We start from the raw sequence: 243,793 nt of genomic DNA, 5'->3' as shown, positions 1-243,793 counted from the left end.
CATTTCTCATCTACGTTTATAGAAACATTGCTATCTCATTGCGATTTGGCAAGTTTATATTACTCTCGACGATACATTCTTAATGAACGTGCAACTCTGTTATTAGAAACATAAAACTGCCTAAATGCACAATATCAGCGCTACGATACTGCAACAATACCGCGCCCAGTAAATATTGATACTGTTGAAATTTTCCTGTAATGCGAATATCGTTGATGCAAGTACTCGAGAGTTGTCTGTAAATAAAGAGATAGAAGTAGCATTAATCGAGTCCTTAAACGGTATTTATTATTAGTCCTAATCGGATTTGCGATCGTTTTATATAATAACAACACTTACGTCGATCACGCATTTCATATTTGATTCGATTGTAAGCGGATTTCGGATTACTTGATCTCTATTTGCACGAGCGCGTTTCCAATTAAATCAATCTTCCTCGATACCAGCGGTGAATTTTGTTTCGCTCAGCCGATACCGATTGACAGTTGTCAGCCGCGTAAAAATGGTTGGAAATCGTGATCGAAAATTACACGAGTACACTTGGCAGGGCTTTTAACCGATCGTTCTTCGCTCGTCGAAAATAAATTATTCGCGGACGAGAAGAAGTTGGAAACGAGACTCTTTCGTACAGTAATGTTACCGCAACACGTGAGAAGGATCCAAGGATCGACGATACACCAGAGACTGGAAACGTTATAAGAGCGCGCTGTCTGCATCGAGAACGTGAAAAAAAGTGACTAGGAGAAAAAGCTTACATTGAAGAAACTAAGCAGAATTCAATAACAACTTACCTTCCAGCCAGCGGCGACCGCGATGTTCCTTTCGAGCGATTCTTCCGAGAAACTTTGGTCGCTGCGAGGGAATTCCTGTTACGTAACCTGGCGAAGAGTTGCACCGTACTTTCGAATAGGGAAAGGTGAACCGGAATTAATCGCGAAAAACGATGTTCATTGCCCTTTCTTCAAATTTTCCGTCGATAAAACGCGGAAAAACGTTTATTTGAAAAGGTTGGCATTCGGTTTGAGGAGCAAAAGCAACAACCAGGGAAAGGATAAAAGTCAAAGCGCTGAGTATTTATTGAAAACGAATCGCTATGTACAAACGTATTAAATACACGTGTGTGACATTTATACAGGGAAAAGTGGAAGGGATTTCGAGTGTTAAACCACGCACAATAGTCAATACGCCCACTGATAAACGATAGATAACTGGCCCTACAACGTACGGCCGTGAGCAGCCAACGCTTATTTGCAACCCATTCACCCGTTTATATTTGCACGTGGAGATTGGTAGACGTGCTCGTGTTCCGCGAATCCACGAATTTCGTGACGTTTATTTGTCTAAACGAGACGCGCTACCATTTCTCCGCCTTCGTTGCTGAATTTCGATCGATAGCGATAAACCGGGGAAATTTTACCATTTTTTCCTGAAATTTTTAACCAACGTTTCCAAATGGAAAAATTTACGATTAACTACATTGCCATACAGACATTTTATTACGTGCCATTTTATTTGTCTGACAGCTAACTATTCTGTTGCGGCAAATATTTTTCAATTACTTCCAATTGTTGCTATTTGTCAGTCAGTTATAATTGCTTTCGATTTGTATATATTAAGTTGGTCGGAAAGTTCTACTATGTTTAATTATTATCATTATTATTATTTTGATAGGATGGAAGTCGATTGTTCTAATTGAAATTTCTATTAATTATTCTTGGTTATTAATGATATTCATTATCATTTACGATAGTTATCTAAATGTTTGGCAATTTATTCCGTCGCTGTTGAATATTTCATCATCATTATTAAAATATTCTTTCAGTGTTTCTATAGGCTGATCGTGAATATTCTATATCTTTTCCATCACAAAGTTTTACGATGATCGATTGATCGATCCAAAAAACCTTGTGAGATCTCCACTACGAATTTTCGTACCTGACACTCGTACGATACACATCGACTGAGATGCTCTTTGTTATAAAGTAACTCGTAGATCAAATTTCCAATTGCAACTAATTTCTCCAATAATATTTAAAACGTATTTTGAAAAATAAATAAATATATATTATAATATATATATAGTAGCCACAAAAGATATTTGCGTGTACCCTTATTTTCCCGTATTAAGCGTTTTTTAATCAGGTTTTTACGTTTCATTTTCATAGTACTAAATTGTTATAATCATATAGAGGTACTACTATATGATGCAAAATTTGATATACTTGGACTTAATTAATCGCTAGGTAAATGATCCAATAAATATAATGGGGCAAATACTTTCGTATTTATTTAGCCATGACACATTCGTGACAAGCCACAAACAAGATATTAAATGCGGTAGTAAAATCTGATTGCAGAACTTTCCAAACAACCTAATACATAAAACGAAATACATGTATTTCGCCAACACGCATATCGTGTTAAGAAGATGAAACTCACCAAACTTTTTTACACACAAAGTCCACCTCTCTGAATCTTGAAGGAACAGAGAAGGAACAAAGAAAAAAAATATTTTTGTACAAGGTTTCTCGCTATTTATCAAAATTCGTTATGAGACACGTTGAGGAGATATCGATTCGATGTTGCGTCTCTATCAGAATTGGAAAAACGAAAATTCACGCGCGGCCGATAGAAAGGGAGAAAAAGCGCGATCGTGTTTCATAACGAAGGTAGCGGATATTAAATTCTATCGGCAAACGTGGAATTCCCGTGTACGCGGCACTTCCGTGTTCCGACTTTTGTTTGCGACTCGCGGACCAACAACGAAAACCGAGCGCTTCTATTGCGTAAATACGCGCGAAAAACAAAGCTCGTTTGCAAAGGAGAGACGGGGCCTGATTTCGAACAGTGAGAGTACCCGTTTCTATTGGGAAACGTACGAGGATCTTGCACGAAAAATAAAAATTTTCCATTTGTTTTTCATCATAAAATTGGACTCTACTTGTGTAAATTCCACTTCTCGGGAATTTCAGGTAGCGTCTAATTAATTGAACTCCTGCTCAGCAAGCTTTATTATCTAAACGAGACGTCGTAGGTAGTGAGGAAAATCATTGAATTTTCATTACAGGAATCGTTCAGACAAATGGACCTTCATCGTAAAACAAAAAGTTAGATGAAAATTCATTTCCCATTTTTTCAACTATATCCAACACGGAATATTTTGCTGAATTTATAATGTAAATTTTTCATCCAAATGATTATTTTCTTTATCTCCATAGATTTCATGAGGACAGAGCTCTCTAAAGTATAAATATAGTTATGAGTTTATTAATATAACTTATATTAAATTGTATGCATATTTAAAATTTTTGTGGATTTTATGGAACAGACATTAATTTCGAGTTCTTGGCCCAAGGTTTATTTCTTTCAGTGTCTATGAAAATTCCAAATTTTTCGCGATATTGTTACGGGTATTCGAATGAATCCTGGATCTTCCATGATGCAGCAGCAAACGAAATGAACTTCATAATAAAATAGTACAGCAAAATAGTACATTCCCAGAGCGTACTAATAATTTTACCGCGCACCGCGTTATGTCTCGGTTGAAATAAAAACGGAGGCGATAAACTATATGGCCGAGGCTGGCACGCGAATGGTCGAGTCCTACTTTTTATGCTCGAAGGAGCCGAACATAGCGACGATGAAACGTTAAAACCGGTCCGTGGTCCCGGCCCCGTCGCTTTTGAAATATAAGAACGCACCGCGAGAACAATTAATGGAACGATTTCGGTGTCTCCTTTTCTTCTGCTTTTTTTTTTTCTTTTTATCAATGGAATACTGGTCGTGCCATATTTGCGTATCCGAGATTTTGTTATTACAAACTGTACAAAGTATCTCCTTCTTATGTCGTACCATATATCATATCGCTACAATGGAAACGATTAGTTCAATGAATTCTCTTCGTCGCTTAATCTTCAACGATTTTTTCGATATATATATATATATATTTATATTTATTTATAGGTGTATCTCTCTCTGTGTTATACTCTCGATCATTCTCTCACACTTTCGCTCTTTCAGCCTTTTTTTTCATACGACAGAAATTCTTCCTACAAATAGAAACGATTAAACTAATAGTATCACAAAGAGATATGTAGGATTTCGAAATATTAATAAAGTAATGAAAATTCTTCTCGTTACCGTGTCACGTTACTTCCGTTCGATTCAGAATTCGAACATTTTCAAGCTGATATGCATTTCTTCCTGTTCCCCGGACAGAATAAACGTTATCTCGTCGAAACGGACGATATGTCAATGATACGTGATATTCAATCCTTAATTAATAATATTCACTCTATCGGATAATCGATAATTTCAATTTTGATAATTAATCGCGCGAAAGGAGCCCGGTTTTTCTCTGCTCTATTGATTGAACGCAAATCGAATAGGAAGCGTCATAAATTCAAATAAATTCGAATAAACGAGGAATTAACGATGAAAGAAGATCAGGCTGAAATGAAGAAGATAATGACCGCGTTGGTAATTGAAGAAAAAAAAGAGAAGAAACTGTTGAAATTCACTCGATCTCTAATTCTATCCTTTTTTTTCTTCGTTCTATTTTTCCAAACATACGTGTGACCGGGCGAAAAATTCTTATAATTTTTGTTCTTTCAATTTGTAGGAAGTTTTTACTGCGCGCACGTGTCGCCTATATCTTTCGTTCGATCGCACAGAAGACGATCCACAAAGTCGAATTAAAATTTCCCACTGATAATAATTCGTTAAGCTCATCAAAGTGGATATGTACATCGATTCCTTTTAGCCACGCGACTCCCTCGTGTTCTGTACGATCGATCGCAATTTCCTTCTTCTTTCCATTTCTTCACGCTTTTTCGTCCCTTTATTGTTACTCAATTATTTTTTCCTTCAGATCGTAACGCTATTCTCGATCAGACGTTTCAACGAATTCAACGCAAATTTCGATCGTTTCTCGTCGTGTCGAAGGGAAAGGATTCGTACGAGATTTCGCATACAGGTTCCCCTAATACAATGGCAGTATTTACTTAGTATCGTCGACCTTAATTTTAGATTATATTATAAAGTACCAACGTCGTGTCATAGACAGTATCATAGACTTTTTCATATTCAAAATGAAACCGCTCTCGCTTAATTTCAGGCAGCGACGATCGTGTAGCTCTATAGAAAGACCATTTATCGATATTTGTCGTAACTTTTCTGTTTGAATAAACGTTTGAAGAACCTGCACAGCGTAAAATATAACAATTATTGTGTATTATTCTTCGTATATATCGCGCTCCTTTTGCATATGGAAAGATAACAAATAATAGTGCTGGATCGACGGTCTCTTTATCGAACCACTTTCAGTCGCGTGCACATTTATCACTTACATTTCCTACGGCGATTTATATTTTACAGACCACCAGAGTGACTGTTTTTAGCTGAGTAACGTTATAAATTTTCAGAACAACGCGTCGATTTATCGTGCGATCTAGTGTCCCTCGTACGCCATCATTCTCCACCATTCATCCTCGTTTCTTTATTATTATCCTACTCTCTTTATTACCGTCTGCTATGTATTCTGTCCTACGAATTCGTTCTAACAATTATAAATTTCTCATTGTTCCGCATTGAACACGATTCACGTACCCGATAAACATTTGCTCGTTACAAATATCTATATTTTCATAATACGTCTTTCTTCGTAAAAATATTTGCTTGTTAAAAAAAAGTAAAGCAAAGAAAACTCATAACAACAATAATTCCCCTCCTTTGTATCTTTTCACGACTGGTTCCATTTCCATTTAAAGATAAATTAATCATCTACGTCTGCAACAACAGAAATCGATCTAACACACTACAAGGACCTTCGCAAATTAATTTTCTTAGACGCGACACAGAATATGCCGTGTATTCAACACGCGATAAAGAATGGAAGAAAAAAGAAGCGAGAAGTCACATGATCGGCAACGAAACGCAAAATCGATGAACGATTATTCGTGCGAACTATTTTGTACCCTCGATCACGGTGTAAAAATTCGCTGTAAAAGACGAGCAAAAGTATATCCACCGGGTAAATGGACCGTGTCTATTCCTTCCTATAAACGTAACTTCAGGTCACGCGAGCTTCTCTCTCTCTCTCTCTCTCTCTCATTCTCTCTCTCATACACACCTTTATTCACCCCATATACGTTCCCTGGTCTGTAGAACGACGACACATTCGACTCGTGGTATCGCTAGTTTCGGTCCTCGGGACATGGAGCAAGCGTCGCGAATCGATAGGTCGAACGATGGCGGGAAACGACGCCGCGCGACCGCCGAGGGGAATGCAAGCTGCTTGAAAACGACGCTCTCTAATAAATTTTACGCTATCGATTAAACCCTTTAACATCTCTTTACACGCTATATTTATTTTCATTTATATATTATATATATATATATGAACTTTTTTTTGTTTCTTTATACTTGCAACCTCTAGTGGTATTGTCAAACATTTATGCACTTCGGCTAAGCGCATCTTAAGCTTATTAGTAGTTTCAGGAAACTTAAATGTAAGCCAGCGGCTCAAGGAATTCCTTTTACCCCGTTCTTTACATCGTTCAGCCTCTCTCCTCTCAGACGAATCCAACCAGGGACTAATATATGTACTTAGATTATCTCTGCGTGTATTTAGTATCGTCTGTCATCGAACACGATCGATAATTTTATGCTTAGCCAAGGCCAGGAGCTGCCCACAAAGTTTGCTAGAAAAATTCACGCGTAACCCCCGGGTCCTCTTTCGTCGGTGATGTTAAATGAAATCTTATGAAAGAAGGATCGCGTGTGCTTCCAACCGTATTTTTTTTCTGTCGATTTATTTTTACCCTAGCTTCCACCAGGTTCGTGTTTAAATACGGTTAACGAACTAGGAACAGGTTTTCTAGTGTCGTCTATACTGTTGAGATTCGTCTTCGACTTATGTTATACGATACACGATATGGTAGAATATCGTTCGATTATTGTGACTTCGGTTATTTAATACGATAAGAATTGTTACGGCGAAGACAGTAAGAAGCTATTGCTGATTTATCAAAATCGACGACCCGCTGTTCAACGTTTCGGAGTTTGAGCGACCCTTTTATTCCTTTTTGTAACTTCTAGACACGAAATGGTTACGGGGAGCGTTCGAGAGGGTAGAAATCGTGTTTCTCGGCCAGATAGAAACACATACGGGCAAGAGGCACGTGGAAGAGTTTCCGGAAATGATTCGCCACGGTGGAAACGTTTGTTGTATCTTCGCGATTTTCCAAAGTCCGAGCCACGTGTATTCTGAACGTGACATGAGTGCCGTTGCGGCGGGTGTCATAAGCTTGTTTGCTGACAGTATCAATTTCAGAACGGCGTGTGTGCGATTTATTGAACGTGCTTTCCGCCCACTGGCCCGCGCTAGAAACGTTCCATTTCGTATCGGATGTCGCGGCTGGAGATCCATCCTCCAGATGATTTCACGCAGGTGAGTATATTCGTTTATTGTGCTTTACGTAGTTATATGCATAATTATAGTCTCATATTCCTTCACCAAATAAAATTGATAAAAATATACAAATATTTTTTCTTAAATTATAACGATTTTCTTATAATAAAAGTTAGACCATTCCGTAAATATCAATGACGGAACATGTTGATAACGAATCGATATTTTAAAGGTAATCAAGTAGTATGAATCAAGCATTCACTATGTGTAATCGTACAGTCTTTAAATTCGTTTGAATAATTAATAAAAAAAAAGTGAAGAATTGATCACGAATCACATGATCACGATCAGACATTTACCTTTGTTCCTGACGATTCGCTGTTTCGAACTAGATGGATTTTGACCTTGGTGTACTAACTTGGTCTGACTTGGTGTATCTTGGTCGTCGAAGGACAGTTCCACCAGTTTCCGTTCAGCTCACCGATCATAGAAAGCCGGATAAGATTCCAGCCTTCTAGTTCTCTGTATCAGGTGTCGTTCGAGTCGACGTGCTTGTAACCGAGATTTTTCCGTTGGAGGAACATGTGGATTTCCCGGAAGCTCGGTCTGTCCACGTCGTTCCTATGCCAGCACTCGCGCATCAGCTCGTAAATGTCCTTGGGACAATTCTTTGGTAATGGTAGAATAATCTGCGAAAAATATTGTTCGTCCAATCGAATCTATTATCAGGCAAAAGAATATTTCGAGATCTAGATTAATCTCATTTCAAATTTACTTAGATTACAACTAGATAATTAAATAGTTAAAAATTAGTAATTGCAAGTTAAATAATTAAATTATTTGTTTTGACTTAAGATTACTTTGATTACTTTTCGTTACTTCTCTAATTATTTTATTTTAATCTAGGTTATTTTAAATATAAATTTCAATCTTCTGATCATCTAATTTGGAACTATTTTAGATTTATCTCTAGTATCCTAACTACACCATAGTTAAAATGTTATTGTTTGGAAATTGAGGTTTGTGGTATACCGTACCCATAAATTTCAATTTTTTAAACAGAAATAATTGTTCAGAGGAGGAAAGTTAATCGAGAGGTTGAAAACGAATGACGATAAAATGTTTAGAGGGCATTTAAATTGAAGGTACTCACTAGATTCATTAATCTGCGTATGTTAACATAACGCGAGGAAAACATCGATAGGTACTTACCCTTCTATCGTCCTCTTGGTAAAAATAAGTCGCATTCTCGACGATGCGATGATCAGGCAACTCCTCGAACGGTTGTTCCCTCGCGAAAGTTAAGATTTCCCAAAGCGTCACTGCGAAAGACCAAACGTCGCTCTTCGACGTATGTCTTCCCTGAATTCATTCATAATTATATAATCATAATCACATATAGATAATCCAAAAAAAAAAAAAAAAAATAGAATCAATCTCCATAGTGATTAAAATAGGGGATTATAAATTTTAAATCATTCTAAATTCGCCCAAAGGATTATCGTTTATTTTTACACGATAATCGAATGTGTTTCCAAACTATGTATCGAAAATCGGGATATGTTTTATCCTATTACACGAACAGTTTCGCTCTAAACAATGACGTAACGACGGTGACCAAAAAAAAAAAAAAAAATAAAATCCGATTTTCGAAAAACAAAATTGAACAAAGATTGATTTCGTTTTTAACTGACTGTAATCCATTGGGGGAACTGAAAAAAAATATATTGTAACGTAACATGGGAGATTTTCTCGACAAGCTTGTCCTGTAAATGCCATTCGAAGTAGAAATCTATTTACGGGGCGGTAAGCACGGCAGGTGGTACCGTTGCTTGACGAGAAATTACTCCAACTTGAGTGCTTTAGTTACGTAATTTCATGGTACTACTCTGTCTTAGCTAGCGTTGTAGTGTGCCACGAGCAAGTTTACGGAACACGCATGTACAAGAAACCTGTGACTCTTAAGCCGACGTGCGTGCACGTTGCGAGTTATGATAAATTCAACGTGATCGTTAAAGCAATCGTTACGCCAATTAATTCGACGTCGTAATTAGCCATTATGGCAAAGTAATTAAGAGTTTAAATGAAAATCGAATTATCCGACAAATCAACAAGAGCTTAATTTTTCATCGAAGCTTCGTTATCTCGACAGCTTGTATACATTAAAATCTGTCGACGAATATTTTGTCCCAATTATATTATTATCCCGATTTTATTATTATTAACCCGATTATATCTATCAGCAAGTATACGAACAAGAGAGGAATACAGTTCTAAGACCTTTATACTTCAAGTTGCATAGGCGAAACATACTGTAATAATCTATTTATTGCAGAAACTGGAAACATATTTCTTTTTCATAAAACTGAAGTTAATTTTAGAACTTTCTTATAGCGTTATATCTTCCTTATGAAAGAATAATAGATAACCATATAATAAATTAAAGAATAATAAAATAACAATAATAAATTAATAGACCGCACGTGTTTATGCATATTTATATCTTTATGAACCCAAGAAATGGAACACACTGAAATAGTATCCGAATAAAGATGCGAAATAAAATTTTCTATAAACGTCGAAACATTCACAGTCCAACCATTAATAATTGATAACAAAAGATATTTTCCTACGATCCAAAAGAATATTCTTTTTATGCTGAAAGGTTAAAGAGAGTTCTTGTTTAACCGCGATGGTGTTTGCTCTAAAAGGTACTATCCTCTCTGGGTTAACCTATTCTTTTTACTCGAAACGCTAGACACTTAGCGAATGGAGGAGCGTTTCCCTTGCTCTGCCACGCATTAACTTTAATGTCGCCAGTTCGCGAGAGAGTCGAGGTTGAATGTCGTAAAGTTTACGGGAGCCAATCGCGGGACATTAGTTCGCGCTGGTGTTCAACTTAATAAAGTCGAACGTTAAATCATTAAATCGACGCTAATTCCGTATAATTCTTGGGGAGACATTTGGCACGCACGCGAGCGCGCATTGCCACGGAACCATGGCCATGGGCTCGTTTCATTAACACGGGTACAATGGCGCAGGATGGATAAACGATGGCAATAATGAAACATTAACGACGCAGTCAATTCGAAATGACTACGTGAACGAGCGGCAAAATACTATATCGCCCGCTCGTTTCCCATTTAGTCGAATTACCATTTAGCTATCAATTTGCTTCTGCACGGATTTCATTCATACGCGATTTCCGATGCTAATGGGTCCGCGATGATGGGTCGATGGAAGCTTCGATCTCAGCCACTTCCACGAATAGAATCTACAAGATGAATGTCCTTACTGTCAGAATTATTGGAATTTTGGCTTCCAGGTAGGTTTTCGTCCGTGAATTACATTTACTAATATTAAATTGACAGTTCCATCACCAGGTATTGTTCGTGTATTTGGAATTCTAATTATTATAGGTTTCCAAATTATTGAAATATATTCCATAAATTACTGGTAGTTGAAATATATATTTTAGTCGTCAGGGTAACGGGAGGAACCAGAGGAAGTCCTATCAAAATTAACTTGTGATTTGTAATTATCGTTCGAAATAGAAATTTAAATACGTCGTTTACAGTGCTTTAAAGTACAAGATATGCGAATTCATCTTCTATAAAATACAATCCGTTAGATTTACAAGTAAACGTTTATCTATTTATATCCCTGCCACTATATATTTAGATACGATTGTTTAATTAACAATGAATAAATACTATTTTTCAAAAATTTCGTAATATGGCATACGCAATTAAACCTTACAGTACTAATGAATCAATTTTTAAAATAGTTAAAGTGATATCTCATCATGCAAAAATAATAAAACACGCTAAAAACAAGAAAAAGATCAAGACATATTAAGTTTAACGTTACCCGCTATCATTTAATTAAAGCACGGAGGCTTGTCATTATAGAGAAACTAACATTAGCAGTTACAGCTGCAATGCATCCAATTAACACGAAACTCGCGTCTCACCAAATATTCCTGATCCCAATTACCTCTATAAGACAGAGAGCGAGCAACTCATCGTGTGTCTGATCACGAACGTGCTTATTCCACTTGTCGCTCCAACACGAGCCTTTGCCTTTGCGAAACGCTCAAAAACTCCCACCAGAAGAATCACGCAGCCCTAGTCACTCGAAAACGATACGAATTTTCAGAGATTCTCCAAGGGTAAACATCGACATCCTCCCCTTTTCGACCCCTCCATCAATCCAACAAACGATCATGAAATCGTTCAGAATTTTGACGGGGAACCGACGAATGAAACGAACGTGTTCCAATCGTTGGTTAAGCAGGAAATACATATTCGTTGGACATCGAAAACGAATTGGTGAAACACGTTTTCTGGCCAGGACTTTTACGACGGTTTCACGATGACACGAGGCCCGGGAAAACAGCGAATAAGCCCGATTCGTTAATGCCACGCGACCGCAGACAGCTCTATCGGGCTGATGCTTCGCGGTTTCGCGGATCGACAGTTCGATATCGACGGCTACAAACGAGAAATTAAAAACAGGATACACGAGAATAAAATACGTCGGGCTTGGGCGAAAGCGCGAACGCTACCGTTCGTTACACTGATATACTGGCATACCGTTCGCTGCCAATAAATTCACCGTAACCGCGCGTCGCTACGCGGAATAACGTATTTTCGCGACTTCATTCCCAGCGTGCCTGTCCATGAATGCTAACGGGCTTGTATTACTTTTGAACAACGGTCGTTCGATAGTATGACGAATAAATTAAGAGAAAAACGTATACGGCCTCGCGTTCGAACGAAATTATCACGTTTCTTTCATGAACTCAGAGGTTTGGATATCAAACATTGAGTTATTTTACAAAATGTAAAATTATAAAAATAAATTTATAAAACCTATTTTATAAAAACCGAAATTATAAAAACTCATTTATAAAACCGATAAAGGTCCTTGAGAAAAGCCTTTTATTGAAAGAAATCGAAAGACAGTTTCGAATTCCTTTGATTAGAATTGACGACGCATACGTATGGGACACTGGGTGCATAGATACGAAATATCTGTGATGTACACGTTTGTAATATCTTAAAATCATAAAACATTTAGAAATTATTTTCATTTTTCTATTGTTTTGTTCAGAAAGCTGTAGTCTATTATATTTTATATCTATTACAGTCTCAAGTAGAAGATTGTATTATAATGTGCCAGTAACTGATAATTTTCTTTAAGCAACAATACTTTATCTCTCGAAAATGTAACATACAAAAATGATTTCCAGATTATTTTCCTTTGTAAAGCTTATTCTTCGATTAAAGATTTCTTTTTTAATAGAACATTTTTATCATATCTTGAATGTGATATTTATCGTGCGACAGCCTAATAGTTGTTCATTCTCTGGTTAGAAACTCTGGTGGAGTAAAAAGAAACGTCGATATAGTAGTTGGAAAAAATGCGGAGGCCGTTATTACGCTGCACATCAAAAATTAAGTCAAAAAGCTGGACCACCGCAAACTAGACGTTGATGTTTACCCTGCTTCTTTTATCGAGCGTGCTAACCGCAAACTGTGCACCGCGGCAGTTTGGGTACGCTTCAAAAATATCACGCATACTTTCAACGTTAGGAAACTTTTCCCTTTATGTCAGGGTACAAATATTTGTTATTGCTTACGCTATAAGCACAGAAAATAAAAAGGAAAAAATGGGAAGCCAGACACAAAAAGATATAGTAATAAATATTACAAAGGTCTTCATTTTCGCGTATGATTTAATTCTTTAATTTTTTAATTTCCCTAAATATTTCCTAGTCGATACTTTGAATTTCTCATACCAACGAATACTCGATGAAATTATACAGTTAAACAATAAAACTATTAAAGTACCATTAAAATGCGAACGTTCTAGGTTATTAGCTCCGTAATGTGACCTAATCTAGCAGCTCCCGAACCCGCTTCGACTGCTTGAATCCACTTCGAGTTCCTCCGATCCGCATGGATCAGGCTGGATAGGTTTCTGAACAAGAAGGAGGGTTAAAACAGATCCCGCTGGATCGAGGCAGATTCGAAGTCGAAATGGGTCGAAGCACGTACAGAAGCCGCCATTAAACGGTAATCACTGTTGTTTCAACACGCCGCAACGGGGATCGTACGAATCTTTAAGGCAAATATTAGCGGAACAAAAATAACCACAAAAAAAAAAACAGAAAAAATAAAAGAATGGAGAAAAAAAAATTGGAACTTTCATCGGTCGAAGCATGGAATGTGCGAGGCTTTGATTTCGACGCAGGGAAGAGAGCGAAAACAACCGGGAGAGGGTATTCGCGAAAGCCAAACCGAGTTTCATCGCGCGGATGCGTAGCTATAGTCCATTTAAATATCACTGACCGAGGCGGCACGAAATAAAACCACTCGATCGCGTTCGCTTTATTTTTTCCTCCCATGCTTCGGCGACAAAAATCGTTTACAATTTGCTGTGTGGCGTCTGTCACGATCAAACTTGATTCGTTTTCCCTCTCGTAACCGTGAGCTATTGAAAGCATTTTCGGAATTACGGAATTATACAGAGAAAGATACATAGAGAAGCCACGATTTATTACGTCGATATTTGATTTGGGAAGCAACCGGAAAAAAATATCAAAGGATAAATCGACTTAATTAGAACGTACTGCAACTGTCCACCGTTGAGTCAATTGATCAAATACATTGACAAACATCGTGTATCAGCTGTCTGTCACACGTAGTGCGCTCAGATAGACTAACACAATTATTCTCGAATATAAATAAATCTCTAACTTTGAAAATGAAACAGAAAAAATCTGATCCGTCAATCTGACCAATCAAAGTACCAAATTATGGGTGAGTACTGTTGAGATATGTATAATTTTCCGTGCTGGACTGGGTTAAATGCGTATTAGAGTTACTTGTGTGTGAGTATCAGTGTGTGGATATATATGTGTAAGCGTCGGAGAGCGTCCAGGCTTTTGTTAGTACAAATGACGATCGGCGGAAGTTTGGAAGCATCTGGAGAGAGAGTCGGTTAACGGTCGTATGTGGAGAAAGTGCGGAGACGCGTGCAAGTGTGAATCGATGAATATATGAGAGATCGTCCATGAAATAAATACATTATTATTTTAATATTAGTCCCCAGTGTATATTCAATGTTCCTGTAACTTTATTTCGGCACCAAAGATCCACAATTCTTAACAAGTACCTGTGCTACAAATCCAATACTCGGACCAACCATTTCCCTATGATGCGGATTAACTGGTAATTAACAGCTTACCATTAACATAGATTCCCAGGCCATCCATCGAATCGGTAGAGGTGGTCGCCCTTCGACCCGGAAGTAGTCGGCTGCGTAGGCGTTTCTTCCGGAACCTAGGTCAGACACCTTCACCGTGTAACCACGACTCACCAAACAATTTCTGCAACATACCAATAAACCCATCCATCGTATATTCCACTTTCTTTCCAGTTTCTAGTTCGCCATTTTTTTCTATTACAACAGCTGGCACGCCAGTGGCTACAGCCGCTGATGGTTTTCAGCTGACCCACATTAGTGGTGCTAACTTTTTCAATATTCAGGATTTTAAATATTCGCTGGGCGAAAAAGTGGCCCGTTTTATTTCCCAGCTATTCGTTCTTTTGCTTTCTCAATCGACCATAACGTTCCTCTAGACTTCCTATTCGAGCCAACGCTCTTTATCTGCGACAGAACCACCCCGCTACAAAATACAGTAGACTCCGAGAGATAATCCGTCTTCGAGGCCGAGTGGATTATTCCAGTCTCTCCTATCCCGATACTCGAACACGTACACGAATGTATTGCTGTGAATCGCGCTTCGAAGATTGTTTACGATCTCGGGGCTGGATCAACGCGATCCAAAAGAAGAATATGGTTTTCGCACGATCCACATGTGTTTGATCAGTGAAATGATCCATCTCGACAGAGAAAGTGGAAGTTTATATTTTGGGTGTAATTTTCTTCTTGTGTGAGTTTACGTTTCGAGAACATATTTGAATAACAATTGTAAAACTTTTTGAAAAAAGAGTCTATAGATCCATAGTCAATATATCTACATACAGATATCATGTGTATTTTTCTAGTCAAATATTCCGGTCCATTTTTGTTAATATGAAATGAACGAAGTTCTTTAGAAGCCATTATAATTACGCTGAAATTAAAGCTTTCAGTGAAGTTTTTCTAGGAAGCATTTGATGTTCGTTCAATTATTTAAACATTGCTACTTTCATCTCCATACGTTGTGTCATTCCCGACAAAATAATTTATCCAAGTAAGCTAGACATAAAATTACTAAATATTTCCGATACTAGCCAGGTACACGAAATACAAACCGCTATGTAAATAAACCAAAAGCACGGGTAGCTTCCGGCAACCATTAAATTTAACAAGAAACCACTAATGAGAATGTTTTCCCTTGTGACACGCACTGAATCAACGATGTGAACGGAACTTTGTACCATGTGTCATTATCCGCTAATTACGGACCATAATTCATTGTTATCCGCTTAACAATTCCTTCCGATTCCACACACCGCCCTTCACCGATGACAGTCACTCATCGTTCTAACTCTATTCGTTTCTTTCTTACATGTCTTCTTTTTTTTGTATTTTACTAATTACTTAAGGGCTAATTAACGTTTCCGATAACAGAAAAGAGAGAATAGGGGATTAAAGCGAGTGAAAAGCTGGAATGATACCTTGAAGCTCGAGGTAAAAACCATTTTCATCGGAACGAAAATTCAAGGCAATCTTTCGAGCCAGTCTGTCGCGCGTTTTCGCGCGTTCTACAGCCTCGTCTAGGCGACGATGCACTCTGGAGGATCGTTTTCAAGAGGGGCGTCGCTTTTAAACAGCTCGCTTCCACCGGAAGCGTGATTCTGTCGAACGCGACGATCGTTCAAAGTTTCACGCCGATTTCTACACGGAACTGGCCGTTTACCGCGACGAATCGAGCACAGAAGAGGTTTAGTAGCAGCCACTGAGGCGGCATTCAGTTCGCTTGTAACACGGAATAGCCGCAATCCTCGAGCTTTCACCGCATTCCCAAGGATATCTTTTCACGCCATGGTTTAACACCGTAACGACTATTTCAAAGTTTCGCTGCGAGCTTTCTAATTAATCTTTTCATACTACAATGATTATTTGACGGAATATTCTTCATTTTTAATCGAGTCGCAACGTGGAGTCACATCAGGGAGGTTGATTTTCCATTAATCGCAAACGACCTGTGCTATCAATATTAATTTCTTCGCAAACGAATTTATTTGAGGTAATTAATTTTTGCTTTTATTGGGGAACATAATGAACGCATATGTTACTATCGAGCGTTAAGATTAATTATTGGTGAAAGGTTTTTGTATACCGTGGAATATTTATTTACGACGATTTTCTCTCTCGTATATCTTTTGGAATAATTGTTTAATTTGGAATCAAAGAGAAACTGAATGTACGTATACATATGCGTATGCCACAGAAGAGTAATAAGCGTAATTTTGTAAACAGAATTAAAAGAAAATTTTAAACACGTTGCAGCGTATTTATATAAAAGCAAACGTTGACCATTTAAGTGAATCGTTTAGTGAGCACGAGATCTTATTTTAGTAAAACATTCTAATGAGAGCGAAAAGAATTGACAAAATACAGAAAAATATATTTTTTCTGTCTATGATATTTTTCATTAGTTGGTCGCTTATCCAGCGTGCTCTCGCTGCTCAGAACTCGTTTCTATAAATCAACTGGCAATTAATTTCATCCGCCACAGGCCGCGCGCGCGTTTCGCGTTTATGCGACGGCCGCGCCGCGGGCCATTGTAATTAAAGTTTATGATTAGAGTTAATAATTCGAACACGTGACCCCAGCCATCCTCCGGTCCACTCGTTCCCTTTTAACGGTTCTGCCACGCAGAACGTCCCATAGATCTGCCAGCACAACTGGAACCAGGTAATTTTCACATCGACGAAGCTTGAGAACCTTGGTTAGGAATTGGTGACGTCGTAACTAGGGAATTTTGTCCTTATAATGTGACTCGGAAGTGGCGATGTAATGCTACCAAAGTTTCGGCAGCGTTGAAAGAAAATTGGATATGTTAATCAAAGTATATGGTAATTATCCAATTTGTTATAGTCTATAAGACTATTCGTTGTAACTTATACAATAAAGATTCTTCTTTTGGTAGAACATATCTTTATCTTGAATCTTCGTTCATGACAAAAATTGTTTTTTTTTTTAAATAAGGATGCAGTTGTTGTTCTATATTGGTTGTCAGAAGGCTATTTTTATCCGCGTAGAAGAGTTCTTTTATACTGCGCCAAAATTTCTAAAAAATCATCGCTAATCACTGTATTTCACAATATATCATCACAATATACGTTTGGCCTCTTCTATAGTATTGTGGTATCTAATCGTAAGATACGCGTCTCTTAAACAAAGATCTCATTAACAAGTCCATACTTTTATTTTTTCGTGATCTTGTAAGAAAAATGTAACAGTTCAATGGAATATACCGTAAAATAAGACGTTACTATTTCCACTTTCGACGCTTTTATCCTAAGAATTTTGTCATTTCTAGATATTTAGTTTTATCGATGATTCCTCTAATAGATTCTTAGATAAAACGTTTGCTCCTCTGTTCTTTCCTCTCTCTATATTTTCCTAACGTTACATTACTATACAGATGTTAATAGATGTAAAATTCATTTGCTCGAAAATAATTAAAATAGAAATCTACAAGAGTAATTACACTTAGTGGAAGCTCATTAACCAGCGCAACAATATAAATGTCCCGAACGTCCAGTGCATTAACAGTTACACGCTACAGTTCCCATCGATCGTTATACATTCCCCGAAACATGTGACAAAACTGCAGCGACAATTTTGCTAGAAATACCAAAGCAGAGAAGTTACAGTTCGAACAGCATGCGCGATCGACCGGATGCCCAAACAAAAGTAGCGTTCCGTGGTCGAACGAACCGTCGACGGAGAAAACGCGTTTGCGTTCATGTGGCGAAACAGCAACGTGGCTGTACCATCGAACGTGAGAATGACTGATCGACAAAGTTCGGCTTAAAGTAATCTATGAGAAACTGTCTGTCGTTACCTTGTGGCGAGATCCCGATGCACGAAGTCCATTTCCTCGAGGTGTTTCATGCCGGATGCTATTTGCGTGGCCATGTAAACCAACGTGCCGAAACTGCAACACGAAGAACGAGACGGTTACGTTCAGAAGTTTCGCGGAGTGAAATTCTGCCTTCGTGTACATGGTAGCCTACACGTTTAAACGTTCGTTCCGTACACAAAAGCGACTCGTTGGTATCGGCTCGCAATACCACAAATGACGACGCTTTCGAAGCACAGACGAACGCGCGTCCACCATTTGCATTAACGACAAAAGCTGGCCAGATCGACCGCATTCCCTTCTGCATTCGTAGATATAAATTTGGTGCTCTTTTTGTTGGTCTTTCCCTTTTCAGTGTTATTTCCTATTCAAAGTGTGTATACGAATGAAACGTTCTTAACGTTTGCCCCTTTTCTGTCCTTCTTTCTTTCTTTTCTATTTTTTTCTTTTTTCTCCCCTATTTAGTTAAAATGTTCTCCTGTCCCATTGTAAAGCTGACAAAAACCGAAGTTCTATCATTTTCTCTGTACCGCCTTTGTCCTTTTTCATCTAAATTAAAGTACACACTTGTCGTTATTTTGAAACAGCATGTATAATATAACTTTTCCTAAAAGGCGAAAATGCAAAAATACTGAAGAGGGCACTTTAATTAGAAGGATAGTAATATAGGAAGAGGATGAAATTAGAATTTATACGAAAGAATGTAAGCACACCCAAGAGTTTGGTGGAAGAAGTAAAAGAAATAGAAAAATAGAAGAGTAAGAGATGTGTATCTGAGTTAGTTGTTAAAAATGATACTTGTTCTTTAGTTTCAGTTGTCTTACATTCTACTTTATATCTACCATTTCAACCAAAGATAGTCGAATAAAAATTCTCACAAAACTATCGATCCTTAGTAGCATCATTCTTGTTGGTTATCATGGCGACGAGTTTCTAACCAGGAAGAACGTACAACGACAGAGACGAGTATCTGTTTGTCCGTGCAACGTTCGTGAATTCTGTTTTCGGTTCATTCTCTCGCGCGCGCGAATTACGCTGGTCGAGCAGAATTATTTTCGTTCATCGTACGGCTCGCGTAAATGAAAGTACGACTCGTCGAACGTATGGCGATTCGAGCCGACACAACGCGTGATTTTTATTCTTTCTTCCCGACTTTCCAGAGACGTTTATCTCGTTAGAAATCACGTGACGTACGAATGTATCAGGCTGTGGACGAGTTATTTCGTTTTATCGGTGGCGAAATATTTGTCAGGGAGTCGTTCGGTACGCAAATTTCCAGCTGGTTGTAGATCGATATGGTTCCCCGCACTGGACGAAGACAAAGAGTGAACGAGCTCTATCGGTCGTTTCTCTTGCAGTGGCCACCGGAAACGAACGCACGGGAAAAACACGGTGCGCCGACAGCTGTCACGAGCACCGATGATCTTCTCTGTCTTTCGCCTCTCATTTTCAGCCGATTTCTCGTATTTCGAGCACTTTCCAAACGATCCGCGAATACGTCGCATTTCCACGCGCAACTTCAACGCTATTCGAACTGACGTGCATACGCGTACGGAGCTAAAAAAATGAAAAAGGTTGTTCTCATTGCGCGTCTCAACTCTCTCGTTAAATGGAACACCATTTTGTCGCCAGCAACGTGTCGATAGTGCCAATAGCAATCGATACCTCATTTTAACAGCATGCTTTAGTTTATCGTAATTAAGGAAAAAACGTTATCCGAAGTTCGCTGGATGCGTTTTACCATTTTTCTGATTGTTACATGTTTATGTTAGTAGTTATATAACGTGTTGCCGTTAGTTAAAATGTTCTGTCCAGCAGTTTTTCATATTCTAAGATATGTTGAATATTTAAAGGTCACCGTGTCTCTTGCCTTTCAAGTCAAGTTAGTTTATATTATACAGGCTGTTGCGATTTGATGGCTAAATAATCAACGAGATAAAGCCACTGATAAAATAATTCTTTGACAGCTAATAAACTCATACGAGATCAAAGTAACCGTATATCCTAGATAAAAGTTTCTTCGGTTCTAATATCAAGCACATCGTAGAATCATACTAAAAACGAAGTACTTCACAGGCTCTTTATAATCTTTCGATATTCATCGTGTCGATACTTTATGATTCTTTGACATTCGCCGTACCAATACCTTACTGTCGTATAAAACTAAAGAAAGATACAAGCAAATAGCATTTTTAAGACTCTAATAGCGATCTTTACAGTGTATCCTGTCCCATTCTTAATAAGTACCATTTCTCCGGTGAGACGTCGTAATTAATTATACCTGAGGGTCTTAGCAGTGTGCACAGTAGACGTTTCAGCGATGTGGCTCTGCAGATATTGATTCAAATCCCCGTACTCGCCATTTTCCGATACGATGCACATGGGATCGTCTTCGAGGCTGGCGCCGAGTAGCCGCGCGACATTCCGATCGGCCAACCGTGCCAGTCTTTTTGCTTCCTGTTGAAATTCTATCCTGGAAAATACATGGGACACTCGGAAGTAATATCTTTATAGTCGGCTGCCCTACCAACCAGACGGCTATTGAATACTGGCGGATATACTGGAAATAATGTGAGCACTCTATCTGCGAGTATCGCGCGTTGTACTCGTAAGCTCTTCCTTTTCCTCTATCTTTGTCTTTTTCGTTTTATATGTTTGGAGCGACGAAAAGGGACGAGCGACGGGAAAACAACGGTAAGAATAGAAGAGGGATTGTAGCTACGTAACACGGGCCCAGGGATAACGGCTACTGTTGAGATTATCGTTTCGAGAACACTCGCGAGTTCCATGTTTAACAGAGCTTGCTGCTTGTGTTTCAGCTGTCTAATATTTAGGATTTCGATAAGGGCTACGTTTCTGAACGTAACAACGTCGGAGGCAGGCTCGGTCGTGGGACGAACAACAGCGCACGAAGATCGATTTCATGGATTCGTATGTTATTTGCGTAAGGAAGCGTTGTTATTCGTGAAGCGGCTGCATTTATACGATGTCAGGCGTAAAGTTGCAGCGTCGGTTTCAACGAATTCCGCCGGTTTCCTCAGGCAGTAATTGTGGCGGCCGTTAGCCGGTGGAAACTCGACGTCGGCCCGTCCCACTGGCTTTTAATTAATAAATTTCACTATTTTGGGTAATTTCAAGCGACAAAGAAGTTGCACGGTTAACGCCGTGGCAGGTCAACTCGCAAACCGGAAAATGCGTCTCTCTGGGGGTCAGAGAAGAACTTTTCAGTAGTAGGGAAGCGAATCGAAACTTTCTCTTCGAGTGACATATGCTGGATCGTAGTTTTTTCGAAAATTCACACCGAATTTTTCTAATTAAAGTTTGAAACGATGAAAGACGGTGAAGAATATTTTAGAACTGTTTAGAGAAACGGAAAGTTTCAATGAAAAAACGGCTTATCTTAAATGTTTCTTTTTGCTGGAAAATGAAATTGCCTGATCTTTTAAAGAAGATATAACAAATCCAATCGAAGATATCAGGCAATAGAAGACGTCACAGGTTTCTTTCTTGTCGCTTTTATCGGGAGGATTCTACCATTTCTTGTGCCGGCGTGGATATCGGGCGGTCTGTCGCGTGAAAAAGGAATAAACCAGTACGATTGTACTTCCGGTGCCCCGTTAAGAGGCCGTTCGACAACAATACACGTTCCGCGAACGTTCTGTTGCCGAGCTCTGTAATCCCCGATCCTGTCTACCCGGATCATCCTTTCGCTGCGCCAGCGATAACGCAGCGCGTGTTCCTCGCCGGGACACGCTTTATCGTGTACTTCCGATCCTACTTCTTTGCCTTCCAATCCCTAAATCGATCGACTGTTAGCTTGTTAGTTATATATATATATATATTTCTTCTTTCAAGTTTGTTTCAAGCTCTATATATATAAATAATTTTCTATATATATAGAAATTGCAAGACATTTAATTTAAATATACATAAACAATAATTCATTACTCCATTGTATTAATATACCTCAGAATTACGATATCCTTAACATGGCTGTATATTGATTTTGTATGAAATATATCTGTTTGCAGTAAGATTGTAATTTCTGTATATATTTCCAGATTCGATTCAAAATTTACTCATGCAATAATGGCAGTTGTGTTTCATTACAGTGCTAATAAAATCAGGAAATGTTCCGTATAACGCACACAATATACAGAAAAAGGTTTTCGATGGTAGGTATTCAAATATTTTTACGAGCTATTGTATTCATTGTTTAATTAAAAAATTAATTATACGACTAACAATCTCTGGATTTTATAAATCTCTAATAAAATAATGTTTATACGCATTGCTTGGTGTTTAAAAAATAATTAAAATAACCCTGTTATTAATTATTCTTTTATTAGGTGTTCATAAAATTCTAATAAAGGCAGATTTAATTTCTGTAGATATTTCAAAATTGAAATTCTGAAAATTAGTTGTTGGCATATATCGCTGCAGCTAATAAAAATTTGATCAATTACGAATGCGTTAAATGATAATGATTAAAAATTAATATCTACTTGGCAGAGTGTATACATCACATTTCATATGCAGTATATTATTAACAAAAACTTGAATGAAATCAAAACAATACGTGTTCTACTTTTCCCTCGTAAGTTTATATACTTCAGAATTGTTTAATGAGAAGCTTCACAACCAGAAACTTGAAGTCACAGTTACTTTGTGTACATTAAAAACGTTTAAACTCGATTATTAAAAGGACGGTCGAGACAGGATCGGATTTAAACAATTTTCTCGTGGTTCGAGCAGCGTCGTCAGAGAGGTTCAGGTCAAAGGGAAACTTCTGTACGGTAAATTACCAAGCTATTGTCAATCGTAGGCAACGATCCAGACAGTTTTAGGAAGGCCGGTAAAGGCCAAACCGTCGCGAAAAGTAGCAACGGCGCGGACAAGTTATTCGATTATGCGTCAGTCACTGACCGTTTAAACACTTTCTCTGCATTATCGCGTCGCAGCAACTTAATACACGGGCCACGTCATTATGTACGAAATCACTTTGCGCCACGTTTATCGAATTATCGTATTAACGCGGCCTCTCTAAATATAATCGATTGGGATAATTTTCTATCGATGCCCTATATTTCACAGCAAATCTCCTCTCCCGTTTGGTTGATACGAGAGAGAAGAGTGGGATGGATAGTAAATGAATCAGAATAACGGTCTATAATTGAGAGGAATAATTTTCTCCCGATTATGCTATACTTTCCATATTTTTGGATTGGCGTGAAATATCGGACGCTTAATAGTTCCGGCCACTGTATTTAGCGACGTAAACGAGTACTCCAATAACGTGTTGTTCGATTCATTTCTATCGGCTAATTTAATTATGGCCGTAGCTGCTATCGATTCCCGATTTTCCATGCGACGTCCTCTTCTGTTTCGCTTACAAGCGCGTGAAGAAATTACTATGGTAAATCGTAACAAAAAATACTTAGCGAACGTGGACTCAAAGGTTTGTTCATTCTGGAGACGCGAACCAATAATTTGCCTTCGTACAGATACTCTTAATAATTTCCTGTTCGTTTTATAGGATTCGCTACATGGGGTATCTATTTCATTTCATTCCTTTCTCATTTTTCTCTCCCTCTTTTTTTTTTTTGTATTCCAGAGAAAGGTAAATGCGTTCAGAGGATAGGATCGTTCGCTTGTTTGTCAATAACAGCCTCCGATACGTTGTTTTCATTCACGCGCTGTAACAACCGTTCTACGTGCGCCACACGCGACAAACTATTACTCAATTATTACTCTGCTATTGACACGACGGCAATTTATTGCGCTGCAGCTGGATACATTTCGAAGCCAATGCTTCTGCACCGGCTGTCATACCGAAATTCTCTGCCAATTTTCATACGTACAATCAATTTATACCAGAAACCCTCCTTCGATGAAAAATATCTCAACCAATTCCTACCAATTATTTTGATAATATCCGACCGAACATTCGACGCTGTCGTGAAATTTTGAATTTGAAATGAAACTTTCGAAAGTACTATACTATCAATTTTCTTCATTGTAACATACATATATACTATCATTATCAATTATTTTAATAACATCTAACCAACCATATTTCTACCACCTAACCACTTATCGTCGTATCGCAAAAGTTTAAATCTGAAGAAACTTTATGTTTTTCAAAATTATGAGCAAAACTTTCACAATGATTATACCACGAACATTCTTCGACGAAGAATATATATAATTCCTGCCAATTATTTCCACAATATCCGTGCAAGTATACGAGTTTGTACCACGCGTCATGATATTTCGAATATGAACAAACCGAAAATAATTCTTATCGAGACTTTCGAAATTATTTGCTTAATATCGTGAAATTTCCGGATGATGCGTGGTTCGACGACTTCGCGATGCTCGATAATACAAGAACCTTACCTAAGCGCATCCAAGGAACCAGGTCTCAGGGACTTAACGATCACCAGGTCGCTGCTAGTGTTCCGGAAAACTTCGTCGTATCCAGGAAACCTGTCGACCTCACAAATGTGAACGTCGCCGAAGTATCCGCAGCCGAGGTTTTCAACGATGTTGAGTTTCTCCCGGGGGAAGTCTAAGATGCACTCGGGCACCTCGTCTTCTTCCTCCGTAAGCATATCCTCGGGACTGTAGCTTGTCATGCTACTGGAGGCTTTCGCGCTCATTGGCGGCGGCGTGCTCGGTGTCGGAGACGGTGGTAACGGTGGCAGGGAATTCTGTAATAAAAACCAAGACGTGGTAATGCCATGGATAGCAGTATCGGGTTACCTAGGAAGAGATATTTTAGAAGAAAATTCAAAGTTTCTTCTTGGTTCGCATCTACGGTATTTTCATACATTTTAATCGCATTATGAGTCTATACTCGTTAACTTAATAATGATAAATGTTATCTCTTTTTATAATTTTATTTCTGCTGCACCTTTTGGACCATAGTGTTACGAAATTTCATAAATTCTAGGAAAATTGTTATGTAAATACTTGACTTTGATTCTTGTGCTAAAGATCTCAAAACGTTAATCGTTCTATTTTATTCTTGTTTTTATTTTATTTTTTTATTATGTTGATCGAAAGTAAAGCGAGATGGACGTATAGAAAGTTCCAGGACCGCAACAAGAATAGCCGTGCAATGCTATACTTAACATATAATGCCGTTAACGCTATATTGGGAAGCTGTATGCTCTATATAGGAAAACAAATAATATAGCAAATATTTCAAATATTGAACAAGTCTTTTCAATTCTAGAATCAGACTACAACGATGAATGTCTAATTATTCATAAATCAAACGATTAATTTTAATGAAGTTTAATCACATTGACTTCCACATAGCTGATATAACAAAAAGCTAGCATCTCACACAAATAACCGAAACAAAAATGAATGGCGAATTAGCAACACCTCGCTATAATATTCCGCTGTTAAAATCACGCAAAGGATTTGGGGCAAATGTAGTCAGTCCAAAAATAAGAGTACAAATTAAAATACTCGTTTACTACATGCACGTTATACAATCAATAATCACAGGCCTCACGCTATCGGCCGGTGATCAGTGTATGCTTTCGTAAGACGTTTCCTTTCCCAAGTCCCGCATTAGTCATGATTGATAGTTCTTTTTGGTTGCCTTGTTTTTCATCCATTAACCTTCATTATACTCTGCGCGAATCGTTTTAGCACGCGCCGTTGGGCGCTGTACGGCGAACTTTAAGCGCCCTAATTTACAAAAAAAAAAAAAAAGAAAAAAAGCGAAAAAGACGAAGAAAAGGGACGAAAAAATTTGGAGGAAAAAGAAAACAAGAATGAAATACAAGAAATTAATCACGATGCTAATTGCCTCTACCACGATAGATCGTGAAATACGCAACTGACCATAGGCGCGCGTGTGTATATATGTGTGCTTGATGAAAACAACGAGGCGTTAAGAGGATTCATTGGACAAGCTCGCGGCAAGGCCCGCGAAAGGGAAACAATTCAAGTAGCTGCCACGATGGCGACGAAAGATCCCAGAGTCACGAACCAGTGTTTGACACAGTTTCAGGCCAAGTGGCCCGCATTAATACCCTCCCACCGTCAGCCCACAAAACTACTCCGCGACCAGGACTAATCGTCACGGATCGCATGTCTGCCGTACATTTTTGATACTCACCTTACAGATCTCCGTGCTGGCGTAATACTTTTCCGGTGGTGGCGGTATGGGCGGTGGATTAGATGGATATTCTTGAACCGGCGGAATTGGCCTGGCAAGATTGATCGCCGTGCTCAGCAACAGCGGAATAACCGGCTGCACCTCCGTGATCCCTGTCCGCCGATACCGTAAGCGGAAAGGAAAAAAGAATTTTGACAAGGTTAGAGACACGATGGCCGCCGCGCACGAAAGAAATTACCCCGGGCGCGTTTCAAACCTCTCTCCCTCCCCCTCCCCATCCCGCGTCCTGCTCTTGCTCCCGCTTCATGTTCCTCGAAACTTTCAAACGAGCACTTCCTCTCGTTTTATATTTTTCCTCTTTCGTTTCTTTTTTAGGGGAGTTCTCTCTCGGCCATTTTCTTTTACCGAGCACTATCTTTCTTCTGTTACACGTTCGTTTTATTATGATATAAGAATGTTTTATCCTCTGTGTTCTCTTTGAGATGGTTTATGATAGTTTTTATGTAACCCCTTGTGCTTTGAATGATGGCTTCAAATGAGAGGGAAATACCTGATTTTGCAGTGAAATCGCGACTAGCAGACGAGTTTAACTCGATGCATTATATAAGGTTATTCGTTATATATTGCAGTTTGCGTGATTAATTGATAGCGAACTGAAAGTTAGGATTAACTGAGCGAAATTTATTTTTAATTCTACTGGTTCGAGTATACTCGGAGTAATTTTACACCGTTCTGAGAAACAGTACCGTCGGCAAGGCAGCAGAAAACGAAATAATTGGTCAACTATTTGAGCAATGCAGGCACGATGTGGCAAAAAACAGTGGTTTGAAACAGTATTCGTTGTTAAGTTGAATTCTTTTCCTTTAGCTTTATGAAGCTTTATACGAGAATTAATCATTGTGGAATTTCATTTGACTTTTAAACATTTGAAAATAAGCGAGGAAGGAATGCATGGATATATGAAAATTTTGTAGCTGCGAATAAAAATTAAAACGAATTAAAGAGTCCTGGTAAATGACGAGGCTCGTATATGATTTGCGCTCGTGCAAGCTTCGTCTTTAAGTACTATGAACTCTGTAATAATCCATCGATCATTAACCCGCAATTTAATTCGAACGTTGTGTGCTTGCATATCGTGGTAGGTGCTGCGTTTATCATCGCGACCAATGGCTATAGCCCACCGTCGATTTTATGTAATTTTAGTCAAACGCAAACTCGATAATGCACCGCAACGTGGAGCCACTCATTTCGAGTTTTCCCCGCTGTTAAATTGCACCGTGCACTAACAAATATCGAAGGGATGAAACGTTAGCAAGACCACCGCGGAACTACCATAAAATCGCCTACTTTTAGCAGACAAAAACTTTGAACTCGATGCATTAAATTACGAGGTACTCTGCTTCTATTAACCATTATTTCATGTGGCGACTATGGAACTCAAAACTTTCCTACGTAAATCAATAGCGACTGAATTGAAATCAATAAAAGAAGAATTCAACAAGTGTGTTAATTATTTGTCTAAAATATCCAAAAATTTGCAAAACTAAAAGTTAAATTCTTTCAATAGTTCTCATGTGCCATACGATTGATACGTTGAAATATTTTTGTATCCAGACATCGTACACGTTAATATATCAAAAAATAATACTCATAAATTTTTAGAACAACTAGGATATTAAAACCATGGAACAGAATCCACTACACTTCGTTAATGCTTTATATTAGCCTTCCACGTTGCAGTCTCACAGCTAAATTAATTTTAACCCAATCTCGCGCACCTGTACATTTGCTGGAACTACCAGCGAAACCATTGCCTTCCTCGCAAACATATTTCACCGAGCCGATCAAAGGGTTAAACGCGTGTTGGTTCCAACTCGCTACTTTGGGTTATTACGAAAATTTCGAGTTTTGCCGTATCAAATGGTTCCTGGGGGCGGGGCTCCGTGTTAGCGGTTAATAATTCTGGACAACGGGTTACGCGGGGCACGTTGATAATCGTGAAATTCAGAGTAGCGGGGTTCTCTATTCGAATTAATTTAAATCGGCCTAACCGTGCATGCACGCGTAGAATTCGAAAGGCTTAAGTGTCGCACTTAACGTCGTTACCAACCGCTGTAATCCGTGATAGTTTTGTGTAGTTGCGGTGTCGTCATGGTGCAGGCGGCCGGGTGGTACTGCGCCGGAAGCGGAGGGCAAATTGGTCCCTTGTCCTCACCCTCCTCCTGCACGGAGACCTGCGGCCGAATATTGAGCGTTCCTGTTAATGTACCTGACATTTATGCACACGTCGCGCGTGTATACCACGCGAGTAAAAGCGATACGCCACCGGAAACTTTCCGTCACTTCATGCCACCACTTCTGTCTCGCCCCAGCGCACCCACCCCCTCCACGAGCATTCCGAATATTCATGGCCCATCGAGGCATGCTTTTTGTTTTATGAATACCCGAGGAAAGATCAACCAATCACCCGTGTATTTCATGATAATTATACGCTGATAATTATTAACGTCCCCTTATTCTGAATTTTTATTTATATATTACAATTATTATCCTTATAGGAATTTCATTTGTTGGCGGTTGTCGGTTATTTAAATCGTTCAAAGGTATTCGCTTTTGTTAGTTACACAAAATATTTCCACATTTACATATACACTGATGGTAATGATCAGAAATTACCCACGATACTCTGTGTATATTTATGACTGATATATTAAGGTATGATATGAAAGAAACAATTGATATATAAATAGAGTATACTTCAACGATTACGCGAATCTATGCGTGCGCGAAATGTTAACTGTTATTCAAGTAGTCGAATAAAATAAGACCACCGAAAATCAAGTCGTCCGAGGCATGAGCAAAATTTGCATGAATTTTTTCTCCACCATTTTTACATTCTCATTGCATATTTACACACCAAACTGATACTTTCATGTTATAATATACCCGATGCATAATTCATTTGGAGCGCGGCACTGCTTCTTTACTCGTTTTTTCTCGCGCCTTTTATATTCTATCACCTGCATCACTTTTTCAACAACACCTGCCTGCTTCTTTAACGAATACTCAATTGCGGATTATGCAATCTTTTTAAAGCGGGATCAATAATCACTCGCTCGATTCCAGGTTTTCCAACTATCGTTCGTGTTGCGAATTTAAGACAAAAGATGGAAGAGAGGTTCGGCTGTCAAAATTCAATTCCGGGCGACGCGGTGCTGGTTTTATCATGAAAAGCATATCAGCCGTCGTCACGATCGAAAGAACCGCAGAACCGCGGCATAGCGTAGCGTGGCTAATAATTTCACACGACGTAATTATCGGCACAATGCATCGATACGCATTCAACGGCCCACGTAATTCTCCTGAATAAAATTTAACCGTATCATCGGGTAATTATCAGTCTCGGCACTCCCTGGCCGAGGAAATCGGATCAGAGAATCGTTCGGATCGCTTCGTTCGTTCATAATCAATCTCTCTTTCCAATCAATAATTTGTTAAAGTAAGAAACTTCCAAAAACAAACTACAAACTACAAATGAAAAACGAAAAGATAGACGAAAGATGGGAAAAGAGAATGACATTTCTAAAGTAATACACCTGAATTTGTTAGAAGCGAAAAGCTGAACTTTCTATTTTCAGCACTGCTTGTATTTTTCTATTAATTAACAAGCCTCGTTACGACGGCGTGTATTTTCGTCGCGAAGGAACACGGTCCGATATAGTTTCCTTATCGAGCGTCCCCGTTCCTCGGCAGCCTCCGCGTGTTATCGTTGGCTCGTACGACGAGGAAAGAACTCGTCAACGCGGGGCTGGATCGACGGTGCCACCCCAGGAAATTAACGCTTTCATTGTATAACAAACAATCCTTCGCCAGAAGCGTCGTGTCCCGAGCTCCTTCCTTCTACACCGGAGAACCGATAAGGGGGATCATGTCGAGCACCGTTCTCCGGAGAGTCGCGATATAATATCCATTGATTTTTGCTTTGCTTGCCCTCCGCCTGAACGTCACGGAGACGACCCGACGAGAAGGGCACCGCAACCTAAGGAGGGGTGTTAATTTCCGTTTAGGAAGCGTTAGGGTGCCAGACTTGGCGAGATGCTCCGCGCAACCACCGTTAAGATAAGATAACCACTTAGCCATCGAGATTCTGCTCGAATCTCTTTGCTGTGATTCCCTTCCACTTCTTCCTCTTCCTTTCTCGCTTCACCTTCTTTCCTTACTTCCTTGTCGTTTCTTTCTACTGATCACCCTCTACTTTTGATCGTCCCCTCTTCTTGCACGTTGCTCGTCTTCGCGTCATCCAGATCCTCTTAACGGCTCTCTTTAGCCCGTCAGGGCTATCTAAAGTCTTGTCCTTGTTTCCCTCAATCCTTATGACCTGACATTCGAAGGTATTTCAAGACATTCGAAGCAACGTCGATTGGTAGTCGTACCCAGTGCTGACTCGATCCAGTGAGATCACACTCATCATTCGATGCGTTCAGGTTTCTCTTGGAGTATCAGTGATTTCATGGAGCAGGGGAAATGGTATGAAAGTACACGTGCCACGATCCTTTATCGAACGAGCCGTTATAGAGACTACAGAAGGTTCGACGTTAATTTCGATCGTGGTCGCTTGTTTGCTCGACGATACTCGGGTATCCATCGTTGAAAACCGGGGGTACACGCAGGTAATTGGCAACGTGAAAATCTTCGGGGGCGTGCGAACGAGACCCTCGATGATCGGCAGCCGCGTATGATTTGATACAACGGAACGTCGGAAAAATTAATTACAGGAAAACCAATCAGCGCGTGGCATTTTCGACTGATCTTCGGTTAAGCGAAAAATAATCGATCCTGGCCGTCGTGCGTTAATTGAAAATAGTAATTACACAATAAACACCGTCGACAGGGAAAGAATCACTCGCAGAGAGTTCCATGTTTCTGTTTTGATTCACGATCAGTGACTTGTTTCAAAAGTCCGTCGAATCGTTCGATTTTTCCTTTAATTTAAATGGAGAAGTTTTCGTTGTTAGAATAATTCATCGGATTCATTTTCTCTGTTATAGAATTAATAACGGAACCGTTTATGGAATTATGGAATATAATGGAATTATTAAAATATTGTCGTTTCATAAAGATATTTATGAATTTTATTGAAATATCTAAAGAGCGGTTGAAAAAAAGAGATCTCCGGAAAAACGATTTCAGTTATTGAGAGGAATCGTTCACACAGAAACACGCGTGTAATTCCAAATATTTATGCACGTGGAACGGTTCAAATAACATTACTGAAAGCTCTTTTCGTCGTTTTAAATCCACTTATAACACTGAATAATGTAATTCCCCGATGCACAATGCTGAAAATTAACAACACACGCCGAACGTTAAAAACAATATATTGTCCTTATCCTTTATTATTCATACGAAACGTTATTATAACCCAGGCATATTTCATTAACAAGAACGTGCAAATTAATACGCAGGAAAATATAAATATACGCAAATGTATTGTAAATGGGAATAAAATTTAACAAATGTTACAAAGAAGACGCTTTTCATTGTGGTACTTACATTTTAAATTATACGATATATTTACATCCTACTTTTACTAATTCCGTTATTATTCTCGAATTTTAGTAAATTTCTTTTTGGGAACAAGCAAATAAGTTTTTAAAATTACATACACTAAGATAAAATCTAAACGTTTCAATTCTTTCGTGCCTTTTTCAAATTTAGAAGATGTCGCAATAAAGACAAGTAAATACTTAATGGAAAAAACACGATTAAATCCAAAATGATTTAAAGAAAGCAATAAAGCTAAACAATCCAAATGAAGGGAAAAAGGTGGACGTTTATCAATACATACGACGATCATCATCGTATTGTCGTCTTCCAAAATGTCGACTACTTCCCTTAAATCAGGCTGTACGTCGTGGACAGAACGATAATACATTCCCTTCCGGTCGTGCTGTGTTTGCCGTGGTTGCGAGTATATCAATTGACCGCACAAAAGGACCCTTTCGATTGATACATCCCTGAACCTTTTCGTGGACGTGGATACGTTCGATTGACCCAAAGACGCTTTTATTGGAAAATATCGTGCCCGATACGTTGCTGAAACGCCTTCCGTTATGGATACGCCCTCGGCGTTTCGCGATATAACTCGATGAAATAAACGACGACCGATACCCGTCATATAACTAGCTTCTGGTTATAACCAACGAAAACGCTCCAACGAACTTATTATCATGACGTATTTGTTCATAAACATAGAGAACGTTTTTCGCCATAACCAACATCGTATTGAGTTTATTACGAAAATAAAAAAAAACATTTAATTATCTACGATTCCTATCGTGAGATTGAAGTTACCTTTCTAATCCGAAATTGAAATTCATTGAAGAAATTCGGAAATTTTGTACGAATAGCATATATTTCGCGAATAGGTATGTAGATGTTATGAATAATAATTTTCCGATTAATAATATTAGCGAATTGACAACTTACAGATTATAATATATAAATTATATTATAGCGTTTCTCCTTTATAATTTTCCAATTCCACATCGAATGGAATACTTTGATCATAAAATTTGATTTATAAACCAAACTAATTACTAATATACAAGAAAATTTCTTAGCACCAGTAACTTGCGACCCGTGACTAGCAAACTTTCACGAATACTATTATTTTAATTGTGTAAGAGAATCTTGATTTCCGATAGAAATGTAGGCGGGGGCGTGTTATGTAAATTACAAAACCAATTTGAAAAGTAATTGCAGATGGTGCGATGTTCTTCAGCTCGAGAGGGAATACAAGAAACGAACTAAATTACACCAGCTCTGGTAAAGGTTTAAAAAATTCCTTGTAGATTTTCGTTGCTGGTTGCGCGCACTGTAAAAAGCAGCAAAGGTAAAAGGGAAACAGGAGCTCGAAATTGGGAGAGAAATATTCGAAATGAAGAGAACTTTACAATGGTCGAATTACCAAGACTCTACGGGATGTTTGTCTTTTTTATCGCGATCAAAGAGTAATATTGCACGGTGAAATAATTGCATCACATCAAGAGCAATTTCGTGTTGGCGAATGCGATAAATATGGCGCAATATAATTAGCTGCGGATAAACGTAATAAAAACGTGAATCGAAATACCGAGCCCGGTGCTACTTGATGAAATCCCAGACGCCCAAAGGTAGATTCCACGAACAAAACGATCTTCCATTAATTAGCGACGGAGTGCTTTTTGCCATTTTCATTACCATGGCTGCATTTTCGCCCCCGTACCGGCGAAAGCTGCACAACCTGTCGGATATCTGCACATTTTCCGCCTCCATTCGACATCCTCCTCCTGCGAGACTGTCATTTATCCTCTCACTAATTTCCAGTCCTTTTTCCACGAATTCAGTTGCATTCGAACCACAATTTAGTTATAGCAGTTGAATTCTATTATTTTTTGATTTGAGTTTCTGTGCACGCTTGAATCGAGGGAACCTTGATTATAAATTCAAATGATCGAACGTTCGATGTTATCGTTTAATTTCATGCTCGCGAGCGTACGGAGGATTGTATAATAAGCCACGTATTTAGTCATGTTTGTATAATAGTTTAATAATATTCATTGTTTGATAATGTGTTCTAGAAGATTCATTGAATCGTAATTTGAACGAGCAATTCGTAAGTTGCCTTCATTTTTTGCTTATTCGTATGGGTATATATTCAATTTCGAGAAGATTGTATTTGAGATCTACTGCAGAAAACAGGATACGTAACATTTTCCATCTTTTCCATGGAAACTATTTTTAAATTCAATACAATGTCTATCAATGTTATTTCCTCTCTTTATTTAGTTTCAGAATAAAAAGTATTTCAAATATTTTTACTGTCATAAGATTAATTATGTCTTGATCTTTTTGAAATCTTAAAAGGTATGAATTAATATATATTTTCTTAGATCTGATAGACTTCTCCTTTCTTCGCCTGTCATATTAAATTAATCAAGATAGTCGCTTGATATCAAAATCAGAAGATCAAGAAAAATGTTGACGTTGTATCAACGTTTTCCCTCTATTTTTCTCCGCTTTATTTTTATTCCTGTAACTGTGGGAGTGCGATGATCCGATTCTTTCTTCTTCGTAATTTATAGAAACGAAAAATTGTGAAAACGTGAAAATTTAAATTCGTATAATTTCACCTATTAACGCTTAGTTTTGTGTTTCTTTCCAACGATAATGAGAGAAAGATTGGCGTACAAAATGGGGCAAATAATAAACACACTAAAAAGACAGGCTAATATAATATTTATTTCGAATCAAATTTTCGTTGCAGATTGTTGTAAAATATGTTTCGCGTGTCTGTCTTCCACTGTAACACAAATATTAAATTTCTAATCACGTACACTAAAAAAAAAAAGCACCTCACGTCATTCGTCGTTGTAAATCAAATGAATTATCCGAGTTTTAACGAAGATTGATACACAGGTCTGCACGAACATGACATTTTTTCTACCTTTATGAGTACCACCTCCAAATTCTTCGATCCATCTTTCTGGCCATTCTACGCGGTAAATCAACATGTTGTCCAGAGAAAACTCGAAAAATAGGACGATGAATCTAGCACATTATTCATTTTTCATTTCTTCCATTTTACAACGTCACTTATCCACAGTTTTCTCAAAATAAAAATTCTGCCACTTGTTACCACTCTCCTATAAATTCGGTATTCCTTTCTTTTTTTTTACCTACGTCTGTGGCGAATGATGTAAGGAGATTGGATTTAAATTATAACTATGAATAAGATTGCTATTGCAATCGTCAAGTGTATTGAGAATAGATATTAATATAAAGGCTTATAAGTACCGTCGATGAACGTTCGTACAATCGTAGTCGCGAAGATAGATAATAAAATGCTCGCGGATAACTCGAAGACTCGTATACTCCGTTAATTCGCAAATAATGACTCCGTAATATCTCGGTAATAATTCGATGATAATAACTGCCCGCTCGCGATCGTGTCTGTTTATCTATACTGGTCGGGGGAGGGGGGGAGTTGGAAGATTCAAATTAGTCTTAGAACGACGGTTGCCCTCCATGGCGACATTGTTTTTGCCTAGAGATAGTCTAACGCTATTTTCGTGTATCGAGACGGTGTCCGTGTTGCGAGACACAATAACAATCGCTACACGTCCAACTTGCACAGTTAATTCCAAATCGATACCATATATATCAACATTAATCCACTTTATTCCTAGGACATTTTGCCAAATATTTCTAAGACGATAGGATCCCAAATTGAATTCGTTTCAAGTCTTTGAATTCTACGTAACATTTAATAATTCCAAACTTTAGTCAGATAGCTCATGTAAATCAGCTTCACTAAAAAGGTACCAAAATAATAAAACCAACAGAAACGATAAGCAGAAAAGAGGGAACGAAAATAATGGACGTTAAGAAAGTGGCAGAATCTGTTTAACTTTCATCAAGAAGATGGTCGAGCCTGTGGCCAGATTGTCTCCTAATGCTTAGCCAGGAAACTACTGGCCGTGACAATCGGGATACACGCGTACGTCAAATTTGCGGGGAGGATTACAGTATACGGGAATCAGGGAGTTTGTTGCTTTAAATTAAAATAATCTGTTTTCGCTCGGCCACCCCTCGTATCGCGACGAACCCCACAGCTAAAGTCGGTAATCGCATTACCTCACTTTTGAACGCCTCCCACCCAACCCTGCAACTCGCCCACCCTCTCGTTTTACGATCCCTGCTGCCACCAACGCTACCACGCCTCTGGCATAGTCTATACCGAATCGGAATAAAAGCGCGTTTACTAGCGTGCGTCACGGATCGGGCCGTTCCAGGATAATAAATTCCATGAAATTTAATGAAATCACGCGTGCCTTTCGCAGCTGGTTACTACGCCAGCCTTCGATCCAATGCCAACCTAACCCGAAACGAAAGTGACAAAATTTGTCTCATTATACCAACGAAGAAGATATTCCTGCTGTTCCTTTGAAGGGGATGAAATTTACTGGGTAATTAACGGGGATGTCGAGTGACGTTCGTTGATGATGCCAATTAAATCACATGATATTTGCGTAAATTCATTTTTTTTTTACCAATATGAAAAAGTGGAACCAGGTAGAGATTTATATTTTATTAAATTGTAGATATTTCGCACCGTTAAAGTTTATAATGTTACGAGGATTGCGGTTTTTTACGTTTATGAGAAATTTGGAAGTGCAGAAATGCTCAAAGTGCAGATAATGTATAAAAATATACGAAACGTTCAAAGTGTAGTACTGTTTACATTACATGATGCGGAAATAATTTACGTAACTTCAATTTTTTGAATCACATTCGTAAAAATACAAATTTACATAAATTTCTGCAGTCTAAGAACACGAGATAGTAAACGATGGTAGAATCCTCCGTCTGTTGCTCAAAAGATTAACGCGTTTGTATTTTTGAGTATCCAGGGATAGATCATATAGTCTTTTAACTATGACGTTCGAGTAACGTAAAAGCTTCTTATAATAATTTCATTTTCATAATCTTTACGTACTGTATGATATATCACGAACCATGATGTGCTTGTTATTATTCGGAAATTCTTTGAATACTACGTATATCTATGCACGTTACGTTGAATTTTATGAATATTTACATATTAAAATTTTCCATAAATGGTTCACGTCACGTGGCAATGACAATTATTTATATAAAAGTATTTAAGTTTAAATATGAATTCGAAACACAAAAGAAGGGTATGTAGCCACCCAAGTTTTTGGATGGACGCCCTCAAATCTTTTCTTGAAATGTTTACAAAGTTTACCCGAGTTTACCTGAATTAATAGAGAGAAAATGTATAAATGCAGGGATAAATGTCATGGTAGAAGAAATATGCGAGTTAGTCTTTAGCAAGTTCTGTACCAGTTGAAAGACCAGAAGTGAATACACTTGAGTTGCAAGAAACTGACTTGCATTGTGCCCTGTCTCATTAAAAATAAGTATTATAAACGTATACATAAAAATTACATCTGGAAACGAAGGAATGAAATTAATTTCGTAAGATAAGAAGGAGAATTTCAAGAAAAAAATAAAATTATACCAGAGAATAATTCGGTTCTATGTACCGTTACTCGGCAGGCCAGAAAATCGACTCCTGTTGAGCGTCACTGTTGACGTTCAGAAAACACGTATTTTTCACGATACGTTAAAAAGTAACGAACTGTGAAACAGCGCCACGAACCTGACATTGTGTTACAGAGCACGTTAATACGACTACGAACTACGAACACGTAAAAAATTCAAACAAGTTGGTATTGTTTTGACTATTTATACGAAACGCTTTAAGCTTACGCTCGCTATTACATGGAAGCCATGAGGGAAGATAGCATTAAAGGAGAAAGAGATTATTTCACTATGTAACGTCGATGAGCCGTGAAAAGACTGATTGAAGAGCGATCGATGAATCGTAAACGTTAAAATTTATTTCCGGTTGAAAGTTTCTGTTAGTATCGAGCAAGTTAGTATTTCTCTGGAAACATAAATCGCAGAAATTCATAGCAGAGGAACTCGACAATTCGGAATTAACCGTTCCACGTATTCGTCGTATTTCTCATCCACGACTCATTCACTCGTGACTAGTAATTTAATAATTTTGCGTACAAATATTTCGAAACAAATCTACTCTGAAGCAACCTAGAAGAGCATGAAGAATACTATCCGGCTTTCGTTCTAACAATACACGTTCATCATCGTGGCAGTGCCTCACTCATTATTTTAAAACCCACGCGACCATCGTATTGAAAGGTATAAATATCTCATCGTCCTTCCATCAAGCGAATTCCACTAACCTATGAAATATCGCCCACAAATTTTTCATGGATTAAAAGCAACAATGAAAAAATCAGATAAACCTTTCGTTTCATGACAATGGAATTTGTACAGCTGTATACACTGCTCATATAACGTTTTATCGGTGAAAATGGTGGGTTTGTAATCATATTTCTATAGAGAAAACGAATAACAACTTTTTGCAGATATCTCGCTAATTGAAACGGAACAGTACGATTTTACGTCGATTTAACGTTCATTTTCATTTATCGAAATTTCATTTCAACGACCTCAGTTAAAATTGTAGGTTCAAAGACAAGATTGAAGAAAATTACAAAAGCTTCATCAAAATTTCGTTGCGATACCTACGGTCCAAATTCTAGCTTCAGAGAATATATTTTAGGAAACTGCTACTGTGGAAATAAACGAAACTCGCAATTCAAAAGTCTATCAAAGTTTTATTAAAACAATTTCAGTCGTAATTTCGGGTTTAAAGGCCAAACTGTAGAAAATTATAACTGTAAAAATATAAATAACATTTTAGCTTGAAGCTTCATCAAAATTTCATCACATTAACTTTTCTAAAATTTTGAGTTTAAAAATTAGACGTTTGAAAATTGTAATTGTGAAAAAATTTGAAATACAGAAATTCGTCAACGTTTTACATATTATATATACCTACATTCCAATAATTATAGTCAAAATCCCGGATGTGGATACTGAATCATAAAAAATTATAATTGTGAAAAATGGACAATGCTCCTAACTCAAAGCCCCATCGAAAATCCATTCCAACGATTTCGGACGGAACTCCGAATTTAAAACTGAACTTTCAAACATCTCAAATGGACAATATTCCAATTTAAAGCCTCAAATCTCATCCACCCTATGAACATTACCCGACTCTTAATTTCACAAACAATAATATAAAAATAGAGACGACTAAACAATCTTAACAACCATGAATTTATCTACATCCACGCTAGAATCTTTAAAATAAACCAAGCCGGAGCAAACAAACCTAACAAAATCCAGTTTCTCTGCTTTCTCTCAAGACATCGACGTTCGCGTGAATTTTCTTTCGCGACGGAAGCTCATAGTCTGTCGGAAGCGAAACAAGGTCGGCCGACGTAAAAAAATAAAAAAAAGAAAGAAGGGGAAAAAAAAGGGAAATCGCGAAACTCGAGGGCTTTGCAACGTCGAGGCGAGACAAGTAGCAGGTGGCTAATGTCGGGAGTGGCATCGTGAAACGAGACGAAAGGAGAACAGGAACGTGTGTACACAGACTTGCTTATGGGCGGGCGAACGAGCTAGATAACGCACGTCTCGCGACGACAATACGGTCATACGACTAGCTCTTTTAATTAAGTGGAGTCAGCTCGACCGACTGCCACACCGGTATATATGTATATCCATGGCTGGGAAAAATTTTATTCAGCGGGAATTATATTGGTTCGTTGTACTTGAACGACGCAACGCGAGGAGAAACAGGGAGCCCTGCGGGACCTCTTCTAACGGGAGTGCTTCTTCGTAATAAACGTGAGCCAACCCCATCGGCAGCGCTCTTGTTTCTTTCTGTAATGATCCGATGAGAAGATTAGCTGCGTCTCCGCGAACCACGCTATTTGTGTATACCAGCGTTTCAGGGAGGAGGAAGTGTGCTTGAGAGCCGTCTAGATTTTTCTTTTTGTGCTTTGTTGAATGTATTACATACGTGAACGTAGGTGATGATGCATAAACGTAGCATTTCGTTTTATAAGTATGGTAGAATTTTTCATTTGACATGATTAAATTTGTAATTTTTGAAAACGAAGATATTGTGATATCTTACGAAAATAAAGAAATTCTACTGAAGAATTAGAATCTCTGCTGAATTTCATTTTTTGGTAAGATGGTAGAATAAAGGATAAATTTGGATAGAATGTTAATAGAATTAAATAGAAGAGTAAATTTGAATTTTTCTATATATCTATTGACATGGTCTGTCACTTTTCTTGGAACAAATAAAACAAGATTTCAGAACTAGACATTTTTTAAAATAAAGTTTTGTAACGTGGCATTGTACACCATTCAATTTATCACGAAAGTATTTCGCAGCTCCTTTGTCTAACATCCATTGTATTCTACTAAAGCAGACAGTAGGAGAACGATAATTCGAGCTTTCCCGAACAATAAGTCGCCCATTCGAAGCATCTACGCGAAACGCGGAAATATAATTAATGTTTATTACCGGTTTTAATATAGCCCTGGCGTCACATCTCTAATTGCAAATGTCAGAGCATTGTACCGCGTCTGTCTTAAGGTTGAATTCGCTTTTGGAGAATAGGTTTGGAAAGCGTCTAGGGAGAAACGAACGCCACCGTCTGGCTCCTATTATTTCCCATCGTTCAGCAATCTGTTAATTACTGTCTTCTGTACTCTTCAGAGGAAGGGTCCAAGACTCAGACTAGCTGTCCATTCATGCGAACGAAGTTCAACTTGTTATTAATCCTGCTGCGTCCACTAAGTGTCATTAAATATTTTCTTGTCTTTTATTATCAGGAGCTAGACGACCACTACTTGGTCCATTTCTCTAAATATATATCTTTGGAATAATTTTCGTCAAACAATTTTTGATACATATTTTTACATTTAATAATTTTTTTAAATTAATTGCGCTAAACATTATGGTAAATCTTCGACGTTCTTGCAAACTAACTCACGAGGATTTGATAGAATTTGAAACAGGGATAACAAATCTGTAATTAATTTCTCCCAGAACAATTCCTATTGATACAAGCATCGATTATCGTCGGAGGGTAATAAATAAAATACTTTAATAATCCCAAGGATTAAACGCGACATTATAAACTAAAATCCCTTTGGAACATACGCGCGATGTTCTGCTTTCAAACTAAGTGTCACGTAGTCTTCGTTTTCAGCAATCCATTCAAACTTTTTTGCACTTTTGATGCAACCATAAAACGAGTGAAAAAAGTTCTTAGTCATCGTTTAGACAGATTTATCAATGTATTCTTTGGAAAAGTGTGAGCATGTTCCGATAGTACACGTACCATGTCCAAGCTGATGTCCGCCAGTGACTCTGTTCTTTGGTAAATCGAGACAGAGTGAAGGGGACTACTTAAGCTCTGTAGCTTAACTTGAACAGCGCCGATATAGGGCATCGACCTAGTTAGGTCGCAAGCGATCTTTCTCTTATAATCGCTTCATGTGTTTTAAGTATCTCGAAATTTTTTTACGAACATGTATCCGCTGATATCATAAAGATGATGAAATACTTTGCAACGAAAAGATTCGACTTTTTTTCAACGAGAATTAAGTCTAATCTATTATTCCATACTTCTGATGTCTCCTTCCCTCTTCTTCTTTTTCTCCTATCACTTCTCTTTCGTCCTTCTTTCTACTTTTTCCACTCTGTCCTTCCACGAACGCTCCATAATCCCAAACTATCTATCCAAACACTCCTCTTATACTTTTAAGGCTGTAGACTATTTGCGAGGTAAGATCTAACACGCCGGTTCTCATCTATGTGCAGTAAAAATTCATAAAACGTGCTATACCTGACTCTTTAATTAAGGACATTGTCCTTTTTTCCCTTAGATTGACAATTTAAAAAAATTGTCCGGTGTGAATACTCTGTCTCGAATCAAATATAATATATTTTGTGGTGTGCGGCAAAATTTTAATAATTAGCTCACGTGCGGCACGAGATGAAAATGGCTAAAAATCCGTGACTTTAGTAAACGTGACTACTTTTACCAACAACCGCCTTACAATTAAAACACTCCGCTATAAAGAATATTCGGCTCGTTAGAAGCTAGCGGCTATTTATCGAGGAACCCTTTTGATCCCTCGTTTCGACCATCGATGCGCAATCCCATTCGCCCCTTTGGCTGCTTTAAGGAAAATATTTGGTCAGACCAGCCTGATTTTTCCTCTCTTTTTCACTTGTACGTCTCGTATCCAGCGTCAACGCGTCTAACATCGCCAAGACGTTTTCCATGATTGCTCAAAAGCCTTTTTCGTCGAACGCATCGTGAAAACGGAGAGCAAATAACCGCGCGCTACCGGCCGCTTTATTAGACTCCAAATGAATCTCGCCATAGTCGAGAAAAATCCCGTAACACTGGGAAATAAGTTCGCCTCGGTCATTTGGCAAATTGCTGACTTCGAATTAAAGCGTTAGCCGTTAACGAGGTTGCGTTCGATGCTTCATTTTCTCGCCGCAACGAAATCGAACAGGAAACGCGACGGTCTCGCGTTCCTAACGATTTATATTGTGCCATTGTATAACAACAGTGAAATCGATTCGAAACGGTAAAAGGCAAAATAAATGCGGCCAGTCTGCAGGATTTTAAATGAGACTTGGCTAATGTAAACTCTGAAACGAAGGTAATTCGAAAGTTTTAAACGATGGATTCACAAGCCTGATTGGATTCAGCCGGAATATTCTGCGATTCTGCTGTTTGTTCTGCTCTTTTATTTATGCTCCGTATGTTTATTCGTTGTTCTGTATCGAACCGCGCGAAATACAGCTGAATTACAGCGAAAATTAGTATTGAAACGCGGACCTGCTGATAGCTAATTTTCTATGGGATATACAAGAATATATAGCTATACATATATATGCATGTACATTCAGCAAATCGTATCGATATAAATCGTGGTTAATCAAGTTTGAAGAATTTTTCTTACCTTCAGGTCGCCGTGTTGATCGTAGAACGTCGAAGGTGCGAGGGCAGCTTTCAACCTTCGATTTCTATAAAAAATGAACATAATGGCCGCCAGGAGCATTATGATCACTGTGGTCAAAATACCGATAACGAGACCGACGAACTGCTTCGATTCTGGTTCCTTGCTTTTGTCTGGAACTGATGTAGGTATATATAATGACAAAGAAATCCACATATATCTTGATAATATATAATATTATCCCTTAAAATGTAAAACACTTGTGTCAAGACAGATATTATCTCTCGAATTACTTAACGACGTTTTACTTGTCCTCGCGAACGAAACGATCATCTGACCATTTGTAGCATTGGATTTTCCATTATCTTTCATGTTCTCAACCTTATACAGATAAGATCTGATTGTCCAATAACTGGTTGAATACCAAGCAATCGATGCAACTAAAGAAGAGCAAAACGTCGTTTGCGTTCGTTCGATTTCGACGCATTTACGAGTTATAGATGATCGTTTGTAGGCGATGCACGAAACACGTACGCGTACACGACTATCTGTATGCAGGCTGGCCACCTAATACGCCAAAGTACACGACCTATCACGCTGGATATTATCGTGAAGGCAGCTTCGCATAATGCACGATGGCTCGATAATGATGATTACGTTCATCATGCTCGTCGTAATTGGATCACGATCGATCAGTAGTTTATCGATTCGTTGCTTTTATTGCCAGATTGAACGTCTATCGTCTGTCATTTTACTGTCATTCAACGCACCTCGATGACGGGATAACCGGAGTGAAAAAAGAAAGAAATGCGAAAAAAGGCTACGCGCACACGTGATCTGCGTGATTCTGAAGCTTTATTCGTTCTCACTCGTCACTCGTGGACTTTTCCTTCTATGAGTGTTTCGGAGTTCAAATTGCAATAATAGGTATAACGCCAATTTTTAGATAAATTCCTATCATTATTGGTATGAAGTCTAAACAGAGATTATGAGAGATAACGAGTACTTTGATCCGGATATTTTATTTTTGCATATTATGTACATTCTGGACATTTCTGTACTTTTGAATTTTCAACCAACGTAAGGAATTTCACAAATCCATCTGCAGCCTCCTAACGATACATGTTTCTACATATATGTAGATAACTATAGAAATATTCTCGTAAATTAATTAATTTAAGTACGAAGTGATGCAAAAGTCACGTTCGTTACTGTAACGTATGGTACAAGTTTGTAAGAAAAAGTGAAATTCGATTTTCTTCTTAGTTTGGTCACTGAGATGATCGACGATTGAGACTTTAAATTTCGAAAAGCATTTTTGTAGAAATATAACCTTCGGTCTGTCTCGTAAAATTATTCAGAAAGGAAGTGCTTTTCTAGGAATCAGTAGGAAACGTTCGAACGAACGTTGTTTCGTTATTCTCCATTGTTTCCTGTTATTCGAAAGAAATTTTCAAGCAGCTTCGTGCTTCACTTGAGAACGCTACGAAACTCGTCTCGTTTTGTTGCTTCTCGTACGGATGCACGAAGAGAAAAGCGAACGTTATGCTTCGTAACGTTTCTTATCCGCTTCTTCCACTCCTCTTTGCAAGCTGAGAATCGTTACGCAGGAAACGGAATATTGGTTTCATCGCGTGAAAAGCTGAACGTACGCGAGCGCGATCTTGCATGCGTATCGATTGAATGTAAAGGCTTTTAATTTTCTTCCTGGCAACAGCGCAACATCGTGTTTCGTGTTACTATAACGCGGCAAAGGAGTTTCAGACCTTGTAATTACATCATGATTGTTATTTCTATCTTATCTTGTTACTGAAGAAATCGGTACACATTATAGCTATTTGTACATATACAATTTGCTTGAAAAATAACAGGATCTTGTTTGGATTTGTATCTTTAAATCGTTAGTGTTGGAGATTGTATTTAAATATAAAAATGCCAATATTTTACGAATATCATATTTCTAACAGATAGATACGATGCATCATTTATTATAGAAAGCGTGTATCACGCAAGTTGCAACGATCGAAGCGATAGTATCTTGGTACATCTGGTTTCTCCGACGTGATAATGCTACTCATCATGACACAGGTATACGTAAATTTTGTATCAAACAATAGATAGAAATGCTCGCGTATCCGTTATATTTGTTCGATACAATTCTCTGTGATTATTTTCTATGTACAAGACTCGAAGTACCAATAAGAAACTCACAATAAAAATATTCGAATTGTGCAAGCAACCGTAACAAAGATACCGATTTACTATGATGTTATTTTAATGTAGAAAGAATGTATTCCAAGTAAAATAATAATTGCACGAATACGGACAAAGTACGTCTAAATTATCATATTCATTTCGTGACTTCTCAAGCAGTCTGTTTACAAGAACCTTATGAATTAGGTTGGGTAAAAGTACACGTAAAGCAAACAAGTATATAATACGAATTATATAATTATATAATATACGAATAACCGGATCGTGAACAAGGAGAAACGTCCAATATAATCTGATTCGGTCACTTTATGAAAGGTCGATCAAACAGAAGAAACTATAACGATCAGTTAAACTTCATGTCCGTAGCATGGATAAAAGAAAAAGAAACTCCAAGACAACTGGACAGTTTGTCGAATAAAACGATTGGTAAAAGAATGGGGCGGTCAGTACTTTAAGAGTTACTTCCTTTAACACTTCGATTCAAAGCGAAGTGCTGCCTCGGTAGAGGTAGTAAACGGGGGAAAAGAAATTAATTAGATTTTGCTTTCTACTCGAGGATGGTGAAACAAAAGACGAAGCATTGCTACATTATCGGTTTATAGAGGCCGCAGAGAGTATTGTCGATCTCTTCCGCTCCGTTTCTTTGATCACCCACCGTGTATTTTTTAGAACACCTGGGAGACGTTACGGTGCATTTAAAAAGGAACGGGAAGAAAGGAACTAGAGAGCCGTGCAACCTGCGTGTAAACACTTTATCTTGCTTTTATAGCGTTGCACACAATTTCACCGCTTTTTGGTGTTTATCGCGATCGCTCGGTTTGTACACAGCTCATTTGAGAAGTAATAGGATTGTGGATACGTCAACTTGTGACTGATATAGTAATCATTTTATCGCCTACATTGTACGTTATGTTCCACGATACCGCATACAGATGTTCAGAAATGTACAGGCAATCGTGCGTTGTACTCATTGCATTATTTGAAAGCTAGTTGAATGCGAAAACAGAGTTTAGAATTTTAAGAGAGACTCACAAAGTAGGTGAAAAAAACTCAAATGCGCGCTAATTGGAAAGTCAGTGCCTTCAAAATTCGAAATAATTTTTCGTTTCGATTAGAGCAAATGGTTCACTCGCTTCGACAGTTGTTGCATCTATAATGGCATATACTACAATACTATAGCGTGTTCATAAGATATTAACATTTATACACATACATAATTTAACTTGATTCTATAGGGAATAGTATATATATGAAAAATAGAAAATTCATGTGAAAATCGTTAATAATATTTCTCGCGTCTCGATATTAGCTTTAATGCATCGATGAATTAATCGCAATATGATTAACAAAATACTTCAAGGAAATATGCATGATATTTTGTACATTCTATATCGCGTATTTTCATAGATCGATCGCTACGCTGTTCTTCGACATTTCGAAGCAACGTGTGTGTCACTGCCATTCAACGTGTCGTTACTGGACAAAGCTCTCGGCCAAAAATTATCCGTGACGAAACCGTTGAAAATAAAATTTCTCTTCTCTTCTTTTATTCCTACTTCTTTTTTTGCAACTTTATTGCGCGTCGACGAAATATCGCGAAAGGTTTCGCGACGAACATCGCGAACACGACCGGTAAAATGCGAATAAAGAGAAGAGAAAAACAGAGAGAAAAGCGAGCAAGGGAAAGAAAGGGCCGCTCGTGATCGGCATTCAATTTTCGAAGCTGCAGCTTCCAAACAGCAAAAAGGCGAGCGATCTGGAGAGCAGAAGGAAAAAAGGGAAGAGGAGAGAAAGGGAAGGGAATAAAGAAGAGTGGAAATCGTGCGGAAAATTACGAAGGGTGTCCTTCGATGCAACAATAGCAGAAACCGACGGGGAGACTTACGGGCATTATCGTTGTTTTCCTCCTTATTAAAAGTGGCCTTTACTTCGTCTCTTTGCAGTGGTCCCTCGTTATTCTGATAGGGACTGCCGGTGGCCAATACAATGGCACTCTTGTTCCTCGGCTCTTCATCGTCGGTGTTGTTCCATTCGGAGATTACTGCACATCAGGAATGGAGACTAATGAAATTTGCGGCCATCAAAGGAATTGAATGTTAACGGAAGGGGAGGCTCTTTTAAACACACAGTAAGGGGCTAACCACCCTCGAAATTAATACGGTTATCACGTAATTTTAGTAGGGTGATCTTCTTAATGCTTAGGGCGAGATGAGATTGTTGGTTTTAATAGAACTATAAAAAAGTGGCCACTTTGGAAATTTCCGCACATCGTTTTAATACAACTCGTTCATTTTCCGCCATTCTCGGATGAATAAAATTGTTTCAAAATTGAAGGATTTGCAACGATCAGGCAGAATTTGCGATATTTAAATCGTATTTTTATTAGGAAAGAAAAAAGATATAAGTTACATAGTCGAAAACTTGTATAAATTGATCATAAATTTATAGCTTGAAAATATAGTTTGAAAAAATGATTTAACTTTGATCGATTTTCTCTTGGCTTTTGTTTACTCAAATTGCTGGAAAGTGGCGCTATTCTCCTCTTCCTTTTTCTTTTATACGAACTTTTTCTTTCCTTTTATGTAGTACAAAAATCTTTGCACTCTGTTCAATTGAATCGATCGAATCGAAATTACGAAAGAGATAAAAGAGAGTGGAGGGTTGAAACGGGACGAGAAATTAAGTAGAAGTCTAGTAGGACGATTCGCGCCACGTTCGCGAAAAAACTAAGGCGAATTGCATGGGATGAGGATGCCGAGGAATTCAAGCCACTTTGAGGATAAGCAATCGAAGTTATCTTTCGCGGAAACGGAGGAATAGAACACCGAGAGAATGATTAACGACGGTTTCGCTGTTCGCCACGGGAACCAAAGTTTTCGAGGGCGTGCGCTTCGCGGTGCAACCGTCCAAGTTTCGCTTCTGTTTCGCGACCACGTGCTCTGATTCGCGTAACGTGCCGCGTATACTTTCGCCTTTTTTCTTGGACGTTGATGCTTCCGAGTCGACCGAGAAACACCACCGGAATAACTGAGGAGACCGCCTTTGAATGTTTTACAAGCAGCGGGAATATTTTCGAATTAACGAGCTGTTTTCCTCTTCACTCTCTTAACCTCGAATGTTTAGAGGGAGATGTCGTTAAAGTATAATGTACATTTTTTTCGACTTGTAATATTCATTACCGAGTTTGTTATTTAACACGATCGCTGTAAACGCAACTTTCATTTCGTAAATTATGCTACATTTTGGTAAACAGACGCGCGTTCTCGATTGCATATGAAGTATGAAATGTAGTGTTTCGTTATGTACTATCCTGCAGAAATCTATTTTTCGAATTTAGAACTTTGTTTCTAAAAGTTTGAATTTAGAAGGTGGAATTTAAAATTTCGAATGTTTGAATGAACCTTCTGAATTAACTTGATAGATATTAATCTGACTCGCAGATACATACTTTATATAGTTAAAATATATCTTCCACGTCACTCACTATTGAGACTTTCCCTCTGACATAAAAATCTTAAAATTTTGCTTTAAATAAGACAATTCGTAGTATAAGATATCCATTGAGAAGGAACGCGAATAAAAATTCTATCGGCGATTCGCCTGTCAGCCACGTTCAAGAATTCATCGTCCCATCAAGGATGAACGTTCTGACGTATCGTCGTTCACGCGCAGCTGCCTGATTATCCTTCATCTTTTTCAACGATTCTATCGTCACAGCGGCGAACGTGTCATCTAAAATTGGAAATCGAATCGACCGGGCGGGTGTCTGCGGAGAGAGGGACTTTAAAACTCATCCGTGTCTTGATCCAAAGTTCGCAAGCGACGGCCTCGAAACGTGCACCGGATGCGGTTTCTACTCTTGGCGAAGTTTCCGTGGCAGCCTTGAAATCCGTGTGAAGTTATTTCGTTTTCGATATCTCGCTATCCCGATTCCCGTGATCCCTTTCCCTCTTTCGCTCCTTTCGTCCCTTATGTTTCTTACCGACGTCTCTGTAGCTTTTTTTATACCTATTTTCCTGTGTCTCCGTTTTTCTCTCACCCTAAAGTACACACTCTCGTCTACGGAACGTGAATCGAAGAGGCGGGGAAGTAGGATGAAAAATAGATTTTTATCGAGAGATCCGTTGTGTTTCCCTTACCTGATTCGAAGATTACTTCGCTGAGCATGATCCAGCGCGCCGCGAAATACAGCTGTAGCTTCAGAAAACGGCCGGCGCGCGAGTGAAGCTTTATGGTAACATCACGTGCCTGCTCCAACACCAGGTCCGGTATATACGAGAAATGGACGGGTTCGCCGTTGAACTGGTTTCCACCGGTGCCAAGATAAACCTTCGCGTAGGAAAAGACCTGCGGAAGAATCACGTGTGTGTAGAGAATACAGTCGCGTTCATGGCTGAAGATGAAGCGATTGGTAGACGAATAAACAGAGGAGGGAATCGTTGAACGTGATGGAAATTCTTCTCTTCTTTTCTCTCTACCTTATTTCTCCTTCGTTATTTCTTTTTCTTTAGCTTCCACTCCCGTTGCTGTTTCGTCTACTATCGTCGCTACATGTACGTATCGCGTGAGTATATGGAGAAACGTAATAACCATCGTTCAACCGAGGCAAAATAGTTTCTCCACGCAAAAGCGTCGAACCATATGGGCCGATCGAATGAAAAATTTAATTCCCTGTCCATCGAATCGCGGAAAAGCTACCGGATTTGTTTTTTCACGTTGAATAAAATGCGTTTTTACAATGCGTTGAATTTGCCATGGAAACCGCGATGCAACGTTATCGCACGATTTCCGGGATAAACGTAGTCGAGATCGTTTACGCGAGTTTAACAACGATGGGGCGTCGTTCAAAGTTCTGGATCGTTTCCTTCTATCTTTCTCATTCCCTTTTAAGGTATTTGAGAAAATTTCGACGAGGCTATGGGTTCGTTAAGATAACGCGTGTTCGCTTTAAGGAACGTTCAAAGAGCGATTTTCACGTCTTTCTTACTCGTTAACGAGTCATCCACAAAGTTTAATGAATTATACCGAATTCATGGTTCTCGCAGCGAGTCCATACTGATTGAACAAACATCGATCTCCGCGTAGAAGGGGCTATAACCGGAATATTAAGCAGATTAATCTGGAGAAGCGTGTTTGGATATCGCTTTTGGAGAAAATAAAACTCTCTGGAAAATCTTTCTGCGATATTTTAAGTCTGGAACACAGTCGAAATGAAGAAAAGTTGAACGTACCTGCACGTCTTTGGTGAAATAATTGTTCATGTGCAGGTGTATGGCAGTGAAATTCCTCGAATAGTCGAATTCGAAGGTTATTTCAACGGGACGACCGAGCATACTTGGTGTGTCGTTTCTCCAGCCTACCCATTCGTATCCTTAAACAAGAAAGAAAAAGAAACTTGTTATTGCAAAAATACAATGCTACATCCTGCAGGTCATTTGAACAGATTTAAAACGTTCGAATACGGATGGACAAAAACATCGACCTGTCACGTTTTAATCCTGTCTCGTTACACTTCCGCCGCACAATGTACCCTGACAAAAACGTTACACGAAATGTCTTTTCATCGATCCTTCAACAATCACAGCGAATCGGTGTACCAAGAAGCGTCCGCCATTCGACAACCGACCAGTGGCGTCCGATAAAATTCGAATCCACGACTAATTCGAGTTTAACAACGTCGGCGATCGGCTGAAACACAATCGATCGATCGACTGTTTTTTCAGTCCCGTTCGTTCATATAAATGTACCATTTTTTCATGTTCTCCCTCTCTCTCTCTCTTCTTCTCCGCATCTTTTTTCTGTTTCTCTCGTTTATATTTTTTAACAATATGGACACGAACATCACGCGATGAATTCGCATACGATGAGAATATTTCCATTCGTGAATTTGAAAAATGACACGTTACGTCGTTGGATCCGATTACCCCATCGACACCGCGTACCGATAAACGAGACAATAAAATTTGTAACATAAATAATCCGTGAATCGGCCATGACGTGAAATCTGTTTGCTGCGCGGTGTGAACGGGCCGGTCCCTATCAAACGAACAAATTGTTTCAACGTGAACGCATTTGTTGCAAATTGTGCGATGTCCTTTCAGCCCCGGCCCGTTCCCAATGCCAACCTATTTTCAGCCGAACGACAGCTGGTCTTTGAATGTTGCCTTAATTAATCGTCAACTGAATGCGAAATAGTAGGCGGTTCGTGCAATCTGCGACTGCATTGAATTCGCGCTCTTCGCCGACGAATTTAAACGCGAAAGATCGTAGCTTCGTTCTTTCTTTCGTTTCTTCGCAACATGAAATCTTCTGCTTTGTCTCGTTACTTTCTTTCTTGTCTCTTTCAAATTTTTATTCAGATTTTGCGAATTATTTAAATAGCACACGCATCTCATATTTCATGATTAAATTCGTAAATATTATGTTAATGGAATGGAATAAAGTAAAATTGTAACTTTTTCTAACAGCAGCGAGTAAGTTGAATATCCGCAAAGACAAGTGGTAGATTCGTGATTCAAAATGTAAATTCGAAAAAATTTTTTTAGATTGGCAAGGGAAGATTCGTCGATAGAACAGATAGCACAATTGCTAGTGGAATCGGTCCACAAATGAAAAATCTCGATTCGAATCCTCGGCCCAGCAATCCGATCAACCAATTCTTTCCCTCCCTATATGTTACTGACAAGTCCATTAACGGATTCAGCACGAAACGAATCCTCCCTTCTGTTTTACCCTGCCTCAACCATTTCCGATTGCTAAACATCGTTCTGTGTCTCACCCTTCTAAGAATATTTTGCTACATTAATTTCATTGATATTGTCACCTGAATTTACATTCTAACAGATATCCTACCCTTTTTTCATTCCACTCATTTTTCATTATATTATCATATACGAGAGCATTTTAGAACAACAATTTTATTAATATTATCATAATAACAATAAATTATATAAATGAAACTATGAAATATTCTAAACCTTACACAAACTAAATACATAGATTTCTAAAATCTAGATTTACACGCACGATAAAGAGAAGAAACTAGAAAGATATATAAAACTCGTCTGTGTGAGGAAAGTCCGTTTAAAGTTTAAGCCTTACTAACGAGTCCACTAGAACGCCTCGCACGAAACGCCCTTACCTTCATCGCTTTCCCAACTTTTCTCCGGCCAACCCCATTCCCGCGACTAGCTCTTGGCCACCGATTAACAATCAACCTTCGTGACTCGTCGAAAACCCGACTCACCATTCTCCAGTTTCAGGAACAGGCAACGTAACCGGCCACTGAACTAAAACCATCTCCTAATTTATATTCACTGGTTTACCATTGCTGCTAATTTCCCGGAATTATCTTTGTTAGTCGGCCTCTGGGTATCATCGATCTTCGCCGAAATATTATCTCGGATATTCCTATCATTCTTCCAAATGGTTTGTAACGTGATATTACATTATTACATTCAATGAAATTAATTAAATAACTTACGGGAGAAATAAAAAATTCCTTTCTTGCAAAAGCGAATATAACAGATTATAACAGGTTATAAGCTAATAATAACGAGGATATAATGATATAATGATAAATAATAATAGAGAATGAAATAAAAGATAAAGGTAAGCAATTAGCGGTTATGAATGGAGTTATATACAGATAGCTGAAATCTAAAGAGAGAATTACAAAATAAAAAGACCGGTAGCATCACAAAAGCGATTAGAGTTTATATGCAAACGATTGAGATAGTTATATAAATCATTGGTTGAGGTATGGGAGCGTAAAAGTAGAACTGATGTAAAATATCAATGGAATTGATCACTTGATAATCTTGTGAACAAATAGTATATCGACTATCGTGTGATACAGTTCAACGCTCGATAACCCTAGACGCATTTTATTTAAACGATAATAAGCCAGACGTAAACTTGTGTAATCTGAGGCAAGTCTAAGAAGTTTATGCTACACTCTCCCGATTTAAACAAATTTGATTGTTATAATTGCGCAATCTATTAACGTTCCTATTGTTTAAGATTATTCGAAACGGACTATTGTTTAAAAGTTACTTAACACAAGACTATGCACAAGTATGTGCGTCTAAGTATATTAAAAGAGACATTATTTTATTATTGGATTTAAACTCCAAATAAAAAGAATTCTTTTTAATCTCTCAAATCCTCCAAAAAAATTTTAACATATCTGCGTTTTAATTACTTTTCGAATTAACTTTCGGTAACCCGGTTCTCGATTGAGAACTATTTTCCAGATCTATATATGGATCTGGAACTTCTATTTTAAAGTGTGTCGGTGGATACGCACCGCAAGTGCAACGGAACACGGTTTCGGAAAATGGAAGAGTTTCGTGGCACGGAGCCGCAGCGGCAGTTATTGCACGGATCCGCGACGCCAGATACCACTGTTTCGAGTATATTCGCGTACGAACACACCGAGTCCCATGGGGGAAGTGCACGCGGATTGAAAATGGACTGCAATAACCCTAAAGCCGGCCGCGACCGCGAGTTACGCGTTTTTCCGAACCTGGTTTCTCTCTTACTTTTCGCGGTTCGCTTCGAATTTCCGCCTTTAACCGGACGCTGGCTGCGGTTTTCCGGCCGAACTTTCGTGAGCGCGCGATTTTACGAATTCCACGTGAATTCGTCGAAATGAACTCCCCGGGAAGTTTACTGTGAATGACCTAAAAAAAAACTTTCTTGTAAAAAGGAATATGTAATCACATGGTAATTGAAATCAGATGGATTTTCCTATAATCATTGTTCCATTGAAACGATGAGTTCCGTTTAAGAATTGAATGTTTAAGGATTGAATATGCAATTCAAGAGCTTGCACGTTTACAAGGAAAATACTCAATGAGAAGAATTTAGGTATGTTAAAGCAGAGGTGCTTTATCAGCTTTATGCATTAGCAAAACAGTCACAAAATTCATCACTATACTTTATGTACTATCACTAGCATGAAAACATAATTCTCATTGAAATTATTTATAAGAACTCGTACCCCATAGATTCTAAACGTAGTTTGCAACACAATCATCGTGAACATAGATATACCATTCTTACATATGCTTTTTTTCTTGTTTTTTGTTAAGTATAAAATATGTTACGTTGGCCGACTCTACTTAGACCAGACCACACACCGCGGGCAGGCTAGCAACCAGATGTCCGCACATCCTCATGGCGTACTCTCAATAACCTTAAGAACCCATCATAAATCTTAGCAAATTCTAGCCAAGGTCCTTCAGACCGAACAAACATCTCTTTAGTAATTCATTTTCTAACAGTTCACTATTAGATTCGGGAAGGTTAGTTTTCTCACGTATGATGCTTCCTACTCGCCACTTTTTTTCAGAGACAGTTAGCCCCTTCCTCACCCACCAACCTCGAAAATTAACTAATTATCAACGAAGCCTATTTCCCTCACTCTTATAGCGAAACCTTGTCTTTAACGAATCAGCTCATCTCATGTCCACTTGGATCCACCCATCACAAGTTTTCCTCCGCAGCATCATTTTCATAGAGAGTCAGTTGCTCTTTCGTTTTCGGCCTTTCACCATACGAACTTGCGTTTACTCTCTACCAAATCATATTTAGTTTGTACATCAGCTGTTATGATAAACTGGAACTAATAACTTGTTATATCAGTGTCATAATCAATTTAATTACCTCTGTTATCCTAACCGAAATAGGGGATGAGATAACGGGAATTTACAACACCCGTTGACGTGCTTTCTCGCGAACGTTGTTTCCGCGAGTGAACGAAACAAAATATATATTAGTTGTTACATTGAAATATAAGGTCGAGTGATTGCTATGTAACCCTACTTCCAAAACTTCCTGTGACCTTGCAAAATCCAGCTCAGAACGCCACCCGAGTTTCCATCGTTCACAGGCGTATCAAAGCTTGCAACCCCCTGCAATTCGAAATTTCAATAATTACAGTATACGGAACGCTACACTGCGTTAACAGAAATATCTTTAGAAACATAATATTCCAACGAGTCAACAGCGAGATACCAAGATTCTCCCCATAATCGCGTCTCTTATTTACGTTTCAATTTCTCCTGTCCCCTCGTCTCGCTTTATAAGACGAGCAGTAGATACACGATGATCGTACCTCTCCGAAGCAACCGAGATTTGTTCTTAGCGCTATAAATCCTGTGCATTTTTCTCTTTCGTCCTCGACGAATTCTCTGAGGGTGGATGAAAGAAGCGTAGAAGATATCGAGCGTACCAAGACAAAGCAGTTCCATCTTCACGCAGTCTTCGTGCGGGAATCGGTCGAGCTGTTCCACTAGGCAGCCTACCTCGATCCCTCGAAGCTTATTAAAAGTTCGAAGTTTCGTTTCAACTCGTCGTGTCCGTTGGATGCTGTAAGCATTCGGATTTTCCATGGCACATTCATCCCTCTGCTTTTCTTGCCCGTTTTCCCTCTCTATCGACAATGTTCACGATCAGCAGTGCAGTAGCATTATATCGCTCTGATCTATCCGCCTTCATATAAACCACCCTTAATATCGTCCCTCGAGTAAATAGTTTCCAGTTTCCTGTCGTCGTCGTCGCCGCCGCCGCCTTCGGCCGTTATCTACCATCAATTCTGAACATTCAGAAGGGTCGTAAGATAACCGCCGAACCAACGGGTATATACCACACCGTGAACTCTCTGTAGCTTGATGATTTTCTCACTTAAACCATCCTGAAACTATACTGCCGAGCGTATGGCGATCGTAAAACGGTATACGCTCGCGTGTTATCGATTTCTAAAGAGAATTTAAACGACGTAGATGAGGAACAGCTTAGTAGTCATAGTCTCGAACTATTTTTCCAAGGATTATGACTGTAGGCCAAAGGGCAGGAATGCGATGAGCTGTATTCCTTGTTTTCTACGGAGAGTAATTGTAAAATTCAATACGCTCTTGGTTCATTTTATAGTATATTATGTTACATTTTATACTAATGAAACTTTCTTCTTGTTTCGCATTCAGATCGAATTCATGAATATTTAAAAAAATATCAACTGCCATGAAATAGTAAATGCATCCTTCATCTTTGTCGAATTCTGTAGATTTATATTCCCGTAATTTACATTTGTATTAATTATATTTCTTTTTAATTCTTATATTATATTCTTCGTGGATTTGTATCTGTGCATTTGTGTGCTTGAAACTTGGAACTCTTTGAACCGGAGGATATAATCAAAATATTCTCTTTCTTCCGTGGTCTTTGATTTGAATGGTTTTACAAAGATTGTTCGACTGTGTTCGCGGAGTAACGCGTCTGCGGTGCGACTCGTCAACGACAGTCGTAAATTCTCGTCTCGATTAGTATCGACACCACGAGCCAGCCGATTCTCTACTTCGATTACGATGATAGGGATATTTCGAATGAATCCAACACCTTGTTTTACAGTTTAAATATAACTATACATTTCGCAAAGAACACAAAGACGACTGAATGTACGGATGAATGTTAAGTGTAAGCGCATCAGTGTCGTTTCTCTGTGTGTCTTGTGCGGAGAGCTGAGTACGAGCGAAGTATCGGTGATGGATGTGGAAAAGATGAAAACTTGAGATGAAAACTAGAACATGGGACAAGAGAATTCGTCAATTCACATTTTCGGTGAAGAAGTAAGGGCAATAATGGTCATCGTTGCTAATTCGTTAGAAAAACTGATAGGGAGAAATTAGAACAAGCCGCCTCCAAACTGAAGGTCAGTCGCAAGTACGGAGCGTAGCCTCGAGTGACGCACGCGGAAATCTCGCGTGTTTCAGCGTTTAACCATTAGAAGTAATGAAACGAAGGAGCGCCTCGACTTAATGCATCGTGAAAATAAAAGACTCGACAACAAACACTAAACCTTATGGCAGGCAGATGGAATCAGTGGTGATAAAGACTAATTTTCGACACGGCAGCAACGACTCCTTGAGGATTATTGCAGGTCCGAGCGATTGTGTTAAAGAAAGCGTTAGACAAACAGAACGACAGAGAAATAAAAATGAGAAAACGTATATGGCATGTTTAAAAAGTTAGAAACAACTAGTGTTGAAAGATTGTTATAGAAATAGAAAAGAATTGTGAAATACCGTAAATGAAGAAATGGACGAGTGTATAATTACTGGGTCGCGGTACGGAACAAAAATATATTAATTAAACAACCTTTTAAACAATTTCGCAAGCGATAGTGGAACGAAGTTCATTTATATAATTTTCTACGACGACTATTAATGACTCAAATTTTGTATGTTGAAATTTTTCCTTGCTCTTCCATTCATCAAAGCAACTAACTTTGTACGCGTTATCATTTATAACATCGCTGAGTAACAAGTCGTCATTAAACAAAACAGCTTGGTGAACAATTTACGGAGAAGATTTATTAACAAGGCGGCGGATCAAAGAAATCTGAATGCGGGAAAATTTAGAAAATACCACAGATGCAGCCCGACGATATTGGAATCAGCAACGGTCCCTGTCCTTGTCGTGACGTTCGCTAAACTGCAATCTGAAAGTTATTACCTAATGACCTAATTACTCACTCCGGTGCTGACGAGCCGTTTCCCACTGACATTCTGATCGCATCGTGCCGTTCAAGTTCTCGTACCATTCTTGCATGCAAACCAAGGAAACTTATTAACGAGAACGAGGATGCAACAGTGAGTGCATCCATGCCAACGGAACGGAAGTTTCGCGGAAACTTTCTGGACAACGATAGAAACAATGACGTGGCTTCTTCATCATCGTCTCAACCAGACTAAGAATGGAAGCGAAGAAATATTTTCACGAGTCTTTTGAAAATAGAAACGGGATGCAGCTGCATAGGACGCTAAGAGGCCAGTTCTTCTCGATTCGAGAGACTCCGATTGCAACAGAGGTTTAAGCAGAGAATAGAGAGAAAGGAGTGGCTGGTGCACGCAGTCTCGACGGGTTTAAAAGTTTAAGAAGCTGAAAGTACGTAGCCTCGGCCTGTCCCGTGGCGTAAATGGAAAGACACAAATGTATCCTGGGAGCCGGTAAACAGCATCGTGGCTCGCAGCCTAGTCCGCGGTTCAATATAAATGTAAATTGGAACAGATTCGAGTGCGACGTGGAACACGTTTGCCTCCGGAAGAGTCCGAGTATTCTAGCCTTCGCAGACATAGCTTCCTAGAATTCTCTTATCACTATCTAGACTGCTCTATACACCTAGAATCGACACGAGGAAAATTTTATTCGCCGGCTTAAGCACCGGCAGTAAATACCTTGCAAGATCTTTTGTTAACTTGGCTACGTATGAGCTGTATGAGTTAGATTGATAGAAAAGACGTAAGGTGGTGACATTGATCAAGGGAAGAAGTTCATATATTTGTAGGATTAAAAACCTTTGACATTTTGAAAAATATATAAATTTCAAACTGTTTCTATCTGTGGCAATAACAGATTAATTTTTGTTATCGAACAAACAGCGAAGTCTTATCGTACAGTTTTAATTAATATGTGTAACTTCAAATTTAAGAGACTTTCAAGGGATGTATCGATCGATATCACCGTTTAAGAACTCAATTTTTCAGTCTTACTATATCGTTTCTAATAACTATAATCAATTCCAAGACAATAGTATACTTAGAAGAAAAGTTGTCACTTAAAAATCGAGCTATTTCAAAGATCGGAGCTATCGATTCATTACCTTTTTCTTACAGAACGAAGAAAACAATTTGCTTCTGCATCGAGTTTCTTTATCATTGATACGTTCCGCAACAGCTAAAGAAACTCCTACCTGTTGTAATATGTATGCAGTTCGATAACGCCCAGCAAATTTAATTCCGCCGTTGAAACGAAACAGCGAATTTACAATTGAGATTTAATAATACTCGAGAAAACACCCGCAGGAGAATTGTTAATTCCCGTAAAACTGAGCCCCGTTAGCTTAAACGATCCTGTTTTCTTTCCACCCGCAGACCATTCTCCTTTTCCTCCCTTTGCTAGCTCCTCCAGCCCTGTCAAGCCGAATTTCAACGATCCTTTCTACGCGTAACGCAAAGAAAAAAAGAATAAAAGAACAACGAAAGAACAAAAGCTAGAAAGAAAGAAAAATAGAAAGAAGGAAAAAGAACATGGATAAAAGGGAAAGATGGAAGAAGAAACGAAATAATAAGCAAACGAACAAGCTGGTAACTCGCGAGCACGGAACGTAGCAGACGGTTCTATCACGCTAATCTAGACACGATCAAACTCTAGCGTTAATCTCGTTCCAGCACGAGGTAGCTCACCTTTCCCGTTACCACTGACGTCCAATCTGAAGTTGTCAGGACCCTTTTGCCCGTCGACAAGTTGACCAAGTCCCCCGGAGAGGTAACCTCCTTCTTCCCTGCCGTCGTACGTCCTGTCGGAAAGGTCAACCTCCGATCCCCTCTTAATTCCTTGGGGCATGGAATACGACACCAGGCCGTCTGCAACCGAGAAAACAAAAAGGGTAGTAGCACGTTACGTCCGTGCACTATGCATCATCGCAGCGATGAGACGGACATTTTATTCCACGACGAGACGTGATAAGATTGCGCTTGGTCGTTGGATAAAGCGCACGTCCTCGGGAAATAGACGCCACCGAGAAACTTTCGAATCTCTATACAAACGCCGTGTGGTTACTTTTTATTTTCTGGCGTGTAGACTGCGGAGTTTTATGCAGCTATGGAAAATTTTAAAGTGTACAAATTTATAGAATGCACGTATTATACAAAAATATATAAAATATCCCAAAGTATAGTATTCGTTAGGTATATCTAATTCATAAGTGATCTGACCAAGTTCTGCTCTTTTCATTGTGTACGTAGAAATATGCATTTCCGTAGATATCCGCAGTCTAGTGATACCGTTCGCTTGTGAGAAATTTAACGATCGAAACTCAATCGTGGCTGAAAAATCGCGCTGATCGATTTCATAAATTGAATTAAATAGAGAAATGAAAATTATAATTAGTACAATTTTTAAACGTTCTTCGGAACTTACAAGCATCTGTAGTATCTACGTGTGATAAATAAATCTATGAAAATAAGGCTTCCTCTTTTGAGACATTGGATACTAGTTATGTTCACTATAGCATGAATTTAATAACTTTATAAAGGAATTAGTCAATTTGGCTTCTAAGTGGCTCGATCCACTTTTAAAATTCGTCCAAGTGACTGATACCAGATTATTTGTTTTCATAATTGTCTTCAGGAATACTTTTAATCAAATTAATGTCGGATAATATCGATAAAGAAATAAGATTGTAAGAGAATTCTGTCAATATGCCTTCTAACTTATCAAGATTAATACAAATATAGACTCACAGATAGCTTATCGAAACACGAGTCGTATTTTACAAGTGGACGAACTTTAATCCAATAAGTCACAAAATAAAATTGTCCTGCGATTTCGATAGTTCTCAATATACGTCTAATTGAAAAGAATAGACATCGATATAAATATAAAATTTACCATTCGACTGGTTAGAGCTTCTAAATATTTCACTATCTAGAAGCTGCATTTAATTTAAAACCGTTTCTCTAAGCCATTTACTTGAAACGACTTCATTTAAGAGATCCGCAAGAATCGCATAATTTAATCTGTGCACGTTCTCATCACCGCATCGAAGATTGACATCCGATAGAGTGGCACGTTCGCGGCGATAGGACATACAGAGAAATGATTTTTATTCGGAAGCTTCCGTCTTCGACGCGACGAGAACTGACAGATGCCAATAAGGGAAGAACGTAGTACGAGTTTCGACGCTACCGCTCGAAAAATAATCAATTGCATTCTTAATGGTCCGTCGTGCAACAACCACGAATATCTATTCGAGAGAAGAGAATGAGATTAAAAGCTTGACAGTATTAAATTAGCCGTTTGCGCGAACGATAGGGAAAAATGAACAGAGAGCTTCCGGCGGTGTAGAACGTTGGTAAAATGGCACCGATTTCCCCTCCTATTGCTTTCTTTTCCGATAAAACGGCACGAACGATAAATTTCGAGCGCAATAAAAATACCGTATCTATATTTATCATGGTGTTGTTCGCTTCATGCGATGGGGGCACGAAGGGGTTAAAAAACTCACAAAAAAATATATATGTTGTATATACGCGTATACATATAATACACGCACGTATACGCAGAGAGTAATACCGAGGCTCGTAGCAGTCGCGATTGCAGTAATTTCGACTAGAATCACCATCCAGCATATGAAAAATATTTTCGTTCTTGTTACAGTAATTGCACAGCTGGCCCGACACCGAAACTGAATACACGCAAGTTGTCGTTTACGGTCGTGCTGTTTTTCACTGCTAACGACGTACCAATAAAAATATCGTACACTTGATAATTCGGACGACTTTTCAAGCGGCTGCAGTCCCATCGTTCAACCACGCATATGCGTCCCTCTGATATTACGAGAACGATACCAATTCAATAATGGGAAACAAACATCGTTGATGTAAATATTTCTTAAAACGTCCGCCACCTACGAACAACGTCGATACGAGGTAACGATATCTATTGTTAAAATGGCAATAACGATCGAAGCTGCAAGTTCCTACACCAGATGAGACTTTGTGAACCTGTTTGGGGTCAAATTAACGCAACATGCCTGTGCTATTGGGTCGAGCTGGTGAATTTAGTTTCATGCAATCTTCTAAACTTGAAATAGGAATTAATCGGAAGAAACTTATAAGTGAACGGTGTAAAATTGAAAACTATCTGGAAATTTAGAATTGCTATGGAATAATACAATTAAAAAATGGAATCTGAAGGAAAAGTCTAAAAATAGAATCTTCCAAATGTTTCACCGAGTACTGTAGTTTGGATATTTTATATATTTGTAGAATAGATTGCAAATGTATGAATGATGGAGTTACGACTGACGCTGAGAATTTCTATTTTTCAATAAACATTTTTACACTTTTAAATGTATCGTAGTATGTTACACTGAAGTTAAGAATTTTGTCTTTTATATATATACATACAACTTTCATTTCTCAACAGCTTTCTATGCAGATACCTTTTAGAAGCAGATGCTTTTAGAAGCATCCATTTTAGAATTCAGTGATACGAATCCTGAAGACTCGGATATTTCATACGTCACAACCTATTACATGTTCCTCCATATTATATGTATTCTTGCATTTTTGTACTCTCAAACTTCCCACAAAAAGGTAGATGCCCGCGATCTACTTATAAAGCTTGGGTTCACAATAATCCAACGGAATACAAGATTAAGCGTATTTCATTTCTGTCTGAATCGGTTTTGAAAGTAGTTTTATAGTTAAAGTGGTAACCCACTTTGTATTCGAAGCAAGTTTTTCAGCGACTATTTATTGCGTTCACCGTGCTAGAAAAGGAATGGAATTATAGTAAGCGACAAACGACGGCCAGAGAATGGCATTAGATTTTTGAGGCAGGAAAATCGACGCTGACAGAACGCAGGAAATACGGTCCCGGTCGCGTGCACGCTTTTCCAACGGTAAGAAGTTCCCTCCTCGATCCGATAAAACGGAAAGTACTGACAGCATGATAAAAATACTCGATGCCGAAGAAACCACTGCATCGTTCTTTTCAATATTTAGCGGTGGATACCTTGTCACAAATAAGTAGCAAGATCCTGAGATATAGGAGGCGAAAGTAACTGTAATAAATTGTACTCACCGGTCCACGGACAACCATAAAGCTCCACTCGTATGCATACCATTCGCATGTGAGAGGTATAAGGAATGAAACGGACTTTCGTTGCAACGATCGCAGGGTCGAAGACCTGTTCCTTCTCCGAGTACGGATTATTGTTACCAGCTAGGAGCTGAAACACAAAATAAAAATAGATCGTTCAACGTCCTTTACTACCAAATGTTTTGGAATCTCTTAGGTACATCACTTAATTTTTTAATTAAACTTAATGCTAGATTCCCTAGAAAGAGAGTATGTTTGATTAAAGAAGCAAGGTTAAATGTGCGTGTTAGAAATTTAATGAATTTTCAAGTAGAAGATTAAATAGCATTATGATGTTGTTATAAATGTTACAGAACATGGAATTGATAAGTAAATTTATTCGCGAGCAATGAAATTTCGAATCTTACTGATGGAGGTTTGGTAATGTTTTGTGGCAAATGTGTATGTGTCAAGTAGAAGACATTTGCTCGGAAGTAGTAGACATTTTTATATTTGGTCGATATTTTTGTTCAAATCACACGGAAGTATGTAACATATTTATTGAACTTTACGTTCTACTATAACAAAGATTCGACCGATCATATCGTCGATCGATTTTCGCCCTCTCAAAACATCAAGAACATCTCCCACAATATTAACGCAATAAAAATTGACAAGAAAAGTTCGACAAAGGTTCGAGTCATTGTTCCTTTCAAAGCCACTCTCCGCGCTACACTCGTACTTCAAACCATCCAACAATCCACCCAACACCATGCCAAACAAATCGCGCGGGGAGGAAAGAAAAATTCAGCCACTCTATCGACGTTTCCTACAAGAACTTCCCTTACCTTTATCACCATCGGTTTCAGCCAACTAGACTAGTCTCGCGACTACGATCTCCATTTCGTGAATATTGAAAGCAAACGAGCGGATAAAAGGAAGCGGTGGTACGAAAACAAAAAAAACGGGAAACTTTTAACGAAACCTCCGAGAGAACGAGGCACGGCCAATGTCTGGAATGTTCTCCCAGCCTAAAAACGAGAAAAGAACGAGCAACGAGACTGGACATTCAGATTCAGAGACAGGATGAGATCTACTTGAATGGTAGACGGTGGTTTTCTTAAGCTCGCTGATGGACGGAGCATCGAGCTACCATTGGAACGTGTTTACAGCGTTCAGAACGAATTTCACGAGCACCATTTTCCGGATCCGATTAGCAAACAACACTTCGACAGGTCCTCCTAAATGTAAATGCCAACGTTAAATCTCGACGAAGGCGGTGGACATTGCTGCTTCGTTTCTCTCGCCTTTCCATTCAGTCTGAACCATCTCTTCCTCTTTCTACGTTCGATCGATTCTCGAGAAACTACCTACCCGAACGTAACACCTCGAAGGATAACCGCGAGACGAGCCTGAAATATGAACGTCGAGGCAGAGATTCAAACTGCGAACGACGAATCCGACTGTCTAAACGAAGCAAATCCGCGTGTACGCATATGCGGTTGGATACAGAAATAAATGTAGAAGTAGTGGAAGTAGGAATCAGTGAAGTTTAATCGAACCTGTTCTAGCATTATACAGGTAATTCAGTTTTATTTATTAAATATCCTTATAATACACAAATTATGTGGTAGATAATCGAAAGTAATATTTACACTTTTGTGTAAGCAAGCTGTATTTAACGAAATTTCATCGATACCTACTACCACTACGTGTCTACTTATTTTTACCCTCGACTGCGTATATGTACGTACGTATATGTATGTATGCGCGACTTGGTCGATCGCGTGCGAAGAGCAAACGTGCGCACGGGTTTCGTTTGCCTTTCCGTTCGGATTAGAATCTCTAACAGGGCCGATCTGTTATTCGATCCGAAAAATATGAGCGGCCGCAATCTGATCCGTCTGACGTTTCCTGTTGCGAAAACCAAGATGGATTCGGATGATTGTATATTATTTTGGAGAGGAACGTAACAGGATATATGTGAATTGTATTCGCGGCTGCTTTGATCTCGCGCGTCTACCATATTCACCACGGTGTTGATTTAACGAGATCGCGGTGGATGATATTCTGCAAATATTCAGGCCGTGTTCATATTGTTGTAAGAAACTGAAATCAGATATTATGCGTGCATAGGTTCATTTAAGATCCATTTACGTATTGACGAATCGAGTAGGGCCAAAATTGGGAGGATAATACTACTGTGAAGGGAAAAGTTGATGGTGTTCTGCCATTATTATATATATATGTTAAGGTTATTCGGTGTATGTGGAATTAAAGAAACGCGTGGATAAATTGTAAGGTATTGTAAGTATATATATAGTGAATATTAAAGTACAAAGTGTGGAATACAATGTAAGCTGGTCCAGATCCTCACGCTAGCAATGTTACCCTGAGACTAAAAGAACCCTTATGGTCTGTCATTGACGCATTCTTTTGTCTATGCGCTATCGATGACCTTGGCGCTTGAGAAAACCGAAGACCAGATGTAGAGTTTTCTTAGAAATGGCGATCACTTCAACAATATATATAGAGCACACAAGAAGTGGGCAGTATAATAGAAGAGTTGTCATAGAAAGTAAACAGTAGAAAGAAAGAAAATTCCTTCTTTACAAGAAATTACACAGTAGATTTAGGATTGCACATTTTATGAATAATTTCGGATGATTCCATATTTTTGTATTATTTTACTAAATAAAATTATGTCAAGAGTTGTTTTAATAATTCGATTAATTATCTGCCTTTCGAAATAAGACACTAACAGTTTGTTTGCCTTGAACAATACAAATGTATTAGACAAGGATTGGACTTGCTTTTTGAGAAGCCGAAAATATCATATTCTAATTGTCAAAGAAATAGATGTAATAGCATTATTATGAAAACGATGAGAATGATGAAAACAAAGGCAATAAAAAAAAGACTAAAAATACCGAATACACAGGAAGATAAAATTAAATAAAAGACAGAGAATGTGAATTTCGTATTACGCACGAACAAATTATTTTATAAATTCTAATACGAAAAGTTGTTTGAATATCGATAACACGCTGATTTCACCTAAAAATAGTTGCATAGTATTAAAATATAAAAATGTTGAAAGTATAGAAGCATGTTTTAGGACCATGTTTCAAATGATGTAGTCAGAATTGTGCAAACCCTCTGACGCACGACTAGATTTCACCTTTATTCCACTTGTTTTATCGACAACAGTACTCTACATGCTCGCACGATGAATATTTCAAACGATGCAGCTTTCGAAAAATTCGTGCTGCTCGAAACTTCTTTTCCGTGTATCAATAACGGCGGTATCGTGAAAGTTGCTCGTGAGTTACACGGAATGATACGCTGTCTGTTGAAAGCCGATTTTCGCCAAGATTTTTCACACGGATCGAACGATTCCCGAGCGTCGTATGTTGCCGGCGTCTTGGCTGATATATTAAATGGATCGTGCCGTTTCCATGAAATCCGACGTCGCGACTCTTCTGTAGAAAGACGGACCTAGAAATAGGCGACAGCATTTTTGCGCCTTTTCATCCGTATAGCAGCGCGTATCGTGTCTGACCATTGAATGATAAAACTACTGGCTGAATGCTGCGATAGAAAAAGATTGTTCGAAAATACCAGACAATTCTAGAAGCACTGAAATAAGCTTCTTGTTGTTCCGTACAGTATACACAAATGATTAAAATTGAACTAATACATTCGCGAAATAACATGGAATGTAATTTTCCAACTATGAAACAATTTTGTAAATTTGATTATTTTTAATATTTGGTAACGTGTAGTATAAGAAATAAATAACAGATTTATAACGACGTATTTCGAGCATAAACACAATGAAAATCACTTAATTTATGTTAAACATCAGCGGGTAAATCTTGCTGCTTGTTGCGAAAAGCTTATGTCTAATTGAATATAGATTTGAATTTCAATGTGTTTAGAGAATTAATTAGTTCTTTTAATTAGAATTCTAATGGCATTTTAAGGAAAATTGTAAGTAGGCTAAGGAATAAATATTTAAGACATTTAAGGAAGTGAAATACAATGTCGATAACTGCAGGCTCGCCAGACAGGAGGTCCACGACACGAGGTCACGGGATCCAATATCGAGCCTCTCGGGTCATGGAAGCCGATACTGGCGAACTCAGGGTCATGGGGATCTAATAACGACGACTCTCGTTTGAAAATAGATTCTAACGATTCCTAGATCGGTTATGTACGATTCTCGAAGAAAATCACAGAGGAAAGAGAACGTAATTTTCAATCTCCGTTATACCTTCCTGCTAATGAAACAATTTAAACTTTCAATCTCACTTCCAAGAAAAGAAACCTTTAAATAAAACATGGCAATTTGGTAATAGTTACGTAATAAATTTTTGCTTACTAATTAACATATTGCTGAGAGACTATTTTATGTGCAAGCTAGCACTGGCTATTTTATACAAAAAGTAACGAAATAAAATAGCGTACTACTAGCCAAAGCAATTGTTAAAATTCACAAGCTCATTCCTACGTTAAGAAAAAATTCAAACAAAATTCAAGTAAAAATCTCAATTTTTTATCTCTTTAAACAAAGTTTAGTTTTCGATTGCTAATTGGCATCCTGGCTGTATTAAGATCAGAGGATCGCTGTACTACTATTTGTGAATCAATCGGCCATTGAATTGGCAGCGTATGTAGCAACGTAGCGGTTCTGACGCGGACTTAATACAGCAAAGGGTTATACAGGCCAGGCAGCTGTAAGCGGGCCAGCGAGTTGTAAACGGCACGCAAATGGAACGCGCCCCCTTAAACCTTAAACCGTTGCGCGTAGAAAGAGAGAGAGAGAGAGAGTACGAGAGCGAGTGGTTATATCGGCTAGCTCGAAACGAGCGACCGCGGATGCATTACAACTGCAACTGCAGCAACGTGTGGGAATAGAAGCGAGCGTAGCTCGGCGAATACGCGATAGGAATAATTAATACAGCCATAAACAAGCGGCAGGATGGGGTGGAAGCGAGCGAGGCCGATATCGTCCTACCGACACATAAAATTGATATCCGTGCTCGAAGGAGGGAGGATCATTCTGAAGGGAGCCCATATATCCGGCGACTCAGATGGATCGCTCTCGCCGTTGCAATAGGATGGCAATTGTACCAGAGATTCCCTGTATATTATACCAGTTATTTATGTGTTTGTGCAGTGCGATTATGTGCGTCGTCGCGATCCAAGGTGTCGCACTAGTGTTTCAGATTAGACAGCATGAGCTTTAGATATTACACTTGATAAATTTGCACGTAGGCACGATGAAAGGAATCATGGCGAAAGTGTGTATATGGTTGCAGTTCGGAGATAATGCGTTTATGGATATCTGACTTAGTTGCTAGAATCAAATCTGGACTTTGGTAAAAATTAATATTCGCAATTGAAAGAAGAACTAGTGCCTGGAAGTCTGGACCTATACAGGATTTGCGTAGACTTTCACTTGTAGAATATAGTGTCCGTAACTCTAGACACGTAGCAAATAGTATTCATACGAGCTTAGAACCATCAGACCATTCACAGTGATAAAGGCAACCAAAGTCTTGTAACAGCTGGTATTCGCAACCACAGATAAGTAATATTCATCGATAGTACTGGTGAGCTGATATTAGTACGAGTTTGAGTTCACAAAGTTAGACATTGCACTTGGTATACTTAAGATCAGATTCGTAATAATCAGTCTCTCCAAAAACTTGTATTTAATGTTTTAAAGTTGAAATTAGTGAAATAACTAACTGAAAGTCACAGATGACTAATCTCGCTAAATCTTAGATAATAAGCATGAGACTTTGGACTGAGAAGCTTAGAATCTACCTTCAACTTACGAGTGTCAAGTAGATCCCTCGTGACATTTAGCGTGTGACCCTACCATAGCAATTCTGAAGTTAGCAAGTTCTGCTCTTCTAACCTTTAATAAAAATGTTTTCTTCTTATCATAAAATCGCATATTTTTGTTATTATCTGAAAATATTTTTTCAGGAAGTTGTTAAGAAGGTTCCTCGATCGATAGAACACACGCGTTTTCTATCAGGTCGTAACATAAGAAACAGGATCAGAAAAGTTTCGACGATACGTTTACAATTTTATTAGCTACGTGTTCGTAGGTAAGACACACTATAAACAATCTGCTATTTCCTTATTTACAGTAACTCAACTTTTATTCCCTTCGGTAAGAAAATCCTTCCTTCCTAATAAATTGCTTGCATTTACGATACAGTTACGTTCAATTAACTTCTTTCCAATAAACTTAATCGAGAAGTGACATGTGTAGAAAGTCATCAATTCTAAAATATCAGTAAAACTGATCTACGAAGAAATTCATTTACTAAAATGAAAGTGTTATAATTATACAATTTAACAAAATTTGTTAATTTCCATAAATCAATAAAAACTAACTCACAATCAATCGCATCGATCAAATCACATTTTAAAACGTATTTTAAATTCATAATCCATTAATATTCTTAGCACTAATCTTTTGTACATTTAATAAGAAACCAATGCATTTTCCTTTCTCTTTTAATAAATCTAGTTCAGACATTAAAGCTGCTGTCTTATAATTGCAAACACTTCAATTATAAAAGAACAAACATTTCATCGTCGTTAAATACTCGAGTAATTAATAACGTTCTGCCTCCAACTTTCTATTTTCCATCGATATCCTGAAAAATTTACTTTTCTAGATAGTATCACTCTCCTAGGCAAGAAGCCAATTTATTATCCATCACGGCACCATAAATCTTGGGTGAACTTTTTTTTTTTAAGCAGCTCGAAACGTTCCATCGCGCATGGTGTTTAAGGCGTTGGAGGGGAACAAATTGGAATTGCTCCGGGAAGGTGGTGTACTGATGGAATTAAAGCCACGGGCGCAACGTCTTCTGCCCGGTTTCATTATCTCGACGAGGTTAGGAGGTCGATGCCAGGTAACCCGAGCAGGTGATATCCATGCCTCGTCTTACAGAGCTGAAAAACCGGAACGAGCTTACGCGGCGCGTCCCATTTCCGTTTCGTTTCTCATGGGGCCGTGTAGTCAATTGCTTTCTAGGATCAATGTGCCGGAAAAGACCACGCTTCTAATCTGTTTGCGGCCGATTTTGGGGCTACTCTGGACCCTACTAATGAAGAACTATTTAATTTCAACGTGCTCGATTCAACGTGAACGAAATATCGCGGGTTGTGTTCCCTTAATATCGTTTGAGTCAGTCGCGGGGACCTTTGACTGTCAGACGACGCAGCCGCCTCGGAAAAGCAATAACGCGAACGTTTTCTCCGCTCCACGAAATTAATAGCGCGCAGAGTTTGAATTACGGGGGCTGGGGAACCGTTTTTCGACGTCGTTTCGGAGCTTCATAAAGGGACATTTACAAAATTCGTAGTTGTACTTCGTAGAACGAGACAAAGGTAGGAAATTCGAAAAATACGGATTCATGAGACCTATGTTTTACAGCGAGCGAGTAAGTTTTTGACGTTAACGCGAATCGAGTGTTTAATATAAAATATAAACATGATATTTAAATACCTTGCACTTTGAAAAGGAAAAAATATGTAGAAAGAAATAAGCATTATGCATAGCATGATTGTACCGCCCGTAAGTTGTTAAGTCTGGATACTTGCAAATTATTACAGATACATAAATTGTACTTAAGAAATGAGACTCCTGAATGTAATATTGATTTCTGATTTTGCCTGCTCAATATGTGACTCTATATTGGGATCCTACAGCCATTGACATACGTGTTTTAGTTATATTATAAAAACTCATATAGATTTTATGATGTATCAGCTATACGTTGCAGATGAAGGTGAAACTTGATCGACGCAGGTATATTCCTTATTTCGGTATTCATTTAGCGGAGCAAAGAATTAACGCCAAGAGGCAAAGAATTAACAAGAAGGAAACGTTCCTCTGTGACAACTTTGAAAATGTAACAGTAATAGCGATCTTTCGATCTAATAACGCATCTGTGCACGTTTATACGTGTTAAGCTCGTTCCCAACCCAATTTCCAGCGATGAAAACCTCGTTAATTTGACAATTCCCATTTCTATCTGTTTAAACGGAAAACTAAATAACCGGTATATAGAAGCAGCAGCAACGTTTAACTAGCCAAATGGCATCTCTCGACACCTACGAAAAAGGAACGAGCCAGTTCGTTCTCTCCTTTAATTTCATTCGAAGGAAGCATCTTCCTCTTCCTCTTCTCGGTTAATGTTCATTAACGAGCACGGTCGTTAGACTGTTGCTCGATGTAAGAGGAAAATATTCCGGAACGGCGTATTATCGTTAGCGAGATCTCGATCCCGAGGTTACCGGTGAGAAGCTTGTCTCTAATCCGCTTGCGGCTGAAATCTTTCCCCCGTTAAGCTAACGAAAAACCCGTATAATTCGAATTTGTCTTCTCTCAACGAACTCGAGCCCTTTTTCTTAATATACATCCTTTCCCATCTTTCTTCTACCAACAGATATCGCGGGCTAACAAAGTAAAAATTGTATCAGCCCCTTTGCAAATTATTTTCAGTAGAGATACTTTAAATTCTTTGTTCGATCTTAATTCTCTAGATCCTGAACATTGTCTGCGTCGACATTTCCAAGATAATGAATAAATGATATTATTAAATGGTGAATTAAAAATATATTGGATCGATTCCATAAGCTGTTACTTATAACATTCATGCGCTTGTCAATTCATTCAGTCCGTCGATGTTGAATTTTTTCAACGATTAAAATACTCTTTCAGTGTCAATGCAGATTCTCGTGTATTGAATATTTTTCATAGAACATTTTCTTTTAATTTAGATAGGCTACCTGCAACAACTATCTAACTTAAAACAATAATCGTACAAATATGAAATATAACATAGAATGTTTTTAACTGTGCTCAAATTTAATTGTACTACAGTCGATTATTACGGTTCTTCTATTATTCTATATTCGAATCTATTATTCTCTTCCACTAGACATAACAGACTTGGCGAACCATCGCTGTCCACGCGACTGGTGTACACTTTCCCGCAAATACCTTCAATGATGATTTTCTAACAATGAATCCCAGCACAGAAAAAAAGAGAAGTTAAAAGGCACCAAATTTTTCGAGTCACGCGAACAAAGCAGCGTCGATTTTGGGAAACTACCATCGACAGTTGCATGAATTGAAAATCGCTAGCAACCAGTTGTAACCATTCGTTTACGATAAAACGAATTTGGTCGATGCTGGAAATATTCCGAAAATCGTGCGAAACGAACCTACGGAGAAGGGGGGATAGGACTAAAAAGGAACAAAATTCAGCCCTATCTTTTTCCGCGCCTCGGGGTGAGAGCTCTCGTCTGGATGGAAGCACTCACCGATCGAGCCTGCGCTCTGATAAAGCCGCGTACAGAGGAAAGAGAACCGAGGGAGAGATTGGAAAAAGAAAAAAAATCCAGGCAGATCTGGTCGCCGGAAAAAAGCCGGGGAACAGAAGGGGAAAGGGGTAGAAAGGGAGAGAGAGAGAGAGAGAGAGGAAGTGTGGCCGTAGAAAATTGTTTCAGGGCCGCTCGGTAATCTGCTAATAGGGTGTCCACGTTCGAGCCGGTAATCCGTAATCCACCGATACCCGGTTCGATGCCGTATAAATGCGCACACATCCTCCAATAGCTCTCACCACGCGCGCGATAAATTATACACGTAACACCGCGTGTTTGTATCGTTACCGAACGATATATTCGCCCCTGTTGGATATTCCTTAGGACATTTCCCTACCGATCGCTATACGAATTATTCAATTCTACCATTGCGAACGCGTGAACGGAAAAATATAACGGCAGCGATATAAATATTTGATATTGTGGCGAGTCGCAAGACGAGAGAAATATTTAAACGACTTCGACTTTCGACGAATCGATTCGGTGTATTAACCATTCGGGAAACTGTCGATGATGAAACTGCGAACAAAGTTTCCAACGATTTTGATTTATAATGCAATCTTTGAAACTTTAATCACGACCCATGCCAATTCGAGTCTTTATGTGAAATAATCGCACTACAATGCGAAAACACGAACAGTTCAAACGATATGTAGCTTGAATGATATTAAGCAAACAGTGTAGAAACAATAATTAGTACCTTTATGATGTATCCTGAAATTTTTATACCAGTATCTTAATTAACTTGAACAATAATGTTCAAAGAAAATCGCTATTCACATGAAAAGAGGTTTGTCGATATAACGTTGGTTCCACTCGCTTTAATAAAAATTAATTTCTCGTTGAAAAGTCAGATACTTAACGTTAAAAAGATAAATTTACTCGTCTTGCGTTTGCATTTTAAGACTACGATAACGTCGCTGTCTTCGCGTTGACAGCCGGATAAGATTTAAAATCCTTTAACGTCACGAACGAACGCGTATTTTCGGTCAAGAACCGTCACGACATCGTCCCGGGAGCAGGAATTTTCACGAAACACCCTGTGCATTTGCATGTTCGAGCAGCCAGAGAGAAATTTTCTAGTTTCCCCTTGTCGCGTATTGAATTTCCTGAGAAGAGGACGGGCACGAGCGAATCCGAAAAAGACAGGTGAAATATCTGTTGGCTCGGTCGCGTGTAACTTTATTGCTCTCCTTAATTCCTAGACGAAATGAAACGGGATTTCCTTCCGGCTCTTCGTAAAAGCTCGGTTGATTTCCTAAATGCGCTGCAAATTTGACGAGTAGAAATGACAACCTTATCGAATAACCGATTTAACCAACGTATGACCATAAACGGACTTTAAAATCACTAGCGCAAGTGCAGTATCTCCTGTGTCACTCGATTACACTGAATTTTCATTTGCTTATTTTCGCGGGTTAGTGCTCTTTCCTGACAATTATTTTTCTCATCAGCAGACAACGTTAAGTAAACGTATATATTACGTAATAAAAGTGCGATGGTTTTTATATTTTCGTTGTCATAAAGCTTTTACCTCGATATTCTCTAGTTCTCCAATATTTCTGTAAGCAATACAGAAGGAAATTCAATTTATAATTACAAAAAACGTAGAACTGTAAATATTAGGCTACTGAGAAATCGAAAGAGTTCTATAAGCTTTGCTTTAGTTTGTTTTAATTACGTCGAATCGAGAACCATTTTAATAAGGCGATACTATAAAAATTCATTTTATCAAGCGAACGCAATCGACAGGCTTGATAATAGAGGCCGTGTTTCTTTGATTTTCTCTTCTCTCTGTATCTTTTCCATCTCACTTTCTTTGTTTCTCTTCGCCCCTATTTTCCTCTTTTTTCTCTCTTTTTTATACTATAGACCCATGCAATATTATTGCGAACGAACGCGCTCGGTAATGACTGCCGCGTAATGACTGCACGGCTCGGCCAGTAATGGTGCTCACCATATTGCAATTTGAATTTCACTGAAATCAGTGGAAAAAGAGCGAGCAGACTCGCAGAATGAATATGTTAATTGGCTTTGGAATTGGCTGTCCCTATCGGTGATTGATTAAAATTCGATACGTGCTGCCAGTCTCTCGCGACGGTCGCTTGAGGGGTGAAACAGCGCGACGGAAGGGTGAGGGATCACTGCGACGGACGGGGCTCGTGGAAGTTACTTTGCGGATAAACGAGATTGAAATTTCGATGGAAATTACCGTCGGTATCTGTGGACTTAAGCGGCGCGCGGTCGCCAAGTCAAACAGAAGTCTCGAGGACTCGTCATCTCCACACGCCAAACGCGTGTTTTGCCATCGCTCTGTCGCTTTAATAAATTCTAAAAGGCATTCTAATTCATTTTACCCGGCTATTTATCTCATTTCATGTTATTCGGTCCATGAAAATTGTCCTGAAGCTTTGTTAATTTTTAAACACTGCTAAAAAAGATTGGAATATTTGTAATTGATTTCAGAAACCAGGTTCATCGACATAGAAACATTTTTACGTAGGTTGAATAATTCAAAAGGAAAACTTTAATTCGAATTTTAATTCAGTAATTCGATTAAGAGGTTCAAGTCAAAAAATACAAATTAACATTTTTAAAAGTATAAACTGAAATGCCAGATAATAATCGAAAGAAGGATGAGATGTTTGACTAAATTAGAATACAAATTGCAAAGAGAAATGTTTCAAGGCGTTATCAAACGTGTCATCGATATATTGGCCGTGTCTGTGGCATTGGAAATCTGAAAAGATGCGAGAAGTTACAACAGAAAGACTCTATTTCGAATAACGTAAAACGTGGATATATGTTTAGCCTCACCGAGAATAGTCGTACATGTTGACTTTCACCTGCGGATTTATCGCGACACACCTCTGGGAATGTTATCATCAGGGAGCAACCGTGTCTTGTTTCGCGCGTGTACTGTCCTCCTTTTCTTCCGGAATCTCAGCTCCATGTGCAATAAATTCCACGCACGACTATTACTACTATAATTTAAAGCTATTACGCTATAAGAGTGTTTATTCGACAGCGCGGTTTCTTGAAAATTTAAATTTACGAATAACAATGAACGTAGTCTCTCTCCATTTTATTAACTTCCATTTTGATGTTTCAATTCATACTTATCGTTCAATGACATTTTTACTTTTAAGAGATACAAGATTTTAAATACTTGTTTTTCACCTGCGACAGTCACTGATACTATCTGAGGGAGATACGCGTATCGACATCTTTTTTAGCATAATTGTCATTATTTCATTATGAACAAACAACAATTTTTCACGCTGATGGTGAAACAAATATTTTCCGCTCCATACATATTATATTAAAAAATATTTAGAATAAAGAAATAGCAGTGTGTCGAATATATATTCAACCATATGGAAGACATTGTATTATTGAATGAATGAAGGGTGCATGATCGTTGAAGATATTACGTGTATGCACGTGCCCGAGTGTCGTCTAAAGATGACTGTATCGAACGAAAGAAGCAGAGAAACAAAGGAAAGGAAACTGATCGTGTGCAAACTTCAGAATAGCATCACAGCTGAAGACTCGGTGAAAGGTAGAATAAAGAAGGAAGAATGAAGAATCGAGGCTACGAGTTTTAAGTTCCTCTGAAATCATAATTACAAGTTTATCATTAAATGAATTCCATTTCCATTTCATTTAAACCTTCACACATTTAAGATCCCATCCGCAACTCAACAATATTTTCTCGCAATATTTTCCTGGAGAATCGATAAAAGTTGGAATTGAGAAAGCAGGACTCAAAGACTTGAGACTCAGAGTTTGAAGTTTCAGTAAAAACGTTATCGCAATTTTATTATTGAACGTAGTTATCATCGCGTTTTGCTTCAGGTTTCACATATTAAAATCCTATCCTCAATTCAACATTCCTATAATATTTCCCCGCAGAGTTATTTAATTTGCCGGTGCTTACTTCATAACGAATGTAAGTAGAAGAACGTCGTAAATGAGGCTGGTCGAGGTAATTCCTGTTGGCGCCGGTACATGGACGTTAATGAAACACGTCCACGGTTGGCAATTGTCCCACCACAGGAACGACAACGAGCATCCTGACGCGAAAGGAAAAGACGGTATCGTACGGTATCATATCTCGTTCCATTTTCATCAGGATGCAGTTCTGATGTATATCGTTTGCTCTTTCACCGTTTGTACCATGAGTTGAAACGAATTTCCTTTTCGGCTTAATTCACCGTTACAGGGAGCGGCCTCGTAATGTATTTTCGTGTCTCTGCTTATGGTGCACGCGCACGAAAGAGAAAATTAGAAGAGACTCATAAAACGTAAAAAATCTAGGTCAAGATATGGGCTACACGAACAATCGTCTGCTTTCGATCTTAACGAACAGTATGCGAAGCTCTGTTCCTTAAACTCGCCATAACTCGCCGGCGAGTCTTACATTAAATTTACATTTTACATTTTGATTTTCAATCTCTTTTAAATGAATTATTCATAACGAAATTACATTTTTTACTTATGCACGTGAGTTTCTTATTGCGTTCAATTACGATTTTAAAGTCATTTTATTTTCTCTTTTATTTATTATATGCGAGTTCCGTTTATATTAAAGAATTCTAATAGCAATTTATTACTCGGTGCATGTAAGGTGCACTTACCTCTGTGATAGTTCGTTCGATAACGATAAGTAATTTTCCTTGCGCGTTTCACGTACGTTCATCGCGAAGTATTCCAGCAACAATCTTCCGACTCGCGTCTCGACGTTCACAGTTTACAATCCCTTTGATCTTTTCTTTCGTATCACTTAATATACTTCGTGAACGAAGGAAATTGCGTTCGCGGTAAGGCGATACATTTTTTCTAGGAAAAATAGCGCTCTCCGTTCAGAAGGTAGACACGGGTTCGCTTCTGGTTCTACCTTCCGGATCCACCCTTCATACCGGTTTTCCAACGTCGATTCTCGTGCGTACATGTATCCCTCGCCGTAAACTATTCGAAAGGAAGCACTTGGAAATATTTTCTTACTTTTTCCGTTGCCCCTTTCTCTCCTTTCTCTCTCTTTCTCATTTAATATATTTCACAGGAAGGTAAAGGAAATCGTGACGGCATGGAAATTTCGCTGGCGGTCGATCGGAAACGGAAGGCCCGTTTTTCGTTGCGCTCGCATTCCTCCTTGCTTTTTGTGGGAGTGGCGGCCGCGTCTGCTGTAGAAAAATGCCCGTAGAGGGCACGGGTCACGTACAACGGGGCGATAACATAGTCGTTTTGCTTTTTCCTCCCCAACCCCTAGTACAGTCCGTGTCTCGTTTCTTCTACCTAGCCCTAGCTCTTTCTCATCTCTACACCGGTGAACCGAGCTCTTTCGTTCTTCCTGCTCGTATTCAAAGTGCAAGGAGCAAAGGGAAGGTGCGCGTGCACAAAGATCACATACCGGCCAGATTGAGGCTGCAGGGTAAACGTTCGTGTTCTCGCTTATCCTCCTTTAACTTCCGTTCCCCCTTAAACTATCTCCTCCCTCTTTTTCTCTCTTTATCTGTTTCTTGGTCTGTGCCATATGCCATCTTCCTCTTCTTCTCTGCTCCTTCGAATGTACACCCCTTCTCCGAGCAGCCTGAATCTAACGTCTGCTTCCTCGCTTTGAGCGAATCTGCGTGAAAATGGGAAGAACACCGGATGAAGCACACACGATGGTATGTGCCGTGTGTACCCAAACGAGCAGGCGTCGGTGTGGTGTGCATTAGAGAGAGAGAGGGAGAGAGACAAAAAGGAGGAGTAGGAGGAATCACTCGTGCCATGAGGAGAACACCAGGAAGCCTTCAGACGACAGAGGTTCGTCGAATAACGAGACATACACATTCGTGACGGAAGTCAGTCCGGAGTTTCACAAGTATTTTCACGACGCGGTGGACGCTTTCCCGTTGTGCCATCCGGGTATCGAAATATCAGGCTAAGTTATCGTAGTCGGCCGAGAAGGTTAACTACGCGAGACTTTCCTTGTCGAGCACAAATAGCTTCGCTTTGCATTGTTTTCATGGAGGAGAGAAATTGAAGATATGCTTACAATGATTTGCTTGGTCTGCTAAGTTCAAAACTGCTTATCATTATCTATTTGCTTCCTTAGAAAGGAGAAATAAAACTCGTAAGCACTACATAATTTATTTTTTGCAGATAAGACGTGAAAGGACGAAATATTCCAAAATAAAAAATGTGGCAAAGATTATCAAACGAATTTCTTATCAGTTGACATGTTAAACAAGACTTTGAAAATTTCTAGTCTTATCGGTTTTAGCTTCTACGTTTTAAATTTTCAATGAAGCTGCTTAATTATCCAACGATGGTACACCAAAATTTGGTATTAAAATTTATCGAAGAATACTTAAGGAGGAAAGGAATACATCGACATGAAAGGCTCTACGCATATGGAATACAATTTTTCCGATATTCCAGGGCAAAGTTTAACATGTCGAACGCTGAAGAGCATAGCATGCCGAAGAACGTGCTCATTTGTCGATGGAAGGGAAACGAAACTATCGAGAAACACGAAGTGTTCGTCCACTTATGGTCGTCTCGAGCGACAATCGTTTAATCGATGCGTCCGTATGATGAAAAGAACGCGAGACGAATCGAAAAATGGAGCGTGGCTCGTTACAATTGATTATGTGCTGGCTATTTCAACGAACAGTGTATCCATTAAAATTCCATTTGCCGATATTAAACTGGACCGCGAACAATAGCGATTCTTGTTCTCAATACCGGACGAGGTTTCTTCGATTATATCGTTTCAACGATCTTGCATTGTATTTTCTAGTTAGACAAAATAATTGTAATAACGCTTTTTATCGTCGTTTAAATATTAAGGAATATGTTATTGAGGAAATTTGATTTCGAAAATAATGAAGTAAAATATTGAACGAATGATATATTATCAAAATAAACTATTTACACTAATACAAAACTATTGTAGAATCTTTTGATTTCTTACTAATCTAATGCTTTTTATTGTCCAGTAACGAAAACATTATTTTTGAGAAATTCTTTCGATCAATAATACGATTTACCATATTTTTTCTGTCCGCAGGTACAAAAGGATCATAGAAAGTGCAGTGTAATAACGCCGTAAGATTTCTTTTTTATGTAAGCCAGAGAAGAAATTTTAGAGCGCTGTTTTGTAAGAACAAGCTCATTTCGGAGTATCTTTCAGTCTGAAGCTTTCGTACCTTTAGTTAGTTTCCGCAGAATTCGTTTAGTCTTAAGGGACCGTGTGTGTACGTTTGTGTTCTTGTGTAGTACAAGCAAAGCTGAGTATTTTAGTGAAAATCTAGAGAGAACGTTAGGGAATTAACCCACGAGGTGTGCTCGTGAGACGAACGAGAGAACTTGAATAATATTCTCTATAAGAAATTTCTCTCTGCTGCGAGGAAAGCATCAACGATGCTGTGAAAATGAAAAATTGCGCGTCACAGAGTTTCGAACATCGGAAATGCAAAAAAAGAACGTAAAAACAAGAACATTCGGGATTAGTGTGCGAAATAACTTGCACCTGAGGTTCTGGTTGCATGATCGAATACTCACAGACGTCTATAAAATGTCTGAGTTGAATGAAAATGTAGATGTAGATTAAAAAGAGAATTAGCTGCACTGTGTAATCAGAAACCATGTAATATTGCGTTTAGTATTGCTCATAGTATAATACTACAAGCATATATATACAAAGGATATCAAAATCAATCACCGTTACATTATTTTAACATTATTTTTCAGTCAAATAAAATGAAATCGCTTGAAATATTGTATTTTTCAAAGACCAGTATGTTTTTCATTTCATATTCCTATTGCATTATAAAAAGAAAAATTCATTGATGTATGTGTAATCCTGATTATGCAATTGCAAAAGTAACCGAATCATTAGTTAAAATAAACACAATCCACGAATATAAAAACTATCCTTTCACTGCACTAAATATGGCCAATGGAATAATTCAACAATAATTCAAACGGTTCTACGTCTACTCCAAAATTTTGTCACGAATTCCCGTGACTAATCCGTAAGACATACAATTCCCAACACGTCGTCGAGCACAAGCTCCTCGTTATAATCGCGACTGACCATCCTTGCGCTTCCCTGCCGTCTCATCCATACACATATCGTCGTTATTGGCGTGTGCACACGCGCGTAATAGTAATTTAAGGCGACGTCACGAGAAGGCCTGTTCCTCGTAATTTCATTGACGCCGGTAAATCGCTTTACCGGGCATGATGTATTTTGACGAGCTAATGGATATCGCGTACAGATTATCATGCTAAAGAGACGTTAATTAACACGTCGCTCCGTTGTAACGGCAGCTTACACTGACCTAACACAGGCAGCTCCGGTTTACGCGCTATAGATACGCGTTCACGACACAACGTGAACGAAACGAGGGTTGGAAGCGGTCGCTCGACCGTTTGGGAATACAAATGGTGGACGGCCTCGGGGCCTATCGAGAGCAAAGCTTCCGCGTGATACTTGCAGATTTTCCCGTTCAAAAGAATGGAATTACGCGACGGCGCCGCTTTGTTCCCAGCCCGCCCCCTCTTCTCCCCTTCCTTTTTCCACTGGAGCCAGGCTAAAACTGTAATCCGATTTCCTTGACGAGAGCAATTATAAAGAGTGGCACCGCATTAATTCTGCCGGTACGGCCGCCTCTCGCCGCGAAATTGCTTTATAATTGGTCGTTCGTATAAAAATCTGTCGGCTACAATATTCGCTACGCTTCAGAAAAAAGAAATCGAATTTAGTCGTCAGCTTTTGCAAAGTAATTCAAGGTTGCACGTGATGATTTAATCCGTAATGGTTCGTAAATATATAGAGGAACGGTAGGCAATTATTTTTGACAGGATGTATACGTTTTGGTGGTTCTGTGAAGAAGACATACGTTTCTTCTTCTGAGTCTTTAATAGCGATAGTTTGTATGATAGGTATAATATTTGTTCAACTTAGCATGAAATAGCAACGAAATTGTCGATTAGATGCGGCTCAAATGTCCGAGAGTCTGGCATAGTACAAATTTATCACAAAGTTCATCGTTACCAGACTATTCTGCAGTGTGGAAGTGTCTAATACTATCAACTGACTAAACGCTCAACAGTAATGAAATGAATATTCATTTTATCTTTATACTTTTAGTACCCTGTAATATTTGCAAGAACTTCAAATGCGAGCGAAGAGAGAGTCGAAGTTTGGAAAAAATTCGTTGAGTCATAAAATTGAATGTTCCTCTTTCGTGTTCCTCTGTTAATGTAACTCTGACAACGAAATTGAAAAGAAAAGAAAGAAAGAAACGTGAAATTATGCTTTCAAATATAGAAATATAAACTATCTATATGACATCGTTATAAGTTCTTGACATACTTACGATTAACGTGATTTCTTTGTAAAGCTTATGAAAAACCACAGCTCACGTAATGTCTTTAATCACTTCTAAAAGAGTTAGTCGAGGAGCATTGAACAAATTTTAAGTAACAGTGCTTATAAAGTTTAAGCGTAGTTTCAAAGTTGATGAATAATTTTTTTCTCAAAATAAATTCCAGATGATGCACGTATTAAAAGTTGCCGGAAGATGTAGCGTTTGCGTGAACGGCCGAGACTAGCGTCTGACTATAGGCGATCCATTACTACTTCCACTCTCCTTTTCTCCACTTAACGCAAACGCGCAGTTAATCGTGCTTTTATTTTTATATCTTTTAAATCTCTTCTTGCTTTTATACGTTACTTTATACGTTCACAAAGACGAGACTTTTTAAATTAACAAAAATCTTCGATTTAATCATTTAAAAACCGTTTGAAACCTCTCCCGAACTCTCTTATACGATTTCTTTCGTACAAATAAATCTCAACAGATCGATACGCTTAAAATCAACATTCTAAAAAGATTGCATGACGAAACGTCGTTGCAATTGCAACTGAATACGTAATCGACTCTATTTTTAAATGAATTCAAAGCTGCGCCATGGAGTTCTCGAACGTCGTCGCGTTCTTAACGACTATAAAAGAGACAGTTGAGTGGTCGCGTGGTCGACAGAAAAAGAGGAAAAAGGTAAAAAAGAAGGTCCGGACGCTTTCGAATCGATCGACAGCGAGCAGCCAGAAGGTGTGTGTACGTACCTCCATGCCACGTCGATTTCTCCATCGCACCCACTTGTTGAACCCTGGTCGCCAATATTCGACGAAGTACTCTTCGGTGTACTCGACCCCGTGGCCGTTCCCGAACCTGCCCTGGGTCCTGGTGGACGTCAGTATACGCGGACTGTGCAGATTCACCTCGAGGTACTCCTTGCCTTCCTTCGTGACCATATTTTTCGGGCACCAGGCGCCGCCGCCCTTGTCTTGTCTCAGCCTGGGAAACCGAGGAATTACGGCAAGAATTATTACGACGGCTCCGCCGCGGGAATATTCTCGTGCAAAGAGCATACTCTACGTTTACGTGGGTATCACGGGATCTGCGAGAGACACTCGTGCAAAAACGCCGAATCTTTTCGTGTTTCCTTCGGTAGCCGGAGATACCGCTCCCTTGTTTCGTATGAATAAGCAATGAAGGTTGTATTTAACTTGGGGGTGTGCAGCAAATTTTCTTTCCCACCAGCCAAGGGGGAAAAACATTATTTTCCAACCCTCAGTATTTCGATACGCGTAGTAGAATAATTAATGGTTGCTTTTTCCTCTCTCTCCTTCCTACCCCTTCCATTCTCTCTCTTTCTTGCTCACTCATTGCCTTTACCTGTATTTTTTTTTTCGGCGAGCGTGATTCCACACAACGATCGACCGATGTACCCGTATAAATTAATGGCGTGTGGATTGATTTACGAGCAATCGTTTAACTGGGGATCTTTTTTCACTATCGATTTTGAGTTATTTATAATCATTTACGTGTGTCGATCCGCATTTCGAGATAATGGCTTTCAACGTTGGTGTCAGGAGACGTGGAAGATAAGAGAGAGAGAGAAAGAGAGAGAAAAATAGTGAAAGGGCGAGATAGACAGTGGTACAAGGTGGGAAAGCAATCGACGTTTAATCATCGCACACGTTTCTGACCCATTTATGTACAACATCGACGAGGAGAACAACGACAAAGCAGTTTCGATTCCAGGCCACTTCGTCGACGATGGAACGCCGTTATTATCCACGCTTCAACCCCTATATCTGCGTAGCTTCGACGGAATGAACAGACTCAATTTATTAAAAAGTACCTCGAGAATACTTGATTCGTATTGTTACAATTTCGCATTGAAATTATATCTTCAGATATCATATAGCTTCTTTAAGAATCGCATGATACACTGACTTTGTAAACGTGACAGAATTTTATCAAGCGATGGAAGTGCGAATGATCAATGTTTGACCTGGAAAATTAAAGGTGTAACAGAGGAGTATTTGAATCGAATGTTTAAAATTGTCATGTGAACGAAACCAAAATGTTATGTGAATTTCGAAAGATTAAATGTCGTTTGGGAATGATTGCATCAAATAAAAAAAATAGATGAAGGAAAGAAATTTTTAAAGATAATTCAATATAATTATCATTCTTCCACATTTATCGCTTCACGAGTCAAAAAGCTATCTACAACTCAACTATCCTATAAAATATTTGGAGAAGCGAACTACAATGTTGGTGAAACATCAGAATATAATTCCTATCGCATACGACATCTCCCGGATGCCTTAGATCGTAGCAACTATGTAACACGAAAGCCTAAAATTCTCGGCTCGATTCACGGGTATCTTCATACTCGAAGCAACGATTTACGAGCCGAAACAATTTATCTCGTCCGTATCGAAATCTGGATGCTCGTAATTTGAACAATCCCCGAGGGAAAGCATTTTCTTATCCAACAAACAAATCCCTCGCACGATAATCTTCCAACGGAGATACGTTCTAATATATTCCTCCTAAGAACCAACCAAACGTTTCCTAGGCCATACACAATCATGGACATTCCGTGAAACGAGACCCATAATTTCTAGCACGAAACGAGTTTTTAATTCAGCGAGAGCCTGGAAGAACGTGGCCCCGATCCATACGGGATACGTGACTTCAGGTTCAGTCCACTTGCTGAGCAGACACCACGGCCGACTTTCCACGCGTGCTCTCAGCTAAAAATACTGCCACGGCCGATAACAAGATCGCATTATATACGGGCCGGAGATTCATCGGGCGATAAGAAAGTTAGCCGGCGGAGTTTAATTTTAAGCTCTACTTGCCCCGCGCAACGAGCTTTCGAAATTAAGGATATTGGGCGAGCGAACCGCGGCTCAATCCGAGTGGCTCATTATCGCTCGCGAGGCGGTGGCTGCTCGCTGCTAAACAGCTCGACCGTTGGACTTCATCGGCTGGACTTCCTAGGCCGCGATACAATTTCCTTGATTTTCAAAGCTCGTTAGCTCGGTAATCGTCTTGAAATGAAACCCTCGCCTCTACCGGTTGGCGAGAGCGGCCAACTTTTTCCCCCGATATTGCGCGGATTCCCCTCGTCAATTAAAATTAATGAAAGCTGACCCACTGGCTCGCCGCGGGCAAACCCTGCCTCTGACAGGCCGCGATACTTTGTTCCGATCCGAGCTCAACCCGGAACTGCTACTGGTAATTAATCTATTATTTCGTTGCGATCTATCGTTCCGATTAATGGGATAGTTTGGCAGTCGAGTTAGAATACTGATTGGATAATTTGGACTATTTTGATGACGATGACATTTGGGTTAAATATTAGACTGGGATTTGTTGAATTTACTTATTTCGCACTGCGTTACATTAAAATTTCCGTTATGATCTCTCGTATGAGTGAGGTGACTCTCGTACTTTAGTAAGTAGAATGTGTTAAAACAGGTTAGACGATTTGAATTATTTCAGCGATGGTAGGGTTTGTAGTAAATGTCGAACGATTAGAATTTCTACACTTATGTTATTTTTCATTTCGGTATGTTTCATATCAAAGATTTTGTTGCGATCATGGATCAGACGTATGTACTTTTCAAGCTTAGCTATAAGCACTTATTCAAACACACCAAATACCTGAAAGAGGATCAAGTACTTACTTCATCTTATCGATGACAAGATAACTTGTCTCGATTAAAACCTGCCAAACTTTCGTTACATTTTATCGAATCCCATATTATGATACCATATTTTCAAGTAAAAAGATAATCGGCTCTCCATCTTATAACCATTAACAACTCCACAACCTCTGATATATCCATTTATTCCCCTATTTACGATCATCTCCCTATACAACCAGTAACAGCGATCCTCTTATCCGCAGAAAGGAAGAAACTTCATCGTGATCGTCAAAGCAAAGAAGATTTTCACCGACAAAAGATCCGCCGCGAGCGAAATCGTGCTGCGGGTGTATCGAGAGTCCAGGCTCGATTTCACAGGAAAAGCATGGAATTTCCCACGAGTGGACGTTACTTCCGGTGTATCCTATACGATCTACGTCCCGATTCAGATAGACGCCATGCATGTACGGCACAAAGCGGCTGGAGAATCTTCATGGAAATATTTCAGCTGGTTCGGTCGTCGAGCACTATCATACAGGCGGCATGCCCGCATGTAAACAATAGACCAGGCGAAACCCACTGAAAGCGTTTGCGGTTAATTAGGCAGCAATGCTGTTAACAATGTCCTGGCTTCGTCCCTCTTCTCCCCCTTCCTTCTCTGCCTCGTGTCTCTCTCTCTTCTCAGCCCATTTTCGTCTATCCTATCCGCAGACCTAGCTAGTCACACCGCTGAAATTCCCCGCAACGCTGCAGCCTCGACCAGGATTTCGTTCGAATAAAGTTATCCCCGACCTCTCCTTCAACCGACTGATTCCACGATCGCCTCGAGGTCGCTAATTGTCTGTCGTTCCTGCGGGCTAATTACGTCAGCAAGGAAATTAACCGCCGCACAGAGATCGCTGAAAATTTCGACGACGACGATAGAACGTTTGGCTACCGATGCCTGCCATCAAATTTCTATTCCCTTTTCTCTTAACAGTATTTGAAAGCTAGTCGAGCCTGGTTCCCAATCCGTATAATTTTTTTACGTGGATGTCTGACGTTGAAATATAGTTTGATGGCACGACATCGCATGGTTGAGACGCGTAATGATATTTTAGGATGTTAATAAGGATTATACAATGTTTTGGAAGTTCGTGAGTAAGTTTACAGCTAGTTCGTAAATTTGCACTTTAATTTAGTATGTCTTGAAGTTATTAGACAATGTTTTACTTCAGTCAGGAAGTAACTTGTGGTATCTGTTGGTTGTAACGCTATAACAAAACAATTAACATTGTTTTGCATTTTGAAGTCGTCGTATAAATAATATGGAATGTACGTATGTACAGTGGCTACAAAAATTATTGCCACGCCGTTGTATTTCTTCTGACATTTAGGTATATACTAGTTGATTAGATCCAAGTTTATTAAATTTCGTGTCATTTACTAGTACTTTCATATCGATACTATGAAATCAATCGTGCAATCTAATAAAACAGATCCTTCAATTATAAATACTTTGCAAGTATCGAATATCACACTTGTTGAATATCTTTGATTTCACGAGTACATTGCACAAGTAGCTCTTGTAAAATTGAACTTCATTAAGACAACTTTTTTATTTATTAGTAAATATCGAATCACTAAATTCAAAATCATTGTTGAAGTGGTCACCACTTATAAGAAAACTCTACATCTGATCTTTTTAATTTTTTCAAGCACTGAAGCCATCGATAGTGTATAGACAAAAGACTGGGACGAAGGCAGACCATAAACAGTAGTCATAGGGTAACACAGCTAGCGTGCGGATCTGGACCAGCACAAATTATATTCCTACTTGTATTTACACTTCTGTATTAAAATATATTTTCCACTTTACAATGTATCCACGCGTTCCTCTGTTCACACATCTAATAATCTCAACAATCATAAATCAGTATTTGCAAACGGGTTTGAAAACACTCGGGCTTTTGCTGAGATCCGACACTTCATCTTGATGAGTTTTCTTTTTTCCTTTAAAATCACACGACGTTTCTAACCGAAATTACTTTAATTCCCTTCTGAGTGGTTTACAGCTCTCGCAAAGGCAAAACGTTAACCATGACGTTTCAATGAAGATTGTGGTCGCCTCCCAAGAAGCGTGCGTTCCGCCGCGTTTACGTAATCGAATCATGGCCGACAAGTCCGTAGTACGTAGCATGATAGCGATAACAGTTTCTTTCGTTAATAGCGTCATCAACGTGGTCGGAAGCACTATAGCGTCGGCCGTAACAAAATGAAAGAGAACGACGCTCGAGGAATCGCGAGGACTTCTCTTATGTTCGTTCTTGAAACCAGAACAAATTCGTCCACCAGAAAAATGCTGGACTTGCCTCGTTTCGGGAACGGGAAACGCGTAAAAGAAGTTCGAAACGCGGTAGTTAAAGATACGTAAGGGTTCTCGTACCTTTAATCATAAAATTCTACAGGAGACCATAAACAGTGACCGTAACAACTTCATCGGACTGGAAACCTTCCCTTTTAGGTTCCAAAGATAGATGAAATTCTTTTGAGTAATACTAAAATTCTATGTGTAGAGATGATAAATAAAACGGATACAGAAAAGAATGTGAGTCAGATCGATCGTAGTACAATAGATATATCTTCTGTGAACACACGAATCTTTGTTGTTGGTTAAAGATTGTCGTATTTTAAATTGGTTAATAGGAGGGACGCAGAGGACTGGTAAAAGTGACGAAACTACGGATAGTTATATTTTAATATTGAAATTAACACGTTCGTCACTCAGCGTGATTCGGCTGTTTCCTGCGGGGTCCAAATCCGACCGCCGGTACGCAGAACGTAAATAGAGCGACAAACAGGAATTCATTGTTTATCGCCTTCGATTCATTATAAAGAAAAGATCATTTATTTCTGAAATGGAGAAAGCGATAAGCTATCCAGCTAGAGTATTCCGAGGGATCTCATGGCAGATATCTCAGATCTTTCATTTAGTCGAGAAGCATACTTGTGAGACGTACATCGGTGATTTTTTCATCCTCAAAATGTTCAGTAAACAGCGTGAAAATATATTTGAAAGTGAGGAGAGTAGTCCTAACGGAGTCTAACTATTTTTCGAAGTGCCCAAAATCACCCAAAATGTGTTTGGAATGTTTTAACGAATACTAATATATATCCAGAATAATAGTAATATATTATCCAGAATATACAGGGTGCGCCGTTAGAATCCGGACAAAAGAAGTTTTGTGCAGAAAGTTGTTTATTTAAGTCAATACACAAAAACACATGAAAATGTTGTTATATCTCATTTAAAGGGTCCTTGCTGAGAACTTTTATTCTATGTAACCACCCTCTGCCTCTATGACCTGCTCTATTCTTGCTCTAAAGCGCGAGCACGCTGACTTCAACTGGTCGCGTTTAATTGTCGCGAATTCTGACTCGATAGCAGCTCGTAGGGAGTTGACGTTGGGGTGCCTGCATTTATTAGTTTGTCTCTCGATAACGCCCCACACGTAATAGTCCAATGGGTTTAGGTCGGGACTGTTAGGAGGCCAGAAATCTTTCGACCAAAACATGTCCACATTGTCAGAGAGCCAATTTTGAACAAGATGACTTGTGTGAGCAGGTGCGCCATCTTGTTGAAATAAATACGGCCTTCCAGAAGCCGTAATTTCCATCCACGGCTTTATTACTGTCTTCAGGACCTCCAAATAAACCTCCTTTGTGATTCTTTCGCCTTTTTGGAAGAAGTGCGGAGGCATGACGTCGCCCTCACTTGAGACAACGCTCAAAACGTGAACACTTGCTGGAAATTTGGTTTTGCCCACAACAGGAACATCTTCGAGATTGTGGGCCAGCCAACGGTCGTTCCTCCGATTCACTTTGGCATCCACCCGGCGCGAAGACTTTCTATAATCGCCGCTCTTCTATCGTATTCCGGGTTTTGCTTAACGAGTTCTGTCATTTTGAGGTTATAGAAGACTTATTGACATATTTAACTAACTTCAGAGTCAATCAGCACAAACATCTGAATTCTAATATGGTGGGAACTACAAATTGAATTCTGTCCGAATTCTAACGGCGCACCCTGTAAATTAATAAAAAGTATGGTATAATGTGTTTTTAATATTTTTATGTTGTATATCCTATATATAATATCGTATATTTAATTAATTAACTGGAACAAGAAGAGCGTCACCATCATTTGGTGACGGGGCCCCCACGGAAGTATACCCGTTGCATAGAAACACTGGCTGATTTTGCCTCAACATCAATTTTATTTGCGGATACTTGTACACGTTGGGATGATTGTGACATTACGTAAAAATTGTTTACCAAAAACCTGAAGATGGCAAATAGTTAAGTTAAAAAAGTCGAAGGTTTCTAAAAGAATTATACATTTTATGTATAATTCATACTGTCATGAATGTATGAATGTAACGAATGAAAACGTGTGTATGTCACCAATGTGTCCCATGTCTTGTATATTTTATCTTATTTCTGGACAAAAATTCACTTATGTCATACTTTTATTGAACTCTTTATATAACATTGAACGACGAGAAGAAGAAATGGGAAATGTCGAGACCAAGTAAGATTTGAAAATATTTGCATCGACGTAGACTCTGAGCGTCAATCACTAACATAATATAAAACTGATGTCGACGTCTATTTTACGACTGTATCTGCGAACGCTGCCAAAACTCTATCAACGAAGAGTTTCCAAAATATCAAAGATAGAATCAAGCAGGAACTAGATCAGTCGATGAAAATCTCTGAAACAAATGTGTCATGCTGTCATCCTCAAAATGCATCGAATCGAAACAAGATAATTTAGCTTTGTAATTAGAAGCCTAACCCTTTGCTGTTTTACATGGAATGCCGCTATCGGAGTATTCTAATTTCTTGGAAGATAGTTACGGAGTTCGATCCTAATAGGAAGCCAATAGTCCCGAGGAAATTTACGGTAGCAGCCAGGGAGACCAACCGACCGAGCAAGCCAAGCAGCCTTATAGCTCGGCCACTCCAAAGTAGCCTCGCTGAGAAATGCGCCCGAGTGGAAGCTCGGCCGACCAGAGAGGCATTACGCTGCCTCATCAGTCGAAAGGTGCATTAGCATTGCTAATGACCTACGATCGTTACCGCCACACGCCACACCGAACACCATCCTCGTCTCACCAACCTTGAGTTCTGGCTACGTTTGTTATTCGAAAATGAGCCATCACGATCGTGTCTGTAAAACTAACACCCGAGGTAGCTTCGTCCTTTTTCTCTTTCCATCTTCTTCTTTTCACTTCGTAAAGTAGTTGGCATGGTAACGGCTAAGGTATGTAATTTATCTTTAGAAACTGCAGACATTCGTGCTAGTTTTCAAGAAACAGTAATATTTGATTAAGTAATCGTGTTGATTTGAAGGAGATAAGGTTCTATTCCCACACGAGGTACACGGTACAGACTTCCGTGAAAAATTAACTTCTATTATTCAGTATTCCATACTCGAGCTACGTCCCTGATGAATTTTTCCAGTCGACGGAGGGATTAAACTCTCGTATTGTCAATTCGCGACGATACATCCCGAATAATGAACGACCGAATGTGCAAACCGTATATATATATAGTAATCGAATTACAAAGTTGCCTTGTCGAGCGCTGGTGTCGTCCGTAAATCAATACGATCACCGATGTGTAAGCGAAAAGAATTTACGGCGCGGTCACTTTCGACGACTTAGTCCCTGAACGGCGAACGATATTCGAGCCACGTTCGCAGACCGTTCGATTCCTTTTATTATCTGCCCGCGTACGTGAGCTTCCATCGTTCGCCGCGATGACGGCATCTAGCTTTCGTCTGTGATTCTGCTGGCGCGTTCGACGAACGTCGAATTTAATTAAATTTTTCTATAATACGGCAATCTCGGTGATAGCAGCAGTCAACGCGACTCGGTCCACTCCTGGATCCATGAAAACCCCTTAGACTCGTACTCGAGTGAAACTAGGAACGTTGCACGGTATAGCGGTGATGTTTCGACGAGAACTAACGTTCTCTCTAATTAGACGCGAAATGAGCGACTATTACAGTGCGCAGTGCACTCCGGAAGACGAACAGCCACTCGTGTGACGCTGAAAAGTATGCATTTTCGGCTAACAAGCTCGGGTCCGATGCCCGGAATATACGCTGGATCATACAGAGGTTCATAAAAATATTTGGGCGCTTGGAGAAAGTTCCATAGATATATTACGTGTTATACAGAACATTTTGAAATATTATTACAATCGTAATGAGACTTAGACTGAGATATGTTTTACTATGATTATATTGGTAAAGTTCGATTGCTAGGTCTGTAAATGTATGCAAAATGTACAGAATATTTAGTAAAAATACAAAAGTATTTAAACATTATATTGATAAGCCTCGATATTAAGTGGGTCCATCTTTAACACTCGCCATGTGTACTTATTTTCTATTAAATATGTTTACAATAAATCTCTCGCAACTTCTATATAGATTTTCAGATTGTTTTCAAGTTCCACCAATATAATCAGAACATTGCCAATGAAATTCCGAAACGTTTTATATGTGTATGTATGTATGCAGAGATGTATTTAAAAAGTATACAAAACCAGTATCAGAAAATAAGGGACCGCTGATAGAAATGGAAAAAAGGAGGAAGATAAGGATGAAGGAAGAAGATTGAATGGATCACAGATTGAGGAGATTGGAAACAAGTGATTCGATATTGTAGAAATTTTCGAGGCAGAGAGATAATTTAATCTCTTAATGGCCGTTTTCTCGACGGGAATTATAAATATTGCCCCTCCTCGCTCGGATTTTCAGCTTAACATTCGGTGAATGGTAACTGGCCGCTTGTATTTCACCGTTCGAACAAATATCGAAGGGTAATTTTTCACTGATTTGTTGGAAATTCAACTTCTTGTAATTAATTCTGTCTCGAGGGAACATTTTTTAACGGCAAATTATACAGGCAGTGGTTCTGAAACGTATCAAAAGATAGGAGCTATAGTGCCTTTGGAAGTAATTATGTTTCTGTGATTTTAACTCTGGTAATTATATAAGCTAAATTAAACAAGGTGCGCTGATATAAATCTTTGGATAAAATGCTGCGCAGACGTTGCAAATACAAATGTTATTTCCGACTATCACAGTACATTTTTATTAACTGACTGATTAAAATTTCTGGCAGTTCGTATCGTCAGATATACTCTCTGTAAGGAGAACGATTCTTAACGCATTTAAGAATTATCCCATTTCCAATGTTATACTATAAAAGCAGCTATATATTTAATATTATACTGAGAAAACTCATCAATTACACGAAACATACTAAATCAAAGATTTCCCTTATTCATATCTGTCGCTACTCAATCATACTTTTATTATATTCGTCAAGCTCTTTCAACAAATCTTGACATTCGTATTGCGTGATTTTCTATAGTACTTGTATTTAGTATAGTATAGTATTATACAGTACTTGATCACACAGCAACAATGCCTGTTTCTAACAATACTTCCAAGAATTCTACAAACACAAACGCCAACAACCTAATATCCTTCGAACTAAACAACTATCCTCGACTACACAGTTAACTAGACGTTTGAAACAAGCAGAAACACCTAGAACCACAATCAACTCTTGTAGTATCTAGTAACAGCACTTGCTCAGCTCGCTGGCTGATTTATTGCATACGCAACGACACGTGGCGAAACGGCCGAAGAAGAGTACCACGTGTTGCTTCCCTTCGTCTTCGCCGAGTGGACAAATAATTCCTTGCAGTTTTAGAGCGTGCGAGCTTCATCCAGTCCAAAACCTGCTGACACGCTTCTTTCGCGAGGAACTTAGCCGAAGGTCCCTTTTGAAAGAAATCCCTATTACCAGCCAGAGTCAAAGACGTGTCCTCCTAACTTTTCCAATCTCGCTCGCGCGACTTGTTTCGCAGGTCAACGAGTCTCTCCGCAGTTTGCTCGGTCGATCGAATATTTTCGATGGACTATCGTGAAAAGGGGGCACGCGGGGATGGGAGAACGGCGACACGGATTTATAGGGAAGCGGCGGGTTATGGCGTGCCAATGGGAAGCGGGAGAACAAGCGAATATATAGCGGGGAGGCAGCGCGTTCTTTCACGCTCGCGCGCACACCTGTCCCTCGTTGGTTGCTGCTCCCGGGCTTGCGAAGCTTGCGGGAACGGTTATCGAATATGCCGGGAATGCTGCCGCCGAATATGCCATCAGCCAAATGATCCGTGAAAATTCCGGCTGCCCCGGTGCGATTTTACGCGAGCTCGATCGAGCCTCTTTTTTTTCTATTCCCGTACACGGTCGCGTGCGCGCGTCATACAATCTTGCATACGTACATGTGTACATGTGTGTATGCATGAATGAGTACATAGAGGTACGTACGTACGCGTACGAGTAGGGAGATGGAGATGGAAAAGCAGCGTGGTCTGAGCTGGAAGAACGAGGGAGGAAAAAGCTGCAGTCATACCAGAATCGTCGATATTAAAGCTTATACTGAATGACAGCGATGCTCGATGGAACGTCACGGATTGATTCTGCTTCCATTTCGAAGCGATCCGTGGATCTCGATACGGAGCACTTGTCAATAAATAGAACCGTTCCTTCTCATACTCCACCCTTCTTCCTCTCTTTCTCTTTCTAGTTTCCGTCTCTTTTGGTCCGTGCTCTTTTAGTAAATCGTCTTGAAAATTCGCAAGGCGTCAATCACGGCCATCCATGACATCCGGCCAGAGTTATGAAACCGTTTTAACCTATCGAGAAGGGCAAATAAGAAAAGCTTCGAAATAAAGTTCTCGGGATGATACCGTTGCTTCTTCGCTAAACACGAATAGGTCCATGATGAATCTCAAATATTCAAGTTACAATTTAATTAATAGTTAACATAACGATTTCATTTATCTTTCACTCGAATTCTTATTTTCTTTAGCAACTTAGTTATCAACATCTACTTTATTCAAGAGGACTGGGATATAGTCCCAGTAGGATCAAAGACCGCAATCGTCGTACAGATTACTCAAGGAACTTTTTCAAGGGGTCGCTTCAATTTACACCGGACTTATCCTACATAAGGGCTCGTTCCAGAATTAGACCTTGCTGCCGAATCTATTAGGCGGAAATGGAGCGATTTTTCTACCGTCACGACCCCCGGATCTTTAAGCTTCCGCACGACATCGGCCTGTGAGGGCAGCACCAGCCACGCGGGGTCGTTCGTGGATCCTTTTTCAAAGTCCGCCGTTAAGCACGATAAACCGGATGAAAAAGCGACGACTTATACATTTATAATACCATATCACCCTATTTTCGTCCTTCTCGCGTATCCTTGGCGTCGGTTACAGATGGAAGGAGCCGGGACACATCCGGCTCGATCCCCCCAGGAGAGCCTCCACAAGTCAAACTCAATCTGCAAATGGGGCGATCCCATTTTCGTTACTTCGATGCCACGAGTTCGACCTGTCGACTCCATCGGTTCTCGATGCGGGCCACGTATGAACTTTCGTGCACGGCTAGATGTGACGTCGCGTGTTTCGATGGACTGGGGTCTTGTCGTGAATGTCGCGTTCGTTTGATGGCAAATTTATCGGACGCACGGATGGAACCCCAAGATACAACATACATAGTGGTAAATTGAACGTAAGCGGGGAATTAGGGCACCGAGAGACCTGGAATTTAATTTGCAATTTATTCTCCGTTCGACCGATAGATAAATTGCGAACGTCTGGAATGTGAAATTGAAATCAGGCTTTATTCGTTTTAATCCATAATTGCAGGCGTTTATATCTTTTTTATCTTCATAGACAGATAGTCTCTAAAACTCTTGCTATTTTATTTATTAAAATAACGTTCCGTGCAAGTTAATTTAATGTTACCATTTTACTTGATATGTAAACCGTTGAGAAGCAATATCGACTAACCCCATAAATTAAAGAGTAAAAAAGGTGTGTTGAATTTACAATCTTTTAAGAATTTCCGTGGAATTTACGCTTATTTATAATATTTTTCAATAAACAAACTTATTCAAGTTGATAATTTCAGTTTTTGAGAAGTTCGTTATTAATGTGGTAGTCGTTGCAGTTTCTAAGAGGCTCGTGTTATTTATTTGTTAAGTGTTTCTTTCAATTACAAGTGCTTACAGCTTCTACAGGTTTTAGATTGTAATAAAGAAAGGGAAACACAGATTTCTCTCATAGATGAGGAATTAGAGACTAACTATATGATAATGGGTATAAAATGTGCGGAACAAGCATACTACATGTTTAACTTCATTTTCATACGTACAATTCAGTTTACTCATGTGCGCAAACACGGAATGCGGTCAAGTTTCATCGCGGTAGTGACAAGCCTGAATTTTGCACTGCAAACAACCGTTAGCATAAGATCAACTAATCTTCTGTGGAAGAGGAAACATCACGCAGCACTGAGCAAACACCGTCAAGAAACAAAATCACGTCCGGGGCAACTACAATTTCCCCGTGTCTGCTGTATCGCGCTTAACCCTTGTGAAACTCTGACGTAACGATGTAACGTTATTTGGATTGTAGCATATCAGTCAGTCTCTATACCATTTAAAATAACAGCAGATCATTTTTACACCGTATGCGTATTTAAGAAGAACATTGCGATAGAGAAATCTGGCGTTTCAAGTGTCGAAGAATCAGAGGCCTTCTTATCTTTTGTACCTTGCACTCGTATAGCGAATAAAAATTTTATTACGATGTTACAGTTTGGAATGCGGTATATATAAACAGAGTTTTAATATTTCTACCTAGCATGAAAATTATATTTTAAAACTGCAAGAATCTTTACGGAAATCTAACCCCAACATAAGTACTACAATGAACACCGTTCTACGATAACTTGATATTCCAAATCCTTAAATCTACGACCTCTAATCAGTAGAATAAAGCGTACACGCGACGACAGTTTACACGAACAGAAACAATGAGAGACAAGAAGGGTGACCGCGGCTGCGGTAATTTATCGCGACCGATTTAAATAAATTATCAAGAAACTTTTCACACCTGGTACGTTGTTGAATAATCGTAGTTTAATCGACGCTTCGAGTGTTCCAGTTTCGAACAGACGATGGAAGGAGGATGGAAAACAAAGGGAGTCAGCATATCCGCGGAAACGCGGAAACTTTTCGGCAAAAGCTACGCGAAATCGCTATGGAACGATGGAAACTGCGTGGCTGAGCATATTTCAACGGTGGACAGTCGACGAAATACATCGTCAACTGTGTCCAACGACTATCCTCCGTGAATATCTGTCTGGCGGGCCTTGTTAAGCACGTTCCCTTGTTTCTTTCCCTCCTTTTCTTTTTTTCTTTTTTTTTTTAATTTTGTTTCGGCTTGATACAAGCTGAAACTCGTCGTTGGAAACTTATACTTTTGAATCGGGCGCGATTCAGCCCGATATCGGTTATAAAGCCTCCACTGGCGTTCGTTGTCGAGGATTTCGTTTTCCCCAGAATATTTCGCGACTGTAAAGGGCACGTGAAACATCGATATGTTAAAAAAATGGAGGAATGGGAGCAAAAAAAAAAATTTCGACAAAAAAGGAAATCTCAGCGGCGACAATGGCGGGCATTCCGCGTAGAAAATAAAAGGTAAATTGTGTTTTTCGGCGAGCGGCTTTCGTTGTCTGAAATAAAACGTTCCCCATCCGTGAAACACCTTTGTATATTTAAATTCGTTGGGACAAAGATTGTGACGGCTTTTGTACGAGTTACGAAACTTTCGAACGAGATACGCGTGCATGATGGAACGTTGCGTTAGACCGAATTTAATAAATGAAAAGTACGCTGGATGTTCAATGGATTTAATATCGTAATTATATACTCGCGTTATACAGCACGTCGAAAGTATTCAATAACCTGGCAAACGATAAAGTTACGAGGTCATCTTTCGAGCATCAAGCCGAAACCTTTCGATACTTGTAATGTCTAACGTTACTTTCAACACGATCGATAATATTTCGATAACCCTAACTTTAATAGACAAAAGGGATGTCACGAAGTGTCGTTGCATAAGCATCCAAAAACTTTGGTCAATTTGTCCGGATTTAACTAATTCGACCAATTCAACGTACGAATTAATAGCTAGGATAAGTTGGTCGACTTGTAGCAGACGGTATGTAAATTGTCTATAAATTGATAATTAGAAGAAGCTTTCGTTACTTTTCTATGGAATAGAAGATTTATGTTACTTGTTAGAAAGCATAGCAGTAATATATTTTAGTACATACACTGGTGCACACGATTACTATTGAGATACCACCGCTGTATTCAAGAGTTTGTTAAGCAACAAAATGCTTCCACAAAGCTTGTCAATTACGCTTAAAAGTTTTATTATTGTATATTAGCATTTCAAAATGTATCGCCTCATAATAATATTCTATGTAATATTGTGAAGAATAAAATGATTGGTGTTCGATTTATTCGTCATTTTTTAATCAAGATACCTCCGAAAATAAACGAACGTTCGGATGCTTTTAAATGGTAAAGTATATCCTTCGTCCATAATAATAAATTTCCGGATGACAATCGAGAATTTCTGACAACAAACCCTTATCGATACCCCTTTAAGCATGCAAATACCGAAGGTACAGTGACAGCGTGGTATAGTATAGCGAACTCCATTAAGGAAAAATGAAATTCAGCCGTCTAGGGCGCATCGAATATTCCATTCGAGATTTACCAGTGTTTGCGAAGTGAAATTGCCGCGGCACAGAGCTCTCCGGCGGCGCACATGCATAATGAAAGCTTCTGTAAACTAAAGCGGGGACAAAGTTTCGGCTCGTCATATATCAGAAACGACAATCCGCAAAAGTCATCCCTGTGACTCGGCCGGAAACTCTTTCGTCGTACGACGCTCATACGTCGCCGAGAGATACGTGATTCACCTTTTGTGAGACAACAACTTCGGACTCGTTGTACCGACTTAAACTCTCCACTATCGTGCAAAACCTAAATTCAATCCCAATGAGCAAAGTTTTCCACGAGGGTAAGAGTAAGAAAGGGGATCGTCGTGCTAAGTCAGTAACGACGTCAGACGAGATTCTTTGTTTTAGCGATGGCACGCTACAACCGTCTACGAAAATAGCGACGGTTTCTCGCGGTTTCGTTTACGGTACAACTCTGTTTATCTGAGTAACAATAAAAATAATAGGCGGAGAAGAAAATTGGTAAACTTTTACTATTAAACGAAGTCCAATTATAAATAGAATATAAACCGTTTGTCTCCCGATATGTTCAGATAAATGGTCCTCATAATTATATGAATTACACGAACTCCTATTAAGAAGTTTACTAATTTTCCTCTTTACCTATTATTTTTCGTTAACTTAATAGCAGCTCGCGTTCGGATAAGTAAATTCAACTAACGAAAGTTTCCATTTAGTAATGCTCAGTTAAACGGGCATTAACTAAAATTCCAATAATTGGAGTTTAGATAAATGGAAATCTGTTGTACATTAAACGAGCATTCGCATCAAGAATACAACGAAAAGAGTAGAAACTAAAGAAACAAAAAGCACATTGTACTCTACGTGCGGTGATTCACCAAGAGAAGATCGTATCACTTTGTTCCGAAAACTTTGCAACCTTTAGAAAGAAACCTTAATCGTCGTAGAAAAGAGGAAGGGGGCGGGACGATAACGCTTTTACCGGCTTACCTTGGCGGCCGGTAAACGTTGATTCCGATCCAACATTTAACAGACAAACTTCTCGAACGAAACGAAATCCCGATAAAATCGGGTTCGCTTTAAATCCGATTTCCAACGTGCACGCGAATTTACGAGAAACGACGAGCGAAGGTGGGCTGGCTGAGAAAACGCAGCGCTTTCTCGCGAAAATATGCACGGAAGGGAGAAAGATCCCGAGTTGAAGAACTCGCGGAGGAGAGACTTTCTGCTGGAACTCGATAAGGCAGACACGCCGCGTCACCGATGATTGCAAATAGAATTTCACGTTATCGCTAACGAGAATTTCGTCTCGGTTGCTCACGGTTTCACAGGGGACCGGAAGGGGAATAAAGAGAAGCGCGGAATGTTCGATACGTGGGTTCGATACTCGCTTCGGTCCCGATGAATCGAAACTGAAAATCGAGCGGTACGTGCATACGTCGCGCCAGGCGTGAGATACGCACGAACACAGTAGAATAAGGATGCACGTACGCGGCCATGTACGAAGCTCGAGGTCGTGTTCACACGCTTCTCGCGGAACGCGGAAGCAACCAAATAGATTTTCGTTATCGGCTGCGTCTTTCTACGCTTCGCTCGCCGCGGAATAATACCGAAGCCCCAGGCAGATCGACCGACGAAACTCCTTCATGGAAATTCGATACCTTGATACGGTTTTCGCTCGTTACTTTAAATCAGAAAATATCACCGGCTCACAAAGCGACCGTGTCATTTTTCCCTCTTCTATTTCCGCTGCCAGTCGCTGTCGACTGCATTCGCATTCACGCGAATCGTGTTTCACGTTTGACGCACACGATCCTTCTGTTTTGCTCCGTTTTGATGAAAAAATAAATGCCCCCTTCCCAGCCTGATGTTCTGGAGAAAAATTGATTCCTGCTCTGCCGGACTCGCGATTGTATGTATACATGTATTTCGCGTCTTTCTCGATGAAACTATGTGGAATACTGGTCGACTATTTTTCTAGCGATTTGAGAATGTTTTACTTACATAGCGATGTGATATTCACGCATAGAGCAGCTGGATTATAATTACGCTTATCTTAGTGTTGCGTTACAATTGCACGTAGCGGGAGAAAGAAAAAATTGATCTTGATTGAATAATAAAATTTGGCAAGGGATATGAGGAAATGACTGTGTTAGATATAACTTAAGGGTGGCCGATGGGTTAATTAGGGATACTTTTGATTATTTTAGGAGTTAATGACAGTCTACTGTTTGGTTTTGCTGTATAATCAAACATGGCCCTAAATCTGGCTTGATGTTTAGATACGATTTCCTTGTTGAACAGGTAGACTGAAAATACACAAATTCGTGTACAAAAGTTAAGTTGAAACATAGTCGGATTTCATACACGAGCACACGTATTAACGAAAATGTAATCTTGATATCCAACGCTACATTCAATTTCACGGCATACGAAATTGTTATGGCAATAAAACAAATAAACCGCAATTTAAAATCATGCAAAATAACGCGATCTCGCGTCTGTATTCAAAAACAATCGGGACGCGGAACCCGTAACAATGTGTGAACCAATTTCTCGATTGCATTTCATGGATACGATGTTTGTAATCTTGTAGCGCCCGGAAATGTTGCATACCGTTCGTGTAAAACAAAAATGATTCATCTCATTATAATTATTGAAAAAGCTGATTTATAACCCGCCAGCTGTGCGCGTTATTTTATCTCATTAAATACAACATGATTTGTTTGATACCATGTTGGAATATAATATTTTGTACAGAAGAGAGCATACATATATATAGATATCAAAAATATAGATCTCCATTAGAAAACTGAAATATACGTATAATTTTCATATTGCTTCCTAAAGTTATTTCTTAAATAAAACAAATGTCAGCACAATTCCATTTATCTGCCTTTGAAACATTTTTCCATATTCTTTATACAGTGACTATAAGAAGTATTGAAACGCCATTGTATAATTATAGCATTTACACAGTAATTAATGAAATCCAAACATGTTAAATTTTGTACTGTAGTATATATTTTCATACGACTTCAAAGATGTGATCCTATGAAGATGAAACGTATGGAACCTGATAAAAAAACGCACTTCGTTTGAAAATAGGGGTGCATCGTAATACTTTGATTTAAGAAGTAAAGTGGTTATAAAAAGTAAGCTAAAAATAGCTAAAGCTTGGAATATCTTTTCGTACAGCCTTGCAACAGGTAATAAGATAAAACTTATCAAACAATGTTTAAAAATATCAAAATCTACTGCACAATTCATGATCCGCAGACACATCATCGCTACCAAACAGTCTGCATAGTGATTCCAACATCGGAGAAACAATCTTTAAAGACGATCAACGCATTGGCGAGGCGCCGTTCGTGCATTATACTTGCAAAAGTATCCCGTAAACGTTGAATAGTCGACTTTCTTCTTTCAATCGCGGAAGAATCTCGGGGGAAGAACGCGGACATCGGCCTCGCGATTTACGATAAGTATCGATATTCAATAACGGGCCAGTTGTCGTCTACGAACGACAGTGACCTTAAATAAAACTAAAAGCATGTGGGCGTACTAGCACGGTCTTTGTACGAAGTTTATGCACGGGGTGATCATAAAGTTGGTAAGCCTAGGGCGGCACGTGATCGCATTTCTTCCGGCAAACGCGAATTTCCTGCTCCTCCTCGGCTGATTTTCAATTCTAATCCGCCGTCTGAAAGAACGAACGTTCGCATGCCGACGATAAAGTTGCCTCTGACACTATTCATTCAGGAATTGTTAAAGATACCGAAATTCGAAGGATGAAACGCGCTCGTTTCGTTCGTGAGATAGCGGATTTCCGTCAAAGCGACTCGGATATCGACTCGATAAAATTTTCTATGAAGTTCAGTACTACGAAATCAAACTTCGTGTCGATAGTGCAGCTTGTTGTCCAGGTGTACGTCAATATTTGAGGCCCCTGAAACTGGATAGGGATGTGGGCAAAGATTGTCGCATGAATATGTATCACGTGTAGTGTCGTTCTTGTGCTTTCAATTCAAATGTTTCGAACAATTTTTCATCGTACATGGAACGTTGACATTTTTTCCCAAATAAATTGTTACATCCGATTTCGATCTTCTCTTCCTTCGGTTTGTTAAATTTAAGGACATGCATATACGATTTGCTTCATATTTAGCACTTGTCACCATGAAGGTTGTGGCTGCACTGCGTGTTCTGATGAATGTAGCATGTGAAAAGCCAGATGCACAAGAATCTATATACATATGTGTGTAGATACACGTTTGATTGCTCTGGCATGTACATCGAAATGGTAGTTCATGAGATCATAGTAGCACCATTATCGAAGCTTTTCTAAATTCAACTTTTCCAAAAAAAAAACACATAAGAAATTCCAAAGAACTGTCTCAAATTCCACTTTCAATTTCTGTTCCCCTTGTCGGCCCTTTACATGGGTAAAAATAAGAAAAAGACTGTCTAAGGAATGAATAGAATTCCCCAAGGATTTTCCACTGTCGAGCGTCACGGTTCGATGGAGACACGTGAAAAATCGTAAGACGGTTCACGTCAGCCGCGCAAAAAGCGCAAGCTAACTTATCGCAGTCTCGCTATACCCCCGTGGTCGACGACCCAGTTACATCTTAACGAGTATGTTAATTTAACGAAGGCAGAACGTCGCTGTTAAAGCGCGATTGGATGTTATCTCGGTTGAAACGGCCGCTCTTACCGTCTCTTCGGAATGAATCATTCTGAGCGTCGAGTGGTTTTGCACGGTTTAAGGAAGAAAGAAGGATTCGCGTTCGATAGAACGAGTCGCCAATCGGATCCCAACCGGAGAGAAACAAAAGGAAAATCGAGAACGAGCCGTCGAGAATCACCGGCTTGCAGTCGATAAGGCCTTCTCCTGGACGAATCTTCGACACGTTTAGCCATCGAGGATCGATTTTAGGACGATCGAGTACGATTACCCTCGAACGAAAGGGGAAATAATTCGCAATTATTTGCAAACAATTTTCCTTGTTTCAATCGACGAGCGTCGTTGAACGCATAACCCCGATTCGGTGTCGAGGACCGTGCAATTACGATAAGAATTTCACCGAGTTTTCGGAACGAATCAGCTCCGGGATAAAGAGAAGCTCTCGCTGCGTTGAAACCAGTCGTCTCGGATGTAGAGAGCCAGGAAACAAAGAGGTTTCAACGGGATAAGCGGACCGATGGCGGGTGGCTTCCATGGATAAAGCACTTTCAAGGGTCGACCGATTTAATGGTTGCCGATTGATCACCCAGATATAAAGCTTCCACGGTTTACTTTTATGGAATGTTAAGACGGGTTATTTCGATCGTAAAAATGCTATTATGCATAAGTTAGCAAGTCATCCGATTCGACGAATAGTCAGAGATTTCTAGTCGACAGGTCCAGATAACATTTCTTAAAATAAGGACGAAACGGAGTAGATTCCGGAAAGGAATTTTCCGCGGTGTTACGTTGCACGATTATCTCGTTCTAGTTTCGCTAGGTATAAAATTTTCAATCTGCAGGTACTTTTAAAAGCCGCATTAAAGAATCAGCAGGACAAACTTGCAGGGGTGGAATTCAAATTTTACAGGCGGCTATAAACCGTGACGTTAAGAAATTTCCAACTGTTTCGTCCATCTTCGTCGAGCTCAGTCCCATTAATACTCGTAAAAATCACGAAACTATACAGTTGACTTTAACGCTTACAGAAATCGTCGTGTACGCGCTAGTCGATAAATTTTCGTCCTTTCGCTCGAAACTTCCTATTATCATATACCATTGCAAGAAGCTCTCATGGTATAGCCATTTAGGGAGGTCGATAACCATACGCTTCCAAAATCTCTTTCCCAAATAGTGCTCGCTCTCGGGCCAACACCGACGGCCCCCTAAATCGCGTTCAACGACCGCGAATGAACCGGTATTTCGAACGGGCGAGCGCTGTTTCACACATCTGCCACGTAAATTTCGTTTATCGAAACAATTCGCCGATCTTGGCCCCGAAATCCCTGGAACCGCACCGGTCAGCCGTTCGAAGCTTCGCTCGAGTTCGAAGCCAGAGAAAACCCGACGGTGGTTTACATCGATACACAGCCACAGTCCGCGCGGCTGGCCAAGATTTATGCGACCGTGTAACGTCGTCACGCGAACAGTCACGACTGGGGGTGTAAGAGACTATTAGGGGGAGACGGTTCCTTCGGGCATAATATGACGTATCGAGACTCGTCGTGCCACGCGGGACCACGGTACGTACCTGGCGATACGAAACGTAGAAAAATAAAAAATAAGAGGAGACTACGACAGACAAGGAAGAGGGGGATGTAAGGAAGGGGGATACGGCGTGGCGAATGGCGAAGGACGGAGGGTGTAGTTGTCGGTTCATAAATCACTGGAACGAGAGAGGGACCAGAGCCAGCGGGGTTTTCGAATCGTAACAAAGTGGAAGATAGCCCCGGTTGGAAGGTCGGGAGAATATGGCCACCATTTTTCGTTGGCTCCGACCGCTGAAAGCGCACGTAACGCCGTAGGACGTTTTATGTCTGCGTGATTCCGCCTTTTCACCCCGTGCTCCCTCTGTCGAAGATTTTGGCCTGTCATGCTTGGCTCCCACCTCCCTTTTTTCCTTCCTACTTGGTTCTCAGTCTCCTTTTTTTCTTTTATTTCCTCCAACTCGTCATTCTGCTCCTTCTCTCTATCATTGGCGTTTTTACCGTAGCTTTCTCCCACTTGGCTTCGACTCGCCTTTCGAGACTCTTTCTTCGTGCCCCCCTCCGTCTCATGCCAGTTCTAAAACGATACGAACGGTCACTAGCTCGGCCACGAAAACGAAAACTTTTTCCCTAGCACGTACAGATGCTCATCCACTCCCGTAAGCCATTATCGATCTTCGTTTTTTTCCCAATGAACGAGTGTCCCCGCGATGTAACCCCGTTAGCCTTCTTGTATCCCGTTCTCCGAGTTTACTTCACGTGATTCTGCCCCAACGATTCGCACGCTCTTTCTGGGAGTGGTATCAAGGAAATCTTGGCAGGTTTCCTAGTTTAGCTTGATGACTGTTCTAATCGTGATCAAGGATGTCCTTTCTTCCTGGCATTTACAATTTCGTGTAATAAGAGATTCTATAAGAAATATATTTCTTTTTTTATATTAAAATTGAATTACAATATTAATATTAGACGATAACAAACGTATAGAACATTAAGACTATGTCGACCTAATTTCACCTAAGTATAATTTTCACGTTCAGAATTATTAAAATGCGATTCTCGCTATATTCGTAAGAAAATTCATTGATTGCAATTTGAAAAGTGAAACGAAGGTAATGAATATTTAAAGAAATGCATAAACAGGTAAATAACACGTGACACCAGTGTAGCATTAGCGGCCATCTGACGTCACTGCGGCATTACCGGCCATTATAGCGTTAAATTTAAGCTTTCAAGAATAACAATGACATTTCGTTCACATATCACTTTGAGAGTTTTGACATTCGGGAACTGGTGGAAGGTCGAGGATTGAAAAACACAATGTTCGAATTAATTTTAGAGGACAGTGTTTTGTCTTCGTTGACAGAGGAATTCCACTCGATACATTGTGTGGAAATAGGCGAAACCAGAGTGGCCACGACAGGACAGTATAAAATGGTTTACACAGCGAGTGGACGACAAATACGTTTCTTTTTCGCGCTTCCTTTCGATAAACATTTTTTTAGCCGATTACAAAAACCGTCGCTTCCCACGCTAGCCGGACCTTTGTGCGGTAACAATACGATGGAAATGCAGTGCATATTTCACGCTGGAAAATCGAGAACGCCCGGCACAAAGCCGGATATAGGTCAGAGTTGTAACGCTCGAACGAAACGCGACATTGTTTGTTACGGAAGACAAAAGCCAGGTTTGCGCCCAGCGGTGGGCTGCTTAAAGTTTCAGAACCTCCCGCAAAAATTGTGTTGTTCCTTCGAGAAATTGAGTAGATTGCTTTTCTTGAATTTCTAACAAACGACGACGTTTGTAATACAAACAACGTATAAAAGCTACGTTGTTTCTATCTCAAACAATTCGGAACGATGCTTTTGTATGTAATACGTATACTTAAGGTGAAAATATGAATTTTTTATGAAACTCATAAACATTAATAAGCAAGTAATTATTTCTTGTAGTAATTTTTTCACAACAAAGTAATAGGAATAGAGACACGAAGAAATAATACGACGACATGTAGCTATTAACGTAATAAAGCTACTCCCAGGAGGAAACTTCGTAAATTATGGGGTAATAACTGGCATTAATCTAACACGTGAAATCAGATGAACTTATTCGCCATCGAAAACGCAGTCGTACCGATAAATTAACTCGTGAGTCAAAGGTATCCTGCAACGCGGTTGATCTTACACCGCAATACACGGTTGAACCTCCTAATGGAAACGTATCTTCCATCTATAATTATAATCGTACGTTAGCGTGGCACGTTCGAGCTTATCGTCAATCTCGGCGAGATAACGCGCGTGTATCGCGATAAACGTAAGCAGGCACAGTCACCGAACCCTTACTCACAGCAGTGGATATCGTGTCGTTTCGAATTTCCAGCTTTCATCCCGCACGATGGCAAAATCTTCCACGAGTTCCTCTGTTCTTCTCTCTCTTTAGAACAGTTGTTCGACCAACGAATATACGGAAACTCAAATTGAATCTTGATTCCGGGAATTCCACGCGAAGATTAACGGGATGACGCGGTACAATCAGAAGCGAATTAGAGCTCCACGATTGCGGTCTAATTAGCGGCCACTGCTGGCTAATTCGTTGTCGCACGAAGTCACGGTTGGAGAGAGGTGAAAATCGAAACGAGGACAATGTATCGAGAGAACGACGATTGCTCACACTTTTCCGCTTTCTCTTTGTCTCTCCTTCACTGTCCGACGAATTGTATTTAGGGCGAGATCTTACCAGACAGCCGGTCGTAGACGAAACGTGGTGGTGAAAAATTAGCCAGGCCCAGGGGCGTTGTACCCCTTTTGCTAAGAGGAGCAACGCCTCGCCCTAATACAGATTTATTGCCGCCTAAGAGCCCGAGCTGGCCGTCCTAATACAGGTATTATGCTGACGCAGGAACGAGGAATTTACACGAAATTGGAGGTAATTTGTAGGGGTCGAGTTCACCCTACCCAGTTCCTCTCCCTGCGCCCCTACAACACCCACTCGTTCCCTCGATTCTATCCTCCGTTACATCGAACCAGGCTCGTGCCTGCTTCTATGCACCTGCAAACTCGCTCGAAACGACCAAACTACTGCCCTCTTTGCCTGTACACGGATCCTAAACGAGTTCATCGAGTACATAAGTTGCTTTCTGTCTTACTTAACTCTGTGAGATAGCGCCGAAATCGGGAAGAAAGAAATATTATTGTACAAGAGGACTGCGATTTACTTAATTGGACACTGTTTCATTTTTTCTGTAAATGCATGCCGTATTTTGTGTCACGAAATTTATATTTTTGTTTCAAAATGTATAGTTGGTTTAATAATCTGAATTCCAACTTGTATTTATTTTGATAAAATTAGAAATCTTTTAGATATATGTATATTATAGGTTAAAAAACGTTTCTGTATCTTTCTGAATAATGTATCTTAGCGTAATTACAATTACCGATGATCCAATTGCAGATAATGTACTACTATATCGTTCTCAACTTTAACGGCGAACGATTTAAACGCTTGAAAAGAATCATCGACGTTAAAGACTCTATTTCGGTTTCAAATCGAATCGTTAATAAAGCGAATAAAGAGCAAAGAGTAGAGCGAAATCGCGCCTCTCCCAATATTATTTCTAACGTCACGAAACGGAGCATGTCGAGGCGCATTATTAACAGACATGGGTCGGTGATATCCGCGGTGCGTTTCTAGCGACCCTCATAAATTGCCTCGGTTCGTAAATGTGCCGAATCGATTTGGCTGTCAGCCGTCCGACGCTCGCAACGAATCAGGATCGTAATATCGCTGGTAAAAATGTCAGGAAGACGATTCCTCTTTTTGACAAACGATAGACACTCGGCTTCCGAGTGTATCAAGGTTAATCTGACCTCGCGATTTTTCTTCCAACGAAGTTACTCGCGACTTTCATACCGTGAAAAAGGATCGATTCGAACCTATCCTTTCGCTCGAACACTTTCCCTCGTTTTTCTTTTTCTTGGCCATTTTTTTCCTCTCCCATCGATTAGCGATTAATTCGATATTTACAGTTTATTAGCTACGTTCTCGCATCTCGTTATCTGATACTCGTTCTGGCTCTCGATAACAGGATTTTATAAGCGTGCTTTGCAGGCCGTGTGCTATTTAACATTTTAATGCCAGCCGAGCCAAGGCACGGGATGCTTCTAGCTGCCCCGGGCAGCCTAGAGATTTTAATCTCGCCGTTGTAATAAGAAATAAAACCGAGCCGCCTAGTGGACTCGCTAAATACCAGCCGGCAGCCGCGTTGTTGAAACGTTCGTGCGCGTCACGCGATCCAGAATGCGAAACAGAAAGAATCTGGACGCAATTAGAGGGTTTAACCTCCGAGCCGCAGACGTCGAATTATCGAGCTTAATCATTCCAACGCTCGAGATTTATATCCACCGCGTCGGAAACGACCCGTTGCGTTTACATACTCGACCGAGTTAAACGCTCACCGTTATCCAACACACGTATGTATGTATTGCAGCGTGTTGAGCAAACGTATCGTTACATATTGCGAAAAGAAAAAAATGTCCTATCGTCGAGATAACGCAGTTAGGTTAGTGTATCGCGAGAAGAAAAGAATCGTTACCTAATCCTACAATCGGGAAAAAAGAAGGACGAGAGTTGGGCAAAGTTGATTAAACCAACCAGTTGGCCGATGTTCAACGTAAGTACTTACTTCTTTAACTTCTGGCAAACCGATACTCCGTGTCTCTTTAACGGTCGAGAATTAAAAGCCGATTCAGCGATACAATCGTACAACTTTTTTAGGTTCGTATCTTCTACTTCTTAAACTTGTATTATTTTCCTTTCTTTTTCTTGCAAATCGTTAAGACGAATGGGAGAGTAACTTTTGGTTAAAACGTTCGATAAAGAAAACCAATGTATTCGTCTGGTTTAATACCTTGTTTTAGTAAGGAATTTGAATTTCAAGCAACAGATCCTTCGTATCGATTAATTGCAATCAAGCAGCACTCGCATGCATTCAACAAAGCCAGAAACTATAGCGCTAAATCAAAATGGCCGACTTAACTGCAGTCGAGCATTTCGCGATATCATTGTTCACTTACCTGGCATGTTTCGGGCCAAGACTGGGATCGTACATAGAACTGGCCGATATATCTTCATCGGGGATTTCGCCATTCTCCATGCCCAGTGCCGCGGTACATTGTCCTGAAAGGATTCGAAACGGCGTTAGTCAGAACTCAATATCTATTCGCGCGCGCTTTGTCAACTATGGGCCGCTTTATATTAAGCAGAGTGGGGCTGGATTGGTGGTGCGCAAAATTAAACGTTAATGAATGAGAAACGGGTGGCAATTTTCAGGTTGGAACTCTGCATAAACTAGACTTCGACGAACAATCACGAGAAAATACGCTTTTCCACGGGTCGAGCGCGCATTTAACGTATTTTGTTATTTAGCTAGCTAATTAAAACTTGACTGATGACAAACAGACTGTTTTCAATCGTCGCATTGATTTTAATAGATCGTCCGTATAATTCGTTTTATACGCTCGGGAATTTCGAATTCGTTTGGAAAATGCCACGTTACCGCAAAATACATGTACGTACACCTTGCAGTGGCACGGTTACGGGTCCGTGTCAAAATTCTCCAACGAAATCCACGAGAACACAAGTCGCCACCGGCGTGTGACTTCGTTGTGTGCACACAAGGGACCCAATCGGCGTTCACGGACAAACTGCGATCGAACTTCCTTCCTCGTTCCCTTCCCCGTAAAAGTTTGCCAGTTGACCACGATAAACGAAAGGAACGAAAATACTAGCAGCGATAAAACAAAACCATAACCTGACACAAATATCTTGCACCATCCTAATTTCATATTTATCGATTGAAGCTATCTTTTCTTTAAAAAGATTCAATCTTTTCTTTGCTCTCTGTTCGAGTAAAAATTACGTGACTTTATCGGGTAAACGTTTGGCGGACAAATGATAGCATGTACGAGAGATCGTACAACTATGCGAAGATAACCAACTGTAATAAATTGTTCAATACATAGTGACGTAGCACGAGACAGCCTATATCGTGCCGGTTCACTTAAGCCACGACACTGCTGTTACGTTGGAAAGTTTCAAAACTGCAGAATGCAGCGGACGTGGGATTGGCTAGCATCCTGAGAGATCCAACACGCTAGCAATGATTTTCGCCAAGCAGCGTTATAACGGGCGAAAGTTTGCTTTTATTCGTTTTATTTAAAAATACAAATTTGATTTAATTTATTTACAAATACAATATTCTATCGCATCGAATTGTGAAATACGTTTGTTTCGTTTTAATTGGTATTTGAACGTTCCGAAGTTTCGAATTTTCGTAAAGATTTTAAACTGGAAATAGCCGCGAAGCTTATGATTTTTCGAATAGAGGATATTGCAACGACGATAAAACAGACGTAGACGACTATGTTTAGAAGAAAGTTGGTGCTCAGGAAAATGACTTAACGAACGATGAAGTTGCAAAATGTGGGTCGCTAGAAAGTCGCAATCGCGCAACTTGAGTTGATATTCTACCAACTGCGATTGTCATGCGTACCAGTAATATAGTTAGTTTCTGTTCATGTTGGTGACTCGGTGTTACTACGACGAAACTTCGTCCTGGCTTCTTACTTCTCCAAATTCTACAAACTCGCCTGCATCACCGTTCTGTTTTGTATGTATATATATTGTCTTCTACATACAGACAGAATAGACTGGTTTTCCGACTTTGCGCACGAATCACAGTTTCGTGTAAGACGTTGCTGAGCGAACTTGTTTTCCTTAAAACGTAGTACATCGAGCGAGTTCTCGCTTGTTGCGTTAATACGCTTTCTTCTTGTACGACAGAAAACTTTGATTTTACGATTGAAACGATTAATTCGTGTTATGATTAGGATTATGAAAATCGATTTTCAGAGTTTCATCTTAAAAATAAGAGCCATGCTGATCGATTCTGTAAATTACAATGCATAGAATAACGCCAATCGCGAACATCATGCTTTTCAATTCTCCATGGAATTCGAAATTATCTGTCATCTTCCAATGCTAGATAAATTTACGAAAATAAGATTTCTTTTTCGAGAAAGTCGAACGTTGACTTTACGAAAAACGGAGTTACAAACACCAGTTCCAATTTGGAATTTCCGCTGGATGACGAAAATTCCAAATTTCTGTATTATGATTTACGCATAGTGCGAATCTACTTTCGATATTCAAATATTACCGCGCGCAGGTAAAATTTTGCTTAATATCGATGGTTTCGATAACATTTCTTACAAAGTTAACGGCGTATTATGTTCTACAGAATGATAAAACAAACGGAATAGTAAAATCGAGAACGTTCTATGAATAGATCTCGGTGAACGATTAAATAGTGTCTAAGCAGGAACGCAAGTCGATATGGCGAAGCAGTTAACAGGAGTACGTGACTGATTCACCGAGCTCTGTTTAGGACAATTTCCAGGGAGATTGTTTGCAGTTCCTCACGTTCAACAATCATTTCCAAAACACAATCAGAACGAACTCCTTTCGATAAACGCTCAACATCGACCAGGCACAATAAACCAACAGTTCTCGCTAGCGTACCCTGTTAACTTAAAATCCCACGCCGAACTAATAATTGCTTTTACGTTAATTTGAATTCACCTCTCGTCGGATTCAGTTCTCCCCTTGAAACTATTCACTATCAGCTACATAGACAAATCCATTGACAAATCGACGATCCTGAAATTACGTTTAAATCCAAAACTTTTAACGAAACTTTCGCTCTACCGAAATAATAGCAACGAGTCGTTTCTCACAGGAAAAGGTAGCTACGCCGGGGTTGAACGAAAATTAAAACGTTTGGAAGAAAAGATAATGAAAACTACGCGGTAAATTAACTTCATGGGAGTAACGTATACTTCACAGAGGGGAAGTTGCCCGACGAGGCGCATCGACGAGCACACGCGTTGGAAACTCTAAGTACACTGACATAATTGCTCACTGGAATAAAACATTTGCCGTGCGACACGCTCGCCCATTGTTCCCCGGCTTGCCAATATGCATGCCCGTCTACGCCGTGCAAACTGTACTTTGTCAGATAGGCACGGCCTAGTTCTCTTTGCAATTCAATCCTTAGAACTGTCGCCATCCTGGCGTCGGTGTAACTTCGATCGCGCTTTCCAGAATACCGACTGCGCCTCTTTATGCAGCATCCATTACTGGGGCAAACTGCGCCACTAGATGAGCCGTGCTGTAATTATCGAACTCGCGGCAAACAGACCGACTGTGTAGTTCGCGGTTCCACGAACCTCGCGCAGGTGCTCTCTTGGCCAAAAATTGCACGGAACTTTCGGATCTGACAGACTCGTTGCCAGAGCATTCGAACTGGAGAAGGTTTGCAACGATCTGTCAGTAACATAAACGTACAGAGGAAGATATGGGTATTTGTGTATATATAAACTTGACGTGGTTTGAGACACGTATGTTCATTGTTCTTACGATCACAATTTCGCGTACCTAATGGTTTGTACAGGTTGTTTGGAGAAAGATCTTAATTAGTAGGAATATTAGTTGATCTATAGGTGTCTGATATTCTAAGTAACTGTCATTTGCAACTGACACGTGTTTCTGTTCGTTTCCGTAAGGCTGAGGAAGGAAAATAGCTCTGTGCTTTGCTACATAACCACCAATTAGACTTGGTTACACGGCTGACGGATTCCTTCTGAAACCTAGTATCCGAGGTTAGGTAAGTAATTACGCAAATAATATTAATTAATTGTAAAAATAACAGAGACAAAGGGATCGGTTGGCGCGATAAAATTATAATAAAACTATTACTAGTGATTAATTTTCTAATATTGAATAGCATCATTCAAAACTCATTTCAAACTCGATCCTTCTTTATACTTCCTATTTATGAATAGATTCGTTATATCCTTAGCTGACAATACAATTTATTATCGCAGTACAATTCAGATTATTTTCGTTTGATAGTTAGTCGGACAAAGAGGACTCCTGAACTACGAAGCTCGTAAGAGAATCGCAACTATATCATGCACAAGTATCTCAAGAAAACGTGTCTGCTTCTAGACAATAATACGAGGAGAATAATATCTTGCTAGTGGGTTGATAATCTTCTTTGGCAGAAAATTCAACGGGAAAGGATTGTTTCTATTTCGAACGCACACGGAAGGCCATGCACCGAAACGTTCGTTCATAATTCAAGTTTCGTTTGAATGAAACTGCCAATCCTTAAGCGGGCTCGTTGTTCATCGTTGTTCAAGCGTATTAATTAAATTAATTGGCGGAAAAACGAGTGCCCGATTCAATAAAATAAATTCGACGCGACGCATGGAGCGATGAAATATAACCGGTTACCGTTTTCGCGTACCAGAAAAGCGCTAATCAATTTGCAATTTGAAAGATCGCCTCTTGACGCCATTTTTCTTCCCGAGCCGTTTTATAATATGGCCTATTGACTCATGAATACCGAAACCCATCGATCGGCAGCCAACTCTGCGCGTTGCCTTGATTATATTTGGCGTTAATTAAATCCATCTGAAAAGGGAACCAACTAGTTTTCTCTGCCTTCGATGCAAATAACCTGACTAATTGAAATACAAAAATCTCAAGAGTGAGGAAAGAAAGGGAGGTCTGATCGGATTTTCTTCGACGCGTAAACTGATAGAACAAAAGAGAAGAAAAGCATAAAGGAGGAGACAATTCACAGGTATCATGAACGATATATAATTACTACGGAAAGTATCTGCACACCGTCGTATTTATCGTAGTATTTACGTATCGCTAGGAGAATTTTCTACTAGGAATACAAATAAAACATAGAACCTGATGAAGAAACATTTCATTGGAAAATACCGGTGCGTGCAAATATTGTTTGTAGTCACTGTACTTTCTTCGTTGATGATAATTAATATGTACAAACACATCACGGGTAAGTGATACGCAATAAGAGACATTGGATGCGTATAGCACGAGCGAATGAATCGGCACAATGCCGTATGCCTGCTCGCCTGCGTCTGAGCAGTTATTAGATAGTATTGTTAATTCATCGTGCCGTTGACATTTCATTTGCGGTCGTACAATAGAAACTGAGTGCGTAGTTCCATTGCGGCCGACTTCCTGGCCCCGGAGAAAAATAATGAATATTAATCTTTCTGAATAACAACGGGGTTCATTCTGAACAGTTCTAGACATCGCACGTATGTATACGTAATTTGAGGGTAGAATTGTTTACCTGAAGATTTATTTAGATATCTCCATTTACGTTCTCACGTATTTTACCGTTATTTCTAATTTTCTCAACACAAGCACGTTGCAATTTGATGCTAATGTATCGTAAATGTAAATTAAAAAATCAGAAAAGTCCATCGCAAATAAAACGCCAAAATAGCAAATTCTCACGGAAAACAGAGCGTTTTGCGCGACACTTTCCAGGGATGATAAAAAGTGACGCGACACGACGTTTAAAAAAACGAGCCATACGCGAAAAGAAGAAACACGAAGATCGCAGTTAACAAATAAACGGTGCGCTAACATCGCCGGTCATGGAAAACGTTCCTCGTTCCTCTTTACAAATTCATCTCGCGGACTCCATAACGCGCGGTTACAGCCGCGTATGTACACGTGTAATTTTCCTCCAATTTCCAGGCTGAATGCCGGGAAAATATGCTAAATCAATAAAATTTTCGTGCGGTCCGTGTCGCATCCAAGAATCGCATTCGACTACGTACATATCTCGTTGGCGCGTGCAACACGCCGTAGTAATTGTATATTACCTTGGCCAAAGTGGCACTCGCTTCCGGCTTGCTTGCATCTCGTCGCTGCCAATGCGCATAGTAGAAAAATTTAAATTTTGCAGCCCCGACTTTCGGAGAAACTGTATCTTTCTCTCTCTCTCTCTCTCTTTCTCTCTTATGCTTGTACTCGTTCCATCTCTGTCGTATCGTATCAAGGGAAAAGAAATCCGTGCAGAATCCCTGGAGGCGCTGCATGTCGCGCAGCTTACCCCTCATCCCCACTTTAACCTCGCCGCATAGTGTGTTTTCCCGTGTGTGTATACGCGCGAGAACAAAGGGGGAAAAAAATTCCAGAATAATTTTTCTCCGCTTTAGCATCCGGCGATATTACGCTGGAAGACAACGGGAAAGACAAAACTAAGGTAAATTCATTTTCGTGGAATAGTCGCCGCACAAATGGAACAATATTTTTCCTTCGTTTCACCTTCTCCTTCTTTATCTGGCGAAATGACCCGCGCGAACCATGAGTTAGACGACACCGGGTATACGTTTTCCACGACAGACTACAGCCACAGACGTGGGCTGTTGACCGTGTCCCGTTCGTGTGAGAATCTTCTCCCTCCCAGCCAGTCGAAATCGCTTTAACGACGGTCATCGTGGCCACACCTGCTGCTGAACTACGGCTCAACCAGTGAATTATAGAAGCTTCTAACCCCCCGTGATATCAAGTATTTTTTACGCTCTTATGAACCGGGCATGATTGTATGTGTCTGATGACGTTTATTGGATGAGGATATTTATGTAATCATATTATCAAAAAGAATGAATGAGACGACTCTCGTATTACGAGGAGCTACTTAGGAATTGATATTCGAATTGACATAAACATTTTTTATTGTTACGGTTATTGCAGAAGAGATAGAATTTATTTATAGAAGAATTTTAAAGTGTTTTTAAATTATCACTTTCTATATTGATTTCTGTTTTATGAAATATATAACCCATATGTAATCCATTTCTCCCGAGGATGGAGCACTTTATAAGTTACATTATTTCATTAAACTGATTTATTAAATTATCTTTCGAATCCACAGTTGCAGGTTTCAATTCTTTACTGTTACATGCTACTAAATAGAATTATATTAAACGATGAAAATTCATTTCTAGAAAAAAGAAAGTGATACTAATTTTTACGATCAAATAGGAAACTATTATTCGTGTCAAAAATAAAATATTGATCATTTTCAATGCAATATATAATTGATAGATCAAAATTACTATAGTAAAGCAGTATTTGACAGAAATAACATCCTGAATAAACTGCCTTACTAAAAACGAAACATAATTTATATTATAAGAACATGTTGAACTTTTGACCTACCCAAGTCGAAGCAGCGATACCGTGGCAGGGACAGCAGGAGGAAAACGCCGATCAGAAGTCCTCGTGAAGGACCCAGATCCCGCTTGGGTTCGAGAACTGGCATATTGCTGGTGACCTGAGCCATCGGCGAGCCGACAACCTGCTCCTCCTCATCACTAACTGTCGACGATTCTGACCGCATCGGTCATCGAGCACGTTCCTGGCATCGTGATGGCCGAAAGGTGGTGAGTGTTCTCGCCGATAACCTGCGCATAGTATAATCCCTGTTAATCCTCTGCAGACGCCACGGAAATGTCACTGACAAACGTTTCAAACCTGTTAGTAATATAAGTCGACGTATTGACATTAATACGATTTATATCTCTGTAAAAGACCTCGAATTCAAATTATTATAGTAGCTGACGTTAAAACCGTATAAAGAGATAAACGATCAGTTAATAAACGGATTAAGATATTCTTTCAAAGACAATGTTTCATATTTGTATTTTATCGATGAAACCGGTGGTTGAATTTATTATAAGGTGATTCGAGCACAATGGAACGACAGTGGAATTCGACTAGGTATCCTCCGATGTTACAGAGGACAATCGAAACTCTTTGAAACAGGTACAATTCGACCTGACATTCGGTCTTCCAGAACTTGATCGTTTCTCTTTGAAATCGGTAGAACTGCGAAGCTTCCGCTTCAATTCACATTGCCTATGTGAAGTAGCAGATGCAACCATAATCTCACCGCAACGAAATTTGATTCGACTTTGTTTAACTAAATGAAACTTAAATGTGTTTAAATCTTAAAAAGATTATGTATCGAATTTTCAGCGATTCACAGTTCTAAATTCTACGATAGTTTCTTGACACAGATCTACCGATATATCATTGAAACGTGCAGCCACAGTAGAATAGTACCGCATTAGGTCAGACGCGAAAACAATACATTTGAGTCTCGCTTAACGCTTCTGGATTATAACAGGAATATTTTTGTAATCTTTTAAAATATCTGCCAAATGATTTATCGATGAAGGTATCTCAAACATATTTCAATCGAACCTTATTGTATCGGATGCGATTCAATCGAATCTTATCGGCGTTGAATAAGATCCAATCGAGTCTGTATGGAATGGAATCCAATCATGCTCTATTCGCATTAAATCAGGCCCTACGAGTTGCCATCGTGTCGGATAAGGTTCTATAGGTCCCCTATCTGCACGAATGAGGATCGGACGGGTCGTTGTGTGCCATATAAAGCTCGACCGACTTCTACATCATTGGATTCAATTAAATGTCATGTTGTTAAATAGCATTAATAGCATTCGTTTGCGCTTGGTCAAATCATACGCTTTGTAATTATTGTTAATTGAAAGAGGAAATCGTAGTTAGCTTTACCGTACATTCCAACCAATCAATGATCGATTTATCTAATAATAAATGAACAAATAAAGTTGATATTTACATAGAAATGTTTTTCTTTTTGAGAATTTATTTCACGTTATTTGGATTTAAAATTAATTTCACATAATATATTTTTATCGTAACTTTGAGAAAAATGATTCCACAGACGTATTCGCTAAAAAAAAACGCGGAATATTATTCACGCTTCGAGATTGCTTTTATTTCAAGGATATTGAACTTTTCACCCCGATGTAGGTCAGAGCCAGCTTTAAAATCGTGTACAAGAAATCTTACAAAGTATACGTAGACACAGAATCACGCGTGTCCCGCATGAATAATTCATTAATGTAACTTCGTCGGCTATAAAATTTTAATTGCGCCTTCGTTATTAATGAACACGATCGTTCCTGGAGAAAACGTTAAGAGACCGTGTAATGGCAATTGCTTTACACGAACGCGCAGCTTACACAACTCACGCGTGTAGACGATGATGGACGACAACCGGCGTTGCAAATGCGCTTCGCGTTGCTACATTAACGTCTGACATATCTCGCGGACATCCTAACGTCGGTTTGCTTGTACGACGTCCAAACAAAAATTTCGCATTACGAATGTACACATTCACATTCATTTGATTTATCAGATATGAAAGAACGTATACATCCCAGTTTATTTGATTTATCAAATATACAAACGAATTTAATCCGTGTACATACTAACATTCTTTCACACTTTAGACATGTTGGATTACATTATAGATAGACCTGACACGTAGAATATGAAAGGCGAGAAATATTATATTTGAATAATAATATAATGTGATTTAGATACATTGTATGCTCGGAAAAACACTGGTATACGTATTTCCTACGATCATTTTTATTCTCACATTCGCACATTCTCTCTCTCCCTCTGCATTTCCCTATGTGATTCATTCGACGTGGGCATTCGTAAGAGATCTATGATCTCAAGCATTCTGTTGCAATACTATTTTTTCACACCTTTAGCACTCGAGGCTGAATGCTCTTGATTCACGCGGCTATCGCTTTGCTCTACTCTTGAATCCATCGAAAAAAGCACGTAGAAATTATCCCGCAATACGAGTTAATATACGAATTTTGTTAAAGTTTTAGAAAAGTTTGTCTATTCAAAAAGAAAAATTATTTGTCCGATGGGAAAGTAATGTCCGTATATGTTAGGTTCTTTCAAGAATATGTGCGTCCATTTTTTAAAAGACTGTTTTATGATTCAGGTATGTTTAAAAAATAAAAGAATTCTGTGTGAGTCGTGCGAAAGATGAAAAAAGACAGAAATGTCACTCTTATTTTATTATCACTAAATGTAAATTTATACGTTTGATTTTATATTTAATGAATGAAAACATGATCGCGATCGAACCATTTCTGGAGTACAATATTTCATTATAAAATATTAATCGAAAGATCAAAACGGAAGACTCTATCATTTACCGAATTCAATTGCCATCAGCATCTGTTAGGCGTACACTTCTGTCGTTTAACTTCGTCTACGACCTTTTCCCCTATGCTATAGATTTGTGCAGCAAGCGTCCCTGGGATTCGTTTGAAACTCCTAGTTATTCCGACCGCGTCGTCCTATGTAGGAAGTTCCTGGACTGTGTACAACTATGTACGTATGTAGTCCGAGTGGGTAGAACGGTTGTACGAGCGAAAGGGAGGCCGTGCTCTAAACAATCCGGCTATAGTCTGAAAGGGCTAGAAATAATTAGTAGCGGTACAACTTTAATCTGGCAACATTATAGTGGTATTAAAACGGTATGTGATGTATTAAGCCTGTATTTACGCAACACGGATTTGCCTCGCGCTAATTGAATGCGCCTTAACTTTTGGATATTCACGATGTAAGTAGAAACTGTGCGTCAGTGACAGACACGTGAGCAAAGCCTTCAATGAAACTAGGAAATAATAATATCTGAACTAGTAATTAAATTTTAGTTATTGTAGTCACATTTCTAGAAGTTAAATTACCGCATTGGTGTAATCGGTAGTGTTGTAAATATGCGAGATTATTTCGCAAGTGGTGCATTTTTTTGAGGATTCAATTTAAAACGATGAAAACAATGAAAAATGAATACAAAATAGAGAAATAAAAAATAATTGGAGAAAGTGAAGGAAACATATCACATAGTGATTAATATTAGAACTCTTGGCAACAGAAGTAAAGTAAGAGTAAAGATAAGAAAAATAATTCAATAAATTATTAAAATTACAAGGTATGCAGTACGTTGTAGATTAATAAAACTAGAAAAAATCATTATTGTCGATTTGGTTTACTCTGCTATTTCTAAATATAAATATCGAAAGATAGTTATTTGGTTTAATTTACGTATCAAAAAGAAATTCCACACGGAACACATAAATTAGAACAATAATAATTTTATTTCAATCATCCGAAACTATTCGGAAAAGAAATGAGGTCAAATTTCTGCTTTTACCGCTTATACGATACAGGCGAAATGGGAAAAAGCCGGCGCAATTTATCTGATATAAATATATGATGGCAAAGTTCAATATCACACGAGCGGGGAAGAACACGTCTTTGTTTTCCGTGTAACATTTCAAGGATGCGAGGCCAACCCCGTGTACTATCTGATATATAGCTATAGAATACGAAGAGGCTCGTAAAGCCGTCAGAAACAAGTGTTACGTCCTGTATTGAGGTTGTAAGATATGGTGGTATGCATGTACCCGAAACCTATAATGGAACTTCGAGATCGGACGCTTTGAATAGCCGATCGCGTGGCCACGCGTTTAGAATTAGGTTGTACGTTCTCCCCATTTCCGACGAAAGTGATTTGTTGTCGGTAGGTTGAGATCAGGCAAAACCAACGAAAAATATAGAGCGACGAAACTCGTTCGATTAAAACACGAAAAAAAATAAAAGACAAAAAAAATTATCGGGAGATCATTCAGTTGATATTCTTCGCTTCCCTTTACTCTCACTCTAATTGTTCGCAACTATCGATCGTTAGCCAATAACGAGCGTGGAAAAGATCGAATTACACGCAACCGTAAACCGTGCATTGTTAGAGTGACACAACATTGCGATAGTTCGTTGAACTGTGACACCGTTGTTGTTAAACGACACCGCGAAAAACTGTTCGTTTTTTTTTTTGAAAAATTTCCGCTTTGCGAACTGAAATGATCTCTCGAGTGAATTTTGCAAATCCCTTTATACACAACGGTGGAATATTTAGATGCCAAGGTCGTCAATTTTTGAACTCGATAGCCAAGGAATTTCCGAGCTGAGTTAACAAGCTTTACTCTTCTTATTTTACTTAAATTTTTCGACGTTTGAAATTTGAGTTCGCGATCTATAATGCATTCTCTTGACTTTGGATTATAGACATTTCTGTATATTTTACTTTTCATAACGTTTTAGTTGGATTCTGGAAGGCGATCCAACGTCTATTTGCAAACCAGGATAAATTCGTTTTTCTCATTCTTTATTTTCCACGATTGTGTATTTGAATTTTAAAGACGCTGGGATCCGACGTTGCAACCTGCAACAATGTCCTGTCTTGGGCTCTCAGCTTTTCATTTTCCTTTTCCTTTAATAGTTACTCATTTAAATTCTAAAATCCTTTAACCAGAAAGTTCTCTCTTTCTCTCTCTCTCTTTCTCTGGTGCGCGTTACGAGTTTCCATTTTAAGTAAATCATGTAAATTGATTCTAAGAACGATTAAATGACTCAAAGGAAGGTAATTTATCACAGACCAGAAACACAGTGTATTAAATTACGAGTTTGTATAAGTTTTCTGTTAATGCGCTATCGCAATAAATTTTAAATAAACAACGTTACATTGAATACCCTATTACTCACCTACGCTTTCTACCATTGTATCGTGCGATAAATGGAGAAATAGCAACCATGGGAAAAAGCTAAGGAAAGGTGAAACATTGATGCAAAATAAAACTGGGTCAACATCGTTATCTGGCGAAGAATCGAATTCATTAGATGCCCTATCTAATAAACGTTAAAAATAAACGTCGTTTCCGGTCACTCCGGTACACTCAAATTTCTATTGAATTATACTCTGGGAAGTCTGAATTGCCTTTAGAATAACATAACCGAATCTACTTCCTGGTACAACATGGCGTAGTTCTATGAGAATCGTCGAATTGTGAGCAATTTCCCGAGCAATTCACCTAACAAGTACTCTTTGCGAGCAACCATTTGTAAATATCAAAAAACTTCCTTCCCCGACCTCTGGAACGCTAAGTTTTACGTACAAGTAAAGAACCTGTTTAATTTTAATTTAATTCCGCGCACAAGACTCGTCGTCTAACCCCACGGATCTCCGACGCATTCGCAAAAAGCCGTTTTCAATGTTTCAGGAGTAGATCGTTAGGTACCTAAATTGCCTATTTAAACGGAAGAAGGGCTTTTTGAAAGAAAGAAATTCAGTCGCGTGAATTTCCGCCATATTCCACGCTTTGATATTCTACTTGTAATATCCTTAACGTTTCGGGTAACATCGAATCGCATTCGTGGTACGAATTTTGTTTCCATCTCGACAAAGATACGTTATACACGCAAGAAAACTTAGCTTCAATTATAACTTGAACTTCTATTCTTCAATAAGAATAATTAAGTGGAAGGGTAAATCATGTACCAGGCGTGATAAAAATATAGATCGTGACTCTGGGTTCATTTAAGAATTTATAGCATGAGGATGATCTTGAATTTGAAAATTAATTAACAGAGCCTTCGTGGATCGTATTTTATTCACTCATCTATACACTCTAATACCAAAAATATAGAATCATCTGTATAAATCATGAAATATATTTTCTTCGCGCTACATATAATGTTTTGGTGTGTTGCACTTGATGCAGTATCACAGCAGTGAATGCCTCTGATTTAAATGTAAGGTAAATTACAAAAATTCGTAAAACGGACTCTTAATTCCAACCGAAATCGTCGGTCAAATTCCAATCTGTCCATCGATTCATTCGATCCAGCTGTTATAAACTGGGATCGAAAACAAGGTGCACAAACACGATAAAGAAAAGAAAGGGGACAGAAACGATATCGGTGAATAGGTTCCACAGAGTGGACCCAAACTAGAGTGATGCCTGTTGGTAGCTTTTGTGTCGGTTCGATAGCCCGTGCAAGGCAAACAAGCCTACGGGACACGAAACAGGCTCTACGATGCGGAAGCGAGCCCGGCTTCCGTCCAATGGACTTTCCTTCTTCCGTTCACGGGATGTCGAGCACCGTCATTACGTCGTATGCAGACGACCCGACGTTCCTAGCCCTACCGCGGGATGAAGCCAGACAAGACAGAAGAGAAACAGACCACGGATACGCGAGGGGGTCGAACGAAAGGATTTTCGGATGCAAATTTTATTCCGTTTCCTTCTTCGCGATCCCACTCCTCTTTCCCCCAACTGCTCATTCCTTTCCATTCGTTCAACCAGTCAGCCTTTCTCCCTGGTCTTTTTTTTTTGTCTTCCTTTCCAACTTGCCAGTTTCTTTAACCGATCTTCTATCCGACGATCCCGCGGGATCCTTTACGCGTCGTCGACCGACTAGACAGAATTATCGCAGACGGTTTTTCGCGAACCACCGCGGCGCCGGTTTACCAACTTCCGACCGAGTTTTGTGAATCGTGCAACGGTCCCGTTCCGGGAACCATGTTTCCTCGTGGAAAGGGAAAAACACGATACAAGCGACAGAGTTAATGAATTCTGACAGGTTGCCAGCTACCGTTCGACCTCCTGGGACAACCAAGCCCCGCCGACACCTTCGTTCAAGAAAGATTTTCAGCTAGCCGTCGCGACCTGTCGAGGGAACGCTCCAACGAAATAACGCAGTCTGGTCGAGACAATCGGCGAATACGGCAAAGTAGGTGTAATTGGAAACAAGATTGTCACGTAAAGTATTTAGTATTTCATTTCCGTTTCCTTTTTCGTCAAACGTCACGATGATGGGACAGAGAAATTTTGGAGGAAATGAATCAGTTCGATGAGATGGTTTTGCGTTGCAGAGTTTGCTTCTACAAAAATATTTCAATACAGTTCAAAATTTTTAAATTTCACGAAAGGACTCTATATACGTGCTATGTTATCTAAGGTAACAGTATTTCGATTAGCATATGTCTCTTATTTATAACGATTTTTCGTTGTGAATAATCGTTTATCAGTAACAATGGAATAATTTTCGTTCTCCAAGGATAACTTTCTAACCCCGTACGGTCGTAAGCCTAATACATTTAATAAAACTCAAAGTTGATATACCTATTAAAGTCCCGGACAACACTGGAGAAGGGATAGTAAAAACTCGTTATTTTTTTTTACGTCGGCTAATGTATCACGGATTACTTGAGGGGGAGGAAAAGGTGGAAAGGGAAGAACGGTGAGCAAGCCTCCCTGGGGGCTGGAAGAAAACGTGTTACAGGGAGAAAAGTGCAGGAAACTATAAAGTCTTCTAAGTCGATCGTCGTTAAGCAAGGATTTACCGATTCTTCGAACAGGATAACATCTATGTAGGTTGTTCCCGAGCATTGTTAGATACACCTTAGATCCAACCGTTTCTTTTTTCGTGAACGGATCCAGCTTGCCTTCGAGAGATCAATCGATAACGCGTGCCTCGTCTCGATTACGCCGTATTCGAGCTTCAGGATTCCGTTTGAATTGCGACTCGATCGTTTCTCCTTTAACCTTCTTCTGCCGTGCTCACCTCGCTACCTTCGAATAATCGCGTCTCCTTCCTTCGAACGGCCGGAGGATTCGAGAAAACATGGTTATTCGATCGGGAGAACACCGTGACACTTTGTCGCCCGGTAAAGATCTCTGTCGGATCTAGAACTTGACGTCCGCGCACCGCTCACGTGAAATTTTCATGAGACAAGGACGTTCGCGTTTCGACGGTCTCGGATTCGTTGAAGGCGATTACGCGCTTCATCTTGGCCAAGAAGTAAGAAAACCTTTTACTCGATGGGTAAATAGCAATAGATGTTTCTGACACAGAAGAAAATGATCTGACGATTCTTATTTCTTTTTCTCTTACAAAAATGTAGTTTACGTACTCGGTTGTTTATCTGATTGATGTTTATTCAGATTGTTATAAAACGATTGAAATGGAAACGTGTTCGGAGTCTACGGGAAGCTTAACGATGTTATTCAGAATTATTCTACATCGTGTTTCTATAAAAGTTTGCAGTTCAAAGTTTCTATAAAAAGCTCGAACATGGAGAATTAATCGGTGCTACGCGTCAATTCTGTACATAAGTACATATAATATAGAAGTAAATATTTTATACGAGACTTTTATTCAATAGAATGCTCCACGGTTTCTAAATTATAAATTACTACAATGTGAAATATCGTTAAATTTCGTCTTTTTTTTTTTAAAGAAGTTATTCAATATAAAGAGCACAAGTTGGTAATATTAAAATGCGATCGATCTGTACAGTTAATTCTCTCTCTCTCTCTCCCTCTCTCTCATGCATTTTGATCGTTGCATGTTCGACAGGAACGCTTTCGCTGCGGCGTTCGTCCATTTTCGATTTATTTCAGCTTACCGAATCGAAGAACCGATAAAGCAACATGCATTCAACGGAAAATATACGGAACGTTGACCAAAGTGCAACGTTTATCGTCTGCTGAGGAAAAATTGTAAAGTTTCCGACGGTCCTTTCGATTTCAATACAGAGTACCGCGTGGCGCGTCTCGGTCCTCGAAAAATCGAAATCGATTTCACGGAACGGCGCAAAAATTCTACACCATTTCAACTGTACGTATAATGGACAAGGAGTCGACGTTGGAGAGCCTTCGATAGCGAGTAGAATTTTTCTAACATCGAGCGATTCCCTTAGCATAGAACGCCAACGAATACAAACGTCGAATCGCAGAATCTCGACGAGGTCTGACTAATGCCCAACCTACTCCACTGAAATTCTGATAAAACCTGTTTGTCGATATCTTTCCAAGAAATCTGCGATTTCTTCTCAATCTTTCGACAAGTTTTAATTTCCTCCATTGTCGTTCGTGTTTTAATTAAAAGGATCAAAGATCGAATCTTAAGTGTAAGTGATTGCAAACGACAAAACGAGCTCTTTTCCCTCGTTTTCGCATCAAGTGATAGGAAGACGGGGGATGATGCACGAATGATGACGATACTTTACCGGCTCGTTATTCCTCCTCCGAGTGCAGCGCTGTTATTAAAGCGACTTAATTTATATTTTTCATTAGTCGGGAAAGCAGATATCTGCGTTAAAGCTTTACTTAATTAAATTGCTATACAAACGACACCGTCGTGGATGGGTGTCTCGCATTGAAATGACCCGAGTAGAAGGGTAAAGAACGAAGTGGGGCGAGAGAAATAGAGGTCGGCGTTAATATTCACGGGGAAACGACGTTTTGAAGGCGGAAACGCCGGGTAACATTCTAAAGGAAAAGGGATCGAATTAACGAGCGGAGCTTCGACGTAGCGGAAATGCCACCGACAAAGTGAAATTTTAATTATATTTCGAAAAATAGGACGTTGTAGAAAGAATTCCTCGAAGTCGAATTCGAATTCGAATTCTGCACGCGATGCGACGATCGTGCTAGACATTTCGGAATCTCGACTCGCGCCGGAAGACGAGTATCAGTAGAACTCGAACATTTCGAGGACTTTTAAACGCGTTAATGACCAGCATTCACTCTGTACGGCTGGACACGTTGGATTTCCGCCAATCAGCGCAGCAATTAGCGGAATTCACAGAACGTGCTTACTCGGCAATCGGGTAAAACTATCGGACGACTAAACGGCAGATTTTCGGTCTTAATAAATGTACTGGTCAAAATAAAAGCGATCGCTCGACGAAAAATATTTCCAACTCTCGTGAAATTTCCGCCTACGCCTATTAAATAACGAGAAATAACGTGGAGTTCGTTTTTAAAATCCCCGATCAAATCCATGTAGGCAAACGATCGTCGAATTGCGACTACTCGAAAATTTCAATATTTTTTTATCTTTTTAGCAAAATTAGCGGTGTTTTTTATAGCGACAGGGATTATTAGGAATCAAAGCGTTATACACATGTATGTTAAGAATTTGAATGCACCTGTACACTCGAATATACACACGGAATATTTTTCCATGAAACATACTCTGGAATAATACATAATCTACATAGATTAAATAATTGCAACGTATACATGATCTTCCAGATTTACGTTCAGTAATAATTAAGACAGACGAGGACAATTTACCACTTACAACATATCGTTACAGTTAAAAAATTGAAATTTCCGCACGTGTTTTTAATTTTTTGATGACACCAACAAATCTTAAATTCCTTGATACATTCAGTCCGCGAAAATGGCACGTAAATGCAAAGAAAAAAACGCTATTCATATCTAAAAATGCTTATCAAAACGAAACGCTGCTACCACTTCAAACAGCGAATCAAAGAGAAATACGATCGAAACGTATCCTCACACTGAGTCGATCGAATAAAGAGCTGACGCGTTTACAACGAGCCGAGCGCACCGAAACGAATTCAATAACTAAATATAATCTCCATAAATCCTGGAATCCGTCGAATCCACGATTTCTCGTAAATTTCCCACAGCATTTTGGAGAGGAGGGTGGAATGTCGGTTGTATGAAAATCAGGCGACGGTATTTATCATAGCTGCGCTGGGTGATGGTGTATCGCATAAAACGGACGCGCCCCGCCGAAAGAACGAATCACGCGAACTCGATACACCGGAGGCGAAAAGCGGTCGCGACCGACCGATTAATTTCCGTTCGACTAACGCAATAATCGACGCCGGCCAGGTTTCCGCGATCGACGCGCGATGTCCTGTATGATATACATGTATGTCGTGGCAATGTTAAGCCCAACGCGACTCTCATCGTGCTACTACGACGTCCGTATGGACCTGTGTAAGCACACGACCAAATACGACCAACACGTGTTCGAATCGTGTCGATGACTGACTGCAGGGCGATGCTCGCTTTTGACCTGTATTTGAATTTTCAGGACACTCTCTTTTATGTAACTGCGATACTTTTGCGTGATTTTTTGCTTTCAGTTAATGAAAACAAATGTATTATGTTAAACGAGCCGGACCAAGCACTTGTTTTAATAGACGAATAAATATAATAATTAACCCTTGGACCGTAAACGTTTTTATGGTGTTCATAAAGTGTAAACGTGGGTCTTTCATGTCCGATGCATTTTTCAGTAGTTCATACTTACAAAGTAACTAACAAACGTTCTAAATTAAGGTTGTTAAACTTTTGCCAAATAACATTTTTACACGAGAGAAGAGAAAGATTTTTCATCTACCACTTTGCGATGAACTCAACCTGATCAAATATAGAACACGGAACACCCACGTTTACTATTTTAGTGTTAAGAATATTAGAGTAAATATAAGATATAATTCATTTCATTTATTTTATTTTCATTTCATTCGTTTCATTTCATTTCAACGTCCTCTTGATTAACACATTCAATACGAGAGACGAATGAACATATGCGCCATTGGGATTTCTTCTTTTCTTACGGATAACGCGTGAATGCATGAACATATGTTACAGAAAAATCGATTTTCGTCATCAGGAACCCCTTTGATTTTGTGCGACGCATTGCATGTGTTAATTTAAAATTACTGAAGGTATTTCGTTGATACCTTGTTAATTAAAAATAGATTGAAATAATATTGGTAGTATTGATAATATAAGATTTGCACGTATATATATATTTATATTTTACACGAGTGGAGTTGTACTTGCGTATATGATATGAAGGGAAACTGTGGGTGTATTTTGTCAAAATAAAAACGTTTTATTTTATCCGTCATCTGAAACTGACATTTGAGTTTTCGACACGACGCTCTCGTACGCAATTTCAACAGATTAGATCATCGACTATTTGTTTAAAAGCAAACGATAGTATTTTAAATGAAGTAACTGAACCACAGTTCTAACAAACAAATAATTACCTTAAAACTAAGAATACAAGACGCGCGCGTTATATCTTCCGCGATTTTTTAACTTTTGAATGTAGCTATTTAAGATCATCTTTGAGTATGGTGAAATTTAAATAAATTCTTACTTACATATTTTCAATAGCATTGCATACCATTAGGTGCATTTAGCTTGATATTCGCAACGTAGTGATATAGGTACATGCAATGCAATTTCTACATCCTATCTCTGTCACAAATTAATGTTACACGATCGAATTTGTGTTTTGGATGAGAAGGGAGTAATTCCGATTATCGGATGATGGTTGGATTATTAAATCACGAATGGCAGTACGGTTGGCGTACCCTTAGTTAAATTTATAACCTCTGGTTTACACGCTGGTTAGATCTCGACTCATTCCTGTCATTGCATTTTCACGACTTTTACAGTAATTTCGAAGATTTAACGTTTAACATTGGTTAATGGCTAGGGTGACATTAGGATGTGACTTTGCGATCGATTTTGGCGTTATGTGAGCTTTAGGATCAGTGGACAATGGCTGGTATTCGAGTAGGGGGTAAAGTAGACTTGATATTTTGGGAGGTGATTTATGACCTTATCTAGGTCGCCGCACGCTCAAGGAACCCTTATTAGCGTTGGAGACTTGACACATACTTTGAAAGCCAACAGCCAATGAAACTTTCTCCAAGTTTCGACAGTGTAATTTAATAACGTATAAAATGTTGAATTTAATTGTTTATCAACGAACAATTCTCTTTCGCGATGATAAAAGCGAGTTAGTAAACAGAAAATACACAATGTGTAATGCTAAACTACAAATTATCAAATATTTAACATTAAAGTGACTTTATATTAATTAAGCGAATATAATATAACAAAAATAACTGCATCGAATGGTATGGCTAAACACGATGCATATTGTTCGATCGACAAGTATTGACTGACTTTTCCTTCTCCTATCATATCAACTTCGTTGTATGAAAAAACATCTATGCGTCTCACAGGCACTTTGACATCCTTCTTTAACAATGTGTCGGTGTATAGTCCAACAGAAAATAAAATTCAAAGGCATCGTACAATGCACCGCGCTTTCTACGTAGCCTCCATTGTGTTAAACGTTGCTGATAACGTGAATTTTGATAGTTCGTTGTAAAACGAGAGGGATGAGTGGATACAAGACGTTGTCTGATATGGAAGTTGATACTGTTTCTGAATGGGTAACGTCGGCTTGCAATTTGCCAAGCACGGTTGCTGTTATTCGATGTAGCACAAATTTCGATAGTCTGATTCAACATGGTAGAAACGAGGTTTGAATTTTATCTAGGATCATGACGAAATTCACTTACGTTGTACTGTTTGTTTGGTCAACCGGTTAACAGTGTTTCGCTGTTTTACATGTTAGACCTTCGATCAGAAAATAAATAATCCCTTTAAAGCAATTCGCCGATTGATTGAAAAATCGCGAATCATAATAATTACGTTCGAATATCTTCCATATATAACACACTTGTTGTAATTAACTTCCACTCCATTTAAACCTTTGTGCGTCCTTCCCACAACAAATCGAAGCCCTCTCTGTATTCCGATCCAGCCATCAAAATCTGCTGACCTGCATTGTGTGCGCACGTGCGCAAACTCACCAGTATGTAAAGCAACACGCAAATACGCCAGCATGTAATACAAGATGCGTCTACACACACGCTCCAGTCTCTATACTTGCGCATACAAAATGCGTAATATCGCGCGTGCGCGACAATACACGACAGAACTCGTTGTGCGATATTTTGCAATAAACAATAAGTGCGGTTTCACGAGCTATTTAAAAGGTAAGGCAGAAAATGTTTCAATGTTCTCCAGCGGGCCCGATATTATTCAATGTATCGCTATTGTCCATGAGAAACAGTGGCGTTGGTGCAGATGAATCGCGCGCGGAACTCGAAAACTCGTTGTGGAGGACTCAACGGCGGAGAATTTCGTTGGTTTCGAAACGCAAACGTTTCTATTGCTAGACTCGAGTCTAGCTTCTGAAAAAACGAAAGCAAGTGCTTCGAAGGAACAATGGACAGACTTAACTTTTTTCCAGACCAGAGCGAACCTTTGTTCCGCGCAAGATAGAATAATGTTTCACGCGTCAGTAACCAACGGTCGCTAAACTATTCGCGGTGGAACTTTTGAATGTGGTCGTTCCCCGACTTGTTCACGATTTTACGTCCAACGAGTAATTTTGGTTTACGACCAGAAAATCTTTAGACGAGATAGCTTCTGGAAAAAAGAAAGGCAGATACAACAACGATGTTGTCTTCCCTGGGTAAAAATCATTTTATCAAAGGTTTTCCCATCGCGTTAAATCGATGTTCTGTTGACTTATCGTGTTTTCCTGGCAGCGTTTCGTATCAGCTGTACACCACCTGATGGCTACGTAAAAGCGCACTGACAGAGTTCATACAGAATCGACGGTTACATATCGTGCATATTGATTTATCGTTTCGTTCATGCTACCAATCATTTTATCCAATTGCTGGATACTTTCGAACGATTCTCTTTATTTTTATACCGAAACAGTCGGTCAATACATTACTTAAATCAATCAACATTATTATTCAAGCCTTTAAATCATCGCTCCAAATTGATCGTCAAATATTCCAAATATTCAATTACTAGTATTTTCAAACAGCCAACCAATTTCTCTCGTAACTGTAGCTCGTAACATTTTCAACCTAAAAGCTGCCATTTTTCTTCTTTGTACGCCCTCATTTAAAAATACTGAAGCTTCGCAACGACGACCCTTAAACGCTCGGTCGATTCTCCAACCTGTTTCCCTCGAAAAACAAATCTTCGCGGCATCCAATTTCCGCGTTTCCGTCCTTTCGTGCGCGCACCGAGTTTCGCTTAACGTACCGAAAATTACGAATACGAGTGGCTCGTTTCATTTTTACACGAGGATCCATACACTCGCTGGTCGTAGAAAGGGAAAGTAACGGTAAATCATAAATTAGCAACTGTGCGAGTATTCCAAATACGTCGGTCCTCCTCCCCGGGACGACAATGAGTACGCGTTTCGCGTGTTTCCCGCAAATTGCATAATCTCGCGATATTTCGTTCGGAGTGGAACAGTTCCTCGGCAAGGGAACGCGAGCTTTGATTGGAGCGACCGTCGTATCCGTGAAAAGCACATTTCGTAGGCCGCGCTGACGAGAGCGCGCGCGCGCGTGCGGCCGCCTATCACGACGAAATGGCAACAGGGAGAACAATAAACGCCGCCAGCCGGAGGAAATATTTTAACAGGCCGGGCTGCGCTTCGCCAGCGTCCCCGCGCCGACAAAGTGAGCAATTATGATTCACCCTTTAGAGTGCGCCGGTTTACGACGGGGTGCCGTAGCATTTTTTATCGCGAACTTTAACGCCTACTATTTCACGGGGCAAAGTAGTCGTTTATTATGAAACGTCGGAAACCAGAATTAACGTTAACGAAAAGTGGTAAGTTTCGAATTAAGTACGAATCATTTCCATCTGTTTATTTGATGGGGAACATTGGCAGTTAATAAGAATACTTTAACCTGTGATAAAAGTGGCTGATAGATACAGTAGTCCTGGACATTGCTTGTCAGACGAAGAGAAATGTTAGAATTTGAGCTGTAGCAGCACTTTGATAAATTGTTATTGTACTGGATATTTCAAGTAGTAGGGATTATTTCAGTTTGTTTAACGAGGAATTAGCTGAAAATATTTTAGCATGTAATAAAAGTGGCTCGGAGATAAAGTAGTTCGTGACGATAATAGTCAGACGTTATGGAGATATTAATTGAATGCGGTATTTATATTTTACGAGCATCTTAATAAATTATTATTATATACGATGTTTTAGAAAGTTGAGAGGGAACTTCGGAATTATGTAGGACTTTACCAAAGAAACAGATCTCGATTAATATTACAGGTATGTTTACCGTACACGTACATAGATACTTCTATAAAGTAACCTTTTAAAGCACCTGGTACAATAATAAACTGTAAAGGTTTCGATACAATTTAACAGGGAATTTCAGTACTTATCTTTAATTAATATCCCAATAACGGCCGAACAGAAACGTCAAGAACCACTATATCGTCGGAGCCTTTGTAATTTTTCTTCGAAAGAAATTTCCGAGCGAGTGTCCTCGTGTCACGCGGACACTAAGAAATATCGCGACCACTCAAAACTCCATTACTCGAATTTCCCCCGGTAGCAAACTAAATAATAAATGGCACTCTTTGATGAACTCCATCGGTCCTCTGCCGGTTCTCTCGCTTTACTTTGCCCGCTGGTACGGTCCGATTCACAGCAAGGAGAGGCAACCCGCAGTTTCTCGATCCTCCGCCAAGTATATTCATCGTTACCGGGCAAGACAAGACGGAGTACCTCATGGAAGTCAAGGAAGCGTAAGGAGCCAGCCATAGGAAGAGAATAGGAGGCTCTTCAAGGAATAGGCCATGGTTCGCCAAACGGTCCGGAGTAGAGGGTCTCGAAATAATCTCTTTAAGAGCCAACCGCTATCCGGTAAAGCTAAAACTCAAGTTACGTACTTGAGCCATTAGTTACCCGTTCAATGAGCGGCTATCTATCTATACGTGATCGACCTCTTGATTTAATGACGAACGCCATACCCGGCGGCTATTATCTACATAAATGGAAATTGTTTTTTCGCATTACGCAATAAGTACGAATAATAGTTTGTTCTCAGACTTGGAGACTTGCTCGAGACACGTCGAGTGGATCCTTTAAGATTCTCTCAGACAAAACGAATAAGAATAATATGTTTGATAATGATGACTCGTGGAGTCGCATGTGCGCGTTTTGCAAGACGAATTACGTACATGATAATGTTAACTACAGCAGAACCATGTACTTCCTCCCTTCTTTCTTGGTTATACCGTGTGCGTGGCTTCTTATCGGTTGCGAAGGCCATTTCGAGATAATTGCGTGAAAAGTACACTCGGTACATCACGAGTGAAAGAGGCAGGGAACAGCATCCACTGTAATTTGGTGGATGATGGAGCTATTAAAAGCCACCTGAAACGTTGCGCCCATTTTTGCGTAATACACGACTGCTTTTGTCCCTCGCTGTAACGTTGTAATTTTATGAAAAATATTGAAGGAAATGAAACGATCCTGGTGTGGCTGGAATGCAATTTTCAGAGAGTGGCGAGTTCGATACCGAAATCGAAGAAAACAAACGATAAACGCCATAGTCGATGGTGAGCGCCGCTTAAAAATAATTAAATGAAAAAACTTTTGCCCGTTCATCGAAGATTGATCGCACGACCGTTCTTACGGCCTTCTTTTGTTCGACTTCTCGCGACAACGGATAGGAAAAAGACGGTTTATCCTTTAATCGTAACTTTCCACCGTGGTACGTTGCAATTCTATTAGGCACTTCTGAGCAGTGAAAATGGCGCTTTATGACGACAGTCTGGAAACTTCGGTAGCATCCGCGAAGCGACACAACTCAACCTATAAAGCAGATTTTATGGGAAAACTAGCGTGACCCTCTTCTGTCGGTGTGTTTTTTCCTTTATAAAAGAATTTGTCTATAGATTCAAGAAAGTATCCCGACATCAACGTAAACGGAATTATCGTTAGATAATGACCGTTTATTCTCTTCGTAGTTACGTATCTTAGGTTATTCGCTCCGGTTCCTTCGATTCAATAACAAAATAGGAAATACAATTAATTTCGTTATTTATAAATGATGAATATTTTGAACTTTATTCGTTCCAGGTCATCGGATCAAGGAACTCTTTCTACCGTCTGGTTAGAGAACAAATACCGGAACTAAATATATCTCGTCGAATATTCGATACTTCTTCTCTTGTTATTGAATAGTGAATTTTTCTGATTTAAGTCATGAAAAGAATATTCGGTAGCATAATGATGTTAATGAATGGATTAGGTTAATCAACTTTTACGTAAAGTTGTAAACTAACAATTCAAGAAACTTTGTCTGATATTCCATTAAGAAAGAAGTAGTTCAAATAAAAGTGTATCACCTCGATACATTTTTAATTTGTCTATCCTGCTATCCTTCCAGCGAATATTCTGAATCGAATTCAAAGAAGATCGGATATCGTACCATTTTACATAACATTACTTTCCAACAAATTCTTTCTGGTATTTTGTAAAGAAACAAATATTTGAACCTAACGTAATTCGTACACACATATATGCGGCAGCAACAAGAAGCACATACTCTTATTTGCCAATGAAACGTTTTTTTCTCAAGTCCTACATTTCATTTTTATATTAGCAATTTTTCGTAGTCTTGTGAAAGCACTGCCAAATGGCAGCAAACTTAATGGATCCGATTGTTTTAATATGCAAACGCAATAATAAATACAAGGATATGCAAACACCTTTTATACCCATTGTACGTAATCTTTGTACGTACCAACGTATCTTAATAATAACACGATCTGCATACGCACCCGTGCTATCAACCATACTTCTATTCAAAGGTAGAACCGATCGTACCATTCCGACAAAGAGCACGTCTTCCTGCGCCACCAACTAACGTTATCCATCCGCATAACCGCCTCGTGGAATTTTCTTCCCGAGACAACAATAACTTTCATCGATAAAGTCTCCATCCCGGATTTCAGGAGCGCGAGCCGATCACAGGCTGCGAGCGTCCTCATTCAATTTGACTTCGGAAGTTCCGCGGACGACATTCCGGGACCCTTTTATTCGGCAAACTCTTCTAGAGCTGTGCACTTTGGATAGGAAAACTAGGTGGCAGAGAATGGAAGTGCACGGCTGGGCAGATGGGACGTTCGTCCCATGGTGAGGAGACAAACAGCGGGGAAAAGGAGGAGGCGGAAGGTAAATAAGGGGAACGAGTTTGACAAAGAGAGAAGTCGTTCAGACGGAGTGACGTAAGGGCGAAAGAAGGGGTTGGAAAGAGGGGTTGCCCGAGTGGCCGGTTAACTACACTTCATACATGAGAGGTTATCGCGTCTGGTAGGCGCTGATATCAGCTCGGCTCGCGTCCTTTCCTCGAGACTCGCCGCCTCCAGGGCGTCGCGTTCTGTCTCATCTTCAACCCCATCGTGCCAGGTTCATTACTCACATGCAAATACCGAGCGCCTTCGTAGCTGGAAATTCTTCGACCACGCGCGCTGCCACGCCTTTCACACCGTGCCTACGATTCCTTCCATTTTCCGACGCTCTGTTACGCTTTTCTCACCCCTCGCTTTAGTTTGCTTCTCGCGTATTCCCTTTGCTCGTACACTTTTTCTCGTGCTTGTTCCTTGTCGCGAGTTTACAACGTTAGAGAGGAAAGACACCGGTGAAACCGGTTTCGACTCGAGTGTATTTTTGATTGTTAGGGAAAAGCAAAGCAGAATTCAAAGGTCGGCCAATGTATTCTTTCGTTGTTTATCGTCCAACGGAGGCAGGAAGTCTTCCGTGGAAAGATATCCAGGTTGAAACAAGCAGAGAGTCGTATAGTTGTCCGTTGTAAAAGAGTACGGACGAATCCAGTGGTAAACACGACGTTGTAACGCGACATCGATAGAACTCAATTTTCCCCGTAGTCCGCGAGGAAATGGGGGCAAACAAGCCCTGGGAAAAAAGGAACTTGTAAACCAATTTGAAATTCCTCTTTATAGAAGAAAAGCTCCATTTCCCGACCGAGTCTATTGTTCTACGAGTTACGAACGCAATTGCGAGCGTCGCGCCATCCCCAAAACCCCATCAGCAAGCTCTCTGTACCGGGATTCAATATATCGTATAACCGTCTCCGTCATATCCGATTCTCTTTCAGTCGCGACCTCCCCTACAAGTGGCTCAAAGCCGAAGGTTGCTCGTCTGAAGAACAAGAGGGGGTAGAATAGAAAAGAAAGCAGGAGTCGTCGAGCGGTGAGAAGGTCTGGGATAGGAAGTTCAACCATGTCGCTTTCACGGCTGCCATATTAGCCGGAAAACGATCGAATGCCAGTCACGTAAGCACCAGGCTGCAATTCGTCGTTTAGCTTTCGTCGACGCAGTCCCGTCACCTCGAGTTATCTACGCGAAGAACGCTGAAGCTGTCGGTATAGTCGAGAATCGTATGACGCGATCGACTTAGGAGAAGCAGAAGAAAGAAAGAAGTCAGACTGTATCGGATGTCGGGTTGAAAAGAAGAAGAAAGAACAAAAGATATAAAGGAATAATAAAACGAAATAAAGAAGGAAAGGAGACGAAGGAGAAGCGTGAAAACGGAGGAAAAAAGCAGACGAGAAGAGCAACGGCGGAAAGAGGAAAAGAATAAAGAGGTGACTGGTTAGAGGAGGGCCTCGTGGGACGTCGCGCACAGCCCTGTTCTGTAGGGAGAGATCTCTGTATTCCCGGCAGGATTCCGAACACTCGATAGTGTGCTTTAGAAAAATTCGTGACGGAACTGCTAAAGCGAGCCGCGCACAATTTACGTTATTAAATCGGCGGAACGGCTCGAAGCACCGGACGAGTGCCGCCTATTCGACGCTATTCCGCGTTTAAGTTCTCCTTTCGACCTACTCCTCTCTCCACCTTCTCTCATCATCCCTCTTCCACCCACTTACGCTTCAACACCTTCCACCTTGCGTATGTGTCGTCGGTCCTTCGATCGTCCAGCCCAACCTCCTTCATTGGTCCTCCACCCTTAACTCGGTTCACGGATTTTCACGTAGTTCGATAAGATTCTTCGGAGCTCCAGCCTCGTCATAAGGCGACCTGGATTTCCGTCGACCGTTGCGTCGGTCTTGTGTATATTCTAGACGATCACGTTCACGTTTCGGCAGGAGTTTGAAATTATACTAGTGCTTGGCTCTTGCCTTTAGTCAACGTGCGAATCAACGTCGACGATCGAGGTTTCTATGTCGTCCGAAGTGACTTTCAGGTTAATGGAGAAAAATTGATTTGATCATTCGAATTGCGATTCAAGCTGATAAATGTACTTTTGAATCGTTTTAAAAGAATATTATGAAACATATACGTAGACATGGAAAATATTCTCCGATAGCTCCTAATTGTATTATATATACAGGGTGCGCCGTTATAATCCGGACAAAAGAAGTTTTGTGCAGAAAGTTGTTTATTTAAGTCAATACACAAAAACACATGAAAATGTTGTTATATCTCATTTAAAGGGTCCTTGCTGAGAACTTTTATTCTATGTAACCACCCTCTGCCTCTATGACCTGCTCTATTCTTGCTCTAAAGCGCGAGCACGCTGACTTCAACTGGTCGCGTTTAATTGTCGCGAATTCTGACTCGATAGCAGCTCGTAGGGAGTTGACGTTGGGGTGCCTGCATTTATTAGTTTGTCTCTCGATAACGCCCCACACGTAATAGTCCAATGGGTTTAGGTCGGGACTGTTAGGAGGCCAGAAATCTTTCGACCAAAACATGTCCACATTGTCAGAGAGCCAATTTTGAACAAGATGACTTGTGTGAGCAGGTGCGCCATCTTGTTGAAATAAATACGGCCTTCCAGAAGCCGTAATTTCCATCCACGGCTTTATTACTGTCTTCAGGACCTCCAAATAAACCTCCTTTGTGATTCTTTCGCCTTTTTGGAAGAAGTGCGGAGGCATGACGTCGCCCTCACTTGAGACAACGCTCAAAACGTGAACACTTGCTGGAAATTTGGTTTTGCCCACAACAGGAACATCTTCGAGATTGTGGGCCAGCCAACGGTCGTTCCTCCGATTCACTTTGGCATCCACCCGGCGCGAAGACTTTCTATAATCGCCGCTCTTCTATCGTATTCCGGGTTTTGCTTAACGAGTTCTGTCATTTTGAGGTTATAGAAGACTTATTGACATATTTAACTAACTTCAGAGTCAATCAGCACAAACATCTGAATTCTAATATGGTGGGAACTACAAATTGAATTCTGTCCGAATTCTAACGGCGCACCCTGTATATTTACTGGTAGAAACTGAAATATCACGAATAGTCGCTGTGAATTTAATAAAATACCAGAAATAAATCTAGGTTTTGAAATTGGTTTTGGATCTGTGTCTTGAAGTTGAAGGAACAAAAATGTTATGTCATTTAAGTTAATCCATTTCCTTTAACAGAACGTTTAACAGAACGTTCCACTTCTCTTGCCAGCTCGCCTGACGTCATTTGTTACTAATCCGTTTGAACCAAGAATAAGTCAGTCAAGTGAGCAATTCAATCAAGCAATTGAAGAAATATCAGCGCCTAATAAAATAAGCATTTACCAGTAAATACCATTTTGCTCGCGGCCGACACTTCGAGTAAGCGTTTGCTCGATTGCTTCTAATACGAATGCTAAACATCTCGAATGTGGAGATAATTTTTCCAGTTCGACCACTTCGTTCAACACAAACCACGGAAGTTTGCAATTGTTCATGAAAGTTCGGGTTACAAGAACACCTTTGTCGCAACCGTTTATTTTGTATCGATGGTCAAAAGGGTTTTCGTTGATGGAATTTTGTTATTGTTCGCCAACACCGGAAGCTACACTTTAATTATAATACAGTATGCATCGACTTGTAAAGTTTTAATCTGTTGAAAACTTTGGATTTTAATTACGGTCTGGGAGCTAAGCAATATTATATCATACCCTATCATAAATCAAATATGTTACTATATAAAAATTTCTGGCGCGCAGAATGTTACACTTTTCAGTACTTGAAGAGAAAAGATAAGAATTATTCTATCAAAGAAATAATTCAAAAAATTAGTTTGATATTCGATATGATATCCGTTCAGGAACTTGCTGATCTACCGAAATACGATTGCATAACACATTGCATTATTCAGTACCAACTTAAGAGCAGAAATTCGGAATTCTTCGATCGAAGAATTAACTTAGAAAAATCTCTTCAACGATATACATGTCTAGACTCTTCCTAATTTACTAAAATGCCATTTCCTTCCAACCAGGACACTCAATTATTTATTCGCCCTGGAACGCGAATAATACCGATCATCGAGTATTCATGTAGCACATAATGTTCGAAAAATTCATCGAAAAATCATACGTAGCCTCGAAAATTCATAGAGTAGGTTTCCTTGGTCGCCAGCAAAGTAAGCATATAATCGAGTGCCACGTTACAGCCACGTAGCGTAAAGTTTGATGACGAGCGACATCGTAAATCAGCTAAAAAAAAAAAAAAAACGGTCGATGAAATCGATGGAGATGCCATGAGACGTGTACGGTGTGTGCATCGAGGAAATGCATAGCTACACGAGGCTTTCGCTTCTTTTCCTCCCTATGTATATTCGCGCCCTTCATCCTCCCGCGCTATCGTTCCTTATTGTCGGTGCAAAGGGCGATTTCTCTCCGGAACGACGTTACCCCGAGTCGAGAGAATTTAAAACGAAGTCACGATTCCCTATATAGGACGCCAGCTATCTACTCGCGCGATATACTTGGAGATAAAGGCGTGTACAGGCTGGCTCGTGCTGATATATGTATAGAGCGGCCGGGGAGCTCTCTCCGCGCCGAATAATGCCCGGGACGAAGTGAAAAGAGGAAGGGAAAAAAAATATCGCCGCTACTAAAGCCACGTTAGCCAGCCTTATTTGTTTCGCTCCACTTTCGCCCGGGTCCGTGTCATCCTGGTCTCTCATGCATTTGTATCAAATTCCACCCTATTCGCCTCTCACCTCTTCATCCTGTCACGTCCGATCGGCGAAAGCATTGTCGCCGCCCGTGGGGGAATTTTTATCTGGCACGAACCGTAGATGAGAGAAGGCGTGGTACGTTCGCGAAGTTAACGGAGGATCATCCTGGCGAGGGTGGAAACGGTAGATTCGATTTTACTCGATAAAGACGCTTCACGGAACTTTATATTCGACCAAATAGTCACGTATGAGCGAAAGCGACAAATTTTTATCCTGTATCGTTATGATTTCTCTGCTAATGGCATTTTTATAGCAGACATATCAGCAATCTAGCTCTCTTTTAATACGGATGCGTGCCATATTATTTGCTAGGATAGGAAAAATAACCAGAACAGGAACGGTAAATATCTTAGAACGATGGACATTAACACCTTCAGAACTGGGATAAATTTCGTTTTGGAATTTTAAATTTGACACGAACCGCAATTCATCCCCTTCTTTATTCGAGCAAAGTTACCATTTTAAAGGTACCGTTGGACACGGTTAATTCAATTTTCGACCGGTTCTAATATAGAGTCTGGTAATACGATTAAAAGAAAGAGGCAGCGGACGTTACACGTATCGGGTACACAGTGCGATTCGAAGCAAATGGTAACCTGCGAGAGAAACGCCGGACTTTGTCTTCTCATTTCCCAGTGTTGCACACCTGCTATCGGTCGCCGTTGCACAGCATCGTTTCTCATCGAGCTTACGCGAACGACCCATCTTCCGCGCGATTTACGAAGCGCCAGCCTTTTGATGCGAAACAACGCACGAATCCTTGCGAGGAAATTGCTTTACATGGTCGGACAGGAATATACGAGCATTCCGCGCGTTATTTGGACACAGCTAGCGACAGAAAGATATCGCGATAGAAAAGATACGCATCCTGTTTGTCGTGAGCTGCACGTGAAAAACGTATTTGCTGGCGTGTTTCCTTGCTCACCAGATACCGGACGACATATTTTTTAAAGCGTATTCGACGCACGGATTGACCCCGTTGCTCGTTTATTTCCTGTGTTTTTCTTGCCCTGGAAACGGCATACTCGAAATTTTGGTCCGAGATAAAAAGCAGCCGCGATCGTTACGCGAAATCAAGCTACGCTGGCAAAAATATTTGTGCCGAGATTTTTCCAACGCGAAATCCGCATGCGTTTAGGCTCACTGGTGGACCGCAAACTGGGCAACGTTGTTATTAGCTTCGAAAAATCTCCGATTTTGATTGAAAGCAAAATCGTTTTGAACGAAGTTCGTGTCCGGTTCCCACTGGTGGTCGTACGAGTGAAAATTCAATAGGCAACGAGCGGCTCGAAAAACTAAAATTTCCAGTCCCTGGATTCGAAATTCAAACGGTAGCGTTAATATCGGCGTATTTTTCGGAGGAAGAGCAATGACTCTATCGTTGGGCAGCAACCGAGTTTAATAAAGCAGCGGGGAACGGCAAACAGATAAAGCGAAACGAAATCGTCTTTCTTGCTCCCGTTCACGCCAAATATCACTCACAGCCGATGATATTTTTCTCCACGTGACTCTTCCAGGTGACTGTCGACCGTGCACGATGCGCTCCACGGTTTTCATCTTCGATCCTGAATCGTTTTCCGATACGTACACCAGTATGTACGTGTACCAGCCACCGATTTCACGTTCCTCCACGTTTTATTCCAAATATCTGGCGCGCCGGCATTAAATTGAACCAAAAAAGGGACACCCGACGGTGTATAAGGGAGAGAAGAAAAATGCCGGATGCCATCGAAAATCAGGCAAAAAGAGATCGAAAGGTTCTCCATTATCGTTTAATCGAATTTTCATTTATGATGATACACTCGATGGTTATTTAATCATTTTACGATAAATACGAATATATACGAGTAAATCTTAAATGTTGTAAGACAAAATAATCTTTTTAAAAATAACGAAAATTCTTAAGAAAGTTCTTCACTGAAATAAATTATATATTCGAAAGTTTGGATATTTGTAATTTCTATCGTTTGAGCTTCTTCTTGAATAATTCAAACGTTATTCAAAGAGAAAAGACATTAATGGGTAATGCGTTAGAATAATTGCATGTAGATATACTTACATACGGCAATCTAGAAAATTAAGAGATGGTTGCTCACTGGAGGACAGATCATTCGTTGATAATGAATGATCCATCCCCGCCTTTCCAGTGGAACGACTCCGGAATTCAATTATCTTACCCTTCGATTGTCCTAATTAAATACTCAATCCCATCACGGATGCGTTCGATGTTCTGTCGTCCGTGGAATTTAAATCCAGGCCGAATTTTACGCGTCAATGGCACGCGGAATGCACGCCTGGAAAACTGGTGAAAATTCACCAGCGTTTCCTACCGGTTCGCGTCGTTCAATTCGCGTCGTTCAAATTCAACATTATTTCGAAAAAATTAATACAATTCTATTCATTTCACTCTGTTGACCTTACCACGTTTCAATTTTCACGATATTCCACGTAATGATACGTATTTCAACAAGAATAATTAATAATACTCACGTCATCAAGCTCTAACACTGTAGAAAATTTATAGCAAAACTAAAATTCTAGGAAAATATTCGCGGACAAAGAGCGTAACATTGCTCAAACTAAATTAACTCGGCTCTGCGATAAATCCGAATTCACTGTAACGTCAAATGTGACATTCAACGCAATAATAAGTTCTCTTTTGCAACTTTTTGTGCCAATCTTCACAACGCGAAGAGCTGGCAATATCGGGTGTATTTTTCAAGCACGAATATGTGTGTAGAAACGGTGGCTCAAACGGGAGAATATTGATCGTCGCCTGTTCTAGGTGTACAACGATCCTCTCGGAGATATCGTTCCATTATAAAGTCTCGATTCAGATCGCAGCTTCGACATATCGTTAACGGAAGGGTCACCACTCGAACGTCTTTTGACATCAAAGGCAAGACACGGTGTGCCGTTTCAAAAGGTGCAAACGGGAATAATAACGATGATCACGAGAGAAGCTCGTCCTCGATTGATCGACAGTCGTCGACTCGGCAGAACGATCGATTTTATTCGCGTCGAAACAGTTCGACAAACACGAGTGAATTATAATTCAGCATACACCGGACACGGACGAAACGGGATAAGGAGGTATCGTTGGTCGTCGACAGAAAAATTTGTTGTTTAATTATGCGAATAAGAGCGAGCAAGCGTAGCTTGGCCGTTAATTTCAGCTCGTTTCCCGTTTGCCAGAGTGGCGATCGCGATTCGTCGAGCAATTCAGAATGCAAGATTACAGCCGTCGAAGCCCGAACGAGCAGGTACTGTTAGTTGCATGCGCGAAGATTGCTCGTGGATTTAATGCTCTCCCCATTCGTCCGCTGGGATATTTCATCATACCGCATATTCCCTCTTATGGCTTTCGTTTTGTTTAATAGCCGACGAGAGCGACCATAATCCGTAATGATAAATAATTCCAGCGCCCGGTAAAATCCTTTCCAGCTTATTCTCTGCGTATATGCGTGCCGATTATCATTTCTATCAGGTATTGAATGTTGTTTAGCTTGGTTTTCGTCCGCGTGTACACGTACGTGTGGTTTTTGCGTCGGTTATCGTATCCTCTTTGATAATTCTTGATCAACTATGGTGTAAGGCTTATCCACGGATTCTAAGCTTCCATATCGTGTTATTGTAGCAATCTTTATCATAGTATCTCCGCGAAGTGATAGAAATAATTGTAAGCTATAGCGAAACAATCAACGATCGCCTTCGCCATTTCTTTCATATTTTAATCTTACGTATTCAATCTGTAACGTTTGAATCCGACACTCGCTATGTAGATACAATTGGTTATCATTCAACGAAATTTTAATAAGTTTATCGTATCTTTGCACGTAAAAAATTCCCTGATATAACCAACTAAATATTATGGAAAATTGACACAGCAATCTAATCCTGCCATGATTAACATGCGATCGCAGCGTAAAAACCGACGTGAATTTATTATGCCCGCGTTAATTCATCGATACATATTGACGAGTCTGCGGACTAGGATAATACGCGACCACCGCACAGACACCGCGCCATCAACGCGTATTAATGATTCTACATTTTCCGCGGGGGATTAGCTGGCGGTAATCCGTTAGTTCAAGCCTGGACCAAGCCGGGAGATCCGATGATACGGACTGTTCCATGTAAATGTACGCTTTAAAGCGGGCTGGGCGACTTTACTCGACGCTATACGAATTTACGCGAATAACGCACGGATGAATTATACCGGCCTTCGTTTCCATATTTTATCTCTCCGGCGTACGTCACCGTTTCACCTTGTCCCGATCGTTCGCTCGTTTCTCGAAACAAGAAAAATCGTGACGCGTTTCATCGAAATATTCACGAGAACGTATCGGACATCGTACAGGTTCGATATTGGTCGCGATAATGGCGATCGAATCTGCGTGCGCGCAGAAATCAACGAATTGTTCCCAGCGGGACGGATGGCGTTACAGAATAGCCGCTTTCTAATATTTACACCGCGTTACCGGCGAACGAGCGCAATTTCGATGGCGGTTCGTTAAATCGGTCGAGCCTCTAGACGCATCGTATTTCATACATCGACAGAAAACAAGCCGTCCTATTCGAATTGTTACAGATAAGGAATCGCGAATGAATTATTCCCAATTGACAAATGTTTCTCTATCTTTCTTCTTCTTTTATATTTGCTTTTTTTATCGGTCATCGAACGCGCAGAAAGACGGCGGAACGAGGTCAAGATCGATGGTCACAGACGGACGTTGTTGAATAGATCTGCCGTCTGCCGACTCGCAGATATTCTCGTTGAATTAATTAGAAATTAATAAGAAAGACCGAAGGAATGGGTAGTAGAAGGAAGTAAGGAAGGAGGCAGGACGGAATGCTTATTGTTCGAGTGGCTGCCGCTGCTCGATGCTCCTCGAAAACTTCGACTTTAGATAAATTCGCCTTTATTTGGAGCCAGTCGATCGAGCCTGTATCGGAAGTAACGAGGTTAAGAAAAGAAGAAGTTGGATAGACTGGTCGAGAGATGGAAAGGTCTGTCGAACGAGCACGAAAGAAGAACGGACCCTGACCGCTTTTAATGAGCGGCGAATCTGCCTGTCCTATAATTGAAGCGATGTTGCGAGCGCAAATTGCAGAAACTCGCCGCCGATGAGCAAAACGGGTAAATCTATGGAAGAAGGGCGAAAGCAGCCAGCTGAAAACTTCTCGAGTAGCTCGGTGCTCGAAACTTGCCAGAAAGTTCAAGTATCCCACTCTTCTCGAATGGCATTTTCGCGTTTTCTATTTTTTTCCTTCGTTTCTTTTTGCTCCATTTTCTTCTTCTTTCTCTTCATCCGTCACACTTCGCGCTTTAAACGTATGAACAGAATTTCTCTTACGTCCACTTTAGTCTATTTCTCCCTTTGTCTCGTTCTTTATCGCGGTAACCACTGATCGACTACTGTGTCGAGGAGTTTTCGCGTGTGTACCGAACCGTGTTAACTATTCTCATAAAACACGTTTCGAGCTCTGCCAAACTATTTCACGACTTTTTCAACGTTCCCATATCTCTCGTCTACTTGTCGGATATATGGCGCACGAGACGTTTTTTTCACCCGCTCACTCGGGCGCTATAGTTCCACCGGTTCGTTCGTGCTCGCGTCGATCGTCGATTCTTTTGAGAATCAGTGCCGGAAAAACGAGAACGATTCGGATAAAGTGGATGTAACGGCGAAACAGTCGTCGCGGGTTACAACTGTTCGTATCGGGACATTACTGTTGAATTGTCGCAGTAAAAGGGATTTATCGTGACACGTACAGAGTGTCATCTACAGAGCGTTTCGGGATTTGATCGACTAACGTCAGGAACACTCTCTGGCGCGATAATTATTCTAAAACGCTCCTGTTGAAATGAAATATATACAGCTTGTATTCTATTCTTGAAAATTAATTCAGATATTATCTCTACATTGAAATATCAGTATATTTTTAAATATCCATTCTCTACGTTTTTACGATAATAATGTAAGAACTTTATGGAAGTTAAACAGTGTATGAAAGTATGATAGGAATGATTTCGATCGTCGTCGAAGCACAAGTTCGTTTCTTTCCAGGAGGAAAGACATTATTAACGTTATAGGTTGCTGTCGCCACTTTTTCTTCGCGATATCTGCACGAAGGAGTGGAATAACACGGATAATCCGTAAAATGAATTATCGTACGATATACCATCGACGGTTCTTGTAAAAACGGCAAAAGCCGTGCGAGCGATCGTAGCGTGACAACGCGCGCAATACCATATACGACTGATTAAATTGCTACTCGTTTCTGAGTGTGTTTGAAATGCGTACACGCCAGCCGATACGAGGCAAACGTCCTCGCAACACTGGCTATTCGTCACAATCAATCAACGCGAGAAGCCTGTCAGCTAGAATAACAGAACAAAAAAAAAAAAAAAGGACGAGAAAAAAGACAAAAGCAGAAAGAAGAGAAAACGAGGAAAAGAGCGACAGAAAAAAATTCCACTTTCCAATATACTTTTCGAGCTCGCTATTGCACAGAAACGTCACGGCCGTGTTCATTTCGCTTTGGAAAGACGCGAAAACAAATTTCGCTCAGGGCAGTCCATGGTGGTAGCATTTGCAAAAAACACGCATCTTTGCCGTATTGTTTGTCAAAACGGTACATTCGATTTTCTCTAGATATTGAGTTTGAAAAATGCATCTGCGAATTCGATCGATGACAACACGCCGAAAAAATCGGAGCACTGATGCAACCGGACAGCTGTTGACGCTTCGTCGAACCGATGATCTTGAATTTCGCTGGCGAATTCGCGTACACATCCAATAATTGAAAATATTTCGACCGAATTTTTCAATCGTTTCTGATCCGTTTTGATAACAATCGTATATGTGGATACTAGAAAATATACTACGAAATGTGCTGTAAATATACAGACATTTATTTGAATTTAAATTTATATTCGTCGCATAAAATAAAATTGCATAAAAAACCTATATACAAGCTCTATATGCTTGAAAATAAAATAATCGCAATAATCGTTAAATCCAACGTTTCGAATCCTCTCCGTTGTACAGAGGCAGAGGCAATAGCATAGCAATCTAATCAAATCTATGAAGCGTACACGTAACCCGTTCGATTGAATCAAAGGAGAGGGTTGACAAGCGTGGCGCGCGGTCCTACGAAGCAACGAAATCGGTGTGCGTCCGGCGTGCGAAAGATAGCCACGACGAACAGGAACGTCGAGACGGTGCGGTGGCATGACGTACGGCGTCGCGGTCAAAATATCGATCGGCCAATTATTCTCGTATGAGTTACGACGGCCGACGATCGTGAATTAGATTAAGCCGGTGACACATGGTGATATGAGTTACGGGATCGTGTCCAATGTAGACCAAAGCGGCACGAAGATAATATGGGGAACGAGGAGTGTAGCAACCTATCTCATCCTTTCTCTCTCTTTCGCCCCTGATTTTCGCCATCTCCGTCCATCTTACTCTTCTCTCTTCCCTTCTCGCTATCTCGTTCACACACCGTCTCTGTGTTCTCTTCCCGTTCTGCCCAAGGTTTGAACAGCGTAATATAAACGGATACCTCAGCCGGGTCAGCAAGATTAGCCGGATCATCATGGAAGCACGAACCAGCTACGATATCCGCGATCTGTTTTGAATACGAATTAACGATTACTTTGGCAAAACGTCACAACTGTTCCGTTATTATTCGCCACTGCGTTCTATTCAAGCATTCGAGATTTCTTTCAATCTACATAGCCGGCTTTCTGACCGGAAAATGCAACTAGGTCAATGGAATTGGCAGAATCATCGGTGAAACACGAATCGACACCGAAGCGATTCCATTTGCCTTTCTTTTCTTTTTTTTTTTTTTTTTTTTTTTTTCAACCAAAGACATTCAGACGCGTTTAATAAAACGCTTTCCACGATCAACAGAAAGTTCTTTGTTTCTAAAATTGGAACGTCTGATACTATATAAAAAAAAAAATGTATGTCCTGTGATAAACGATGAAATTCTTTTTACAGAATCCTATTATGTTTCTTCTTTGTATTACGAGAGAATACTTTTTCTCTTACATAGACGATGAACGTCTCTTCATCGTTTCTCCCAGAAGATCGTTCCTCTCTCAAGACTACCCGACAATCTCCATATCGAAGAGGTCTCTTCCTCTTTCGAACGTGCTCGATCAAACATTTTTTACAACGATCTAGCGGGAGAGACTTTCATTGATTGATCCTTGCGATGAGCAGACCTGATTGAAGAATAGCTCGCGGCTGTTCGTATCCGTGACTCGCTGATCCAACGTAGCGGGGGCGGACTACGCAAATTGAGAGCTACAGGAGGTATAAAGTGGTCTCCTTGGCGAAATGATTTCTCTTGGAAATCAGAATTCCCGCACGGTGGATTGAAATCCGTAATCGGAATCCCTTTCGCGGCAAGTCGAGCGCGAAACGAGTAAGTTTAAAATAAATCAGCAACACGAGCCTTCGCTTAGAACTTCGTTAATTATCGCTTCTTTCAACAAGTATTTTCCAAAATACCACACCAAATAGAATCGTGAAACGAGAACACGAGTTCAGCCGACGAAAAGAACCAAACGTCTATTCATCGCTCGGATTTTATCCGTAAGACGTTCACGATGAAATGCCACGGAATCGAGAAATCGCGCATCTGATCATCTCGAAATGTAAAACGAACGAGGATATTTCCAGCCAGTACGTCGAACCTTCCCCTCTACCATGAGTGATTCGTAGAACCAATCAGAGTTCCGGAGAATCGACGTTGATAATTCGTTCCGATCTATCGATCAGCGGAAACCAAACCAAGCGGGAGCCGTTTCTCCGGTTCTCCGCGTCATAAATCAGACTCGGCTCTTGGCCGGGAATAAACCTTTGGCTGCGACTTGGACGATTAGACTCGTTGGCTGAAAGTTGCCCAACTTTCCTTCTTCCCAATCTCCTTCGCCACCTTCTTCTCGATGTTCGTTTAACTATCCGACTGTACGGCCCGTCGAAGCTTTTCGAACTGGTTTCGGGCTTCTCGTTCGAACCATCAGCGAAGAAACGGCGAATATCGAAGATACGGAAATGAGCAAGACCGAACAGGAAAGGAGATTGATGATTAGAGGTAAGACGAAGAGGAGAATCACGAGGAGATGCGGGTAAGAAAAAATAAAGTTTCATGTTGCTTGTTTTTTTCTTTTTTTTTTTTTTTTCTTACCACGAGAAGTTGCCATCGAGCGAGATCGAAGAGATGGAAGGCTAACTTTCGAACGCCGTTTGATAATATACTGAAGGCAATGGGAATCGTACGTAATTGGCCTGGCCTTCCGTCGATACGAAGTCGATGAAACCGACGAGAAAACTTGGCCTCCATCGATCGATCCACGCGAGCCTCTTTCGCGATTCTCTCTCGTTTCTTTCTCCTCGACCACACGCTTCCGATCCTCCTTTTTCCCTCCACCGATTCTCTTTTTTCCTTAATACTTTGAGAATGCGGTTCTTGCGCTCGTTCCTTTTATAGTCGGGAATTTGGCCGTAAGCTCGCGTAATTTACAAGATTTCGGGGCTCGCGCGATAATAGAACTTCTGGCAACTCTGTGTTTTCGGAGTTAATCTTTAAGGAAGGAAGCTCATCTGCGTTTACTTTTAATTACATCGACTGATTAAACTGTCAGTTATATAGCTCCATCAAATTTTGTTCGTCTTGTTAAACGCAATAAGACCAATTATCTCAAAGAATTGGTAATTGTTTTAAACTCAGAAATCATACGAAGTTTAAACGCGAGAAACGTGAAATTCATTCGTCTTTTGAATCGCCTTTCTCTCTCTCTCTTTTTACGGTACGATGGTAATTCGAGTAAAAAGTTGATTAGGAATATTAAATGACGTACTTCTCTGAATTACCGTGTAGTCCCGTGGATTTTTGTTCTCTGTACCCATTCGGACTAGCGCCTGAACAGCCTCTGGAGCAACTTTCAAAGCTCTTTACTACCCGTAGTTTTCCTTTCTTTGTCTTGCCGGTATTGTTTGCCGCTTTGTAGCAAATTCTGCGCGCACAGCGACGTTAATGTTTGAGAAAAATAGCCGACGGAAGTACGCGTGAAAGGGCCTACTCGGTAAAAAAAAAAAAAAAGAGAGAGAGAAAAAAGGAAAAAGAGAGAAGGGAATTCGTACGCGAGGCTTGTTGTTTCGCGCGGCTTAAAATCGGTAGTCGCGAGCGCGTTAGATGGATCGCGATTCAATTAAAATTAGATTAAAATGGAACCCCACGTGCACCCGGACAACGTTAATCCTACGTGAATTAATATTCAAAATTAATCGGATTTCGTTTCCATTCGGCGATGATTTTATATTTTCGTCGAGGCCGGTAGATTATTCGATGTAACGATACTTGCAAAAACGGATAGGATAGCTGGTGTTTGTGAATTAATGTAAACGAATGCTCGAGGATTAGATACGCATCAGAAGAAATAAATACGTCGAATAAATGGAACACCGGAGAAATCAACATATTGATGTAATGAACGACGATGCTGGGAATGATTATCCTCGTAGGTAACAGTGTAAGGAATTGAAATAACCTCGTGCGTCCAACTCTTTTATTTAACGAGGGTCAGCGTCGAAAATATTTTGAACGTGTACACTTCTATCGATTTTATTTATTGTTATAGCTACACGTAATAGCTACAAATATTAAAAGGTAATAAAGTATCTTTTTAAAAACTAATATGCAAATGTGCTGGATACATCAGGTAAAAAAGATTTTTCCAAATCAATAGGAAATATATCAAGCAATTAATCCAAACACTCTAACTCTACGATTACGTCAAAGAATTATAAACTTAATGTAATACACAATTTAAAAAAATAATGTTACCATAAATCTAGCAAAATATTCCAACACGTCCATTCAATAATGTAAATGTACGACAATATAATCAAACGAATTTTTTCCACGTAAATCGGAAGAAAGCGTAGACAGAAAACAAAAGGCGTTAAATATACAGAAAGAAAGGAAAGGGATGTATTTCATTTGTTACAGAACCCTTCATACTATAGTCCATTAAACCTACACAGCTACCCTTATTCACGAGCCGTTCACCACGAATTAAACATACTCAATTAACGCAAGCAACCGAGATTACATATTCTATCCACCCTCTTCTATCAACGAAAAGGGGAAAGTCAAAAGCCCGGCGAGATTAGAAACCGGGGAACAAACCAACGTTGCTCGATTAAAGCGAATCTCGAAAAACGAGACGGACGTTTATTCGCGTGCTCGGCTTCCACGTGGACGACTGTTTTACATTTTAATTGGTCAAACAAATTACGCGGGGAGTCGAAGCAGGAATTCGCATGGTTGAATCACCGGTTTCGACAGCCAGATTTCCCGTGTTCTATCGCCACGGCGAATGCAAACAAAATTCCGTGACTTACGCGCTCGAACGAGGCCTCCAAGTGCACGAATGGTCGCGACGCTTCATCCACGCTGTCAACGTTATCGTCGCGATGGCCGTTCGATGGCCGTTCAATGGCCGATGCCAGCCCCGAATCCGAGGGTGAGCTCGTAAAATCGTCGAGAGATCCGCCCGATAACCAATGTTTTCCAATTTCCGGCAGCGTCGAGCACCCCGGCCGTACTACGGATTCAGATCGCGATGATATTCACCTCGAAATCGCCGCTCTCCATAAAGAAGATGTTTCGTTCGACATGCAAACGTAATCGCTACTGGCGTGGCTTTTATTTTATTCGTCTAGTGAGAAACTGATATAAAATGGTACTGCACATCTAGTCGGAGTCGGATATTTGCTCAGAAAGCTACAGTAGCTCGTCAAAGTATTCGAACGCTAGACATCTTTTAAAAATATATTATACGTGTTACATGGAACATTTGGAAGTTTCATTAACACAGGCGTTTCACCGACCATTGACGAAGTTACGTAGTTTGTTTTAATTTAGAAAATGTATTGCGATCTGGTCACTGGCGCAGTAGAAGTAGTGTCTGACTCCTGACTGATTCTACTTATGTGAGCCCGAACTACTATCGCATGAACGAAAAGTCAAGTCAGTGGCGAGAATCAGTTAAGCTCTTGTTACACGAATGACTTGTTTCCCAATAATTTCTACCATATGGGTGTAGAATTTTTCATAATACTATTTAAAAGCAATGTGTCATTTCTATATTTTGCTCCGGAAGATCGTACTCTACGATATCTAAAATTTCATATTATCAGGGATTAACAGAAGAAGAAAGGTAAAGGAATGAAACGATCAATGAGAGTCTAGAATTTATAATACAGAATATATTGAAACGATACTTGTGAACGATACTCGTAAAGAATGCTATGTCGTCTTGCTCGCGTGAAAATCGAGACTACCGGTATTCGGTTGCCTGTGTTATACCAATTCACCTAAGCAGGCATATACAGCTACAAACTCTCGAAACTCCAATATTATAATTCAAGATTCTATAAAAGTATTTCCAGAGACTTGTTTCGACAAAGTGGAGGTAGTAAATACTTCGTTTTCCTCGGAAAAGGAATTTTATCGAATAGAAAATTCATCTTTTTCTCCAAAGAACTTAAAATTATAAATGATACAACATTGACTCTCCATTTCTAATAATAGCACGTTCCTGTAACGAAGAGAAGGAAGTGAAGAGAGACGGGAAGATGAAGGGAAAGAAAAGGAAGAGTTAGTCCGGAGTCTGTTAGTGAAGTCATTAGTAAGGCTCCTTAACAGGCTCTTACTTTAAATGCGAGGGCAGTTGAAGCCAGCTCAAAGGATATAGTCGTATGAACGAGATAGTTAGACGAGGACTTTTGAAAATTCCATGTTGACACGAATCCTTCTGATGCAAGAGAATCGTCAGAGTAATATAGTAACCTTCGTCATTTAGTCAGCTCTTAAATTAAGGCAACACTGATTGACGCATTGAAACCTACAGACGCGTACACAGTGTCTTACATTTACCAATAGAAATTGAAGCAAAACTCCAATATCTACTTCGTCCTCGCTAAAGTTTCGAACTCTTAGTTTCATAGAATTCTGTCAATTCGTTTACGAAAATGCTGCAGCATGCAAACTTTGATATCCGACCGTGAAGATTATGCCATCAAGGTGACCAAATTTTGATTTCTAAATCCCGCTTTAATTTCAATTATATAATATAAATAAGAAGTCACATACGAAAAACGATTTTCTTCGTATTTTAGTCAAATTCAAGAAAATTTTTAAGTAGCAATTCGATCGAAAACTGCGGAATAAACGCGTGAACGTGGTGTCGTTTTCCTAAGAAATGCTTGGTAACAAAAGTCAGCAGTGATTTTTCGTGGTAATTAATCAAAGCGTAGATACAACGAAAAGTCAAGGAACGTTCAAGATGAAGGATAGTTGGCACGCTCTGTAAACACATCTGTCGAGAGATAACGAGGGCACCACTCGCGACTTAAACGACGACCGTAAACGAAGCCAAGGGTTGCAACGAGCGCTGTCGTTTTAGCGTCATCGGCGAGCAGCAACCTACCACGACTAGAAAATTAACAATAACGTCCTTCAGACATGGCGTGTCGCGTGTGCTCGTTACCTTGCTCGTCCAGACGTTTCTCCAACGACGTGTAAACGCTTCTCCGTGAAAGAAAGTCAAACAAAACGGAGGGGTTGAAATAACGACAGGATAAAGATGAAAGCTGATATTGTGCAATGAAGTGGATACACGTACGATAGGAATCGTATACGTGGATTTTCAGAGAACCATGAATCGTCGTATCATAGCAATCTTATTCAAGAGATATCGTAGATTTCTATTACAAAAGAACCGTACGTCCTCGCAGAAGCAGTTGAATCTTATTTTACTTTCTATAGATATCGAATACGAGTTCTACCGAAAACATCAAATCTTTCTTCCGTGAAAACCGTCCTTGCGATACAGAAGATTTTTACAGAAATAGCACGCGGTACATGGTGCTTTCGAGATTACCTTTGACAAGGATTCCGAATACACGTTTTCAATGATAATCCTGTTCTTTAGAAATCGCACATATTCTTCCTTTTGCAAAAATTCTATACAAATCAAAGATTTATATTTCACGGATGGAGGAAATCCATGTTGTACAAAATCCTGCGTGTTTGGGAACATTCGTAAATATTTCCAGACGGTGATCTCGAAACAGGTTCCTCAATTTCTCCTTTCACTATAGACACGGCGATACACACACTTGCCCTGGCACCGCAATCAACTTCGGCGATAGATGATGCGAAGCGTCCGCATTCAATGGAACAACGATGATGCACCACGACGAGGCACTTGCTCCATCGAATACACAAATATGCGCGGAGATTGTGTGTACAGCCGCGCGTAAACTCGCAGGAGAACATTAGTGCGACGGGTCACCAGATCAAACAACGTGGAAATCAAGGGGAAACCAGCTAAATTATATAACGCCACCTTCCGTGGCCAATGATATTGTTGGAGATAGTTGAACCAAAAGTTACATCCTACTCTAACACGGTCCAACAAAACGTAATTGATTTCGGGATTGATTTGAAGTACAGGTGATCAGTGGTCTTCGGCTATGGTCTCGAACAGAATATGAAATTTCCGTACAACTTGTATGCCATTATAATTACGAACGATGGTATCGAAGGTAGAAGTTTGCATAGTAAATTAATCTATCGGAAATTAACATTCGGAAACATAAATAATCGAAGAAGGTTTTCTGGAAGAAGACGGATTGTACAAATTGCTTCGGATCGCTCCGTTTTAGTTGTAAATTTAACGTTAGCTACATTTCAATTGACAATTACGGAAATTCTTAAAAATCTTTATTCGTTTTATATTTACAAAATAGATAAAAATCTCACAAATAACTCCTGTTATGAAACTTCTTTTTCTATTCCTTCTCTCCTTCTGAATTCGAAAGTTATACTGAAAATTTACAAGATAGTTTATTTCGAACTATATTTTTTGCACACAAGTCCAATTTATAAAGAAAAATATCCGTAACAAAAATATAGGAAAATTCTTTCATCAAAGAAATGCTTCGATTACGAATTATCCTCTCGAATATTTAGACAATATTCCACTTAGATTCGAAGAGTAGTTTCTTAGAACACAGCATATACCGGGAAACACAGCTTAAAAGGTGCAATTAGCCCGTAGGAGGATTAACGCTGGAGGACTCCGGTCCTGAGTAGAAGCGCGAACATAGAACACACAAGTTGAGTAGAAAATAACGGTGCCGAGGGTCGAAAGGATGATCATTGGACGATATTGTCCTCGAGTGTTCGCGTCGCAGGACGTAATGTGTCCCGAAGGGAAGCGTATTCGTGATTACAGTGGAAAGCAACTACTTAGTTGGCGACTTCTCGAGGCACGTCGATGGAAATGCCTGTCCTTCGGGGGTTCCATGCGAAATCAGGGCCTCGGGAAAACGGGGGGCGGACGTAAAACGAGAGGCAATAAACGTGGATTAACGGTCAATTTCATAAAGTCGTATTCGCGCCGAAGGAACTGTAAAGTAATGAAATTAATATATCATCATAACGAGCCTCGTTAAACACGCTCGGAACAACGGCTCGATGCGTTCATGCATTCAAATATGCCTACAATATTCTGTTAAACGATACGTTCGAGCATTTACATTTAAAGTTATGAAGTTCTCTAAGAGATTGTAAGACTTTGACTTGTAAATAGTTTGTAATTAACCGTGATAAATTTATAAAGTTTCCTTCCTCTTACGTTTCGATATTTCAATAATTAAAGTCAAGTTACCATTTATCGTTGATTCAACGCCTCGTGTTGCAATAAATTGAGTTACACGACTGTGATTTCTATGTAATTACTTAGTACGAAGTCATGCTTGTGACTTCCATTCGATCATATCTCAGCTGGAACATTATTTTCATCTCAAAAAAAGTTCCCTTACGGGATAAAAATGAGAGAGTACAATAAATAAATATTTGACACACTTTCAGACTTTATATTTAGAAACTCGTTATTATATTATGAAATATACAATTTCATTTTAAACTCGCACGGCTTCTAACTAAATCAGTATCCATAAAATACTACACTTTGATTCCGATCAACCCATCCTTCTGTGCGTATATCATCTATTATATCGTCCGTTTCGAGGAAATCGTTGTCGTTCAACTCCGAAAAGTAATTTTGTCAACACGTTATCGATCGTTTCGTTAACCTCGATGTTTCAACGAAACCGCTGGACAAACACAAAAAAACATCGGTTCGCAGATGTCGGTAAAACGCAGCGTTTTTTTCTCTCGGCGCACCGCACTGTAGCGAAACTGCCGCGAAGAATACGCGTCGCGGCAAATTAACCGTCCACCGCTAAAATTACTTTCAGCCAGGATTAGATTAACACGAACGGCGTCGACGAACATTCAAGCTCCCCTTCTATACCGCGGTAACGTGGAATATTTCATTTTCACGGTTGGTCTCGATGCTGAAACAACGTGGATTAAGTAATCTCATTTCCTGCTTTCCAAAAGGAGACTGGAGAAATTTACGCCGCTTCGCGTCGATTCCTGACAGACAGCCGGAGATTAGGCACACCTCGCGGAAGAAAGTAGAAACTTCTGTGTAACCAGAAACTCGTGGATAAAAGTTGTCTCCGGTTGCGAGCAAATCATCTCGAGATTAACCGAACGGGATTCTGTTATCGATTTCGATCTACGTCCTCGACTCAACCTTTCATTGGATCGCGAGTGCTCAAGATTGATTTGCACCAACTTTTAATTCTTGATTTATGGGAAGATTGTTGGTTCTGTGAGGTATGGAACAGCCAGCCGCTTTGAAGAGACAGGGACGTAAAAAGTTTCGAAATGGGTGTTCTATAGGACACAAGAATTCTGAATTCTATCAATTTAACACTAGAAATACCGATAGTTAACACGAAGCTATTTCTACCAAAACCAGCCAAAGCGATTGGTCTTTAAAAAATAAGTAATAATAAAATATTTTTATATTTATTGATTTATTGATTTCTCGCGGAAGGAATTCCATGTTATGTAGTACATTTTTGGTATTATTAATCCATCTGGGACCATGATCTCTAAACAAGAGTTAACATATTTATAAAATTGTAGAACCAATCATTGTGGTATTTCTAGTATTAAAGAATCTTTGTTACGTCAGCAGACTCTCTACCTAGACCGGGCCACACGTCACGAGCAGGATTGCAACCAGATGTCTTCGCATCCTTACTGCGTACCCTCAATAGTCTCAAGTACCTTCCATAAATCCCAGGCATTTTCTATTTAAAGTCCTTCAGACCGACCAAATATTCTTTCACTGAATAGTTTATTGTCTACTACAGGAAGATACGGGAGAGTTGGTTTCTCTTACATTCAGTATCTTCCATTAGCGACTTTCCCTCGAGGGCGGCTAAGACCCTTCCTAGTCCACCAGCCGTCTATTATCCAATCCAAGCAATGTCTATTGCCCTCACTTTCCTAGCCAAAATTGTCATCAACAAATCCGATGGTTCCGTACGCTAAACACACCCATCCCTAGCTTTTCTCCGCCACAGCATCGTCACCGAATGGCACTGATTTTGCATCTTTCGAACGGTCAACACCTTTGACCGGGTTTCCACCTTTAGATCAGTCACCTACTTTACTTATACATACGCACCAGTGTAACTATATTCATTACAACGTTGTTGGAATAAACTGTAACTTGCTATATCAGTGTCATATTCAATTCAACTACCTCTATTATCCTAACCGAAATAGGGGATCGATCATTTCGCGGCGTCGATTGTCTAATCGTAACGGGAATTTACGATTCCCGTTGACGTGCGTCTCTCCGCCAGTGAACGAAACAATCTTTCTCTTGGAAATTCATTGAAGCGAGAAAATTATTATTGATAACTATAGCATCGAGTTACGATTAATAACAAAATTATTGAAAGACTCGATACAGATACAGTAATTGAGAAAGTGATTCGAAACTTTTGATTAAATTTTTGACAGTTTATATAATCTCGAGTTGTCACGTGTATTGAACCAGAAACGAAGAGCAGAAGTTTTAAGATCCTGATTGTGTAAAAGATATTGTGAAATGAAGATAGCAATTGAACTAAAAAATGTCAATAATCGCCAAATATTTTACAGGCTCCAAGCAATGCATATAATTCTGCTAGATACATTATCAATTCTATTTCGCTGTAGAAGAGTTAGAAAAGGGACGTATGTTGTGGTCTAGATCGCGTCAATCTGTCAAATCCCAGGATTCCTCTATGGCGCCAATCGAGACCTACGAATCTGGGCTAGCCAAATCCTACAATTTAGGGTGACACCAGGCGAATCCCACAACTTCTGGGTGACGCTAACCGAGCTCGGGGTGGTGTCCTAATCGGATCCCACGAGAATCCATGAAATAGAAGTGGTGACAGGCATCTTTACTTCCCTTGTGTCGCATTACTTTGCATTTTCATTATTCGTGAAAATCTTGCATTAGTATATTGGGTTTAAAGGTTTAAATATATGTATAGCAAATGTTCTATTATTACTTTTATGTCCATCGTCGTATAGCATATAATTTTTAGAAATTTAAATAACGATTGTCGTCACTTTATTTAATTAAATGTGCTTTTAACTCGAACTACTTTAGCCAACATTTGAAATTGAGTCATGCATCAAAGCACAAGCTGCAAAAGCCTATACTGCCGAATCATCCTCGATCCAACTTTGGAATACCATCAAACATTTAAATATGTAAATTCGGTATTCTGTTTGCGAAGTACGGACAGGTTATTCGCATTTCAAGCTGTCCCCGTGAGTGGCGGGAGAAAAGTCTATCCCCTTACAAACTATCCGCTAATACTAAACTTTCCGTGGCGCACCCGTCCATTACGTTTATCTTATCTCGAAATGACGCATTTCAACCTATGACGCATGGTACACGGCGCGCAGCATGAATTTAGCACGAAGCGCCTCTTGATTCATTATGATTCATTACTAAATAAAATACTCCGTTGCTCACAGAATTGGCTTTTTTAAAATTAACTTACATTTGAAAACATCGAGTTCGCAGAATCTCGAGCAAGTTTAAAGTTATACGTTTAAAATTCCGCCAACAAAAACAGAAATTGCAAAAGTAGTCGGGAAATGGTCGATGAATATAGCAGCACTCCAAAACCGCAGCACTCCAAAACCACAGCATAAAATATGACACTCGAAGCGCAAGAACGGCCGATTAATCCACCCACGCGTATCAGAGAACGAAAGCTTTTAGATTTCTTAAAAACCAGCGGCATGTCCAAGGCCATTTAAGAGCAATAACATCGGCGAATCAGCTCGTCGATAATAGGTTGCAAGTCTACGCCCCGTAAATGGGTCTCGACCTGCGAGAAGAGGGAACGAGAGAGAGTGAAAGAGGGGCCGAGTGACGCATGCAAATCGACTGGGCGTTGCTTTCGAATCAATGTTTCCGCGCGTTGCACGATTATGCTTCTGCGAGCTCCAATTTTCTAAAGAGGAAAGAAAAACTATCGCAGTGTTGTCTTTAAAATTAGACGATTTTCTAATATCATAATCGTGGTCGTAATATCTCTACGCAATGTTAGTCTTTTATTATTCCTTCATCGTCCTTAGAAAAATCAGTTTCCAATGATCGCAATATTTTTTTCTCGTGACAATTTATCGCATTACAGGTGAGAACATTCTACTCGTTACATTAAGGGACGCTATTCCATAAAGAGGATTAATATTGTCATCGTAGAAAGTTACAGAGAATCACATGCTATTCAAAGTTTAATGATAAATGTAATTGAAACTAAAAAGGATTGCTTTTACATCGACACGAAGTTGCACCGAGTTCCACGAATTTTCCGAATAACCACACGCAGAAATCTCTCTTCTGCATCGGCTATTTCCCGGCCTATCATCAGCGCGAAACGTCACAACGCGTTTCTCGAATCAAATTTCCAACCAGCCGAAAGTTATCCGACACTCCCGCGGAAGGGTGAAAATTCAGAAGGGTGGAAATGGGTGGGCGATGGATGTAGAAAGGGCGGTCGACAGAGGACGTACGTAAAACGCGCGAGAAAACAGAGACTGGTCGAACGCTAGGTAGAGAGAGAACAATAGAAGAAAAAGAGGAAAAGGGAGAAACGTGGCCGGTGAAAGTCGGCAGAGCATCCGGTGAAACTTTTTGCATGCGACGTACGGCCCCTCCTTTTTTCCGCCCTGGCAGCGCGGGAAATTCAATTTTCGTGTTCGCACGCACTCGACCAGACGATGCGGGCGCGATTCAACGGCCTACGACGATGCGACAATGCGAAACCACGGTCCACCGAACGCCTGTATACGCTTGTACCATCGTCTAGCGATAAGCGAGCAAAGCTCCGCTTTGCACGACTGTGGATGCAACATCGCAGGATGAAACGAGCTTTCGTTACAGCTTGTTCCCGATCCATGCTCGGGCGTGTGCTTTGTACGAAAGTATCCCCGAATGGCCAAGCGCATTGACGTGTACATACTTACGAAACCGTTTGCTTCGTCTTTGCGCGCGTGTTGTGTGTTGGTTGACGGCGTTGCGTGCCGTGAACGCAACCCGATTCACCGCAAGTAATTGGGTGATGTGTTTATCGCACATCAGTTGGCCGCCGGCGCGGCGTGACGGGCTAACTAGTTATAATCGATTATCACCCCCGAGAATCGGATTCTTCACAGTTCGTCAACGTCGTTCTCACACGCCTCTCCCTCTGTATGACACGCTCGATGCGAGTCGTTGCGTCGCCTTGTGTTACATGTGTGTGTGTGTTGGACAGGTGCGTTCGTGGGTTTGTGCGTGCAAGTTGTACACTTTGTTTCCATGGTGAGGCGATAACCGCCCCTGCGAAAAAGATCCTTTGTGTCCAACAGGGTGGTTTCGCGACACGGTTTATCGGTTCACTGAACGCTGGTTTGTATCTTTAGTTGGAAATTATTCTGCTCGCCTCTGCCAATTAGCATCGACTCGCTGTTTCGGTTCTTGCGCTCGCTATAGCTTGCGGTTAATCGGATATTCCGTGTTGTTTGCTACGCAATAGAGAAAAGAGATCGTCAAGCTGAATTTATTGAACCTGTAGAAAGGTTGAATTTCATGCTCGTTCGATGAATCGTTCGAACGAACGAACTAACCGGATCCGCGCAAGGTTTTCTTCTTCCAGGCCTAACATTCGAACCAAGTTTTACAGACCATGTAATTGTAAAATCGACGTGCATTTTTTGGTCGTACACCGACAGGTTTTATAGACAGCAAACGTTATCGATTATTAGGTATAAAGAGGAGATTTGTTGACCCAGCGAGTTCAATCTGTAGGGGCAATAAACGAAGGAGCCAGGCTTTCGAATCTCGGTCGGACAATTGGATCGACCAATTCTTCCTCCCTCCCACCCCTCTTACAGAAATGTTGCACCAACTCTATTTCACCTATGTAGCAATCCGGCTACTTGTTATTTCGATCCTCTCGACCTCCTTACGAGATTTATTCCTTCTCCGTAAAACCGTAACTGCCCCTCGGATTCTTACTTATAGCCTAAAGATAAATTCGAAAATTCACTTCTACACATTCCGTACGAAAAGCCAATTTATACCACGGAGAGAGCGATCGATATACCAAACTTTTCACAGATCCTACGAACTTCCGATTTTCATTGTTTGCCACGTGACCACAGAAACCAGCGTCGACAACCGTACCGGCATTCACGTTCAACGATTTCGAACGAGCAAACACTTGGAGAGTCGTTTCACCAGGTGTAACCCTCTACACCGTCAGGCGATTCGTTCAGAGATCACGATCCGCTCGTTGGGTCACGTTGATCCACGAAGATAAAGCCACCTCCGGGGAACTTCAGCGCAGAAATCGTCTTTCTCTTCTTTCTCGCAGGTTACAGCCGCTTAAAAACCTGAATCGGACTTTTCTTTGGGGAATAACGCGTATCGTTTAAAGAGGGCATCGCCTGGAACGTAGTCGAGTGGAAATGTGGTTGGAAATTCGGTTGGAAAATCGAGATAAGTATTGCGAAATTGGATGATGCAGCAGGCGAGATTCAACGAGCCTCGATATTTTATCCAAAATCGTTGCCGAGCAGTTCGTCAATTACCTGTAGAAGCAATGGAAGTTCTCGCGTGTTCACGGAACCGACCCAACCCTCTGGCTGGATTTTTCCTTGTATGCCGCGTGCCATGAATTCCGCTTGTCAAATTACGAAGACGAGCGTAGCGCAAGTTCCTCGTGCTTAACTTCCTCGTCAAAGTGAGTTTCGACTTCGGGATTCCGCCGCTTCGCAATGCGTGTTCGTCTTTAAAGGCCTGCGAGTCACTGATATGTACGTACCTCTACATTGTTTCGACCGTGTGTTACTTCGTAGTATGCGCGCAAATCCCTCAACCCTGCTGTATAATCCTTTCGCTTCGAGTGGTATGTTAATTATGTTGAAAACTATCGCGTATGAAACAGAATGAGATGGAACGGAAATAGGAAATATTCGATGATTCGAGGTTTGGAGTGGTAATCGACTGGTAATCGACTGGTAATCGATTGGTAATCCACTGGAAATTTCGAGTGGTACGAATCAGTTCGCCGGATATCGAAAATACTCGAGGAACTAGTCTCTGCACGAATATCTTCTTTAAAGCTTCGAAGGCTCGGGTCGGCTCTTCGGTTTCTGCAAACGCGTCTGTAGCTGATACGAGTATCGCCGGTTATTAATTTTTATCGAGAAACCATTAGCCGCGCGAGCTTGCCAGAGTTTTAAAGGTGAATCGATCGTAAAAAATAATTCGAGGCGAGTCTCCTCGGGCCATAGACGAAGAATCGAGAGGATTATATAGAGTTTGCCTAGGATTCCATTCGATCGAAAGTTTATTAAAATTTAGTTACGGCTGCGAACAACGAACGCGGAAAGGGTAGTTTCAACCTCTCGTATTGTTTAACTAGAAACTTCCGCCCCTCTCTCCCTGACGGTGCAGCTGGGCGTGATTAAAGAGCTAGCTCGACGTTGTTCTCGCAATGAAGCTCGCCGCTTCCAGGAAAGACATTGTTCTGAAACTCGGGCCGTTCATGGTACGCGTGTATCGACTGGCAAGAGAGCGTTTTCCTCGGCTTTCTGCACGGTGACGTGTATAAACTGAGAAAAATAACCCGGTTACAGGCTTGGGAAACAGAGGGAGAGCCATTTACGCTAATCGTTGCGTAGTTCCACTTTTTAACAGCTCTCTCTCTCTCTCTCTCTCTCTCTCTCCTTTTCTCTTTTCCTTCTACTACATCTTCCTTTTTCTCTGCTCCCTCGCTTGCTCCTCGTGGAAATGCATCGCGACGTAATTGATATTTGGCCGGTGATTTATGAAATTCTCATGGAACAATTTCCCTGGTAAATTGGCCGCATATTTTTAACCGAAAACTCGTCGACTCGCAACTATCGCGTGTACCCGTTATTCCGCGAAAGTAAATACGTGTTTTCGCTTAAAATACACGGCTTTTTTCCCCTGTTCGTTTCCGTTCCTTCCTTTTATCGCTGCCATATGTAATATTCAGTTTGTTCGTTCACACGAAACGAATCGTTTCGATTACGTCTGGTTGCTACATATAACTGCATTCGCGACTTCCCTTCAATTTACGCGGTTTACGTGCGTTATGAGAAGAAATTATTGTTACCACTCAGCATTGAGAAAACAGCCAAAGAAATAAGGTCGTGTAATTGTGACTTGTCGATACCTTCTAATATTATTGATTAAAAAATTGTAATGCAAAAGACACGAACGAAAGAAGTGACACTGAATGACATTCTTCTATTTCACGATGGATACAAAAAATTACAAAAATACAAAAGCTATAGTATACTCTAGTATAAAACTCGAATGTCCATAAAGTTTACAACAACGAGCATCGGTATTCCTGGTCGAGAACTTTCGGCTGCGTTTTATGCATACGTACAAGCCGAGGGACAAAATTAGCGGGCACTTTTTGCACCACGATACAAAGTTGAGTACAGCGAAGAAACTTGGTGCGCTCTGAAGCTTTCGGGAGGAAAACTCTCTTTCGTCCATCTTTCCAACCTCGAAACCGCTCCGACACTTGTTAAGTACCTTATTTGAGTTTCAAAGTTGGACGTCGCACTTCTTTTTCCTTTTCCCTTGCTCCTCTTTTTTGTTACTGCGCCAGTCCGTCTCTTGTACGCGCGCTTCCAACGCGTCTTTAATGAAGCGGGGCGTCATCTTTCGTGGCAATCTTTTTGGTTCAAAATGCGTCTCCTTCGAACGCAAATAGCCACGAGCCTCTCTAGAAACCATTTTACAAATCGATCGATAAACGGAATATCGCGATAGGAAAAACATAGGAAGTATTTTTAACGACGCTCTTTTTGTCTGATCTTTTTGTTTTTCACGAGCAACGAATTTCAAACGTTAGAATTTTTTCCATATAATCCTATTATACGCAATAAAAACCATTGCGTTTTCAACTTTAAAATTTCGAGGCTAATTCACAAAAGCGACACTCTGTTTGTTCGAATCATATTGATAAAGCGCTTGACTATTGGGTCACTCGTGGCCATTCAAAATTCACGTTGCAGATAGGTAAGGATCGCTATCAGCAAAAATCCGCATCGATTACTTTATTGTTGCTTGCCACAAATGGCGCGTGCTTGTGTGTTGCCAGCAATCGCGTTATTGTACGAAGGTTTCACTACTGGCGATTAAATACGACTCATCGTTTGTGAAAATACCGACCACTCATTTGACGCTTCGCTCGTTTTGATGCAAAGTCGAAATCGTTAGCGGACGAGCAGGATTCGACGTTTCGATATTTATTCGTAAACATCGTGCTTCTTTATTACCATGCAAACTCGCGAAATAGTCGTTTTTTAAAACATTATTACGCCGGAAAGACCGGTCTGTCAGCCACAAAATCCATCCGCCAACATAATTAACGACTTTTCCTAATACACGCGATGACATCGAGACCGTATACGGGTTGTTTCATTAAATGGAAAAGGCTTGGAAGAGAACGCAAAATGTCGATGACATATCGTATATCGCTGAACTTTATGAAAAGATAAGAAAGCTTTCTTAGTTGCAAAATTTTAATTGAGATTGTTTTTGTAGATATTTTTAAGATTCGTATTCTACTTGAAATCGTTAATTAAACGATTTACATACATTTAAGATTATGAAAAAAGAGTTACAGTCTAAATTTGTTACGCTGCGAACAATGTTTCATCGTAGACTGTCCATTTTCCCTTACAGCGATCTATCCTTATTCGGTTTACTTATCTCTCAATTTTTAATTGTAGTCTGCTACTACTTTCATAAAATTGTACACAAACATATTAAATGTTATTGAAATTTCGTAATGTATATATAATTAAAATAAAAGCTATGTATACAAAATCTGCTTTATGAAGAAAAAGGTCTTTATCGTGATAAAACTATTTTATTAATGTTACGCGTTTGTTTCAGTACATCGCGAGTACTTGCGTTGGTATTTGTTTCACTAACAATCGGCACCCTCGTTTCCAGAAATTCCCATATGAAATCCAATACGGAATCCAATAGTATTTAATTGAGCTATTGTTAGAACTTTCACATACAAATCTATCGTATTTCGTTTTTTTTAATTTCAAGTTTATAAAAGTTAACTCGTTATTTCTACCGTTTCCAGTATATAAAACCAATAATAGTTACTGTATCACCCTGTATATGCGTACTGTGACAAGCTGCTACTGAACAGAAAAATGGCGTTGGACATTGTCGCTCTGGCACGACACGTAATTTATGTATACCGTGTCCCGACGTTGCGATAATGAAAGAGCCACGATGTGGATTAATTAATCCACTGTAGAGGAAAAAAGAGGGGAATTCGTGAAAGCCGATTCGTGTCGGATCGGCTTCAATTACACCCTTTACATTTCTTCTTCCGCCGCTGCCGTAGAAGGATCATTTGTTAATCTGATATTTAATTACCATTTAACGTTACGGTATCTACCCTCACTCTCCCTATTTTTACCCAATATATTAATCCGATATAAAACGTTCCTTTACAATACCGTTATAAAATGTCATCCAGAGAAATACCATTGATTTATCCAATGATACTTAATTTTACTGCTTTGAATTTTTCATCTCCCACTCGTGTTATTTATACGTTGAAATGATTTCATTTCAACGTTTGAACGCTGAACTTATTAATCCTCTGATTCAGACTCTTTTGTTCTCTCGACAGACCACACGCACAACACAATTTTCTACCATTTCAAAGCGATAAATCCTCAGTAATAATTCAGCGATCCAACAACCAAGCAAGCAATAAAAGTGAATTTTTTAGGCGCCGTTGCTTTTCCACGATCGATTCCATCGTATGAACACTAAATTCCTCCTCGGGTAAAGAGCACGTGGTTCTGGCACGGTGAACAGGTTCTCTCGAAGGAACATAACTTGCAAAGTAAACCGAGAGAGAACTTTTGTCGACAATAATTGTGTTCCGTTCGTGTGTGTACAGAGGAGACAGGTACACATAGGCTTCTAAAGTCTCTCATTACAGCGGATCAGGTCGCGCCAGTTCCAGCAAACGTAAAGATACTCTTTATAGCTTGGCGCACTCGTTTCCACGGAACGTACGAGCCTTCGGTTCATCCATTGTGGCAGCCTGAATTCGACGTAACTAACCTAACTCGATTGCTTCCCTCTGCGCACTGGGTCATATCAACGAATCCAAGTTACTTGTCTTTCGAGTGACACGACGCGTTCTCCAATTAAGCGATTCGCGTCTTCCAAACAGCCGTCTCCGTTTCACTCGGCGCTCGTCTTCTTAGATTAGGATAGAGTCGCAATGAGTAGAAATCCTCTATGATGCCGTCTTCGCCTAGTCCCCGTGCCATTGTGCAACGTAAACACGCGCTATAGTAATAAATATTCAGCATTGCCTCGAGAGTTTATTGCGTATACTATAATAGCATGTACGCCGTAATGGTCCGGGGATGTAATTGGAACAAACGTGCAGCTGGCTACGATGCCGCGTGCAATCGATTATAGGCGAGTTACGAGTTTACACGTGAGACGATAGCTTTTGGTTTCAGTTCTAAGGACTTGATACTTTGTTATTTATGGGTATTGCTAAAATTTCTCCTTATAATTGCTTGGAAGATTGAGCGATCAGCGATGGAAAGAAGTACATTAGTAAACATGAAAAGAAAATGTTACACTGCTTAACACAAGAATGACATTACACGCAAGCTTGCATTTACAAAGTAATTATTAAGATGAAAAAGAAAGAAAACTATAACTTTCACGTGAATATACGCTTTCTATAATGTATATGAATGACTTCTACGAATGAATTATCATTTTGCACATCATCCCGATCGAGTCTGCAGGTCACAAAATATCCTTATCTTTTAATGAATCGTATTGCGTCGATGTATGACACTCTGATGTATTCCAACAGGTACCGACTGAGCTAGAAATAACTTTTGAAATAATGTTTGGGAAACGTTGAAGTAGACTATGTAAAGACGTAATTCCTGCATTTCCTAGCACTTCCGATAAAGAACTAAACAGTGTAGCATTCGGATATTTACATCGTAATTCGACGAGAACTGGTATTTTCGTCGAAGACGTCTCTAACGTTTCCTCGTTCCGCGCAGCCAGCATCTCCCAGGCGGGTTGAATTACAAACGTAATTCCGGAAATCCGCCGCAGCGTTCCGTTAAAATTCTCTTTCAGCCAGTGGTTTGTTATTCCACCGGAAGAAATTCCATCGGCGAAGCAATTAAATTCTAAGGCGACGCTCCTAATGAATCGGGGCTTTTTTAATTACAAAGGACGAGCATGGAATAAATTGTAACGAAGCTGGTGGCGGCGGGGATAGCCAGTGCACGCCGCTGACGTCTTATACGCTGCTACATACATCGCCGGTCTGGCGGTAAACGTTTCTCGCGAGGCAGAACGCAGTCGCATTCCAGAACAGTGATTTTAACAGCGTCGTTCCCCGAAACGTTAGGATTACTCCGGTACGCGCAACGTCGCAGTTTAACGGCCCTCACGTTTGAAAGTAATTAGGTTAATTCCACTGAAAGTTTTTGTGTGCCTTGGTACACCCGAAATTATCCGCAATTTTTCCCTGGAACGATGGTGAAAAAATTACTTTCTTATCTCGATGATCGTTCGGATGAAACGTGGTTTAAAAGGGGACGTCGGATTACTCGACTAATTATTCGGGATTAAAGAATTTTAATTTGCTCTTTTAATAAAATTGTTTACGTTGACGCTGAAAAGTAAACGCACGAAGGATGATCGAAGGGTAGAAGAGATTAATTAACGTTTCAATAAGGGACACCGTTGAAAATTGCAAAATTGAAAATACAGAGGGAGCGTTGCACCAACCACGGTTATATGGTTAAATTCCACTTAAAATTTTCATCCTGGTCACTTCACCGTGCTAAGCAATTATTTCGCGACTCCGTTAATACAACGCGATGAGAAAATATGCCAACAGGATTCGGGAGAAAATTTCGCTACGTATGTCGAGCTCGTTAGCGCCACTGGTGTGAATGACTTTTACGAGCGCTAAATACGATCAAGGGTTCGTTTGGAAAATAAGAATTCCAAGAATGTGCGTGTTTCGACTAACCGCGTGAAAAAAATCCAGCACGAGGGCGAGGGTGTTTTTATTGGTATTAATGAAAGCGTGCATAGAATCAGGACCTGCATCGTGATAACATCGAGAAACTTTTTTACAATGGATAAACGACGAGCATACTGCGAGGAACGAAACGACCTTTCGTCGAAAGAAGAACCCGAATATATACCTAATGTCTGACATAATAACCTCTTACGGGGCGATTAATTATTCAGAAATTAATCTTCCCATTTAATAGACGACTTTAAGAGGAAAAACGGCTAAGTTTGAAAGAACGAAAAAGAAAAGTTAGGTTACCGATGTCACGAAAGCACTCGTGCTTACCGGCTACTTCCTGGACGCATTAAGCTCAAGCAGAAAGCGCGGCCGTAAGTTTTTCAATTTTCAAGCCTCGAAACTCGAAAGCGACCATGTTATCATCGAGAACTGCGTGCCGGCCGTAAAAGGGGACACGAAAAGCACGTCACGCTAATCCCGGCAGCTGTACACTGCTGTGCGACCGTGCGCGGAACGCCGTCTGTAATTAGTTTTGCCATTAAGCGACTTTGAAGTTTATTCCGACGATAAGCTTTGCTCGTGGCTGCTTCGCTGCTTTCGCGATCGAACGCTCAAATTCCCTTCGTTTTCTTTACTAAATACACGCGATGTTCATCTGCAACGCGATGCGATGCATCTAAACCAACCGATGTGTGTATCATACTCGGTTCTCATTCACACAGGTTGCGAACGTATAACGTAAAGCTAACGGAGAGTTAATACGTTCGTTGCTTGTTAAGGTACATATGGTGGCATAATTTTGAGCGAAAATTTTACGGAAATTTGAACGAAAGAGAGGATTCGCGTAAAAGATTCGTACGAAATGATAATGAACTGAGCGGCTGTTTATACCGAGGTATCGATAATGAGTAAAGATTTATTCGGAGAACGCACACACAAATTAGGATGCATGAAAATTTATCTGCGTCTAACAAGACCGTGTGATGCGCGTGTGAAGCTTTTAAAAGAGAGAGAGAAATAGGGAGACAGAGAATAGTGAATGGATCATTCGAGTCGAAAATCATATAATAGCCGTAAATTTGTATAATCCCTGTATTCAACCATAATCACTATTATATTATTTAATAGACTATTAAAACATAGATACAGCATGAAAAAGCAACATGGTTAAAACGTAACGTTCGTTTGAACTGAAATTCACATTTGGCAAAAGCTATCCTCAAACGTGTACCACAAAGATATACATATGTGTCTCAAAAATCTTTCCATTCGATCTGTTTAATTTGTTACAAGATTAATTCGAACGCAGAGGGAATGAGAAATAATTTCAAATGACGCGACCCACTATCGTCCACGAAAGGTATGGTGAAACACGAATTTCCACCGCGAGCGAAATTATTGCAGGTTAATTATGTTTACGTGAAATGCTAGCGAAATTTACCGAGACAGTGTACACAACGTGATTCAACGTCGCCAGAAGACGAAGCTTCTTCTCGTACGGCCGTATACCGGAATAAACAAATTTTTCCGCGAGGCTGTTTTCACAGGGGGTTCGCTAGTCGCGCTTCTTTTCCCTTTGTGACGGCGACGTGCATTCAGCCCATCGTCGTTCCCGTGTAAGTTTACTGCGGGCAAATACTATGAGACACGCTCGAATGAACGCTCGCGCATCCGTTCCTAAGCTGATTACGATATATGGGAATTCATCGGGCACGAGGTGCAGCGTTACGCTGTTGCTGCGAAAAAAAAGTACCGTCTGCTCCGTGTCAGTTCATATAACTCTGCGTTGCTTAAGCTAACAATAACTTTATAGAGCACAATGGGAATTCTGCCCTCTGTTTTCGGAATCAGAACGTGGACGAGTTAACTAATATCATCGTGTTACGCGTGCGAGAAATTTTAGTTTCGAGTATAAATGCTTTCGAGTAAAAGCACGTACGAAAAGTTTCAGTTCCATTAGCTATATACTAAAAAATATTTGAGAGGGAAGAACGAAGATTTAAATGCGAATGGGGAGGCTTGAGAATATTTGAAATTATAGACGAAACGAGGATATTGCGAATAAAAATTTGACAAGAAAATATACCAGGAAATTCACAAAATTCAGATACTAGCAGTTGTCGAGAGTTAAAAAGTGCTTGTACGAATTTCATAAATCATGAATATAATTCTTGTAGACTGTGAATTAAAAAATATTTGCCGAAATTATACGGCGTACTAACCTTCTTAATTATTCACATAGCTACCTGTCAACCGAATAATATATGAGAATACGTACACATTTACTAATACCAAGAATATGCAAAAGGGCAGAAATACACCAAACGTGGAAAATAACGCACAAATCACGATCTCAGAGACGAAATTCAGCAAAAAGAGCAATCTGCGCGGCGGGTAACAAACCAGCCCGATTAAATTGATTTATTTATCATGAACCAGAAATAGAATTTCGTGAACTGATGGAAAGTATTGTAACGAGGAAGTATAATGCATTGGAAGCAGTTACCCCTGCCGCGAAATTGCTTCTTATGAAAACTTGTTCGAAGAAGTCGTTCACCCGCGGTCGGGGAAAATTGCTGGTTGCGCAAAGAAGATTGCCCGCGAAGCTCGGAGGGTGAATGAAGAAAAAGAGGGACGCTACACGCAGGGAGACGAGAGGAAAACGAACAGGGGTGGAAAGGGGGTTGTGGTGAGTAGGGATCGGCCGAATAATATTGCGGCGCCGAGCGTGTTTACTCGTCGAGAAGTTTTGGAGCAGCCGGTCGGTTGGTTCGTTACGGCCGCAACTCCACTTACAAGTAATTAGACTAACAAGCACGAAGCTCGGACAGGCGAATTTCGACTGGAGAAATCCAGTCACCAGTTTGTCGGTATTCGCGTCAAGTTCGCGGCGTTCGTTTTCTTCGTTGTTCTGGCCGCCTTCCACTCGTTTTCAGAGCATTGCATTTTCTATAATGGCAGAAATTCGAATGCCAAATTGACGGTTCACGAAAGTATTCCAACACTTACCATAGAAAATTTTACGTCCATATTGTATACGTTGATTTCGACTTTCCACTAGTACTATACTATAGCGAGATACGACGTGATTATATTGGTAGAATTTAAAACCAATCTGCCATGTATATAGAAATTGCAAGACATTTATTGCAAACATAATATTCAATAAAAAAAATTAGTTTAAAGGAAGAATAGCTATCTTCAGTATATTGTAAGTGTTAAATACGGTACGACTGCACATTGAGATCTACCAATAGGATGGATAATTGATACTTAAATATCATATCTATCTTTGCGAAATGTATATAAGTGTATACTTGCATTGAATATCTTGTAATTTCTATATATCAGATTCGTGCTCGTTCGCTCGTAAATGCACTCGTGAAAGTATTAACGAAATTGCAAAGTACCTACAAGCATTCGAATACCTTTTCGAGCCTGTGTATTTCCTCCGAGAGTGTTTGTTTTCCATTTCTGAGATCGTTTTTATCATCTGTCCGGAGTTCCACTGAAAGTCGTCATTTTTATTAACATCGGGGATTATGAAATATCTTTGAAAAGAAGTTTTATTCGTTAAACGTTGAGAATCGTATTATCCGGTAATCCGTTGCTGGAAAAGTAACTTTAAAATAAACGCGCCAAGGGATCCGGAACAAGATGTGAAAAGGAAGATTCGAATTGGAGCGGAAGATACTCGTTCCATCCGTAAAGTCTGGATTTAATTAATGTCGTGCAAATCCCAGAAATCGCGTAATAAAATTCATTTGTCAGGGACGTATGTGTTTGTCTTGCGTTACAGCCGGTCCGGCGCGGCGGAGGGTATAATATAATAACGTGGTAAAACGCAGGATCGTGTAGCATCGAGCCGCGGGCGATTTGTAAAATTTATCTCGCCACGGAGAGCCAACGATGGTGGTAAAATAGGAGGTAGGGGAATCTAGGCTATTCGATCCATGGGGTGATCGCTTCGTGGGGAAAGTACGCGCGTTGCCAAAAGCGGCCAGTGTAATCTTCCACGTTATTAGCCAGCTTCTCCGCTATCGCCTACTATATTCTGCGAATACACCCCGCTTAGATATTAGCGCCTTCTAGGTTGCCACTGTCAGCCGTATTTTACGCGTTTCTCGTTAACCGATCTACGTTCAACGTTCGGCCAGCTAGCTATACGTTGTAAGATCTTATTTGTTACTTCATATACTCTTTCGAAAGCTATAGTATTATAGAAGTCGATGTATTTGTGGTGCTGTAAATGAGAGAGAAAACGAGGTTGAACGAAATGGAGAGAAAGGAAAGACGCTTATCGATACAGCTTAAACGCTAAAAGAGTTCTTTCTGATAGATCGCTCAAGCTCAAACTGAAAACAAGGCCGAGGTAAAAAATTTCTTTACAAGCACGAGAATCAGGTCTAGTCGAATGAACCGATGAAAAGACAAAATTGTAATTTGCTCCGCTTGTCATCTACTGATAGCTAGGAATTGGGGACAGGAGCCTAATAGAGTTGCACAAGGTGTAGCCACGGTACTCTGAGAGCTTCCGTTCAAAGCTACATTAATTGTCATAAACGCTGAGACAATGGAGGTCAGGTCAGAGGACGTATTTACACGAACAGTATAGTTAGCCAAGGACTCCCAAGAATTCTCACGGTATGCATACCTCTAGTGAGGAATGTAAAAGAGTTAGCACAAATTTTTAATAAATACTTGGCTAAAATTCCTCCTGTACAGAAACTTGAAAAAGAATTTTTCCAGTTTCTATACGTAACAGCATCAACGTCGGAGGAACACGACACTCGACATGGAAAGCCTCGTGTCGTTTTCCCCCTTAACCGGTGATCGTAGACCGCTAAAGCCACCGAGCCGATATTCTGTTGTCCGTGCACTCTGCCAACGAAAGGTTTTTGGCATTCTCGACAGCACTTTCCGCTCTTCTTTCCGTCCTCCATGGAAGTTTATGTCGCGGTGCATAAAGACGTTCGGTGTATAGAATAGAAGCGAAGCGGCAGCCATGTCGAGGTGAATGGTTCGCCAGACCGGCTAATAATCGGTCAACGAATCGGTTCGAGCGAAGCAGGATCGTGTTGTCGTTCGTGGAGGACGGCATTATTCCCCTCAGCAAAGTAGTCCAGGAAGAATCAGCAGAATCTTTCGGTGAACGACCTTGCGACGCGCGCATAGAAACGATCCTAAAGAGGACCATTCCAGATTACGTTCGAAGATCGTCGATTTCAACGACAGAATCCGTAGCTTCGATCCGTCCAAATCCGTTTGGCGTTTCAGTTTCGTCGCTCGGATCGATTGTTTTCACGGTTACGCGCTACTTCCGCGAAACAAATATTTATTTTTCCCTCCCGGCCGAAGAAACGGTTTCTTTCACCGAGGTCTATGGGGATGCGCGAGATACTTTTGCGCTACGAAGCCGTGCGTCCGCCTGAAGGGAGAAGACAAATCAGCGTGGAAATAGAATTTGCGATAGAATAGAAGATGAGAGAAAGGTAGCTTTAAATTGATAATGCGGAAGACGTTGAGCGATCTCGAGACGTCGATCGAGCTTTCTTAGACCCGTAGTACGCCAGGAATATTCTCCAGGAATAATCCCTTTTATCATGGAAATATAACAAAGGGATCTTGATTTTCTTGACGATGGAATGTGTTCAAAATTATTTATCGTCAACGCTTTTACGAAGGAATAGGATCGCGAGATCGTAAACCTCGAATTGGATCGGATTTTTATTCCACGCGGAATTCCGAGTCTCGAATCGCGTTATCGGAATTTCTTGACCTTTTCCTCGTTATTATTCGCTATAGCTGTCGTCTCGTCAGTCGTCATAAAACACGCAAGAATGTCTGAACCGGTGGAAAATATGAGCATACTCGAAGCCGTAAAGTTCCATGGAACCTATATAAGAGTTCGAACGCTAGACGCCCCAATTGCACTGTGTTAGTCCAATATCCGTGATATCGAATCTGGTTTGGCAAAGTGAAACGTTTCCTTTGCGTAAAAATTCGAATGCCCAGTCCATCTTGTACGATATCTTCTCCGTTTTGTTAAACGCTTTGCCCGTTCCGTTAAATCATACGGCCATACCGATACATAGAAAAGTTTGACGACCGACTGACTATCCGCACTACGGGTCATTCATAGTATCCAAAATTTATTTCAACGTAATTTATGATAACCGTAAAACGTTTCAGAAATATGATATATGTATGGCAAATAAAAATCTCGTATAAACGCTGTACAAAGCGTTTGATGAAATAACATAGATTATCGTAGCACATTAACGTAAGAACTACTACCGAATAATGCGTACGATTTTGAACGCCGCTTTATGAACACTCTTCCGGAGAAAACCACAAATAGTTAATTGATAGAATTACATTGAAATTATATTAGAAAATTAATTATATTAAAATACACTACAATATCAACGTAATACTCTTACAAAGTCGAGAAATATTTCCACAAAAACCTCGAAAAATACTCCACGTTCATTTCCTTGAAATCTTTTTTCCGCTTTGAAAGCGGAATTAAAAAAAAAGTATTCCGCTCAATGACATGACAATTCCTCTAATTGAATCCGAGCAGTGTTTTTGTAAAATTCCTGGGATCCTTTGAAAACAAGAATATGAAATTCAGTAGAAATAAGGTAAAAAGAAAAAATGGGAGAGACCAGTGAAACGATGCGTACGCTGGTCGCGAATTCTTGATTTATTTTGTCGTCGGTCGTAGTGACATTACGGCAGCGGAGCATTTCAACCATGCCGTCGGAGGTTCTCCTCAAAGAAAGCAAGACGGGCTTTTAATCCTTGCATTCCGAAGCCAGCGGCTTATAAGCGTGTAGCCGTGCCTGTAAGCTCGAGACAATAGCGCCAAGTCATATCGTCGGCACTGTAGTCGGAAGCGCTTTCGAGAAACGGAAGGCCGGGCGAAGAAGAGATTTAACACGGAATAAGACGATTACGGCTTAGCTTAACGCCTTCGACGCTAGAATCTTGCGCCCCACTCTCCTTCCTTCCGCTCGATGCCGATTTTAAGACAGAGCCATCCTTATTGGTGTAATTGCATACTTCGTGCGGTTTAACAGGCGTAATACTTTTACCTTTATTTCCATCTTCCCTAACAAAATGCAAGAACAATGGATATTTTTGAGAAAAATTAGACTGTCTAACGAGTTCGTTCTCATTCTTTTAAAAAGATGTCAAAAATCATTCAGCATCGCGCATTTATACAAGATCTATTTACAGTCGACAGCGTATTTATAATATAATTTTATTATACAACATTTTATAAATGGATCAAGTAAGCTTTTATTTTACCAATTCGAAGCTTTCGTCTTTTTATAACAAAATTCCGTAAAATATACGTATTTTACATTCTTTAAATTGTTGAATCCTAATGATAAGAATTTAACGAACTGAATCTAAACATTTTTGCACTTTTGTAATTATAACTGCCAACAGATGCTAATACTGTTCAATTGTAATATCGAAATGAACGAAAATTTATGTAAAAAGGTCGTCCTTCTCGAATGCTGCTATCGTATAACGACGATTCGCGATGTTACAAATGTAGTTAACCGTTTTTTGGTTAAACATTAAACATTACCAATCAGTGGTAACGTGGAATGGAAACCGATGTGCCGCAGAGCCCTGTGTAATCCTCGCGCGGTTCACATTTGTCGATACGTCATTAAATATTTTCCCACAATATGGTATTTATACTGTGGCCACTGTTGCATATGCATACAAACGCGATATCTGCATATTTCACCTGTACCAAAGCTAAACGTGCCGTTTGCCAGATCTCCATTGGTTATTCCTCCAATTTTTCTAATTATCTAATAAACCGCAATAGTTTGCAATTTGCTCTTCCATCTTTCAACGAAATATCTAGATACATTTTCGATATATATTCCAATATCGAAATACTCTGCGAAATATTATCGGAGAAACTAGACGAGCTGAACTAGAAGATGAACAAGGTTATCAGAAATAATCGGAAAAGTCGGTCAAGTGGTGACGCGTTGTTCGGTCAGTGGGTGGGTGAATCGTCGTGGAACCACGTCAAACAAACCGATTCCCATGGGATACCCGCCGCTGGCTACGACCTTATTATTTCTGATAACAACCGCGTCGATACGAAACTATACGTTCGAGGCTTTCGTCGCAAAATAGCAGCGAGTTTCTGCAATGAGGCAACAGCGTTCGCGTAATCGTTGTTTCGATTCGACGAAGAGCAGGCCGAGCTCGTTTCGATTGCAGGATCGGAAGAAGGAAACGGTTTCATCGTTGTATGCCATTCGACCGTATTTCCCTTGAACCACGCCCTACATTCGGCAGAACGAGACCGAGGGAAAGGGATACGAACGAATTTATACGGTCAAGATTGCGTATCACTGCGACAGCAAGAAATCCTGGGAACTCGCAGCAGCGCGCGCGTCCTCGATACAAAGAAGCTACCGTCTAAAAAGGTAGTTTATTCCGACGAGTAGGAAGAAGTCAATAGCTCGGGCCATGGCAATCTCGAATCTCTTTCGAGTTATTCCATAGAGGAATCGAAAAACGTTCCTTAACTTCTTCGCTACGAGCGTCTAGTCGACAGTCGCCGAAGACGTCCCTACGTCCGATGATCGGTTAAACTCGTCAATTTCCAAAAATATAGGTACAGCCTACTATTATTTTTAATCGACTGTATACGTTTTCCCGTTTGGTCGTTCCGGCACTTCATTACGCATACGTAGTTTGTTAGTTCTTGTGTAATTTCTCAGTTTAAATAATTATTACATATCGTCCGATTTAGTATTATGGTTATCGTAAAGTGACACTAAGCGGCGAACAAGCGCCGTATCAAAGACGTTAAAACACGAATCGATCAATTCGCTAGCCAATTAAACATTACGAAATCACTGTCACTGAACTCAGTGGCTGAAGTCTGACGATCGTATTATCACGAATTAATGCGTCTCCACTAGTAACGAAGATCGAGCATTCCCCAACTCCCTCGTCGATCATCCCGAGGTCGGAGCCTCGACGAAGCCGCTCAAAGGATTTTTACCCTCGGACCCGAGCCTCTTCGCCGAGGAACTTGAGTAATTCGCTTACGCATTCTCGCAACGGACTTACCCTTGCCTTCGCTTCCGCGGATTTCTGCCTGTGCCTGGACTCTACCAGCATCGACTGGATTTTCTCGAGCAGAATGTAAGAGGCGAGCGGAGAAGAAAAGGGTAAGAGCTGAGAGGGTGGAAGAAGACAAAGCGTTTAATCGGCTTCTGTTTCTTTCTTCCTTCGCGTATGGGATACAGTATGGCGTTTTCGTTTCAATTTCGTATTTAAGCTCCGGCCAGTTGTTTCTTCTGTTGCTTTTCTAGCCGTGTTTCGTTTTCATCGACTAGCATTCTCGATCTTTTTTATCCGAGACATTGTTAGGGAGAGGAATAAGTTACTCGTTCGTAATACAAAATTGTCACGAGTTTCTGCAATATCCGAGTTCTTCAAAATGAAAAGGCGGAGGGATGGAGTTTTAATAAAAACAACGAACCTAGTAGCTACGATATCTGACGATAATGAAAGAAAAATTAAATGTACGGACACGTTTCTATTAACGACGAGGCGGGGAAACGAGGTAAAGCGACAATGGGATACAGTAGCGTGGTGGGAGCGCGTTTCGAAGCTTCCTTGTTCCCTGTAAGGCCACTTCTGCCCTCTTCGGGGATGCGAAGTTGCCTTGGCTAATGCACGTTAATCGCACGGTAGCTGACGAACACTCCACAAACCTGACCCCCTCGACAACATGAATGATTCAGCGAGCGAACACAGAGAACGGAGGGTCGTTATTGTTATAAAGGGGGAATGAATTTTACACGGAGCCCGGGACAGACACAGATGGACGCACGATGACTAGCGACGTTTATAGCTCGGTCGCGTTTGAAATTAAATTAATAGGCTCGATGAAACGGGTGTTCTTGGCTGCTGCAACTATACCAGAGCACATCTTTGACCGAGTAATGGAGTGGTCGCGTAGATAAAACCTTTGAAAATCGATTAAGAATATGGTTTAAAGGCTGACGAACAAGAAATAAGGTGGGATATAGCAAAAAGCTGAAAATCGTCTGAATTATCGTAGTCGTTCGTCGTTGCCTAAAGCTGCCCTTTCTTCCTCGTTTTATGAAATTCCTGTCATAAGTCTCTCAGGTAAGTTGATTGGATTGGTCGGTCGCGGCAGCCGCATCTCGTAACCCCATTTCCCAGCGAGAAAAGCGACCAGGATTTATAGTACGAGCCGCCATATATTGATGCCGCAGCTTAGATTTCGATTTGGACGGAGCTTTAGGCGAGCGTCGAAAGGCGCCAATTTTCACGGGCCTCGTGAAACTTCCAATGTACAGGACGGATGAAACTTTATGAAATTCATGAGAGACGCCCTGTGCAGCCGGTGGGCCGATCAGCTCGCTCGACCGAATAATATTCCACGCTTGGAAATCATCGCGGTCGAGAACGTCTCGTGTCGGGAAAGTTTCGGGGACTTTTCGTAGGAAGCCACGAATCTTCGGTTCCAGAGGCTTAGAAATTTTTAAGCCACCGTCAACGATATTACTGTCCGAACTCGATTTCGTTTGAGACAGCCAATTGCTTCCCAACGCAGCGGGTTCGCGACTTAAGGGTAATGCGAATGAAAAGACACGATTGGATAGAAAAAAGTACTCACCGATCGTGGGGGATGTGTCTCGGCGCGTCCAACGTTTCACTGCATCTTCGTCTGTGATTGGAAAGCCTGCAAGCACACGTGAAACCAGAAGCGATAAGTTAATTCTAGTAAGCTTAGAGCTGCTCCGTGTAAAGATCTATGCTTCCTACTACTCGAATAGATAAATTCGATATCTAGACGATCGTGTGCAAAATTGCCTATAAGTACAAGCACGGGGGAAACGATTCGCAGCAGAAACGACGCGATAAGAAGCTTGAAATCGGTCGTGACGGTGGAAAAGGATTCAATATTGATTCGAGGACGAGCGGAAGAGGTAACCGCGTTCGCGACAGCGCGTTTCCGTATGTATTTCTACATTTCAGTCCGATCGGCTAGCCGATACCCTTCTTTATCATTTTTACGGCCGAGTAGGAGGTCGTGGTGGAGGCGTCCGCATATTTATCCAAGCGTGCCGGCAATAAAACACAGGTCTGGCGCGCATATCCGCCTGTACCATGGCTGCTTTGCTGTATAATATTTCGCTTAAGGAATTCGTAGACGTCGCGAGATGCGACGGCACCGAACCGCGCGGCGAGGTCGTGCAAATACGCTCGCGTACCAACCTACGTCTGATTTAATGCGAAAACGGGAGCGAGATTGTATCGCGACTGGTTGGAAATTTGACGAAGACACTGACAAACTATTCCTAGCGGATTCATCGAGTAACTTTGTGGATGGCTTCGTCTATTCGCCTGTCTGTCCCTTCGGTTCGCTGGAGAGTTATTTAGTCTAATAACGAATTCATTCGATGACACGCCGTTACATTGCGAGGTTAGTTCCGCGAACTCAGCGCGGAATGCCACGGATCTTATTCCTATTGAAATATCGTGGCAGAGAAACATGGAGATTCTTATATTTCCTTACTTCTTATTATACCAACATCATATATATATATATACGTACATTGCTTTATAGTATTGGAAGTACTTAGAAATGAAAGAAAAATTTTAAGACAATATATTTCCACAAGATTAGCACTTTGTTGAATAATAATTTCAATGCCTTTTCGAGTAGTTTCGTGATCACTTCATTAAATAATATTTCGATCTTTTAAGAAATAAATTTTCTGAAGTAGTTTTTAATTTAACATACTTTTATTGATCTTGAGGAAGCTTCAACATATTCGATCTTCTATGAAATTGTAAAGATGTTTGTAAAAAATGTTTTAAGAAGATTTGTAAAAGTCTTTTTTCGAAAGTACTTGTAAAGCTGCAGCTAAGCTCCTAGCATGATGTCCGACGTTATTTCGTTCAAGACGGTTTCCTCTATATTGACCTATCCTGAGTTACCAGTATTTCATTATTCGATAGAAGTTCCAAGTATCGATTTTCAGGAACGCTACGAACTTTCTCAACGACCCGATAGAACAAAGATAATAACGATAATTTATCGTTAACAATCATTTCTTATTATTATTGAGAATATCTAGCTTCTATACAAAGTTTTTCGCGCTGCAGGAGCAACTTTTCCAGTTTTCCGTATACCACCGTGGAATATGTCGAAGGATCGCGTTTAATTCGCGGAATAACGCGATTGGCTTCCAGCTTCTATCGGAATAAGAGTTAAGGGGGTCGCTGGATAACCTACGTCGCGAATTTAATAATAGAAAAAGTTTCTAGCCTTACAAATTTAACAAGAAACTTCGACCTGGACCCCGTCCGCATTCGGAAGTTTCCCATCTTCCGTAGTTCGGTTCCCGCGCATTCAACCGGACGATCCAGGCAATCTCCGCCAAAGAGATTCCATAGGGAATCGATATGTGAACGTCGGTTAGAGGTTGACGTGCTTTGAACGACGTTTATCTTGCCTCTTCCTATTTCGAATCGTTCAATTAACGGAATATTCCATTTTTCACTATTACGTAGGGACGTGATGTTAATTAAAACGAACCTCGCAGATATTCGATCGAGGCAAATGCACTGTGAGTTCGTACATTCACTGTCGTAACGGAGTAGATACTGTACGATCGAGGTCTACATCTGGCACGACTATCAACGTCAAATTAAATCGGTAGTTCCTGGAAATTACAGGTAGACCTAATCTATCTTTAATCACAGGTTAATCCAGCCACCTAACATAAACAACAAAGTAGAAATTCCTGTTACATAATAAAATACATTTTTAAGTACGATACATAATTTAGATCTTTCCAATTCCCATTTCCTGGAAATTATTAACTTCTTTTCATCATAAGAAATTCCACTTTAAACTCGTTTAAGACGCGAACGTTCGTATACGCAGTATTTTAATGACAATATTATGGCTATAAAAACACTAATCGTCTCCAACCATGATTTCACGGGATAATCACAAAGTATATACATGGAAGAACTTAATCTGCCCGTCCAATCCAGAATCACGCTCTCGCGGTAACGTCTGCCGGCTATGTCTAATCGCTCGTCCTTAACTTTCTTCTCTCTCCCTCTCTCTCTCTGTCTCTCTCTATGTCTCTCCGTACCATGAAAAAGAAACCATCTCGCACTTTTGTTTCACGTCGTTCAGTTCCTCCGTACAGACATGGCCGGACGAAAGTGTGGACGCATAGCCGCAGAGACAAATAGGCATGGTAGAAAAGCAAGCTATCGTTGTACAGTAATCCCAGACGTGTTTTCTGGGTCGGTTGCATCCAGGATTGCGGTTCCCAGGCGGCATTGTCTCCGCGAAATACGGCCGCGGAAGAAACGAAAATTATGCGCCCATCCCCTCTGCCCCTCTCCTTCTGCATTCAGTCGCCTCGCGAAATGCTTTATTTCCTTCGCCGACTAGCGTTTCCTCTTTCACGCGGTCCTCCACCTTTCGGCCTCTCTTTCCGGCCGAACAGCCGGAGAGAGTGACGACGAGGTCGTTTGCCTTTACGTCGAGTCATAAAGATCTCAGACATAACGCTGGTCGCGAGAGCACGAGAGATCTTGGGAGCGAAATCACGACGACCAATGGGAAGACAAAGACGAGGATGAAGAACCGAGAGACGGCTCTTACGAAGAGAAATAAACAGATGGAAGAGACGAAAGGTTAACCAGCGCTAAGAAGAAGGCACTGGTAGAAAGCTTCTTCGTTGGTAGACGTTGACACGCGTACCGTCTAATCGTTACGAAAGGGTTAAGACGTTGAGTGATAGTCGAGGAGCCAGGGTGATACGAGCAACGAAGGGTCAAAGGGATGAAATGCAAGTGGTCGCGTGCCACGATCTCAAGCAGACGCTTTTTGCCCCTTTCATCCCCGAGCACGCGTGTTCCTGTTATCTTCTTGTTAACTGCCACTCCAGATTTTCTCTTTTACGCTCTCATCCCTCTCACTAAGCGAATCCACTGGTTTTCCCATTTTGTTTCATTCGCACGTACATACTGTTCGCCATCGATATCGGAAGCAGCGTGTCTAGCGACCGGGAATCGAATCGAATCCGATCGATCGAGACTATGAAGTCCACGGTAACTGGATTATCAGGCAAATTTAAGAATTAAACGTGATTCCTTTCCGTATCGAGCTCCGCTGACGCCCGTCAAGTTGAATTACGAGCGGTAATCCCCGGGCGGAGGCTGAAACCATTCCGGCCGGAAATCTAATTTTTCGCGGAACCCGGTGAAGTATTGAGAGTAATAATTAAAACTGCAAATTCTTTGCCTCGGAGCCAGAAGCGTCCGCGAGTAGATAAGAACCAAATGAGGAACAGTCGGAAGAGAAATCGAAAAGAATACGGCGTGTTATTAGCGCGATCGGACGCGCGCCTCTCTCGTCCGATTTCAATAGAAGATGGAAGCATTAGCGGTTGGAATGGAATTAACGGAAGAATAATTCAAACGTGAAAATCATTTCGCCTGTAACGGTTCGTTAATTATCGCGATCGGATCGTGCGAAGTTGGACAAACGGCATCGGTGATTAGGAATCTGTAATCCGCGCGAATATCGGGGCCGAAAAGTGATTGCCGATAACGGTGCGAGAATGCCTGGCTTACTTGCATAATTAAGCACAAATATCGTCGCATAATTGATCGAATGCTTCGCATTATGCAACGTTATGCGTGGCCACGATAACCGTATAATTCAATGTATTCTGATTAGAGCTTCCTAACCCACATTCTGGCTTACCTCGTGCAAGAGATTCTATTTTGCCTGTTTCCGTGGTAATTTCCCTGAATATTCCGATCGAAATGAAATGCACGTTTTATTTTAAGATCCTTAATAATTAAGTATGTCTCTTTCTTTTTCTTTCTTTGCCGTCTGAAAGAATTATGAAAATCCAATCGATTTGTTCTTTAATCCCGTAGCTATTTCGACGTTATCCGATTAAAGCCCGTTTCTATGATATTAAGAAAAACCTTGGCATGGTGTAGTGAAAAGTTGCAGCGGAATTTCGTCTCGTTGTTGCTGGTACAGCGACCTAGCAACGATATGGATTCCAGGATTTGCAGAGAGCTCAACAAATGTTCAGCCTGTTCCACTTGATGTATTAAGTGACTGTTTTCGTTTTAACCGGATTTGTCGATATCGGATTACAGGCTCGATATGTTGAAGAATTCACAAAAGACCGACCGATGGGGATGAAAGCGTAGCAACGGAGGAAGGATTTCTCGAAATTGGTAATAACAGTATTTATCGTTCGATAATATCTGCCCAATTCGAATTGGGAAACTATAAAATTTGGCCTGTGTAAACTGTAAGCGTATCTTTTAAACACTGAAATGATATTTTTGACATCGTATAAGCGTGTTGTAAACGTTTCACGAAAATGGCACAAAAATTAACATCCATCCATATGTCATTCATAAATAGAAAATTCATCCGCATAAAGGTATCAATCATAGTTCCCCTATTTTTAAATATAATCAAAACGTTCGTACCCCGAGACACCCTTCATAAAACCAACCCCTCCAAACAATTAGGGTGTCACTCGTTGTATTTATCCTACTGGAAACTTTATCTAATTTGGTTGAACGATATTCTCCACACGAGTAAACGATGGACCCCATTCAATCGGAAGCCTACTCCGTTTCTACCTGTCTTGATCTATGAGCATGAAGCCTAAGCCACCCGAAAATACGGTTAACGGCGCAGGCGCGTTTCCGTGATCCTGCTGGCCGCTCCTTCGGCGGTGAAATCTCGAAAATGGGAAAGCAACGACGCCGCGCCGTTCTCCTCGCGTCGCCGACGAAATAAGATACTTCGTGAAAGTAATTTCCCCGAGAAAAGTAAGTTTTCGTCGAGTAATAGCTTCTGCACTGGCTGCACGAGACTCGCAGCTCTACGTATTCGCGAACGAGCAAGGAAGCTTCGACTCGAGGCTGCTATTGCCAGAAGAGATTCCACGCGAACGTGGAGCTGAGGTTAGAGGTCGAGGTGTAACCTTAATCGTTGTTGCCTTCACTTCCGAGCTTCCAGTCTCATCTTCTTCCTCTTTACTTCCCCATAAAGTGGCGTTTGTTTCTTCGATGCGAATTCTCTGTTGCAATTGAAACAATATCTACGCTAGAAATTTTTATTGGGCAAACAACATTTTGTTGCTAAATTACTACATGGACCAATTGCCTGATGTTCTTCAGAGTCCTCGAATCAGAAAGCACCTTCATCTTCTTTACTACGGAGATAGTTCTTTCACGAATAATATTTTATAGCACTAGAATTATCGATTTTTAATATTTACGTATGTTATATATCGCTAATTAAAAGTATAGTGTTGAAGTGGTCACCACTTCTAAGAAAACCCTACATCTGGTCTTTTTAGTTTTCTCAAGCGCTGAAGCCATCGACAGCTTATAGACAAAAGACTGGGACGAAGACAGACCATAAACAGTAGACAGACGACGATGATTTCAGGACTTTCAGTCATAGATAATACTGCTAGCATGCGGATCTAGACCAGCTCAAATTATATTCCCATTTGTATTTACACTTCTGTATTAAAATATATTTTCTACCTTACAATTTATCCACGCATTCCTCTGTTCACACATCTAATAACCTCAACATATAGTAAAAGCGAAGAATTTAATACGAGTCATTTGGTTAGTTTTGTATTAAGACAACGTAACCTGGGATTACTTGCTGTACTTAAACTCTCTCGTGCCTAACGATCAATCTTTCGATATCTGACAGCAATGTGTCTCCGAGATAGTAGGTTAAAGTTATCGTTGAGCATTTACACAATCCATCCGCACTCTCACTGACCAGGTACGTACAGTCTAAGCATCTACCATAAATCCTTTCAGCTCAAAATATCGTCGAACTATCTTTAAAAATTCTTAAAGACACGTCGTCACTAATATACATTTGCATTTGCATTTGATGGATATCCTATATCTTTTTGAATTATCGTTAATACGAATCGTTCCTTTTTAAATGAATATAGTCCGCGAAAAGGGATAAAATAATTAAAGAGATTCATTCACGGATGCACATTGTATTTGGACTTCGGCTAACAGAACATACGGTGACCAGCCGTTTGGTATATACCGATGTTTACCTTTGAATTTGATATGACGTTTAGATCCGATCTAAGTGATGTGGCTTCGTACCATTGACCTGATTATGAGTGACCATTGATTATTGATTACTGTTTGATCAGGCCGAGCCATTAATTACCGTCTGACCGTACCTGATAATGCTTGATTGTGTGCTAAACCTGACAGCCCGCTACATCAGAATATTCATCCTGCACGAAACAGGAGCATATGGTAGACTCTGTATCGTTATTTAGATTCAATCGCTACTGTATCTTGCGCAGCAATCGGCAATGCATTGCGATCGATGGTATTAACGAAGGTAACGACAAAACACCTCATTTTCCAGATACTGGTTTAACCAGTGAATTTTAAATGTTAACGTTAAGGTACTATCTTTAAGGTACAATAATATTAATATCACGTCTTTCGATGAGGACTTTTCAATTCATTTTTAAACTACATTTATTATTCTATCAAACCATATGAACTATTTTACTTTTCAAATAAATGTATAACAGTCGTCACACAGAGGTAAAAATGTTCCTGTAATTTATTTATATAAAACGAGATATTCAACCTTCGTGATAACGATGATTCCTCCTGCACTATAAATAAAGATTAAATATGGAAGGTGATCAAAAAATCTACTAAATTTCACTGAATTCATAAAATTCGTATGAAACACGCTTTTAAAGTTTTACGATACACAGATAGGTATTGTACGAAAACTATTTGTTAGCACAGAGCATCGTGGAAGATGAAAATCAAATCCGCAGAGAACGTGTCAAACGTAGCACCCGTGAACAAGTCATACCACGATGTGTAGGTTTTCTTGACTTTCTAGCAGGAGCAAAGCTACCGCTGACGTCCCTTCCATTCGTACAAAGGTAGAGCACGGTTTTTTCGCGTTGCCGAGCAATATGTCACCCTAGATTGCAGAATGTTGCAAAACGTGTCTGGGACACGTAACAGCATGCAACACACGAGCTGTACAAACCGTTGAGTCATTCGCTCCATATGCCGTATCTACCACTCACGATAACACTCGACTGCACGAAGCGTCTAGACGCGGTCGAGGGTGTGCAATATAACGGGGGTGAACAGAAGTATCGGTGACTTTTACATCATGTTACAACGCAGGCATACGTTTCCCCGCTATCTGTAATTACAGCTCTATCGTTCGTCGCATCTCGATTCCATGTACAGTCAAAATCATCAGTGCAGTGCAAGTTCATATATGTAGCTGAGCTTGTCGACGATCACACAGACTATATAATTGGAGTCCGTATAATAGGATCTCGTCGATTCTCCCTATTATTTTTACCATCCATAATAGGAGCTCATATTCAGATAAGTGAATTCAACCAGCAAAAGTTCAGTTATTAGAGTATTAACTAAAATTTCGTTGCATCGTGCGAAAGCATATACTTGCAGGTAAACTTGAAGGATCAGCAGTTTGAGTTTTTTTAGTGAAAGAAAAAGGGGGGAAAAAAGAAACGCTAGACGAATGTTCAAGTTTCAATTCGACTCCGCCGAGCTCGACGTTTGCCAACGAGACCAATGTCACGCAGAAAGCGCTGGCACCGGTTCAAATTGGCGGTCTCGTCTCCGGGGTCCTCATAGACTCCTGATTAGATATTCCAATCAGAATACCTGACGAGAATACTCACTTTTAGCGAATTCTCGGTGCACTTACGCGACACCCAGAGCCTCGTTCGCTCTAATTGGATCCGTCATTGTAATTACGCTGGCTTTGCAAAAATCGATTTTCAAAGTTCGTCCCTGGGAAACGAGCTCGACGTTACATCGTCTGCGTGAACTGAATGAATTTGTCAGTGTATTTCGTTGATATTTAAAAACTACAAAATTTATACCAAAATCTCGCAGTCGATCGATCGAAATCTCTTAATACGCCGATCTTTTATAAATAATTCTCTAATAACGAATAAAATGAAATTCTTCTATACTGACTGGGAAAATAATTTCTTTTATGTTGTCAGTAGTGAAAGAAACGATCAGATGTGTACATACCGTTTCATCAGCGACGAAACTATTGTTATTACCAAGTGTTAATACAAAGGTTGACATTAATACAATAGGCTGACCTGACAGTAAGTGACCATTATTGGGGCGATGCACTTTTTGGCAAAAGCTCGTTTCATTATCGGGCTGCGTAATTGGCGCATCCGGAATTTCGGCGCACCGGCACGGCGGCTGACTGGTGACTCAGCGAACCAGTGACTCACACTCCTCCTTTGCCCGTCTGCATCTTAACGAGCAGGATATGCGTTAAGATCAAATAAAGAGCTTCCGGCCGGCGGAAAAATCAAGAAACGTTGGACTGGCTAAATTTCTAGAATTTTTATCGCGTTCCCCGTATCTCGCTTAATGAATATTCCTCGCGGTGCACCAGCAAATTACTGGAATCCAACCGAAATCGTCTTCAATGGGAATATGATAATCAAGAGCGGTTTCTCAACAGGCATACTAATCGTTAGAGCCAAGGACGAAAAAAAGGGTGAGGAAAATAGGGTGTAACCAAGGTGACGTGCCTGTGAAGACACGAAAGGCTTATTAGGGGAAATCTCTACAAAATTGTACAGATTTCGGATCCTACAACTTTTTAATTTATGGAGGAAATTTATTATTTGCTTAGAGAGCTTCCACAATTAATTAATACACAGTAATAACAGTATAATATACAATATGAAAAAAAGTAATTGTCAAATGATTTCCAAATTCCTTAAATTAATTATGAACACAAATATAATATACCTACGACTTTGTGTACGAGCTTCTCCTATTTCTCATGGATTAATAGATCGTCCGATAGCGATCGTACGACTGATTCTATGGTTTGCTATGACAGAGGTATGAAAACTTACAGGGGTGAGAGTCCAAAATCTCATGTCTCGACCGAGCATAATTCTCGTGGTGGGTAACATTACTGGACTCGACTAGCTGCTCGTATATTACGAGGCAATAAATCTCCACCTCGAGATTCATGTCAGACATCTTTGAGATTAAGCTTCACCTGACCCGTTATCCTATGAATTCGTTCATCCCTCGCCCTAATGTGTTGTTCGTCTTAACCTACATCTCATACTTGGTCCAATCGTTAAAAGTTGCTCAAAGTGATGTCAAGAACAAACGACAAGACACAAAAAACGTAAAGATAATCATCGACTATGTATCAGGGATGAAAAGACACTGTTATACTATGAATGAAAAAAAGACATTTATCGCGATAAAAATAACGGCTTCTACACTGTCATCCTTGAACATCTTTGGAAACATAAGCTTACCTTACAAGATGATGTCGATCTCAAACTATCGATCCTTACTTTGAAACTTGAAACTTTACTCCGAAGAGAAGCCATCGTTATTATATAGCTATTAACGACTAAAATAGAGTGTCTCTTGCAAGAAGGAACAAGGATTGTTTAAAAGAGCAATCACATTTTAAGCTCAACATCCAGATTCTACTCCTATCTCAACGAACCGAGTCAAATATTTAATAAAAACGAGGGTACCGAGTGTAATTAAGCTTTCGTAGAATAATTGACGTTCCGAGTTTTTTTTTTTTTTTTTTATCACCGCGAAAGAATGCAACCGAGTCAATACTCTGGCCTCAATAGAGGCTGAAGCGCAAAGAAAAGGAGCAAAGGGAAAAGAAGGAACACGACCGCACGGCTTTCTCAAAGCGTGTGCCGCTACCGGCGTACTTATTAAGACTTATTACGGTTCTCACGCGCAGAGCCAGCTACAGCCTCCTTTTCTCAACGAGAAAAGCTCCTTCGCGCTGCCTCGGAGCAGTCACGGCGGAGCCGCGCACTTAATTGTTATAAATTGCCCCATCGGTTCGCGAAATGATTTACCGGCTCGCCTCGCATAAATTGCAACAAAGATTTTCGTTAAGAGAGTGATTTACGACTTCGCAACATCGTTCTCCAGTTTATGCCCGACGAGCATCCTTTTCTCTCGATGTCTCCTATCTCTCTCTATCTTCCCAATGTTCTCCTAAATTTCCCAAGGAATTATTATTCAATTTCCATCTACGAGAACGCTAACCTGGATATTTATTTCATTAGAATGTGAAACAATTCCTAATTTTACGTTTTATGAATTAGAAATACGACGTATTGTAATAGTTAGGGGAGCCGTGTATTAGATTTATTAGGAAAGAAATAATTTAGATGGCTTCTTTAGACGCTCTAACGATGAGATTGTTTCTCGTTAGACTGCGAATTTTAACGCGTGTATGCAAAATTTTAAAATACAGAAAAGCAGAAAATACGATAATACGATTATTGATATATGAAATATCGAAAACAGAGTACTCGTTATAATTTTTAATATGTAAAATGAATCTTTAGTCGTGTCCATAAAAACATGAAGCGTAAAAATCCATAGTCTGCTTTGCTATTAATCTTAACCCTTTTCCTTATAATGTCATGCGTTAACACGGTACTAAATAGCTAACGATCACTCAAGTAACTATTAGAAACAATCTATGTCAAAGGGTTAACGCATATTGCAGTTCGTAGCTATTACAGTTGAATGAGAATGGATTTATGACTTTACATAACGCGTGACGTGTGTGATGACAATGCCTAGAAAGTACAGCGCGATACGCTATTGTTAATTACTGGTCTTAAGTCTTGCATAAGAAGCGGTACATAGATCTCACTACTATGACACTCTCTAACAGTATTCCAAGTAAAGCGCCTGTGATTTACGATCCTCGCTATAAAGTATTCAAATAAAATTCACAGCAAATTCAAGAGAATATCGAAGTAGAAAGACTTCCGTATAGAATATTATTTCATTTACCAATTAAATATTCCAATATAATGTTTTCACGCTCGGATTTAAAATTCTACGAAACACTTGTTTCCCCGTAGTTACGGAACGTGTTAAAAGAATTAGCAGAAAAAAAAGAAACAATCGTTTCAATGAATCAAACAATTGGTATAGCTGGTTTTTCTATTCACAATCGAATATTTCAAGCGGTGTACGAAAGCATAAATGGAAGAGGCGGGCGTAACTCGGTTTGCATAGAGATTTTCACGGCGAACGCGTCGTAAACCGCCGTTAATGAAATTAGGTCTGGCCATCGGTGCCGCAACGGCAGACAAACAGAGAGAACGTGTGCGTTTCGTTGTGTCTCGGGTGCAGCTAGCACCTACAAGAAAAGTGACCAGATTTATCGACGCGAGACCAGCCAACTAATGGAAATGTAAATCGGTCTTAGGCGACTCGTTTGCATCGTAGGCGATGGAAAACGCGCGAACCAGAATACGAAGAAAGCTCGTCGGCATGCGTGAACACATGAATCGTCGAGAACGAGGGAAAAATAAATGGCTGAGACGACGACGGAAAGTCGAAAAGCAAAAGGAAGGGTGCATCAGAAAGAGCGAGGAGGTAAAAAAGGGGATTGGTTTGTGCACTCGTTACAGCGTCGTCTCACTTGGATGGCTTTTCGAGGAGGAGCGAATGAAAGAGTCCAGAGGTATTTGAGATCGCGCAGACTGCGCTTTGAGCTCGCACAGTCGGTTTGATGCGCGTATAAATACCTCGAAAGCGTGGCTCAGGACGCCATTAAAGCACCGACTGTGCTCAAAAGACAGGAACGTGTACGAGAGCCTGTTACCGATAAAACATCCATGTATATTGCTTCGTCGTGACTGCGAGTTTCAATCTAATAAACTTTGCGGCGAAGGTGCTACAATGCGGCCTGCGCACGTACGTTTCCACGAATGAACTGTCTCTGTGATGAATCTGTTTCCCCATGTCCATGAAGACGTAATGGGGGAGAGTCTTAAGGGTGACGAACGATGAGGCGATGAATTATTATTATCGCTGGACAAATAAAGATTTTGGAAAAAAGAGAGAGAAGTAGATTTTAGCACTGATAATACGTACAATAAATTTTTAAGTATATGATAATATGTTAGATATAGTTAGTTAGATATTGGAAATATTGTTTAAGTAAAGAACAATGTTATCTTCTTCAAGAAGGAAAAGGTATTTGATATTCAGAGAAAATTGTTACATCGATAATTCGATGTAGATATTCTATGTGATTCCTCGTGTAATGAAAAGGAATAAAGTTTCTTGTAACGGATTTAAGCGTTTCATTCTGTATTCCCTTTATGAATATGGTGAAAAGTAGAACTGCAAGTTCATAGAAAGACACGCGAACAAGAGTTCTGTATCGATTTTCTCAAATATATTCTTTCCTCGTCTTATCGTCATTATCACACTATCTTACATTTTACCTTACCCTACTTCTTTAATCGCTACACTTCGCTAAAGAATTTCTGAAAGGAAAACAGAAAAATTTCACACTCCATCGTTCGCAATCTGGTGATTATCGGTCCGATCTTTAAACTTGATTTTTTTCTCTCACGTCCCAGTTACTTCAAGATCGAGCAAAGTACGGCAGCAACAGTGGCTGGCAGATCTTGAAACGATCGAGAAGTGTCGTTTGCCGAGTGCTCGGCTCGCCTAATGTTATGAAAGGTCTCACGAAGTACTCGAACCGCACGTTATCGATTCGGCCGCCGTCGTTTCCGGTAAGTGACACTCCCTGCCCGATCGTTAGAGCGAATTCATTCACAGCATCCTTGAATTCCTTTATGTTAACGAACTTGACCCGCTGCGATCGGAAACGCGATGATATAGAGGGACGACGATAAAAACTCAACGAAAATCTTGATTCCGTTAAAATCACAGTGGCTCGCTGCCAGTTGTACTTCACCCTTTTCCGTCGTTACTTAAACGTCGACGATTCGCGATTAATGAACTCTTGACCATGTCCCGACCATCACGACAGGGATGAAACATTACGACGAACAATTACAGAACATCCACCATTGTCCCGATAATATTTCATTTCAACGACGACGAATCACGAGTTTCGAATTTCGCGTTAACTATGGGATCTATGTAGAGCAGATGGAGCGGAGAGGAAGGAGACTCGCAGTGGTAAATCAATGGAAAACTATTTCCCAAACTTTTCGCGTATCCGACAATCGAATGGCAACTTTTCACCTTTCGTTTCTCATCTCGCGCTCAAACGTGAAATTCTACGGTCGTTGAATTAAATAAAAAAGAGGCGGAGCAGAGGGGCAGAAAGGGGGAAAAAAGCTCTGGAATAAAACCGGTAGTTGTTGCAGGAGTCGGTGAATCTGTTTGACTTGGTCGACAACGGTGAAAAATAACGGAACTCTTCGCCATTTGCCTTACGCTATTTGTTTTCCGCGAATACTTTAGTCGAGCTTCACACTCCGTCGGTTTTCGCTCGAGCCGCAAAATTGGCTGGGTAACGAGCTAGCTCAGCTCCGCGAAAACTTTCGAAGCGTTGAGCCGGAATAAAGCAATAACTCTAATTGATCTGATAACTTAATATGCGAACCGGACAATACTGTCCTCTTTCGACTGCAAACCTGACTGTAAACCCATTCTCTATTGTTCGTATTTCTACGTCCATACTCGCCCAATACTTTACACTTAAGCAGCTAATACACTTTACCACGCTTATAATGCTTTAGCATAACGTCGGATACCGGCGTATTATTTTTTACACGATTAACATTTCCATCTTAACTTATGATAATAAACATTATCGTATTAGAATTTAAACTTCGTTTGGAAATTCGTGCATTATATGGTATAATGGAGAAATGTGTAAACTAATTAAATGCTCGCATGTGAGGGAAACACTTGAAACTCGCAATACGCCAGAACGTATTATCATGTAGCCCCAACAATTGCCTAGGGGTGAATTTGAAAATTCCGCCGTGCGTAACGAAGCCATTAAGGTATTTTCGCCTGCAGCCGTCTCATCAATAAACACACGTTTAGGCGCATAAATTCGGGTCCGATCGATGTTACCTTTTGCTCAATCAGATATTCGTAGATCCATCGTTTGCTCAGATACACCGCATCACTATGATCCTCTACGTAATTATACACACGGCGCGTATCAATCGTATGCACGATTGTGTTTACGATTCAAATGACACGCAGGTTTTCATTTTCACATTGATGATATGCAGAGTAACTCATGGATAGTCTCTATGAAAAATGATATTTTTGTTAGTCCTCAAAAAGACTGTATTTGACTACACTTGCCATATTTAATATTGTCCTATATCGACGAATAAAAATCTAAATTATTTTCGAGTCATAACGATACAAAATTTTCAACATTACATTTACCCTTTTTTCTCTGTCTTTAATCATAATGATTATCGGATGATTAGGCAATATAATTTGCTTAATATGACAGCACGTCTCGTTAAGTAGAAAAATTAAGAAGTTTCCTAGGGATGCTGTGATGATTACTTACTATGGAGATTGGTATATTAGTACGGCGAGAAATCTCAATCAGGCAGGTCTGCTGCAAAACTTTCTCGAATAGCGACCGCTTACTCATGACCAATGCGATGGAGAATTTAGATGAGCATCATGGTCTCGATAAAAGCAGAAGCGTGGAACAAAGTACGACTTAACGATCTACAATAGGAGCCACTGACAAATTTGACCGTATAAAAAGAAGTAGCTGAGAGGATCGAGATTACGCTGTTAAAGTAACATTAACCGAGAAAGTAGTTTTATATTAATTGATAGAAAACAAGACGAAAGAAACGGACAATCGTGATCAGATATGCAGGAACAGCGAAAGAACACGGAACTATAAAGATAACGGAGGTTGGAAAAAGAAGAGTAGCAAAGGAAGACGACAGGAATAAAGATGAAACAGAGAAAGAGGTAAAATGGCTAGGAGTCGAGAACTCGCGGCAAAGTTCGTGAAAGCATCGTTCGTCCCTGGTGATTTTCCGAGGCGTATCATGGCCACTAGTTCCTATACTATATGTATAGGTATAAAATCCATCGTTCTGCTTCTATTCTGCTCGCACCCTTTACAGATCCCTCTCCTTTTGCCCTTGCTCTCTATCCTTGCCCTCTACAGCCCACGGTTCTTGTCTGACAAACTTATGTCCGCGATAGCTACTCTATAAATAAATCCCCAAGCTCTTCGGGAGAGGCCGCGGAACCTTGGGGATATAAGCGAGGAAATTGAGAAAAATCGCTGTATACCATACTGTATCGATAAAGTAATTACTACGGGCGGAGCTTTCATTACCAGACTGCCGATATCGGTACGTCGTACTTAAAGCGAATCGGGGACGTCCACGTGCCAGAGGCTTGCCTTACGAAATAATCGATACTATTCTCGAGTAAAACACCATCCATCCATCGTTCTAACGCTTACAGATCGTATCGATTTCGATTGCTCGGCTCGACGATCGTGAAACAAAGCCAACGCGAAGTTTCAGTCGCGAACGAGGGCAAACTTATTACTCAGAAGTGTAATATTTGAGCGAATGATTTTAGAATACAACATCGTTGGCTTACTCGCTCGCGAGCGCGAGTTTTGGCAGCCAAGTTTGAAGCAGCAAACTCAAGCGAGGCGCCAGTCGAGAATTATGCAAGTTTCTAACCCCAGATTAGGGATTCGCGATGTATCTAATGGCATTATTAGGGTCGTTGCTAGGAAGTGGTACTCTCCTCGAGAGTGGTTGATCCCAGGGTAGCACTAAATTTCTGGTTTATAATGCAAGCTAACTGAAGTACGAAGGAAGGAGAATATTGTTGCGTCTTTGTGTTTCGCCTTTGCATCCTTGTTTCGACTGTTATACTTCCCTATCTTCTTCGTCTGCCTTTAACTCTCCCCTCCCCTACCGCTCTCAGCTTCCTATCATACTTCATCTCTTGCTTCTACACTCTATCTCTACCGCGATACACGTAAATTCTAGGAGGATGACCTTCTATGGTTTGAACAAATGGGTTGCCTACACCATATCATGCTTTGTGTAGTGAAGCATTTAACGTTTCTATGCTGTTCCACTTCGTGTGCATGTATTAATTAGTACCTCACGGACACTGTGAAATTTACCCGTAGAAATCCGTGTACAAAGTATTTAATTAACCTGTCACGCGATCTCTGAATGTTAAGCAGCGTTTGTGTGTTGTCCAAAATTTTCCACGTCACTAACAATATCTCGTTAATATCGATCCATATACCGTACAAAGCGTACTTTCGTGCCTATAAAGGCAAAGAAAATGTAATTTTTTACCATTCAAAATAAACTTTGAACACCCCTGTTCTTTTTCCATCGTTTTAATTGTTTATATTTGCTATATATGTTACCTACTTCGGTCAAACGTATCACGATTCGTTATACCGAAATATATATCTACTTTCTCTGAAGCCTCCTCGCGCAAGTTCGATCGTCCTAATCACAATGACTGAGTGTTCGTCGAACCAAGAAATTAACTAGAACAGCGATCCCCTTGAGAGACTCGAATCATCGCTGAAGTTTGGCCAATAATTGACGAATTCGATCCAGGATACCCGTAACGAGAATTCGATAGAGTAGATACCGATACCGTACGATGTAACGTGTTTCTTGGTAACACGTGGGAACGAGAGTAGCTTTATTTCGAGCACGAGGCAACTAGGCGAGGGTGTCGAGCAACTCCATGAGAGGAAAACGGAAAAGCGGAAAGAATAACGGGGACTAGGAGAGGAAATAAGAGCCGAGAGAAACAATGGGAAAGGTCGCGTTGTACAACAAAGACGAGGAAACGAGGATAAAGAACCACAGATGGGGAACAACGACGTTATTATATTCAGGAGAAGGGATAGGCCGGTTGGTAGTCGAGATGACAAGCCATTCTGAAAATCAAGTTACTTCAGTCGGGCCGAGAATCCAGAGCAGGGCGTGTCTGTTAAATCAAAACTTTCCGCACGGGATGTGTCCAAGAAACCGGAAACTGGCTGGCTTTCGCTCTCGCTCCCGCGAGGTTAGATTTCGTCGCCCCTTTTCTCCTTCCGCCAAGCAGTTGGCCGAGTTCCTTCGACGAATTTCGAGTCAGCCAAGCCAGTCAACAAGCCAGCCAGCGAGACGAAAGGGACACGGAAGGTGAAGAAGCGGCAGAGAAGTTTCGAAACAGTCTGTCAGCTGGTTAGCTCTTAACGTTTGCGTGTTTCTCTCGCGGAAGCGGCAGAATAAGCGGCGATAATGCGAGCTAACTCCATGATCGCGACTTACGACGTTTCCGCGATCTTCGCCGCTTCCGCGGAACCGTTCTTTACGAATTCAGACAGTTGCGGGGAAAAACTTTTTCCGCCGTAGCTTTTTCTCGAGAAGAAAGTCGCGAGCGACGATGTCGTCGCTGAAATGCACGCGACGTTATGATTTATTTATCTTTGGGTGGAAAAAAAGCACGCGCCGCGTTGGAAGTTTTAGGGAAATCGCGTTTATGTAAATCGAACAGAAAAAAGCTTTTATTCGAACGGCTGAGATATGCGCCATTTTAGACTGAATTTTATAAATATCAGGAAGAAAGATACATAAGAAACGCTAATCCGTATTCTGGATATATCTCGTGTTGTTTGTATTTCAGGAAAGTAAATCGATCTAACTCGAAATAACTTTCCACAATAGTAATCGGGGGAAAGTGATAAAAACCTACTCTGGAGAAGATATCATCAACAATTTCTATCTCATATACAACAGAATCCAGTTAGCACGAAATGAATACAAAATCCTTGGAACCTAACGATCTTGAAGTCACTTGAAGTTGGATCCAACAACGTCAAAGTCATTTTATGAAGATGTAACTTCAGAGTCATACTCAAGAAGTCCGGGTCGTTGCAACTGTTCGATACATCAGTGTAGTAGCAATCTTTTCGAAAGCTTTTCGCATTAAACCAACTTTTACAGTGTACTAAAGAAATGTTGTCTCGATACGACGAGTACCTAACAGGTTACGAGAAAGTAAGATAAGTCTCTAGATCTCGTATCCGCGGAATATTAGAAGCTTCCGTGCATCATAGATGATCGCTGGTAGAAATGATTTCTCCTTTTCTTTGATATGCGCCACTAAATGATTACGATCAGTTTCTATCTAACGTTTTCTATCTTCATCAAGATCCATGAGTCGAGTTCTTTTGTCCTGGTTTCGCTCAGGTTATTACTGTTTTCAGTTCATTTACGATGGTACTTTGCGAAACTTCTCGTTCGCAGTATCTTGCTACGATACTGAAAGTGCAGCAGCCACGGCATCGTGAAATAGATAGGCAAGTTCCGAGACACGAAGCTAATGAAAATGTTCGAATAAATGTTTGTTTCCGCCTTCTCACTTGCAATAGTGTTTACGTTTAAAATTGCTACTGGCGAGCTTCAACGAATATCAGTCTCAAGAAAATAGCCCTGTTACACGTTATAACATCAACACCGTTCAACTGTTTTCTATATTCACATTTGCGTACTATTTTCTTGCCACAGTGTCCCTGTACGCTTCAATTTGTACGGATCCGAGACTTCCATTGCACGCTATCGCGGCGCTATTTTCACGCGATAAGATTCTAACAGTACTAGCAGACTCATATTTGCACTCGAGAAACAGCGTGTCTGCATTTCGTTTAATACCGCGTTATTGAAGGAACCTCGAAACAATTTAAGCAAGCTTATTATTCCAGCTTCTCTAAAGATTTCCTCTTTCTTGTCCGGGAATTTCCAATTTCTAATCAATTCCTTCGTATTTTGATATAATTGAAAGCATTTGATTACGCGTCTTTAACACTTGTAGGAAGTAGAAGTTTTTCGATGCACGAATCGTTACGGAACGGCTGGCCATAGCGATTCGTGAAACGCGTAGAAACAGCATGCAATGAGGCGAAAGTGCGCGCAACGAGCAAGAAAACGATGGTTTGCAGGTCGTATGTATCGATTGCAGTGTCACTCCTGGGAATCGACGAGGATCAACTCGCGAATAGCTAGTTGCAATGCGCGCTATCCTTACTTCCCTTCTTTCTTATGTTCTCCTTTCGACTTGCCCTTTGCACAACCGCAAGCCGTGAAACGCATCGGAACGATCCTTATCCCCCCGTGGCAATAATTTCAACGCCAACAACGCCGTACGACGAGATATCTAATATTCGCGCTCGGGCTTCCAAGTGGAATTTCTTGTTCGCGCGAAGGGTAACCGCTAAACCTCGTGTACTCAATAGCAGCTTAAAGCTCTCCGCTACGTAACCTTATCACACCCACGGGGTTCACCGGTGGAGCGTGAAATTTAAACCCATCCTAGCCGCGGCATAATCAACATCGTGAAATCAATGGACCAGCTCGACTAGCACGACTGATCGATGACGAAGAGAGAGAGCTCGATCGCGTGGTAAATGTTTAGCCGACGAGGTTACGCGCGTTCTCGATTTTTCGTACGATTTAGCGAAGTTTCCCTGATGCATCGATAAAACTAATAAATAAGAATTTTAGTATTAGCCTGTCTTCGTTGAAATTGAATTACACGTGATGTCGGCTTATAAATATTTATAAAAAGATGCATATATCTGACAAGTCGATATAATTGACCTAATGAGTTAAAACAAAAATATGAACTGCGTTAATAACCTTCTTAAATCTTAATAATCTGCGTAAATAAACTGCGTTAATTTTCAATTAAATAATTATGTAAATAGGCAAGTTAAAATGCAAAAAACGACGGTAATTGCTACACTTTCGCCCTGGTGCACGATCATTAAATCTCATTAAACGAAATGCTGTGGGCGAGTTAATTGGGCAGCCCCCTTTCGTCCATCGGTCTTCCGAAAACGCCTGAAATTAGCGCGTTTTGGTCGGACTGGAAACTCCACCGCAGCAGAGTCGACGTTTCTACTGGGAACTCGACCACCCTCTTTCGTTTCACGCGTAGGTATTCGTACGCAAAACTCTCAAACCGGTCACCGATGCTCTGTACATGGAAGAAAACAGGCACCTCTGCGGCCGCAACGCTTCCTGTTAGCGAAATTTTCCAACGACTCGCGCCGAGATATCTCGGTTACCGTGGCTGGAAGTAGAAACAGAGTTAACTAGTCCGCCGTGAAGTTCCACGTCCGGACGTACACGCTCCGGTTCGCGGGCTTCCGACAGCGCCTTTCACCGCGGAGATTCTGACACGTAGACGTCTCTCTTCAACGATGATTCCTTGCCGTTCAACATTTTATTGCGACGATGAAGAGATCATAGGCGATCGCTTTAAACGATCACGCGAGTTTCACGAAATAAGTCGTTCGTTTGTACGTTTCTATTTCACTGTTCCATCAAACGAAATCGAGGTGTAATCGATCAGAAATGAAGATTTTTGATTAAAAATATATCGATGCGAGTATTTGACGCGTTTCGCGACAGAAAAATAAAGCTGATCAAACGAACTGCTGAAAAGTCGCATCGGTCAACTATATAAATTGAAACATGATGTTACAGACACTGTGTTTTAAATATAACCTTAGAATGTATTATTATCCATGCCATCTTCCTACGATAAATAAACTTGTAAATTATTTGTTTCTGAAAAGCGAACTCGACTAATTGGGCTTCCGAGAGGCCCAAATATTCCGCAACAACATGAATCACAGCGATATTACGAAAGAGGAAATTAACGTTGTCATGAAACTTTGGTCGTGCGATCACGGATCAAAGAGAACGAGTTTTTTTTACTAGAAACTATTCTCACGGACGTGCACATCACCGAAGGATTAACTAATACGTCGCGAAGTTCAGCTCATGTTATCCAGCCGTCATAACTCAACAGCGGAGTACAGGTCTGATTTCAGGCAGGTTTCGTGAGCTCGAGCAGTTTCGTGAACATTATGCGATAATACTAACAATTTATACGAATCCGTGACAGAGACGTGCTTAATGTTAATTGCGACCTCTTAACCATCTCGATAACCATCCCAGGATTACAAAACGAACGATGGTAATTTAACGGTGATAGCCGATTTCGTTTCGCAACAGTGAAAGGATCTGAAAAATCGGATAAACTGGAATCCCTATCATCGATACCTTCTTTCTGCTGACGATGTAATGTAATACGTATCAAGCAGACGACTTACGTATAAAGTACTAAATCATGAAAGTGTTTTATGAAACGTTGACTCTTTAAAGTGGTTTGATCAGCGAACTATGATGAAGCGTAATGCATCAAACATCACTTTGTGGTTCTTTCCCCCCGTCGACATCGATACCAGGGACGAGGTGAAGGAGAGGGTTTCCTCATCCTCGAATTTATTAAATTTTATCCTAGTCACTGATGGCGTCGCTTTGACAAAAACGAGATGAAAGGAAATCGCGTGGGTGTGCGTTGCCCTGGGAAAAATCTCTTAACCGAATGAATATCGAATTCCATTTGCGTTCTATAACGCGATGAAAGCAGAGTGGAAAATTTTTCATCGCATATTTTCCATAGGATCGTTATCTTTTCCGACGCGTCGGATAAAATATTTGTTCCAACGATCGGACGGCGAATAAAGTTTCGAAGGTGACGCACGATCAAGTATTGATTTTCCCGAAAGCACCGGGCGAACACACGCGAACTTTAGATACGGCCAGGATAACAAGGGAGTTCAAAAATAGGCAGTTCGGATCGATGCAGGTGCTGCTTGGTCCTTGGAACGGAGTTAACCAAACAAAAGCTTATCCTAATACCGCGCGATTCTTATAACTTCTCGCATTCGTTCTAACTTTTATTCTATTTTTCTTCCTCCCCTCTGCCCCCCCCCCCCCCTCCTACTTTTTCCTTTTCCTCGACTATGCCTCTCGGTTCCCTACACAGCACTTCCATTCGTTGAACATACAAGTACTTTAATTATAAGTACCGTCACGTAATAACTTCTACGCTGGGAGAATACTAATTACAACCGCGAGCCCGACACTCAAGGAAAAACCTGGAGGAACGGAAGTGGCATCGGTTTACCAATCTCCAGCTCACGTCGTGGCCGCGTTGGTTCTTTAATAAACTTCAAAGAACCCAAGCGACAAAAAGAAAAGAGGCCAAAAGGATGAAAGAAATTCCGTGGAATGACGTTCATTAAACGGGGTGATAGTAGTTAACCGACTTGGGGGCGACCAGGCGACCAAACGAGTAGTGGGGGTTGGCAGTGAGATGAGACGAAGAGCCTTCAAACTAAACCACCGCTAGTCCCCACAACCTAATCCAATATAAATCTCCTGGTATAAAGCTGTTCCGATTAATAGCTCGACAAACCAATGTGGTGGAGGCCAGGCTGCGGCTATATAACCAGCACCAAGTCCCCTCGAGCGAAGCCCTCAGCCCCCTTCCTATATTCCTTTCCTCTCTCTGTGAACCGCTCCTACCGCCATCACCATCAGCGTCGCCACCGACACGACCACCACGATCCCTGGCTGAATCCTGAGCTACATGGATAGTAAGGAAACGAAGAGGAAGTGCAGCAAAAGGATGGGCGGTACAGGACGGCAGCGGGAAAGCAGAGGGAACGACTGAAACCCGCGTTCCTAAGACCTACCGCCAACTTTATCCCGAACTTAAGAAATGGCAGAGCTAATGAGCTTTTAAATTATTCCGTGGCGTCGCGAAAGGGAGCGAGGAGGGATGACGGTAAGAGAGACAGCGAGAGAGAGGTGGGACGCCTGGGGTAGGCCCGAAATTCTTAAATAGAAAAGAACGCCGGAGAGGAAGGAATTGAGAAGAGTCATAAAGAACTGGCGTTCCGGGTAAAAAACAAACGATGAGGGAAAAAAGTAAACGACTACGACGACGACGGCGACGCTGAACTAACGGGGAATGTAACAAAAAGACGCGTGTAGACGGTTTTTTTCAAACGTCGCAGCGTCAATGTAAGAGACATTCTTTCCAAAGTTTAAGGAAACGGCAGCTTATTCGTCTCGCATTCTCAATAAATTGCTAATTAGCGAACGATCACACTGATAATTGGTTGACTTTGTTGAAATCCGAAACAACGAACGGTGTTTTAGAAACACCAGTTAATACTTCACGTGTCGGTTCGCTAAACGAAAATAAAAATCTGAAATAATTGGAAAGTTGGACAAGCGGGGAAAAGCGGATGGTAGAGGTCAGCGAGAAAAAGCGAGACACGCATAGACCGTGTATCGAAATAAAGGGAAGTCTCGTAGGTGGAAAGTATCATCTTGCCACTTAGACAGATATACAGTGTATATGAATCCCGGAGGATCGCGCGAGTACATTCGTACCTTCCGTATCCGGAGACTTAGATACAATGGATACGCCCTGGGAGACTCTTTGCACGAGCCAGTAGGCGCAGAAGTACTATGCCGAAGGTGAGACAGAGTGACAAACGCGCGAGAAAAGTGGCGCGACTGAAATGGTGAAACTTCTAAAATGGAAGCAGCGAGAGGTACGAAACGGTGAAAAACTGCCAAGATTAAAATCTACCGCGTACAGAGAGAAATAAAAAAAAGAGAAGAACGAGAAAGAAAAGAAGAGCAGAAAAAGAGGAAAGGCAAAAATGAGAGCAAAGAATAGGAGCAGAGAGGAGCGGGTGGCGTAGAAGGTCCGGAAGACGACAGGGTCAGTACGAACGAAATCGGGAAACAGACGGAAGCGGGAAATGGTACTTCGCGCGTGATGAAAAGAGAAAGACGGAGCAAAAGCCCGTAGTAGTTATACATCTATCTCTGAATATTGGAATAACTCGAATGCCGGTTTCCCGACGTTTATACCTCGCGGCGTGTCTATATAGACCGAGATATTCGGACGATTGCCAAGAACAAGACATTCTTTACGATGCTCGTTCCCCTTTTTCCCTCCTTAAGCAGCCACAAAGAAGGCAAGAGGCGGTAAGACGGTTGATGCGGCTACAAGGAATTCCTCACCTTTTGTCGGGTATCAAGTCAGCGCGAAACCGATGTCTCCAGTTTCGTTCAGTGTTGAGATTCCGCGCGATCCTCGGTTACTCTTCTATCTTGTTTTTATCTATCCTGTTTCACAGCAAGGGTGCAATCTAGATCATGGAACATGGACTACAACGACGCGATAGTCGAGGGACAAAGACGCAGAATAGCGCGAGATAGAGAAGAATTCGTTCGTTGAATGTCGACGAATTCATCGTCCATCGCGGTTGGTTGGTTCGTTGGAACTGGAAAAATTGCGAGCAGTACAAAATTCTCAAATTCTCGCCGTTTACATTTCGACGTCTATTTCCCAACATTCCTCTCGTTGCTTGAAAAGCTCCGCGCGAATGAAACCGTGTAGGCAATTTTATTGGTGGACTTCGATCGATGACGGTATCACGGCATTTTTTTTCCCTCTCCGGCGCACTTCTGATAGATAGAAATAAATTATTACGAGTTTACGTCCGGGGAAAAGGAAGAAACTGTTGCTTCGCGCGAAGCCTCAGAATCGAGCCGAATCAAGTCTAAAATTGACTAGATTGAGTTAGTAATGGATTTGTAGCGGCGAATTGATTTTCCCGGCACGCGGCCTTCCCGCTGCAATTTCGTGCCTGCCTGTAGGTATCAATTTTTCTACGCAACCCTTCCTCCTTCGATCGTTTAAATTTCTCAATATTTTTTCTTCCTCTTTAATTGCACTTTTTAATTCCCGTTCAACTAACTTTTAAGATACACATCGAACGACGACTAAACGCTATTAATCCGATTCGCCCGTACCAAGATAACGTTCGAAATGATCAGTCAAAGTGCACAATACGGATTATTGTTTGACGCGTATGCGCTCGTTGAGCTACAATGTACTGTATTTAATGTTAAACAACAGCGACAACGAGGGAGCTATAAATACATATTTAACGTTGCTCCATGCAACGGTTGTTTTTCAATCACGGCACGCGCGCATGCAACAGCGAGAGCTGATCGACGTAATTGTGTCGAGCGTTATTGAAACGTAAGATAGTAATATCGTTAAAATAGATAATGCAATTGGTAATTGATACAGGATCAATTCCTCGCGCGGCCCAATCGATTGAATGTAATAATCGCCGATGGACAAAATTTCACAGTGTTAACTCGAATTAGCGGGTCAATCGATACCTATTAAAATTTATCAACCTTTAATACCATACGTATAAATTCTACAAAAGCTGCCAAATACCTCCGCGAAACACGATGGAAAAGAGTAAGCTCGACACGTTTAAGCGAACAGAGATTAAATTTCGTTGATTTTGAGCATTGAAACCCCAAATTCCTCTGCGATTCAATAAAACTATCTATTCTAGATTTCTCGAGAGCGATCTTAGTGGCGAATACCAATGATTCCACCGGCAACTTCTTTCCAGACAACTTTCGAACGATCCAGGAATTTGGCGCGATCGATCGTCCAAGTTCGCGGTTAACCTGGTCTTCCGTTGAAAGTCTCGGTCGTAATACAGGACTTGAACGCGATTATTCATAGCCAGGGACAGATAATCGATAATACGTCAGGTCGACGGGTGGCGGTTGCCGCGAGGTCTACCAACGACGTTTGGATTCCACATCGAAACGTTCCGAAAATCGATAATCGTCGAACAGGTGTGGCTAGACGTGTCCGCCTACCGCTCAAACTGTTCCCGATAATTCGCGACCCGATGTCTCCTGCTCTTTGGCGATTAGCCATTGTTTGCATGCTCTCCAACCCAAAGAATTAAAAGACAAAAATCTACTCACGATACGTCGATAACTTAAACCTTGAAAACTTTTTTAATATCGCGCAAAAGAATCCAATAGTTCCGGAGAATTTATTTGCGTTAGAAGCGATAGAATTCGAGATTTGTTAACTTTGAAACCTTATCGATGATCGTACAGATTCTCATACATAGCTGCGAAACATCGTCGTGAGCCTGTTTCAATCACCTGCCACGACTATCGACCAATTCCGTTTGATCTTGGCCTTACATCATTGGATGGTAGGAGAAGGCTTCGTAACATCCTATTTCTACGTAAAGTGTTTAATGGTTTCATAGACCGCCTCGATATTACCGAGAGATTCACAATTAATGTCCCAGTGAGAAATCTGTGGCACCACGAAATTTTTTAGGTTCAACCGCGCAACAGTGAGTTTGCTTACCACACCAGCATAAATCGTATGAGCCTTAACATTAATAATGCACTTTCCGCAATTGATATATTCTCTGAATCTTCTTCCATCATCAAAGAGTTATTATACGTTATTATAAAAGTTATATACTTCATTGTAGTTTTAGTTGTAATTGTAATCTTTATTCTATATGTATATACGTATATTCTCTTTGTTTATCAACTTTATATGCTCTAACGAGTTATTCCCGTTAGTTATAACAATAGGTAAACAATGAGCAATAAATAATAAGGTATTTACCGTGGCATATTAATAGAATTTGTTATAAGATCGTACAGACTCGAAAATTTTATCGAACGTTCTAAGGGAACGAGCACCACGGAAATGTCTCGATATTCTCTCGAAATTTTGGCAGAATCAGCGCGAGGAAACTGAACAATTTCCTTCACGATGAAGTTTCCCTTTCTTCGACAATAGGTTCCCATACCTTCCGGCATTATTATCCAAGCAGCAAGTTATTCCGCCAGGAGGAGCAATTAAATATTGTCGGACCGTATGCCATCGTATTTCACTTGAGACCGACGAACGTTTTCCGGCGAACGTATACGAAGCACCGCACCGTACCGAAGTGCCATAGTTCCTTGCATTTGTCAAGATTCCAAACATTCATTCGTCTTGTTGTTTACCGCGCTACCTCGTCGTCACGTCGGAAAGTAATATCGGCGAAATATGATTTCCGTGCAGCTCTCAAATTTCGCGAGCGCTCGCGCCTTCATTTTACACAGGAATTCCCTCCGTGAAGGCGTAAATATCAGCCTCGGAATCTCGCTACCTTATTAACGTACGCCTGATCAAGTTGGACATTCTTCGAGAACTACGACCTTTATTACTACTGAAAATCATGGCCAATTAGCCAGCTAACGCGTTCTTTTGATTTCACGACAAATCTCTTTGAAACGAAATTTTATACTTTCGCGTGTTTCCACCATCGATTTTTTACATCACACGAGCAATCTTCAGAGTTAGTAATTTTCGGAGTTTCAAAATCGCTGGGCAGGTCACGCGATATTTTGCTTCTACAAGACTAATTTACTAAGGAATTGATTGCTCCAAAATTGTAAAGACGCTATTACATAGCAAACTAACAGATACTTCTTCCGCAGAATTCCGCAAATTATTCTGCCATAATTTTTCGGCTACTCGTGTATAGTTGTCGTTGGTTACCGGATATCGTATATCGACAAATTCGTTGTCGATTTAACTTCGAGATGAACTGCACAATTTTAAAAAGAACCATTAAAGGAACGCGATTAAATGCGATAGATTCTACGATAATTAAAAAGATGAACATTACTTCATCACAGGCCACCAAAAAACGTTCGAATTTTCCACAAGACCTGATAAACGAATAAACAAATATGTATAATTCGACCGGCCAAATTCCGTCAACTGTCGTTAACTAAAAATTATGAGCACACGGAACATGATCGTCGGCGATCGTTTTTAACGAAGCTAACACCGGAGCGTAACTCGCAGCTAGCGATAACGAGCCGTCCAGACTCGTTCCGAAAATTCGAGCATCGTACATAATGCGATCGTCAGACTGTGAGGACCGATATTCACAGGTGACAATTACATCGGCGCCAACATTGTTCGGCCTCCGACATTCCGATGCATTCACACACGTATAGAAGCGCGAGCCACGGAAGCTACAGTCTGCGCGCGTCTACCGATCGCATAATGCTTCGACGACGCCGTGGGCGCTTTCGAGCTTTTCAGAATTAATCGACGGTATCATGCTGCCTTACGCCGCGTATACAACCTACTACAGCACACGTACAATTTGGTGGTGAACACACGGTTCAACGAGTCGTATCGACACAACGAACACCAGCCGGTTTCCGTTACGACCGGAAACTATCGTAACGCTCAACGATACGTATGCGTCTAGTACCTACGTATGTACGTGCGTATGCACACTCAATTATGCACGCGACGAGCCATGCACGTTGAAAATGATTCCCCGAAATCGCGTCGCGACCCGCTTCATCCGATCCCAACCTCGCGATTTCCCATCAAATAAACGATGTTATCTCACCGAGCAAACTTATTGTTAACCTATGACCGTTCCGAACGATCAGTGAATTTAAAAATTTTCGTCATAGGGCGCGCCGATGCGAGAACGTTGTCGCGCGTGTTCAGTTGCATCAAGTTCGAGGGATTCAAACGAGCTGCCACACAATCGGAAATTACCAACGAATTTTCCCGGTTATACTCCTTTTTCACCATTTTTATTTTATATTTCGAATCGCTCTCGTTTGTAATTGCAGTGAATTTGCGAGGCATGTTGTTCGCACGATATAATGATAATCGCCATATATTCGGTCCGAATGACGGTTAAATACGTTCTATGCAAGTTGTATAAGATCGACGTGCAACGAAGATCAACGACAGATCGACGAATAAGAATATCCCGGGAACATTTGTCGATACAAAAACGAACAGCGGTACGCAACAAGAAATAATACCTGGCGTTGTTTTTACCGAGCGTGTAATTCGTTTGAAAGAACGAATGCACGCGGCAATACCCAGAGCGACGCGAGACTCGAACTATCGGGGCATCTCCGATTCGTATCTGCCGATTGTAGGCGCGCCCGGTGTTCTGAACATGGCGAAAATAATCCCCGAGAGCGAACCGCGTGATTAAAACGAGTTCTCGCTTTGAAATTTCACACGCGTCAATGATAACATGCAGAGAATTGCACCGTTCGCTTTATTTCGAAACGGTAGTCGCTATTAGTCGGTCGCGCGGTCTGGGAATACATCCGCGAATCATCGCCGGAAATTCGTGCAAAGCGGAAATGGCTAGGTGAATATTTTATTTTCTTAAAGTGAATCTGAAAGTGATCCATTCGAGATTACACGACACCGTAGTTTAATCGAACGTCACAGATATTGGCACTGGCCAATTTCACCGAACAGTTCGTGATTCCAGCTTTCACCAAAAAGTATATAAATAATCCCAATGGAACGAGTAGAGATACGAATACGTTACGTTGTATGGATAATCGAAACGCTAACTTCGATGTATCTGTCCACTAGGAGATCATATTGTAATTAAAATGTTAAAAACGTGTCACCTGAATCTTGAAATATCGTTTGATTGCAAATGGCAAGAATTGCTCTCCTGCTAATTTGTCTTGTTAATAACTCCGATAAAGTTTTTACTAAATGGTCTTCTAAGAAAATGGTATGCCAGCCTGATTTCGATTCCAAGATCCTTGGATGGTATGGAACATGAAATGATGCTAAACTTTTATCTCCAATTGTACGTTTAAAATAAATGTGAATCTATAAGTAAACACATTCGCGGTATTGATATGTTTTACAGTGATATTACAATTACACGCATATTAGAAACGACGTATACTTACGCGAGATAAAAGGCTAAGCTCCGTTTCATTAATCTAAATCAAGTGGAAGTCAGCGCAAAGAGCACTGAACCAAACGATCAATCATTCGTCGCTTTCGACGCGAAGAATTACCACGTCGAAAATTTTCCACCGTACATTAGCCGTATTTTACTTCGAATGATAGCGACTCTCGTTAACAGGATCTCGGGTTCGAAGTAAAGAAAATGTAACGTGCATCGTTTAGTTGACTGTTAATGACGCATACGTTGGCCTGCTTGATACGTACACATTTTCCAGCAATCGAGTGTAATTAGTAGGTTCAACGACTTCGATGGGATGAACACAATTATCTTGTGAGCGGAAAGCAGAAACGATTATAATATCCCCGACGCTTCTTCGATTATAACGCCGCGAGCTTTTTACTGAAGCGTAGCAATTCTGGATAAATGAACCGATAATACAAAATTTTCGTTTCATAATTTTACACGCCGCGTAATATAATATTCTATGTCACGGCTAAATACGAGTTACAAAATTAATTGACTATTCTATGCGCACTCGAATATTATACCTTGAAATAGCCGGTTCACTGAAACCTACCACTCATTAGGATAATATTTCACACGCGAATATATACCCCCGCTTCATAAACGTAATAATTCAGCGGCATCATAAAATGGTAACGAGAAATTATCGTTCACCAGACAGAATCAATATTTCCCATGGTAGGTACTCTATATTCGCGATACAGAATATAATACGCGTATCGGGAAAAGAATATCCAAATCTTTCATCATTTACCTTTCAAACCGTCGCTTTATAAAATCCACATTTAATAAAAATTCAGCTGCAGGACGCGACGCGAAGATAAACGATAGCAATATCCTTTCGGTGTGTTTCGATCGTTTTCCTAAATACCTAATTTCACCAAGGTATCGAACTCGTTCGCCAGTCTCAGCTTCGGTATCCCACGGAATCTCGTTGGAATATTGAAAACACAGTAGCTCCGCACAATTTTAGCACCTCCCACGGCCAATTCAATATATCAAGCTTGTTTTCATCGCGACGTACACTGCATGAGCATACACGTGAGCGAGGTGAGGGACACGAATACACGCGTGAAAGTGAAATGGCACTAAGCAGCGATACGCCATGTATTTCGAGGCATTCCGTGCAACTATAAAGCGGCACCACGGTCACAGAGATAGCGGCGTAATATCGAACGTTCGAATCTAACTCATCCCCAGAGTCTCTGGAGTGTGCCGGAACAAGAAATATGGTCCAAGATAAATTCGCCGGAGCGAGACACTATAATGATAACAACTGCGGGGAAAGTGGAACGCTAGACGGCCAATGTTTCCCGTTGTCTCTCTTGGAAACGGTTGGACCAGGATAGAAAGCGAGGTTTCGAGAAATTCCTCCTGGTTCTGAATTTTAGCACCAGCATACATGCTAACAACACATGCACATCCGTTATACAATCGTTGCGTCCACTAAATGGCGACGTTATAATTATCGTTAAACAACGTGCTTGGCACGATCGCAACCTGTCAGGTAGTTGCAGCTGTCGCAACGACGTGACGATTTTGCACCTGCGATCGCGCGAGCCCACGCGTCCAGATTCTAATGAAGTATTAGCACGCTGCGTTTGAGAGCCGATCGTCATTCAAACATGTTTAATGGCGATGCTTTCGAAATTGAAATAGAGATATCAAAAGCGCTCGAATTTTATGATAGGCGGTGTGATTTCGAGTATTTGCCTTACCAATTTCTTTTATCTCGCTTTTGTTCTTTTTGCGAAAGCGGCTAAAAGCAAATTAGAACTTTCATGGTTTCTATACTGCAATGTGTGCTTCTGAACGTTTTATTTTATTTTTATAACGTGACACCGACAGGTTTTACACATACGCGTCAAACTTTTTTATAAATTTCGAGCTCTGCGCAGAGTCGACGATCAAAATCTCACGAATGCTTAAAGCCGGATTGCAGTGGAAGACGGTTCTGTATAAAATGGATAGCGACGGAATAGAACTCGAGTGCTGTTGAATATAAATTCACTTTCCCGCAACCACGATTTTTCTCGTGTTGAAATTCGTTACAGGTTAACGTGTGTGTGTGTGTGTGTGCACGAAGCAAATAATTTTAAACGAGCGAATCGCGGTATACGTTTCGCGCGTATGCTGACGTATCGGAAGTTGCGCCCGGAATTTCGTTATTGAAGTTTTATTGACATTAATTTATTGAAATTCTGTTGTTAAATTTTATTATCGGAACGTTAGGAATATTTGACTGCATTCGACGTCGCTCGTTATTATTGTTGTTACGATCGTTAATGGGGTTAAACTTTGGAAAATGTTTTATTCTCAATGGAAAGGTAAAATTGCGAGTTTTCATTCGTATAAAAAAAAAGAAAAAAAACGAGAGAGAGAGAGAGAGAGAGAGAAAGGGGAAGGGATGGGAATAGAAAGCTTAAAATGTGAATATGTATGGAAATGCAACGTCTGATAAATTACCGATTTTCAGAATGAAACGCGGGGAATATTCGCACATGCTTCCATCGAGCAGCAACGAAATGATAAATATTCGCGAGCCCGATAGTGAGTAACAATAGATGTTACAGGTCAAACGATATTTCATCCCGTTAGAGCTAAAACACCATGTTAGAAACCTTTCGAATGGATCGTTTGGCAAATGGTGTTCAAATATGCCTGCAATATTCATTGCTGTATGATTCGCAAATACGTTTGAAAGTATGTCATAATTTTCGATTGTAAAAATGTCAACTTAATTAAACTTTTGCCTTCAACTATATTATTAACTCTGTTCGTCATTTGCAAACTAAAACTATTAAATTCTAAGTCTTTCAAAATGATATACTCCAAAATTATACACGTCAAACGCTTTAACGAAATGAGCCATTTCAAAACTAATATACGAAGGAGTGAAATTTCCCTTGCAAATGCGAGAGAATTATTTTGCCTAAGAAGGGGAGGCTAAGAGAGAAATCATCGACAAATTATCCGAATATTAAGCGGGCCAATAACGCCCTCGTCGACCAGCTGGTAGCCGACCCAGTTACATCAGCGTGGAAAGCTAGCAAGTTCGTCGTTTTGTCGAAGGTTACAGGAGACTACGAACCATCGAACAATTTCATCTCCTTTTGGAGGATATACGGTTCGTTGGTGTGAGGTTTGAACGCGTTTTCAGTAGTATGGGATGGTGATTAGCGTGGCAGAAGATCCCCCGTTCGACGTGGCAAACATAGGAAAGAGGAGGGATAGCGGGAGCGAAAGCAGGATTCTGGATCGGTCGTGCTAAGTAGCATTTAATTGAACGTTCTATTCGAGTTCGTTAGTACAGCATCGCAGTTATAGCGTCGTAGAGCGGTCGCCGGCGAACTATTAGTAAGAGTTTAATTATAATTACCTAGCTAGTAATGTGATATCAAGGCGCTTATCGAGCCGCGGCGTAAACATTCGCAGGTAATCCGAGCGAAAAGCCACGTCATAAGACATCTCGACATAAACGGCCTGATAAAACGATCAATTTAAATCGAATAGCCGGCAGAGATGAGCGCGGATAAGCTGATTGCGAAAAAATGTCGAAACTCGTACGTACGTGACACGATTTCGACTCCTTTGGCGGAGGCTCGCGAGCAAAATAACGCACAACGTCTCGGAGGAGGCGCGGCTCGATCACGTACAGATAATCACGCTGATTACGAGGCAAGTTTCGTGGTAAATTTGCATTCATGCGGCGTTTTATCGGCAATCGAGGGACAGGTTCGCCGGGATGGGTAATCTTTCGATTAAGCTGTCGTTCGTGTGACTCTAATCCAAGCATCGACATTTTAATTGAACGTTTCGCTGATAAGCGTCCAGCCATTTAAAATACCGAAACACCCTCTGTCGTTGCAAAACGACGACAGGATCGACAGGAAATTAACGCAAGTTTAATCGATCGAATCGCAATTTTAATTTGAACGATCCTGTTCGCAGCGCGGTGGATGTAAAATTCGACGAAAGCATCGCGGGAACGACATTTTTTGTTTTTCTCGAAGGTCGTAAGAACGAGACAAGGAGTTGGATGAAGACGGAAAGAGAAGAAAAAAGAAGGAAGGGAAAACGAGAACAGATTTCAGGCATCGTACGAGAGCCTTTTAGAAAATCACGGGTCGGAAACGAATGCGAGCGCATGTGCGAGTGCTCCCAGGAGGAAAAGAAAAGAACAAAATGTGCAAAACGAGCCACCGAGTCACGAGGAATAATAAAGATCGGAGAAGGAAACGTAGAGGAGAGGATTGCAGCATGGAGGAAGAGGTCGAGGCTACGAACGCTGAAAGAAGGGGTTGGTCGTTTAAATCACGATTTTTCTAGGTATACCGTCATTGGCAGAACTTTCCGATATGCCAATCGATGTTTAACAAGGCCACTTCTGCGATCGACCGCGCTCTGCGTGACAATTAAGGCTTTATTGACAGCGTTACTGGGAGTACTTCACCCTTCCCGTCTTTTCCCTTTTCTCACCCTCTTCCAGCCCGTTCGATTTCTTCCCTTTTTATTATTTTTTCTTTTTTTTTTTCTCGTCCTTTAATTAACCCAACGTGCGTAGATTTCTTCAAAAGCAAAATTAGAGGATTACGAAGCTATCGATGCAGAAATAAGCTGCGTTCATCAGCGACAAAAGAAAAAGAGCAGAGAGAAACGAGTAAACGGATTACGAGGCTCCGCTGTTTCCCAAGACCAAGGTATTAACGTTTCCAACATACAATAATAAAAATCATCGTGTTCTCGGTACGTGACGAGGTCTGAAAAGTTCACTGGAAAGAAGAATGCCAGCAATCTACGGTTCGAGACATGTATGAAATTAAATGTTAAATAGACTACAGAAACGATTGTCGAATTCCATTTTCTTCCTTTTTTTATTTTTTCTCTTTATCGGCGGAAAATGAAACACATTTAAACGAACTCGTGAATTTCACGAGTGTATAGATACGTGCGTGAAGGACGGCAGGGGAAAAGAATATCGACAGGTAACGCGATGCAGGAAAATTTAGGAGCAGCTGTAATAAATTGCGGATCATTCGAGTGAAATAAATTTAATCACAGACGTTTCTATTACTACGCGAACCATAAAACAAGATATTACAGAACGGCAGGAATAAAAAAGATCTCCGCGGCATGTCAGAAAGCGCGATCGATCAATCCGAGATTTTATCGAACAGAGATTGATACCGAAAGAATTTTGTTCCCTAGACCCATCCACCTATCCATCTTTCTATTCCTTCCTGATAAAACAGATCGTGCATGAAAGGCGAAGATATTAATTCAACAACTATTTTCCCACCACTACGCAACTGGTGTCTGTGATTTACAGCGTTATGTCATCGGATACGCTGCCGTTGAACGCTCGGGATTTATTATAGGAAATTGACAAACGAATACAGTTACGTATACTTCGCAACGAAGCCTTGTAATACGCTAACTTTCGCGTTCGTGGAAATCTTTGTTAACAAGGAACAGTTCACTCGTTTTCAGAATTGAAGTCTCAATATTCAAACATTCGAATTCGTTCTAACTATCAGCCGATATCTCATTTAATAGCCATAAAAGTTCAACTTGACGATGTCGTTAAAATGAAAGCGTATGAAAATTAAACGATGACGCAGAATCATAAAACGAACGACGTTCGGTTATAACTTTGTTACTAATCAAGGAAATATATGCTAATAAACTGAAAACATAATGTAACAAAGAATTTGGAAAAAAATATGTTTGGATGATAAACAGTGAATTTTGAAATATCAAATTTATCCATAGAAAAGCGCAGCAATCGTGTCTCTTACTTTCTTTTTCCTTTTTTTTTTCTTTTTTTTTTGTGTGTGTGTATAAGAGGTAATACATCTTAATTTCCAGATGGATACATTATGTGAGCGCACAGGGTTGAAAAAATTGAATAAAGTAGCGGTTCTAAAAGGTTGGAGAAACATTAGAATATCAAAGAGAAAGGTCGGCGGATGGAGGGCCATGGATACAGGTTTAACTTTATTTTCTTATACGAAGCTCACCCTATTCTTTCGTTTTTGTGCCGTTAAAGGACGTTATGAGACGATAGTGAAATATTTGAAAGAAATATGAAACGATATATAAAATGATGAAACTAAATACAATGGTCTATCTAGTAAACCAGTATATCGACATATCGAAATTCTGAAATCGCCTTCCATTAATCTTCCTGGATTTAGTATACTTTTGAAAATACGATGCATCCATCTATAAATTGATATCGATCAAGCTGCACGATACAGGTTGACGATTGAAGTTGACAATTTTCCGTATTACTTCGATTCGATAGCCGGAGTTAACCGAATCGGCTAGAATTTTTGACGTTATATACTATATCAAATTGATTCGCTGTAATTTGAACAGGCAGGCCTGGCCAAGACAACCGTGAATTCGATTTTATCCCGGAACAGCTTTACGAAAATTTAATTTCATTTCATCGGGGCGATCCAATACACGTGGAATTTTCTCATCGGCGTAAATTTACTTCGTTGACCCGCGGCACAGGACCACTGTCCCACTTGCTTAACCATAACTCTCGCGAAGAAAACGCCAATACAAATTTTTTCGAGGCAGCTTTATCAAGAAAAATTGCTTATTGCGATGTGTAAATCTATGATCAAAGAAATACACGGTTCCGTCCCGATAACTTCCTATTTTCCGCTTCGAGTAAAACGTCAATTCAAGCTGATTGTAAAAAACAGTCGCTATATGAAAAATGAAGAAACATAAATCATCTTCCTGTTCTTTAATAGTATCGAGCGATATGGAAAAACATAGGATTAAACGAGATTAAAAATAGTTAAACTGCACGTTTCTTCTTTCATAAATCTTTTCTCCACAGTGGCGATGTATTTATCAGAAATAATTTCCAATCATCGTTAAGATATTATACATTCGAACACGTAGTCAATTAGCATAATATCATCCGATATCTGGCTCAAAAGCAGAGATGACGAAAGCATAATGATACATAGGACAATCCAATCACCGATTTCTCCATTATTGAGAAACTCTGAAAACCAGGTGCCACAAAGCGACAATCGAACCTCTTTCAGGGCAGTTTGATTTGTTTGTAGAACCGAACCGTTCAGCTTAATTTAACGACGAGTACGTGGCCGTACGTGGTCCGTTAAAACCCTCGACGGTATCTCGTGATTTTCTCGAAAACGGGACACACGAAAATTTACCTTCGGTAAGCTCTCTATTTCCGCTTTCCGGTCGACCGCAGTGAAGAAGCGTGAATGAACTTCAAACACTGTGACCGTAGCCATGATTTACATGACGATATAAGGTATCGAAACATGCTGAAAGTTCCCTAAATCCGTCAGCTTGGAAAATCAAGAACATTTCAAAATAAATTGAAATATTTCTGCGCACAAATTATATAGATATTCTACTGAATATATACATGTACATTCTGAATCATTTTGAATGTCAATGACATAACCTCGAGTTTTAGAAATTTTCGAATTAGCTTGAACGATAATGACATGGGCTTTATGAACTTTGACTATGAATGATCAGTGACACGACCCTAAGGACCTTTATTGACCTTTAGTGACAATGACATAACCTCTGTAACCTCCGATGACCTTCAAATGACTTTCAAATGCCTGAGATTCGAACTACAATGGTGCGAATTTCATGATTATCCGTCAGCTGCACATGGCTATGAATACGAATCGCTTGACCTACATGACACATTGCTCTTGAATTGATATTAAATAGCGGAAGTCCTACGATACAGATTAGCTATTAATTTACTTGCTTCTTTTATTGAGTGCCCACTTTAAGAAAATTTATTTCCAGACATTGCAACCTAACGACATTTTTTATTAATTTCCTTCGGTCAGTTATCTAAATGTGCATCCAGGACAAACGCCATCGAGTCATGTAAATTACCGTAACTTAATACAACAGTAATTATTTCAAGTAGAAATACTGCTTTTTAGGATGTCTTACTGTCTTCTAGAATTAAAGCGTGAAACCTCTCCGAATGACCGACTAAACTGTTGTAAGGAAAAAGAAAAATTTTCGCTTCTCCGAACACAATAAATTAGAGAAGAACTCGCGCTGTCCTAGATCCTCGTAAAATACTTAATAAATGAAATCTACGGAAGCTCGCGTACGAATCCTAATTGAATTAAAATGTCAGTCACCCGCGATGTAACCCCGACTTTATCACCTCCATTTATCCGATGAAATGTTATATCATTTAACGCCCTGATATTATCATTAACAACACGTGTACACGAATAAAATGACACGTATACTATCCAGTCGTTGGATAGTACATTGTGTTTGAAAGATCGCGTCAAATCGCGGTCGAGTTTCGTCCGATCGAAAACACATTGAGCTACATGTACTTAACGGTACTATGTCACAAATTCATTTTTCCAACAGTGCTGAAATTTCCTACTGGTTTTCACGCAACATAGTATCAATATCAACGCGCACTCCGAGATAATGTGGTTCGAGCGAGCTCTCTATATTTTTCAGCCGCAGTCAACCGTGAAAGAGAAGAGGAATCTCGGCAAAACGTTTTCACGTTATCATTTGTAGCGGCGGTACCGGTGCCTGTCCCGTAATATCAGTCGCGTAAAATATTTGCCTGTCCCCGGTTTGGGTCGGGAAAAAAGACAAGATTAAAAGGGAAAAAGCGAGAGAGAGAGTAAGAGGTAGATAATGGAGAAAAGGGATGGATGGGGTAGTTGAACGAAGAAAATACAACGCGGCATAGTTGCAAAGACACGAAAATATCTAGCCTACATATGAACCACAAACGCTGTAACCTGCTCCACTTTCCACGCTGATACGGCATGTCCGTCGTGAAAAAATAAAACACAGCGAGGGGTAACTCTGCGACGGCCGAAAACTCTCAGTACAGCCCACGGCACGTTTTTTAGTCTCATTTTCACCTCGTCTAGCAAATTGAGCACGACTCGCCGTTTATATCGCGCTTAATATTGGCCCAACGCGGTGACGTTAAAACGCGATAAAGCTCCGAAACGTGGCTCAGGCCGCGTAGGTAATTTTTGCACTACGCATTGTATCGTTGTAACTAAAATGAAAAAGGGGAAACGGGTACACTTCGCGCGGTAATTACATTCTGTCCGTGTTCACGGCCTTTGTCGAGCATCGCACTTTGAACAGCCACCGACTTGGTAGCTGTAAAACCATTTACGTCGCGCGAAATCCTTTGTGCCATATTTTGACTGCTCTTGTAAATGTCCCAGTTACATGAATAATTGGTTTGTTAAGACATTTTAATAAATGAAGTATACTAAATACACGAAGTGAAGGAAATGAAATTCTTCTACTAATGAAATAATCTTTTTATACCTTGACGTTCAATAAATTTATATAAATACATTCTACCAAATTTAATTATCTCACTCGACGTTTAAATTATTCATTCTAGAGGTGAAATGAAGCCGAAGGCGAGCAATTACGTGGCTCAATTTCAACAGGTATTAGATATCAAAATCCTGGGAGGAGGCTGTCTTTACGACTTTGGTAGGCAACCGGAACAGGGAAAACGCAAAGACGAACGAAAGACAAAGGGGATAGCTGTTTATCCAAGGGGTGATCGTGATCGCACGTGAGGGATCACCGCAACCGCGTCACGGCCGCAATTTCCAAGTTGCCGTGTCTGAACTCGATCCCTTATTTAAGAGAACTCCACACGTCTTGTCCCACGGGAGTCTCGTAGAAGCATCAATTTCTGAAACAGGTGCGACGTGCCGAAGCGTTAACACAGGCGTATCGAACTTTCGCGGAAAAGTTATCCTTTCGATCTCCAAGGAACATCCTTAACAGGAACGTCGGAATCTCGACTATCTGGCTCAATTTTTTTCACCCACATATACCTAATTATCATTAGTTTCTTGTTCCTGCTTGGTGAATCTGGCACGGAATCCGACAGCTCTCATTAATTGAATTCCAATAATTGCATTCTGCACGTGGTGTAATTGCGTTCCTGATACGCAGATCGCACCGATGGCGCAGTAATGCAGAGCTTCGCGTCGATTTCAACCGTGCCACCTTCCATCTCGTTCCGTGTAAAAACTAAATTGTCCAGGTATGTCGGATATGTTGAAATTCCACGGGCCAATGTCCCACGGAGCTCGTTTACAAGCTGGCAAAGGATCTCCTAAAGATGCTCTTAATTTCAACGTTAGTTTCTTCTCTCTTCTATCTTCACAGGCTTCTGTTTCGAGCTTCCAAACGAAGGAAGCAACGAAGGTATCGGCGTTGTTTCTGGGTGGTTATAATTTTCCAGATTCCAAGTTGAATTCCGAATGGTCGACGACGCTATTACAGAAATACTTGAAGGATACGACTAAAAGATGCGAGTCCTTATTCGAAAGTGAAACACAGGAACTGTTGCTACATCGTCGTCCTATCCTGTGTTGTTCTCTACGCAAATTTTCAATAACGTCTGCCAGAATATTGGATAGGTATTGGCGTGAAACGCGTGCAACTGGAGAAAACATATGTAGTTTTGCGTTCAAGTTCTTTTTTTAGGTACAAACCAAAGACGAACGTTGAATTCTAAATGCTTTACCGCCTTTGAAAGACGACTCGATGTGTTCGATGATTTATAAATCAGGGAGAACGTCTATCTCCGATGGAAAGTGGGATGTCATCGGTAAAAGGGAATCGTTCTATTTGCGTCGTAGAATACAAAAGAGACCTAATGTATTATCGTACGAAGTATCCGAACTCTTTTCCCTGCTATCAGCAATTCCCCTTGTAACGAGAATCGATCCCGGACAACGAGCTGAGCATCATGGAGTTAACGCACAGGCTTCGAGCGTTCCCAATTTCTATCGATCCTGAGGCGACTATCGCATTCGCCTCAAATCTTTGATACACGCGCGAGAACCAAGCGCATGATTACCAGATATCTTCCAATTTTCTACGAAGTGTCTGTAAAAAGTTTACGAAGCAGGAACGAAGGAATACCTCTTCCTAAACGATGAACTTTTATTTGATCGTGTTTCCTTTCACAGTGACGCCGAGTGATCCCTGCGGAGACTCCTTGGAGACATTTCTGCATAACGACCGAACACATATCCATCCACAAAGACGCCTACCTCGCACAGAGAATTCCTGATGCGTCTTCGAAATTACGCTTTTATCCGCTGCTTTATACTTTCTGCTCCGTTCTCTGTCGTATGTGTTTCACGCGCAAATGCAAGAAGTCTGCTGCTGGTATCGCCGCCTTTGAGAACGCTTCTTTCCACTCCCCGCCCGGTATTTCGGTCAAGTGTTGCCATTATGCTTCAAAACATTTTCGCGTTAAACATCGTCTTTTTCCGAGCTTGTTCCAACGGCGGAGGACGGGTGCAGTGACTTCGACGACCGAGGGTGCTGCTGCGTTCTTCGTCGTTCGTCCGCGAAACCCTCTCGAAAACGTACCTAAGCGTACGTCAATACGAACGGCTGCGTGCAACGAGTAAATGGAAATTTTAAGTGCTGCCGCCGACTGAAACGTACGCTGCTTGTCACTGCATCCTGTGCGACCGTCCATAAATGCACCGCCGTCTTCCTCTACACCAGGGGACCTCGTGTATGTGTTAATGGCAGCAACCGCGAGCAGTCTTTCCACCCTGTACACCAGGTAACTAAACGCTATCGAATCTCGTCGTGAACTTGCGCTATTACCATGTGAGGAACGACACTGTCGGAGTTTAGTTCGCGAACGACAAAGTGGTCTCGGCAGTCGAGCCTGTCTGGGTGGCTAAATATTATTGTCAGCTCGTGAATGGTAGTTCAATTACGTCGAATCGATGACTCGCGTATTTTAACAGCCGCCGTTGTATAATATTGAAAATTTGTACGTGTAGAGCAAAGAAGGTAGGGGAATGTGAAACGACTGCCATTGTCGCGATACAATCGCGACAAGATACAAGATAGGGGACGATGCAATGAAAATCGTCTCATTTCGCGTGAAACCAATTACGTGAGAAAATGGTACGTTCTGTGTTCGTTTGCATTTTCGTGGCGTTCGTGGAACGAAACGGGTGAGGATACCGCGTAGCGAAAACCCCAAAAACGAAAACGAGAACGTCCCTCGTCGCAATCCCTTTATGCAAATTTCACTACCAGCCATCTGACGCCCTCTCGCGCGCCGAGACAAATTTTCGCGACATTGCTACTTTATGGACCCTTAAATACACAATGAACACGAAATCGTTCGACGCTTTACTGCGTCGCTCGACGGATGCTTAGTTTTAATAAGGCCTGGGAAAGAATTAAAGGAAAAACACGTACCGATCTGCCGATTAAGAGCAGCTCTTGTTACAAATAAATGTAACTTAACGAAACGAAACACATTGAATTACGTAATAATATATCTACGACGAATTTAGATTTTATCAGCCATTGATACCAATTAGCTGTCAAAGTGAATTATAATTGCGACTAATTGTTTAGCAGCAGTAAAAGTTACAATCGTTTATCATTTGACTCGTCTTGCATCGAAGGAACAAGGCGGCATAGTAAATTTCAATCGGGGAAAAAATGTAATTGGACGATCAGTCCGAAATTCATTTCGAGATTCCTATGTTTCGCGCTATAACCTTCGATCCAATTATCTTTAGCGATATCAAAGTTACGAATCTTCAAAGTATAACTTTTAAATTGCTGGATACATTCGAATTAGGAAAAGAAGTAGTCTTGTAAAAGAAATATCAAAGTTTCTTCCTATAAAAAGATTACACGAATATAATGCTATTCGAGATCCTCATACCTTCCGTAAACTAACTAGAAAGCAGAGTTAGAGAATGCTTCGTAATGCTTATCATAATTTGAAATATATAGAAGATTAACGGAATAATAATTAGGAGTGTCTTTTTTACATTTAAGATCGTCTAATCTTTTATCAAAATAATTGCCGCTAATTAAGAAAGACATTAGCTTTTTGTGAAAATTTAACGTTGTAAAACTCGTTAACATTCGTCGCCTAGCTAAAACATATCTTTCACGAAATATCTCTTTTTATAGGAATTATATCTATTCGTCTAGAATCTATCAAAAATATCTTCAGAAAGTTTCCTACTATATTTTATTAATATTTGCAAATTATCGCAAGTGTTAGAAAAATTATAACTTTATTAAATAATAAATAAACATGGAAGTAGCTGCTTTTATTACGCAAAACTGAGCAAAAAAGATATAAAGTAAGACCCCATCCATGTACACGGTCGGGCTGTATACTCGTTGCTCAAAAGCGTTCGAGAGTGTGGAAAATGCAATGTAACATTTTTATCTGGAATTTTTCAATCTTGCGACTCGCCTGCCGCCTAGGTACAACTCACGATAGCAGAAAATGAATGTCGCAGCGCGTAAGTGTATTTCTGTGTAGTAAGGACGATGGTGTAAGTCACTCGACCTCACGTGACTCCATGGACTTGCACGTCACTGGAGAACTCTAACCCCCGCTATCTGGAATCTTTCAATTTCTCATACTTTCGCTATTACGAATGCCAGGGAGCTCTGCATTTATGCGCGTATCCTTACGTGTACGCAGATTATCGATAAAAAGACTAGAGAGGAAAAAGTTCGACGTTTCCTATACTATATTCCTATACAACATTCCTACAGGTACTGTTCCATAGAAAGCATCTCGATTCCTACATTTCCTCAATTCCTTCATTCGCATACGCATATGGTAAAAAGAATTTCTCTTATGGAATGTACAAATCCATGAAATGGATGAAACGTACGTAACTAGTTCTCTCGAAACAGGACAAAATGACTGTTTATCATATTACACGAATTTTCATTCACCAAAATAGCCAAAACCTTGCCAATGTCATTTAGCAATTAAACTTGTGCAGATTGCGATAAAACGCGTAATTTAATTGATAAACCATGATGCTGATTAAATCGCGTAGAACGGAATTAAACAATGCGTTGATATCGTCCGTGAAATCAAACAGAATGATTTTACAGATTGCAAAATGTCAACATATTACAGATGTCAACGGCATTTCAATAAATACGATTTCAATAAAACCCTAGTGGGGAAGAAATGTCGTGATAAGAGACGGATCGACAAGAACTCCGTACACGGTTCTTATTTGTTTAAAGGAACCAGAAAATGTTGAACCAGATCGGTTCGTGTTCGAGCAGCGAGTGAAACATTCGACTAGCCCTAATCACCGGATTACGTGCCACGAGGTCGCGAGTCATGAAACGCGATAAGAACGTTGTTACGAAGTGTTTTCGCGACCTTAGCGTGATTGTCCGATCGACGAGAAGCTGCTGACGATTCTGCGTGCTCGTGGAAATGAATACCGAGAATGCGCGTGACCGAGCAACAAAGCGAAACCGAACAAGAGCGACAACTTGGAAGACGGAGGAAAAAGGCGGAGGAACAAAAAGTTGAGAAATTCCATTGATTTCCATATACGAGAGTATTAGGCTGAAAGGGAAAGAAGGAATTCAACAAACAAGCAGAAGGCAGACGTATAACGACGGGGAATCTAAATGAAGGGAAGTAAAACAGGATTGGCGGGATTCAAACTTTACCAGAACGAAACGAGTTTACATGAAAATTAAGAGACGAGAGTGAAATTTAATTCGATGGAACGACCTCTGCTCGAAATGTTTTGCGTATTCTCGATTAACGGCAGCGCCGATGAAAACGATGAATAAGGAGGTAATAAAAGAACGAAAAATGTCCTCTTGGCCAGTGCACTCGGGTGGAGGCCAGCTATTTTTAATTCCCTTTAGCAGCTCCGTTGTAAACCTCCTAATGGCGGGCATTAACCAATTAGCGCCCACCACCCCGTCCTCGTGTTTTCCTTTTTTTTTTCTTTTTTCTTTCTTTTCTCTAATCACGGTTCTAGATACTGGAACAGCAGTTCCAAACGGGCCCGTGATGAAAGATGCAATACCACCGCTGGTGTCCGCCTATTTTCAGCACCATGTGCCAACAGGCTCCGCTGCTAGCCGCGGTTTGGCAAAGCTTTGAACTCGCCAAAGCGAATATTATTTCTGCGGCGAAGCAACTCTTTGCAACGGGACACGCTCGGAAGAGGGCACGACACGCTTAACGAAACGAGACTCGTGTTATGAATTTTCAAGTAAAATGAAAAATTCGTGGACGGCCAAGCGCGTCGCAGTCCTCTTATGTTTAACATTATTTACTATTCCGTTGGAGAAGCGCTTGGAAATCGAAACTAGCAAAATTAATGAATCCTCTAGCGAGCAGATGTTCCATATGTTTTTTGCTATTTTACACGAGATAATGTTGGTCCTGAGTTTCATTAAGAAAGTTAACCGAATGTACCGCTCAAAACTAGCATATTAAAAGAAAGTAAATTATAGGATAATTTTTTTATATCCATTATCAATCTTTAAAACCTAAATTATAATATTGTTTTAAAATGTAATACGTTGTTAATTAATATTTGTATCTGTATATTTATGAGACCGATGGAAAATAATTTTTATCGCATATTTTATAAGGCACGGTAACTATAACTGATTACAAAATACAAACGTATCAGCACGAGGAAAATTTGAATATTAGCGGGAATGAATTATAATCCCGGTATGTATTTTATGGTATCGAAGGAACGTTTTCCAATATTGGTAACGGCGAAAATTATTTATGCGCGCAATGTCGACATAGATATTAGAAGCCTGGAAAATATTGCGACGAGAACGAACGTCTCTTCTATATTCAATTCGAATCAACAATTTTTGAACAGGAAGATATTGCGAGCGAAATTGAAATCCAATTTTCGTGTTCTCTGAAATACCGTATCCGCGACATAAATCCGACGGTTATATCGTATTTCGATTAAAAACTATCTTCGAGAGCGGATACAACCTAAAAAAATACGAACAAATTTACAAAAACGCTCGAGCATGCCAATATTTTGCTTTTTAATTTCGCTTTGAAACGCGTTCATAAATTTTTCACCGTGCGATATATCGCAAAATATCGAAGTAATATAAGCTTATCAAAATGGCGTCTCATTTCGCGAAATACGTAGTATGTACTTTCCGTATCGTGAAGTTCTAAGCAAACAAGTAAGGTGATAACACGAATAGTTCATTGTAAAATTCTATTTAAACCAACACATTAATTTTTATAAAATCGTTATTATACTGAGAGAGAACTGTTAGATAAATACCGCGATCGTTCGAAATGGTATCGAAACTTAGGTTGTGCAAGCATGACACCTATTCATAAATCAGTGCGACAAACTGTCATAAATAAATATAACGCATTACTTACCAGAAAAACGTGTGAGATCAGTCCCGCTGTAGTTCGAAGTAGTCGTACACAACTCCAGAAAAGATAGGCACACACACGAGACCACCGAATGGATGAAACCGTGGGATAGATGATGGAATGGAGGCGACCGATGTCCCAAACAAAAGTTACGTTAGGCTAGGTCACGTCAACGCCAGATTACGCCGAAGACGATCTATCTCCCGCACTCCCCGTACTCCCGTGAGTACGAACTGCACGACGACGACAAACACGCGCGCACCGACTATTCACTGTGTCCTCGCGCCGACTGGGAACAGTACCGAACATTCAATGGCGTCCGATATCCTTTTAAAGGATCGTCGTACTCGAGCGGCCGGAAAAGAAAACAACTGGCGATCGAAAGCACGAGCCCGAATAATCATCTGACAAAAGTCGAATCGCTACCCGATTTCAAGATGGAGCGCACGGTGAGTATGTTGACAGTTTATGTCGTTAAAGTTGCTGACACCTCATATATGACTGCACTCAATCGTCCGTCCAATTTAAAATGATATTGCCAATTACATTTGTTAAACTACTTTAAATTTTCCGTTCTAAACCACGCTACACGTAAAATCAGAGAACATACCAGTACAACGTACGATCAAAATTCACAAACGGTCGGCATAAAAATTTCAAACGATACACTAACGACGTAAAACAATAGTGCCAATATACAAAATTCAAATGTTATTACGTTACACATTTACGAGTTATCTTACTCTCTTACCGACTGTCAAAGGTAAACAAGAAACACAAAAACCGTTAAAATACGTATCGCCTGATGTATAGGATTTCGTATTGTTTTCACCTTGAAAGTTCGGTTATTTAATAATTCTTCGTAATTGACTGTCCCAGTCGAGCGCGAATCGAAACGAGAAGAAAAGAACGTAGAGGACAACGTGGTACGACTCGCGTGGCAACCGCTCCCGTAAGTACGCACACACGCATACACCGAAAGGAGAAGGTGCCGAGAGAGGGCGACACAGCACCCTCGCCGATGCGCGGTTCGAGTGCGACTGAGCGAGTCGAGGCAAGCTCGTCGAGCCGAAAGCCACAAGCCGCGTCAGCCGACCGGCGGCGACGGACCAATCAGGGTTGTCCTCTGCGCAACTACCCGACACCCAAGAATTGACCACATGCTCGCCCATTCACCCTTTCTTTCGTCTTATCTGATATATTTCCCCCCTTCCCTATCTTTTTTAATAACATATCAAAATCAGCACGGCATCTTTTTGTCCACCGGCCCCATTTATCAGAGAATGGATTCACAAGATGGATGCATTCATATTGTTTCTGATACACGACGTTTCTCTAATATGTTTCTGTCGTGATTTGTGATTTATTGTAAAAATACGTGAGCGTCCTAAGATTTCAATAAGGAAACAAAAATAAGACAAATACTGCTATAAATAATGCTACATAAATATTGCTAGCAAAAATATTTCAATCTTTCAAATTGGAATTTATTATATTCTGCCAACTTAGTAGTATGATAATTAAATTATGAAATTAAGATGCAATCTCTTTAAAATAATATTTATACACACATGTTTCGAAAGTAAATTGTACTTCCTGCAAACGTATTTTAAATTCCGAGATTTCTCTTTACAAACTGCTTGACTCAACTAATTACGTAAATTACATTATCCGATAGCAAGCGTACACTATCCTTTTATCTTCGACGTACACTGAAACACTTGTTTTCTTTGACCATAGTCAAAAAAGACGACGTATCGAGTTAATTGCCACAATTTAACATCCTCTGCGTCTATAGTCTAACCACGTGGCTTCTTTTACGTTCCTTTCTCGCTTTGTATTTACTGTTAGCAAACGTGCCGGCATGACCGGCAGACATTGATGGATTCCTATAATTTTGTTTTGCTCGCGATTGGAATCATGAGTTTTTTCTCAACCTTGCTATGCTCCTCGATGCCTGAACATCGCATAGAACTATACATGCTCATAGTGTTCTTTGAGTCCGTTGAGAGAGAAGGAGAAATCGCACCGAGATCGTAGTTCAAACGAACGATTCGCTGGAGGATTAAAATTAATGGTTGTCTGACTGTTAGTTTTCGAGCACGTATTATCATCCTTTGAAAGGATACGCGGGCCAAGAGTGATTAAACACGCGGAGAAGAGCAGAGAGAATAGCACGGAGACACGCTATTCTCATTTCACGTGACAATTGCAATTGTCATGACAGGATCGTTTGCGTTTGCACGTTACATACCTCGGTTTTATTGGGCTGATCGTTATTAGAACATCGTCGTTTCGATTTCGCGTTTTGCAATCAACAAAATTCAATTACCATCTTTTCTGTTTCTTTGTAAACGTTTTCTGGTACCATGACCAGCGGCCATGCGTTTCAATCTTTCTCTCATTTTGTTCTCTATTTCTTTTTGCTGCTCACGTCGAGCGGCCAATAATCCATTTGGCGAACATTGTAGTATATCTTTCCTAACACACGATCGGTTTGATGTCTTAAAACGCGGCGTGACGCGTTGTTTATCGCTTTCCGTTCAGCTTTTTCACGACGTAGGTTACGCGAAATGGTTTGCATCCGGTGGTAAATCTAATCCCATCGTTCTTATCTACACGTCGCTTAAAAGTAGAAAAGCTGAGCAACTGGAAATCGCGGCGGCGAAATCTCGAGGGATCTGCTTGTTGAGGAAATCCTCTTGTTGAGTCGCACAACACGTGTGCGTGCAAATTCTACGATATTCTGTTTTAATAATGTAATCCGGAAACGCGCGATACGACGTGATTGAATGTTCTCTGCGTGGGTCGTTGTTGATCCATGACATAGTCGAACGGTCGATATTCTTAGAAGTGTGATTGATAATAGCGCGAACGATTCTCGATTACATGTTGCTTGAATCTTAAATTAGAGATAATACCTGTTACATAATATATTCCCGAGTATTTTTCCATTATGTAACGTTTGCCGTTTTCCTCAATTCCACCCCGATCTGATCCTATTATTACAAAGAGAAATCTATTTAATCCTACTTAGTTGATTGGCTGGCAACATAGAACGTCGAAACGAAATATAATTAAAGGGTTCAGGTTGAATAGTTTTCTACTTCATACGTTTCTATACCCATTTTGAAATCGTCCGTAATATGTACTGTAAAGCAGCTCTGGAAATATCTTCAGTTCCAGCAAGAATGTATTTTATGTCGATAACATCTAACTCCATTTATTTTTTGCGTATGTGTAATGCTATTATCCAGGTTTTTGCTTTTCACGCGCGAGAACACCACAGGCGAATTACTTTTGCGTGCTTCTTAAATAAGATCCGATATTACACAATAATTACATCGACGTGTTCACTGATTGAACGGCTGTTCGTGTCCGTCAAAAGTCCACGTATCAGTTTTGTTGGGTTAAAAAACAAACTGAAGTAAATGGGTCACGTACACGTGACAGCGGTTACAATCGAGTGAAGTCACAGACCAGCCAGGAAACGATAAATGCATCGCAAAGTGTACAAATACCTGAACAGGATATTTACGTTCTGTGTCTACATAACGTGAGATACAAAGCTGCATACGAGCAGGAATATCGAGGCTGAGAAGGAATCGACAGTACTGTAAATACAGAGGGAGAACGGCACGTTGATTAGCTGCTCGGTTGTGCGCCGCTTTAGGTAGCTCACGCTCGAATTAAATCCAACGTGCGCGGCCGGATCGACAGCTACAATTAAGTTCGATACCACTGCACCGATTGTGAAGCGATGCAGAGAAATGTCCTGCGTTATTTTCCAACGGTACTTTTACTCGAGAACCCCATCATCGGAATAAATAATTGCGTATGAAAGATATTTGGAACACATAGGATCGTAAGATTCTTTGTGCCAGATTATTTATCTGCGCACGAAGTCGGCGTATATCATCCGCGGGACTGTATTAAACGAACAAAGCACGCGGATAAAGCGTATCGTGGCTTGTACCGAACTCGGTATTTCGAATTAACGTTTGACCAACCTTCGGTCAAAAAAATCGAACGCAAATCGTATATCGTTGATCTATATTAAAACGCAATCATCGTTGACATAAATGGAACACGATGAAACTTCTTACGCGGGTTAAACGGTAAAATAAACTTTGCAATCAGACGGGGGGAAGCTAAATGGAGACGCCTCGATTATCAACGATCCGGCTGGCAATATATCGATTGCCTCGTTACTCAACCTTAACGGCATCTTAATACAACGTGTATAACGTATTCGTTAGTGTAAGCGGTTTAAGCCGAGCGTGAACATTGCGACTTCGATATCACGAGCTGGCGATGATTGGTTCGATTCGAAGTCGGCACGAGTTGCAGCCAAATCCTGGCATCAGGTTTAACGGAGTCAAATGCGAGTGCCCTATAATCAAAACGTTATAGGCGTGCACCGGGTGCTGATCATGTTATACAATCACCCCTCCACCGAAGGTACATATATTTCTACGACCTGCGGTTTCTCACTGGTGTGTATGCGCGAACACGGCTCCGTCCACATTGGCGAACGTCGATGCGCTAACGCCCGTGTGGTCGTGTGCCAATGCCGATTCGTGTGACATAGCTCAGTTTTCGACGGATAAAAGAGAATTCATAGAACAGCTGACCGCGACGCCATATCCAAATGGGTCGTGCGATTGATTGGCATTCCGTGCGTCGTTGCATTGAAATCGATCTATCGAAAAGATCAAAGGAAGTCTGTGAAGCTGATACGTGATATGCATTAATTACGTACCGAAAGAAGACTATTATGGAATACGTTTGACTATTATAATCAAAAAGCAAAAGGAACGATGAGGTACAAAAAGAATCATACATGAAAAAATGTAATAGGTACCTGTAACGTGGAGACTTTGGAGCGTTTAATAATTCGATACGAAATTGTTTAATTGATTTAATTTAACTGCATGGAATATGAAAGATAGTCTGACGTGATAACGTTAAACTATAAAACAGAAGCTTAATGAAAGGACTAGAATTTGGACACTCTGGTAAACAGAATATTCGTGGTCACGATCACATGCTCGTGAGTGCTGGTGATTCCAGTATCGTTTGGCCATGGGTTTAATCGAGATTCCGGGCGGAGCCGAGTGGGCGTGTGCACGTTTCGCATCAGCAGGGATATGCGTACAGAATACAGTAATTATGATTCTCGGACTCGTCGCATTCAGAGGGAAATGAACTTGGCGTCCCGACACGCGACTTCATTAACGAATGGCCAAGCTGAATAGACCTAAACATTCAAGCTCCTCGACTCGAGATTCTCGGTTGGCTCGACCGGGAAAGGAAAGAAGGGGGTTAAGAGGTATGATTAATTGCGCGTCGCCTAATTACCAATTAGTCAGACGGCCGGGGACATTGCATAGAAGCAGCAGTTCGCTATTTTTCCCATTTCCCATTACTTCTATCTTAGCTGAAAAAGTACCACTCTAGTCGTTGAACATTCTTTTACTTTAATTGACCGTAATGTTTTTGCAAGTGGGTATTTGAATGCTACTCGGGACTTTTTATCGTTTTAATATTTTATTGATAAATCTGAAACTACCGGGAAGAATGCCAAACATTGACACAAATACTGATTACCTTTTATAGAAGAAGTTGTAAGTTTTTAGTGTAGCTACCAAAGTAAAGATTGCGAAGTAAAGATCGAATGGAATAGTCGAGTATGTCGTTGCCTTTCACGACCTTAATGTCCATGCTACTGATTTCAAGTGAGGGTCATCTTCATCGATTGCTACGACCCTAGGCTATGTTACTGCTATCGGTTCCTATAATCTGTGGATGTTGTCACTGTTGCTGAACTCGGACTCCACGGCATAGGAGTTGTCGCTATCGATGTCTCGGAGGTCGTTCAAACTTACAGATCCATAATAATCTTCGCGATGATATCGAAATCACGTACATTGACAAAACCTATGGCTCCATATGAATATTTACTTGAACTCAAGGGGACGAAAATGGTACTCCAGTCAATCCACAGAAATTCTCTTTATGACATAGTTAATCACTTCGTCGCCATATTTTTTATCGGTCAAAGAACACACTGGAATTTTAACCGCCTTTCCTCTGTAGATCTTTCTAATTTTTAGATAGTCCGCGTCTATATTCATGAATATCCATAGAGAATTTCCATTTAATTGAATATCGCGAAAAAGAGATACTTTGCATTACTTTTCTGACTTTATATCGGTTGGTATAGCAGAATAAAGGTAATATACGATCAATCGAAGGGGAGAGGTCTGTTTCGCGAGCGTCGCGGTTAAAGGGCCGCTGTTCCTGAAATATTTATGCGTTTGCTGGCGAAAGCGTAAATATTGTATGGTTTTCGATATCGTAGGGTTGTGGTGGGATATACGTCTTGGTAACAGGGGGAAATCGAGTACGTAGGCGTTAGGCATCTCCCTTCCGTCGAATCAATTTTTCTTATTTATCACCAGCAATTGTTTTTCGATATCGTTCCCCATGGAAAACACCATGACTTCAGCCCGTTTCGTTCATGTCAAGCTATTTTACGCGTGACCTCGATCATAAATATTAAACAATGAATAAAAATAACCGTGTTTCGCGAGGGTAAAACGCGAATTTAATGCCCATAAAAAATGTCCTCCTATAAGCGGCAAATACATTACACGTTTAACGATATTTATAACAACGCGAACTCGCAAATAGACGCGTACGCGAAATATCGAGAACAAAGTTGCAATGTCATTATCGTAGATCGTGGAACTTCATTTCTTCGCTACCTTCTCCTTTTTATGGTATAAATCCTTCAAAAGGTTCGTTTAATCTTCATCGCTACGAGTACTGGCACATCGCATACTTTCCCATAAGGCTTTCGTAAATCCCTCCTGAAGGGAAAAGATGGATCTCCCATTAAGCAAAACGCCGAACAAATAAGGATTTTCCCTTGAAACGTGGTACCCTTAGGCTTTATCGAAGACTAGACGAGATTTGAGGAGGCGAGGCGGAACACTCCGATGATGTAGCTTATTTTATTCGCATGGGGATGTTACTTATGTAAGAATGTATAGTCGCAATCGGTGATCGGGTTCCAATGTTTTGCTTTCGCACGGATAATCAGCTTCGACGATATGTATACAAAATAACGTAGATAGATGTATACTGTATATACATGATAATAATAGTATCTAGCAGTCTGAACATTTTTGCCTATAATTTTGCAGTTATTTTTGTGATTATTCTTGCTTACAAAATAAATGTTCAAAATAGAAAGACAGGCGACTTGTTAATGTTCGTTGTTCGTTAAAATTTACTTCGTTCAGTCCGTCGAGTTTCTCGTGAAAATGATGAAAGCAACTCGAACGATTTTGAAAAAGATAGCCGTCGTTTAAAAAGGAGCGACATTTTGTTAATTGCGGTTCTTCGTTAGAATAAATTATTCTCCGCTCTTTCTGCGCACCACCCTTCGTGCCAGCCGCACTTTCCTTTTGTTCCGCGTTCCAGAGATCCCCTTTGACAAAGATAACGAGGCTGCTCGAAAGGCATTCGAAAGCTAAATGCAGAAACGCCATATTTCAGGGCAGCGCGGCGGTTGCACTACCCTTCTTCTTATAGGGTGGTGACCTCTTTCAAAACTGAACTCTGTCTGCCACCCCTTTTCGCGTATGCTCTGTCCGCTTCTTCGACCAAAGCCTGGAAGATCGAGCCTCGTCGAGCTTCGTCAAGCCTTTGCTTCCACAAAAGGACGAAATTTAGTGTACACAATTTTAGCATGTATATTTATGCATAAGCTGCGCCCGATGCTGCGAGGATCTTAAGGAACGGGCTGATGTCACGATGTACAAGTCGCGGACGAGCTACAGCTTTGATCAAATGCGGTTAAGTCACGAGACGGCGGAAATCGTAAAACGTAAAACGAATTTACCCACGTTCCTTTCGTTTTTTAATACTTGTCAACCGAATAAAGCGATATTTCGTCTTAAATTCAATCTCGTACCTACAATCTTTCGTTAAATCGTTGTAACATAAACCGGCTAAGCATTTCCACGTCGCCATCCCGTCGGATTAACATTTTTACCGCTCGACTTTGTACATTGTAAGGCTTTCACCGCTCCTCTTTTATTAATAATGATGGAAGGTCTTTATTAAAATTATAAGGCGGAGTACTGAAGTACGTATCACTTTAACTACGAATAATCGTTTTACGCGTTAAACTTACCACCCGCTACATAAAATGTTAAGCGCTCTCTTCCACCATTTCAATTTATCTCTTTCTTTCGTCACCCGTTCGTCATCCTGCTAACAAGTTGGTTGCGAAGTCGCGTCTAACTTGATTAATGGAATACTTGCCTCGTACTTACGTAATAACTGAAGCTTCCTCGTCCTTTAACCATATGCTTCACCCGCCACTTCTCATGTCAGTGGTAATCGTGTCGAAAGTTTTCAGAAGCAAATTAGGCAACGCCTTAATGACAGCGTACCGGGTATCGACTCGTACTAGACGGGCACCTGCAACGCGATCATGGTCCCGTGTGCAAATCGTTCGCCGATAAGATGCATTTAATCCGCTCTTCGCATCTGGCAAAATGGAATCTCGATAATACTTCCGTAATATCGGAAAGGGCGTCATTAAGGACTGCGCAAACTTTAGGTAGCCGCGAACTTCGCCGTCTACTAAATCAGGTCGCAGCTACTTAAGAGATTGGTCCTTTTGCTGCGAAATCCGCGAAATATTTAAAGCTCGAGAAATATAGGGACTAGTTAGCGACCTTGAGTCCCGAGCTTTGCCGGAGCTTTCGGGCGCAGATGCCGTAGAGTAATCGAAGCAGCTCCCGCGGCAGTCGACCACCGATTTTCCACCCCCACCCCGTTATAGCCCCGGTATTTCTCGTTAAATTTAAATTCAGATAAATTAAAGGAGGCGGCGCCTCGTGGAAAAATAAGATTGGAGCCACGACGTAGGCGGGTATATCGAAGCTCTTCTCCTTCGTGTCTGCTTCTTCTATTTTCCCCCCTTTTCCCTCCGTTTGCCTTTCCAACCCCCTTTTTCTTCCCGTCGACGTTCTCCGTCGAGACGAGAGCCGGCAAAACGGGCGAGCTCAAGAGGGTGGGAGTTCAGATACAAGGGGGTATTTTTAACAGAGTTGGGGCAAGGATTTGCATAGACAATAAGGAAGGCGCGATATATTGCTGGAACTTTTAACGCGCAACCCTCCCTTCTAAGTCTGCCCCGCGGTATGAATAAGTCGTAAATAATTTTCCATTCGACTTTCTCTCTCGTAGCGGTACAGCACGCGAGAAGGTTCCTTGCCAAAAAGAACACTCGACAAAGGCGAGAACCGTTTTCTCTGGTTCGAGTTTTAGGTTGGTCTTACATAGGCTGGGGAGGCAAGACCGGCTTCCAAAGACATTTCACTTTTCATTAAGAGATATGGCGGGTATTAGTGTCTGAACTGTGATAAAGTACCACATGAAGAACGAGCAACCTTTTTCGAAGTGTTTATCAGCTTCGAGGTGCTATGGTTTAAAATGTGTGTGCGTTTGTGAAACGTCTATATTATCGGGTATTTGTTTTTCCCCTTTTTGTCTTGAAATTAAAAAATAATAGAATTTGAGCCGGCAATTTCCGCGGCCTTTATTCCGATGAAATTTATATTATATGAAACTTTTTGTCAAAAACACGTAAAACCTTTTAGTATTCTCTTTCAATTAATATATGAATGTAAATAATGGGAAACGATATCAATATCAAAATATAACAAACAAAAGAGAAAATAACAATAGTTTGCTTGCTTTACAAAGCACATGCTCCCTCTAGTGGTGTACGTAGAAATTAGACTCGAATCTGTATCTCGACCAACCAGTCGGCTCGAGAAATCTAAAGGAATACCGAGACCAACGGAGGGTTGTTTCGTGCTATCCCCTCGTAGTTGAACGCTTTTAACCAGGGTGGCGCCACGATCCACGAGCTTTCAACCCCAATCTGTTCGTCGATAACCCCCTTCAGTAGCTAAGAATACAAAGGATCGGAGATGTCCTTAAAACTGCCGGTATACGTGTTTCGAATCGAGGCTACCTCGAGATATGGAACAAGCAACAAAAGCGTAAGCTGGTCGATTGAATTTATCGGAGCCATAGAGAAGCAAAACGAAATAAAGCGAGACGAATCCCACGAGATTTACAACTCCGCTTTTTCATTATCATTCTGATGCATATTTAAATCTCTCTCTCGGTGCATGCAGATCGAGGGTAAAAATAGGTTACTCAGCCGGTCTTTTACGATTCCACTGCCAGCGGGTAAGTCGGTACGTGTAATTAATGGAAACTTTTCGTGTGCCAACCCATTCGATACGGTTCACTCGTTGAAAATAACCGGGTACCACACGGTTGAATTAGAGTATCGCTAATAATGTCTTATTCTTGCGGTTCGGTTACTTTCTACCGACAGTTATCATTGGTCACGTTTCGTTCCATTCACTGGAGACCATTTGAAATTGGCTTAGTGTCGTAATTGCTGCAAATATCCAATTAAGTGTACGTGTTTTCATTACATGTAGATAAACATATGAAATATTACAGTAATAAGAAATCTTGTATTTACTTTGCATTAAGCACACATTTTTAACGTAGATCTTTATTTTTAATTCTTATTTTAATATAGCCAGGTTACAATCTTTTAACGATATTTCTACTAAATTGCTAACATCTAGGTTAGTGAATATCCTGAATTTACTAGAATCTAAAAGTAAATCGCGAAAGGTATTGTAATATATGTTCAATGAAGCATTTTAAATCGACAGCGTAGAGAGTGATCGTGGCGAGGAATATCAGATAGGTTATCGAGAACCGGAGCAATATTCCCGCAAATACGCTCAAAGGAGCTATCGATCTCGGTGGGTCTTGACACTGGCACATCGGCAAATTTGCCAAGAGACGAAGAGGACAAGTCGCGAGAACACCGTCATTACTCAAATTCTCATTAGCAACGCTAGAACCGAGCCAGCCAGCGAGTTTACTAATTAACGCAGTCGGGGTGGTCCCTTAATATTAGAAGGAGGATCTCGGGAGAGCAAAGACGCGACAGTAGAATATATTGCTGTCGGTTTTCATTAGCTACACGTATAAATGCCCGATCGACACGCTCGATCGATGCTTCTTGCGATTCCGTGTTCACTTTACGATCAAACATCATCAAATTTATCCATAATCCGTGATATATCGTGGCTAATAAATAATTCCTAGTAAATATTTGTGTTCCTAGAATAAATCTCGAATAAATCTTCGCGATTCGAAGAATGATTGTGAAATGGAATGATTTCAGGATAGAACAAATCAGCCGCTATACGAACAAGAATATAAACTTTAGAGATCCGCCCCTTCGTGAATACGTCTCATTACCCTTTCATAAGATGTCAAGGTGGCACATTTCAGTAACGTGCAGTGAAAGTTCCATTCTGCGTGTCGTAATATCATGACAACGCGAGATACGTTCGTTTTTACGAATCATTTCAACCATACAATAAGACGAGCAGCCTGAATGAAAATGTTCTTCTTCTGTTTTGCAAAATATCCATACCGTATGTTATAAAATGACGCTTTTCTAAAATTACATGGACTATGAACAAGTTACTCGCTAAGGATTTTTAACGTAGAAAGATTCGTCAAATTTTAAAAGACCTGACAAAAATATTCATGACAAATATTAATTAATAGTTAAGCCACTGTTGCAAGAAACGTAAGTCAAGTTGCTTTCGGTTCGCTTCAAGGAAAAATGGAATTAATCTCGCGCCCCATGACTATGGGGGTACACAACCTCAAAGAAGCGTAGCATGCCACGGGGGTGTATCTCTCTTTTCCTGTCAACTCTACAATGTCGGAGGCATGTATACTATGCCGTAAAGATCGCGCCACCCAAAGGATCCTCAAGAATAGAGTATTGCTTTCCAGATATCCTATACTCGTAAAATAGCCTTAATGTACCCCGTTCGCGACCGGTGTTATCGATCCTTGCTCTTCGGGGCCTATGTGAACACACGTATACGCGCGCACACGTACGAGTAACGGTACACCAGCACAGGGTAACCCGAGAGACTGCACGTCGTACATACCGTACAGTGGAATTGTATCAGCACCTCTTATGAAAGTCTACCTTTTCATCGTACCTCACAGGGGAGACTCGGCGCTACCATAAACAGCCTTGAGAAGTCCTTCGAAAGGTTGCAGATGCTCCTGCGACTAACTATATTTGAATTGGTTGAGAGGTTAAAATATTACAGTGTCGTAGTATGTGTCTTCCAACGGAGTTGAATGTAGAGTTGGAACTCGAAGGATTCAAGGGCAACAGCTATTGCGAGAAATATCAAAACGAATGTCGACAGATCATTGAAAAATTGTCTTAAGAATCGATAAAAAATCGAACGTTTTCGAAAAGTGAATTCCTGTAAAATTGGAAATTATATAAACTACATAAATTCTTATGTAATTTCTATATGAATCTTTCATGTTGCATGATTTAAATATCAGACCGCTGCGATATTAAATATTCGTTAGTGTACGATAAATAAAATGAAGTTGTTCGAGAAATAGTTCAGAAAATGCTTCAGGATGTCATATCCAGATAAAGTGGTAAAAAAGGGAATCAAGTATCCAGATCGTGAACGTACGTAATTAATTTACGTTCTTCTCGCAGAATGGAACATAATTTTCGAGTGACATGCTAAATGCGCCAGCTATTATAAATGTATCTTCCTCGGTAAGGTACGAGGTTCTAGACATTTGAATAGCGTCATGAACACCCCCGTGGGACTACGTGTGGTGTTTTTCACGACGTGATGTAGCGCTTGACTGAAAAATTCCCAGCCCGGTTCACTATTTTTTCCATTCATCGCGCTCTATTTTTCTCTCTCGTTGTTTCGGCGTTGTTCCTTCTTCGCTGCGAGGCGAATGATTAACGATCCGCGACAGGGAAAAGAAGCAGACGAATAAAAGTGCACGTCCCCCCGTGGAATTTCGCTGTTTCGCGTGCGTCTGACATGTTTCCACCGTGTTTGCCAGACTATTAATGCCCGCCGCGAAATAATAACGACATAAATCATCCGTCTTGGCCGGAGGTGTGGTCGAAGATCAATTTATCGTCGCGCAACGGAATCGATAAACGATATCCAGTCTTTCGATCTGTGACAATCGACGGTGAAAAGCTTCTTCCCTGTAATGGAAATTCCTTGTAGAATTCCATGATAAATCTATTTATCGTCTGCATCGCAAATATCGTTCCCTTTGTTTCTTTTTTAAAATACTAGAAACTGATTCTTCCCAAAGGCAGGTCTACCAAATATTCCGCCTTCCTTACCGCGGACAGATTTATTTTGCATCTTTTTGCGGCTCGCAAAAACGTGTTTACGTTTATCGTTGTCAGCGACGCACCCAGCACGCTTTACGAGATGTATGTAGCAGTTGTAAAGCGTAAGCTACAAATATGCAGGTAAACGCACGACGTGTTTTACGCCGAAAAAATATTGTTGTTTGACTAGGCTGTGATTTCCATAAAGGCGAGTAATTTCAATGAAAGTCTGTTTCGAAAAGATTACGTTTCTCTTTAGGATAATCAGGATGCTACAATATTCCTATGTGTGTGAGAATGTTACGAGCTCACTGAACTTTGACCAAAATTTCCTGACCAGTTCTCGTACCTCCAGATTGGTATTTCTCAAGTCGATGCATTTAACCGAAGATAATCCATTAATCATCCGAAACCACCGGATGAGCTTCATCGTTGAAACATATTCACGGTTGACGAGCCGAACACCGCTATCAAGATTTCTCCTTTATCGTCGAATTAAAGGATCGTTTAGCCGGCTAATTAAGCCACACTTCGATTTAATCGTAAACCAGCCATGCCTTGATCTGATAATAAATAAAGCAGAAATAAACGTCAACGACGATTTCATGAATCACTTCGCACGAGGACATTATTATCATTGAACGATGCTGAAATTAATGAGAGTTTGCCAGGGATGAACAATCTAGCCACGATTTTGCGCTGCATATCGTATTTTATATGTTGTCGTTAAATATTCATCGTGGCCACTGGATGGCGAACGATGTCTGCAGGCAGTCTAGTGGCGAAGGATCGAAACGGTTGGTCCGCTTGAAAATCATTAGGCTAGGGCCATTGATAACGGCAGCCCGTTAGCAATGGCGTTGCGGAAGGAAGATAGCAGCCGCGACTCTTTAGCGCCAGAGGACAGAACGGAAAACGGGGAGAAAAGCACCCTTCGGTCCTCGCACCTCCCCTTTTTTCAAGATAAAACGTACAACCCGCATCAAAGTATCCAGTCCTTTTTACGACGCGTTCTTTTTTAAGCGTTTCAAATGCCACGCTACCACCGCATCGCATAGTCGCGAATCGAGAAAAGCTTGCTCTTTTTTCAGATCCTTTCTCGCGTTACTCTGTTCACCCCCTCGCCCTCTGTCTTACTCTCTGTCGAAATCGCCAGCTCGCTTTCCTACGAGTCTCTTTCCGCTTAGCTTTCCTTCTTCATCCTCTCTTCATCCCTCTTGCTCGATCTGCTTTCCTCTCTCTCTCTGTCTCTCTCTCTGTCTCTCTCTACTTTACCAGGCTGATCTCAACAGTTTTAATGGCACGAACGAAATGACGCATTGCAGAATTTAAGCCTGCTTTCTCTCCCTCTGTGAACCTCCGTGCTCTTAACGAGTAATTACTACGTTCGTTGTATGTAAGCGGGAAGAAAACGCTAAATGGACTCGCTGCGTGTGCCTTTGAAAGGGATTTATTGTTAGCCGTAAATACTACGTCTAGCTCGCAGCACGAGAACCTATACGCACGCGTGTGTCGCGCCCTGTGTTCTACAATAGATCGGTTTTTAAAGGTCCGAAAACTCTGACCATTGCAGCCTGTTTCTCGCTTATTCACACGATAATGAATACAGAAGAACGGATTATGGAATTCTACACGTTCTAACGAATAACGATATTTTCATTCCCTATTATTCGAAGCAAAGCTGCGAAACCGGCTCAGTTTGTAAAATTTTTGCACGCAATTAAAGCCCCATTTCCAATCAGTCGATCGATCGATATTCTCGACGTAATAACATGCAATTCGCAAACAGGTGTTGTTCGATACAGCGGGACCATGTGACGCAACGTTGCTCGAACGATCAAAAAATCAGTCGACCGGAATGCTAACGGACCGCGACGAAATTGTGGCATCGAATGCGATATTGGAAGGAGTTGGTCGATACAATAGGTACATTTAGTGGAATTGTTACGGGTGAGGGAGGGAGAGACAGGTAAATAGGAAGGAAGAGACAGCAGATGAGAGGGCAGAGAGAGAGAGAGAGAGGGAGAGAGGGCAGGGCGAGAGTGGAATACGAGGATTGTGCTAGTCCACCGGAGGGTGCTGGCAACCAATAGGGGTTGCATAATTCATAGCCTTGGCTACACCCGTACCGGAATTGCGCTCCGTTCGTTGTGTGTTTGCGTAGTGTCAGAACAATATCGCCATGCGAAAGTTCCGCGGTACCGAGAATGCGATTTACGTCTAAATTGCCAAGGTTACAGCGTGGTTACCGCAGCTTACGCGTACGCTTTTACCCTCGTACACGAGCGCGCACTGCCACGAGCGAATTCAAACTAGTAATGTATGCGTTCACGTAACACCTAGACGTAACGCCAGTGAAACAAAATCGGTGGATTTATGAATTTATGGAAGTAGAGCGGCGGGTACCTTGATATCCGTGGATCTCGTCGGGCGGTGAATATCCGTTCGATGGAACGATCGCCTCGGTTCGTGGGAAACTTGCGGAGAAGAGCAAAGAGAGAAATCGTGTGCGCGCAAGCTGTTGCTTAAAAAGTGTACGTCGCGCTAAAAGAGAAGGAAGTTACAAAGTAGAAGGTAGCGCGATTAAAATACCGAGGGATATTTTTTAAAATAGACCGCGGTCGCGCAACGTCTGCGGCAGCATTAGCGGAAAACTTTCGTCCCCTTTTATGCCGCATTTTCCCGGATAAATCCATTCTGTGGTCAGGTTTCGCTTTCATCTGTATGTCGAGAGGATAATGGCTGTATTCCCAAACGGCCGTGGCGGCGAGAGGTTCGCTAAGAGAGCGAGAAAGGGAGGCAAAGCCCGTCTCGCAGACAGAACGATGCAGGGATGAAAGAGCATGGGCTGGTCGGTCTAAATCTTTTACACCAGATGCGAAGATGATCAAAGGATACCTTCGTCCACGTACACTTGTACCGCGCAACGAGTGGCGAACCTCTGAATGTGATAAATGTTGACCCGTGGCCAAGAAACGATACCTCTCCTCTCTCTAAAATGTTATTCCCTTCCACGACAAGGAACATTCACTATTCGTCCGTGTCCGTTAGTAGAGAAGGAAAAGAAAAAGACGTTCTACTTGTTTGAGAAAGTATACATTCCAGGAAGTACCGTGCAACGTTGTTAATATCCATCTATTTCGGTAGCTACGGTTCTCTATGGGGAAAGATACGAGCCGGGCTTTGACTTTCTCTTTCGTATCTTATGAAAACACACGGTCGATGCCTGTGGGAACGAGCGATTTCGTGTTGGCTCAGGGAATTCGGACGCGTTTCCTGTAAATTTTCGCACCTGCAACTCCGACGAACAGCTCTGTGCATCCTTTTTACCGAATCTTCAGTGTACGTTTCGCGATATCTCTCTCGTAGTCCGCAACCCTCCCCAACGTTCCGACAGAAATTTTTATCCAGCTCGTACGAGGAGCGTCCCTTTCATACCTCTTATCTTGTCGGCATGGAAATACGTATTTTCTGTTTGGCCCGGCTCCTTTTTGCTCCTGTTTGCATAATACGACGACGTACGTGCGATTTCGTTCCTTTTTTTTTTTTTTTTTTCTTTGCTTCTTATTACTACGCGACGTTTCCTCGCGGAAAGAGGAAAGGAGACATCTAATAAGAATAAATCGTCAAAAGCAAGGCCAGATGGTGGTTGACAGGGACGCGACGAAAACGAGATGGGATGGATAATCCCATGGGCCTTGACTCGTGTTAGAACCTACCCCAGTCGTATTTGTTTTTGGTTAACAAGTCCGTACGACGCGTATCCGGTCCGAAACCCTACTGACATATTGCCTGTTTGCCGATTATTTCCGCGTCGTCGTTCCGATCGATCTCGCTCGTCCGCTTCTTCCAGCACAAATTAGCCAGTTCAGTTCCCGGATCGATAACGATATCGAGTAGAATTTGACGAACAACAGGATCGTATTTAATACATCACTTTTATCGTCGACGTAAAACGAAATACAAAGCACGAGTATTCCTCCGATTCGCTTCATCGAATGACGTGTCACATATGACACTTACTTCGAGAAAAATAACAGACTACTAAAAAGCGTCAAATGTTCCAAGTTCAACGACTCGGGTTATACAAACTCTTCCGTTTCCACTAACAATTTGAACTTCTCTTCGTTTATCGTTTCTTTCTCGAAAGATGAAGGACCATCTCAAAGTTAACGATCCGTTTACCGATCTAAAATCAGGAATTTCGAATACGCAATATCCACCTCTTAAATAGTCGTTGGTGGTTTAACGAGAGACTCCTGGCTGTAACTGTGTAGCTTCCGAACGGAACTTCTCGGAAGTCGGTCCTCCGTTAGCAGCCCCCCGCTCTATCTTGTTCGGTACCCTTCGACCTTCTCCCTTTTGTTTTCGAGCCCAGCCGCGAAAGCAATAAAACCTTATTATACCCGGTTGGAATTTCAATGACGCGGCGCGCTGCGCACTGCAAGGTGGACGTGGAAACGCGAGCCAGAAGGGGGTTGCGAGGAAAGTGATCGATGGGGACATACG

The 243,793-nt window shown here is 40.5% G+C and overlaps 1 protein-coding gene across 5 annotated transcripts; it reads right to left on the bottom strand.

Moving 5' to 3' along the window:
* Window positions 1-1,052: 1,052 nt before the first annotated feature.
* Window positions 1,053-227,003, bottom strand: LOC132916513 (discoidin domain-containing receptor 2). Of its 5 annotated transcripts, none has more exons than XM_060976591.1 (20): window positions 226,384-227,003; window positions 225,961-226,246; window positions 179,835-179,900; window positions 116,481-116,725; window positions 109,439-109,541; window positions 82,580-82,811; window positions 63,034-63,181; window positions 59,628-59,807; window positions 50,613-50,752; window positions 49,521-49,728; window positions 47,267-47,422; window positions 43,171-43,346; window positions 28,772-28,895; window positions 26,662-26,813; window positions 24,921-25,234; window positions 20,803-20,994; window positions 18,504-18,596; window positions 14,666-14,807; window positions 8,624-8,773; window positions 1,053-8,100 (listed from the first exon to the last, which is right to left on the bottom strand). In XM_060976591.1, exons 4-20 carry the CDS (start codon window positions 116,659-116,661, stop codon window positions 7,939-7,941), a joined length of 2,853 nt encoding a protein of 950 aa, XP_060832574.1. In that variant the 5' UTR covers window positions 116,662-116,725; window positions 179,835-179,900; window positions 225,961-226,246; window positions 226,384-227,003; the 3' UTR covers window positions 1,053-7,938. The 5 variants fall into 5 exon arrangements, with proteins under 5 accessions (XP_060832574.1, XP_060832572.1, XP_060832571.1 ...); XM_060976589.1 differs by having other exon boundaries at window positions 225,961-226,361; window positions 226,790-227,003; XM_060976588.1 differs by having other exon boundaries at window positions 226,790-227,003.
* Window positions 227,004-243,793: the final 16,790 nt, after the last annotated feature.

Source organism: Bombus pascuorum, chromosome 2 (assembly GCF_905332965.1).
Source record: "Bombus pascuorum chromosome 2, iyBomPasc1.1, whole genome shotgun sequence".
Lineage (NCBI taxonomy): Eukaryota > Metazoa > Arthropoda > Insecta > Hymenoptera > Apidae > Bombus > Bombus pascuorum.
Note: the sequence above shows the minus strand (reverse complement) of the source record. Positions and strands in the feature narration are given on the sequence as shown.

Coding starts and splice junctions, on each gene's coding strand:
- LOC132916513 (XM_060976590.1), bottom strand. CDS start 116,661: ATGCGGTCAGAATCGTCGACAGTTAGTGATGAGGAGGAGCAGGTTGTC. Junction 59,808..63,033: donor TTATGGTTGTCCGTGGACCG/GTGAGTACAATT, acceptor TCTCGGTTGCAG/ACGGCCTGGTGTCGTATTCC. Junction 20,995..24,920: donor GGTTCCTTGGATGCGCTTAG/GTAAGGTTCTTG, acceptor TGTATTTTCCAG/GATAGAATTTCAACAGGAAG.